This window comes from Mesocricetus auratus, unplaced genomic scaffold (genome assembly GCF_017639785.1).
Source record: "Mesocricetus auratus isolate SY011 unplaced genomic scaffold, BCM_Maur_2.0 Super-Scaffold_6723, whole genome shotgun sequence".
Taxonomy (NCBI): Eukaryota; Metazoa; Chordata; class Mammalia; order Rodentia; family Cricetidae; genus Mesocricetus; species Mesocricetus auratus.
Genome location: NW_024429183.1, coordinates 6653639 through 6941125, shown reverse-complemented (window position 1 = coordinate 6941125; position 287487 = coordinate 6653639). Strand labels below are relative to the sequence as shown.

Sequence of the window (287487 nt, the reverse complement as noted above, 5' to 3'; positions counted from 1 at the left end):
AAGCACAAGAGTTAGGAGAAAGAGGTGTGCTCAGAAAGAAAGATGGGCATACCTCAGGCCAGGACATAGGCTTCCAGAAGAGCCACAGAAGTAGGTCAAGAGTTGCAACCCTCTCAGGATTAGCCTTCTATGCTATCTCAGTAGTTCTCAAGTTACGTATTCGAGGATTCCTATGAAACCTTTTGTTTTCATTCACTTTTTCTTGGTGTGTGAGACTTCAGGCTTAGGAGGTGCTTTGGAGTGATATATTTGTCAGTACTATACTGAAATCATGCATTAAAATGATACAGGATGAATTTAACAATAGTTGAAGGCACAAATCATTTAAAAGGTGAATACTTATGTAAGGGTAATTTTACTGATAACCATCCAATTCAATATCACTGCATAATTTTCTGTATCTTTTAAGGGACAGTATATTGAACTCTTATTTATAATAGCTTTTGTATAACTATCATTGTGTTGCTACTGTTTGACATTTTACAGAATATAATATAGATTGTTTTTAACCTGTTGTTTATTCTTATTTTCTCAATTATCAATAAATATGATATAACTTGTTTTCAAAAAAAAGAAATAAGGTGCTTTGGGTAGAGTTATAATATGATAAGGTGAAACCATGAGCCATAGAGATGCAAGAGGGGTTTCTGGTGAGATCCCCTAGAAAACAGCAGATTTACACCTCACTGGGGAAATGCAAAAACCTTAGCAGTTAAATTGTGCTGAATTCTTGTTTCTCAGCTGGCCAGAGGCCTCAGTCGGACTCTTAGGCAAGGAGCTCCTTTTTTTTTTTTTTCTTTTTTTTTCAACAAATACTTGTTTGCTTATTAATTCAAAACTACTCAATCCTTCCACCTATCTTCCATTTACTACACACTGCTACTTTTTTTTGCAGCTTCGACACAGAGATATAAATACAAACACAGGCATCTATACCATCTTCTGCCATGATAGCATGTGGCTTGAGGATGGTTCTGCCACCCTCAGATGACAAGAAAGCACAACAGCTATGATGGTTACCTCTTTCCCATTGTCCGTGCAATACAGTTCTTGTCTGTCCACCATACTAGGATAATGATAATGTGTGAGGGGGTTATCTTGAAAATATTATACCCAGCCCAATATTCCTCCCTCAAGAAAAACAAGATTCACAAATCATTATTGAACAATTTCAAAATATAATCCAGACATTAGGAGATGGCAATGAGGAAGTGCAAATACGGGGAAGCTGGGACCCTGCCACACATCTGGAATCCCAGCACTCAAGAGGCAGAGGCAGGAGGATTACAAGTTCCAGGTCCTCCTCAGCTGCATAGCAAGTTTGAAACCAGTCTGGGCTAACATGAGAATCTGTTTCACAAACAACAACAAAACCCACCACGCAGGACAAAAACTTTAAGGATTTTGCCTGAACATCGATCATGTTTAGATGGCTGGGGTGGGTAAAGGCTCTTGCCAACAAGTCTTTACAACCTGAGCTTAATCCCTGGGCCCCACACAGTGGGGGGAGAAAAGTAGCTTGTCTACCCCCCCAAAAGCAAGCTGGAGTATGTGTGAGAGAGAGGGAGAGAACAGTGGTCTGCAACTCTAGCTCCCTGAGTATTCAGTGCCCTCCATGGGCACCAGGCAAACACATGGTGTGCAGACATATGGGCAGGCAAAACATCTACACACATAAAATAAAAATAATAATTAGAAAATTTAAGTGGAGGCAAAAAAATAGAAGTTCAAGACCAGCCTGTCTTTTTAAAAATATAGATAAATAACCAACAGTGAAGATGGATGGGAAATATATTTATGTAACTCAACATTGAGCTATAAAGGTGAAAAATTAAAAATAATCATGGCATAACTTACAAATCAAGAAGCAAAAATGGAGGGGGCAGATCTGTGCATTACTAAATGCTTTCAGATTCCCTAGCAGGAATTAATTAACTAGCTTAAATTGAAACACATAGCTTTTTAGAACCTCCAAGCACTTAATTCTTCCCCCTTCCCTCCCGCTCCTTTCTCTGTTTCTTTTTTTAATCCTTCTTAAAGGAATAAGGAATATTTTATTGTACATCCTGTAGTAAAATACATTTACTTAAAAATTCAACAGTTCTTTTCCATTTCACTGTAGTTTCTTGGATCCAAATAAAATTACTAAAGTGTATTTTTTTTCATTTCAAAAGCATCTATTTTAAGTCTCGTTTTAATAAGATAGTTATCTCTTTCCTCTAACTGCATATACCTGTAAAATAGGGTACACTTGAGTGATGTCCATCTTCAGTATGGCTATTCTTCGGTAGTGGGAACTTTGGTTTTCACCTTTGTGAAGTTTGTTGCATCTTTTGATTTACTTAAAACAAGCATGTTGCCTCTTAGAAGGAGGTGACTGTCTCAGGATGAGGGAGAAAAGGAAGGGGGGGGCAGTGAGTGGAGGAGACTTGGGAAGGGAGGGAGCCCGGGCTCAGGAGAGGCAGGAAACTCTCCAGGAGGCTGCTGGCCACAGGCTGACCTACTTTCTCCGCTGTGTTTGCAGCCAGCGCTACCGCGAAGCCTTGAACTGAACCGGAGTCCAGGAGGAAGCCAGGTCGGCTGAGTGCCAGGGTTTCCTGCGGGCGGGCGCCAAGGGCTGTGGGTTCCTTCCAACCCGCTTCCTGGCGGGGCATCCCCTAAAGATGGAGGCCAGGATTCTAGAAAGAGGTCTAACCGGCTTCCTCCCTCCTACTGTGGTAGCCTCTCATTTCACCCTGGGGAAGACTATCCTGGGGGGGCGGGGGGGGGTAGGGGTGGATCGTAGGGAGCCTCTGGGATCCCGACCTCTTCAGACCAGGTCCCCTCTGGCTGGCCTGGCCTGAGGACACCCTGGTGACCACAAGCACAAGCCAAGCCCTTCCTGATCCAGGTGGCTCCAAGTACCTGCTACAGGACCAGAGAGGAACTGGGTCTGTCCCCACCGCGCTGGCTCTATCCAGGCTGCCCTTGGACAAGTCAGTTGCGCCCGAGATTCTCTGTTGTCCGTTTTAAGATGAATAAAATGCTGTCTTCGCCTCGGTCTCAGGGTGGAGATTATAAAGAAAGTAACACGAGTGGGAGTGCCTGGCAGGGCACTAGGCAGGTGGTAAGTACCCAGGGAAAATGTGGGGGTTACAAAAAAATGCTTGGTGGAACATCTCTGGTCCCTGCTGGCCAGACCTCGCCAGTGAACAGCTGGTCTATGCCATCCTAGTCACAGTCCTGAGGAAACACCTCCTTCCAGGGGCGTTCCTCATGAGATACTTTGGCCTCGTGGCCACTGCTGATTCTGCTGGGAGCTTTCCTACTTTCCATGCACATCACAGTAACTGCTTTATTATGTATTGATGGCTTAATTTTAACAGTTTAAGGGTGTGTGTGTGTGTGTGTGTGTGTGTGTGTGTGTGTGTGTGTGTGTGTGTGTGTGTGTGTGTGTGTGTGTGTGTGTGGAGGTGTTTCCTCAGGACTGTGACTAGGATGGCGTAGATCACTGGAGACCAGCCTGTGCAAAATCTAGCCTGCAGGTAGGAGCATTGCCCTCACCATGAGGTAAACAGCCCCTGAAATAAGCCAAGAGTAACAAAAGGATTTGGGAGGTGGGGGTGATCTGACTTTATTTCCCTCTGTTGTTAACATTCTTTCCCTGGGGAAGATGTAAACAACACCTGCCCCTCCTTCTAAAGTCCCAATGACAAACTGAGGTACCATTCCACCAAAGTGCACTCTGGAGAACCAGTGAGCTTGTTGGTCCAACTAGAGAGCATAGGTGAGAGGTATTACAGGAGTGCTCCCCTACTGCCCCATCCCCTCACCCCTACTGCCCCATCCCCTCACCCCCACACCCACACACTTTCGCCGATTCTGGCAAGAACCCTCCCTCCACATCAAGTGAACACGGACCCAATTCCTGGCCTTCCCTTCTGGACAGAGAGGTTAGGGATAGAAGTCCAATCCAAGTCAGACCCACCCAAAGTCGTCATTGACCATCGTAAATGGTGGCAGCATAGGAGGACCTCTGCCTCTTGAGCCTGGGGGAAGGCTCTTCCAGTGAGCAGAGAGTAGAGTCACAAGAGGTGAGAGATGAGCAGCGGAATCTCCAGGCCCACTTGGAGTTCTTCTCTCCATTCTATGGCCATCCCTCCTTTACATCCTGGGCAAATAGACTCCACCAGCGTGACCGGGTGTGATAAGCATCACCTCTGCCTTGAACTGCATGTATTTCTTACACTGAAACATGTAAGCAAGGCCCGGTGCTTAGTGCTGAGCTTAGCGACCTGAGTTCCAACCCAAGGGCCCACATGGTAGGAGAAAAACACTTCCCACGGGTTGTCTTCTGATACAGAGAGAGAGAGAGAAAGAGAGACAGACAGAGAGAGAGAGAGACAGAGACAGAGACAGAGAGACAGAGACAGAGAGAATACAATTTTAATTTTTATTATTTTTATATTATGCATATGGTGTTTTATCTTCTTAAACACATGCTCCACACGTGTGCAGTGCCCACAGTGGCCAGAAGAGGGTGTCAGACGCCCTGGAACAGAAGAAGGTGTGGCTGGAAATCCAACCTGGATCCTCAGCAAGAACAAGTGCATTTAGCCAATAAGCTATCTCTCCAACCCCTAGGTGTTTTTAAAGCTTATTTCTTGCACTCAAGTTAGCTACATGACTCCATGTGCCTCTCACATGGAACAGCTACACTGTGGTACTTACAGATCTTATGGCAGGAGATGGGAAAGCAAGAAACAGGGAACCCGAATCTGCAGTCTCTCAGACACTTCTGTCTAGGCTCAGAATAAATCACATCTGCTCACATTCCAGTGGCTGAGCCTACAGATGTACTCCACCTACTGGAACCACTCCTGAAAGAAATCCTTTCTGCTTGCTGGAGTGTTTTGCAGACTGGAATGGCTCCTGGAAGCCACACAGCAAAATGGGAGAGAGAAAGGAGAGAGAAGAGAGTAGCAGACAATAGCAGAGCCAGTTATACCAAGCCACAAACAGCACAGTGGGACCCGGGAGAAGTCTAGCTATCATCAGAAAGTCTCGCCAGCATGGCTGGTGGAAAGAGAACAGAGGGAACCCCAGGACCCAAAACGGAGTCCTGGCTTTGGACAGGGTAGATTTTACTGGCAAAACAAGGTCTTGAACACTAGAGATTTCAACATCTGGGGTCCATTGAGAACCTAACAAAACATCAGAATGCAGTGACCCGTGGAGATAGAATGATGACTATCAGAATTACCATTGTCTCGGGCACTATTAATGAGTAATTTCCTCCTGTACTCTATTGTGCTACTTACATAATTATTTTTTTAAGCTGTGGGATTTTTTGTTGTTGTTTTTAAGTCACATGCCCTTCCTGAAGCCCCAAACAACATGAGCCAGCTCGTTGAGGCACTGCTTTTCCCTCCAGCCCTCCAGGTTGGGAAGACTTCCCCTTCAGATGACGCAATGAGATACCCATTTCAATCCCAAATGGTCATGCCCATCATACTTGACAAACGGAACTGCAATAATAGGGTAGCCTTCTCCTTGGCTATTTTTGTTTGCTTGCTCACTTTCTTTCATTTGTTTTGGTTTTGTGCTGGTGTTTTTTGGTAAACAAATTAGACTTCACTTCCTAAATCAAGACATTCCTGGAATTTTCCACTTGCAGATTCTGTCTGAGGTTGAAGGAAGAGAAAGGCCACTATGAGTTCACTATCCAGGACATCCTGAATCTCTTCCTGGCCTAGGAGAGATTAGGTAACAGAGATGTAAGATGGCCTAGATGGCAGGGAACCTGTAGCAAACCAGCCCTGTGGCTTTGTAACAGTTAAGCATCAGCTGGGCTCAAGTTAAAGAAGAACAGAGACATGAGCATTGGGCTTCTAATTATGTAGGCCTTTGACACTTGGCCTTGTGTTTCATAGCCCAGCAACTCTGGGCACATGATTTAACTTTTTGAGCCTTCATTTTCCCCTTTGGAAATGGGATAATAAGGCTGAGGATATAGCTCAGCGGCAGAATGTCTGCCTAGGAGTCATAGGGCTCTAGGTTCAATCCTGGGAATCAGCAAGAGAAAGGGTAGTGCAAGGGAGAGGAGAGAGAGGGAAGGGGAGAAAGAAACTCTAGTGTCTACCATAGTGAGATATGCTTGTAGAATAAAATACAGACACTGAAGAAATAGGAAATTTTAATTTTAAGTCCTAATAGGAACAAAATTGATCAATCTACCAATCTATGTATATTTGTGGTGTTCTCTGTGCCTCCCCGCCACCCTTACAAAATCTGGCATCAGTTACACTTCCTGTCTTCCACATTTCCTCTCTCTCAGGGTCTTATTGGAGAAATTGGACAAACAATGGAAGAACCAGAAAAATAAGAATGGGGATTTACAATAGAATAAGCTAAACAAAATAAAATAGGAAGAGTTTATGGGAGTCACAGGCGTGGTGTAGAACACAGAGGAAGTGAGGGTGTGTTTATGGAAGGTTTGAAAAGAACAGAGAGCAGGAAACAAACTGCTAGACTGAGAACACTTCCACGGTGTGATGGAGGCTGCTCTAGACTGTTCCACGGTGTGATGGAGGCTGCTCTAGACTGTTCTACAGTGTGATGGCAGCTTCTCTAGATTGTTCCACGGTGTGATGGAGGCTGCTCTAGACTGTTCTACAGTGTGATGGCAGCTGCTCTAGATTGTTCTACGGTGTGATGGAGGCTGTTCTAGACTGTTCCATAGTGTGATGGAGGCTGCTCTAGACTGTTCTACAGTGTGATGGCAGCTGCTCTAGACTGTTCCATAGTGTGATGGCAGCTGCTCTAGACTGTTCCATAGTGTGATGGCAGCTGCTCTAGACTGTTCCATAGTGTGATGGCAGCTGCTCTAGACTGTTCTACAGTGTGATGGAGGCTGCTCTAGACTGTTCCATAGTGTGATGGAGGCTGCTCTAGACTGTTCTACAGTGTGATGGCATCTTCTCTAGATTGTTCTATGGTGTGATGGAGGCTGTTCTAGACTGTTCCATGGTGTGATGGAGGCTGCTCTAGACTGTTCCATGGTGTGATAGCAGCTGCTCTAGACTGTTCTAGGGTGTGATGGAAACTGCTCTAGACTGTTCATGGTGTGATGGAGGCTGCTCTAGACTGTTCTACAGTGTGATGGCAGCTTCTCTAGATTGTTCTATGGTGTGATGGAGGCTGCTCTAGACTGTTCCATGGTGAGATAGAAACTGCCCTAGACTGAGGACTCTTCCATAGTGTGATGGAAGCTGTGCTAAATCAGGAAAGAAGTCTGAGACAGACATCTACCGCTGCAAAACAAGCTACCCCAAGACTAAAAAAATGAGTACTATTCCCCTGCTTCTGCAGATCAGGAATTTGGGAGAAGCTTAGCTGGGTTACTATGGTTCAAGGTGTCTTCTAAGTCTGTAGTTTGGATGCCTTCAGGTAGAGCTGAAGGCAATGGATAACTTGACTGACAGATTATCTCTAAAGGTAGCACAAAAGAGTAAGTTTGGGGACAGTGAGATGAGTCAGCAAGGCACCTGCAGCTAAGCCTGATGATCTGAGTTCATCCCTGGAACCCACGAGATGGCAGAAGCAAACTGACTCCTACAATTGCAATCTGACCTCCACACAAGTATGTTTAAAACACACACACGCACACACGTGCACACGCACGCATGTGTGCGATAGAAAATAAATGAATAAGTTTGGGCTCTGAGTACCTCTCTGACTTTGTCTTGCCAGAGTCTCTCCTTCTCACACCCATGTTCATATTGATATCACTTGCCATGTCGAGATACCACCAAGGAAGCCTTTACCAGAAACCAAATAGATGGGGCTACCTAATTCAGGGCTTTTGGAACTCTAAAAGCATAAAAGTTAAACAAACTTCTTTATTTTGTAAAGCACCGAGCCTCCAGTCTTCTGTTATAGAAACAGAAAACAGAGTAACACAGAGATAAACATTGAAGCAAAAATAGGAGGGGTCATTAAAAAAATGGATGAATTAAAAGAAACTTGTTGTTTCCCTGATTTGTAAATAATTGTATGTGTTTCTGTAGCAGCCAAATACCTGACCAGTTTAGATACTGAATAGCCTGTAGTGGACAGAATAGAGCGGTAAGAAACTGTCTGGTCTGAACTCTGTGAGCAGTGGGAAGGCCAAGAACACAGCCTGAGGTCTTCATTGGTATGGTTCCAGCCCTGCACCGGGCCTTGGCAGGGAGTGGTTCCATAAATGCTTGATGGAGGAAAGCAAAAGTGAACACAGAATCTATGAGCTGGCTCTGGGAACTCCGGCAACTGCATCACATACAGCATAACAGAGGTACTAGGCATCAACAAGAACCTGAAAGGGAAAACACACATCTTTTTAGGAAAAAAGCTGAAATTCTCTTTACATGTGGGAAAAATCTTTTGCTCTCTTTTCCTAGGAAGCTACTAGATGCTGAGGGGGCTGACAAGAGATGGGCGGTTAAAAACATGCAAACACCCCACAAGGCAGCTCAGCTCTGCGTGCCAACCCTTTCTGCTGAGGCTGGCCACCACTGCCACAGCCAGACAGAATTTGCCAGTTAGTAACCTGGGTGGGAGGAAAAGGGGATGAGGGCATCGTACAAGACCACGAGACAAGTGGCTAACAGCTGGGCTCTTGGTCACGGCTCAGCTCTGACACCTAGTGGCTGAGACTGACTTTAGGCAGGTGGCTGAGCTTCTGTAAACCTTAGCTTCCTCATCTGTAAAATGACAACAACACTTCCCTCAAGGGTAACAGGAGGTTGAGTCAAGTCAAGGAGAGTACAATGCATGGTGCTTGTCTCTCAGTGAACATTATTAGCATCACTGGTACATTGAACAGGAGCCCCAGACAGACAGACAGACAGATAGACAGTCATAAAGCCTGCGACCACCTCAGAAGGGAACAGACACTTTGCCTTTTACCCCAAGGACACAAGCAGACCGGTACATCGTGTTCTTAACAGACACAAATGAAATAATTTTATTCTACCTCTAAGTCACTTTGATCCCTGGGTGAACAAGAGTGTTGTGACTCACACTTTCCATTATAATTGTGTCTCTATATCCCTCTGGCGATAAATATTTCACTTTTAAGCCTCTTTTGCCAAAATGAAGGTCTTCCAGACAGCTACTCTACATGCAGGTTTCACAGATTCCCACCTCTCTGCCCTCCCTCTCTCCCTGGCCTGTTGTAGGCATCTTGCTTTCCCAAGGAGTGGGTTTGTGTTTTAGTCCAATGCCTCTGAACATCCGCACTAATGGAGATGCTTGGCATCTGTTTCCTGTCGAAATGGGACTGCTTCGGAGCAGTATTTACAGATCCCACATCCCAACCCCGCTCTTAGATCTGATGAAGTGACAGGAAAGCCTGGCTTTCCACATCAAAGCTACAGGCTGTTCTCGGGCTGTCAGGCAGACATTTTCAAATGGATGAGTACACCGCCTAAGAAACATCACGTGTCCAGCTAAGGGAGCAAAAGTGCTCCTGTCTGCTTCCAATGCGGTGTCGTTCAGGTTCCCCTCCAGTCCACACAGGTTGGAGGTTGGGGGTTAGTCCACTGCTGGTGGAGTGTGCACCAGAGCGTACTCAGGAATTGACCTTTTTGGAAGAACGATGTGACATTAAACAAATCAAGATAATTAACAGTAGGACCAGGCCAGGGAGCAACTCATATCCCCCCCTCCCCCATCTCTCTCATTTAAATTCAGGTATCCATTCAGAATGCTGAGAAAATTCGTTTCCTGGCAGGCAGCAAGCTCCACACAAGCCTTCACCAGCAGCTCACTTCTGAGAGGTACTATTATACTATTACTAAATGTGGCCAGCTGGATAGGGGCCGTCAGAGATCGAATCCCTGGAACCTGTGTGTGTTGCTTTAAGTGGAAAAGGGATCTCTGGAGGTGTGAGCTCAGGATCTTAAGCTGAGGCCATGGTCACAGGTTGTCAGCAAGGCCTAAACACCATCACAAGGGAGGGGCTTCATATGACAGAAGCAGAGGAAGAGAGCTCAAACTTGGGTAAGGAAAAGGGCACGGGACACAGAGGCTCGTGGAGGGACCAGGACCTAGACAGATCCCCAGCAGGCAGACAGATAGGAAAGGGGGGACATAGGAAGATGACAAACTTCCGACTTCTTCCTCACCCTCCTTAACCTGAAACAAAGGCCTGGGTTTTTTTTTTCTCCAGCCAACACGGCCCCTCCTTCCAGAGACTAGACCAGGTTAGTTGACTGTGTTCTAGGCTAGACCTGAATATCTTTACCTGAAGCTCCTTTTTCTTTGTTCAGTTGGCCAACCCAAAATCAGGGGGGGAAGGACCTGTCCTATGTCACCAAAAGCATTTTAAAGATCTGGGCCCTCCCAGGAGATTTGAATTTCATTCCATCTCTGTGGTGTAGGGCATCTTTCTCTGTGTGTGCTTTGTTCTGAATGTGCGCACACACACAAACACGTCTGTAAAGAGAAACTTTTTCCTTGCTAGCCGCTTTGGTTTATCCCCGCCAGTTGCCTGGGCTCTGCCAAGTTGTAGTCCCCAAATAAACACACAAGATGCTGTATTAATTATGAAGCTGTTGGCCTTGCTTGTCTCTTACTGGCTAGCTCTGCTTAAGTAATTACCCCATAATTGTTAATCTAAGTATGTCTCTTACCGGAGAGGTTTCTGGGCTTCCTACCCCCATGGCGTTACATGTTGACTCTCTGTGTTTCTCCTTCCCAGAATCCTCCTGGACTCCTAGCCCCACCTATCTAGGTTCCTATTGGCCAGCAGTAATTTATTAACATATACACAGGACTTCCCCAACACACGTCCTTACCTGTAATAAGGTTTCTTACCCGTTGCTACCTGCTGTGTCTGAGTTTTTTCCCAAAGATTTAATTGGTGGAGAAAATGAACCTGATTAAGATCCTACATGGTAATAGATGGATGTCCCATAAGCCAAGGAGCACCAGCTACCACCAGGACAAAAAAGAGGCCAGGGTGGATTTTTCCCCCAGAGCCTTCAAGGAACACAGGCTCCCGAGACACTTCAGCCATTAACATCAACTCAGGACCAGAAAAGAAACTGTTGCTTCAAGGTCAACCACAACTCATAGTCACAGGAAACCAACACACCGTACGGGCACAGTGTCTCACACCAGCGGCTTCCCTTTTGTGCGGATGTCCCAGGCTTGAGCACGCATCTGGCAGCCCTTGCTTTGGCCAATGGCAAGGTTCCTGTGACTGACTGGTTTTCTCTTCTCACTCTCGTCCCTGGGGGAGGCACAGAAGACCAATCAAGTCTGAAGGGAGATGATACAGATACTCGGAACCACACATCCGAGTAGTCAGCTGCAGAAATGGAGGCAGTTTACACACATTCACTTCAGAGGAGTGACTCCTCACTCTGAGAAGGCCATGCATCTCAGATGGGGAGGACTTAAAGGAAGGTAGAGGGTGTGCACCACAGGATTCTCCCTCTCTCTCTCTCTCCCTCTCCCTCTCTCTGTCTCTCTCTCTCTCTCTCTCTCTCCCTCTCCCTCTCTCTGTCTCTCTGACTCTCTCTCTCTCTCTCACACACACACACACACACACGCACACACACACGCACACACACACGCACACGCACACGCACACACACACGCGCACACACACGGGCATACACTAGGCTTCCAGAAAAAGCAGAGCAGTTTAAAGCTCACCACCTGTGAACTGTGGTTTCATTAGTTCTCCTCACAAGCCTCAAGCAGATGCTGTAATTAATTACTCCCATGTCAGTGGCAGAAATGGAGGCTCTCAGAGCTTAAGCAAGTTTCACCTTCGTCACCCTAGCTCATAGGTGAAAGAAAGCTAAGATCTGAATATAGGTCTGATTCCAAACTTCTAACCAAGTGCAACTAAGAAAGTCTGAGGGCTAATGGGATGGCCCAATCTATAAAGGTGCTTCCTGCCGGGCCTGAGCACTGGAGTTCAAGCCCCAGGAACTGCATGGTGGACTGAGAGAACCAACTCTTACAGCTTGTCTTCCAACCTCCATATGTGCAGCATGGCATGTACAAGTGTGTGTGCCGCACATGCACGCACGCACACACATACAACATGCACACACATAAAAGCACATGCACAATCACACACGGAGATAAATAAATGCTATTTAAGATTTTTAAAAAGGAACATCTGGGGGAAGATATTTAGATTCATTTTTTTAAATGGGGCCCTGGAGTGGAAAAAAAAGTATTCTAAATGATTTTACGTGAGTTCTGTGGGTGAGAATACACACTCATATTTGACCATATTCTTTTTCCATGCCTGCCATTTCCATAACTAACATTTGTTTTAGTTTTGTTTGGTGAGGAGGGCAGGGGGTGCTGTTTTTGAAATGCTGTCTTTGTCTTTAGCAAAATACCCCAGAACTCTTCAGAGACAGGAAGGTCAAAATAAATCCTAAGCATTTAAGAAGGGGGAAAATGCTAGTTTAAATCATTTTTCTCAGAAAAGTGCACATTTCAGGCAAGCTATATTTCTAGATAAAATTGCTTCTTAACCTCCAAATCTTGGATGCTAAAGATTTATTTTACTTTTATGTATATAGGTGTTTGTCTGCATGTATACATGTGCATTGTGTGCCTGATCATGGCCACCAATATGACTGGGCCTGAGCTGCTGCTGAGGGCCATGTCTGAGTCTGTGACCCTACTGCAGCCAGGGTCTGTCTGCATCAATGCCAGGGCTCCTGTTACCACCAAAGGCAGGGCAGAAGCCCAGGGTCTGGGCCAACACCTGAGGCCATGTTGGTGACAAAGGGTCATGCTATTGCCAGGGCCATACAGATTGGAGTGGCCTGTGCTGCCACCTGGGGCCACGTTGAAACCGGACTGAGCTGGGGCTGGAGGCCACGTCTGGGTCTCTGGTCTTACCCAGATGGGGTGTCTTGAGGTCTGTGACTCCTGTTACCATGGAAGGTCAAGCGACTGCCCAGGGTCTGGGCCACCACTTGGGGCCATGTTGGAGTCTGGGAACCACACTGCTGCTCAGTCCATGCTGATCTGAGAGGCCTGCTCTGTGCTACCTGGGGTCATGGTGACATCCAAGTTCAATCTTGCTGGCCATGTCTGGGTCCACGGTCCTGCAGCAACAGGGTTCTGTGTTAATGTCCATTGTCCTATTATCACAGAAGCCCATGTGTTGAACGATGTGTTGAAATACAACGGCCAGTGCTGAGCTGACCCAGCCTCTCATTGACCCTGGGATAACAGACCCTGATGGCCCCAGCACTGGCATGGCAAGGGAAAGCTGGCCCTGCCCCCTAATAGGAGAGCTGTACTTCCCACCACTTGGGAAATCTGGCTCTACCACTCACCTAAGGTGGGTGGTCCCAGTGACTCAGCCAGAACAACCCAGCTACAACCAGACACACATCTTGAACTTGAATGGGCACTTCCCAACATCTACCCCATCCCTGCTGGAGCACGGGAAGGGATTGGTCCTGCGGAACCATAGCTGCAGGATCTCCATGACTAGGGGCAACTGCAGGATATCCCAGAGGAGTTTTGGTGAGGGTCCTGTATTGATGGTGTAGCAGAAGCCAGAGGCCATGAACCCGACCAACAAAGCATTAAACAATGAATATTTGCAATAAAGCTGTGCAGATAAAATGGTATACTGTATGATACACGGCAGCTCCCAAAGCATTTTTTATCTTGTCTTTATTACTTTCCTTTGGGGGGAAACATACAAAGGTGAAAGGCAGCTATAGAGGGGCTGGGAAATGAATGGGATTGGGGTGCATGTTGTGAGATTTCCAAAGAATTGATAAAAAACAAGTTAATTAGGGGCTGGAGAGATGGCTCAGGAGTTAAGAACACTAAATGCTCTCCCAGAGGACCGGGTTTGATTCCCAGCACCCACATGGCAGCTTACAGCTGTCTGTAGTTCCAGTCTGTGGCAAAATACCAATGCACATAAAAATGTTTAAATAAATTTAAAAAATAAAATGCTTATTTTAAAAAAGTCAATTAAAAATGTGCTATAGAAAATTTCAAACATCTCTTAAAGTGTAACAAATCCTTCTCAGTCTTTCGCAGTATTAGCAGTCATCTGCCCAAGGCTAACCCTGTTTCCCCTAATCCCTCTCACTAACTTCGTTTGCTGGAACCACACACACTTTATTGCATCCTCAGTGACAAGACCATCCTTCTGAACATCATAGAAAAGCCAGTATCACACTTAACAAAACTGTAGCCATTTCTAAAAATCATCAGAAACCCAATCGTGCTCAGACTTTCTCAACTGTCTCAAAAGCCAGTTTTTTCTTCTTGTCAGTTTGTTTGCATCAGAACCCACATTCATGTTGCATTAGGTTCTTTTTTAAAGAATTTAATTTTTTTTTTTTTTTTGGTTTTTCGAGACAGGGTTTCTCTGTATTGTTTTGGAGGCTGTCGGTCCAGCCCGGCCTCGAACTCACAGAGATCCGCCTGCCTCTGCCTCCCGAATGCTGGGATTAAAGGCGTGCGCCACCACTGCCCGGCAAGAATTTAATTTTTTTAGCCAGGTGCTATTGACACTTGCCTTTAATCCCAGCACTTTGGGGGCAGAGGCAGGCAGATCTCTGTGAGGTCGAGGCCAGCCTGGTCTACAAAGTGAGTTCCAGAACAGCAAAAAATAAATAAATAAATAAATAAATAAATAAATAAATAAATCAGAAATTTTAAAAAATTTAAATTAAAATTTATGATTAGTGTGTGTCAGTTTGGGTACCCACCAGAGGAGTCAGGGGGCAACTTAAGGGGTCAGTTCTGTCTTCCCATTGTGGGTCCTAAAGACCAAATTCGGGTGGTCAGACCTGCACAACAGGTGCCTGTACCTGTTGAGCCATCCCACTGGCCCAAATTGCCTTGTTTCCCTCATCCCTTAATCTAAAACAAGCCTCACCCTCTATGCCATTTACTTGCTAGAGTCACTGGGTAGTTTTCCCATAGCACATGCTACGTGAAGAGTCCTGTGACAGCTGTGGGGCTTGCTTCTCTGGCACCCAGATTCCTAAGTGGGAAGCTAAAACTAGAGGCTTGATTAGATTTCGGAAACCATGGCTGGCAATTCATTCTTTTAAAGGAGGCACACCCACCATGTGCACGGCTCATCTCACCTTTGGTGATTTACAGAATGCAGGATTGATTAGCGTGTTTAGGGCCCTTTGGTCTGATGCATTCCTTTTCCACTTTCCCATCAACACTTCTCTTTGACCTAACATTTTCAATCAGACCTATCTTAAACATCACTGATCTGTTATTGTATCAGGATGCTGCAAAGTGGTCCTTTTCCATCAGTCTTCCTGTGTGTCTATTAAGTGAGATTCTTCAGGAAGGAACTTTGTCATTATTCAGCGATTTAAAAAGAGAGAACGAAGAGCTGCTAGCACATGGATGAACCTTGAAAAAGTTGTGCTAGGTGACAGAAACTCACAAAGAATACATATCATTCACTTTCACTTATGTAAAAGGTCTGGAAAAGGAAACTCCAGAGACAAAACAGATGAGTGGCTGCTCGGGCTAGAGAGATGGAAAATGGAGAATGACTTTTATAGGAACAGAACTTCTTCTAAGGGGGAAAATATTCTATATTTGAGATATAATAAATACTTGCACAACTTTATGAATAGAGCAAAAACATTAAATTAAGTGGGTGAGTTTTGTGGCATGTGCAGAATTATAGCCCAAGAAAGATATAAACAACTTTCCTTTGAGGGCTGGGGCTTAATGGAAGAGTGTTAGCTTAGCATGCCTGAGGTCCTGAGTTTGATTCCCAATATAAAGGATTCTTTTCTTTTGAATATGGATTTATCTGGTAAAGTTAATATAATTCTTCCCTTCCCTTTCAAGTAATGAGTTGGATGCTCTAGCCAACCTCTGTGATGACAATGCCTTTTCAAAATTTCCACAGCTCGAGAATATTTATTCAATGTGTTCAAATGTCATGTCCATTATTGTTTTGGGTTCACGCTGTCTGTCCACGGTTGGTAGGTACTTCTATGCCTGGTGACCCCAGTAATCTTTAACAGTGTTCTCCAGGGGTCTCGTGTCTTTTCGGGACAGACCTTTGAAACACATCACCTGAGTACTGAGGGTAGTAATCACTGCTCTCATCACTCCACACTCTTCAGTGGCTGAACTAGGGAAGCGTGCTTTAGAAAGAGAGAAATCATGGAAGTCCTATTTCCAATTCAAATGGGTAACTAGTGTTCTGACTTGAGTTTTATTCCCATTTATTTTTTTATTTAAATTAGAAACAAGCTTGCTTCACATGTCAATCCCAGCTTCCTCCCCTGCCCCCCGCCCTCTGCCAATGCTCCCAACTCCCCATCCAATGCCCACTCGACTCTCCAGGGAGGTTGAGGCCCTTCATGGGGGATCTCCAAAGTCTGTCATATGGTCCAGGGAAGGCCCTAGGGCCCTCCCCCATGTGTCCATGTTAAGAGAGTGTCCCTCCATGTGGAATGGGCTCCCAAAGTACATTCGGATACCAGGGATAAATACTGATCTACTACCCAAGGCTCCAAAGCTTGTTGAGGCCTCCTCACTGACATCCACGCTCAGGGGGTATGGATCAGTCCCATGCTGGCCTCTCAGCCGTCAGTCAGGGGTCCATAAGCAACCTCTTGTTCAGGTCAGCTGTTTCTGTGGGTTTCACCTGCCCAGTCATGACCTCTTTGCTCATCACTCCTCCCTCACTGCAACTGGTTTCTAGGAGTTCAGTTCAGTGTTTAGCTATGGATGTCTGCCTCTGCTTCCATCAGCCACTGGATGGAGACTCTAGGATGGCATACAAGGTAGTCGTCAATCTAATTATCGGGGAAGGGCATTTAACGTAGCCTCTCCACTATTGCTTAGATTGCTAGTTGGTGTCATCCTTGTAGATCTCTGGAAATCTCACTAGTGCCAGATCTCTTCTTAAACCTATAATGACTTCCTCTATTATGGTATCTCTCATCCTGCTCTCCTCTATTCTTCCCTCAACTCAACTTTCCTGCTCCATGTCCTCCTCTCCCCTTCTCTTTACCCCAGCTCCCTGTCCCCTCCCCCCATGCTTCCAGTCCACTCAGGAGATTCCCCTTCTCTGGGGTACCATGCATATGTATTTTATTCTTATACGTGGTTTTGTCTTTGGCTGAAAACCTTCATTTCCATTGGTACTAACGTGGGCATTATTTTCTATGTTTTATAGTAACGATATAAAGCAACAGTATTCAAATATCCAAGATCTTCACGTTTTTCGATTTTATTAATTATGTGTCTATGTATCACACTGTGTATATATGCCATGCATATTCAGATGCATGCAGAGGCCTGAGGCTTTGGATCCCCTGGAGCTGGAGTTACAGGTGATTGTGAGCTACCTGACATGGATGCTGAGAACCAAACCTGGGTTCTCTGCAAGAGCAATGCTTGCTCTTTGCAGCTGAGCCAGTCTGCTCGCCCCAGCAGGATCATTATTATAAACAAACAGTCTCATATTTTGCTTAAGTTTTTAACCTCAGAATGTATCTCCTAGGGATGAATAGTTAAGACTGTTTGAACACCAAATATTCCTTTGTGGTTATTTATTTTCAAAATTCAGATTTATTTTTCTTTGTTCATACTTACTGCTATATAGTCATACACACACACAGAAAAGTGTCGTTCTTTTTACACTACGCTTCTGTGTAAATGTGCTACTTAGGGCTTTTCTTTTGACAGAGTCTCACTATTTTGCACAGAGTAACTTCAAACTCTTGATCCTCCTGCCTGTACCTCATGGATTAAAGGCATGTACCACCATGCCTGGCTGAACACACCATTGTTTATTTAGTTCCCTAGCAGCAGGCACAAGCAGTCCTTCTCATTTTGATTGTAAATACCCAACAAGGGATCTATCCAGTAATCTACAAGAAAGTAAGAAAAAATGAATTGTAAGGTCCTCTAGGTTAACAACTCATTCAATATTTCTGAACTTTAAGTGAGCCACCCCAATTAAATGTTTTTCTTTGTAAGAGTTGCTGTGGTCAGGGTGTCTCTTGACAGCAATAGAAACCCTAACTAAGACATTTGGGCTTAGAGTTTCAGATGCCTAGAGACCATGATGGCATAGAAGGGGCAACAGGCAGCAGACATGGTGGCTGGAGCAGCAAGCTGAGGGCTTACAACTTGAATGACAGGTGTGAAGCAGAGTGCAAACTAGAAATGGCGGGAGGCTTTAAAACTCAAATTCCAGTCCCAGTGACATACTTCCTGCAACATAGCCACGCCTCCTAGTCCTCCCAAAAGCGCTGTCAGCTGGGGATGAAGAATTCAAATGCCCAGGACTATGGGAAGCATCTCATTCTAGCATCATAGCATTCCTTTTCTCCCCATGGGTCAAAGCTCCGCAGCATTTCCCCTTCCTCACATGGGTACTTAGAGCCTTTAGTGAACTCTCTCAGGCATGGAGACAGGCCACGTGTGGGTTGAAGGAAGACTTGGACTCAGAATCTGAGGGGTTGGAGATTTAACACAGTGGCTACCTATCAAGTCTTGGGTTTGTTCTCTGCTCCAGCACCAGAAAAGGGAGAAAAGGGGTGGGGAGAGAGACCAAATAAAAGAAGGGAAGAAAAATGGGCAAATGTGGATCCTTGCATACAATTATCCAGCAGGTTCCAACTTCAGTTTCATGCTGTGATGGAAGGGGCAGTGCCTCTGTACCTGTGAGACCTGTTCTGTTTGTCTTTTCCAAGTACAAAATGGTCTCTCTGTCCACTAGGCAAGTTGGGGAATAGTTTATTTGGTTCAGCCCAAGGTTTTTTGAGAAAACTCTGTGCATTCAGCTAAAACCTCTGGAGATTAACCCGACTTTAAACTCCATTTACAAAAGGTCAGACACAGCTCAGCTTTCTATCTCCACTCTTAAATAAAATTCTGCGGCTTGCAATAAGCATTAGTAAATTTGTTGTGAGCAGTGCATCAGGGCTCAGTGTTCAACAAAATTAGATTTCTCCTCAAAATCTTGGCCTGAATCCTTCAACTTCCAAGAGACTGTACCTTAGGACCCTAAGGCACAGGAAGTTGAAAAGTGTATCTATTCATGTGCTCAACATCCTGCAGACCAATGCCTCCCCAGTTCCCACAGAAGGAAAGCTGAGCCTCAGAAACTAACTTAGGTTTCAGCTGAACTAACAAGACCCCCACTCTCACCACCTCCCTGGTCTTCACTTACGTACAGCACCCAGCAATGTGTTCTACAAAAGTGAGAAAGAAGAGGGTTCTATTCCTTTGCACTAAGAGAGAAAAAGTCAAAACTCGTTTGCTCTAGATAGAGTAGCAGGGAGATTCCACCCTTGTCTACAGTAAAGTGAAGAAACGCGAGGAAGTACGGTCAAGGTGTGAATCAGAGGTGGTATGGTCACGGAAGGCAACAGTCAGCCCTTCTATCCATGAATGGGGCCAAGGAGCCAGGAACGTGGGTCAGGTTGGGGTGTATGCTGGCTTTTTAACTTGACACAAGCTTGAGTAATCGGATGTCTTACTTACTTTTCCACTGGTGTGATAAAACACCATGACCAAAGCACTTACAGAAGGGAGGGTTTATAGTTTCAGAGGGTTAGTATCCATAATGGCAGGGACAGCAGGCAGCAGCTGTGACTGCTGGAGCTGGAAGCTAAGAACTCACATCTCAAACAGGAAGCAGAGTAAACTAGGCAAGTCACACGGCTTTTGAGACCTCAAAGTCCACCCTCAGGACAGTTCCTCCACCAGGCCACGTCTCCTAAGGACTGCCCAACAGCACTGCCAACCGGAGATCAAGTATTCAAATGCATAAGAATGTGGGGGACAGCTCATTCAACCACATTTGGTCGGAGGGAACCTCAACTGACAGAATGCCTCCGTCAGATTAGCCTATAGGCAAATCTGTGGGCATTTAATTGATTCATGATTGATGTGGGAAGGGCCCATTATGGATCTGCCACACTTGGGCTGGTGGTACTGAGTTGTATAAGGAAGCAGGTTGAGCAAGCTATGAGGGATTGGGCAGTAAGCAGCTTCAGCTCCTGCCTCCAGGTTCCTGCCCTGACTTCCCTGCATCACCAAAACCTTCCAAGTGAAATAAATTTCCTCCCCAAGTTACATGGGTGTTTTATCAAAGCAATAGAAAGCAAAACTAGAACAGGGAGACTGCTATGGACCCGACTCCTCCTTTTAGCTTCTAATGGGTACTACACCCTGCCCCCCCATCAGTGGACTCCTACCCAAATGGGATGGACCCAAGGGATATGGTGTATACTATGAAAATGTAGGGGAACTGTCTCCAACACCCTATGCAGTTATAAGAACAACATTGACACAGCCTTTATTTTATGCCAGAGAATTTGCTCTTATATACATGTCAATGAATCCTCACTCTAACCCTGTATGACAGGCCTTGTCACTGGTTTAACTATCACCATTCTTTCCCAGAAAGCACAAAGATAAAATCTAAGGAATGGGGCTGGAAAGTTGGCTCAGAGCACCTGTTATAAGAAAGAGGCAGACTAGATGTGTAACCAGCCCAAGAGAGAGAAGTGTGTTGCAGTCAATAAAGCTGAAAGGAGGTGGAGATCTGAAGAATTCTTTGACATGAGATGTGGGGATTCAGCTTGGAGTTTGCCATGGTGATTTTTGCTTTGTCCAGTATTTTCCTTACTCCTTTATTCCCTTCCCTCCCTTTTGTAATAGTAATGTATGTTCTGTCCCATTGTATGTTGGAAATATGTGATCTGCTTTTTTATACTGATTTTACCAGGAGTAGCAATTAAGAGATGGCTATGAGTCTTAGAAGAGACTGAACTTCACACTTTTAAAGTGTTGAGACTGTTATAGACTATGGGGGCTTTTGAAGTTGAACTGAAGACCTTTTTTGCATTATGATATAGCTACAAGGCTATGGGGGCCAGGGAGTGGAGTGACAGTTTGAATAAGAATGGCCCCCATAGGCTCATAGATTTGATGACACATCAGGGAAGTAGCACTATTTGAAAAGACTAGGAGGTGTGGCCTCGTTGGGGGAAGTGTGTCACTGGAGGTGGGCTTTGAGGTTTCAACAGACTAAGCTAGGTCAGGCGCCTCTCTCTTCCTGTTGCCTGCAGATCCAAATGTAGGGTTCTCAGCTACTTATCCGCACCATTTCCACCTGTGTGCTGCCATGCTCCTGTCATGAAGTTAATGCTCTAAACCTCTGAAAATGAAAGCAAGTCCCAGAGAGAGAGAGAGAGAGAGAGAGAGAGAGAGAGAGAGAGAGAGAGAGAGAGAGAGAGAGAGAGAGAGAGAGAGCGCACTTGTTGCGGACCAGGGTTTGATTCCCAGCACCCACATGGAGGCTCACCACTTCCTCAGGCACCAGGCATACATGTGGTACACAGACATATGTACAGGGAAAGCACTTGTATGAATAAAAATCTAATTTTTTTAAAAGATCCAAGGATGATCATGACCAATGCCCACTTAAGAGCATTCCATACAATATGTAGTAATACCTATGCTGTATGCTATGGTTCCCAAGGCCCAGGCAGCATGGACCTGCCCAGCTCCCCTTGTCTCACTCTGCCTTGTTCATGCTGCTCAGCTCCACGGCGTTTTCTGACCCTCAAGCAACTAAGACAGAGCTTAAGTTGCCGAAGCCTTGAGTGTGTACTTCACAGGGACTGAGAATGGCTGGAATCGCCAAAGACTAAGACCTTACCCATGGCTTGCTGCCTGGTAAAGGGCTTCCCAGGCAGGACTGCAGAGAGCCCAATGGAAGCCAGACTAGAGCAGGAGGATCATCCTGCGCAGGACTCCAACTCCACAGAACCTCAGCACTACCACTAAGTATGATAAATCCTGATTACTAAAGTGGCTCCTGTAGGGGTGAGAAATGTCAGCACAGGAAGCTGAGGCCTAGACCCGATGGGAAACAAGACAAAACAAACAGAACTCTGACCAAACCACTCCTGAGTGCAAAGTTCATTAAAGCAAAACCATGTTATCTCAGGTGGAGATGAAACTTAGTGAAGAGTGCTTGGCTATCATGTGCAAAGGCCTGGGTGCATGGGCACACACAGACTACCTCCTACTTCTAATGATTGGTCAGCACCAAGGCTTGAGGTTCTTTGGAATCTGCCAACCTCTAGTCTCTATATGCACACACACACACACACACACACACACACACACACACACACACACACACACACACACACACACACAGCTACATATGAGTGAATGTATATAAACACATGCATGTACACCATTAAAAAACGCCAATATTAGAGTTGAATCAGAGGCTGAAGTGGCATGATAAATGAACTTAAGAGACAGCCATGGCCATTTGTAGGCTTCAACTGGAGCTGGAAATGGCTGCTAATCCAACTAGGAGCCTTTGAGACCCTGAACTCTCTTGTGAACCACATATCTATGCAGGTCTCATGCCCTTCCTCAACCCACCTAGCATGTGGTTATTCAGTTTTTAACAGAATGACTTGTTCAGGGAGCCTTTCAGGACTGAAACATAGGGCAACCCAGCCATCCTTGGGGGCTCTGAGCAGGTGTTATCCAGTTAGTGCTAACAGAAAGTTCTGTTATCTCTTGTCACTAGCACTCCTCTGATGTTCATTTTCCTGTAAACAGGCAGACACTGGGAGCAGGGCAAGCTACTCCAATTAGCATAACTGGACTCTCCTTTGCTTTTCTGGCTGCCTTGAACAAAAGGACTGATTTTTTTTTCCCCAAACTATAATCAGAAAAATCTCATTAAAACACAAACTGAAACAGCTCATTCTTGCACCTCTCTCCACTGCAAACTAAAATCAGTACTGCAGATGAAATCACAGAATTCAGAGCTTTGTAGGCTCTTCGTCTTCCACCATCAGCTCCATCTTCCAGTCACACTGATGCCCTGCTGGTATATTGACAGTATCCTAATTTATCTTGGCAAAGGTCATCTTCATCAAAAAGGTTTCTTGGAATGACTCCGTGAACACTGAGCACAAGTGCCCTAGCTATGTTTTCTTTATCACCTCAATAACCACAGGGCTTCTGTAATTATAACTGAGTATGACTATTAGTCAATTTATCGGTTTGCTATAAGGTTCTACCAGCAAAATGTCTAAATACCCCTATCAGCTTCCATAGAAGGGACTTCAAGAATGCTGCTTCTGTCCCCACTCCTTTCCTCAGCTGTGTTATCCTGTTTAGTCACCCTGCAAATTGAATGCCCAACTTCTCCTGCAATAGGAAAACCATTTATTAAAAACCAAATCTCATACAAGCATTACACACCAAACAGGATCAGAAGCTTATAGCTTGGGTTGTCTGGTAGCTCCTGAGTAGCTCCGAGAAGCCCTGCTGAAGCTGTGGCTGAAGCTGCTGGCTTCCAAACTGTCAAGGTCTCAGAAACCAGTGGAAGTAGTATTCGTGAGGTAGGAGCCAAGAGTGAACACATGAGGAGCCCTGAGGTTCTAAAGGTAAAGCCCAGGAGTCAACTGGTACCCATGGTGGGAACATTTAACCAAATGAGAAAGTGGAGTCTCATGGGACCCTAACTGGATGCAATGTTATCCACATAAATCATCATTCCAAAGGTTTGGGCAGTACTGTTTCTAGGACCCTCCACTACTCAAATCTGCAGATGTTCAAATCCCTTAAGGGCAAAGTATTTGCATAAAACCTATACATTTTCACCTGTGGCCACACCAACCCCAGCTTACTTAATGCCTAATATGAAGACTGTATAAGCAGTTGTTATGCTGTATTATTTAAGGAGTGTCAAGAAACATGTACAGTCCACTACAGGTCCAATTTTTTCAAGTATTTTTCCATCCATAATTGGAGAGCTAATTAGAAATATGTGATCTTTCAAAACTGTCTCCTTAAAAAGATAAAAAGATTGGGAACTTTGTATAGTTAACTCTGCTGGAATTCCCATGCTAGTTTTTGTCTTCAGAGCCTAATCGTCAACTACCATGCTCTCAAATAAACCTATTGGCACCACTTTCTCTCTTGCCCCGAGAGGGTTAAAGAAAAGGAGGACAACACTGTCCGATTACTTTATTGGGGAGGTGAGTCAGTACCCGGTGGATGGAGACTCAGGGCAGTAGCAGCTGAAACTGTCCTGCAGGCACAGCCCACGGCACTGAAGGCTTTTGTTCAACAAGTACTGAGAATCCACATTCTCATGTTCCTCCATAGTTCAGCTCTTCATGGGTCACTTTTCATTCAAAGGGCTGTAGAGACTAAAAACGAAGCGATTTTTCCAGCTACCAACTGTCTTCAGGTCTCCCAGTCAAGGCTGTAAACCTATCTTCCAGCTTCCTCTGGAAGATCAGAAAGCCTCTTTCGCATTGCAATACCATGCTCCCTGCTCCTGGTCCTCCTTTCTGTATACTGGAAGGAAAAGGGAGAGAAGTGGAAACAAGTTAAGCAAAATAATGAGTGTTTTTACTGACGAAACTCTGTCTTTCATTCATGGAACCTGCCACTAGAAGTAGTGATCCCTTGTTCAACACAGACTTGTCAACAGCAGCATGGATGGCCACTGCATCAAGTTCCTCCCAAAGTCAAGGGGCATTTTGGACAGATGTATTCGGCCCCTGCTGCCAGCAGCTCCTCTGTCTAATCACTGGGGTCACTACCTTGAGAGCAGCCTATTCAGCTGCTGTGTGGTAAACTCCCCTCCTACCTTCCATTACCCTTGCCTGCTTTAATCTTCAAGTAACTGATGGCCAACAGTGACCCTCTTTTCCTCTTTTCTAGGCCAAATATTTTCTCCAAGAGTTTACAGGAAGTGGCCTTTTTCTTCTGTTGCCTGAAAAATGGCTTATCCTACAGGGCACTTTAATAGTAACACTCTATTAAAAATTCAGATCTAGAATTGAACAAAATACTCAGTCAAGTTAGTGACTGGCAGACAGGTGAGGGAGCCTACTTCTGATATGTTTCTCTAAACATTATGAAAAGGAAACAGCTCTTGGTAGTCACAGTCTCCCACTGATATCCATGGTAATTTACAACAGGTGAACATTCCAGGATTTTTCCATCATTAACTGTCACCATACTTGATCCTCCACAAACCCTAAGCTTGTGCAAATGGCTTGCTCTCAATGCAGATTTCACCTTGGAAGTTTACAACTGCAGTACCTGTATGAACATATGGTCAGCAGCCATTATAGGTTACAGGTAATAGAGCATGCAGCCACTTTTATGGAAGAGCATTTTGATTTTCTCACATGCATATTAACCTACATTCAAAATGGAATGCTTTAATATACGTGTGTTTATATGCTACCTAGACAGACAGACAGATGACAGATAGAAAGATAGATAGATAGATAGATAGAGATGTATTTTTAAAAATAAGTTAATTATTCTCCCCTCCCCCCAGGAAAGGGAAAAGAGAGAAAATGAATTAAAACGTGAACATATATCAACAATGGAACATCTTTTAGGAGTCAGAGACGTGGAAAGGAAGGACACAAAAATAGATTTAGTAATATCTAAGCAAGGACTTGACTGAATTCCTACCCTATTCCCAAGAAGAAAAATATGAAGATTTTCAAATTTTGAACTCCTCTTGTCTGGGGAAGAAACCACAAACACAAAGAGCCAGGTCACATAACCATTAAGTTTCAATCAATACAATTTCAAACTAAAGATTTTGATTGAAAAACTATATAAATCCTTTTGAAGGGCAGCTTTTAAAAATTACATTTACTGCTAGACATAATGGCATACAGCTTTAATCCCAGCACTTAGGAGGCAGAAGTAGGTAGACCTCTGTGAATTTGAGGACAGCTTGGTCTACAAAATTAATTCCAAAACAGCCAGAGCTACATAGTGGGACCCTATCTCAAAAAACAAACAAAGAAATTACATTTATTTTCTCTTTGTTTATGTGTGTGAGTGCACATATGTCATCGCTCAAGTGAGGAGGCCAGAGGATAACTTTTAGGAGTTCATTCTCTCCTTCCAAACCATGCATATCCCAGTGATGGAATTTAGGTGATCTACTTGACCACAAGCACCCTCCCAATGAGCCATGTTCTCAGCCTTTGAACAACAGTTTTTCAAACTGTTTTCTTCACCAACAGGTTACTCCAGGCTAGGTATGACAGATCATACTTGTAATTCTGGCTGAGTCCAAAGAACTGTGAGTCTAGAAAACTGAGCTACACAGAAAAATCCTGCCCAAATAAATAAATAAATCGATCAATCAATCAATTAATCAATCAATACCAGGGAAGAGGTAAGGGAGAACCTTACCAGGGGCTCTTCAACCAAATTTGTAGGTGCAGGAGGCCAAGGCAGTATGGGTTCTATGAGATCCTGTCTCAAAAACAAAACAGAACAATAGGACTATTTGGGAGAAAACAGTACAAAACGCTATTCTAGAACACAGACAACATGTGCTCTAGGAAAAAAGATTTGACACTGGACTTTCTGCAGCAACCAAGAGAGAAGGGAGTCTACAGGTAAAAAGTGTTCAGAAGGTTACACGTGTAGCAAGTCATTAAGATTATAGAGCACACTGAAGTAAAGTCTATACTAATGTAGGAAGTCAAGATGGCCCTTGGACAAAAAGGGAGGAAGGGTGAATGTAAAGTCACTCCCAAGACAGAATAAGATGGTCGTTAACCAAACAATGAAGAACAGGAACAAAGGAGGTGCAAATGCAGTAACAGCAAATGCAGACAGCAGAGAGAGGGGGCCAGAAACAGGTAGACCCTTTCAAAGGGGCATGAAATACTTCAACACACTGGGGGTGAACATGGCTCACTGGTTTGGAGCCTAACTGTTGCAGAGGACCCAATCTCAGTTCCCAGCACTCATGTCAGGCAGCTCACAACCATCTCTAGCTTCTGAGCATGTGCACATACCCACACACATACACTTACTTTTTTTTTAAAAGGTCCAAACTTTTTGTTTTTGTTTTTTGAGATAAGCCCTGGCTGTCCTGGAACTTGCTTTGTAGACCAGGATGACCTCAAACTCAGAGATCCGCCTACCTCTGTGCTGGGATTAAGGGTGTTTGCCACCACCACTACCAAGTGGAGCCACACTTGAGAACACAGGAACTAAAGAAGAGCAGAGCAGACTCGGGAGTAGAGAAGAAAGACTGTTCAGGACAACATTCATAAGCTGCAGAATGAAACAACATTAAACACAGGGGGAGGCCGGGCGGTGGTGGCGCATGCCTTTAATCCCAGCACTCGGGAGGCAGAGGCAGGCGGATCTCTGTGAGTTCGAGGCCGGGCTGGACCGACAGCCTCCAAAACAATACAGAGAAACGCTGTCTCATAAAAACAAAAAACAAAAAAACAAAAAACACAGGGGAGTTGTACTACCTAGTTTTAAGTCAACTTGACACAAACTAGAGTCATCAGAGAGGAGAAAGCCTCCACTGAGAAAATGTCTCCAAAAGATGGGGCTGTAGGTAAACCAGTGTCAGGAGATAATCATATAAGAGCCCCGTGGCTTGCTCACAACACAAAGAATCCAAGATTCTCATTAAAGATGGAAAGAACCTACTTTTAGCCTCCTCACTTTACTAAAGGAAACTGAGACCCAAAGACTCTTGGTTACCTACAAACCAACTAATCACTGTCACCAAAGTATCTGCTTGATGCCAGGGGCTTGATTTCTTGAGGCTTGATTTCTTTCACCTTGAATTTTTCAATGAAAGCAAAGATGCCTTCTCCACTTGTGTGCATGGAAGGGGGTATGGTGGTTTGAAAGAAAATGCCCCCCAAAGAGAGTGGCACTAATGGCAGGTGTGCCCTTGTTGGAGTAGGTGTGATCTTGTTGGAGGAAGTGTGTTCCTAGAGGGGCCAGCTTCGAGGTCGCATATATGCTCAAGTCATGCCCAGTGTGTAAGACACTTCCTGATGCCTGTGAGTCAAAATGTAAGAACTCTCAGCTACCTCTCCAACACCAACCATATCTGCCTGCATGCCACCATACTCCCAGCCATGATGATAATGGACTAAGCCTCTGAAACTAAGCTGCCACCTCAATTAAATGTTTTCCTTATGAGTTGTTGTGGTCCAGCCTCCAAAACAATACGGAGAAACCCTGTCTCGAAAAACCAAAAAAATAAAAATAAAAAAAAGAGTTGCTGTGGTCATGGTGTTTCTTCATAGCAAAAGAAACCCTAAGTAAGATAGAGGACAATGTTCTAAAGTTGTTCCCAATGAAAGGTTCAGTCCTCTTGGTTTTAAAAAGAATTCCATTCATTTTCTTTTTCCCTTTTTTCAAGACACGATTTCTCTGTGACTTTGGAGGCTGTCCTGGAACTAGCTCTTGTAGATCAGGTTGATTTTCTGCTAGACTAAAATTATAGGAAATTTAATAATGACAACAACATAATATTCAAAAATGTTACAATTTACACGGTTCTTACCTCATTCTTCAAGCACTTTCTCATTTCCCGGTCAAGATCATTGCAATGACCAAAAAATTTCAGAATGTTGTGCTAAAGGGGAGAAAGGGGTAAAATATTTCATCTCTATGCTAACATCTCTGAAACACAGAACATAAACAGATGCTCTATGGATATGAGGTCTACGATGTGGCTCTGTCAGTAAACAATTAAGAGTTAAAATACTCAGGGAAGCTACCCATCCTCCCTCCATGGCAGGAATGACTGTTTGCAGGACAGAAATAACATCAAATGTGAATTATGAGGTGTCTTGGTGGGTGGAATGCTTGTAAGCACAAGGACGAGTTACACCTCCAGCACCCACATAAAATTTGGGCAGCCCAGGAAGGTGGGGACAGGAAGATCCTGGGGGGGGGCGGTCACTGGTCAGTCACCTAGCTGAATCCATGAGTTCCAGGTTAGTAAGAGACCTTGTCTCAAAAACAGGGTGAAGTGATAAAGACATCAGACATCGGCCTCCACACTTATGTGCACACACACACACACACACACACACACACACTTTTCTTAGTTTAAAAAAACAAAAAGGCCTCTTAATCTATTAAAATCTTACAAAAACATAGAAGAGTAGAGAAGTTTAATCACAGAGCAGGAGAGATAACTCAACAGTAAAGAGTACTTGCTACTCTTCCGGAACCCACGTTCAGTTCCTAACACCCACAAGGGGCAGCTCACAACCATCTGTAACTCTATCTCCAGAGGAATCCAATGCCTCTGGCCTCCAAAGGTAGCCACATGCATGTGCTCTTACTGAAAAACATATACACATAATTAAAGAATTAAGAAGTTTTTAATATGAACAAGGAATCAAGACCATGATGGGGAAACCCACAGAATCAGCGGACCATAGGTAGTAAGAGATCACTGACTCCATACTGTCAACTGGGGAACTGGCATAGGACTGAACTAGGACCCCTGAATACAGGTGACAATGGTATGGCTTGGGTAGTATATGAAGCCATTGGCAGTGGGACCAAGATCTAACTATAATGCACAAACTGTCTATCTCTATGGAGAGATACCTTGCCCAGCCTAGACATGGGGGAGAGGGGACCGCTTGGCCCTGCCTCAACAAGGTGATAGGACAGACTTAGTTGACATCATAGAGGAGGCTTTATTTTCTCTGAGGAGCAGATGGAAGGTGGGATTGGGGCGGCAGGGGAGAGGAGGAGGAGGAGAGGAGGGAGAACTGGGATTGGAATATGAAAAACAAATAAATTTATAAAAAAAAGTTTAATCACCTAAACCACTTCCTTAACTAGCATGCACCATCCCATCCCTATTAGAGGGATGTGGCTGCAACGCAGCCTCAGTGACATGAATACTGACTTCACACGCAAACATTGATCCATAAAAGTTATTTAAGGGGCTGAAGATATAAATCTGGTTAAGAGTACCTGCTACTCTTGTAGAAGGCTCAAATCCAATTCCCAGAACCAACAAATAGGTATAATTCCAGTTTCAGGGGACCGACCCCATGCTCTCTTCTGGCCTCTATGCACACAAGTACTCATGCATGCAGGCAGTGTGTGTGTGTGGTTAATTTTTTTTTTCAGTTATTTAATAGAGCCAGGCAGTGGTGGGCCCATGCCTTTAACAGCACTCGGGAGGCAGAGGCAGGTGGATCTCTGTGAGTTTAAGGCCAGCCTGGTGTACAAAACTACACAGAAAAGCCCTGTCTCGAAAAACCAAAACAATAAAAGACATTTAATAAAATGCTTACTACCAAAGCTACTTTCTCATGTGCCTCTATCCCAAATGTCATCAAAATATATCAGACATATACTGTATTATTAGATGCTGTATAGGCCAAATAAATAAGCCACTAGTTTATAAGAAAAACCTGTGTTGGGGCTGGATCAATGGCTCAGCCCCTGCCCTTACAGGAGACCCTGATCTATTCAAAGGCTAACAAGGGGTTGTAATTCCTGCTCCAATGAATAACGCCCTCTTCTGGCCTCCATGGGCCCTGCATGTATATGGTGCAACAAAGTCTGCTTTGTTGGAAGAGCAAAACTAAAAATCTAACGTAGGTTTCAAACCCTGTTGCCAAAACTACGAATGCTGCATGGCAGATGCTGAGCTGGCACCAAGGGCCCGGGCTTCAGTAAAATCAGGGTATTTGCACGTCACATTGTTTAAGGCGGGGCGGGCAGCACAGTGATCTGCAATAATGATCTGCTGTAAATGCTGAACTTGTGCCTGTAATAAACAGGGTTTCTCTCTTCCTAATTATGGCTTTCATGGGAACCAGACAACACATAATTAGTAAGCGACGCCTTGTGCTATTCCTCTTTCCTCCTCCACCACTACAGAAGCACTTCTCAGGTCGACACTGAATAAACGGTCACAGTTGTTCCAATAAACACTTAGAACAGTTCAGAATTTCCTCTCTGTTACCTAATAGCCTTTTCAGAACAAGCATATCCTGTGTTTTACCTAAATGACTTCTGTGACAACAAATAAACAGGGAAAATACGTTTTCACCATTTCCAATAAAAAATAAAACATGACACTTCATAGCATAGTGTTAGTGTCTACAGCACCCCATGTATGTGTGTGTGTATACACACACACACACACACACATCTCCCCACCTCAATGCATGTACATGTGTGACCATGATCCTGTATGTAAACGTGTGGAGGCCAGAGGTTGATGTTGGTGTTTTCTTCAATCTCTCTCCACCTTATTTTTTGAGTCAAGGTCTCTCCTGAGCCTGGAGTTTTCCAATTGGGCTACACTGGTTGGCTAGCAAGCCCCAGGGATCCTCTTGCCTGAACCTGCCCAGGCCAATCACAGGCCCACATTGCTGTGCCCAGCTTTTACACAGGTGCTTGCCTCAGAATTCAGCCTTCACACTTGAAGTTAGCATTTACCAACTGAGCATCGCTTCAACCACCCTGTATACACATATCTCATTCTTAAAATCTAAGATAAAAGCTAACTCTTGTCTTTTCACCTCTACATGAGCTAAGCCCAAATGAGAATTACACTTTGTTAAGTGGAAATGTCAAGCCCAAATACCCAAGGGGAACTGGTACAAAGTACCCATGGACTAAAGTTTCCTTGTACCTGCTAGTACTGGATGTGTATTCCAGAAACCAACCCAAAGGAGTAACTGAGCATCTTTTATATAGAGAAAAGTTACCAGGCACCAGGGTATTAGCAGTGAATGAGGTGAACCCTAACCCTTCTCTCATTGCAGAGTGAAGACAAAATGGAGCCACTTCTATACAACAGTGCTGTAGTTCAGGAACACCCTGGGGGTCCCAAGATTTGTCATCAGGAGATGCACATGGGTGGTCTTGGTTAAAATCAATGGTAATAAAACAAAACAAAACAAAGCATGAATGGGGGCAGAGACTGGTGAGAAGGGATGATAGAGGTATGGAGGAGAGGTACAGAGGATGAGGGGTGAGAATAAACAGAAAGAACTGTATACACATATGAAACTGTCAAAGAACTCAATAAAATAGACATAATATTTTGATATAAATTTAAATACTTGAAGCCAGGTAGTGGTAGCACATGCCCTTAACCCAGTGTTCAGGAGGCAAAGGCAGGCTGATCTCTGAGTTTGAGGCCAGCTTGGTCTACAAAGCAAGTTCCAGGACAGCCAGGGCTATTACACAGAGAAACCTTGTCTCGTAAAACAACAACAACAATACTGAATTTAAATACTTGAAAACTCCCCCAATCATCTAAGTACTTATCTGTTCTGCTCACTCTCACCCTTCCACAAGGGTGACAGCAGATGTCCCCAGAGGCTGGGGAGAAGCAGGGCAGACAGAATTAGAGACAACACCGGTTTCTGGCTTTGACAAGAAGATGTCACTAAGACAGAAAAGGGGGAACAGTTTAAAAAGAGCTGAGTCTGTCTGGATAAGTTGAATTTGTATGTGGAACAGTTAATCCATGGAGTTAATGTAGAGTAGAGGTAAACAGAATTCAGAAAAAAAAATGTTTGAGCTATAGATTTCAGTTGCCCAAATCACAGAAAAATTTCTCAGGAGGTATAGTTGAGAAACAGGCAAGACTACCAAGGAGACCAAGCATAGTCAAGACTAAGTAAAACCAGGGAAGAGACAAGGTTGCAAAAGGGATCAAATGCTGGCCTGGAGAGGCAAGGTGACTGAAGATGGCCACTGAGTTTAACCATGCACTCACCAGTGACCTCAGCTGGCTCAGCATCCTCCAGCAGAGCTGAAAATCAACTGAAAGAGAAAAAAGAAAACACACCTTCCAGTCAGCCCTGAAGCCTGGAAGGTTTATGTGTTTGTGTTCTCAGCAAGGGAAAGATGTGAGTCTTTTAAAATGTTAATAGGAAGACTCCCCACAAAAAGGGGGAAACACAGAGATAAGAAAAAAATGCCTGGTAAAACCTATCCTTAGTGACTTTATTTCTGGGTGGCAAAGGAATGGTAGCATCTGTTTCCTTGATGCTTTTTGGGGTTTTCAGACTGTCTACAAAGACATGTATTACTTAAATATTGCCTTTATAAATCTGAAAAAAACAACACTAAGGACTTCCAAGTGACTTTGAGGAAAGCAGCTGCTTTACATTCTGTACTTAGATGATTTGAGTCTTGCTGACAAATGTAGGCAAAACAGGCCAGTAGATCAGAGGCAGCCTGTAGATACTGACGGCCATGGAAATGACATGTGGCTGCAAAGACAACAGAAAAACCATAAAACACGGTGAAAATGATGAAAGCACAGCAAGGCAAGCTCTGCAGAGATGAAGGGGCCCTGTACTTCAAGAGAACCAGAGCACTGCAGAATCCCCGCATGGAAAGGAACATCCAGCTTGACAGCCTCATAACAGAGAAAGATTAAAACAGCTACGCATATTGGGGCCAGAAGCTAGACAACTTGGTCTACCATCCTATCAATTAAACTAGTGAGCATCCTCAGAGAGTGCAGGAAAAGGCAGAAGGTTGCAGCTTTAGCACAAATTCTATCAAAGTGCACATATGGCACACCCCGGTTACATCACATGCAAAGCCAGGGGCTTAGTTCTACTGTGAGCAGGAGGGGCTGTCAGGCTCCAATGATGCTGCTCCAGTGTGGTGCGATTCTGGGAGCAGTTTCTTACTGCTCAACTCTGGGGTATGCAGAACACTGGAAGGCACTTTTCGAATTGCTGGCCACTGCCAAAGTCATACTCTACCAACAGCACCTCCATCCTTGGCCTATGTTCAAACTATTTGACTTCAGTCATCCTTCCCTTTGGTCTGACTCATCTGGAATACAGTTATAATTATCTAGTTCTACTCGTGGCACATTTCTGAGTACAGCGATTAAAGGTATATGTCACCATGCCCAGCTAAAGGTGTAAGTGGGCTGCCCTTGAACTCCTGATCTTCCTGCCTCTGCCTCTTGAGTATATCATACCCTACCTGAGTAAGGGCCTGAGCTACCACTAGCTTCTCTTTATTTTAACCACTGTCCACAGCACACTGAAGGACACACCTAGTGCCCAAAGCTGAATCAGCCTGGCCAACAAAATTGTACTAGACTATAACCCTTTTGGCATGAGTCCACAGTGTTAACACTAAATAAGTAGGACAAATCTATAACACAGATTCAAAAACATACATAACTATATAGATACTGTACCATCAAGGGGGAAGAACTTAATTCACTAGGCTTTAAATGCACACAGTAACTTTCTTTCAAAGAACCATGGAAAGGAGAAAAGAACAACTTCATTTGTTTCTGGTTTGGGTTTTTTTCGAGACAGGATTTCTCGGTGTAATAGAGCCTTGGTTGTCCTTGAACTCACAGAGATGCGCCTGCCTCTGGCTCCTGAGTACAGGTGTTCGCCATCACACCTGACTAGAAACAACTTTATAAACAGACTCTAGACTAATGACCTGGCAACGCAGTCTTTCCTCACACTCAGGTTACATACTGGTGTTTTCTTAGAATTTTGTGATTTTATTTTTGACATTTAAACCCCTAACCCACTAGACTACATTCATAGGTCTGGTATAAAATAAAGATCTAATTTTAACTTTTCCCAATCGATTATGCAATTGCTCCGGTGTCATCTATTAAAAAATTCATTTGAACAGGTCGTGGTGTTGCACACCTTTAATCCCAGCACTCTGTGAGTTTGAGGCCAGACTGGTATACAGAGTGAGTTCCAAGACACCTGGGACTGTCACACAGAGAAACCCTGTCTCGAAACAGAAAAGAAAAGAAAAAAAAAGGTTCTACAACAGTCAAAACCAACTCTTTAAAAAGACATGATTGAGCTCCAGGCCAGACAGTGAGACCCTATCTCTAAAAAGAAAGGACACAACTGGAAAACGGGATGGAGACAACACAAGGCAAACGGCATTCAAGACTGTGATACTGGTACTAAAACCAGACATATATGGCCAAGGAGAGAGTTCAGCAGAAAAAAGTGCTTGCCTATAAACCTAACAACCTGAGGCTGGTGCCTCAAAACCATATAAAAAGCTGAGTCTATAATCCCAGTACTACGAGGGCAATGTGGGAAGCAGAGACACAATGAGGTAGAAGCTCACTCACCCAGCACAACAGCAGAAATGAGAGAGATCCTGTCTCAAAACTAGGTGAAAGGAGAGAAGCAACTCCTTAAAGTTTCATCTGCCTCTACACACACACACACACACACACACACACACACACACACACACACACACACACAGAGACACACGCACACACGTGCACGCACACAATATTTTTTTAAAGGTGAGGAGGTTTTTGCAGTGGTTTGAAAGAAAATGGCCCCCCAATCGAAGTGAGAGAGGAGCGATAATATGAACAAAGGAGTCAAGACCATGATGGGGAAACAGAATCAGCTGACCAGAGCTAGTGAGAGATCACTGACTCAGGTCTGACAAATGGGGACCCTGCATAATATAGATGACAATGGTGCAGCTGGGATAATATATGAGGTCACTGGTAGTGAGTCTAAGATCTAACTCTAATGTACAAACTGACTTAGTGGAACCTATTCGATATGGAGAGATACCTTGCCCAACCTAGACAAAGGGGTGCGGGGGGGTGGAGAGGTGCCTTTGTCCTGCCTCAACTAGATGATAGGACAGACTTAGTAGACTTTTTAGGGGAGGCCTTACCCTCTCCATGAAGCAGATGGGAGGAGGGGGGAGAGTGGAATAGTGGGAGGAGAAGAAGGAGGGAAGGGGAACTGGGATTGGAATATAAAAATTAATAAAAAAAAAGGAAATGGCTCCCAAAGGGAGTGGCACTATTAGGAGGTGTGGCCCTGTTGGAGGAAGCATGTCACTGTGGGTGAGGGCTTTGAGGTCTCTTTTCCTCAAGCTTCTCTCATATGAGTCAGTTGACTTCCTGTTGCCTAACATGTAGGACTCTCCGCTGCAGCACCACATCTGCTTGCATGCTTCCCACCATGACGGTAATGGACTGAACCTCTCAAACTGTAAGCTGCCCCCTCAATTGACTGTTTGCCTTATAGGAGTTGCCATGCTCATGCTGTCTCTTCACAGCAATAAAAACCTTAACTAAGACAGTTATTTTGTTTATGTATTGGGATAAAAATCTTGTATAGCTCACGCTGGTCTTAAACTTATGTTGTAAGGGTAATCAAACTGACCCTCCTGCTTCAAATCTTCTAAACCAATGGTTGCCAACCTGTGGGTCATGACCAGACAAGGGTCGAATATCAGATACTTAGATTAACAATTCATAACAGCAGGAAAAGTACAGTTATGAAGTAGCAATGAAATAATTTTAATATTGGGGGTCATCACAACATGAGGATCTGTATTAAAGAGGTGCAGCACTAGGAAGGTTGAGACCACTGTTGTAAATACTGTGATTATAGACATGAGCCAGTTTACGCAGTACTGAGTACTAAACAGGAGCACTCGGGCAACACTCAGTCCTTTAAAAAAGCTGAAAAAGAAAAATAATTTTATTTATTTATTTTGTTTTGTTTTAGTCTTTCAAGACAGATTTTCTCTGTGTAGTTTTAGAATCATCCTAGAACTCACTCTATAGTGCAGGCTGGCCTCAAACTCGCTGAGATCCACCTGCCTCTACCCCCATCCCCCCACCCCATGCTAGATTAAAGGTGTGAGTCACCACCACCTGGCTGAGAAACAATTTTTAAAAAAGAGAGAGACCAGACATAAGAATGACTTGGCAGACTGCAAAGCCAGAAACACACTTATTCAAGTACAGTGAGGTGATTTTTGAAGATAAATTGAGGGTAAGAGAGTGGGGCATGACAGTCTCTCCAATGGTGTTAAGATAACTAGGTATCAGGAAAACAATGAACCTCAAAAATCACACCTCACACCAACCATGAAACTGAACTTCATCCACCAGAGATCTACATAAAAAAGCAGAACTACAAGAATCTATTTAAAAAAACCGAAAAATTTTTGTGACCACAAGAAACGCAAAAAGATTGTTAAGAAAGCTTGAAAACACACACACACACACACAAAACACAGACAAACCATAAAAAAGTAAATATGACCTTACCAAATCTATAAGTTTCTCTTTGAAATACATCTTTAAGAAAATGAAAAGTCAAGTATGGTGATACACGCTTTTAACCCCAGCACTAGGGAGGCAGAGGCAGATGAATCCCTGTGAATCCAAGGACAGCCTATACTTTAAAAAAAAAATTCGCCGGGCGGTGGTGGCGCACGCCTTTAATCCCAGCACTCGGGAGGCAGAGGCAGGCGGATCTCTGTGAGTTCGAGGCCAGGCTAGACCGACAGCCTCCAAAACAATACAGAGAAACCCTGTCTCGTAAAACCAAAAAAAAAAAAAAAAATTAACAATACCACAGAATGGACAAAAATAACATTTATCAGATTTATTCGCCAAATTATTAAAAAAATTTAGATAACTCAAATGTTTAAATATGAGGGAAAGATTGTATAAGTGGCCAAATGAACATGAAAAAAATCTTAAAATCATTAGCCCTCAGAGAAATACACTCTTAAAACCAAAAGGAGACATTACTACATCCTCACGAACAGGCAAGTGCTGATGAGAACATTAAATAGTATACAACGGAAGAGTATGGCAGTTTCTTATAGATACCACACAATCTGGTCATTCCATCTCTATACATTCATCCAAGATAAATTAAAAGATGTCCATACAATTGCTTGTAAACAAATGTTTATAGCAGTTTTATTTAAAACAGCACAACTCCAAACAAGCCAGTATGGAGAAAAGCTGTAGACAGTGGTGCTCGGGCAATGCACCATCCCCAGAAATAAGAGCCTTGAGTTAATGGCACAACAAACAGCAGATACCAGCCTATACCAGCCTTACAACAGATGCACAATGGACAAGAAGATATACAGGGTACATTTACAACAAATGCCACAGTAGCAAAGCCCATCTACTCAGACAAAAAGGTAGTGTTGAGTTCCCAGGGCCCATGTGAAGAACACTGCAAACCCTGTGGGGACACTGATGTGAGGGGACATTTTGTATTGACTGTAACATGGTGGCAAGGGTGTTGGTCAAACTCATTAAACTGTACACTTAAAATTATAAATTTTAGCCAGGTGGTGGTAGTGCACGCCTTTAATCCCAGCACTTATAGGTGGAGGCAGAAGCAGGCAGATCTCTGTGAGTTCAAGGCCAGCCTGGTTTATAGAGTGAGTTCCAGGGTTACACACAAAAACCCTGTCTTGAAAAAATCAAAAAACTATACAGTTTATTATTTATATGTATATTGATGATGTTAACTTTTATATCTTTCATTCCAGAATTTTATGTTACCTTTACTGTATAGAATGTTTTAGAAAGAAAAAATAAGAACCAAATTCTTGAAATTATTCAAATTTATAACAGTCTGGGACCAAATGTTAATATACAAGTAATATGTAACACCGAATAACTTTTAAAAACGACATTTGTGTGTATCATGTGCACACTCATGCATGGATGTCAGCACAGCTGTTGGGAGTTGGTTCTCCCCTTCTACCATGTGGGTTCTGGGGTCAAATACAGGTCTTCAGGCTTGGCAGCAAGCACTGTTACCGAGCCAGCCCAACAAAGAATATTTAAAAGCAAGGACTGGAACCCCTGACCTGTAACTCATTAAGGCAGACAGCACATATGAAAAGATGGCATCCATGTCTAGCATTTCAGCTAAGGACCTCAATGACAAGACAGAACTGTCACTCTATGAAGTCTCATGGGTTCCCTGTCAGTCCCATTCCTTTTCTGTCCTTGCCCACAGCTACTATATTCAGTACTGAAATGTCCTGTACTAAATCAACACAATCAGCTCCTTTTTAAAACAACATTTTATGGTTTTACTCTAAAATCCCTTAAGTTGTATTTCACTTATATCACCTGGCTCATTTGCCAGTTAGGTAGGGTGTGTACAAGAGAGTGCCTAATTCTTTTTCTGTTGTTTCTTTTTGTTTATTTTCAGACAGGGTTTCTCTGTGTAGACCTAGCTGTCCTAGAACTCACTCTGTAGAACAGGCTGGCTTCTAACTCAGAGATCCACCTGCCTCTGCCGCCCAAGTGCTGGGATTAAAAGTGTGAGCCCCCATCTCCCAGCATAAGAGCGCCTAATTCTTGACCCACATATATATTATGTGAACTGTCTGCCCAAAGTTTGTCATCATCAACAGCATTCTTTGACCCAATAAAACATCTGCGGCAAAGACTGTAGGCATATTCCCATTCTTTGGGTCTTAATCTTATTCATCTGAGTGGCAGTCACCATTACTAAATGTGATACATCTAGTATCATGAGATAAGTAAAAGCACAAGGTTAAAGGAAAACACTAATGCTTGGTAAAACTGTAAAAATGAACCAAATATTCAACATCTACAAAAAAAGTGTCCACTTGATGTAGTCCCCATAAGGACTCATTTTCTTCTTTCCAATTTTCCAAGATTTAAGTAAACCCATCAAATCTGGCCAGTCAAAAACTGGAGCTAGTTAACACATACTTACATAAAGGTGACTGTCAAGGAGCAGACAACCTTAGAATGATGGCACGTGATAAGGAACTGGAGGTGCACTATCTGTCCCAGCATCCTTCACGAGGGAAGTAACACACCTCACTATAAGGACATGCATTCCAACTACTGCACAGGACTGAGCAGGCACTCTGCCTTGCCAGTCATAAATAGCATGGAATCACACACAAAAAGTTTCAAGTAGCTTACACCAGTTACTAATGCACTGCCATTGTCCCTTTGTGTTAACGGAGAACTCATTAGTGCTGTACCTAAGTTTCACTTGTGCTTTACGGTCACTCTTCTGAATTCTTACATTTTTGTGACATTCCTTAAGCAAGTTAATCAAGACGTTGCATTCCTCAGTGTGCAAGTGTGGAGACAAGTCAGGATGCATCTTTAGGAGGATGAATAAACGCAGGGCGACCTGTAAACACAAGAATGCTTGAGTATGCATGAATACATTTGTATTTTCAATGACAGCCTGCAATGACCTTTATCAGAATAAAGTCAACCATGAACCAACTGTGTAGCCTGAGTCAAGCAATCAAAGCTAGCCTTAGCTCCTTTACAGTGATGGAAACAGCCAGCACATTTCTGGGCTTTCGAGAGCCTGCAGGTCCTGAAGAGGAAAAGCAGCCCTCATGCAGGAACACTTGCCTACACCAATGCTGGACTCTAAAAACTTTGCTCTCCCTCCTGGAATTGACTACTATTCACCTTATTGAGGTGAAAGTTTACCAACTATAAGAATTTGCTTATTCTTTTAACTTATTTGTTCCTCGAGCAGAGTTATAAAGGGCCATAAGTCTATCTCACATTAGTGTGAATTAATGCAGACTGCTTTTTAAACAGTCTGGGTTTAACTGGTTGGGAAAACTTAGCTAAATGATGAAGAGAAACAATAAGCAGTTTTCAAATTTAACAGGTCTGTGCACAAAAGTAATTATTGCACCAAAAACAGACATCCAAGAGTCCAGAAATTAGTTTATTTGGTCAACTACAAAAGAGATAATTAGCAACCAAGATTAAGGAAATGCATTATTTTAAAGTGTCTGCTATAGTTATATAGTATTTACTCTATTTTTAACTACACTTTCTAAGTCAAAAACATGACCACAAGAACCACTTAATTGTTTTAATCTTAAAATCTCCCAAAAAAGAAAACAGAAGAACTACCCCAAATCTATTAAGAAAGCCACTGTTAGCCAGCTGTGGTGGCCCATGCCTTTAATCCCAGCACGCAGGAGGCGGTAGGAAGCGAATCTCCATGAGTCTGTAGCCAGCCTGGTCCACAGAGTGAGTTCTAGGACAGCCAGAGCTTTACACAGAGAAACAAAAGAAAAAGAGAAAAGATAGGAAAGGAAAGGAAGAGAAAAGGAAAAGGAGAGAGAAAGGAAGCCAGCTATTGTCACCAAGCATAGTGGTGCATTTCTTTAATCCCAGCACTTGGGAAGCAGAGGCAGTTTCCTAGCCAGCCTGGTCTACCAAGAGAATTCTAGGACAGCCAGGGCTACACAAGAGAAACTGTCTCTCTTAAACCAACCAACCAACCAAACACACAAAAAGAAATTTGAGGGGAAAGGGGGATGGGTGCTGAGAAATGGCTCAGTAGGTAGGAGGTATGAGCTTGCTGTCCTTACAGAACTGGGTTCCATTCCCAGCACCCACATCAGGCAGCTCACAACCCCTCTAACTACAGCTCCTGGGAATCCCATACCTTCTTCTGTCCTCCAAGGGCACATGCATGCACGCGGGCGGGCACACACACACACACACACACACACACACACACACACACACACACATGTTTTTTTAAGTAAAGGAAAGTAAGTGCTGGAGAGGCTGCAAAGAAACTGGGGAGACTGTAACCCTTGTACACTGCTGTTGTGACATAAAATGGTATGGCTACTCTGAGAGTCATCTAAACATTCTAAATATTTTACAGGGGGCCCACACCTACAATCCTAACACTCAGGAGGCAGATGCTGAACAAGTTTAAGGTCAATCTGATACAGTTGCATAGCACATCTCGGGACAGCCTAGGCTACATAGCAAGACTGTCTCAAAAAGGGAAAGAAAAGAACCAGAGTTTCATCAGTGAAGGGTGCTTCCTGCTCTTGCAGAGGACCCAGGTTCGGTTCCCAGAGCCCACAAGGCAGCTCACCGGTGTCTAACTCTACTTCTGGGGTGCCAATGCCCTTTTCTGGTCCCTGCCAGCACTGCACATACATTATGCAGAGAACTCCATCACACATAGGAAGTAGATTTGTTTTTCAAAAAAGGGGAAATTGAAAATAGAATTACTATATGGCCTAGCACTTCCATTCCAAGATATACCCCCCCCCAAAGAACTGCAGGCAGCATCTAGAAGAGATACTAAGACACCCACATGCATAGCAGATTATTCCCAACCTCAAAGCAAGCAACCAGAATGTCCACACAGGTAGGTAAGCAAGCACTACCTTGGCCACACACTATGGAATACCATTAAGCCTTAAAAGGAAAGTAACTACATGCTGCAACATGGATGAAGTTGAGGATATGCTGAAGAAAATATTCCCGTCTCAAAAGTGAGAGAGAGAGAGAGAGAGAGAGAGAGAGAGAGAGAAATATCTAATAGCATTGCCTGAAATACTTAGTCCACGTGTTAAAAGTATGAAGTCGAGTGGCAGATGTTAGGCACTGAGGGAAAAAACATGAAAGTTGTGTAAGGGGCAGTTTCCCTTTCACAAGGAAAAAATGTTGCCATGAAAGATGGTGGCGGCTGCTGTGAAACATTAACCTGCTCCATACTGTGTCTGGAAATGGTTAAGAAGGTACATTTTTGGTTAGGCATTTTGCTATAGCCGAGAGAAGGAGCAGAAAATAACCAAAGCATGCCATTATGTTGGACAAAGAGTTCTTAGATCAATCAATAGATCATCCATAAAATAAAAATTCCTTTATCTCATCAAAATTAAAATCTTTTGCGCTTTAGAGAACACAGTTAAGAAAACGAAAAGTTCCAGGCTGGCAAGATGGCTCGGCTGACAGTCACTTGCTGCCAAGCCTGATGACTTGAGTTTCAATCCCCAGGAGCCACTTGGTGAGAACTAACTCTCAGAAGCTATCCTCTGACTGCTACACAAGCACTACAGCACACACATGTCATTTCCCTACCATATACTGTAGGGAGCTCTGAGTGAGTTAAGTCCCAAGTGAATGTATATTGTTTACATGGTCACAACCATGTAGACCCAGGGAGAAAATGACAAGGCCTTTACCTTGAGGGTAAGACTCAAAGAGAAATGGCAAAGCTGTCCCTCTGGTCTGTGTGTAGATACTGATAGAGTGTGTAGAAATGCCCACCCCCAGGTATTTACAGCCTGAAGACTGGCCCCCTACATAGGCTGTTCCTACACAGATTAGCTAAACCTGTCTTCTTGGTCCAGCTGATACCATAAACTCTGTCTCCTCCTTTATCTGTATGTATCTCCCACTGTCCTCCTTGATCTAGCTGACTACAGTAACCCCACATCCCTGTTCAACTCTATATAATAAACACTCTGAGTTGCTGTTCCTCCTGCCAACTGCCCAGACCACTGGATCCCAGTTTTTCTGTCTCTTCATTCACTCATTTCCCCAGTCAGGTCTGTCCCTGAAGCCATGCTGGATGTGGCAACATACAAAAACAAGAAATGTAAATTTTTAAAAAATCAATCTTAATTAAAAAAAAAAAGAAAGTGGGAGTCCCATTGGGATGACGGTGATGTGACAATGTCATCAACTATAATATCCATACAACTCTAGTTTCAGGGCTCTGACAGCTCTAGACAGGTTGAGGAAAGGGGGTTATGGGTGGGATCTCTGTAATTTCTGATCAGTTTTACTACAAACTTATACCTACTCTAAAAACTTCAGTCTATTAAACAAAAGAAATCACAAAAAGTGATTGTAGACTTATCTAAGAATATAAAAAGAAGGCCTACTATTCAGTAAAACAACCCAATTTGTAGGAGCCAAAAGGTGGGCAAAGTAATTAAAGAGATGCTTTTAAGATATAAGAATAATTAAGCAGAGGCAGACACCCACAGCTAAAAACCGAATTGAACCCCTGGGACCCAGTTGTAAAGAGAAGTGATGCGCAAAGGAATCAATATCAGGCCACATCAGTATCAGATCCCACAGAGGCATCTGACCTAAACATGAGGGAACGCATGGACCCCAGACTGATGACTGAGAGGCTAGCATGGGACTGATCCAGACACCCCCCCCGCCCCGCCCCAATCCCAGGTGTCAGAGAAGAGGCCTCAGCAATATATGAGACCTTGAAGAGTAGAGCAGTACTTATTCCTGGTATACAAATAGACTCTGGGAGCCCATTCCACATGGAGGGAGGACCTAGGTCCTGCCCAGGATGATATAACAGACTCTGAAAATTCCTTATGGAAGCCTTACCCTCCCTGGGGAGCAGAGGAGGGATGGAGTGGGGTGAGGGGTTGGGAGGATTGGAAGGCCGGGGGAGGAAGGGAGGGAGAGGGAACTGAGAGTAACATGTGTAAAAAGATAAATAAAGGAAAAAAAAAGAATAATTAAGTTAATGAAGCACATGAAAGATATGCAAATAAAAACTAGGAGATACCAAGATGCCTACCAACATAGTTAAACAGATGCCCAATGATAGTGGAGGTACGTCCAGATACATCCATTACAAGGTAAAGATATTGTAGCTGGGCTCAGCAGGTAAGACCATGTACTCTTCCAGAGGACCCAAGTTCATTTCCCAGTAGCTATGTCAGGTGACTCCAGCTCCAGCTCTTACACTCAAACATGCACACACCCACACATAGATATACAGAGTTACATAAAATTAAACACTTCAAAAATCTATTAAGCCAAAAATATGTCTGGTATTTGTAACACGAAGTCTCTTTTATAATAAAGTTCTGATTTTCCCAGATACAGTTGAATGTAGTATTGAAAGTGAAAAATAGAAAGGCTGTGTAGGTACACACCTGAAGCACACTGAGCCTCAGGAAGCGTGTGAAGCACTGGACTAGAATTAGTGGCTGTGGCATGGATGCTAGAGCCGTTGATACAGTCATCAGTGACCTCTTCTGAGGAGGCTGGAGTAAAGCCGAGGAAGGCACAGAGCTAATGACACTTGCTGGCTTAGTAGACACTGTATTTTCCAGGACAATGCCAAGTTTTGACTTCCCACTTTTGTTTTCTGGGAGGTATTTCTTTATAGCAAGCCTAAGAGCATCCTTTATTTGCCTGTCAGCACTCACAAATCTCCCACAATGGCCATCTCCTAGCATCCGCATGCCCTGGGCTAACAGTAGCAAAGGCTTCTGCCAGTTTTTTGGCTGTGAACTTTCTTGGTGCCTTGGGCACGACTTCTTCCTCAGCTCCAACTGTTTTCTTTCTTCCTACAGTTCCATTAGCTCTTCACTGGAGTTCTTCAGCCTGTGGCTTACAATCTCACAAATGTCTTCTTCATCGATGTCCTATTCCAGCTGTGTCTAGAGCTAATATCGTGTACTGCACACATCAACAGCATCATGGTCAAAGCCCTTGAATGGACTCATATACATCTTCAGAACTCTTCTAGATGCAGTCCATACACTACTGGGCGACTTCTCCCCATGCAGCAGCCATAGTCTGGATAGCACTCAGGATAGTAAAACCTTTCTAAAACCCTAGTAGTGTTTGGAAAGACTCGGTGGTTGCCTCAACCTGTGCAAACGCCTGGCACAGACAATGTGCTTTGACAGTAGATATTGCCCCTGGCCCATTCATTATAAAAGCATGGTGGTGCTCAGCAGCAGGTATAACACTTTCTCATCAGGATGCATGTCTTAGAGCATCATCTAGAATCAGAAAAATGTTGAATGGGACGCTGCTTTGCCCACAGTAGCTCTGGCTTGTGGAATAAAACAGTTCAGAAACCAATCTTCAAACAAAGCTGATGCCATCCAGATTTTCTTATTATGGTGGTAGAAAACAGGAAGTGTATGCTTGCTCACATTCTTGAATTTTCTAGGATTCTCCAAAAAGCAGATCAGACAAGGTTTTAATTTGAACCCTGAAACATTTCCTCTCAAAGGCAGAGTTACATGGTCTCTGAATCCCAGTATTATCTTGAACTCTTGATGAACATATGCACACTCTGGCATCCGCTTTCAGAACAAATCTGTTTCATCAACATTAAATATCTGTTCCGGTATTTCTGATTCACAATGCAACTCTTCCTTAAAAAGCTTCAGCACAGCCAGGCGGTGGTGGCACATGCCTTTAATCCCAGCACTTGTGAGGCAGAGGCAGAAGGATCTCTCTGAGTTTGAGACCAGCCTGGTCTACAAGAGCTAGTTCCAAGACAGCCTCCAAAGCCACAGAGAAACCTGTCTCGGGGGAAAAAAAAAACCTTCAGCACACTCAACGCCAACAGCCACTGCCCCACCACTAACCTTAACAGTATGAAAATTATGACGCCTTTTGAAGCACAGGAACCACCCAGGGCTTGCTGTAAACACCTGTGTATACGTAGGGTCAGCATGCTCTTTGAGCATGTTGAAAAGCCTTCTTGGCTAAGCCTGGATCATCAGTAGCAGCTCTCTTCTTAGTGATGGCAGTGAACTTAATGAACGCTGACAGTTTCACTGCCTCACTGATTTGCTTATCCTTCAAGATGGTTCCGACTGTGGACTGGGACAGTGCTGACTCCTGTGAGATGACCACCACTGGCTGGCCACCTTTGTGCTGGGCAGTTATTTTGAATTTTATCTACAGAGTAATCTCCATCCTCTTCTTTACACCAGCAGGATACACAGATGGGCATTTGGCAGACATGATGGGATGCAAAACCAAAATATTGGAAAGCACTGGCAACACAGACACTGCAACATTTTCCCTTGTGACTCTGACACTGACTGGGAGCTATGGCTGGCCACATGCTGTGACCTGCCTTCAAGACATTACATCATCAGGGTAAAGACCAAATGTAACATTTGACAACAGGTTTCTACTGACTGTGCATTGCTTTTGCGGCATTGTAAGTCAAACCACCTTTATATCAAGGGCATTCATAATCAGAAAGTCAGATAATACCAAGCATGGTTAGGAACTCATGTACCTCTATAGAGGACATATGCAGATACCTAGAGAGGCAAAATAGAACACACACATAGTAGCTCAGCAGCTGCAAGTCTAACCAAGGAAGGAAAGCCTAAGTCACACTAGCATGTGTGTGAACATATGCAGAAACACTAAGTCTTTTATTATTATAATCTTAGTTTTTGATTTTTGTTTGTTTTTTTTTTTTAATGGAGTCTCACCAGGTAGCCCTGGCTGGTCTGGAACTCACCAGACTGACTCGATCTCAGAGATCTGCATGCCTCAGCCTCCCAAAGACTGGGATTAATAGTGTGTGCACCTGGCTAGGAGCATTAATCATAAGAGTTGAGCCTGGGAATTTCAGTAAAGCCATCCAATGTCTCAGGTAAATCTATAAACAAATGTGGCTTAACTATGCAATAGAATATTCATTAGCTACATATTCTAATCCTGATGAAAAGCCCTATCCTTGATAAAAATAGACACCAAGACTACATATTGAATGGCTCTATTTTCATTCAATATTTACAAAAGATTACATTCATGTTCACAGCAACAAAAACCAAGCCACTGGTTATATAGAACTAAAGGTGAAAATGAGGGTTAATTTGTAAATGGGCACAAACAAACCTCTTCCCAACTGGGGGGTTGAGACCCCTCTGGAGTCTTGCATATTAGATATCCTGTATATCAGATATTTATTTTATGATTCCTAGCAGTAACAAAATTACAGTCATGAAGTAGTAACAAAATAATTTTATGGTTGGGGGTCATCACAACATGAGGACAGTACCGAAGGGTCACAGCATTAGGAAGGTTGAGAGCCACTGCCTTCGAGTGATAAAAATGTTCTAAAATTGGGTCCTGATAATGGCTGCACAATTCTACAAAGTTAATAATATCACTAAAGGTTTGCAATGGACAAATTTTATGGTATGCACATGTTATACCTCAAATTTTTTATTTAAAAAAATCTAGAAATGTGTTTATATATATATAATTCTCAAATTGCCCACACACACAATTCTTATTCCCAACACATACAAAAGAAAACCTAAATAAATAATTCCCAAGGACTAGAGCACATCCACTATCTTAAATTGCATTTTTATCTGCTTACTGTTCAATTCAGCGACTACTAAACACACAAACACACCTTAGTTAAAGAACACAAATCAGACAGTCCCAGCCGGATAAGTATTTGGAACAGAAAATGGAACCACAGCCTAGTTCAGATTTTTGTTTCCCCTGCACTAAGTGTCGTTTTAATGGCACAAATGATGTGCCTCAGAAGCAAGAAGTTTGATATAGTTCAGCAATGCAAGTCATCAACTACTGCTATGGTGTTAATCACCAGAATCTATCATGTATAATAATGTAATAGAATTTAGAATGGAGTTAATCTTGTTTTCATCTCGCTTATTTTTTCTGAAAGTACACTGTTTTGTCACCTAGAAAATGATTTGAATGTTTTGTTTAAAAAATGTACTTGTCAAAATATTTTTGCACATTTTGATCAAGCAGCCCTCAAATTTGTTCCCTTGCGGTTCAAATACAAATTTGAGATGTTCAGAAACAGCTTTTTTAATTAGCAAAGCAGACACATGGTCTCCAACTTTTGATGGCCCACCTTACAATTTCTCAGCTATGTTATCATGGAAAGGAGACATGCATTCACAACCTGTTGTTCAAATTTTAAGCTTTTCATACATTAGCAATGTATAGGCCAATGATAGCCTGTCTCACAGTGCTAGGCAGTGAGAACCAATCCTAGCTCCCGGTGAGTCACATAATGTAGAGAAACTACCTATTCACTGATGTATACTAGATAGCTATTATTATTGTTGTTGTTGTATTATTAATTTATTATTATTATTATTGGTTTTCGAGACAGGGTTTCTTTGTGTAAACAGCCCTAACTGTCCTGGAACTTGCTCTGTAGACATACACAACATCAGGAAATGTGTTAAAGGGCCATAGCATTAGGAAGGTGGACAACCACTGTTTTTAGAAAGATTTTGCTACTGTGCAGCTGTTTAAGATAGAAACTTACACTTTAGTTGCCATTTCTAATAGCTCAAAATAAGCAAGGGGCTGGGAAATGCTCAGTGGGTAATGCCTATAACCCTTAATGAGGAGACAGAGACAGACAAAGCCCCAGGGGGGTGCTCAATGGCTAGCTGGCTTACATGGGTCAGTGAAAGACCAAGTCTCAAGTTAGTAGAGAATGACAGACCAGACTTAACAGGACAGAGGTCAGCCCCAACCCTACAGCACACACATACAAACACACACAAACAATTAAAAACAAAATAAATTAAGGACAGGAAGTTGACTGGGTACGTGATGACTTGAGTTCAGACTTCAGAACTGACATGGTGGAAGGAGAAAACTGACTCCAAAAAGCATTCTCTAACCTATTTACCTGCCTGCCTGCCTACTTACACACACACACACAGTGGTAAGCACAAAATACAAGTTTAAAAGAGAAGTCAAGACTGTAAGATTTGAAAAATGAACAAAATGAAACAAACAAACAAACAAAAAAGCCAAGGAGAAAAAAGTTATCTTTAAGTCTGAAGATGTGTTATCCAGCAAAAACTGAAGACTTACCCTTAATGCTTTTTAAATGCATCTCTTTTTTTAAAGACATGGTTTCAGGTAGACCTTGGACTCTTCATCCTCCTGCCTCTACCTCCTGAATGCTAGGGTTATTGGTGTGTGACTGCCATCTAGCCAACTTTTATGTGATTAGGACTCAACCTAAGGACTACCTGCAAACTAGACAAAGCACTCTACCAACTAAGTCACACTCCCCTATCCCTTAAAATACATTCCTAAAATGCCTACATGTGTGGCCCATGAGATTGCTCAACAGAAAAAGGTGCCTACTGCCAAGCCCGAGGATCTGGGTTTGGTGCCTGGGACCTATATGGTAGAACAGACTCCTACAAGTTGTCCTCTGACCTCCACACATACATCACTTGCCAACTCCCCCCCACACACACACACATACACTCACAAACACACACAAATGATCACATCTCAACTATCGCCCTTAGGAAAAGTAAGTCACATTGCCTACTACCTTTGAATTCCATCAAACTGTTTCTCATGAAATAGGCCTCCTCTGCATCGTTCTGAAACAATCTCTTACCACATTCTGCCAAGTCAAGGAGAGTTTTAGAGGAAGAAAAAAAAACACAGTCCAATTGTGATAGAACAGAAGCTTTCGAGAGAATAGTCCAGTGATTGCATACAGTAAGTGCCCAATAAATGTTTGAATGTTGAAAATTACCACTGAAGGGGATGAAAAGAGGCTCATTTTCACCTCGATAAACCAAGTAAACAAAGCGAATCCCTTTGCCAAAGCAAAGTTGCATACATTTAAAGTGGGTTTTGATAGTAACACAGTCTCCAGCCTGGCTCGAACTCCCTATGTACCTGAGGATGACCTTGAACTCCTAATTCCTGCCTCCACCTCCCCGGTGCTGGAATTAAGGGACGAAGCACCATACCATGCTTGGTGTGTGTGTGTGTGTGTGTGTGTGTGTGTGTGTGTGTGTGTGTGTGTGTGTGTGTGTAATTTTGTAAAGTTTTAGCAGAGGTTTCTAATATTTCGACTCTTACATACATCTATTGTGAAAACACAATGACAGGCGTCCTCGAAGCCTATAAAACGGCCACGAGACGTGACCTTCCTTGCCAAGTGCACCGTGGGGATCTTGGTAGATACCCACCTCACCAGCCAGTTAAGTGACTTTTCTGTACAAGAACTCTCACGGCAGCTAACACGCACTCTACCGGATGGACGCCTGTTTCCGCAGGCAGATCGCTAGTTTAGTAACCATCCAAAAGAGTTCACTGAGCCCTCAGGGACACGCATCTCCAAAGCGCTGAGGCAGGGTACCCGCACTCCACAGGGCGCGTGCTCAGGATCGCAAGGCCAGGAGCGGCGGGGAGATCGGTGTGACAACTCACGCCCGCTGCTCACCAACCGAGTGTCCCTTGCAGAGGTCCCAGGGCAAGGACACGGGTGCACCCCCAGCCGCCTCAGCACCCCGCCTAGCTTGGCGTGGGAAGCCGAAGAGCCGCCGACTCCCAGAGGCCCGGAGGCTGAGGGCCGCCCGACACTCACCGCCGCTTAGCCCCCACGGGAAACACTGACAGAAAAGACGCGCACATAGAACCCGCACCTCCGCCGAGTGGCCAGCCCTGCCCCGCCTCTCCGCGCATGCGCCCCTCGGAGTGCCCCCGCCCGCCTGGACTAGTCCACTGTCCGAGGCTAAGGGGGACACAGTGCTGATTCACCGAGGCTCGGCGGGGACAGCAAACAACGAGGGCTGCAATAAAGGAGTCGAGGAACAGGATAACTTTATCTACCTGGCCCTGTACCTGAGCAGAGCGACGACTGGGCGCTCGAAGCGTTTCCCATTGGGCGCGCCCACAGCCGCGACCCCCACACACCTGGGGCAGTGCAGAGGCCTGGCCCGGTGGGCGGGGCCCGGGCAGCCATTGGCGGCTTCGAAAGCGCCTCGGCGGGAACAGCTGTAGTCGCGGCGGGCGATGTGGAGCAGCGGTAAGGAAGACTTCAGCTGCACGGACTGGGACAGGGAGGGCGGTAGGAGGACTAACAGAGACAGCCCCCAATCCTCTACGGGGACCTTGTCACGGCGCAGTACCGCCGCGGGATCTTGGCCTAGGGGTGAGACTCAACTGAGCATTGAGTCCGGAACAAGAGGGTGGTGATGCTGGTCCCTGGCGTCATATCCGCCCGGAGTGGGGCGGGGCTTTACGGGCCTTCTGGAGTCTGCGCTGCGCTGCACTTGCTCCCGGTCGTCCGGGTCAAGGGTGGCTCTACTTTTAAGCTCAAGGTTCCGGCTGCGCATTGACTCCCTAGTTCTTGCCTTGCGTCTTTACTGTCCGTGCGTCCTGTTGCTTTACTCGTTACGCTCCCTCGCTTCTACGAAATTGTTACTTCACGAGGGTTCTTTTCTGTCACGTGTTCACTCAAGAACTGTGTCTTAGCACCTACTGCGGTGAAGCGCTAGAAAATAGAAATTGAAATAGTTACAGAAGAAAAATTCACTCAAGGGCATGCTAACTTCGCTGATATTTTACGCCCTCTCTGTCATTTCTTCTAGAAATGGCATTCTGCAAGCCACTCAGGATTAAGAATCTTCAGAAGTGCTAGGGAATGTTGTATCTCATCGTTTGGCACCCCACTCTGAGTGCTCTGACTTCGCATAATTTAGCAGTGTCAAGCCTGGTTAGTACTGGGATGGGAGAAATGTCTGCTTTGCTTACACCTTATCAGTGCCCAAGAAAGCCCTCCCAGATGTTCTTCAGGAATGAAGTGTTGGTTTGATAGTGGCAGACTGTTGAACCCAAATTCTTCTCATATGAACACTGCTTAGGGAGAATATCCAGTCCTTCTTCCTTTAGGCATTTGTCAGGTGCATATGAGATGGTTCTTGACTGGATTCCCTGAATGACTTGATTGACAGTCCCTGAAATTGTTAAGAGTCAGACCCTGGAACCTGGCAACCCTAACAAGCTAGGCTCAGTCACCATCCTCTAGGCCAATTAAAAGGACAAATCATAGTGAAAAGCACAGAAAAGAGGTTTATTCAGTGTGAACACACTGGGAAAAACAAAGAGGTCCGGTGACCCACGGCCACGAAGTTCATGTTTGGTGCTCAGACCTGAGACAGAAGTTTAAACAGCAAGCAGAAGGTATTCACAACTAAGCAGTCCTGGTCACAGTGTGGTCCTGCCCATCTCTGAGCCATCGGCCTGGCTTCAGTCTGTCCCGAAGGAGGTCCTGACAAGTTGGCAGAAAAGCGCCTCTGACTGGCACCAGGTGTCAGCCTTTCCTTCTGCCAAGTTTCATCTCTTGGTGTCTGTTGTCTCAAATGGGAGGCAGGCACACAAGTGACTCTCCTCAGAATGACCTTACGCCTGCCAGGATAGTAATATAGTCCCTGTCTTGAGCACAAAAGAAATTATTGTAGATGTGATAAAATAACCACCTGATGGCAGGTGGTTCTGTGAAGACAATAAGCACTGGAAGATTGTTAAATAACTTTTTATTGGATGGATGCAGTAAGTTTCTAGTCAATGGTTGCTGCAAGTACAATGCCCCAGCCCCACCTCAAGGGGCCCTTAATCTTACAGGGACTAAAACACAGTGGAGCTGAAGAGGTGGAGCTGGAGAAGCAGCTCACTTACAGTGTTTGCCTCAAGGAAGGCCCCAGAGTCCTTCCTCAATACACATGCACAAACAAGAGGAAAAGCGGAGGCGGGGGAGTAGGAAGCGAGAAGGAAGCAGGGGCCAGGTAATACATGGTCCTGTAGACCATGCTGAAGGTTTTGGGTTTGGCTATTAAGGAAGAATGGTCCTATAACTGAACAGTACAACCTTAATTCAGCTGGATTTTTTTGTTTGTTTATTTGTTGGTCTGAGACAGGGTTTCCCTGTGTAACAGCCCTGGCTGTCCGAAACTCACTCTGTAGACCAGGCTGGCCTTGAACTCACAGCGATCTGCTTGCCTCTGTTTCCCAAGTGCTAGGATTAAAGGCATGTGCCACCCCCACCTGGCTATGATTTATCAACTATTTTTTCATCTGAAACCATGCTATGGTTTGCAGTGCCTTTTTAAAATACAGTCAACAGACTGGGGATGTGGTTCAGTTGGTAGAATGCTTCCCTGACATGCAATAAGCCCTGGGTTCATCTCCCAAACCACGTGAAACCTGACATGGTAGCCCACACCTGTAATACCAGTACCTGAGAGATGGAGGCAGGAAGATCAGAAGTTCAGAGCTCCCCTATGATACATGAGACTTTGTCTCAAAAGATAAACATAAGGAGCTAGAGAGTAGCTCCTTACTGCTCTTTCAGACTACCTGGGTAGGCTCCCAGCAGCCACATGAAGGGCTTAAAACCCTGTAACTCCAGCTCCAGGGACCTTGACACCTTGTCTAGATGGGGTACCAGCACACCCATGGCGTAACGGCGTAAATAAATAATAAAGTACAGTCACTTGCGTATCAGTAGCAGCAAGTTATACACAGTGTTCAAGAAGCTCTGAACATCAAGAAGATGTCAGTCACAGCCAGGACTCTTGTGGAGAATAGTCCTCCATTTATTCTTAGTAATTCTAGGGTTGTGGGGGACCCGATGAGAATGACAGACCTGCTTTCATCTTAATCTGTGTGTCCCATTCTAAAGACAAGCTGTTCAAGGAAATTAAAGTTTATACAGGCTTTATTTAGTCTTCACTTTGAAATTGTGCTTGTTTGCTTGGTATAGTAGCACAGGTCTTTAATCTCAGACGTGGGAGGCAGGTAGATCTCTGAATTTGAGGCTAGCCTGGTCTACATAGTGAGTTCCACAACAGCCAGAGTCACGTAGTGAGATCTGGGGGAGGGGGTGCTTACTTGCATTTTACCTCCTGTGTCAGCATTACAATTCAGGAACAGTAGACTTAGCTGTACCCTTTGAAGGCTCTGAAGAGAGCGATAAAGGCTCAGATCTCCCTTCCCTGCACCACAGTTTTTATGCTCCTGAGGGTCACCTGTTGTTGAGGGAGCTATCCCCTGTTCAGGGCTCAGGACTGCGTAGGCACTGGAAGACTCTTTACCAGCAGACACAGAAGGACAGTAAGATAGAATTGGCAGTGCCCTGAAGCATAAAAACAAGACACTACGGTTGTCCACACTTTCTTCTAGATTCATGTTGCATAGAGAATCTGCCACTAGCTAAAATATTCCATGAAAAAATTCCAGAAATAAGTTTTTTTGTTTGGTTGGTTTTTGGTTTTTTTAGTTTCTCTGTGTAGCATTGGCTGTCTTGGAACTTGCTTTGTAAACCAGGCTGGCCCCAAACTCATAGAGATCCACCCACCTTTCCCAAATGCTGGGATTAAAGGCATGCACTGCTACTACACAACTCAGAAATAAGTTTCTAAGTAACTGCTATATATCATAGTATGGCAGAGGACATTGTTGCAGGACCATGTGCGAGGAGCAAGCTATATAGGCAGAAGAGGAGTGGTCAGATGGCTGGAGGAAGCCAGAAAGCTAGTGGGAAAGCCATATACACCGTGGTTTTTATTTGCCGAGACAGTACAACACTAGATAGTCCTATGCAGCATCCTGTGTTTGTCCTTCTGAATGCCAAGTTTATATGCCTGTATCACATGACTGGATTAACATATCCTGCCCACCTTGTGAGAGTGTGTGTGTGTGTGTGTGTGTGTGTGTGTGTGTGTGTGTGTGTGTGTGTGTGGTTGTGTGAGTTCTTGGGTATACAAGTGAGTGTGTGTATTTATGCTTGTGTGCGCATATGTGGGTGTGAGAGTGTGTCTGTTCCAGAGGTAGACACTCACACACTCACTATCTTCCTTAGTCACTTTCCACATTTGAGGCAGTCTCTCACTTAGTCTTCAGCTCACCAATTGTGCTAGACTGCCTGGCCCTTGCTGTTCTTCTGGAAGACCCAAGTTCAATTCCCAACACCCACATCAGGTGGCTCATAACCAGCTGTAACTTCAGCTCCAGGGAATCTAACACCTCTAGACTCCTCGGACACCCACATTTATGTATAGAGACACATATTAAAAACAAAATAGATACCTATATTTTTTTAGTGGTTCAAGATCACCCTCAGCCACATACTGAGTGTGAGCCCAGCCTAGGCTACATGAGACCATGTGCCAGTGCAGCTTAAAGAGTGATTAAATTCTGCGTTCCCAAACATGCAGACTGTTAGAAAAGGTAAGCATCGAGTGTCTGACCTAACAAACCCTGGGTTACGTAAGACACTGAACAATTCATCTGCAGTTTCTGTTAATGCATTACTGTGCTCTTCTTGTTCTATCGCAGGGCCAAAGAGATGGATGAGAATGTTGCTGAGTTTCTCCGAAGGAGCATCTTGAAAATCCCCTTGGGTGAGATGAAGACCATCCTAAGTGCCTGGAACTTTTTATCTGAAGACCAACTGCAGACTGTAAACTTGCGGCAGAGAAAGGAATTTCTAGCCCAGGAAATAATTCTGATGTGTGAGGTAAAGGTGTTCAAAATTATCAACCAAGTAAATTAATGCAATAGAATAAAGTTAGACCAATATGTACACATGACTAATGTTTTGGTTTGTTTTTAAGCAAAGCTACCAAAAAAAAAAAAAAAAAACAATTCTGAGGAGGAAGAACAATCTTTCCAACAGATGGGCTAAAATAGTTGGATGCTTGTATGCCAAAACACCTTTGCTGGTTCAGGTGCTGCATCTGTTGAGTCCCAGAACTATGGAAGCCAAGGCAGGGACAGCTAGGGTTCAGGTAAAGCCAGGCCTGCATAGTGAATTCAGGGTCAGCTGCATAAAAAGACTGTCTCAGGAAGAAAAAAGACAAGTTTAGTCCATCCCCCCTACTGTTTAAAAAAAAAACTCAAAATAGATCCAAGACCCAAATGTAATACTTAAGCCATAAACTATGTAGGAACAACAAGAGAAAAATCTTTGTATCATTGGACTAGGGAAAGTTTCTTTGAGCACCAAAAAGGTGGTTCATAAAAGAAAAAACAATTGATAAACTAGTAGAATTGATCAATTTTTTCCTTTGTAAACTTAAGAAAACCCACAGACTGATAAAAACTATTTCCAAACCCTGATCTGTAAGGTTTGGATCTGCAGCTAAAATACGTTAGAAAGTTGCTCAGTAATAAGAAAAGAAGATCTTAGACAGCTCAGTGGCTAAGAACACCTGCTGCTTTTCCAGAATACCTGATTCCATTCCCAGCACCAACAGAGCATCTCACAACCATCTGTAACTCCAGTCCCATGAGATCTTAAACCCTCTTCCAGCTACCAGGGCACCAGGCACACACATGCTGCACAGACATGCATGCAGGCAAAACACACATACACATTAAAAATATTTCTTAACACATAAAAGATTTGATCAGACGCTTTCCCCAGAAACCTTACAGATGGCAAACAAGCATATGAAGAAGTAGTGTTCAGAATCACTAGTTATCAGATAAGTGTAATGAAAGACACAAAATATGGTCATTAGGATTGGCAAGGCTGATCATAACTATTAGGAATAGATGGGATTTTTTTTCTGGTGCTGGACACTGGACCTAGGGCGTGGTGCATGCTAAGCAAAGGTTGTCTGCTGAGCTGTTTGTACTTCAAGCCCAACATTTATTTTGTATTTTAGTGTTTGGGATTGAAGCCAGGGTCCCAAATACACTGAGTAAGTGCTCAACAAGATACATTTTCCAGAGCCGGGCGTTGGTGGCGCACGCCTTTAATCCCAGCACTCAGGAGGCAGAGGCAGGCGGATCTCTGTGAGTTCGAGACGAGCCTGGACTACCAAGCGAGTTCCAGGACAGCCGCCAAAGCCACAGAGAAACCCTGTCTCGAAAAACCAAAAAAAAAAAAAAAAAAAAAAAGATACATTTTCCAGCCCTTGACAGTTTGTCTAAAAGTCTAAATATTTGCCATCATAGATTGAGACAGTCCACTGCCGGGCATTTGCTCAAGAGAAATGAAAACACATTCCAAATTCATATCCACAGAAAGACACGTATATTAGTACAGTGTTCATCATAGCTAAAACCTAGAAACAAGTTGTTACTAGCGGTAAAAAAGAATTGAACTATAGATGCAAAAATATGGCTAAGTGTCAAAATAATTATGCTGAGTAAAGGAAGCCAGATCAAAAAAGAATCCAACCTTATGTTAACATTCATATAAAACTAGGAACTACAAATGTTGTGACAGAAGGAAGATCTGTAGCTGCCTCAGCACCAAGGACTGGGAGGAAGAGAAGTGGGGACAGAAAAGGATTTGAGAGTGAAAGGCACAAGGAGATGGTGCATGCAGATTGCTGGGTGTGTGCACCACATTGACATAACCGGTTTATGGCCACATCTGAAATTTGTACATATATTGTCTTGCTTGTGACTGTGATAAAATACCCTGATAAAAGCAACTTCAGCAAGAGTTTGTTTTGGCTCACATTCCTGGGGATTCAATCCATCAGCTCACTAGTCAGACTGCATGGACACCCAGTAACAGGAAGTATGGCCAAGCCCCAGAACCTCATGGTACCACTACAAGTGAGCTGCTTCCTCCAATGAGGCTCCACCCTCCACCAAACAGCACCACCTGCTGGTGGGGAAGTACTCACCATGTGCACCTGTGGGGACATTTTACATGCAAACCACTGTATGATGTATGCTCAAGAGTGGTGTTTGTTTTCAGACAGAGTCTCACTCTATAGTCCTGTCTGACCTCAAACTCATTTGCAATCCTTCTGCCTCTGCTTCCCAGGTTCTAGGATTACAGCTGTGAACCACCATACTTGACTTTTTAGTGTTTTAAAACTCTGACAGTTAAGTGATAAATGTGGAGTGAGTTTCAGGAGAATGTGAACCTAGGAAGAAGTGGAGCTGTGACTGTTGGCTAGCAGGAGAATGTAGATTAGAGATAGATTATCAAAACAGTACTTCAGGCATACTAATAGAATGTCCTGACTGGCCCTAAAATAGGCTGGAGAGGATTAGCAGCCGACCTACTGCCTCATTTCCTAATCAGTTCACCCTCTCTTTCAGGAGAAGTGTGCAAGTGTTGATGACATGGCCCTTTTAGACATCGTGTGTAAGTTTTGGGGATTTGTCTTTACACATTGGAGCTATACATAAAACCAGTCAATCAATGATCTGCTGCCAGGCCCATTGCCTTGAACAGAAATAGGGGCCAGTAACTGGGGATATGCAGATCCAGGAAAGGAAAAGATGCACACACTTCTAAGTCCTACTATACAACACTAACCGTAAGTCCTTCTCTCTCAGATACTCAAGTTCATCGGCACCAGAAGCTTTGGAATGTCTTTGAGATGAGTAAAGAGCCAGGTAATGTTTTCCACTTTAAAATGAACATCTGAATTTGATGTTTTGGCAATTTAAAAATGAGGAGCAAATGTGGTCTTTTTGTTGGGGAGGGGTTGTTTTGTTGTTTCTGAGTCATTGTATCCCTGTGTAGCATAGGTGGCCTTGAACTCACTATGTAGCCTAGCCTGGCCTTGAATTCACTGGGTAGACAAAGCTGGTCTTGAGCTTATGGTGGTTTTCCTGCCTTTGCCTCCAGAACAGTGGTTCTTAACCTGTGGGTCAAGATCACTTTGTGGGGTCAAATGACCCTTTCCCAAGGGTTGTATAAGACAATTAAGAACTGCAGATATTTACAGTATGATTCATAACAGTGGAAAAATTACAGTTATGAAGTAGCAATGTGAATAAGTTCTTAGTTGGGATTCGCCACAACAGGAGGAACTGTATTAAGGGGTGTGGCATCAGGAAGGCTGAGAACCTCTGCTCTAGAGTGATGAGGAGACAGGGATGTGCTTCCATACCCAGCCTAGCCGTCTGCTCTCTCAGGCTTCTTTGGAAAAATATGACTATTGCTCATATATATCCCCTGGCACTTGGCGGGGAGGTGGCCATTACTGCTCTGGGATACACAGTCAAAGACTCTGTAGCTCCCTTAACCTCTTTTTATCTCTCTGCACTTTGACAGGAGAAGATGTTGACCTTTTTGACATGAAACAGTTCCAAAGTTCCTTTAAGAAAATTCTTCAGAGAGCATTAAAAAATGTAAGAAAATAGTCCTCTTGGATTTCTGTGAAATTCAGTTTAGTAATATCTAGGGAGGGGGAGAGGATAATATGCTATTACTTTAACAAACTGAAATATTATAAAAACTTGTATCTCTTGCCTGCCCATCCCACACAGTACTTTTTAGGAGTAGTGGTGTCCCCTGGAACTCTGCCATGGCAGAAGCATCCTCTGCTGACAATGTCCACATGAGGACTTGATAGGTGGCTGATGTGACTGAGCAAATGAATCTTTGAACTTACTTAATGAATTCCCATCAGAGGGTCCATATGTGGCTAGTAGCTCTGGTATTGGTCAACAGTCACTTTTGCTTTTGCAATGGGAAGTGAAGACATCCAGAGTAAGACCCTCAGCTGTTACAGCCAGTAGGGAACACAGAGCCCTAGAGGACAACAAGCTCTCTTCTGCTTACCATTCTGCAAACCCACAGCCCAGACAGTGAGAGTGCCTCCTCATTGTACCAGGGGATCAGGGAAAGCAGCTGAGTGCAGAGTGGCAGAGGTTGCTCTGAGCTAGCAGACAGCTTACCCACCTGCTTTTCCTGGAGTAAGATCCCAGAGGGAGAAGACTGCAAGCCAGCTGGCCCTCTCTTCAGGTTCTACTTTCTTGGGTCAGGGCCCAAAGAGAAGGTGGACTGGACTAGCTGATGACCTAGCAGTGGCTACTAAATCCCAAAGCAAGTGCAGTCATAGCTGCAGGTTTAGAAAGACTGATGGCTGGGTGTGACATGGATACCACACAGAACCTCATGTGCTGCCACATTCCTAAGTGGCTCTAGCTGCTGAGACGTGTGGAAAATGTCAGGATCAGTGTACTCTGAGCTCATTGTCACATAGAAATCCTGCTGTCAACTTCAGGGCACAAACCAAGTGTACTATCCAGCAATACTAGAAAGGCTTCGTAGAAAAAACACTGCTCCCCTTTTGTTTGCTTTGCTTTTGAGACAAGCTCTCACTATGCAGCCCTAGCTGGCTAGCACTCATGAAGATCCTGCCTGTCTTTGCCTCCCAAGACTGGGGATAAAGGTGTGCCCAGCCAAATAGATCATTAAGGATGCTTGTGAGCCACCCTGTTGGTGCTAGGAACCAAATCGTGAGCCTCTTCAAAAGCGGCAAGTGCTCTTAACCTGTGAGCTGTCTCTCCAGCCTGATTTGAAGTTGTTTTAAGGGATTCTCTTTCCTCAGAAAAACTTTGTAAGCTGCAAATATATCTTTTTTTTCTTCTTTTGGTTTGTTTCTTTGTTTTATTTTTGAGACAGGGTTTCTCTGTGCAGCTTTGGAGCCTGTCCTGGAACTCAGTCTGTAGGCCAGGCTGGTCTTGAACTCACAGAAATCCACCTGCCTCTGCCTCCCGAGTGCTAGGATTAAAGGTGTGTGCCACCACCCAGCTATATCTTTATAAACTAATCATAAAATGTTTTCTCAAGAGTCCCAAAACACTGTCGAAGAAAGTAGAAAGAGCCAGTGTGACGGGTCAGCTGGTAGTTACTTGCTGCCTAGCCTGATGACTGAGTTGGATCCCTGGCACACATGTGAGGGAAGGAGAGAACTGGCTCCTGCAAGATGCACTCGGATCTCCACATGTGTGCCGTGGCAAGTGTGTGCCCTCACATACACTTATAAATAAATGCAGCTTTTAAGTAGGAAAAGACTGTCCGCTGTCCACACACATGAAAAATTACAGTAACATTGCTTGTGTCTCAGGTACCTATAGTTGGTGCCTTGATGAGATTTAACCAGGAGGCTTACATCTTTTCTTTGTAAGGTTACTGTCAGCTTCAAAGTCGATGGGAAGAATGCCGTGTGGATTCGGATTGCCTGGGGAACACAGTATTCACAGCCAAACCAATACAAACCCACTTTTGTGGTGTATTATCCCCAGACTCCATATGCCTTCATTTCCTCCTGCCGTCTGAAGAGCACTGTACCCCTGCTCCATCAGGTAGGGAACAGATTACCAAGCTGGAGTACTTGGTACCCTTATCTCAAAGGTCCACATAGGTATAAATGCCAATAAGTTGTAGTGTAAAGTAACCTAGTTTCCATTCTTCTAAGGCAAGGATCAAAGAGCTTTCTTTTCTTTTCTTTTCTTTTTTTTTTTTTTTGGTGTTGTTGTTTGTTTGGTTTTGGTTTTGGTTGGGTTTGTTTGTTTGTTTTGTTTTGTTTTTCAAGACAGGGTTTCTCTGTGTAGCTTTGTAGACCAGGCTGACCTCAAACTCACAGAAATACACCTGCCTCCACCTCCTGAGTGCTGGGATTAAAGACGTGTGCCACCACACAGCAGAGAGCTTTCTTACCTGCAATGGAAATGTGACAGAAGGAATTAGCTTGGACTAGTTTTTTTGTTTGTTGGTTTGTTTGTTTTTTAATGTAAAGGTAATGCATGCTTAATATAAAAACAAATGCAACCAGTTCAGAAGTTTCTAAAGGTAAGAGATGAGTCATCAAAACTCTGCCCCTTCTTCCTACTCCCTTCACCCCAATTAGCTATTGTCAGCTTGCTGTATCCTTCCAAAGCTGTTTTGTCAGGGTCACCAACCATGCTTTTTGTATTTCTATATTCTTATTATTATTAGCAACTTGCTGTTGTGACCACTTTCCACACATAGTGTACACGAAAATACTACCTGTGTCAGAGGTAGCCCCTCTCTTTTTTAAGGGGTCAGCCTTTGTGTCTTGGTGTTTTATTTTTATGGAGAAACACCATGCCAAGATAATTCTTATAAAAGAAAGTATTTCATTGGAGGCTTGCTTACAGTTTCAGGGATATAATACATTATCGTCACGCTGGGAGCATGGCATCACATGTGACACTGGAGTAGTAGCTGAGAAAGAGCTACATCCTGATCTACAGGCAAAGGGCATGAGGGGGAGAACTGGGACATGGGCTTTTAAAACCTCCAGCTCACCCCCAGTGACACAGTGACACACTCGCTAGACCCACCACCTAGAATGTATGCTAGGCCATACTTTCTAATCCTTGCACACATTTCATTCCCTGGTGGAAGCTTTTGAATATATGAGCCTGTGAGAACCCTTCTTATTCAAACCATGTTGGGGAAGTCCTGTGCATTTGTCAATAAAGTACTGTCTGGCCAATGGGGAATCTAGATAGGAGGGACTAGGAGTCCAGGAGGACTCTGGGTAGGAGAAACACAAAGAGTTCAAGATGTAACGCCATGGGGGTAGGAAGCCTGGAACTATTCTCCGGTAAGAGACATACTTAGATTAACAATTATGGGGTAAATACTTAAGTCAGAGGTAGCCAGTAAGAAACAAGCAAGGCCAACAGCTTCATAATTAATACAGCGTCCTGTGTGCTTATTTGGGGACTACAAAGCGGCAGAGCCCAGACGGCTGGCGGGGGATAAACCAAAGCGGCTAGCAAAGATAAAGCTTCTTTTAACAAAACCACACTTGGTATTACAGGTGTCCTAGCTTTTTTCCAAAAAACAATTCATCTCAAATACGTCCCAGTCATTACTACTCCCCCTGTTAGCATCTTCTGTTCTTCCAGAGCTCCAGCGTGAGCTGGGTGCAGGTGAGCTGCTCTCTAGTTGGCTGCATGGTTCCCACATACCTATCTGCTAAAGCCCCACACACTCCATTGTCAGCAGCAGGCCTCGGGGTTCCAAGAGTGAGCAACAGGCCATAGGATTAAATTTCTTCTTAAACTTCTTTTCATCTGGTGCGGGGGCAGGTGTTGTTTTGAGTTGGTGCTCACCCTGCCTCAGCCTCCCCAGGGCTGGGATCCCAGATGTGCACTGAGCCTCCACACAGTGCCTTCTTAATTGTAGTGCCTGCATTTAACTTAGCAAGATGTGCAGACCCAGGTGCAGTCCTAACAGTCTTACTCCTTTCCCTCCAAGGCCCTGAAAGTTGCTACCAAACACCATCAAATCGTGCAGCTGGATCTGAGAAGCCGGCACCTGGACTCGCTCAAGGCTATCGTTTTTAGAGAGTATGATCAGGTGAGCCAGTCAGCAACTCTTTACAGCTGAGTTTCCCTTTACTCTTGTGCACACTGAACAGGTGGAGGGCCACGCACAGCCCTGGAGGTGAGTAGGCGAAACTTTCCGTCATTTCACTTTGTTCATGTTTGTTTTATTCTTTCAGTTTCATACATATATAATGTACTTCGATCATATTGTTCCCATCATCCTCTTAGCCACCTCCCCATCGCCCCGAACCCCTTCTTCCCAACAAGTCCCCTTCCTACTGTCATGGGGCTGGTGAGGGTTCTGTTGAGCCCACTGCATTTAATCAGGGATGCTTGCATGATTATGGATGTGGGGTTATTTTCTTGAGCAAGAGTGCTCCTCATTGAGCTGGGCGGTGGTGGCGCACACCTTTAATCCCAGCACTCCGGAGGCAGAGGCAGGCGGATCTCTGAGTTCGAGGCTGGGCTGGACCGACAGCCTCCAAAACAATACAGAGACACCCTGTCTCATTAAAAAAAAAAAAAAAAAGAGTGCTCCTCATTGGCTACACCACTGAACAATTCCACCTCTCTCCCCCAACAACCATCGAGCTCCTCAGAAAGGGGTGGAGCCTCAGGAACCTTCCTTTATCCAGGATAAAATGATGAAATGTTTGGATGTGGTGTTTCCATTTCCTGACAGGTTTGCCCCTATGGTCTTTTTGTTTTGTTTTGGTTTGGTTTGGTTTGGTTTTGGTTTTTCGAGACAGGGTTTCTCTGTGGCTTTGGAGGCTGTCCTGGAACTACCTCTTGTAGACCAGGCGCCCCTATGGTCTTAAGGTTTCTTCTGTACGTGGCAAATGTTTGCACATGTTCAGGTTCTTTAGGTGGATGGGATTCCTTAAAAGGTTATGCTGTGTGTTATGTCCTAGAAAGATAGAAATGGTGGCTGTCTGCAAGTCATTCTTTAGGGTCCTGCTAGCCACTGTAAACAGTAACCTCTAACAGAGAGCCAAAATAAATGCTTCTTCCCTTTAAAAAAAGAAAGCAATTTTTACTTTTGTTGGTGGTGGTGTTTTAAGATGGGATCTCATGTACCCCAGGCTGGCCTTAAACTCATTACTTAGCTGTCTAACTCCCAAGTGCTGTGATCACAGGCATAAGCTACCATGCTGGCCTTCTAAGAAGTGAGATGATGACCTTCACCCTGACTGCCCCTTCTTTGTCAACCCTCCACCCTCCTGCCAAATAGACATCAACTGCTGGCCTGCAGTTCACCAAAGCATTATTAAGGGAGCTCACTTTGCTAGCCCCCAAATTGGAGAAATGGTCACTCACTCAAGGGAGATGCAATAGAAAGGATGCAAGAAATGTGGACTCATGGTAACAAAGTTGCTTTTCCTAAAAGACCCCTGGGATTTTCCAGGGTATGATGACACAGTGCTAACAGGAAGATGTCAGGCTTGTCTTTCATTCCTCTGGCTTTTGTGTAGCCCCTGCACCTTGAGATGGTTTTGTTTCATGTGGTGCTGAGGATGAACTCAAGACCTCACATATGCTAGGCAGATTGTCTAGCACGGAACTGCATCCTCGGCACAAGGTGCATTGTTACCTCAGGTCCTAAAACAACTGTGCTGCACAGATTGCTGTCCTAAGAGCTAGGCTCAGTTTAGCTAGCCTGCGGCAGAGCCATTGCTTCTTTCTGCTTAGTAGGAATATACAATATAAGACCTCTTTTTTAAAAAGTGAGATTTTCCAGCCACTGGTGGTATACACCTTTAATCCCAGCAGTTGGGAGACAGAGGCAGGTAGATCTCTGAGTTCAAGGCTAGCCTGGTCTACAAAGCAAGTTCCAGGACAGCCAAAGCTACACAAAGAAACTTCATCTCAAAAAAACAAAAATAATGATTTAACATATTTTACATCTTAGAACCAATTAATATCTATATATCCCAACATGTTCACCTTTTCTTTCTCCTCCTAGACCTTTGAAAATCACAACTCTACAGTGCCTCTACAAGAAGGAAGCCTTGGACTAAACATGAGTTGTATGTGTGCTTTAAGACAGTTGGGGCTGGGAAGGGCATCTTTGCCTTTCAGATGGCTGCTACACAATAAAGCAGTTGTGCTTAGGATCTCATTGCAGAGCTGGTTCATACTTCAGGACAATCAAGAATTAAGTCTTTGGAGGCAGAAAGCCAAACTAGCAAGGTGTTCTTCAGAGTTCACAAGAATGGCTCACAGTCACTGAGAGTGCCTTTCACGCCCAGCCCAATACCAGAATACTTGCATGTGATTGTCACTTCAGTGTTCACAGCTGTCCTGTGAAGTGGCACTATCCAATGAGAAACTGGGTTTCAAGAAGGCTTGAACATGGTCACAAAGCTAGGTCTAAGCCCATGTTCTTAGTGAGCCGGGTACACTGATTCTAGAATAATATGGTGGTTGCGTTGCTACTCACTCACAGAGAACCTGAGTCAGTCTCTCCCTAGAAACTCAAGTTAGCAGTGGAAAAGAGAACCCATGTTAGGAACAATGCACATACTCCAGAGGCATAAGGCCTGCTGTGGGTCCCATGTTAAGTAAAGAAACTTGATACAGAATTACTCATAGTAACTACAGAAAGTGTATTAGAGCCTAGACAGTGTGGTGGCACTATAGGTATCTCTTACTCCCTTTAGTCAGCCTGTGCTTTCCAGCTGTTCTGGGTAATGACTTTATTTTAATAAAAAGAAGGGACAGGAAACATCTGAGCTACACAAATCCTCTGCAAGTTTAGGAATGAAAGAACACTGTATGGGGTGAAGTGTATTCCTAATGGCAGTCTCACTCCAAACTCTCATCCACAGTGGATTCAAACATCATTCATGAAAACATGGAAGAAAAAGAAAGAATCCACAGAGTCACTCAGGACACGTTTGGAGCCTATCCCCAGCCACAGCTGGAATTTGCACAGTATAAGGTAGGATGGTACAGTGAACATCACCTGTAAGTTAGCGAATCTTTTTTTTTTTTTTTTTTTACAGAAACCTTAACTGGGAAACATATCCAAAAACTATTCCTTTTTCATTTATCACTTCAGCTTTATGTAACAAATTGTAAGTCACTTCGATCTTTTCATTGTATTTGTAAGTTCTCTTTTTAGCAAAGTAGACACCCTGAAATTTTGCCTTTGCATTTTGTCTTTGTAGTAATTCAGTTGTATATTGCTAGTTGGGGGGAGCCAGGAGGACTATACCATACTAGCCTATGCATACCTAGAACAGTATTTGGCATATAGTAAATGCTCATAAATACATGAATGAATGAGCTGGGTATGGCAGCACACACCTATATAGTTCCAGCACTTAGGAGGCTGAGACAAGAAGATCTCACAAGGCTACTTAGCAAGTTGGTGGCAAATCTTCCTGGCTGACTCAGAAGCACAGAAACAAGAAGAGAGAAAGCACCAGCACTACCTAGCCCCACTGGCATCAGATGGAGAAAAATCAGTAGTACAAATGTACTGAAAATTAAACTTGTTCCAAAGGGTTACTGCTGCCCACCAAGTGCCCAAATAGGAGTACAGGAGTTTAAGCCCATGGTCACCATTAGAAGAACTCCATTATATGTCATAGTTGCCCTAACATGAGCCCCAGTTAAATTGTTTCCATTTAATCTTCTTACAGCTACAGGACACATTAATAATCTGCCATTTCTCTGCCCACTTAGGCCCAAAGGTTGTTTGGTTTGATTTGTTTTTAAAGGAAGACATTGATGTTTTTTACCTTGTTTTTGGAGATTTTATGTTTGATAATGTGTGTGTACACACAGCTTTGCTCAGTGTCAGTGTCAGATATCTTTTGGCCTTGTTCTTTCAGACAATGTCTGTCACTGAGCCTAGAGCTCTTTTGTGTCTGGTCTGGCTACAGGGAGCCCCAGCTTCCTCCTGTCTCTGCCTTCCTCCTAAGTATGTGTGCTGGGGTTACACATACATGCCACCACACCTGGCTTTTACATGGGTGCTGGAGACCCAAACTCCGGTCCAAATGCTCAAGCAACAAGCACTTTACCCACTGAGCCATCTTCCCAGCCTGCTTGTTTGTTTTTCAGACAAGGTCTTATAGCTAGGCCAGGCTCAAATTCACTGTGTAGATAAGGCTAGCTTGAACTTCAGGCCCTCCCACTTCCTCCCTGTCACAAGTGTGGCCTCCATGCTTAGCTGTGTTGTATTAACTGAGCACCTTTAAAGATCTCCTCATGTAGGACAGTAGCTCTTAGGGTGTGGTCTCTGAACTGGTAGAACCAGTTATGTGAGAATGGGGGGGAGGGAGCATAGATCTTAGCTTAGTCCTATCCCTTCTGAGTCAGGGCAGGGTGTGTCTGTCCATCTCTTTCTGCAAACTGTCTGCTGCTCTGGGCTCCACACACACTTAAGCTTGAGAGCCACTGGTTCAGGAGATAGTTTGCTTGCTCAACATCTTAGAGTGGTTGTGTTCTGATAGTCTAGATGTGCACTCACTCACACCTGATTTTCTCCAGCCTCAGGAAATGGCCAGAATGTTATACTGAATGCCACTTGTGCACTTTAGCTAGCCAATGGCTACATTTGCCATGTCTTCTTTCTTTCTCTTTAAGAATAATTTGAACTCATTGCAGACATTAAGTATTGCATAGATATACTTCAGAGTTTTAAGAATTACTAGCATTTTTTTGTCTTTAAAACATGAGCATTGTAGGAGGCACAGGCAGAAGAATCACTCTAAGTTCAAAGTAGTTGGTCTATCCAGGGTCCTGGGCCACAGTAAGGCACTGCTTCCAAAAAGAAAAGGAAAACCTAGGGTCACATGCTATGATACTTAAGTATCTGATGATGTTGAAGAATTATTGGTGTTTTATGGCCATAGCTCAGAAGTAGAGTGCTGTCCTAGTCACTGTTCTATTGTTGTGAGGAGATACTGTGACCAAGGAAACCCTAGAAAGACCTTTCATTGGAGGCTTGCTTATAGTTCCAGAAGTTTAACCCATTATCCTCACAGTGGTGAGCATAGCAGCGTGCAGACAGGTACTAAAGCAGTAGCTGAGAGGGCAGCACAGGTCTTCTACAGGTCAGGTGCTACCCTGGCACAGTGCTGACACTCAGCCTTGCCTGTGGGTCAGTCCCGTGCTCAGAGCAGTGCTGACACTCTGTTAGATGTCTTTCCTATAATAGATGCTTTCTCTCTTTGCAGTTAGCAAGTTAAATGAGCTCTGCCTGTATCAATCCAAGTATTTCTTGAAGGCAGGAATTATTGAAATACATAAATTGTTCATTATCTCTCACCATCCTAGCTGATACCAGTACTTAACCATCATTTGTAAACATTTTTTGACAGCTGGAGACCAAATTCAAGAGTGACATCAGTGGGGGCATCTTGGCTGACAGGAAAGAACCCCTACGGTGCCTTATAAAGTTCTCAAGCCCACACCTTTTGGAAGCATTGAAATCCTTAGCACCAGCTGGTGAGTGGTCAGCGAATCTCACCTGCCAGGCAGCTGCTTTCGATTCTCAGTAGATAACTAGCTGGTCACCTCTGAACCTTCCTGCCTCTCTAGTCTGCTGCCCACCAAGCCCTGTTTTGCTTCTGCGCTTGCTAGGGGCTAGGAGAAGGTGCCCATAATTTGCTTCTGATCTTGCCCATTTTTAAACTGATCCTCCCCATGACCATTCTGATGTTTTTTTTTCTTTTTGTTTCTTCAGGTATAGCAGATGCACCGCTTTCTCCGCTGCTCACCTGTATACCAAAAAAGAAAATGAATTATTTTAAAATTAGAGATAAATGAGACAGATGTGGCTTTGCTTATATTATACTTGCAGTTCTAGTTATGGCTGGCTGGCTTCTGTGTATAATCCTGTGTTTTAGAAATCAGTCCTTGGCATTGGAAATTCAATGCTTTAATGTAAGTATTGGGACTAAATATGTCCTCCCTATGTCCTGTCTTCTAAGTACAGCAGCTGGGAGTACTTGAGAAGTGCTCTCTCTCTCTCTCTCTCTCTCTCTCTCTCTCACACACACACACACACACACACACACACACACACACACACACACACACACACACACACGAGAGGCTTCGGTTGACCTTAACACTGGGATGCTCAGAAGTCAAGCCTATGACACAGTGGCTGATCCTGCTGGCATCACATCTACTTTATCCCACTCCTTCTTATCCTAGGAGGTCTAGTCTCAGTTGCAATTTTTTCTGAAATTTCTAAAACTACGCAGCCCAGAACTTGTAGGAGAGTCAGAGGGAAGAGCTGGGTACATTAAGCTACTACAGAGACCGCATATCTGATGGCTTGTTTCTGTAAAATAGCTGTTCTGTTGTATATATGTGGAACATTCAAACTGAACTTCACCGTTATACTGATTTATGAATAAAGATATTGGCAAACTGGCACATCAGTTGCTTTGGATGAAATCAAACAGGCTGAGCAGAGTGTATAAACACAGCATGAAATGCTTTATAATGTGATGTATCTGACTGGGTCATCCAGTATGATAAACTGTTTATTTTTACATGTAATGTGATCAAATGTCTCAGGCACTTCCCATGCCCCTCAGTGATTAGAAGATATTGGGCTTTGTGCTGGCTACTTCTGTCAATGTGGCCAGCTAGAGTTATCTGAAGAGGGCACCTCAGGTAAGAAAATACCTCCATAAGATCCGGCTGTAGGGCATTTTCTTAATTAATGATTGATAGGGGAGGGCCCAGCCCACCATGGGTGATACCATTCCTGGGCTGGTGGTCCTGGGTTCTGTAAGAAAACAGACTGAACAAGCCAGGGGAAGAGAGTCGGTAACCAACACCCCTCCATGGCCTCTGTATCAGCTCCTGCCTCCAAAATCCTGATCCTGTTTGAATTGCTGTCCTGACTTCCTTCAGTGTTGAACTACAGTGTGGAAGTATAAGCCAGATAAACCCTTTCCTCCCCAACTTTTTGGTCATGGTGTTTCATCACAGCAATAGGAACCCTGACTAAGACAATCTCAAAGATGCTAGCTCCCTCTATACATACCTTTATAAAGATTTTAGGATTTAACCAGTCAGTGGTGGCACACACCTTAATCCCAGCACTTAGGAGGCAGAGGCATATGGATCTCTGAGTTCAGGCCAGCCTAGTCTACAGAGTGAGTTCCAGGACAGCGAGGACTGTTACACAGAGAAACCCTGTCTGGCAGGGGGGAGAAAAAAGATTTTAGGATTTTATGTATATGTATTTTGCTGCATCTGTGTATATGAACTGCATTCACGACTGGTGCCCTGAGAGATAAGAGAGCATTGGATCACCTGGAACTGGGGGCATGGATGGTTGTAAGCCCTTGTTGGTACTGGGAATCAAACTTGTCCTTCGTAGGGACAGTAAGGGCTCTCTACCACTGAGCCATCCCGCTGGTCCCACTCCCTTTGATCATTGTCATGACCAGTCACATACTAAGAAGGCATTCTGCCCACAAGGTGCCTGAATGGCCAAATGGAACTGCAGAAGTCCTTTAGCTTCCTGGGGGTAGTCTGCTTCATAGCTCTCCGTGTTACGGCGTTATGGCAGGAATGAAGATCTGGAATCTGAACAAGACCTATCATATTATCTGCCTCTAGTAGTATCATAGCCTGCATCCTGTGGATCTCCCAGAGTGAGGCTCCTGCTTAAAATTCTAGATTTGGGGCTTCTCAAACCTACTAGATACTTGGGGACAGATACTGCAGTAAATGCAAAGCCAAAGACCTTCACAGTCAGAACTGACTCAGTCCCTGTCTTAGTTACTTTCATATTTCAACAAAATAATCCCAGCACTCAAGAGGTAGAAAGAGTCGAGTCTCAGTGAGTTCAAGGCCGACCTGGTCTACAAAGCAAGTTCCAGGACAGCCAGGGCTGTTACACAGAGAAACCCTGTCTCAAAACAAAACAAAAACCATAGTTCCAGAGGATTGGGGTCCATGCCCATCATTAGAGAGGGGATATGGCAACAGGCAGGCAGTCACAATGCTGGGGCAGTAGCTGAGAGCTTACGTGTCCACAATCATGAGGCAAAGAGGAAACTGGGAATGGCATGGGTTTTTGAAACCTTGGATCCTACCCTCAGTGATACACCTCTTCCAACAAGGCCATACCACCTAGTCCTTCCTAAACACTTCCATTCTGAACCAAGTTTTCAAACCACCAGTCCCCCAGATAATAACTGTGCATTGAACGCATGTGGCAAGCACTAACTCTTGTCCACGCTCGTATAAGTGGGCAGCATTCTGACCTTTATGGGATCGCGCAATGTTCAGGACAGTTTTACCTAGTAACCTAGCTGCCTTGAGCCTGTGGCAATCCTGCTGCTTCCTGAGTTCTGTGGTGACAGGTGAGCCACCATCAACAGCTTTACTAACCTTATTTTACTGACATGAATATCCATACAGCTGTCAGTCTTCATAGCCTAAAGTCATGCTGAACAATTCAAACGTGCCTGCATCATGGTCCCTGGAATCTGAGTATGTTTCCAAGGCAAAGGGATCCTGCAGTTGAGCGAAAGGCTCTGTGATACCCAGACAGGTCCAAGGTGATAGGAAATGTGATGACTGAAGATGTTGGCTATGAAACAGATTCAACTCCCTTTACTGATGTGAGTGTAGAGGAAATGCAAATGGCCTCTAAAAACTGGAAAAAGCAGGGTCCCTGGAGCATCAAGTAAGAACCAACCCTGGCCCTCGGGAGACAGAGGCAGGAGGGTCTACAGAGTTCTTGCCTATCATGTACAAGGCCTTCAGTTCCATCTTCAACGCCACAAACCCGGCCCAGTGTAACCCCAGCGCTAGGGAGGTGGAGGTGAGAGAATCGGGAATTCAGGGACCCCTTGACTATATGGGGAGTTGGAGGCCAGTCTGGGCTACATGAGGCTGTCTCAAAAATAAAATGTGTGCTTTGTCCTTTTTTATTTTCAGTGCTGCAGATCAAACCCAAGGCTTTTAACATGCTAGGCAAATGGTCTACAATATAAAGCTAACTCATAATAATAATAATAAAACAACAACCAAAAAAATAAAACTAAAAGCACCCCTTTTTCTTCTATCCAGCTATTGCCTTAGCTAGGTAGGGTCCATGGAACCCATCCAGTTCACCTGTTCCCTCCGCTGATTGATGCGACTCCGTTACGCGCTCTCCGCGACCGGCTGGGGGCGCTACAGCGGCCACCCGGCCGGATGCTAATGAGCCCGGCGGCCCCGCCCCCTGCCGGAAGTGGCTGCGGCGGGGGCGGGCACTGAGAGAGGGGCCTGGCGGCCGTGCGGGAGCCATGGCGGCCACGGAGGCGGCGGCGGCTGGGTCCGCGGCCCCGGCCCCGGGTGTTCCGGCCCTGCCGGCGAGCCCGCGGGGAGCCGCCGCCGCCTCGGGGTCGTGGGGGCCGTCGGAGCCGCGGCTTCAAGGCAGCCGACCGCGACCGGCCAGGGCTCGGGCCGCGGTCCCGGTGCCACCCGCCCGGGAGCTGATCCAGCCGTCTGTGAGCGAGCTGTCCCGAGCTGTACGCACCAATATTCTGTGCACTGTGCGCGGCTGCGGCAAGATACTGCCTAACAGTCCTGCGCTCAACATGCACCTAGTCAAGAGCCACCGACTGCAGGTGAGCGGGCCGCGGCGGGGGGCGAGGGGTGTGCGGAGTGCCCGGCCACCTGCGCCTGGCCGTGCACGGAGGGAACGCGAGAGCACGGGGCGCGCACACGCACCGGGCCAGCCGCTTCTCGGTGGCGTGCCCACAAAACCCCAGCCAGCTGCCTATTATCCGAGTCCCTTGGATGAGCGACAGGTGATGCCACCAAGGCACCCGGGTGCAACCCCTCGGGCTTTCCACCCCTCACACGAAACCGCCCTTGGGTCCTACCCGGTCATTCAAAAGCAGCTGCAGGTTGGGCTCTAGGCACTTGAGCTACAAGTTTCACTGTAAGATCACAGAAGATCAACTCTCCACAGGAATGAGAGGGGAGGGGAGGCTTCTCTGTGGATCGTTAGGAGGAGGTCCATCGGTAGATAACATGACAGTTGTCTGAGCAAGACCTCCCCGTGTTACGTAAAAGGAGACAGTGACTTTCAAACCAGTGGTATATTCTGGAACCTTGGTAAAAATCAGATGTTGGGACCCCACATCAGACCGGTAAAAGACACGGATGGCACCGCAGCATTTACAAAAGGAAGCTTCCTTCCACCATCAGGTATCTATGCCAGCCATGTGTTGTAACTGGAAGGCATCAGTCTCTAAAAGCAGATTTGAGGGTCGAATCAGAGGATTGCAGACTCTGTCTGACCTTCAGGTAAATCCACTTCAGGCACTTCCCATGAGCACTGATGAGCAGCAACTCTTGAGTTTTAGTCTGTGTATACTTGAGGGGTGACCCGCCTTTACTTAGCAGCTGCACTCGGGGGACAGTGATCTCATAGAAAGGTCCATATGGAAATGTCAGCGGGCGCATGCTGAGGAAGTTCTGTGCAACAGTTTGGGCACAAAAGTATAGCTCACCATGGGCTCCTATCTGCAGTTTCCTCTTTCATCCTAAATGTTAGTGAAACCCTCCCTTTTCTCACAGGCTGTTTAGGTGAAAAGTGAGTGTGTAAGAATTCTACAACCATAACCTGCCTTCAGTATTGTCTCCGTGCCGATAGCTTCGTTCATGTCTTGTACAGTCCTGGCTATTCTCAGACTCACTGTGTAGCTGAAGATGACCTTGAACTTTTAATCCTCCTGCCTCCACCTCTCATGCTGAGATTGCCGGCGTGCACCGTCATACCCAGTTTTATTCAATTTGGGGAACAAACCCAGAACTTCATGAATGCTAGGCAAGCGCTCTCCTGAGCAACATCCCCAGCCTCAGGTGGTATGCTTCTGACTCTAGCCAGCATTTCTTAGCAAGTCACTCGTTCTTTTCTCTGGAGCACTGTACCCCTCAAAACTGTGTGATGCCTTCAAAGCCCAAAGATGCCACTGACCATGGAAAACTAGTTTCATGATGTACAGTAGACACTTTCTGATTATGTTTTTTTAAGAGCCCAAAGCTCAGGAATACACAAGTGGCCAGACATAACATGTGATAATAGGAATTTGTCTGAGCCAATACATTTGGTTTCATATGGTTCGGGTCTGAGCCAATACAGGTTCAGGTCTGAGGCAGGGTTTTCTACGTAGCCCTGGCTGGGCTGAACTCACTAGGTAGACCAGGGTAACCTTAAACTTGCTGGGGATGATCCTGCCTCTGCTTCCCAAGTGCTGGGACTACAGCATGCACCACCATGCCCTACTCTAGCAGATATGGAGGTCAACAGTCAGATCTTCACTCGGATTTGAGCATGTCAGAGTCCTGGTGTCCTGTCTGGCCTAGACCCTGTGTGAAATCATGCTTTCCAGAATCGTCATTTATTTTTCAGATTTCTTATATCTGGAGATAGCAGTAAATGGGCTGGTCCCTTCCAGAACCCAGATATTGAGCAACAGAAAGATGGCCCGCATAGCAGTATATAAACTCCTTCAGAACTGTGGCTGCTAGTTCCTTATCAGACAGCTCACTTCCCTGTAACCTCTACCTTGGTCACCTCAGGGCCTACAGCCCCTCGGCATATGTTGTCTGATGTAAAGGGGGTCCATTTTTTTTTCTAATGAAGGGGCCTGTGTGATGTAACCATACCTATGTGGTAAGGCCTCAGGTAATAACTATGTGTCCTCTTAGGCTGACCACTACCCATATTCTCTTCAGTTCAATTCTTGACATGTTATTCTCAAAGTATTATTAGGGAAGAGAAAGGTGTGGCATTGAGACAAATGTGGTATTGTTCCCCAAAGGCCCTATGTGTTTTGGGGAGAGAATGATTGATCATTTAGGTGAGTGTATCCCCTTCCTGCTCTAACAATACTCTGAGACTGCCTGATTGGCTGACTTTTTTTAATTAGATTTTTTTAAACATTATGTGTGACTGTGTGTTGATATATGCACAAGTATGGGTGCCCTTGGAGTCCAGAGAGGACATTGACTCCCCTGGAGCTGGAGTTACAGCTGGTTATGAGCCACCTTAGCTGATGTGAGTGCTAGGAACTGAATTTGGGTCCCCAGCAAGAACAGTACACAGTCTCGGCCGCTCTTTGCCATTTCCCCAGCCCCATGCTGGCTGACTTCAACTCAGTGGAAATTTTCATTGTCTTGGCTACAGCTACTTGTGTGATTCTAATTTCTTTCCTTGTTATTCTGTTTTCCCAGCCACGATAATCTTCTATTCCTTCCCCCATTAGTTGTATGGTTATTTTATTTTTATCTACCCCCAACTGAATACCTAACTTCTGAAGGAAGGTGAATAAAATGGAGGAACTGTAAGCCACCTTTGGTTTTATGTAGGTTCTCAAAATAAATGTCTGTATTTCACGCCCTGAAAGAAATCTGGACATGTCATCAGCCAGCTGTGCCTGCAGTGGGCTCAGCAGAGAAAGGGAGCAATGATGCTTTGGAGTGAGAGCTAAAATGATCCGGAGGAAGAGTGGGAGGAAGCAGGCTCTGCCTGGCTGCTGGAGATGTATTCCTTGGAAAGCAGGGAAGGGGCAGGTGGGACTTACAGAGCAGCATTCATGTCTGAAAGCCTAGCTTAGTGGGTTCTGCATTCTGTTCCATCCAGGGGTGTATTTTCAGTGATTTCCTACGAAGTTATTTTAGAGAGGAAAGAAAGGCTGTGGTGGGTTGCTCTGTAAACCATAGTGTACGAAGATTACTGACTCTCAGTTTAGAATAGATAAGAAGCAGACTGGGCTCCTTGGTGTTTTCTGTAAGAGTGGTAAGGTGCTAGGCACTTTCTACCACATCTTTTTTAAAATTTTATGGGCATTGGTGTTTTTGCCTGCATGTATGTCTGTATGAGTGTGTCGGATCCCCTGGAACTGAAGTTATAGTTGTGAGCTGTCATGTGGGTGCTGGGGATTGAACCTGGGTCATCTGGAAGAACAGCCAGTGCTTTCAACTGCTGAGTCCATCTGCTTTCGTCTTTATGGTCTTCTCCTTTCTTCTCCTCTTCAGCCATGTCCCTCCTTGCCCTCCTTTTTCTGCTCTTTGTTTTTATTTGTGTGTGTGTGTGTGTATGTGTGTGGTAAAGTTGTGGGTGCTTAGAGAGGCCAGAACCTAGCACAGGGTCCTCTGGAGCTGGAGGGGGACCCAGGTCATTGTAGCTGCCAGTTGCCACGTGGGTGCTGGAAAGAGAGCTCTGCAAAAGCAGGTGCTCGTAACCACTGAGCTGTCTCTCCAGCCCTCCTCTTCATTTGTGTAGTTTCCAGTCTTGGTTTGGGGGTTTGTTCTGTGGTGCTGAAGATGGAACCTGGGGCTTCACTCCTGCTGGCAAGTGCTTTCACTGAGCTACACCCTTGGCTCCCACCATCTTGTTTGGGACTGCCCTTTTCCTTTGTAAACTCTTAGGATATTAAAATATTTAATTATCTTTTATTTAATATTAACATTAGATGAAATATTCCCAAATTTCCATCTGAGAAAGGAGTGCTTGGTTGGGAGCAGAGCATCCTGAGGACAAAGTAGAACAAGGGAGCCAGCAGCAGTGGGGAGGAGAGTAAAAGCAGAATGGTAGAGTGTGGACTTTGTTTTCAGCTATACACACAGACTGGCAAGTGGCTGTGACTGCATAGAGGACTGCATGTAATTGCTTTCCTACTGTGATTCCTGTTGTAGTCTGCCATTGTATCTCCTCTCCCTAGCCGACCTTTGAACTCACTGTCTCAGAATGCAAGTGCAAAGAAACCCCCACGTTCTATGGATATATGTGTGGGAACGTGTATGACGGTGGTTCCTGTGGCTCGGGGTTTTTAGCATCCACTTGCACAAGTTTTGAGGCCTCATCTCTACAGAAAGTGCAGTTCCGGCTTGGGCAAGCCAAATGAACAACCAGTCTAATACACAAGCTCATTTGTATTGAACACTTACTGGGTTCACAATACTCCCGGAGCCACCAGAGAACATAAATGAAGAGGCTGGGAAATTAAAATTACAGGCTGAGCAACTGAAATGCCCCCAAATCCAGAACTCTTGGAGCACCAACATGAAGCTCAAAACCTTCAGATTGGGAGCATTTGGAGGTTTTCAGCTAGGGACACTCAGCCAGGAAAGTCTATGCAAATATTTGAATCACAGAGTCAGCTCTGGTCCCAAGCACTTGGTAAAGAGTAGTTCAGTCTGAGTTCCATCAGGTGTGACACAAGAAAGGGTAGGGACTCTGGGTACCCCAGGCTGGTAGAGTCTGGACATGGGTGGTGTTGGGAAGCTGTTGAAAGTGATCTGAACAAGGTATTGCCTGGTTGAAGGTAAGTTTGTTAAAATATTAATGTGAGCTGGGCAGTGGTGGCACACGCCTTTAATCCTAGTCTTCAAACGGCAAAGGCAGGTGGATCTCTTAGTTCGAGGCTAGGCTGGTATACAGAGTAAATTCTAGGACAGCTAAGACTGTTACACAGAGAAACCCTGACTCAGAAAAAAAATTAATCTGGGGGCAAAGTATTTTAATGTTTTTCAATTAATTAAAAATATTGGGGCTGGAGAAATGGCTCAGTGGTAAAGAGCACTGGCTGTTCTTCCAGAGGTTGAGTTCAATTCCCAGAAACCATAAGGTGGCTCACAACCATCTGTAATGAAATCTGGTGCCCTCTTCTGGCCTATAGGCATACATGCAGACAGAACATTGTATATATAATAAATAAATGAATTTAAAAAAAATATTAATTAAAGAAATAGCTCAATGGTTCAGAGTGAGTGCTGCTCTTACAGTGAACCAGGTTCAGTTCCCAGCACCCACATGGATGCCACAACCACATGTAACACTAGTTCCAGGTGATCTGATACCCTTTTCTGCCCTCCACAGGCCCCATGTTGTAGTATGCAGAAACTCATGCATGCATATACAATACTTCAGAATAAAACCTTAATACAAAAAATATATATCTAGTAAAATATTCCGGAAGCCATATTTTTGGCAATTTAACAGCTTAGGATCTGACGATGGCAACAGCATTGAGTAAGAACTTGGTGGAAGGAACTCCATCGTGGACATGTGAGCTTGGGAGTTGGTAAGCATCTTTCATCACTCACAAAGATCTGCCTGCCTTGGGCCCCTGAGCGCTGAGATTAAAGGCATGTACCCCCATACCCCACTCAACGTTTTCTATTAAAAAACAACAACAACAAAAACCTGGGCACTGCCAGAAGACCCAAGCACCCACCATGAGCCATTATGAAGAACAGGTATGTGATGAGAGATAGGAAAGATGGAGTACAGGATGGAGGTGAAGAAATGGGAAAACTGGCCCCACCCCTTGATGGGGGAAGCAGCAGAGACCTGGGCTCACCAACTCAGCTACCACCCAGGCCCAGATCCAGGGCCCTGAGTAGGTTCACCCCAGTTTCTACCCCATCTGTGAGCCGAGGAGCATGTGAAGGTGCCGGTCCTACAGAGGAACCACAGCCACAGGACCTCCATGACTCTGGGTAACCGCAGAATATCCGAGCGGAGTCTCGGTGAGGGGCCAGTGTCAATGGTGCAGCAGAGGCGAGAGGTCCTGAACCAGACCAAAGACTCATCGCGGTGAAAGCTGTTTGGGCAAAAGTGTGTCCTGTGTCACACACTGCAGCACCCAGTGCCACTATGACAAAGGAGTAAGATGGAGAGACAGGAAAGACAGAGGGGCGGAGTGATACAAGTCAGCCACAGCTGTGACTGGTATGAGAGAAGCCTGCGATTAGTAGAGGAGCAGGTTGTTGCCCAGAGGGGTTGGCGAGATTTTTTCTTAATCTCAATTTTTATTTTTTTATTTACTTTTGGGGGGAGGTTACAAGTGTGGAGTGTGGAATGGCTGAGAAATGAGTGGGATTGGGGTACATGATGTGAAATTCCCAAAGAATCATTTAAAAAATTATGTTTAAAACAACAACACACACAAAATGAAACTGATAAACTGATGGGGCTGGAGAGATGGCTCAGCAGCTAAGAGCACTCGCTGTTCTTCCAGAGGACTCAGGTTCAAGTCCCAGCACCTGCATGGCAGTTCACAACTGTCTGTAATTCCAGTTCCAGAGGATTGTACATCCTCACATAGACATACATGCAGGCAAAACACCAATGCACATAAAAGTTATTTTTAAAATGAAATTTCATTTTTAAAACGCTGGTAAATGAAATGAGGTGGTGATGAGGAACAGTGTCAGTTGTCATTACATGGCAGGTGCCAGTGTTTAGCAGAAGCTGAGTTCACAGGGAACTAAAACACCTGTTTAGTTTATTGATGGTGAATCTTTTGGCAAAAAGCAAAAAGAAAAGGGTTGGGGAGGTGGCTCAGTTAGACCCACAAAACAGTAACAATACAATAACAACAACAACAAAAAAAACAAAGATCACTGGTTAAGAGTGCTTTCTGCTCTTCCAGAGAACCTGAGTTTCTTACTCTCTCCCACACCAGTTCATTCAGTCACCTCTAACTCCAGCTCCAGGGACTCTGATGCCCTCCTCTGGCCTCAGTAGGCACTGCACACAAGTACAGACACACACATATACGCATAAATGAAAATATCCTTTGAAAAAGATGAGGGCAAAAATGAGCAAAGTAAAAGCTGTGAAATCCTTAGAGTAGTAGGTGGCTCAGGCCATGCATGAAGAAAGAACAGAAAACGCGACTAGAGTGGCAACTTAGAGGAATCAGGAGGAGTTGGGGTTACATGCTTTGGTTATAGTGACAGATAAATACTTTCACTAGAAACTGAAGAGAAGGAGACTTTTGGAGAGATACCACTTAAATATCCAAATGAGTATGAGTCTAGTCCACTGTTTCTCTATCGGTGAGGCTCAACCCTGCATATCAGATTTTTTTTTTTTTTTTTTTTTTTTTTGGCCTTTCGAGTCAGGCTTTCTCTGTGATGTTTTGGAACCTGTTCTGGAACCCGCTCTGTAGACCAGTCTGGTCTCGAACTCACAGAGATCTGCCTGCCTCTGCCTCCCGAGTGCTGGGATTAAAGGTGTGTGCCACCAACTCCCAGCATTTTTTTTAGATTTATTTATTTATTTATTGTGAGTACAACGTCCTGCTTCCATGTCTGTTTGCAAGCCAGAAGAGGACACCAGATCTTATTACAGATGGTTGTGAGCCACCATGTGGTTTCTGGGAATTGAACTCAGGACCTCTGGAATAGCAGTCAGTGCTGTTAACCTCTGAGATATCTCTCCAGCCCCTGCATATCAGATATTTACATCATGATTCACAGCAGTAGCAAAATTAGTTGTGAAGTAGCAGTGAAATAATTTTTTGGTTGGAGTCACCACAACGTGAGGAACTGTATTAAAGGGTCACAACATTAGGAAGGTTGAAAACCACTGCTTTAGACAGTGCCGTGGCATGCTCGTGATGGAGTAGGCCAACACTGAAAACTTGGATGAACTCAGGCAAGTGATAGAGTTGGAACAAAAGCTTCTTTCCCTCTCAGTGAGTAGGCAGGCAGCAAGGCCACATGTTCCTCTTGAGAACCAGGGAAATATCTGTGATGTGCTGGAGCACATGAAGGAGCCTGTCCTGCAGACCCAAAGCTGCAGCAGCTCTACAGCACAGGGCAACAACAGGATAGCCACGAGGGCCCAGCATCCAAAGTACAATAGAGACCAGAGGCCTAGAACCAGACCAAAGAATGACTCTTCACAATGAACAGTTGCACATAAAGACACATGGATAAAAGGGTTTACTGCATGACTCACTGTGTCACGCTACAGCTTCCATGACAGTATATCCCAGGGCCATGTGCCTCTTAGCAGGTGCCAGAGGAATGGAATATAGAAATTCAGCATAGTTGGCACCTCCTGTACCTGCCACCCATTTCTTCCCCTGGTGACCCATAGTCAGGCAAGCTACCACCCATCCCCTTCTCTAGAACCAGCTGGGAGTGATCAGACAAGAATTGTGTCTGAAGCCACCAAGAATCTCAGGCCAAAAGTGGGTAGCCTCACAGAGGACCTGAATTTGGTCCCCTATAAAACACATGTAAAAATGCCTGGTGTGGTAAGGTGGCATATGCTTGTAATTCCAGGGCTAGCAAGTTCCAGCCAATGAGAGACCCTGTCTCAGAGGGACTGGTCACCATGCCTGTGGGTATTACCCAAGACTTTCTCCAGCCTCCACACTAGGGCATACACATGCATTTAACAGTTTTAAACTCCCAGTTGACATCATGTGTAGCCTGGTGCGGTAGTGAGTGTAACTATAGGCTGTCTACTCCAGAGACTGAAGAATGAAGCTTAGTTGAGCCTCGGAGCCATCCTGAGCAACATATCAAAAACCATGCCTCGAAAAATAAAATACATTATATTTATTAATTATTATTATTAGTGAGGAGATTGCTCACATATGGATATCAGAGGAAATGGTTCACTCCCTCTATCATTGGTTCCAGGGGTTGTGCTCAGGTCATCAGGGTTATGTAGCAAGTCTCTTTACCCAAGGAGCCATCTCACTGGCCCAGAATTAAATTAATTAATTAAATAAATAAATATATATATATATATACACAATTCATTCCAAAAGTTGGTGACAAACTTCTAACACTGAGATAGACAAGTTCAAGGCCAGCCTGAACTACTTAGTGAGAACTTGTAAAGGGAAGTTCGGGAGGAGGAGCTGGAGATGGTAGAATATTGGGTTAGGAAAAAATGAGTTGCAAAATCTTATCAGGATTGGGGAGGTGGCTCAGTGGTTAAAAATACTGCCTGCTTTTCCAAAGGACCATCGTTCAATTCCCAGCACCTACATGGCAGCTTATAACCATTTGTAACTCCAGTCCCAAAGGATCTGGTGCCCTCTTCTGGCCTCAGTGGGTACCGGGCACAAAAAACACCTATATACATAAAATAAAACATTGGGGGGTGTTCTTCATTTAGGCCTGGCGGTGGCTCAGTTTATAAAGTGCATGTGATGCAAGCATGAGGACCCAAGTTTGGAGGCCACACCTTCATTAATGCTGGAAAGGTAGACAGGAAGATCCCTGGAGCCTAGTGGAGTGGATGAGCTCCAGGTTCAGTGAGCCAGGGTTCTCTAGAGTAGCACAGCATACAGAATGAGCCCCTCCCCTCCTGTCTTCTCTTCCTACTCCTCTTTCTCTCTTCTTTCTTTCTTCTCATTGGAATGACTTACAGGCTGCAGTCCAGCTAACTCAACAACAGCTGGCTGTGAATGTAGTCCATAGGGCTGTGCTCAGTCCATAGGGCTGGATGTCTCAGGTGGTCTTCAGTATATGCTGGAGTCCTGAAGAACTAGATGAAGGAATGGATGTGCTACTAAGGCCAAGCAGGCAAAGAGCAAAAGCTTCCTTCTTCTATGACCTTATATAGACTTCCAGCAGAAGTTTTGCCCCAGATTAAAGGCGTATGTCTTCTCACCTCAAAGATCTGTACTAGAAGTGGATTCACCCACTTCAAACCAAGCAAAAGATCTCACAGGTGTGCCCGCCATTTCTGGATTATACTTCATTCCAGATATAGTCAAGTTGACAACTAAAAATAGCCATCATAATGAGGGGCCATATCTCCAAACAACAGGATGGAGGGCCAGTGAGACAGCCTACCAGGTCAAGGTGCTGGCTGCCAAGCCTAATGATCTAAGGGTAATCCCCTGAACACACATGACAGAACAATATACTCTCACAAGTTGTTCTCTGACCTCTACATGTGTGCCATGGCATATGCAGGTACATATTAAGTAAATAAGCAACCTGTAAAAGTAAAACTAAAATAAAGAATGATCTAGGAAGATGCCTGACATTGACCTCTGACCTCTATACACTTGCACAGCATGCATGAGCACCTCCATGCGTAAGAACTCAGGCATACAGACTGAAAAATAGAAAATCACAGTCCCCCAATGAGGCCCAGGTCCTCTTCACAAGAGGTTTTCTCAGGGGCTCAAACTAAGAATATGGGTGAGGATGAGAAATAAGATCAAAGGCACGTCTGGGAGCTGGGGAGTAGTTCTAGCTGGGGAGTAGTTCTACTTGCAGATAAACTAACTGGGAGGGCAGGTGGATGCCTATTTCCTTAATTTCTACCACTAGCCTGTTGTGATGGGTTTTGTTAAGACAATTGCTGAGCCAGGTGTGGTGGTACACCCCTTAATTCCAGCACTCCAGAGGCAGAGACAGGCAGATTTCTGATGCATTTATCTAATTATTCTTTATCAGTAAAAAATCAGGAGTAAGATATCAGGGTAAGAACCTGAATAATCAGAGAAGTGGCAGTGAAACCACCAGTGACCTACCTATGTCTTCTATTCCTCGATCCAAAAAGATTGAGATCCTCTCTAAGCCCTGCCTTACTATTTCCTGTCTCCTATCTGTCCTCAGTCTTCCAAATTCTATGGTTAATTTTAGTCAGCTAGTGGCTAGCTCCACCCTCTGATTCAAAGCAAGCTTTATTGTCATAATGCTATCAAAATATCACACAACAGATATCTAATTTTGAGGCCAGCCTGGTCTACATAGTGAGTTTCAGGCTAGACAAAACCACATAGAAAAACCATGTCTTGAATGAATGAATGGATGGATGAATGAACGAACGAACAAACGATAATTGCTGGATTTTACTTTTGCAGGATGGCATAGTAAATCCAACAATAAGAAAAGATTTGAAAACTGTCCCGAAATTCTATTGTTGTCCAATCAAAGGATGTCCTCGAGGCCCTGACAGACCATTTTCTCAATTTTCTTTGGTTAAACAGGTATGTCGCTTACTATACCTTTTTCAAGGTGGACATGTTATTTTTCTGTTGCTGCAGTAAAACAGCATGGCCAGCCTGGAGAGACAGCCCAGTGGTTAAGAGCATTGCTTGTTTTTCCAGGTTCAGTTTCCAGCAGCCACATGACAATTTACAAGTGTCTATAGCTGCAGTTCCAGAAAATCCAGCACTCTCTTCTGGCCTCTGTAGGAACTGCACATTTGTGGTACTTAAACTTATATGCACATAAAGTACCCATACACATAAAATCTTTTTTTAAAAACAAATAGGACTGGAGAGATGTCTCAGTGGTTAAGAGCACTGACTGATCTTCCACAGGTCCTGAGTTCAATTCCCAGCAACCACATGATGGCTCACAACCACCTGCCATAAGATCTGGTGCCCTCTTCTGGTCTGAAAGGACACATGCAGGCAGAACCCTGTATATACACAATAAATAAATAAAACCAACCTGATGAGTGGCCATCGTGGCAGGGAAGGGGGGCAAGTAGACAGGCATGGTGGCCAGAGCAAAAGCTGAGTGTTCACATCTTACACTGCAAGCAGGATGCAGAGGGAGCAAACCAGAGAGGGTGTGCCTTTGAAATCCAGAGCCTGTCCCCAGTGCCATACCTCCTCCAACAAGACCACACCTTCTAACCCTACCTACGCAAACAGTGTCACCAGTCAACTGGGGACTACGTTTTCAAATATCTGAGTGAGGCTGTGGGGCCATCCTTATTCAAGCCAGCACAAGGCCATACAGATGATGTAAACTCAGTTTGTGCTCTACCTGCTGAGCAGACATAACCAGGCTGTCTTGTGAGGAGGAAAGGATCTGGCTGCTGGGGAAAGAGAGGTTCCAGACTGAAGAGATTGGTCCTGAGGGCTGGAGAGAATGTCCAATGGCTAAAAGCACATTCGACTCTTGGAGAGGACCTAAATTCTGTTTCCAGCACCCACGTCAAGTGGCTTAAAGCCATGTGTAACTCCATGGAAATCTGATTTCTGGACCCACAGACACTTCTCATGTTCATATGCATGCACACATACATAAAAATAAAATTTGAGAAGCAAAAGTGAAATGATTCCTGAAGTTCTGCTGGAAGGTCTCAAGTAGGACATTGCAGAGACTGTGTGTCTTAGTCAGGGTTACTATTAATGTAATGAAACACCAACCAAAAGAGCAAGTTGGGAAGGAAACGCTTTATTTGGCTTACACTTCCACCTCATAGTCCATCACTGAAGGAAACCAGATCAGAATCTCAAAATAGCGCAGGAACCTGGAGGCAGGAGCTAATGCAGAGACCATGGAGGGATGCTTCTGATTGGCTTGCTCATCATGATCTACTCAGCCTGGTCCTGGGTTCTGTAAGATCCAGGACCACCAGCCCAGGGATGGCACCACCCACCATGGGCTGGCCCTTCCCCTATCAATCTCTAATTAAGAAAATGCCCTAAAACCAGAGCTTATAGAGGCTCCATCCTTTCAGATAATGCTAGCTTGTGTCAAGTTGGCATAAACCTAGTCAGCACACTGTATATATATCCTTGGCCCACGGCACTTAATGTGTGTAGTTAAGAGTCTGAATACACGGTTGGTTCCAAGGCAGCCTGCCCACTCTGCATATGGAGAGACATACGTTAAACTGGATTTTGTCTGCTTGGAAATGCTATACCTGGTGATAGCTGGGAAGTTGAGTGTGTGGGTGGATCTTAATGTGATGCTGTCTCCTGTCTTCATCCCAACTGTGTTTTTTGCAGCACTTTATGAAAATGCATGCAGAAAAGAAGCACAAATGCAGTAAATGCAGTAATTCCTACGGCACTGAGTGGGACCTGAAACGGCATGAGGAGGATTGCGGCAAGACCTTCCAGTGTACCTGTGGCTGTCCATACGCCAGCAGAACCGCACTGCAGTCTCACATCTACCGAACTGGCCATGAGATCCCTGCAGAACACAGGTAAAGCACAAAGAGATGGTATTGATAGCTGTGAGGGGATGAAAAGGGGACTTCCTGGGGAGCAAGCCACATAGGGAAACCAAGGGAACGGGAAACAGAACTTGTGGCTTTAAAAGGGTGGTTTGTTTTTTGAATAGCAGCAGTAATAACAAAAGAACGTGCCTTGGTCCAGGATCTCTCTTTAATTTCGTCTTTAAGGCTGGGCCTATGTCCTCCTCCTGCAACCTCTGGGTGCTGAGCTTGCAGATATGTACACCAGTGCCCAACACTGAGCCTGAGGTGCTGACCCACTTGCTTTGTACATATTGTTATTTTTACTTATATGTACATATATGTCAGTGTACACGTATGCAGGTTCCTAAAGAGGCTAGAAGAGGGCATTGGACCCCCTGGAGCTGGAGTTATAAGTGGTTGTGACCTGCCCAATACCCGTGCTGAAAACCAAATTCGGGTCCTCTGGAAAAGCAGCAAGTCTCCTTAACTGCTGAGCTAACTCTCTGGCACACAGTTCCTGAGGATCCCTTCCTATTCCTATTTGAAAATCTCAACTTTCAGCATCTTCTTTCTAGAGGAATGGATTGCTGAACGCTAAAAGTTGTATGAAACTCAGGGTTTCTTTTGTCTGCTTACTTACGTTTTATGGTACTGAGGATTGAATTCAGGGCCCCGTGAATGCTGGGCAAGTGCTCAGCTCTGAGTCACAGCCCATCCTCTTTTTACTCCTTTTTTGACACTGACCCTGAACGGACCTAAGACTGGTCTTAAACTTCTGCCTCCCATGTAGCTTTAAACTTTTTTTTTTTTTTTTTTGGTTTTTGGTTTTTCAAGACAGGGTTTCTCTGTATTGTTTTGGAAGCTGTCCTGGAACTCGCTCTGTAGACCAGGCTGGCCTCGAACTCACAGAGATCCACCTGCTTCTGCCTCTGCCTCCTGCGTGCTGGGATTAAAGATGTGTGCCACCAATGTCTGGCTCTTTAAAGTTCATTTTTAAAAATCAAATTTATATTTGGTGCAATGACTTTCTGCTATAGGTATGGTACTTTTAAGTTTCTTGGCCTGATTTTAAAGATCTAAGGGGCCAGCAGTGGATAAAGGCTCTTGCCTTCAAGCCTGATGACCTGAGTTGATCCTCAGGTCCCACATGGTAGGAGAGAACCAATTCCTGAGAGTTGTTCTGACCTCTACACAATACGTAACACATGTGTTCACACACAATAAATAAACGTAATAAAAAAGTAGAAGAATCTTTAAACTCCAAGTTGAGGATGGAGTGCATTGCATGTAACATGCCTGCAATCCTTTAGGAGGCAGAAGAGGTCCTAAAAGTTAAGGCCAGCCTGGAGAGAGGGCATGGAAATATTTCTGAATGCAAGCCAAACTCTCAGAGATGCCAGAAGGGATGTGTCGCCACTGTCTGGATCCCACCTCTCCTGTGAGAAATGGCATTAATGAGGAATGAAGATATAATGGCATAGCCAACGAAAGCTACATTTTTTTAAAAGATTTATTTATTCTGTATGCAGTGTTCTGTCTGTACATATGCCTGCAGGCCAGAAGAGGGCACCAGGTCTCATGATACGTGGTTGTGAGTCGCCATGTGGTTGCTGGGAACTGAACTCAGGACCTCTAGAAGAGCAGCCAGTGCTCTTAACCTCTGAGCCATCTCTCCAGCCTGAAAGCTACATTTTAGGGGCTAAAGAGATGGCTCAGTGGTTAGGAAAGCTTTCCATTCTTATAGAATACCTGATTCTGGTTCCCAGGACACGTCAGGCAGCTCACAATCACACATAACTCCAGCTCCAACTCCAAAGGAACCCTACACCCATTTCCAACCTCTGTGCCCATCTACACATACTAACACAGAGATACACGAATGTACGTAAAAAAAATTTAATAAATCTTGTTTTTTCATTTTAAAATTGATTTTATTTTTGTTTTGTCACTGTTTTCAGAGACCCACCTGGTAGAAAAAGAAAAATGGAAAGCTACCTGCAAAGCCAGAAGTTGTCCAGCACAACCATTGAACCATTGAGCGACCAGCCAGCCCCTCGCCAAGACATTCATGAACTGGAAGCGTCAGAAGTAAAGCTAGCTGCATCATTTGAAGACTCTTGCAGTACTCATGCCAAAAAGCAGAGCATCACAGCACCTCCCAGGTGCCCCCAGAAGTTGCTTTTACCGAAGCCTAAGGTGGCTCTGGTTAAACTTCCAGTCATGCAGTTTTCCCCTGTGCCTGTCTTTGTGCCTACAGCTGACCCCTCGGCCCAGCCTGTGGTGTTAGGTGTGGATCGAGGTTCTGCAGCAGGTACTGTGCACTTAGTCCCCTTGTCAGTAGGAACCCTGGTCCTCAGCCTGGATTCCCAGGCCTGCTCTCTGAAGGAGAGCCTACCTCTATCGAAGATTATCAGTCCTATTGTTGAGCCAGTCAGTACAGGTGTTCAGGTGAACTTGGGGAAAAGTCCTTGTGGTCCTTTACAAGAACTCGGAAATTCATGTCAGAAGAATAGCATCTCCTCAATAAACGTGCAGACGGATCTGTCCTACACGTCCCCCAACTTGATACCTTCTGCTCAGTGGCTCGGCCCCGATTCCTCTGTGTCATCGTGTTCTCAGACTGACCTGTCGTTTGATTCTCAAGTGTCCCTTCCCGTTAGTGTCCACACCCAGACATTGGTGCCCAGCTCAAAGGTCACTTCATCCATAGCTGCTCAGACTGATGCATTTATAGATGCCTGTTTCCAGCCAGGTGGGATCTCCAGAGAAACCCAAACCAGCAGGATACGAGACCCCACAGATGACCCTGTGCAGGTGGGCCACACTGGCCTGTGTGGGGACATTTTTGTCCATTCATCGTATAGTGTTCCCACGGACAACATCATGAGTAGTAGTTTAGTTTCAGAGACAGTAACTCATGGTTTGTTACCTCAGAATGACCCTAAGCTATTAAGCCAAGTCATTGAAAAGCCTGCACCCTTGTTACACTTCGGTGCCCAGAACAGCATGCTTCCCTCACAGAACATGACAGATAATCAGACCCAAACCATAGATCTACTGAGTGACTTAGAAAACATTCTATCAAGCAATCTGCCTGGTCAAGCGCTGGACAACCGGAGTCTTCTGTCGGATGCAAATCCTGGGCATGAGGGCCCGCTCCCATCAGGCTCAGGCCAGAATTCTGGGATTGATTTTGATATTGAAGAATTCCTCTCAGCCTCAAATATCCAGACTCAGACTGAAGAGAGTGAACTCAGCGGCATGAGCACTGAGCCCACCTTGGAGTCCCTGGACATTGAGACCCAGACTGACTTCTTCCTCACAGACCCCTCCACACAGCCCTATGGGTTCAGAGGAAGTTCAAGCTTCTTAGGCCTGGAGATGTTTGACACCCAGACACAGACAGACTTAAACTTCTTCTTAGACAGTGGTCCTCACCTGCCTCTGGGCAGCATCCTGAAGCACTCCAGCTTCTCCATGAGCACTGACTCTTCTGACACAGAGACCCAAACTGAAGGCACCTCCCCATCTCGACACACACCGGCTCTGGAGAGCAAGGTCCAGCTGAACAGCACAGAAACACAGACCATGAGCTCTGGCTTTGAGCCCCTGGGGAACTTGTTCTTCACCACCAACGAGACTCAGACAGCAATGGGGGACTTCCTTCTAGCTGATTTGGCTTGGAACACAATGGAGTCCCAGTTCAGCTCTGTGGAAACCCAGACGTGCTCGGAGCTGCACGCTGTCTCCAGTTTCTGAAGCTGTAGCCAGGCTCCCCTCTCCTTGCAGGTTTAGAAAATGGGAACAAGGACAGCCACACCGACTGGGGATGTAGTTGGTGGGGCAGCTGTTTAGATTCTCTGCAGTTCTTAACATTTTGTACGTGTGAACACAAGATTGGTGTACAAATGTGAGCGTATTATAAAGTGTAAGGTGTTGATCTAAAAAGCTTCAGTGTTGTCTACGTTTGCTCCTGTATAGCTTTTCTTTCCATCTTAAAAAAAAAAAGCCTTTCACACTGTAAAACTTAAACCATTTAACTGAAGCCAAGCCTACCAGCTAGTAGGGTGCAAGCTTTGCAACTGCTTTAACCTGAGTATAGCGCACTTAAATGGCACCTCCACGTAAACATCACCTCCAACGTTGGACAGTGCTCGTGTGGCCACCGACTGCTGTGCTGCCAGTCCCTGGCCTTGTCATGTCCCTCTGACTTGGAAACACTAAAGGAAGCCACTGTGTCTTTAGCTTTTATGACAGTTTTTACATAGTCACTGCTGTCCCTGCTTGTCCCTTGCTATTGTTGATCAAGAAGATCTCTGTGACCAGATTTGTGGGATTGCCACACGCCAACAGCCAGCCAGCCGTGAGTACACAGTGACTAGAGGATAGTCAGCTTCTTTCGGGCCCAGAGCCCCAGAGCTCCTAACGATCTATAATTGGGGTTCCTGTGACTCCCCATTCTTGGGCTCAGTTAATTTACTAGAGAGGCTTACAGAACTCAGGGATACAGTCAATTGCAAAGGATAGAGTGGATGAGAAAGGGGCATAGGACCTCCATGCCCTCTCTAGGCACAAAACTCACCAAGAATCTGCATATGTAGCCTTGCAGAAACCCTCCAAACCCAGTCTTCTGGGGTTAATGGCTACTTTGTTGTGTGGGTGGAGTTGCTTAAGTCATTGCCATTAGTGATGAACTTAACCTTGAGTGCCACCCTCCTCGCTGAGTTGGGAGAGAGGGATGATGCTGAAAATATCCCCACCTTCCAATCACTAATAATGCCTGGGTCTCTCCTGTGACTTGTCCCCATCCTAATGCTACCTGGAGGCTACCAGCTGTCAGTGGCCTCATAGCAAGCAAAAACAAAACATTTCTTCTAAATATTTAAGGGTTGGGGGGGTGTTGTGTGGACATACAACACTTGATATCATTACACCCACAAACTCCCCATTCCACAGTAGACCCTGGGGGCTACCCAGCTGCTCCCTGTAATGTACTCGAGTTAAAAAGGAAAAAGGGGGGTGAGGAACAGACATTCCTGCCAAGCCCCCTTTCAGTACTTTGCACTTCTAATCTGATAGGAGGAGCATGACCTACAAAGTCTTTCCTTCCATCCACCCCCAGCTTTTTCTTGAAGGAAGCACTTTGGTCTGGCAAGCATATTTGTGTACTTTGAGACTAGCAATTGTAGACTAGACCCATTTAAAGTATGCTAGTCTAGATTCTGTTATGATACATTCTTAAGGAGAAAAAGCTGTAGACCATTGACTTCAATAATCGGGAGTGACTTCTGCATTTTGAGAGAACATGACCAAATAAGCCTTGGGGACTCTGTGTCAAGTAGATCATGGATTCATAGTTGTTTCCCAACTCTCAGACAAACCAGAATGAGCACAGCCTGGGGAACCATCCAGTCTACCCTGGGAAGCCCTGTTCTGTGGTATATGCTTGTGCTGCCAAAAGTGAACCCTTAAAGCCTAAAGGACTGATGATTCATTAGGTAAATTGGTACTGCTATTGTTGTATCCCATTCACCCCATGCAAAGGACTCGGTAATGGGCTAATAACACATCCAGTAGATGAGTTCACCCCAGTAGCTAAACAGTGGTTTTGGTCACAGTTGCCTGTGAATGTGAGTTTCAGAACAGACATAAAGCCTTAACTTAAATTTTCTGTTGCTATGTTTTGGAATCGTCACTGCCTTAATGTTCAAGCATCTATTTAAGTCCTCCAACTGAAGGAGAAATGCATGTCTGCTCGTGGCTTTTTGTAAATATAAGTGCAGCGATCTATGGCTTCAAGTTTTTCTTTCTGTGGCAATGTCTCTTAATAGTGACAGAAAAAAATGGAGCATGTAATTGTCCTTTGTGTGCAAGAACTGTCCCAGCAAACAAACCCTTAGTCCTGGATTCCTAAGGGTATTTGTCAACACAAAGTTAGTGATTAAAGAGAAACTACAAGTCTACCTTCGGTGTGAATTTTGTACATACTCATGATGTAACTTTGTTGCCCTTTTTCAGAAGATGATAATGGAATGCTTATGATCGCTTGCTTTCATGAAAAGATAATGATAGTTTTACCTAAAAAGATACCCCCAAGGGATGGAGAGGTGGCTCAGTGGTTCAGACAACTTGCCACCCTTCCAAAGGACCCAAGTTTAATTCCCAGAACACATATCACAACAAGATGTAACTCTTGCTTCCAGGGATTTGATGACATTCTTCTGAATTTGGAGGTCAGCCCAACACATGTGCATACACACATTCATAAATAAAAGTATAAACCAGCATAGTGGGGCACACCTTTAATCAGGAGGCAAAGGCAGGCAGATCTCTGAGTTTGAGACTAGCCTGGTCTACAGAGAGAGTACCACAACAGCTGCATAGTGAGACCCTGTCGCAAAAATAAGTACATTTTTAAAAAGATACTCAATTACTAGTTTGTATTTTGATAGAGATATGATGTACTTTGGGAACTTTTTTAGGAAAATGTATTATTAACAATTCACTACAGTTCATGCACTTAGCACATGTGATCCTTGTGTGATGGACTACCTTTTCTTCCTGAACAGCTTAATAAAACAAGAGAGGCAGCAAGTCAATAGCTCTTTGCTTTGTCACTAATTTTCAGGAAAGACAAACCAGTGTTTCTATTCCCTTCTGATAAAGGAAAAATTTCCGTTTTTGTAACTTATTTGGAAGATACTGAGTCAAGTTCAAAGTTATGTTTTTCATTTGGAGAAAATGACCAGTAGTGGTCTAGCTGTGAAATCACTCTTGAAATTAATGGGGTTATGTTTTCATTTAATTTTTTTATGAACTTGATTACAGTGTTTATGATAATTCCAGGCAAACTTGCTTATCCCAAACTAGTAATATGGTAGTTGGGAAGATAGCTTAGCAAATAAAGCGCTTGCATTACACACATGAGGATCCAAGTGGACAGAGTAGACATGCCAAGTATGTAATCCCAGAAAGGAAAAGGGGCTGCCCAGAGCAAACTGGCTACAGCCTTATCAGCTTCAGCATGCTCTGAGCTCAATTGAGAGACCCTGCCTCCATGAATAAGGTGGAGAGAAATCAGGAAGACTCAGTATCAGCTTCCACATACACCCACACATGTGAACATACATGGAGACTATACAGACATGTGAAAATAAGCCTGCTAAATTCTCCAGATATTTGCTATCAGGTACTTTTTGTTTTGTTCTTGGTTTTTTTTTTGTGTTTTTTTTTTTTTGAGCCAGGGTAGTGCCATGTAGCCCTGGCCTGGTACTAGGCTGGTTTCCAATTTAGGTAATCCTCCTTTAGCCTCCTGAGGCTTCATTGGGTACATTTATACCAGTACCACTCATGCTAGCTCCAAGGCCTTTAAAGAGACTGAAGGAAGGGATATGTAACTTTGGCGTCAAGTGCTATGAAGTTGTGTTCTCATCTCGTCTCACAGTGTGTGTTGTCATCTGGAGTGTTCAAGTGTCATTGATTTGACACTGGGAGAGGACAACATAGACCCCTCCATAATCAATAACCAGATGTGACTCCCATTGTTAAAGGACATGAGTTTTCGTCTAGTTTCTACATCCAGATGCCTCCTAGTGTAGCACAAATACTAAGAACCCAGATAGATATTGGGGTTCAAGCTGAAGATAAGAAAAGCAAAGCATCCAGCCAGTAGCTTTCACTACCTCTACCAAGGCTGAAATGGAGACCTGGCTTCCCTGTGACTGGAAACCAAATCTCTCATGAGACCTTTGCTTCTTCCTTATATAACTCTCTAGTTCTGGAATTAAAGGTGTGAGCTCTGTTTCTCCTTTAGACTGATTCTCATGTAGCCATGGGTGACCTTGATCAAACTCATAGAAAGCCACTTGCCTCTGTCTACTGAGTCCTGGGATTAAAGGTGTGTGCCACCACTGCCCAGCTTCTATGGCTATCTAGTGTGGCTGGCTTTGCATTCTGCTCCCCAGGCAAACTTTATTAAATCATAAACAGTATATCACCACAGCTTAGTGTGATATTTTTAGGGCCAAAGAGTGACTCAGTTGTCTGGTACTCAAAGGGCCTGTTCGGTTACTCGGGCTGGATTTATCAGTCAACACACTGATGCTTTAGTTTACACATCAGGAGGCATGAGCTATGGAACAAAGGGAGAGGGGTCTCAGGCTCTTGGTTTTCAAGCAGTTCATATCACAGACTACATTGAAAAGGAAGTTTTTTCTTTCTTTTTATTTAGACAGAAAAGAGGAGATGATGGGAGATGTCGTTCTGTAAATCTGTCTCTTACTGGTTGTTGAATAAAGCATTGTTGGCAAACAGGGAAGGAAGACAGGTGGGACTAGCAGTCAAGGAGAATTCTGGGAAAGAGAGGCAGAGCGCAGACACCATGTAGACCACCAGAGTAAGAGATCCGGACCCTTTTCTCGGTAAGAGAAATAGATTAACAATTATGGGTTAAATACTTAGGTCAGAGATAGCCAGTAAGAAACCAAGCAAATGGCCAACAGCTTTATAATAAAAAGAAGAAGGGGGTTTTTAGAAGGACCAAGGTCCAAACTGGGTAATTGAATAAAGGACACTGCTTGAACCAAATCCAGCAAGGCTCCTTGTTCTTTCAAAAGACTTAGGGGAAAAATACATTTTATATTATCTTAGTAACAAAATAAAAACATTTGTAACTTGGTTCAAAATCTACAGATTTCACAGTTTAGCCTATGAGAAGCATATTGACTCTACCAGACCTCTATTAAGCTTCATTTCTTTGAAGCAAGTTAACATTACATGCTAGAGTCTACCAAAGGACAAAGGCAACAAAATGAAAAACAATTTTAATAAAATGATAGTCATAGTTCATAGAGTATATCTAAAATGAAAGTGAAGTTGAAAAACTGTATCTATGGTGACTTGTTATCTCCTCAAAGTCCTTCGCTCAACATGGGAAAAGACCAATTGGGTCTAGAATAGTGAGCTTCTCAGCCTGGCATGTGCAAATGAAACCTTGTTCTCAGCTTGGCATCTTCGTGCTGCTGCCACTGCTTGGAGCCATTTGAGCTCTGCTGTCTGGTGGTCTGCTGCTTTCCCATGCCCCATATGCAATGTGGACATGTGACTGCATCTCACATATGCTGATTGGAACTGATTTAAAACTGATCCCTGTCTCTTCTTTCCTGTGTTGAGCAGTTTCAGAAAATGGAAAGTCCATACTTCAAGAAGACCTTGGCACAAGTCAGTGCATCCGAATTGACTTGCCACAGACAGATATGTTAACAGTTCAAATTTCTCCTTGGCAGGGCTGGAGAGGTGGCTCGGTGGTTTAGAGCACTGGCTGCTCTTGCAGAAGACGTGGGTTCAGTTTCAGCACCCACATGGCAGCTCTCAACCACCCAAGAATCCAATTCCAGGGAAGCTGATGACCCCTTCTGACCTCCGGGCATGTGGTATACATACATACATGCAGACAAAACACAAACATAACTAATGAATTTTAATTCTCAGAAACTTTTCTCTAAAATTGAAATTTCCATATTATGTGTTTGAGAAATCATGCCAACCTTGGCAAACTGCTTTAGGAACTGTTTATACTGTTTTATTTCAGTTCACAGAAATTATTTTTGTCTCACTATATTTGAGAGTCTGGTACTGTTAGTAAACTACACTGGTTTCAATCCCTTTTGTACCTTGTTATATTTAGCAAGGTGTATTTTTGTGTTATTGTAGACGCTGAGTTGCACATACTACTGCAGGAAGAAGCTTCTCTGATGATGAGTAAGCAAGGTGCTGGTCTATGGGTTACTAGGAGTCAGTTTATTGCCATGTTCCTTCAGCAGAAGAGTAAGGTATGTTTTCTCCCAGATCAATTACCTAGTTAGTCTCAGGTTCTTGGCCATTTAACAGTGTCCTCTCTCTAGACCATGTTAGCTTGTTTCTCTGTAGATGGAGTCACCTCAGACCTTGTCCCAGCTTTTTTGTTGTTGCTGCTGTTGTTTTCCTGAGATTAGCTTGGGCCATCTACCAGTCCTGTGATAACTTGAGAGAGAGACAAAAAGTAAACAGAATCTGAGTTCCCATTGGGATTCGCAGCCACTGACCTCGAGGGGAACCCATGTGTCATGTGTTGAGCATGTTACGATGGAGGTACTGTATCTCTTCCTACCTAGAGGTGACAGCCTTGCTGCACCCATAGATCAGCACCTTGCTTACTCATCCCCAGAGAAACTTCCTGCAGTAGGTGGAAATTAAGAGACCCACAACTGAACAATGCACAGGGAGTTAAGAGACTTTAGAGCACTCTGTCCTAAATAAGATGTCTCCATCAGGCCCCACCTCTCAAGGCTCTCGATCTATTCGGAAGAATAGGCAGAAAGATTGGGGGTAATGGACGACTCCAAAGAAACAGTGTCTTCTAGACACAACAGGATTGATTAGTGCACGTATGCAGTCAGAGACTGTGGCAGTATGCACAGTTCTGCATAGGTTCAAGCCAGCTGGGATGCGAGTACTGAGACAGGAAGTAGACACCCTTAACCAGGAAGCTATTTGCAGCTGGTACTCACTGACAAAAGAAAAATGCTTTCTCCAATGCAGTGTCACTTGGTATATCAACTGCACTCTAAAGCAGACCCCATGCCCAGGAGTAGTTGATCAACACAAAACACACTTTGTGGACTTTTCAGTTTTGTTTTGACAATTTTTTGTCTCATTGGTCTTTTTAATTTTTGTGGTGTTTGTTTTTCAAAGTGAGAGGAAGAACAGAGTTGGGTGCAGGGAAGTGGAGAGATGTGGGACAAGTTGGAGGAAAGGAAGAAACATGAACACACACACACACACCACACACACACACACCACACACACACACACACACACACACACACACAGAAATATATTGGTCTTTTAGGCAGTGTTTTTCTGTGTAATAGCCCCCTACCTATCCTGGAACTAGATCTGTAGACCAGGATGGCCTTGAACTCACAGACCCACCTGCCTCTGCCTCCTGAGTGCTAAGATTAAAGGCATGCACCACCATCACCAGGAAATCAAAATATATTGTGTGAAAAAAATTTCTTCCCAAAATGCACCAACTTCAAGAAATGTAGTGAGAAACACATACTCCCTTTGAAGCACACTAGAAATTGTATGGTGCTTCTGAAAAGAAATTTATGTCGGGCATGGTGGTGCACTCCTTTAATCCCAGCACATGGAACGCAGAGGAGAGCTCTGACTTGAGGCCAGACTCGTCTACAGAGAGTTCCAGGACAGCCAGGGCTATGCAGAGAGACATGTCTCAATAAACAAACTACCAAAACAAAGGAGTTTATGAAGTGAATCAAGAGCATTAAAATGCCCCCATGCCTTTACCTACCACCTCGAAGGCCCAGGAATGAATTATACAATGGTATTTCACGTTTAACTTCCTCTAATTTGTCCCTCAGAACTTATCTATTATCTGAACAAAACACTTTCTAATTTCTTTTCTGATTTTCAGAAACATTTAATTATTGCTTATGTATATAGAAACACTCTTGCACTTGTCCATCATTTGTCTTGGAACCAGGGATTGAACTCAGGTCATCATGCTTGGTGGCAAGTGTCTTTACCTGGTGAGTTATCTCACCAGCCCCCAAAGACTTTCTTTCAAAAACTGTCCCACCAGGGGGTGGTGGTGCACACCTTTAATCACAGCAGGCAAAGGCAGGCAAAACTCTGTGAGTTCGAGGCCAGCCTGGTCTATAGAGTGAGCTCCAGAACAGCCAGAGCTACACAGAGAAACCCTGTCTTGAAAAACAAAAACAGAACAAAAAAAATTACCCCATGCACAAATGCCATAATGAAACCCATTACTTTGTATGCTTACTGTGTGAGCTGGAGAAATGGCCTAGTAGGAAAGAACACTGGATGCTCTTACAGAGGATTCCATTTCCAGCACTCACACAATGGCTCACAACCATCTGTAACTCAGGTGGCTGCTTTCCCAGTACATGTGTGTTTGCCTGCTTTACATTAGGGCTTACTCACGCTTCTGCTGCTTTAGAAAAGGACCTGGAGACACCCAGGTGGGCAGGCCCAGGGCCTGGGCTCTATGCCATAATGTCCAGATACTGAGACCTAGTTTCTTTTTGGGACAAATCAGGTGGCTTCTTTATTTGGAAAAGGGGGTGCAGGGATAGAATCTCTAGACTGCCCAGTATCCACCAATTAGCACGAGCATTATCTTCCTTAGCCTGTGTTGTGGCCTGTCCTTTCCTTCTTAGTTCCTTTGGCTGTTTGGGCTTTCTGGGTGTTGGGACTGCAGGCTTAAACTACCATTCCTGGATAGCATTTTGGTTTTTTGTTTTCAAAAAGTCTAGGCATTGTGGCACTTGGGAGGCTGAGGCAGGAGGATGCGTTCAAAGCTACCTCAAGGCCAGTGTGAGGAAGATGAAACCAAAACACTAGAAACTATGAAAACAAAACAAAAATAAAAATTTAGGCTAATAGACAACATGTTATAGACCAATGATGTAAACCCGATGTCTACAGCCATGTTCAGTTATCACTGAGGAGATGGAAAAAAATCCAAGAGTTCAAGTACAGCCTACTCTAAGCAATTCAAACTAAGCAATTCATTAAAGCAGTTTAATGATTACTGATATCACAAAATGGTCAGAGCATCTGTTCACATAGAAGTACCACTTGGCATTAAAATATAATCCATTTACATTTAATATACAACTCAGGGATCTATGTACCAGTGAAAATAAGATGAAGGCAGAGGGAAGACAGAAGGAAAAAAGTAACAGCTTCATTCCCTAACTGTCTAAAGGCTAAGGATTCCCAAATACTAGAGGCAAGTTGAGGCTGGAGAAGGGGGGTCAGGCCAGGTCACAATGATCAGTGAACTTTTCTCCCCAAACAAAGTTATTCCTCACCTGCTCCCCAGGCTGGATTTTATTAATCTGTGACTAAGTCTTCCAGGCACTGAGGTTAGCCCAAGGCTGCAGTATGAGGATGTGACCTCCCAGGCAGTGGAGGCACTGGGCAATGCCTCCCTGAATAAAATACAAAGATACAGCACCTTAGACACTGGGTGTCCTCTTTAAGCTTAAGGCACTGCTGCTGTGGGCAGAAGCCCTGTCAGGTGGCTCCTGGGCTACTAGAGTGGGGGTAGCACAGAGCACCTTTCCGACACTCCACCCCTCACCATGGGAGCCACAGGGCAAGGAGAGGGCCAACACAGGCTGGCCCAACTTAATTTTGTAAATGGCTTAGTAGAAGAAGCAGGTAACATGAATACAGTGGGTTCTTCTGTTTTTAATTGGATTAAAAAAAAGTGTCTTTTACAGCCCAGGCTGGCCTTGAACTTTAGCAGCCTTCTGCCTCAGTCTCCCAAATGCTAGGATTATAGGTGTATGTCACCACATCTAGTCCAATATGGTGTTTGAGGGTGAAAACAAACCCATTCAAATCTGTTCAATTTCCCCTGGTTCTGCTACTGAAGGAAAAAAAAAAGAATGGGTAGGGAGTGGAGAGGATAGAGAAGGGAAGAGAAAGGAAAGAACACTGAAGAATAGACAAGAAAAGGAGAGGGGAGGGAGAGGGAGAGGGGAGACAAATGAGCTTCAGGCAGCACTTTTCCCAGGAAATTCTATTGTGCCAAATCAGAGGACTCTGTGAGTAGAGACGGGGATGACAACCCTGCTTACTGTAAGGGACGGCAAGAGAGGTTTGGGGAACATCTTATGCGACAGTGCTTGGGACCTGGTTTCCTGCTTGGCCGCTGTGAAAATGTGCTTGTGAAGGTTCCTGGGGGGCCTGGGCTCCTTGGCTTTGTGCCTGCTTCTGCAGCTTTGTACTCTCTGTTTATGCAAAAGTTGCAAGGTGGCAAGATAGTGGATGTTGGTGGGGTTGGATGGGCACATAGAGCTTTTCTGGGGCAGGAGGGACCAGTGCAGGCAGCATTTCTGGGACTCTGCTGCCAGCAGGTGTGTGTGGGCCACAGGCGGAGGGAAAGGCAGTATGTCAGTGACCTTCACGCGGCTGGCCAGCTCAAAGTGTCTCTTTTCACCTTTCCCATCAAGTGTTTTCAATTCATCTGTACAAGCCGCACACTCATCCTTTTCCACCCTTATTGAGTTTTCTTCCGGCTGCCAGGAAATATTGCTGTTCTTCTTACTCAGGGCATCCAAGCTGTTGGGGTTAGAGTTTTTCAGTGGGGGCAGAACCACAAGGGCCTTAGATGTGAGGGAGTCGGAGAGGGAGAGGCTCCGGTCAGCGCTTCTGCAGGGGTTTCTGTAGGTCTTGCCACTAACTGTTTCGGTAGCCCATTCTTCCATGCACCAGATAAATTCCTTGATTTGCAGGCTTTTTTTTTCTCCATGCATGTATGTGGGAAAGCAGAGTTTTTTAGGCTCTCTGGGAGCAGTGCTAGGGCCCTGGGAGTTGCTGTCCCAGCTCTTGTCAGGGTTCCAGCTCTTCTCGGGGCTCACCTCAGCCACAGAACCGGCCTCTGGTTTCCCAACCTCTGACAGGGAATGAACCTCCAGACTCCCCTGAGAAAGACTCATGCAGAACAAGCAATCGCTGCTGCTACCAGTGCCTTCTCCTACCCTCCCCTTTTTCACTTTCTTCCTTGACCAGATGCAGGCAGTGGGTGATGTCCTTCCCCAACCGTGGACCTGCAAAAAAAGTAGTGTGTTACACTCTAGCTAGCTGTGCCAGGACTCTGCTTCCCCCATTTTGACCAACACTCCTGTTTTTTCTTAAAATTGACTTATCTTAAATACACACTCACCCCCCACACACACACACACAGAGAGAGAGAGACAGACACCAACAGACACACACAGTCTCATCATGTAGACTAGCTGGCCACAAACCTATAATACTCCTGCCCTGTACTTCTAAAAAGTAAGCAAAACTGCCACCCTTTACTGTTTTAGTCTCACATAAGCAATGGTATTACAGTCGTATATGCCAATCTCAAGTACTAGGAGGAGGAGTTGTTTACTGAAACACTGGGCAGTGGCACCTGTACAAAGCCATTGGAGTACTGACTACAGCTCCCTTCAGTCAAAATTCAGTGTAGCACTATGAACCCAAGCTGCCATTCTCATCCAAGAATCTCTTATACTGTCAGTCAGTTTCCCAAACACAAGGAAGACTGCTCAGAAAGGCTGGAGGGGCGGCAAGGAACAGAGGCAGTCCTGGAACCCCAAGATACCTGAGTGCCTGAAGTACATACAACTATACCCACCTGCCCCTGAAGACCCTAGCTGTGGCTGCCATCTAAAGGACAGGATCTGTTATAAATGTAACACTAAGTAGTCAGAGATCATTCATCTGAAACTCAAATGGGGCAACCTGTATTTTTTGTTGTATAACCTGGAAACCCTGCATTTAATCTTGGATTTAACCAAGTTTCCTTATTTAAAATTTTTATTTAGAAAGAGAGAGTAAGTGTATGTATGTGAATTCGTATGTATGTGAATTCATGCAGACATGTATGATATATGTGTGGATAAGCATGCCATAGTGTAAGGTCAAAGAATTTTGTGGAGTCCATTCTCTCCTTCCACCTTTCTGTAGGTTCTGGGGAGCAAACTCAGGTCTCCAGACTTGCACTGCATATGCCTCTACCTGATGAGCCATCTTGATGGTTCACAGTTCAACCAACCGAGTCACAAGGCCCCACATTCCTTATGAAATTGTGCTACCAAGGCACCTGCCATACAGTTTTGAATGTTGACTTCCACTCCTGGCTCTGAGAAACCACAGGGCTCTAGAGAATCAGGAAGATATAGCCTATGGGTCTCTCTGGCCCTGAACATGCATCTGGGACCTGTATGCCATGTTATTGGTGGAGTGATCTCTGAATACCACATTTCACATACTGGGTGCCTCAGCATCCTCATTCACAGATGAGGCCTCAGATGACTACTGGGATGTTGAAAGAATAACTAAATGCTTAGCTGTCCTTGTAAAGCTGTCCCATGTGTGCCCACAAGCACAGTGTTGTCACTCCATTTCACTTCTGCCCCAAGGCTCCTATAGTCACTCCAACATTTTTGGTAATTTAAACTACTTTGGAAAAAGATCTGCAGCAAAGAACCAAGTAGACACTCACGGCTTCTTCCCACCCAGTGCTGACGGTAAACTCGACGGCCCGCTCATCCTCTTCCAACGTGAGGTCGCTGACACCAAGAAGACAGCAAACATGATTCTTTTCACTTTTCTCATCTGGACAACTTAAAATCAGTACAGTCTCTTCTGCGCTTTGAGTTTTCTTATTTTCATTATTTTCTACAACAATCTCACTTTCCTGACAGAAATCCATTACTGGGGTGATTGCTTATAGTTTTTAACATCTTCTTCCTGCAAAGCCCAATTAAACTTGGTTTTATTATTAATTGTTTTTAAATCAAGTCAGTATCTCAAGTGAAATATTTTAATAAATTCAAGAAGACTGAGAATAAACATTTCATAATAATCCATTTCCAACTGCTGACAGTGTGTGTGTGTGTGTGTGTGTGTGTGTGTGTGTGTGTGTGTGTGTGTGTGTGATGGGGTGGAGGAGCATGCCACGGCACTCTAATGGAAGTCAGAGGACAGTTCTTTCGCCTTTCTTCTTTTGCACACAGGAGTTTTTTTTTGTTTTGTTTTGTTTTGTTTTGTTTTGTTTTGTTTTGTTTTGCACTCAGATCACCAGGCTTGTGAGGTAAGTACATTTACCTGCCAAGTCATCATCGGCCAATGCAAGATTGAGGAATTTAATAAAGACCAAAGGAATGAAGAAAAGACAACTGAAGACACTAGCACTGGCTCTATCTCTGCTTAATGTTACAGAGTTAACAAGGGATGCAGGTGTACGAATGGTACTGTGCTGACATCAAGAGAGCAGTGGACACTCACAGACTTCCAGGATTCATCCGTTCCCAGAACCCTTGGAGTTGGCTGGGGTTCACAAGCTTCCAAGGAAGTTCTCCTTCCTACACTGGTTTCTGCACACCAGCAACATCTTCTGGCCTACATGCAGAGCAAGACTCTGTCATGGGAAGTGGGTGTGCAGGCTGAGCCTGTGGAACCTGAAAATGTCTGCATCCCAGTCACAAAGTACCCAATCTGGACAGAAAGGGGAAGAGTAGCTGATCCCACTGTCTCCACAGCTCACAATCCAACCAAAGCCCCCATGTTCCCTCTTACAGAGTAGCCATTTCCAGCTCTTGAAGTACAACTCAAGTCATGAGAAGAATCTGAACGTGTCTATACAGGATGCAGTTTGGAGTGACATGCTGCAGTAGAAACTGGAACCTGTGGTGGTCTCAGAAGATGGTCCAGCTGCATTCCATGGACACACAGCAGCAAAGGAAATTCAATAAAGTAATGTATATATTGGTTATAAACAATGTTTTTTATATGTACTTCATTCATGACCTGTACGGACTCCTTTTACATAAGGAAAACTAGTCAAAATTTGGTCAGATCAGTGAACAGCAATTCATTCCATTTGAGAACACTGAGGCTCATTTATTTATTTGTTTGTTATTTATAGTTTTTCAAGACAGAATTTCTCTGTGTAGCCATGGCTGTCCTGGAACTATCTCTGTAGCCTAGGCTGGCCTCAAACTCAAAGTCTGCCTGCCTCTGCCTCCCCAGTGCTTGGATTAAAGGGATATGCCACCACCACCCTGTGAGAACACTGAGGTTCTTTAGGTTCAACGTGCAAGAGAATGTGGCTGCCCTTTTCACAATTGAAAAAACAATCAGGGCCAGAGAGATGACAAAAGCCCTGTGCAGTACAAGACTGATGACCTGAGTTCAATCCTCAGAAGCCACGGAATTTAATTAAAACAAACAAAAAACAAAAGAAAAAACCTGAGGTAGTGATAGGTATCTGTAAATCCTCCTACAACCCCAGTGAAATGGGGGGGGGCATTGACAATGGAACCTCCTAGAAGCTTGTTAGCCAGCTAGTCCAGAATACACAGCACAGCAGAACAAAAACAGGAGCAAGGAGAAAATCAACTACAAAAAGCTGTCTTCTGACCTCCACACACTGGTCTGGGCACATTTGAGTATACCCACACACACTAATGAATACATTTTTATTGTTTTAATTATGTGTACATGTGTGGAGGGGATAATTTGCATGTGAGTACCATGCCCATGGAGGCCAGAGACATAGATTCCCCGGGAACTGGAGTTATAGGAAATTATAAGGTACCTAATATGAATGCTAGGAACTAAACTTGATCCTCTGCCAGAAGAGTTGGTGCTCTTTTTTCCAGCCTCAAAATTAAAAAAAATAGCGGGGCAGTGGTGGTGCACACCTTTAATCCCAGCACTCAGGAGGCAGAGGCAGGCGGATCTCTGTGAGTTCGATACCAGCCTGGTCTACAAGAGCTAGTTCCAGGATAGACTCCAAAGTCACAGAGAAACCCTGTCTCGAAAAACAAAACAAAAAAATTTAAAAAATAAACCAGCTCATGACTTCAATTTTAAGTGTTCCTCCTATAAATACACCTCCAACTTTTGTTACCTATTCTTGTCATCTAATACACATTAACAGTTAACAAAAAGCAAGGACAGCCAGGTGGTGGTGGTGGTGGTGGTGGTGGTGGTGCATGCCTTTAATCCCAGCTCTGGAGAGGCTGAGTCAGGTGGATCTCTGTGAGTTCAAGGCCATCCTGATCTACAGAGTGAGTTTCAGGACAGATAGGGCAAAACAGGTAAACCCTGTCCTGAAAAACCAATCAAACAAACAAACAAACAAACAAAACCCAAAAAGCAAGCAACAGCAAAGCTGGGCATGATGGTATACATCTGTAATCCTAGCACTTGGGAGACTGAGACAGGAGAAGTTCAAGGCCTATTCCAGGCTTTCCTACCACCCTCCCCCACTGCCAGCACCAAAATAAAAATAAAATCACTGAAATAATAGATTGTGATTTCTTTTCTTTCTTTTCCTTTTCCCTCTTTTTTTAATTTTTCAAGAGAAACCTCTGTGTAGCTTTGTAGACCAGGATGTAGACTGTGATTTCTATTTTGAAAAAAAAAAAGAATGTGGTTCTTTTTTATTATTATTTTGTTTATTTTGGGCTTTCCCTTTAAGATTTGCTTATTTATTTGGGGGACGGAGAGACTGTTCAGTGATTAAGAGCATTTGCTGCACTTGGAGAGGACCCATGTTCTGTTCCCAACACCCACACGGCAGCTCACGATTGTCTGTAATTCTAGTTCCAGGGAATTTGATTCCTTTTTCTAGCCTCTGCAGCCCTGGACACATGTGGTACATGTACACACATGCAGGTAAACACTCATATTCATAAAATAAAAACAAAATTCTATCAGATTTATTTATTTTATGTGTACTAGTGTTTTGTCTACATGTACATATGTAAACTCGGTGTGTGCCTGGTGCTGTGGAGGCTAGAAGGGAGCATTGGATCCCCTTGAAATGGAGTTATGGACAACCGTGAGTCACAATGTAGGTGCTGGGCATCAAATCTGGGTTCTCTGCAACAAGTGCTCTTAGCCACTAAGCCAGCTCTCCAGCCCCTCTAATGTGTTTTGAGACAGAGTTGGAATTAAACTTGAAGCAAACATCCTGCTTCTGCTTCTCTGGTACTTCAATGCCTGCCTTGGGGGTTCTCACAAATTATAATCAGATTTACTCTTCTGTTAGAATGCAGAAGTTTGTATTGATTATATTCATTTTAAAATTTACTTATTTTTTAATGTGTATTGTGTTTTGCCAGTATGTATGTTTTGTCACGTGCTTGCCTTATATGTTAGGAGACCAGAGGAGAGCATTGGATCCCTTGGACTGGAATTATAGACAGTTGTTCACCACCATATGGTATTGGGTTGAACCTGGGTCCTCTGCAAGAACAGCTTTTAACCTCCTTAGCCATCTTTCCATATTCTCCATTTCCAGTCCATATTCTCCATTTTTTTTTGAGACAGGGTTTCTCTGTGTAACAGTCCTGGCTGTCCTGGGACTCCCTTTGTAGAGCAGGCTGACCTTAAACTCACAGCCTCTGCCTCCTGAGTATTGTGATTACAGGTATTGGCCAGCAAGCCCAGGGCTTCCAAAATAAATCTCATGTGAATATGTGTTGTGGGCCTCTGTCATAATCCAGCTCCAGCAGAATCACGTCCTCGTAGAGAGGACGTGACTCTAGACCACCCTGCTACCCCTGCTGATATAAAACAAATTCCAGAAACAGGCCTGTGGCTTAACTGTCAGTTAAAGATTAGCTTAATGGAGACTCCCTAGTCCGTTAAGAGATAGGCCTAAATAAAGACAATAAATTGTAAGAGATAGGATCAGACCCTGCTGTCAGGTTACCAGGCAACACAGGATGCTCTACCCCTCCCACTGACCTCTTGCCCTGCCAGCTTCCTTGCAGCTGTAGTACGCCCCCATTCCTTATCCCCCTTGCTTCCCCTATATAAATCCCTTTGGGATGAATAAAGGTTGTTGACTTGATCAGAATCTTGTCTTGCCATCCTTTCTCATATCTCTTGTCCTTCACCTCTCTCCTAGGTGTCTCCCAGACCTACGTTGAATGTCCCGAGGGTCGGGACATGTGACCAGTGAATGTGTGTACAGGAGTGTGCACATCAGGTATTCTGCTCACCTGGCCTTGTTCCCTTGAGACAGTTTCTCACTGAACTTGGAGCTCACCATTTTCAGGTTAGACTGCCTGGCTAGCAAGCCCAAGTATTTCTCCTAGAGTCATATCATTCGGTACTTGCCACACAAGCTTAAGGAACAGAGTTCAGATCCCTACCATCTACACAGAAAACATGCACTGTGAGCCGGGCGTTGGTGGCGCACGCCTTTAATCCCAGCACTCCGGAGGCAGAGGCAGGCGGATCTCTGTGAGTTCGAGGCCAGCCTGGTCTACAAGAGCTAGTTCCAGGACAGCCTCCAAAAGCCTTGGAGAAACCCTGCCTCAAAAATCAAAAAAAAAAAAAAAAAGAAAAAAAAAAAAAGAAAACATGCACTGTGTGATACATGCCTTTAATTACAGTGCTGGAAAGGCAGAGACAGGAGGATCCTTGGGGCTTGCTGGCTAACCAGCCTAACCCAAATCAGAGAACTCTGGATTCAGTGAAAGAACATGTCTCAAAATAATAAGGTGGGTGAGGACTGGAGAGATGGCTCAGCAGTTAAGAGCATTTGCTACTTTTGCAAAGGACCCAGGTTTGGTTTCTGGCACTGAACTCACAAGAACTGGTAATTCCACTTTCAGTGGATATGACACCTTTTCCTGGCTTCCATGAGCACCTGGCACGCCCACAGTGCACATACATTTAAACAAAGCACTCATATACATGAAAGTAAAATAAATCTTAAAGTTATATACATATAAAAAATAAGGTAGGGAGAGGTGCCCAATGTCAACTTCACATTCAAGCATGTCTGAACACACACACACAAAGACACATAAGGAGTATGGTTGTAGTTCAGTGGGCTAAATGTGTTCAGTACATCAAGATGCTGTGTCCCTACAGTAGACACAACTTCAAACACAGCACAGCTCCAAAACATTTTGATTTTTGAACTATCAACTGATCAGCTTAGGTAATTCAGAATGTGACTCTGATATCCTACAGTTTGATCGTTTGCCTTAAAAGGTCTTTATTTTTGCCAGGTATGGTAGCACACACCTTTAATTCCAGCATAAGGGAGGCAGAGGGATGTGAATTTCTGTGAATTTGAGGCCAGCCTGGTCTATATAGTGAAGTCCAGGATAGCCAGGGGCACATAGAAAAGTAGAAAAGTGCTCTTTCAGAGGACCTGGGTTTGAATCCCAGCACTCACATGGTATTCACATTATTCTGGTTCTAGCCCCTGAGATACCAAGCACCACCATGGTATCCAGACATACACCCAACAAAACATACACATAAAAAATTTAAAGAATGAAACAATAGGAGGATAGAGATATACTTTTGTAAATGGAGCGGTTGAACAACACACACAAAGCACTGGGTTCCAACCCCCAGCAACCAGGCACGAGGAAGATGTGGGTAGGAGGATTAGAAGTTTAAGGTGATCCTTGACTAACAAATTCAAGGTTAACCTGGGATACACAAGACCCTATCTTAAAAAAAAAAAGTTGGCCTAGCAGTGGTAGCACTTCCCTTTAATCCCAACACTCAGGAGGCAGAAGCAGGTGGATCTCTGTGACTTCAAGGCCATCCTGTTCTACAGAGCAAGTTCCAGTACAGGCTCCAAAGCAATACAGAGAAACACTGTCTCGGAAAAAAATGTTAATTTCTATTCCAATTATCAACTATACACATCTACTTGTGTTGAGGGGTTTTTGACCTCTGCAAGAAAAAGTTGTATGGTTGATTACTTAAGTGTGCCACACAAATAAAGTGGTAGTGTACACATCTGCCTTGGTCAGTGCAGTCAGAGTATGACTAATCTGAGATTCCTATTATCTGGCACATCCTAATCCATCAGCAAGCATGGAAAGCAGATTGACTGGCAAGAGACAAAGGCACAGGGAACTGAAGGCAAAAGCATACTGCAGATGCCAAAGGCAGGCTGGTTCCTCCTTACCACCTTGCCACAGCTTCCCATCGCTCTACACCTCTTCTTACTACGGCTTTAAGGGAATCATGTATCAGCTGTCGAAGCACGAGACTCAGCAACTCAGATAGTTGAGGCAGGAGTATAGCAAGTTCCAAACTAGCGTGGGCTACATAGCAGGACTGTCTTAAATAGACAAAGATAATAAAATAAAATAAAAATATCTTCCTACGTCAATTAGCTGTAGCATACAGCCTACGGGGGTACAGCTGCCATGATGAAGCACACCTTGAATTCTTAGGGCATGTACTAATACTCCTTGAGATCAGGCCATTTCTATTTCAACCACTCACAACTCCTGCCAGTTTTCTCTTTTTGCCTAAGGTCTCGATTTTGTTTTTGGCAGGGTCTCATTTTACCCTAAAATTTTCGACTTTCGTCTCTGAATTCGCTAGGTTCCAAGGCCCGAGAGGATGGCCTTCCGAGGGTTCCCAAGGTTCAAGACGGACAGAAACTACAATCCCGAATCCTGGCTTGCACCAGAACTTCTCATCTGGTTCCTCCCTCGAACTATTGGTTCCATCACACTCCTTCCTTCACTCGGCAAAGCAGCCTCAGTTCATCAGGCTCCTCCCCTTCCTCCCAGCGGATCCTACCGGGCCACACACTGTTGATTTGCCCTTCCTTCAGGCCGACCCCGATGGCTGCACCAAGATCCTCCCTTGAAGTCTAGGCCACGCCCCCCAGAAGGCCACGCCCATCACACTGCTCCTCCCCCGAGGGCCGCCCGGCTTCCAGGCCCCGCCCAATGCAGGCTCTCCGTCAGCCGAACTTCCTTTTCATCTAGCTTACCCGCTCCGAGTGTTGCTTCCTTCCTCGGTTCTGCCACCCGCGAAGTGTCCTGGGGGCTTTTCCCCCGGGGCGAGGATGTGGACACGGCCACTCAGACGCTCCGACGGGGCCGCGAAGGAAGGAAGGCCCGGAGCGGCTTGTCCCCCGCTGGCGAGCTAGAGCCAAGCCGTTGCCCTAGGTTACAGCCGCGTCGGGGGCGGGCCGGAGGAGGGGGCGGCTTGGCGGAAGTGACGCAACGCCTCAACAAAGCCGCTCAAGGAGCGTTCCCTTCGTGCTGTGCGCGTTGCCTCCAGCGGTCTGTGGGGTAGTTTCCGGCTTCTGGCAGCGGCGCCTGCGCGTCGTGATGTCTCGTCTGGGAAATTGCGGCCCGCGTGCTGTCAGGCGGCTTCGAGGGTTTTTCGCTGTCGACGTTTTGGGCTTTGGGAACAGCCTTTTGCCTTCCAGAAGGGACTCACCAGATGCCAGGCAAACAGTATCTGCAGATTTGACACTTGCCCCTTCGGGCAGAAGTCTCCCTTCTTGAGATCCCGCGTGCTAGTGGAATGCATGCCCAGAACTTCATGAGAAGACTCGTTTTCTGTTTGCGTATTTCTGAGACAGGGTCTCACTTGCTGTATAGCCTGGTATGACCTCAGACTCCCGGCAACCCTCCTTCCTCGGTCTCCTGAATCAACATTAAGGGGATTACGGGCGTGGCTTCCACATCTGCTAATATGAGGGATTTCTTGTTTTGTGCCTTTCAGTGCCACCTGCTTTTCTGGGGCAGCGGCAGCTAGCATTCACTGAGCTTTTGGCAAGTTGGCCCCCACCTTCTGCCATGCTGCTCTGGTTGCTTTTGAGCACTGAAATGACATACCCCAGGCTGGAAACCTATGCCTGAAGTGAAGCATTGAGTGTTAAGTCTAGCGCCCAACTCAGGTGTAGTTCCAGGGCCCCGCTTCTTTCTGATTTAAAAAATATTCCTGCAGTAAGAGAGCAAGTCTCCAGTACCACTGTGACTCAAAGGCATTTGGAAAATAACTAAGAATGACTACTTTCCCGATTTATGGGATATGTGTGGTACTTATTCAATGAGATTGGAACAAAGTCCTCTTCTAACATGTGACTACTTGTTAAGGTATTTCCCCGTGTCTGTATATGTTGCTATCCCAATATATTTCATAACATAGAAACAATGGTATCTATATGTGTTGCCCGTGTGTATACATTTGTGCTGGGCAGCAGTAAAGGCATGATCAAAGTTAGCTTTTTTTTTCCAATGCTGATGAGCAAACCCAGGGCTTCATGTGCTGGTCAGTCACCAAGATGTGACTCCATTCTTCTGTATTTTGAAGTAGGGTCTCATGTTGCCTAGTCTGCCCAGCTCCCCACCCCTACCAAGTCCATGTCTTCCCTTTGTCAGTGAATACTAGAATTACAAGCATGTCCTACCACATCTGCCCACTTAAGCGTAATTTTTTAATTATGTATTTTATTTTATGTGCATTGGTGTTTTGCCTGCATGTATGTCTGTGTGGGAGTGTCAGATCTTAAACAGACAGGTATGTGGGTGCTGGAAATTGAACCTGGGTCCTCTGGAAGAGCAGTCTGTGCTCTTGACCCCTGAGCCATCTCTGTAGCCCCTCAATCGTAATTTTTACAACTGAAAGTCTTTTAAACAACCACAAAAAAATCCCAGAAATTTGGGGGGATTAAAATTTCAATCTGCTGAGGAACTGAATGTGTTGATTAGTTCCTGTACTGAGTGTTTTCAAATGGTTCTAAAACCCAATATGGTCAACTACCTTCAAGGTGTTTGTGAGGTTTTGTTGTTGCTTTGGTTTTGTTGTTGTTTTATGTTTTAATGCTTTCTGAACAATCTCTTTATTTTGGGGGTTTTGTTTTTGGTTTTTTTTTTCAAGACAAGAGTTTCTCTGGGTAACAGCTCTGGCTGTCCTGGAACTAACCCTATAGACCAGGCTGGCCTTGAACTCACAAAGATCTGCCTGCCTCTGCCTCCTGAGTAATGTGATTAAAGGCATGTGCCACCACTACCCGGCCTTCTTTCTTTGTTTTTGTAAAACTTTAATATTTTTAAATGCTTAAAACTTTTCAGTGCATTTTATTGGTGCACTACTTCTATGCCTGGTATACACGGAGGCCAGAAGGGGATTGGATCCTCTGGAACTGGAGTTACAGGCGTTCATGAGCCTCCATGTAGGTGCTGGGAATTGAACCCAGGTCTTTTATAAGAGCAACCAGATCTTTTAACCACTGAACCATCTCTCCAACCCCCCTGTTATATTTCTGAGGTGTTAATTCTTTGAAAACATTCTTCAAGAAATGACAAAGACTAAAGCAAACCAGCAAGGCAAAGGAAGAAAAAAAAAAGTATTCTTCAAAAACTTGAAGTCAGGCCGGGTGTGGTGACACATGCCTGTCAGTAATCCAGATCTTGGCGGAGGAGAGCAGGAAAACCTGGAGCTCGAGGTTCCTGGCTATTTAAGCCAGCTATGGTGGCAGGAGTGCTTCCCCTGCCAAATGTAAGCACTGTCCCTGGAGACCTGTGGCTACCAGGTTCCTAGACTACTCTGGTGGCTGAAATCCCTTGAGGCACAGAAGTGGCCACCCCCACCCTCTCCCAGTTCTTATTAAGGTTCCCAGCCCCTCAAAACAGGAGAGTGGCCAAGAAAAAAAAAAGCCCATCCATCCCTGAGCCTGCCCCAAAATCAGGCCACATAATCCCTCCAATCCCAGGCCACCCAGGAAATTGTGTGTCTGTTCTTGTCGTCCCCACGGCCAGCAAGAAACCCTATATAAGCTACATGTTCTGCCTGGTTCTCTGCTGCTTCTCTCCCCACCACCCCACACCCTAGCAGAAACCAATAAATCTCTTGTGTTAAGGTATTTCCTTAGGTCCCAACTGCCAGGGTACCTTTCCATCTGAGCTGTAACACTTACAAAGGTTACATGGCTACATCCTCCACACCAGCCTTGGCTATATGAGAGCCTGTCTCAAAAACACAAAACAAGCCGGGCGGTGGTGGCGCACGCCTTTAATCCCAGCACTCGGGAGGCAGAGGCAGGCGGATCTTTGTGTGTTCGGGCCAGGCTGGACCGATAGCCTCCAAAACAATACAGAGAAACCCTGTCTCGTAAAAACCAAAAAAAAAAAAAAAAAAAAAACCACAAAACAAGCCATACTGTGGTGGCACTCATGAGGCAGAGGCAGCTGGATCTCTGTAAGTTCAAGAACACCCTGATATACAGAGTGAGTTCCAGGACAGCCAGGACTACCCAGAGAAACCCTGTCATGACAAACCAAACCAAAATAAAACAACAAAGTATGGCTCAAACCTGAAATCTAGCACTACAGAAGCTGAGGCAAGAGGATTGCCATGAGTTCAAGACCAGCCTAGGCTACAGAATGAGATCCTGTATCAAACAAAGCAGTAAAGAAAATTCCACTGACAAACCATTTTTTTTTTTTGGCTTTTCGAGACAGGGTTTCTCTGTAGCTTTGGAGGCTGTCCTGGAACTCGCTTGGTAGTCCAGGCTGGTCTCGAACTCACAGAGATCCGCCTGCCTCTGCCTCCCGAGTGCTGGGATTAAAGGCGTGCGCCACCAACGCCCGCTGACAAACCATTTTTAAGAGGGCTGAAGATGTGGCTTAGTGGTTGGAGTGTGTGCCTGCTGTGTCTGTGCCAAAAAAAAACAAAAAACAAAAAAAAAAAAAAGAGAAAAAAACCAAAAAGCCGTATTATTTTGTACTGCAAAAGTGATAGTGCAACTAAGTCTATATTCCAGATAGCTGAAAAAGCAAGTTAGCATGTTCTGCTCTGTGTGTGTGTGTGTTTGTGTGTGGTTTGCATGTGCCTGGAAGATAGAGGTATTTTTTGCCCTATTCTATTGAGATAGGTTTTTTTTTTTCTTCAGACCTGGTTTTTCTGTGGCTTTGGAGGATGTCCTGGAACTAGCCCTTGTAGACCAGGCTGGTCTCGAACTAGAGAGATCCGCCTGCCTCTGCCTCCCGAATGCTGGGATTAGAGATAGTTTTCTCAGAACCTGGAGCTAGCTTAGAGGCCATCAAGACCCTAGTGACCCTGTGTCCTTGCAGCTACACTTGACTTTTTAGGTGGGTCCCAGAAATTTGAACACAGATCCTTATGCTTCCAAAGCTAGGGGTCTTACCCACTGGGCCATCCCCTAGCATGATTTTAAACTATTAAACTATACATGAATTTTTACTTCCGTGTCACATGAGATCAGGTAAGAATTTTCCACTTGTACTATTTTTTTAAATGTGTGTGTTCATAGTAGAACAGTTAAAGTTACACTTGTCTGCATTTGCTAAGGGACAAATGAAGTCAGACCAGGAAAGGTGAGAATCCTCTGGTGACCGATCAGTGTTCAACACCTTATCCATATCTCTTTCTTTTCTGTGAATTGGCATATAGTGATAGATTGATGGCTATAAAGATCAAAGGACACTTATGTAATTATTACCTAGTTCCTGACAGCAAGATTAATTAGCCTGTTGCTAAGCACACAAAAGACAGTCATCCATGACACCTCGGGTACTTTTTGGTGAGGATACAAACATAACTTGGTGGGAGCCGTTTTCCATCAGCAGTGTCTGAGGAAACTGCTCCTTTGCTGCTCTCCACCAAGTGTTTGAATCTTTCCCTCTTCTGTAGTCAGAGGGAATATCTACCATGGGATCTGTAGTCAAAAGATGACCTTAAACCCAATTCCTGCCTCCAACTCGTAAGTACTGGCTGGCATTATAGGCTTAAGCCTATATAACCCCCCAGTCAGCATTTTTTTAGTTCACTAAATTAGAGAATATGTCATATTAGCTGTCTGAAAATACCTTTTGGCAGTTAAGTACACTTGGACTGTAGAGAAGTTAAGTCATTATCAGAAGGTTCTAGTGTCTGCTATTCCTATTAGATGGAAACCTAATCATGATTTACATTCAGTTATACCATGTACAATGATGACCAACTGTCACCCATTTTCCCTCTTCTAAGCTAGCACAAGTGAAGATGGTAATTTCATTCTCTCTTTTTTATTATCATAGGCGAAAGAGTGAATGCAGTCTCCCATTACTGAAAATTATATAAACTAATTTGCCTTAGGGGAAAGCACAGGGCGAACCTGGACCTGGGAAAATCACGTCTTGATGGATGTCTGCCCTGTCAGGTGAGCATTAGTGATTTCTTTCTAATCATATTCAAATGACAGAGCGAAGTGATTTCTGGCCTGTGCATCTTTACTTTCCTCACATCTTTCATTGTTAGGCATATACTTCTTTTTAATTTTAGAATTGTTTTATGTACTTTATGCCTGAATGTATGCATGTCTATCTTACGTGTGTCTGGTACCTTTAGAGATCAGAAGGTAGCAGATTCTCTGGAACTAGAGTTAGGGATAGTGGGATAGTTCCCACCACTATCCCAGGTTCTCTGCAAGAATAGTAACTGCTCTTAATCACTGAACCCTCAATTCAGCCCCTGGCTTAATTTTTTTTTTTTAAATAATTTCCCATGGCTAGACAAAGTATATAGCTCAGTAGCATCCCTAGCATCAGACACACACACTAATTTCCTATAAATTAAAGTCAGTCCTTATAAAACTAGTAGTCACAAGCCGGGCAGTGGTGGTGCATGCCTTTAATCCCAGCACTCGGGAGGCAGAGGCAGGCGGATCGCTGTGAGTTCGAGGCCGGGCTGGACCGATAGCCTCCAAAACAATACAGAGAAACCCTGTCTCGTAAAAACCAAAAAAACAAAACAAAACAAAACTAGTAGTCACTAAATGAGACATTAATATCCAAGACATTAAAAACCAAGATGAACAAAGAGGATGAATGTTTTATTTGTTTCTCACTGTGTTGCAAAACCAGTATGTCAGGGTGGAAAAACAATGGCAGCCCACACAGCACATGGTAAAATTAAGACAGTACTGTCCTTCATCTGTACTATAGTTTCCTGTGCTCCCAGGCATTTCCAATGAGAAACACATTAAGTCCTTCAACCAGAATCCCAGTGGATATGGGCAAGTTACAGTATTATGTGAGATTTGCAACACTATTATCCTGAATTATGGAATTCTTGTCGTCACTAGGTAGGGTCTCACCATGTAACTCTGGCTGACCTGGAACTTGTTAGTAGACCAGGCTGACCTGGAAACAAGAGATCTGCCTATCAAGTGCTGGGACTAACAGGTAGTTTGTCACCAAACCCAGCTTCATAACCACTTTATTACCATAAATGATCTCAAGAATTCTAAACACCAGAGCTTAACCCTAGTCTAAATACCTAGTATGAAGATTATTAAAAATATGTACATTATATTTATCTGTACCCATCAGGAAGTTGGGGTTTTTAAGTAGCACTGTTGAGTAGTTTCTTTCCATCAGTATTGCTAGAAGTTATTTCAGATCTTCTATTCTCCACTAACTTAAGACAAGCATGATGGAGCAAGTTACTTCCGACAGTTTTATTTGGGAGTGGGAGTGCCATGCTCACTCCTCAATGGATTTCACATATTTCTCATATGCTTCTTCACTCATTAATTCATCCAGCTCTGAAGGGTCACTCACTGTCATCTTGATCAGCCAACCTGTAACCAAAAAACTTCATTTCAAATTGCCCTTTTCAAAACTTAAATTCATTCAAAATATGAATTTTTAAGTCCCTCAAAATTAATAGAGTACCCTCAATTAATTGATGCTGTTACTCTAATTTGCATCCATTATTTGTTCAACAAATTTTAGCCCTAAGAAATTAGTGGCCTGGAATGAGATGGCTGTTTTTTAAGAGAGCATACTGCTGGAGCAAGGGATCCAAGTTTGGTTCCTAACACATCAGTGACTCACAACCACCCATAACTCCAGCTCCAGAAGATTTGATGCCCTCCCCTAACCCCTGAGGGTACCTGCCCTCAAATGTAAATACTCCTACACAGAATTATATTTCCTAATTAAAATATTTTAAATAAAATCTTGGGGCAAATTTAATTTATATTTTTAACAAAGACATACCAAACACTAACTATTAGGGCAGTAGAAAGACCTAGGACCAGGTATGGTGGCACACACCTCTAATCCCAGTCCTTGGGAGGCAAAGGTAGGTGAGTATCTGTGATTCTGACACCAGCAATGGCTATATAGAGAGACCTTGTCTCAAACCACCCATCCCACCCCCCAAAAAGAGAGAAAGCCTCAGAAAGTATGAAGGGCATGGCAGCAAGTCAAAGAGAACCACAACCGATTTTGCCACGTATTGACTCTGACACTCCAGTTACTTTTCCGGGGTCCTCCATTCATCTATAACATGGAGAAAACTGCAGCTGGCATACTTCACTGGGTTATTGTAGGGCTGAAATTCTGAGCAACAACGTACCATCTTCATAACAGGATTTGTTGACGAGCCCTGGATTTTCTGCAAGTGCTTCATTGACTTCAGTTACCTCTCCTGACAGAGGAGAGTAGAGTTCACTGGCAGCCTTCACACTCTCCAAAGCACCAAATTCATCTAAAAGGAAGTAGTGAAGACAGTTAACATCAAATATTACAAAAACAAATGTGGCCAGGAGTGGTGGCACACACCCTTAATCCCAGCACTTGAAACAGAGACAGGGGGATCTCTATAAGTTTGAGACCAGAGTGAGTTCCAGACCAGGGATACATAGTGAGACACTGTCTAAACAAAAAGACAAAAACAAAAATAGAAAATATGGTGAGGGATGTAGCTTAGTGAATACAGTGCTTGACTAGCATACATAAGGCTGTGGATTCAAATGCAGGCGACACCTGCAATCACAATACTGGGGAGACAGGAAGGAGAATCAGGAGTTCAAGATCACCCTCAGCTACAGAGCAAGTTAGAGGCTAGCCTGAGCTACAGAATGATCAAAGTCTTTGAAAACAGAAAGGAACCTCAACTAATAATGAGCAACTATGAACTGTCCCACAGCCATCACCACACCTGTTGATGAAATAGCAACTGCTTCCTCCTAAGATGAGGAACAAGGCAATGACACCCACTCTCACCACCTCTATTACAACATTTTTCAGACAGTCCCAGCCAGTGCAATAAGGCAAGAAAAAGAAAATACATAAAGACCAAATAAAACATATGAAAGAAGAAAATAAAGTCTCCAAAGCAAACTTAATGACCTAAACATAACTAGCTATGGTGGCACATGCATATAATCTAACCATGCAGGGAGTTTGAGGCTAGCCAGGATTATATGGTGAAACCCTGTCTGTTTTAAAAAACAAAAAGCAAAAAATAAAAAAAATAAAAAATAAACGGGGTGTGGTGGCTTAGGAGGCAGGCAGGCAGGTCTCTGTGAGTTTAAGGCCAGGCTGATTGGTCTGTGACATTCCAGAATGAGAAACAAACTCACCTTGTTTTTTCAGTTTTGTCCCAATTTCAGGCAGACTACAGTAAACAACATCTCCCAAAGCTTCCTAAAATACAAAAACAACATAAAAATATCTAACAAGTTGACCCTATCAAAGAACAGGAAAGAGACAAAAACACCCAATTGCCTATATTTTTGTCTATGTATTTCACCATCGAGGAGCTATATTCTTTGCTTTTCTTTACAACCCTCTAAACATGTAAAATGGGCCAGGTGTGGTGGCATAAACCTAAAATCCAGCTCTTGAGAAGCAGATATAGGAAGTTGTAAGTTCAAATCCAGCCTCAGTTGCATAATGAGACTCCATTACACAAAAATAAAATCAGATGAAATTTGGTACACCTGTCAAAGGCTGAGAAAGGGAGAACCCAAGTTCAAGACCCACCTTTGCTACAGAATTGGCTCAAGCCCAGCTAAGGCACCTTAGCCAGAGCCTATTTCAAAATGAAAAGAAAGAAAAGGCTGGAGATGTAGGCAGTAGAGGAAAACCTGCCTAGCATGTGTGTGTGTGACCCAGGGTTCACCCACAGTGCTGCATAAATTAGTAATACTTTAAAATGTTAAGTGCACTGTGGGCAGGTGTTAATGCATGGTATGTACATGTGTAAAAACATGTGGAAGTCAGTGGATAACCTACAGGAGTTGGTTCTTTTACCCTACTGGGAGCTGCACTACAAAAAACAAACCACCAGCCAGATTTGACGTCTAGGCTGGAGTAACCCCAGGCACAAAGCACACGCTCCAAACAAGACTGCTAGTTGTTCTGAGCACCCTGTGCTTTCCACCTCTGCAGTTTTAGGCTGTGACCCAAACTGCACTGTATGAAACCTTACCCACTTATTCATCATAGTGGTCCTCATGAACCTGCCGCCCAAGACACTGGCACCACGGCCTCAGACAACTAACCCACCTTTCCTCACACCACCCAGATGGGCTGTATCACACACACCCCATAAGTTGCTGTTGAATAGGTGATTGCCCTTGTAGATGAACAACCTGTACTGAGCCCCTCAGTGGATACACAGGTATGCCAGTGAAGGTATCAGAACCCCAGAGGTCTTTCCAGCAGTTATCTCCTGCCTCACTGCACATCCATCCGGCTGAAACCACTGGCTGTGCTACTGCTTTGCTCTTGTTCTTTTGAAAAGTATCTCAGTATGGGGAGAACAAAATAGGGTTATTTCTAGAGTAAAGAGCAGCTAAATAAAAGGTCTCTTCTTTGTGTCAGCAGTGTTTATCTGTGTAAGCTCTCACATATCTACAGTGGCATCCCACCCCAGCCCTTGAGCTTGCTCTTAGCTGTTCAACATGAAATTTTTCTTAAATAATATTCCCTGCTTTTAAGTGTTGACCCAGTACTGTTGGGTTTTTTCGGGGGGGTGGGGGGGGTGGGCGGGGTCTTGCCCAAGCTGGGCTCAAACTCATAATCTCCTGCCTTGGCCTGAGGGTGTTTGTGCCAATATGCCAAACAGTGTCTATTTAAACATTTTAAGACCATATGATGCTCTAATTCACATTTTACATATTTTACTTTAGATTGCTCCCTAAGGATACCATTTCATAAGGTAGAGACAATCTGTTACAAACACTTCAAGACAATCCAATCAATACCTGTGCAAAATTGCTGATTCCCACTGTTCCAATACCATTCTCTGTGGTTATCCATTCATGTTTCTCTGTGAATTTACGCACTAAAACAGAAGACCAGTATTTCAGAAAAGCAGCAGCATCCCTTCTTCACCAGCCCTTCCAACATCATTCCTGTCAAAAGGAAAGACTTCCCCAGGACTGAGACTGACTTACTGATATTACTTTGCAGTAGTGTGATGCCCAGTAAAGAACAATGTGGAAAGACAGGGCAGTTTTAAGACACACGTTTGTGTAGCCACAGATGCACTGAGAGAAATGTAAAAAATTATGTATGTGAGGGTTTAGTCTGCATGTGTATATGTGCACTACATGTATGCAGGCTCCATGGAGGCTACAAGAGATGCCAGATCCCCTGAAACTGGAATTAAAGATGGTGGTGCTGGAACCCAAACCCAGTATCTCTGGAACAGCAATCAATGCTCTTAACCACAGAGCCATCTCTCAGTCCCAAGAGCGTATCTTACATGGAACACCTTGTACATCCCTGGGCTTATCTGTTTTAACATCAGCCTAAATCACTCAAAATTTCCGAGTATATTTCCTGAGTTCACTCTATGACTATAGGTCTGGTCTTGAACAAAGAACTCTATTCTTTGAAGACAGGCTTGCAGTAATGGGTTTGGGGAGGCAGCATAAAGAAAGTGATACATGCCAAGAAGTATACAGCTGACGCATCTGAAATACAAGGCTGGGTTGGGAAGATTGCAAGTTCAAGGGCAATCTGCAAGTTTTACTGGACACAGTGGCATATGCCTGTAACCCAGCCCTTAGGAGGTTGTAGCAGGAGGATCAAGAGTTCAGATCTATTATATTAAGATTGGCTGAAGAGATGACTCAGCAGCTAAGAGCACTGGCAATTCTTCCAAAGGAACCTGGTTCAACTCCCAGCATCCACACAATGGCTCATAACCATCCTTAACTCCAGTCCCAACTTGTGGCCTCTGCAGGCACTGCATGTACACGGTACACAGATATAACTGCAGGCAAAATACCCGTACATATAAAAATAATAAAAATAACATTAAGATGATATCAAACAGAAAAACAAGTTTTGAAGGACTGAGAATATAGCTCAGTAGATGATCACTTGTCTACCATGTGGGGCTCTTGTTCATTCCACTAATGGGGGAGGGGGATTGATTTACACAGGGCTCAGTGACCTGTAATATGGGAAGGCCAAGGCAGGAGATCAGTTGAGTATGAGAGTTTAAGGGAGCTTGGGCAACACAAGACACTGTCTCAGAAGAAAAGAAAAATATTTGAGGCTGGAGATGGCTCAGCAGTTAAAAGCATGTGTTCCTCTTTTTTTAGAAATTTATTTTTATTTTATATGCATTGGTGTTTTCCTGAACGCATATCTGTTTGAAGATGTCAGAACCCCTTGAACTGGAGCTACAGACAGTTGTGAGATGCCATGTGGGTACTGGGAATTGAACCCAGGTCCTCTGGAAGGGCAGCCAGTGCCTTTAACTGATGAGCCACCTCTCCAGCCCTGCATGTGCTGCTCTTGCAGAGGACCTGGGTCCAGTTTCTAGCATTCACATGGTGGCTCACAACTGCCTGTAATTACAGTTTCAGTAAATCTGATGGCTCTCTTCTGACCTCCCAGGGCACCAGGCACCATGTACACAGACATATACTCAAGCAGAACACCTATAACATAAATCCGTAAGATATAAAACTTAGCCAGGTGGTGGTGGCGCACACCTTTAATTCCAACACTTGGAAGGCAGAGGCAAGGGCATCTCGGTAAGTTTGAGGCCAGCCTGGTCTACAGAGTGAATCTCAGGACAGATTCCAAAGCTACAGAGAAACCCTGTCTCAAAAAACCAAAGAGAGCCGGGCGTTGGTGGCGCACGCCTTTAATTCCAGTGCTCGGGAGGCAGAGGCAGGCGGATCTCTGTGAGTTCAAGGCCAGCCTGGTCTACAGAGTGAGTTCCAAGATGGGTTCCAAAACAATAGAGAAACCCTGTATCGAGAAAAAAAAAAAAAAAAAAGGAAAAGGAATTTGTATAGCTATATGGCTTCAGCACTCAACTTTCATGTTCTTAAAAGTCTAGAATTCACTGATTACATTACCAATCACGAGCAGTTCAAAAGCAGCATAGTGTCTGACTATAAGGGGCGGACAGTTACAAATACGTGTCACCCTGCTAATATTGGCCTCAACTTTGCCAGCAGCATTCTGAGCACACCTAGGTCCACTTGACCTCAAAGTCCACTATCATCCTTTAGACCAGGCATGCTACTTAGGCTAACCACAGTGTGATTCCAATTCTCCATTAACCCTTGACCCGACCAAAAAAAAAAAAAACAGATTAGGTAAATAATTACTTTCTTCCTAAGCCTTGAAAAACACGGTTTGAGGACTGGGGATGTGGCTTAGTTGGTAGGGTGCTTGCCTATTACTGAGGTAACTCTGGGATCAGTCCCTAGCACTGCATAAACTGGGTGTGGTGGTGCTTGCCTATAGTCCCCGAAATGTCATGAGGACCTGAAGTTCAAGGTCATCCTTGGCTACACAGGAATCTTCAAGCTAAACTAAGTGAGATCACGTGAGATCATGCCTCAGGGAAAAGAAACAAAACCCGCTGGGCGTTGGTGGCGCACGCCTTTAATCCCAGCACTCGGGAGGCAGAGGCAGGCGGATCTCTGTGAGTTCGAGGCCAGGCTGGACCGACAGCCTCCAAAACAATACAGAGAAACCCTGTCTCGTAAAACCAAAAAAAAAAAGAAAAAAGAAACAAAACCCACCATGGTTTGAGACCGCAGAAAAACTGAGCTGTAACTGAGGAAAATCCTTCATTCCTTTCCTTTCAATTCCCAAATACAATCTATTTTATCTAATGACTCTGTTATGTGTACATTTAGTTATGTAATACATACTAATATTTAATAACACTATTCAGTGTCAAGTTCGGGAGACAGGACCTTAGTTCACTTCTTCCTCCCAGTAACTCTGAGGTAGCTACTTCCTCTGCTGTCTTAATGCGGGACACTGGGGTTCTGAGAAGTTGAGAGCCTGGGCCCAAGACCACGCAGCTGTGAGAGGAAGAGCCAGGAGTGAGTAAAGTCTGTATGCTTTTCCAAGGGCAGGGCCTGCACCCTGCAAAATAAGTATGCACAATTCTGCCAGTTAAAAAAGGGTAAAAATGAAAACCCGAGTAGTTAGGCAGACCAGGAGAATTGATATTGTGGGCAATATTTAACTAACAACCTGGAACTCGGTATGCAGCTCAAGCTGGTCTCAGACACAGTGAGAGTCAGGAGTGCTGACTGTTAGAGGTGGGGGCCACTCACCTTCCTGGTCTGAAATGGAGTTATCTGAGCAGTGCTCTACCCTTGTATTCCAGTCAGCAACACTGCTGTGTCACAAACAATAGAGAAATTTTAGCAAGAAAGGAGCAAACTTTGCACTCCACACTGAGGAATAACGTGATCAACATTTTGAGTTCGCACAGATTTCTGACCCAAGAGACTTGCTGAGAGCAGCCGTTCAGATTTGTGCTGCCTGAATAGGGATCGTACAAAGGGCAACAGGGGTCTCCACTATTTGCACATAAAGAAAGAAAACTGTTTCCCAGCTAACTGTGCGAACACGTATAATGGGCAGGTCTCCCAGTTATTTCCAGTCCGTCAAATTAGCCTCTTTTCAGCCCCAGTACACATCAGTGACTCAATTACAGACATTATCAGAACTTCTCTGAAGTCTAGAACACTTTCCCTTGCTTTCTGTAGTTCACAGCTGAATCTTCAACGCCATGCTTGGCTTTGCGGGGGGAAGGGGAGAGTAGTAAAAAGCTTTTACTTCTTCACTTTGACTTTTCTTTCATTTGTCTGCGTGTGCACTCGGTGCTAAATTTTAGTAAGTGCTTCTTCTTAACTTCGCTTCGCATTTTCCTGTTATGGTTCTTTTTGCTAAGCACTCCACATTTGGGGTCTCGGTGCACCCAAATGTAAGTCACTCCAGCATGAGTGGCCGGGCTATCTGCAGGTCCAGCGGGCCTTCCCTCCTAGCTCCACCCCGGGTGCAAAGTTTGCTCCTGTCCTCTCGCCTACTTTAAGAGAAGAACCGCAGAACCAGGATCCCAAGAGCAAGAAGAAGCGCGGACAGAGCTACAGCTCGCCTATCTCCGGGCGGCTCGACCACGTGCCCCTCACTTACCCGACTGCACAGCGGATCCAGTGCTCAGAGCTCGGACGGCGGCGGCGCTCAGCACCCAGGGCCGCGGTGGGCAGGAGGCCAAGGCGGTACGCAGACTGCAGGCCACGGCCCACGCGCTCCTAGCCACTCGCAGCGACATGATCAAGGTTCCTAGGGTAACCGCACTGCGCCTCCGCCACCGGGCGGGCGCTAACAGGGTGGGCCAGAATAAGCGGAGCACCGAGCCCGGGGCGGAGCTCGGGCAAGATGCTCTCTGATTGGACAACTCGAAGGTCCCATTTCAGATAGGACAACGTGCGCGAGGGGTGTGTGCCTGTGGAGGAGCTGAGGCCCGGATGGGGCAGTGTGAGGGGCGCGGAACGGCTGGGCGGGGAGGGGCGGGGCGGAACGGCTGGGCGGGGAGGGGCGGGGCCTCATCGAAGGGCGGAGCCTCGCACCAAGAGTGGGATCTTGTGAACACAAGCAGTTGGTCAGCAATCTGTGCATTCCCCTAAACTGCATCACCTCAGTGGCCAGAGAAAGAATCCAGCAAGGATGTCTTTGTTGGGCTAACGCAATCTCATGCCATTAAATCAAAAAGTCCTAGGAAAGACGAGATCCCGCCACGTCCTTTAAAGCACAACCATGCCTATCTGCACAAGGTCACCCCCAAGGGGATTCATTTCATCTGAAGACCAGTAGTAGGCATCTTACAAAGTCACACTGACACAGATCGTATGCGTTTTTAAATGTTGAAAACAACCCAGGAAGCCACTTTATTACTTTACAGATGCCAAGAGGGTCAGAGACTCTTAAACCCAAGGGAAATGGAGAATAACACAATTTATGCGGGCCTTGTATTATCTTTGATGACAGCACCCTGGAGGTGAAGACTGGAGATTCAGGAGTTTTCAGCCCATTGCTCCTTAGCAACCAAGTGTGGACTCTGGAAATGAACCTGGGTCCTCTGCACGAGCAGGAGCATCGACTACTCTTAACCACTGCCTCATTTCCCAACCCCTTAAGAAGATTTTTAATATCCAGCTAGAAAGTAGGTGTTGTCCATCCTCAGGGTCAGCTGTACAAAGAGAGTTCCAGGACATCCAGAGCTGTACAGAGAAATCCTGTCTCAAGAAAACAAAACGCTAGACAGTAATAGTGTTCTTCCTGTTTCTTGTTTGTTTGTTTGTTGCTTTTTATTTTCTGAGACAAGCTTTCTCTATATTATAGTCCTGGCTGCCCTGGAACTCGATTTATAGACAGGTTGGCCTTAAACTCACAGAGAACTGCCTACCTCTGCCTCCCGAGTGCTGAGATTATAGTCATGTGCCACCACCGACAGGCATTCTTCTTGTTTTTTAAGCCACTCAACTTTGTCATTCTTGGTCCCAGAAAACTAACTGGACAGCTATTAACATTTGGAAGAATTCTGAGATCATTCAAGGCAACTGCCAATAGCCAAAGCGGTGAATTAATTGTTCTGTAGAGAATATTCTTTTCCACATACGTGTATTTTATTTCTAGGAAGAAATACATTTGAACACGTACTATTATATATGTAGGTATTGTGACTATTTTATTAGCTGGGTTCCAGAACTCTTCTATAGACAGCAAAGCCAGCCCTCCTGTGAGACTTCAGCATCACTGGCATGAGCAGACTGGAAGCTCTGACCTTCCTGGACATGTGGATGAACAGTTTAAATCCGGGGCAAAGCTTGTGCTGGTTGAGGGCACAGAGCCAGGGAAGACGACTCTGGCTGGTCATTGCTGCTCGGCGGCTCTTCCCTTTTACATCTGACACCCAAAAAGCTGAGGATTTTCATCAGGAGCAAGTCTGCCATCTCTCCTTCCTCCGACAGCTGTAAGAAGAGAGGACCAAGTGATGCATCTGGAACCACCCCAAGGGATTACTGTCCTGTTTGGTCCCAGGGCTGAGGCTATGGCTTGGTGGTAGAGCATGTGGTTAGTAAGCTCAAAGCTCTGGGCTTCATCCTCAACACCACAAAACAAACAAAAACAGCCTGTTTGTTCCAAGCCTAAAGTCACTAGGCTGTTCTAGGGTTGGGATGACCTACTTCTGGGGATCTACCTCCCTGGGGCGGGCAGGGATTCTTCATGTCCCCCATGGGCCCTCTTCCTCTGTGCTGAGCATGTCTGGGTTTTCCTGGCAGCACTTCCCATCCCACACTGGATAGAGAAAGCTTTGGCTGGTTACTGCACCTGAATTTAGGTACCAGACACCTTTCAGGGATGACTGTCACCCACCTCACTCAGCCCTGCAGTGGCGGGTTTTTCCTTTGTTATGTAATTGCCACTTCTGCTTCCTCTGCTTACCTCTCAGTGTCACCAGCATGGGACGGATTAGGGTTTCTGGGGAATGAAAAACTAAATAGGCATTTCTCACTATAACTTTCCCATACTTAACCATAAGTGATAGGCAGGCAGATAGATGATAGACAGACAGACTGCCGGAGCTTTAAATAAAGAAAAAGACATGGAGGCACACACCTGTAATCCCAGCCCTTAGAGGCTAAAACAAAATCCAGTCTGAGCTGTATATCATGAGCTTGGTTCATTCATAAACAAATAAAGCAAAGCAAAAACAAAGTGTAGGACATAAAGAATGACAAGCCACACTTAAAGGCTACACCATGTAGATATGGTGGAACATGTTTATAATGCCAGCACTTGGGAGGCAGAAGCAGGAGGATCAGGAGTTCAAGGTCAGACTGAGATCCATGGGACCTTGTCTAAAACAAACAGCAAAACTGTACATATATCAACAAAGCAGTTCTATTGGATTAGGTATCCAGAGTAACACCACTTAACCAATTGATGGGGGATGTCTTCTGTATGCTGTGAATATGTTTCTCTCATTGGTTGATGAATAAAGCTGTTTTGGCCAATGGACAGGCAGGATGTAGACAGGTAGGAAGTATAGGTGGGGCTACCAGACTAAGGGAATTCTGGGAAGAGGAATGTAGGGAGTGAGTTGTGACATGACATGCAGCTGCCGGAAAAAAAGCAAGAGACTTGAGCATCACTGATAAGTCAAGATGATGTGGAAATACACAGATGAGTAGAAATAAGTTAATAATTAAGAGAGTGCTAGCCAATAAGAAGCCTGAGCCATAGGCCAAACAGTTTATAATTAATATAAGCCTTTGTGTGCTTATTTGGGACTAAAAGTCTACAGGACTGGGCAGGACAGAAATTTCCATCTACAGCCAATTACATCAACAACGATTTTCCTCTCCAATATAGTTATATGTGGAAATAGTGGGGCTTAGCACTTTAACATATTTTTGTTGTCTTTTTTTAGGGAACAGAAATTCCATCCATAACATCTGTAACTCCCCTCCAAGAAGGTTCTTAAACAATGAAAACATGGACAATACTTAGTTGCAAAAGACTATGCAGGCCTGGTGTGGCAGCACACACCTTTGATTCCATCACCTAGGAGGAAGAGGCTGGTTGATCTTCGTGTTAGAAGGCCAGCCTGAGCTACTTTAAAAAAAAAAAAAAGTGAGTTGCTGATACATACAACAAGGATGAGCTTCAAAAATATTGCCCTCAAGCCGGGCGGTGGTGGTGCACGCCTTTAATCCCAGCACTCTGGAGGCAGAGGCAGGCGGATCTCTGTGAGTTCGAGACCAGCCTGGTCTACAAAGTGAGTTCCAGGACAGCCTCCAAAGCCACAGAGAAACCCTGTCTCGAAAAACCAAAAAAAAAAAAAAAAAAAACATTGCCCTCAGGCTGGGGGCTGTGGTACATGCCTTTAATCCCAGCACACGGGAGGAAGAGGTAGGCAGAGCTCTGTGAGTTTGAGGCCAGCCTGATCTACAAAGTGAATTCCAGGACAGGATCCAAAGCTACACAAAGAAACCCTGTCTTGGGAAAACAAAAAACAAACAAACAAAAATAAACAAAAAGAAAAATGGAAAAAATTTTCCACAGACTGGAAAGATGGTTCAGCATCTAAAAGCAATTGATCTTCTTGCTAAAGACTCAGGTCCATTGCTAGCACCCACACTAGCTCCAGTTCCAGTGAATTCCAGTTCTGGCCTTCACAGGAACAGCAGGCAGGTGGTGCCCATATGAACACATAGGCATACATGCACATATACAAAAATAAAATAATATTGTCCTAAGAGGAAACAGTCAGATGCAAAAGCACGTACATATATGATCCCATTTATATGAAGAATAAGTCAAAGGAGTGAGTTCACCTGGTCACATTTTTGCTCCTCACTGAAGGCCACCAAAATGACTGAGATAAACAGATTCAGTACCACAAATGTCATAAAAACTATGCAGGACCCAATGAGGAAGGAGCCAAGAACTGGGCTGTAGTCTAGGACCTGCCAGGGAGAAAGCCAGTCATGCCCATTTCCTGTAGCCACCATCCCCCCCAAGGAACCCTCAGCAGCAAATCAGGTCCCTCTGAGCTGAGTAGAGTTACAAAGATGCCCTCTGCCTAGGGCTGGGAGTGTGGCCTGAGCTCTCCAGGAACTGGCCCAGAAGGGCTGCACCCATACCCACCACTGCTTTCCCTAAACACAGGCTGGGAATTTCTGCATCCCAGCATGGCCCTCCTGAGGGTCGGATGTTCTATAAGCAGGAACCCCCAGAGCAGGCTGTCTAAAGGTGGAGAAACATTCTTATTCATCTAGGGAAGCCCTGTGCTTGCCAGGCTCTGTACTGAACTCAAGGTAATATAGGGCAGGGTGGGCAGGGAGTGATTTTCTAACACACAGATTTGGCCCAGATTGCAGCGGCCATGCCCCCACCCCCACTCCCATTACCTCTTCGTAGTTGAAGATCCCCAGTTGAAGGCTGACCATTGTTTCTGCTGCGTCAAAAAGGGTTTTGTAGGAACGGAGTTTCCAACCAAACATTAAGTTTGACTGTCACGGAAAGAGTCTTTGTGAAGAGGGAAAGAAAGTGGAAAGCCCCTCCCCTGGTCCTCCTGTCTGAGATAGCGACTCGGGTGTTCAGTGGGAGGAGGCAGGGGTTAGAATGGAATGCACATGGGGACACATGGGCCGGCGGTGCCCGTGATCTGTGAGTGGCGAGAGGTGCAAGACTGGACAAAACTGGGTGAGAGATGACAAAGGCATGGCTAAATGTCAAAGACAGATGGATACCCAAGACTATGCTGGAAAATCACAGACCTATTGAGCCTCAGAGTCAGAATGAGTATTTGGATAGATAACAGGAAGAGGTCAGAAGTCTTTTTCTTATTACTTGACAATACGAAAGAGTCAAAGACTCAAGGTTGGTGGTGGTCTTTGGCTTTTTTTCCCTTAGTGACAAACAGATGTAACTGTCAGCATGCAGTGTTAAGCGGCTGAATGAAACAATATTGGCACTGCTGAGTTCAAGTATTTGAACCCTCACCTCTCCACCTCTGCCCTAGATCAAGGAGACAGTGACCCAGTTCATCCATGAGCACAGCAGGAGCCCACTGTTCATGCCTGGAAAGTAGCCATGAGGCTTCTAAGCAACTGGGGTACCAGAACTGGCCGCTTGAGCAGACCTAGCTGCAGAAAGCAGCCCATCTGAGAGGTCATTGTATCCTTTTGGTCTTGGACATTATACTGTGTCACTCGTATTCTACTGAGGTCCAGTCTTTGTGGTGGTAATTACATAAGGTCCTAGTTAAAAGATCCTGGATCCACAAGTTCTGACATTTCCTTTGAATTCCCCAGTCTCCCCCTAACCGTGACAAGTAGCCTTTACTTCCATCAAGACCTGCCCTGCCCTGAGGTTTTCCTAAAGGGAGCACTCACCGCAATGGAATAAGCCAGGAGCATGATAAGGATGACGGTGATAAAGCCCGAAATGTCACCCCAGGCACGGCGCAGTGCTGATGTGATCATGTTCATTTTGGGATTCAAGCGGAGCAGGTGCCAAAGCTTCACTGTGGACAGCAGGACGAGGAAGGCAATGATGTAACCAAGTGCAGCATCAGTGGCTGCTGTCTCACTGAAACTCATCCCCCTGTGGGAACAAAATGGGAAAGCCCCATCTCAGATGCCAGGGGAAGCACGGCTGGAGTCCTTCCAGATACAGGGTTCTATTTACTATGAACTCAGAGATCAATATGTCCTGAGTCTGGGAGACAAAGTAGTTCTAATTCCCCCCAGTCAGGTAATGGTGGTGGTGGTGATAGTGAGAAGAATGTTGGTGGTGGTGATTTACGATGATAAGCATGATAGTAGTAGCTGGGCGGTGGTGACGAACGCCTTTAATCCCAGCACTCGGGAGACAGAGGCAGGTGGATCTCTGTGAGTTTGAGGCCAGCCTGGTCTACAGAGAGAGTTCCAGGACAGCCTCCAAAACAATACAGAAAAACCCTGTCTCAAAAACAAACAAACAAAAAAGAATGATAGTAGTAGATTTACCATCAAGATGGCTCAATGACTAAAAGTAATTTCCATGCAAGCCTGGCCACCTGAGTTGATTCCCAGAACCCGTGTAAACATGGAGAGAACCAACTCCAGAAAGCTGTCTTGTGGCCTCCACACAGGCTGTGGCACGTTGATGCCTGCTCTCTCGCTCTTTCTCTCCTCCCCCCCACCAATACTCATAAATAAAATGTGCTAGGTGTGGTTGTGCGTGCCTTTAATCCAGCACTAGAGAGGCAGAGGCAGGTGGATCTTTGTGAGTTCGAATCCAGTTCGGTCATCACGGTGGTCGTGAGGGTGATACTGGTGATGGTGGAGTGATAAAGTGGTAGTCATGGTGACAGCAGTGATGATGATGAAGATGATGCTGTTGGTGACGATGGTGATCATGATGATGAGGGGGATGAGAAGAATGAGCGTAATGATGGTGAGGATGGTGACAACGAAGATGATGAGAATTCTGGCGTTGGGGATGGATGATAATGTGGCTTGTTCTCGGGGCCCTTCACCAGCAATTTGGATTATTGGCTACACAGCTGTGGAAGGATGACAAAAGAGGAATATATTGGTGTGGGGAGCTGGGAGGATGGGAGAGAGGTTTTTGTGAGTCTTGACCTCCCAGCTCTGGGGTCAAAAAATGCCACTCCCTCCTGCACCTGTTTGAGTGAGTGTACATTCCGGGATGCCTTCACACTGCAAGAAACATGGAGCTGTCGTCTCTTTGTTGTGCTAAGTGAGAATTGGATTGCTTTGTGTCATTGAGCTTCTAGGCGGAGCAGGCCTGGCTGTCTCCGGTGCACAGATAAGGACAGAGTTGGCACAAGATCACTCAGGTGGTGATATACATGGTGACACAACTTGTGAGGGGAGGAATGGGTTGGAACCCAGGTGTGTCTGATGTCAAAGCCTTTCATTCTCCTTTTGTGCCAATGTATTCCAAGTTCAGTCTCACTAGTGTGACGTTTTATTGTTTTGAAACGGGCTCTCATGTTGCCCAGGGTTGCCTCAAACTCGATATGAGGCTGAGGATGATCTTAAGCTTTTTAACCTCCTGCCTCAGCCTCACAGGTATTAGAATTTCCAATGTGTCCCACTGTGCCCAAGCCAGCTGTGATATATAGCTTTTTCTATCAGCTCATGTTAATTACACAATAGTGGGTTTCACCAAGGTAGTTTTATTCATGTATATGATGTGTTTTACACAATGTGTAAATGTCACCCCCGTTAACCTCTCTTGTCCCCTTACCCCCACTCCTGCTGATCCCATCCTGTTCCTGAGCAGTTCTCCTTTTATGTCCTTTGGGTTTTTGTTTTGGTGAGCCAATGGGTTTAATTAGGGTTGCTTACATGAGCACCAACGACTATCCTCCATTTATAGCTTTTCAAATCTGTTTTTTCTAATCAGTATTTTAAGTTTTAGGCAGACATACCACATTTCTCATTTATTGAAAAAGTTACAGCTATGTTACAGAAGCAGCCTTGCTGAACAGGCCCACAGCCTGACTCTGCCAAGGTTTCCCTTGCTCTACCTGGGCTTTAAAGGGTAACTTTCTGTAGGGAACATAGGCATGGACTGGCTTTGCCCCTTTAGGTCCTAGTCAGGCCTACTACAAAGGTCTCCAGCCTTCCAGAACCTTCCTCCTCTCTGAGCAAACTGGAGCTCCTGGTAAGGATGACTGCTTCCTCTTTGGCTTCACTGAGCATTTTCCTCCTCCTCCTCCTGAGCTAGCCAGATGGTAAAGGCACTCACTGGCAAGGATGATGACCCGAGTTTGATCTTGGAGACCTTTGTGATGGAAGGAGAGAGCTAGCTCTCTCAAATTATTCTTTGATGTCCACATGAATGTTCCCCCCACACACAAAATAAATAAATAAATATAATTAGCAAAATAAAACACCAAAATCCCTTTCATGTCATTGAATTGCTCAATATGTGGAAACAATAACAATTCCTAGGCCCTTGCCTGAGAAGGCAATTAGTTCTAATTACAGTATGCCTCTGGACTTTGGCTACATATTGCAATAAGCCAGAGGAATGATAAGATACTGGACATCATGAGAAAGTCTGGGAGGCAGCCTGAACCACAGGGCTGGTTTCCTTCCTTCCAGAATCCTACTGGGGAGCTAGGACTGAGGACTACTGGGTTGCAGAGACCATGAAGCAAATCAGGTGTTTTATTAATTAGTTGGAGAGAGAGCTCTGAGGTTAAGAGTACTGGCTTCTCTTCCATAGGATCCAAGTTCAATTCCCAGCACCTATACGGTGGCTGACAATAATGTAACTCCAGTTACTGACTTCTGGCCTCCTTGGGCACCATCAGGCTCACATGTAGGGCACAGACATAATTTAGGCAAAATATCCATCCAAATAAAAATATTGTCAAAATAAATAAAAGCATTTTATTAAAATTCAGGACTTGGGCTTGAGGGTTATCTCAGTAATAGAGTATGTACTTAGCATACAGCAAGACCCTGGGTTTGATCCCCAGCAAAAGGAAGAGAAAGAGGGGAGAGGGCAGGAGGGAGAAGGGATAAATTAGGTTCTTGTAAAAAAAAAAGCTTATATATTTAAATATTTTCATAGGTGGCCGGGCGTTGGTGGCGCATGCCTTTAATCCCAGCACTTGGGAGGCAGAGGCAGGTGGATCTCTGTGAGTTCGAGGCCAGCCTGGTCTACAAAGTGAGTTCCAGGATAGCCTCCAAAGCCACAGAGAAACCCTGTCTCGAAAACAAAAAAAAAAAAAAAAAAAAAAACCCCAAAAATATTTTCATAGGTTTCTGAAAAAGAGTTAAAAAAAAAAAAAAACTATGACTTTGGTTAAAATGATCTGGCAGCTATTCCAGGAGCTGAGGCAGGAAGGTTGGAGTAAGTTTAGAGTCAGCCTGGGTGACTCTGTAAGACCCTGACTCAATTCCTTTTAAGCAAAACTAAGACTTTACTTGTTCACTGGGATGGGGTGTGGCTCACTGGGATGGGGGTGTGGTTCACTGGGATGGAGGGGTTCACTGGATAGAGGGTATGGTTCACTGGTAAAACACTTTCCTAGCATGTGTGAGGTCCTGGATTCAAGTCCTAGCACTGAAAAAAAAAGAAATTAAAAACATTTGGCTAATAGAGTAATAAAATTATCAAATTCAACTAACTGTTTCAAATTAAACTTCAAACTGAAGTTTAACTGTACTTAGGCCTACTGGGCTTATAGCTCAGTAGTAGAGCTATTACCTGGGAGAGTGAAGCCCTGGGTTTAAAGGTTTGATATTTAGCACCACAAAAAAACAAAAGCAAAAACAAACAAACAAATAAAAAAACAAGAACAAGCTGGGTGTGGTGGCCAGCACATTTAATACCAGCACTGGTCTGCAAAGTAAGGGTTGTTACACAGAGAAACTCTGTCTTGAAAGACAAACAAACAAAACCCAAAGGCTAGAGAGATGGCTGAGCAGTTAAGAGTGTTCACTGCCCTTGCAAAGGACCTGAGTTTGGTTCCCAGCAACCACACCGTTCAGCCCATAACCTCCTGTAACTCTTGCTCTGGGGGATCTAATTCTGGCTTCTGCATGCACCCCCTTACACATGTGTCAGGCATTCATACAGACACACAAATTAAAAAAGTCTCAGAAAATGAATGCAGACTCCACTTTGGTTTCTGAGAACTGGCACATTTCTTTTTTATGTTTTTCTGACATCCACTGTTAAAAGAGAACAGTCTAGAGTTGGCTCAAGACCCAAAAAAATAATAAACCGTGTGGATGTCAAGGATGAAGTATGAGATGGCGTGAGGCAGGAAGCAAACACTGAGGTGCATGAGCTCATGGGCAACCAGCCTCAAACCTAGCTTTGTTCCTCTGAGCCTTTGTTCTCCAGGTGGCCAGCTCTTTCTGGAAAGGTCAGAGAGTCCACCCTTGGGGCTACATGGGCCAGATGGTTTCTGTCTCAGTGACTCAACTTTGCCATTGTAGCAGAAAAGCAGCCGTAGGCAGTATGTGAGCAAATGGGTGTGCCCACCCATATTGTAATAAAACTTCATTTGTACCAGGGCATGGTGGCACATGTCTGTAACCCCAGCACTAGGAAGATGGAAGCAGGAGGACCATGAGTTCCTGGTCATCTGTGTGAGAAGCAGATGTTCTTAACCACTGAATCATCTTCCAGCCCTGTTACTATGTTTTGTATTAAAGAGTCCTCTCTACCTGGAGTGTGTGTGTGTGTGTGTGTGTGTGTGTGTGTGTGTGTGAATAATGATCATAGTATATTAGATGTATGCATGAAAATGCCACAATGAAATCCATTATTTTGTATTTATAACAAACTTATAATTCTAGTAATTAATACATGCTAATTTAAATGCAAGAAATGAGAGAATTCTTTCCGATTTCTTAAGTTCCAGGCCCTGAGTGTGACTCTAAGAGCAGCATCAGTCATCTGTGAGGACTGCTATCTATCCTTTCAAGGCCAGCAGGGTTTCCAAGGCCTTCCTCTGAGGGAGCTATAGGAAGGAGAGGTAGGGGAGGGTCAGGGAAGTGGCTACATACTCGCCCCTGTGCTTCCGGTAGCGCTGAAGGTCACGATCTGCCAGGATAGCCCTCTTCACAAACACCACCAGGGCGCTCCAGCTGGCTAGAATGATGGCCAGTTCGAGAAGATTCCACTTGCTGCAAAAGTAAGCCCACTTCTGCTTCCTCATGAGCTTGCCCTGCAAAAATGGTGCAGATATTCTGCCTAAGGCTATGGCAGTGTCTTCCACTCCATGCCAACGACCTCTGGCAGGACATTACCCTGGCCCAACATATGTAGCATCCTTGGAGATCCCACCACTAACTCAATTACCAGACTTGTGACTGTAGATAACAATAGCTAAGAATGCGTGCATATGCATATATGCATATATGTGTGTGTTACTGAGCCAGAGGCCTTAAGCATTCTAGGAAAGCAGTCTGCCACTGAGTTTTACCATCAGCCAACTGTAGCAGGCTTTTTGGGGGGATGGGGAGCACTAACCAGCTTTTGGGGGGCACTAACCAGCTCCCAAGTCATGACATGGAGACTTATTAGTTATGAAAGTTCAGACTTATCTATCTTATGCTTGTCCCACTAGCTCTTACAACTTAAGCTGTTTCTCTTCATCTATGTTTTGCCTCAGGGTTTTTTTTTTATCTTTCTTTCACTCTGTATTTACTATTCCATGTCTGTCTGTCTGACAGCTGCCTAGCTGGCTAGCCCAGGAGTCTCCCTCTTATTCTCTCTCATTCTCTTCTCCCTTCTCTATTCTTTCTGTCTGCCAGCCCCACCTATCCTCCTCTGCCTGGCTTTTGGCCATTCAGTTTTGTATTAGACCAGTCAGGTGCCTTAGGCAGCAAGGTGAAACAGCAACACATCTTTACATAATTAAACAGATGCAGCATAAACAAAAGTAACACACATTTACAAGAGTTGCCGTGGTCATGATGTCTCTTCACAGCAATAGAAACTGCAACTAAGACACCCCTTAACCTAAGCCTTTTGGACGGTTAGAAGCCATGAGATCAATGCAGACTCTATCCCTAGGATGGACCAACCCTGAGATGTCAGTATTCCTGGGCAATACCAACCCTGTTCCTTCCTGAAACAGCCTGGATTGGCTCTCAGGACCAACAGAAGATCTGTTAGACAAGCAGCTGGGGCAATAAAAAGCAACAAAACAACACAACAACAACAAAACCCTTTCCCTCTTGCCTCAGTCCTCGATTTAGGAGGTGGGAAGGCAAAAGGATCAGTCCATCCATCTCTGCCCACTGAGCCTCAGCCCCCTCACCTGCACCACCATGTAGTAGAAGAGGAAGATGAAGTAAATGAACTCAGCTGCCACCACAAAGGGGTGCCAGCCATCGGTGAAGGGGTACAGGCGCAGGCTCTGCAGGGCCGCATGTGAGAAAAAGGTACCTGGGGGGAAAAGTGCCTTGGTCACCTGCCTGTTGGAGACCCAGCTGTTGACCGGACTCATGTCACATAACTCTAGCCTTCTCCAGGTTGGCAAGAAGACTAATGTCCTTAGGACAAGGAGATACAAGGGACAAAGTTGGACATGGGCAGGATACCAACGACAGTGGACAATCCAGAAGGATCTGCCCCAGAAGGTCCATGAGACCCTCTCTGGGGTGAATGTATTGTGCACAGCACCTCCACAGAGCCCATCCACCCAGAATCTTCAACCAGCCTCCCCACATTGCTCATTAATGCCATTTCCCCACAGAGCTTCCCTGAAGATCATCCAATGGCCAATGGGTCAAGCAAGTCAACCTTCCTGTGAGTTATTTGTCATCTATTTATAAATTTTACTTTTTTTTTTCTTTCAAGATATGGTCTCACTGTAGCCCTAGCTGTCCTGGAATTCCCTGTGGAGGCCAAGTTGGCCTTGGACTCAGAGATCCACCTGTCCTTGCCTCATGAGTACTGGGATTAAAGGTGTGCGCCACCGTACCACAGTGTGTCTTTTCCTTACATTCCTTTTAGTTTTGTCTTGTTTTTAATTCTCTCCACTTAAATTCTCTCTCCTCTCTCTCTCTCTCTCTCTCTCTCTCTCTCTCTCTCTCTCTCTCTCTCTCTCTCTCTCTCTCTCTCTCTCTCATTGTTGTTTTCAAGACTCTAACTCACAGAGATCTGCCTGTTTCTGCCTCCTGAGAGCTGAGATTAAAAGCATGAGCCACCACTCCCTAGCTCCATTTAAATTGTTTAAGTGAAAAAAAGTTGTTGTTACCTTTGCTTTCTGAGACAGACTAATGTATCCCAGGCTGTCCTTGAACTTGCTGTGTAATCAAGGATGGCCTTGAGATCCTCTATCTCTGACTCCTGAGTACTGGGGGCACAGGCCTTTAACTACCTATGTACCTGGCTTATGAGATAACATTTCAAATCAATTTGACTAGTAAGGCTATTACTGCCTGTGAACACAAAGCTAGCCCTCAGGGTAACTGAAAGACAGGCTGAAAATTAAGATCCAGACCAACAGGGGCCTTGTAGCAAGATCTTGTATATATATATTTTAAAATTTAGTGGGTGTGGACTGCATAAAAACTACACTGTATGCATCATACTGCATACATGTATGAAATTCTAAAAGAAAAAAAGAATATGTTTTTAAATTTTAGGCTGAGTGTGTTCACCCCTATAGTCTCAGTAATCAGGAAGCAGAGACAGTAGCATCAATAGGACGCCGGCCTGGGCTACACAAGACACTGTTCTCAAAACAAGCAAAAAAATAGGATAGCAATTGAACACCTTCAAATGTTCAGTGTTTAACAGAGAGGAAGTTGAGTTCTAGGAAAATTGAGCATTAGCTGAAAAGGCTTCAGGTTGACTTTGGTCTTGTTAACTTGAATTAACATTTTAAAAGATGGTGGGGGGGGGAGAAAGAATGAACAGAAAGTATAAAAGCCCATCACAGAGGTGAGTATGAATATTATGTGTGAATGGTTGGTCTCAGTTGTATGAGTGTGGTTGGGTGGAGATGCTCAGTGTGCTCTCCTCTGTGGGATGAGGAGATGGACAAGCTGTCTCACACTCCAACTGGACCCCCTTAGGATGACGAAAGAGGCCAGCCCAGAGTAAAGAGGGCAAGTAGGCTAGAGTAGCACTGATACGCTGCTTTGGGGGGACCCAGGGATTCACGATCCACTGCAGGGTGAACCCAGACCCCACCCCAACTTCCCTGGATGCCAGTTCCTGAGGCAGTAGGACACAACCCAGGGCGAGGATTTCCAGGAGAGATGGCTCACCCAGGGCACTGTTCTCCAGGGTGAGTGTGACAATGCAGAACAGGTTGACATTGGCATTGTAGACAGTGAACTCCACAAACACGGCTCTGGTCAGGGTGTCCAGCCAACTATTGTCAAAGAGATACTGGAGAATCCTGGGGAGGAAGAGGAGTGCTTGGGTATCTTCCTTCTCGTGAGGCTCCTTGCCCATGAACCCCTGCATGAGGCTAGGGCTTACTGTCTAAACCTTCTGTTCTGCTCTGCTACTGGGTCACACACCTAGCTCTTGGGGACAGTCACCATTTGCCAGCCACATGGTGGTGTTGGCTTATAGTCTCCTGACCATTAGAACAGTTTGTCAAAGGGGGTTGCCAGCCCCCCTTTGGCATACTGTGACTACAGACTGTCGGGCTCTGGGTCACACGCTTCAGAGAAGCTGGGCCAGGGCTCAGGAATGTGTGCTTGGACATGTCCCTTCCAGGGGGGTGGCATGCTTTTTTTTTTTAAGTCAAACAGCCATCCAGTTAGAGGAACCTTATGAAGCACTGGGACCCAGGCAGTAGCTGCAGCTATGGGGTTCCTCTGGGATGGCACCTTACATGGGACTAGTCTGATGTAATAATAAATAAAAAAGCAATGTGTCCTGGGGTGGTAGAGGAAACTGAATTCAAATCCCAACTGCCTCTCAGGCAAGATAACTTCTTCAGGCCTCTGTCTCCTCATTCACAACGGTGGTAAACATCAATGCCTCCGGACAGAGAAAGCGAAATTATGTGTGTGCACACGCATGTATACTCAGTAGTAATAACCACAGGGGACGTTTCCTTTCAAGTCTGGGGATGGACAGTTTCTAGGGCCTGAAAACACTACCCAAGTGATTCTTGCATGCCCGTCCCCTCCCACAGTGGCATGAATGAACTCATCTTGAAGGCTGCTTCCTTTATCCCATTATGCACTACAGCAAATGGCGTCACTGCGCTTGAAAAGAATCAAGTCAGTCTCACCTTGAGGTACTTTGGCGATCAGTTCCCAAGGAGGCCACATAGCCTCCTCCCCCATACACACTAAGTTTGCCCCACATGGGGTAACCCTGGCGTTGGCTCTGGCTCTGGTATTGCCACACCCGAAGAAAGTCATTGCTGTTATTGCGGGCAGAGGCGTTCCAGCCTTCTCCATAGTCTGCCAGGTCTTCAGCATCCAGGGAATATGGTGCATGACATCCATCAAAAGAAGCCTGCAGCTGCTGGGCGACAGAGCAAGCGCCTGCCCAGACCCTCACTTGGCGAATGTGGGCACTGCCAACCAACTTGGAGTTCCCATCGGTGACAAAGCCTAAAGATGAGAACCAGGAGGGGAAGTGTGGCATCTGAAAACATCCTAACACATCCCATGATCCCCTACCCAGATGCGACTAAGATCATAGGTGGATCCAGTAGAGACACAGTCCAGGAGCAGCTAGTGTCCCACCACTGGCTGTTTTGTTAGAACATGAGCCTGCCCCTTTAAGAGCCTGGTCACTCTAGAGAGGCCAGAGCCTATATCCTCAAGGGATTAGGCCCTACCTCCAGGCAGCTCCCTCTAGGACAGAACTGAGAAGCAGTTCTGTGCTGTGGCTTCTGGTCCTAACTAGTACTTGGCTCCTCCATGCTCTTTGTCCGGTTTACTATTCTGAACTAAATCACATTACACAAAACTCCCCAGCCCCTAAAAGTATGTAAAAGTTTGATATGCCCTATGTTCTGGGGGTTGCCTTGCAGATTTCTGAGAAGAGTCCTCAGGGGGGACTTCTCTGGGATTCTCTATGAAGGCACTACTCTGGCCTCCTCCTGTGCCCACCATCCCTCTCATGGGGCCCCTCACCCCGCTCTCTTATTCATTCTCTCCCTCTCCATGGTCCCCTGTCTCAAAAACCAGAAAAAGAAAGAAAGAAAGAAGGAAAGAAAGAAAGGAAGGAAGGAAGGAAGGAAGGAAGGAAGGAAGGAAGAAAGGAAGCAAGCAAGAAAGGAAGCAAGCAAGAAAGAAAGGTAAAACTATACACCACCATGCCTGGTCTCACTTTTTTTTCTTCAAGACAGGTTTCTCTAGGTAGCCCTGGCTGTCCTGAAACTTGCTCTGTAGATCAGGCTGGCCTCAGATTCAGAGATCTGCCTGCCTCTGTCCCCAAGTGTTGGATTAAAGGCTTATGCCATCACTGCCCAACCATTCTCATTTTTTGCTGTTGTTGTTGTTTTTGGTTTTTCGAGACAGGGTTTCTCTGTGGCTTTGGAGGTCCTGGAACTCGCTCTTGTAGACCAGGTTGGCCTCAAATTCACAGAGATCCTCCTGCCTCTGCCTCCCAAGTGCTGAGATTAAAGGCGTGCGCCACCAATGCCCAGCTGCCATTCTCATTCTTAATGAAGCTCCTCGCCAGGGTTTTAAAGGAAGTCCTTCTTCCCTTTGAGGTCCTCATCATGCTTGGCTCTCCCATACATGGTACCATTTTCTGTCCAACATTCTCCCCCTATCTTGGGACCAACCATGGTCTTGAGGCCCTGTCTCCTAATGAACCTCACTGAGGAAGGGTGAATATGTGTCAGCTTCCTCTCCTGGACCAACCACTTCCACTCTACCATGAATATATTTGATACATCCATCCTCACCTCAGCACTCCTCCATCTTGGACAGACTCTATGCTCTGCATAAATTCTCTCTGTCAGCCTGAACACTCTGAGTGTCCTTCTCCCCAACCCTCACTCTCTAACAACCACCACACCCCAACAATACTGCATCTTCCTCTCCCCTCTCAGTCTCCCTGCATCAATCCCATCATCTCTTTCTCTAGCATCCTGACTCAAATACCCTTCACTTCAACCTCCACATACTTTCAGAGTGATGCTTCCTTGTGTAGACTTCTCCATGGTGCCTCCTCTCCATAAGGATAAGTGTGATCTTAAGAGCTCCATCATAACCTCATCTCCCTGTCTCTTTCTTCCACAGCTTCACATCATTCCTTCATTCAGATACCCCATAGCAGTCATACTCGATGTTTTGCAGTGGCATAGACTTTGCAGTCCCATGGTATGCTGCCTTGGCAAGTTTCACGTCCTTTCCCGCCTGTACACTGTATTTTCCTAGGCAGTTTAAACTTCCTACCTCTCATGCAAGATGATCGTCACTTCACATCAGCCTCCTTTCTGACAGCTTGTCAAAGGTCATGTGCCTATTGCGTTTTTATGCTGTCAGTAACTTGTAACTGTTTTCCCCACACTTAAATGCACAACGGGGCCTGACACTCTGCCTTGTGGCGTGGGGACTACCTGGGTGATGACCATATAGGTTCTTCACAAGAGTGGTGTTGGCCCATTCGAAGAACTCTTTGAAACCCAGCACAGCCGAGAAGCCTTGAGTGAAGCTATGCTCCAGATGTCTGTTGAAGTAGTAAGCGTTGGGGTCCCTGTGCCCATAGGCCACGAGCAGCAACATCCACAGGAAGCCCAGGTAAGCTGGAAAGGATGCACAGCCTGGTCAGACAGGTCCTTAACCCCCACCAAGTTCAAGGAGGAAAAGGAGCATCCATAGAACAGTGGAGGGCTTGCAGCCCAGCCACTGCCACTCTGGGGACAGGAACAGCAGAGAAGAGGGAAGTGCACACACTAGGAGGTAGGTCAGGCTACTTCCTCATGTGTCCTTCATGGATGGTTCAACCTCTCTGTGGTTCATTCCCCATCATTCAGATAATAATTTTACAACATGGGATTGTGGTAGGAGTATTAGCTAACGTTTATAAAGCATTTTGAACAAGACCCAATCAGAGAGGCATGCTCTGTGTTTCTTTTGAGACAGGGTCTCATGTCCCAGGCTGGTATTGAACTTGCTACGTAGATGAGATTGGATAGTGTGGGGACACCAGACCTTGAGCAGAGACCCACTTCCCCTTTGGCCTGGGAGTAGGCAGCTGTAAGACAATGTTTACTAAAAACATGTTTACTAAAAACAATACAATGCCCGGGGTAATAAGTTCCTGGAAAAGGCCTGCCCTTGGAAACCGCCCTGACCTCAACCTTGTCCAGAGACTAACCGCCTCTTCTGACACGCCCAGATCAGTTTTTTGGTGTCAGGGCAGAACCAGCCAGGGTAGAGGAGAGAGCAGAAGCTTCTCTGGAGGGAGCCTCTCTTAGGAAGTTTTCTTGAACCTTTTTGGGGCCTGCTTAAAGTTTTCTTTACATGGTTGAACGAGTCTCTGTGTTGTCAATCCCCGACATCCTCCGCATGTTCTCGGACACAGGCTGCGCGGCTGATGCGACAGATAGGAATTCCTAATCCTCCCAGTGTTGAGGTTAGAGGTTTGAGCCACCCCCCTTGACTTTCTTTTTAAAAAAAAAAACTTTTATTTACTATTCTTGTGCATGAGAGTATGGACATGTATGCGCCACAGCATGCATGTGGGTCAGAGGATAGCATGAGGGAGTCCATTCCCTCCTTCCCCCATGGATTTTCAGGAGTGAACTCAGATAACGAGTCTTTAGAGGCAAATTGCATGGCTCACTCTCATGTTGGAATTGGTCTGCAAAGACTGTGCTTGCTAGGTGGGTACACTCTTACTGAGCTAACCCCCTGAACTGCTAAGTTTCTTTTTCATTTTCTTCAGGAGTGTGCCACAAATGCACATATGCATGGGTGCCCCACAGGATGCTGTTGTGTGCCCCGCTCTATCACTCTCCACCTTGTGCCCTTGAGACAAAGTCTGGCACTGAACCCAGAGCTGGGCTGTCAGCCAGCAAGCTCTACTGATCCTCCCATCAATGCCTCCCGTGGCACTAGGGTTACCGGGACATGCAACCACATCTGGATCTGTATGTGGGTGCTGGGAATCCAAACTCGGAGCCTCATGCTAGTAAAGTAGACACTCTTCCATTCTGAGCCCTCTCCAGACCCCTATCTGTGTTTTTTAAGATAAAATTGTCAAAACTGGGTGCCTGTCCTGTTGTACTGTTGACAATACAGTTTTGGAGCAGACAGATATGGTTCCCGTGCGCATGACATTTGCCTACTTACTGGAGACAGGTTGGGAATGTTGGAAGGCTGGAAGGACCCCCTTGTGTAAAAAGATTTAAGTCAGAAAGTCACACATAACAATGCAACAGGGGTGCAGGTTCCTACTGAGTCAGACTTCCAGGCTTGGACTTAAGCTCTGCACCATAAGGCACCACCACCACCCAGTCCCATGTTGGACCTGGATGGATACCAACGATGATAATGCATAGGATACTTTGGGGGTGTGTTCCCATTCTCCCCAAGGTACCCAGCAGAACCGAACCATTGACCCTATTTCTTGGCTTCTTTTCTTCCTTGGTGCTCTTTCTTCCAGACCTGTCTTCCCCAGGATCACCTTGCTAGTGAAATGTATCCACCCAGATCTGTTTTGGGGGGAATCAGGCAGACAAACACTGGGGTTTGAAGAGCCCCTAGCCTGAGCAATGGGGGGTGGGGCCCTCTCTAAAGACACACTACTGGGCTAACAGTCAAAGAACAGGAGGAATTAGCCAGAAGGAAAGGTGGGAAGAAGGATGGGCCCATTCCAAGACTGCTGAGATGACGAAACAGGCCAAAAGGCCCAGGCACAGGATCCCAGGAGTCCCCGGACTCAGGGCCCTGGGAGCCAGGAAGGGGACTCAAGGGGTAGACCACAGTAGGGAGCTCAGACTCCACTCCAAGAGGATGGAGGATTAGTCCTAGAGGCAGCAAAGGGCTCATCAAAGGACACTCGGTGTGTCTGCTCCAGGACGTGCTGAGAACCCAGGTAGGAGAAGCTGCCCACCCAGGATTTCTCTGACAAGAGCAAACGCTTTCTGTTCCTGGAGGCGAGTGGTTTTCATCTTCTCGATGGCAACGGCGAGAGGAGGCTGGTAAGCATCCTTGCTGCTGCGTCTTCGTGTTCGAGACATGGCATAGGAGCCTACGGACACAGAACACAGAACAGTCCCCCGCGTGTAAGGGGAACCAGGAGTTGCCATCCTGATAGGTGTGCTATGACCCATCTGTCTTTGGTGTTCGTGCCCTCCTGTCTACCCTCCAGCATTTGTCGCCTACCTCCCTATCGGGAACCACATTTCCACTTATGACCCGATACCTATAGTCACCAGGAGGAACACCAGTGGCCTCTGTAAAATGACAAGGCAGATAGTGCACTCTCCTATTTTAAATCTCCAGAAACCCCAGCATTGCTCCAGACCCTCCAAGTCTCTGCATGCCCTGCTCCCCAGCTCTCTCCATCCTCTCCATGAACCATCTCCTTCAACACAATTCCCTGAGCTCCTGCCATACCATTAGTGATTGCTACAGCATGAGCAATTCTGTCCCACCTCAAGGCCTCTGCAGGCATCTAGGGCTCAAGTCTTTCTTCCCTGTACCCTCGGGGAATGGCTAGGGAAGCTTGAAGGGTCTTACTCCTCTCCAGCCCTGCCTTCATCAGGCTTCCTTAGATATCTGCTTATGTTGTAACATGCTTCAGTGTCACCTCCCCGCATGGTCTTTGCTTGCAGGGGTTGTGACCCATTCCCTTCAACCACTACCACATTGCCCAGGGACATGCTTGGGGTCAGGCACAGACTTGAACAAAGGGGCCCTTCTGGGTGACAAAATGTTTTAAATCTCAATTACAATGATGATGGTTCCATAACCTTCTAAATTTACTAGACTCACTGGATTGCATCCCACAATGAACAAGTTCTCTGCCAATTATGTTCTGAAGCCACCACTGCCTGAAACACAGCCAGCTCCCCTTGAAAAATAGCCAAATGAATGATTGAAGGAGTATGTGGTGGGTCAGGAAGCTGTATCTCTTCCAAGGGAAATTACTCTATTGTTGAGAAAGGAGATTTTTTGTTGTTGTTGAGAAATGGGCTTTTTTGGAAGTGCAAAGTCAGAACTTTATCCTAGGATGGAAGGTTACAAGCCTGGGACAGGGAGAACCACTGCTCCTGATTTATCGTCCCCAAGGCCAAGGTCAGTTATTGATTCTGTTCTGTTTGCTCATCTGCCTGAGAAAAGCTCTCAAGGCCCTTTGAGAGTTTCGCTGGGAAGAGGGGACTAACCAGGGGTGTCTTAGACCAGGGTTCAGCATAACTGTTTCCATAAATCTTTATTTGCCAAAAACCAACACTGGCAGTTTGGCCCCTTGGTTAGAGACTGCAGACTTTTGTCCCAGAAGTCTAATGTACGGTCACTTTCTGAAGCCTTCCCATGAGCTAACTGAATGTTTTGTTTCCCTTTGAAATCTCAGGAACCCGCGCCTAGCTAAAGAATGCAGTTTGGAGCTGGGAATGTCTCTCCTTTGTTAGAGTGCCTGCCTGGCTTGTGCTTGCCCTGGGTTCTGTCCCAGGACAACATCAACTAGCTTGGTAGCACATGCCTGGAGGTAGCAGTGGGATGATTTGAAGTGCGAAGTCATTCTCAGAAATTTACCAGTTTCAAGGCCAGTCCAGGCTATGTGAGGTTCTCTCTCTAAAAAGAGTAATACAGCCTGCCTGACCCCCAAGGGCACACCCCTGGCTAAAGGGTTATGCTGAATTATCAGGAAGAAAGGATGGAAGGGAAGGAGTAAGACTGGTCAGGGGACTAGGAAGGGTGTCTCTTGTCTGGTTAGTTTGGGATGGCTGATAAATCCCAGTAGGGGATAAGTTCTGGGGAGTTCCCAAGGCCCAGGACACCTCATAGACATTCTCTGCAGGCCCACTCAGCCTTGCTGGACCACTGAGTGGTCAGGCTCCTGTCTCCACACACCCATTCCGGGGACCCATTACCTGGGCCAGACAGATGTCTTGGCAATGAAGGCAAAGTCTCTTCATCATCCTCTCTCTTCAAGACCAGTGCAAAGAAAGCAGCGAAGCCCAGGACCTGGAAACCACCCTGTGTGAGCCTGAGCCTGCAGGTGGTTCCCAAGGCCTGAGAGATAGGTGATAAGCAGTCAGGTGGGGACCAGCCATCCCCACAGAGGGAGGTCATTATGAGGAGGGACGGCTGCCATCCATCGGAAAGGCTGACACATCTCTAAAGTTCCCAGAATTTCCCACTTGCTGCCCAGATCATCTCTCCCTTCTAACTCTGAAGAATTACTGCCTCCACCTCACCCCATCCCTGGACCCCTGCATCAGCTGAGACAGCCTGCAACTTCTGTGTCAGCCATGCCCAAGCAAAAGAGATCCTGTGGTTTGGTTAGGAACACTCAGAACACACCCTGCTCTGACTAGTCTTCTAGCCTTAGCTGGTGGAATTGTCACAGAAGCTTTGGAATCTTATCCAAAAGATCGTTCAGGACTGGGGGTGTAGCTCAGTTGGCAGAGTGCTTGCCAGGCATGCCTGGAACCCTGACTTGACCTTCCACATTCTACATCAACAGAGCAGGATAGCACACACCTGGAATCCCAGCATTAGGGAGCTGGAGGTAGGAAAATCAGAATTTTTAGGCCAGCCTCAGCTAAATAGTTTGTGACCACCTTGGGCCACTCGACCTTATCTATAAACAAATACATACACACAATTCAGGATAGAATGAGAGTCAAAAGGGCAGATGGGGGAAGGGATTTGAAATGTCCTATAAGAGTAAAGATTCTGGTAGTTGGTTATGATAGTAGTGCATATCTGTAGTTTTAACACTTGGGTAGCCGAGGCAGGAGGATTGCCATCAATTCAAAGTGAGCCTGGACTACATACTGAGTGCCAGGCTGGCTACATGGGAAGACCTTGTCTCAAAACCATGTAACCAAACATTATAGAGTCCCTTAATGGTCATTTTCCTCTGGTCCCCTGATGACTGCCAACTGCAGGACTCCTTCCACAGGTGGATCTGTCCCTGATCCCTGCTAGTTCTTAGTATCCAAGTCTAATATGCTTCCAGATAACTTTACATCTCAGGAATAGGAGCAAGTTTCTGAAGGGAACAGTCTTTTACATTGCTATCCTCTCTCAGAATCGGGAGTATCTGAGGACTGAGATATACACACTCGTATGGGCTATGGAGAGAGGGATGTTTGCCATCTTCTTGGTGAAAAAGATGGGTGTGGGATCCAGGACCTTGCCAGGAAAGCTCTCTACTTCTGAGCTACACCCCCCTCTTTATGATTTCTAACCCACGCTCCTCAGGGTGATGGTGATTATGAAGGGCTAGCTCCTTAGCACAACACCATACAAGTCCTTTGGGCTGTTATACTATCTCCATTATTATCCCTGCTCTGGGGCCAGCACAGAGGTAGCATCTCATGTGTTTGTTAAAAGAATAAAAGAAACAATAGCTATGCTTGAAAAAGAGCTGATCGCAAGAGGGTAGAGGTAGATAGAAAGGACATGGGCGGCCACTTTGGGGGCGGGATCTGACCTTCAGGGGCTGGGTGATGAACACACTCTCCACAAAGGACACCGCCATGGAGATGAGCCACCTGAGAGATCTGGCCCTTCCATAGTACAGGCCATACAGCATAGTGAAGAAGGCTGCCACACCACTGGTGGCTGCCACCAGGAGCCAGCCCACTAGGACACACCACCAGGGCAGGCCACGAGCGGACTTGCTGGCCCGAGGAGTGCTGCAAAAGAGGATAGAATGACACTGTCAGGGTGGCACCCGAAGATGCACATTCAAATCCCATCTGTCCTCATCCTCCGAATGACCTTGGGCTAGTTGCTTAACCTCCGACCATCTGTTTCTCTGTAATTTGTACCTGCCTGAAAGCTGTTCTCTAGTCTGTCATTTGTCCAGCTCTGGCTAGGGGCAGTGCCGAACAGCAAGCCTAGAAGGCTGCTTCTATGTTATTAAAAAAGTTTTGTACAAAGGCTGAGTATCTTCCAGGAAGCAGTCCTGTCCCCTTAACCTCTGCTGACTTTGAGGGGACTCAAAGGAGTCCTGAGTCCCTTCTGCCTTCATGGTTTGGGTGGACATTTTTCCAAGACTGGTCAAGGTGCCCCAGCCGGTAGCCCCCGGCAGGAGAGGGCAGGTGTCCATTCAGCACCCAGGGAAGTAGATTACCTGGCATATGCTCTTGCTGGGGTGCCAGGCTGTCCCCAGAGGTGGCCCTTCAGGACACGCAGCTGCTTGAGGGCCTGGGCATGACTATGGCAGTGCAGGAAGCCTTGGGGCTCCGCCCGCCGCAGCTCCCTCTCCAGATGCTCCAGTTGAAGGTAGAGACCCTGCCTGTAGATGCTGTCCTTCCAAAGCCCACTTGCTGCCAGCTTGGGCCTGGGGGGCCATGTGTTCTCTGGGAGACAAAGGGGAAAGTGACCAGGTAGTGGTGAGTGACAGCCAACTACAATAAAAACAGCAATAGTGGCAGTTTTAAGCTTACCTGCTGCATGCCAGGTGTAGGAAACCGGAGGCACAGAAGCTGGGCTCAAAAAGCCAGCTAGGGTATTTTAGCTTTTTATGAAGGACAGTTTGAAAAAGTCCTTACTTACAAAGAGAAGAGCACACTTGCCCTGCTGCAACAATGACTATAAGTGACCATTAAATTAATTTATTTACCTATTCCCTCTCTCTCTCTCTCTCTCTCTCTCTCTCTCTCTCTCTTGCTCTCTCTCTCTCTCCCTCCCTCCGTCTCTCCCTCCTCTCTTCTTTTCTGTTCTTTCTCTCTTTCTCTGAACGACTTACAGGAGTATGTTCTCTCCTTGTAATAGTTTGAATGTAATTGACCCCCCCATAATTTCATAGGAAGTGGCACTGTTAGGAGGTGTGGTTTTGTTGGAGTAGGTATGGCCTTGTTAGAGGAAGTGTGTCACTGTGGGGGTGGACTTTGAGGTCTCTTTTGCTCAAGCTTCCTTCAGGGTGACTGTCAGTTAACTTCCTGTTTTCTTCAAAATGTAGGACTCTCAGCTATTTCTCAAGCATCATACCTGCCTGCATGCTGCCATGCCCCTCCCATAAGGATAATGGACTGAGCCTCCTCTGAAACTGTAAGTGAGCCCCCTCAATAAAATGTTTTCCTTATAAGAGTTGCCATGGTCATGGTGTTTCTTCACAGCAATAAAAACTCTAACTAAGACACTCCTCCACCATGTGGGTACTGGGGATTGAACTCAGGTTGTCAGCCTTGATAGCAAGCCTCTTTACCCACTGAGCCATCTTACTGGCTCCCCATCTGTAGTCTTTTCCCTCTATGTGGTTAGACTTAATTAAAGTCCAGTTTTGTCCAGTGCTAAAGGTCTAGTAAGTCCCAGTATTCTGTTTTCACGTTTTAAAAAATTATTTTTATTAGTTTTTACTCATATGTATGAGTGTGCATTTGCCATATGTGTGTGGATGATACAGAGGCCAGAAGATGGTTGTGGCTCCCTTGGAACTAGAGTTACAAGCAGCTGTGACATTGGTCCTGGGAACAGGATTTTTGTCCAAGAGCAGCAGATACTCTTAGCTACTGAGCAATCTTACTAGCCTTTTTCTCACTTTAAAAAAATAATGAAACCAGTCAAATGACCCAACTGAGGTGGTGCTTGCATGCCTGTAATAACAATTTCAGGTCAGTCTGATCTATGTAGTGAGACCTGTCTCACAAAACAAAAACCATGTCAAACATCTAGAAGAGAGCAGAGGTGGAGCAGTGTGACCTGTCTCCAGGCTGCTAAGTGGCTCTCCACATGGGTATACTGTTTGAGATGCCCAGGCTGGCCTGAAACTCGGCATCCTCCTGCATCAGCCTCCTGAGTTCTGGAGTTACAGGCTTATAGCACCATGCCAGGCTACTTGGCGGCTCAGACCATTTCATTAAATTTCTGCCCAAGATAAAGGTTTCAAAAGGCTGCACTGATGCTGGGTCATGGTGGCACGTATACCTTTAATTCCAATACTTGGGAAGCAGAGGCATGCGGATCCCCAGGTTCAAGGCCAGTCTGGCTAGCCAAGACTACAAAAAGAAACCCTGTTTCAAAAAACAACAAAACAAAACATATAAACAAAAAACAAACCAAAAAGGGGGTGGCTGCACCATTAACTTAAAAAATATATAAATAAAAAGCTACAACAACATTAGAGATTTTAAGATGCTTAACAACAATCCCATCAAATATCCAACAAATGGACATTTCCCCTTATTATATTAGGATCTGGTCTCCTCTTCTTTCTCCTCTTTTATTATTTTGGTTTTTCACAACAGGGTTTCTCTGTGAAGCCCTGCCTGTTCTGGAACTCACTTTGTAGACCAGGCTGTCCTGGAACTCGCAGAGATCTGCCTGCCTCTGCCTCCCAAGTGCTGGGATTACAGGCATGAGCCACCATGCCTAGCTCCTTCTCTTTTAAAGATGTTTAAACATTCATTATTTATCTAATGTGTATTGTGCCATGATGGCACACATATGAAATCAGAGCATAATGTGGGATTTGGTTCTCTTCTTCCACTATGTGGGCTCCAGGGGTCAGACCTAAACTGTTAGGCTGGGTGCCAAATGCCTCCACCTTCTGAGACATCTCGAGGTTCCCGCCCTTTCCATTCTTTCCTTCTTTCTTTTTCTTCTCTTTCCTCCTCCTTTTCCTCTTCTTTCTTCATAGGACTTTGCTTCAAATTGGTAATCCTTCAGCTTTAGCCTCCCGAGTGTTGGGATTATAGGCATGTACAAAAATGTCTCACTTTCATGAATCTGTCCGTCTGTCTATCTGTCTATCATCTGTACTGGGTGATTTTGTGTGTCAACTTGACACAAGCTAGAGTTATCAGAGAGAATGGAGCCCCAGTTGAGGAAATGCCTCCTTGAGATCTAGATGTAAGCACTTTCTCATTTAGTGATCAGTGGGGGAGGACCAGTCCATGGTGGGTGGTGCCATCCCTGTGGTCCTGGGTTCTATAAGAAAGCACACTGAGTAAGCCATGCCCTGTGCATGAGTTCCAACCCCAGGTTCTTGCCCGGCTTGAGTCCTGTCCTGACTTCCTTTGGTGATGAACAGCAATGTGGACGTGTGAGCCAAATAAACCCTTTCCTACCCAACTTGCTTGTTGGTCATGGTGTTTCATCACAGCAATAGAAACCCTAAGTGTGACACTATATTGATCTACCTGATGTGTGCTCCTGCATTGGGGCACTCACGAGCCAAGAGGATGTGGAAACTAGAGAACACTTGTGAGAACTGATTCCCTCCTCTCACTGGGTCCAGGGACTGAACTCGGGTCCTCAGGAGTGGAGGCAAGCATCTTTACCCACTGCCCCCTCCCCGTTACTGTTTTCTACAGTTGGCTGATTGAAGTTTCAGCTTCTCAGTATTTCTCTCGGTGCTGGGGATAGAACCCAGGGATGCTCTCCCATCAAGCTCTGCCTCTATTTCCAGCTCCTCTGAAAGTGTTTTGTTTTTTGTTTTGTTTTGTTTTTCGAGACAGGGTTTCTCTGTATTGTTTTGGAGCCTGTCCTGGAACTCGCTCGGTAGACCAGGCTTGGTCTAGAACTCACAGAGATCCACCTGCCTCTGCCTCCCAAGTGCTGGGATCAAAGGCGTACGCCACCACTGCCCGGCTCTGAAAGTGTTTTTTATTGCTGTTATTTTATCTTTGAGCCAGTGCTTCATGTATCCTAGGCTGGCCTCAAGCTCTTGATGTTGCCAAGAATGACCTTGCCCCCTCCTTCCTGATCCTCCTGTCCACCCCTGAATGCTAAATGCTAGGATTTCAGGCATTCACTGCCATACCAGCCTAAAAAATGTTTAACTATCTCTTTTTGTTGTTTGTTTTAAATCATAGAAGTAACATATTTATAATAGGAAACAAAACAAGGCTCAGGGAGATGGCTCAGGGGACACAGACGCTTTCTGCCAAGCTTGATGACCTGAGTTTGCTCCCCGAGACCCACATGGTGGAGAAACCAATCATACAAGCTGTCCTCTGACCTCATAGCATGATTACCACAGACAGTAATAAATGAAATCATTCTCTAAAGGAGTGAAGCTGTGTCAGTGCATACCTGCCACCCCCAGCATTTGGGAGATGGACATAAGGTCCTGATTTCCCAGGAGTGCCGCCTGGTTCCAGAAGACCACTTCCTTTGGCATGGGACCGGGAAGGACTTACCTTTCAGTTGTCCAGACCCATGTATGGAGGTGAAAGGGTCCTCTCTCTCTTTGGCTTCCTCCAAGAACCCCTGTCCTGTTGTGCTCTCTGGACAGATGAGGTCTTCCATTAAGGCCAGGAGGTAGTTAATGTCCATCAGGTTCATAGAGTCCCAGCCTGAGGCTGGGGGCGGCACCTTCAGAGCTTTAAACAGTGATCTGAAGAGACTCTGTACACCCTGCAAGAAAGCCCAGTGAGGTGTGGGAACATGAGCTGCAGGCCAGGGTGTGTGGCATAGAGGATAAGAGCATTTGCACTGAGCGGCATGTTCCATGTTTGTACTATAGCTCTGTCCTGTGAAGCATGATCTGCAACTACTAACATTTCTCTTCTAGGGCCTGAGTGGACTCGTTCCAGGCTGCATTGCTCAAATGACTGCACACAGCAAGTGTTCTGTAAAAGATTATCAAGTATGTGAGTGCAGGGAAAACGTGTCTCTTTTATGAGCTTCTAGCCTGTAGTGGTGGTGGTGGGGTGTCCTGCAATACAGCACTATCCTTAGAACTACACTGACGCCATCTTGAGTTCTTCTGGGCCTGCTTACAAAAGAATGTAACAGTTGGCCTGTTGACTATTAACCTTCCCTACTAGGAGGAGGAGCAGGCAGGGGCACCGGGCTCTCCATTCCCAACCAACCTCATGCAATTCCAGCATAACTACATGTGGTCCTGGGGGCTGGGGGAGATGACAGGGGTTAGAGGATATTGGCAAGGAAGAAGGGGAGGGGTCTCCATCTACACAGTCATAAAGAAGTCATTGTTACTGCTGTGTATTGCCCTTCCAAAGTGGCTCCTATCTGTAACCCCTCACCAGTGTAAATAAGCCCAATGAACTAATGGCTTTCCGCAGCTGAATTTTGATGGCCTTATACCTTGGTTTGTCATTGGAGCCCAGGAGGAGGGTGGATATTGCTTATGTCTCCCCGGGGGAAGGAATTTTAGCAGCACAGTTTCCAGTAGGATGGTATATCTTGCACACAATAGATGCTCAAAAAGTATGCATGTATAAACATGTATCATGACATATGTGGTATGCGTGTCAGTCCGCATGTTTTGTATGTAATATGTATATCAGTCTGCATGTTTTCAGCTGGTGAATCCTGGAAACTGAGCCTGCCGGCAATCCAGGCTGCCAGGCCCCATGCACCAGCCCACACTCCTCTGCTGCCAGCTTAGAGAGTCCCTCCATTCACACACAAGCTGGGGCTGAGGACATGCCTTGGTCACCATTTCAGCTGTGTGAAGTCCCTCATCCATGGGATGCAGTGAGGGAGTCAGGTTGGGGTTTCCCTGCTCCTGTCTCCCATCCTTCTCTGGTGGGAGCCGAGGCCGGGTGTTCCGAAAGATCTGGACAATCAGGAGGTTGATAGGAAACACAAGGATGGAGCTCTCCAGCCCAATCATCACCTCCTGCCAAGTGAACTCAATTTTGCCTGGGGAAAATGGATCGAAGGAGAGGTCAAATGGAAACAGATGCCCAAAGTCTAGTCCCCTCCACCCTCGCAGCAGAAGGCAGCTACACGGTGACAGACCAACCAAGTACAACTCCTGGGAGGTCACCTGTAAGTCTTTAGATGTCTGCCTAGCTCCTAAGAGGCCCTTAGCTTACCCAGGGTTGCGGGTCAAGTCAGATAGTCCACACTAACAAGGCAGCTTACCAAGAGCCTGGGCCATGCGGCTCAGCTTACTTTTTAAGAGGGCCAGAGGCTACGGTCAGCTGTGCAGGTACATGGCCAACCATATCTATTTGATCCCAGTGAAGACTAAATCAAGGGGCTGATGAGAACAGCTCAGTCTGTAAAGTGCTTAGCATGTAAGCATGGGGACCTGTACCCCAGGATCCCAAACCAGGAGTGGTGGCACCTGCTTGTAATCACAGTGCTGAGAAGAGGAACAGTCAAATCCCTGAGGCATAGTAGCCAGCCAGTGTAGCCCAACTGGCAAGCTAAGGTCCCTGTCTTCATTAATGAGGTGACTGGCTCCCGAGGAACAACACTAAGGCTGAACTCTGATTTCCACATGCACTGAGTCAAGTCAGGCATGGGGGTTCACATCTGTCCATGGGTAGCGAGTGACTTTGATGCTAGCTTAGTCCACAGTGTAATACCTTGTCTCAGAATATCAAAATGATCAAACAAAAACTTAAGAACCCCCTCTAGATTGCAGAGGTCTTGCTAAGGCAATGAGATGGTGCCCACCACCAGCCCCAGACATCATAAGCAATGCTGAGATTTACCCAGGTCCATCTTCTGTTCAGCTGGGTCCTTAGGGACACCCCAGAACATGATGCTGGTCAGCATGGTGCAGAGAAGCAGAGAGAAGCAACAGGACACCCTCTGCACGCGGGTGAAGCTGCTCCAACGAGAGTTACAGAAGACCGAATACCAGATGTGTCCATCCTGGAAGCCCGTGGAAGTTTTGGTGAAAAACAGGTGGCTGTGAACAGGCCAGAAGAGAGAGATGGGCACTTAGGGAGACAGGAATGCAGAGAGACTGGTCTCCTAAGAACAAAAGGTGACTCACCTGTAAGATTTAGCATGTTTGGGGGCCAGCAAGATGGTTTAGTGGGCAAGAGCCCTTACTACATCAGATCTATGAGGCATGTTTTTAAAAAAACTGGATTAAATTGTTACTGCTGAGGGGCCCAGCCCCCAACAGGTCAGAGAAATGGAGATGTATCGTAGGTGAACTGCTGGACAGATGGACACGGGAACTTTATCTGAGGGCGAAGCTTAATTGGTTTTATTTTTCTCTCTGCTGCTTGTTCTTACTCTGTTCTTTTTCTGTTCTGTTCTTCTAACCCTGCTGTTTTCTTCTTCTTCCTCTCGGTTGTTCTCCATCTGTGTCTTTCCTGGTGTTATCCTTTTATGTCTTCCTGATGGTTCCCTCCCATTTCTTTTCTGACTTTTCCCTGCTACATCTTTCCTTCTCTTAGCTATTATTTTTTATCCCTTTTATACTTTTTTTTGTTTTTTCAAGACAGGGTTTCTCTGTAGGCTTTGGAGCCTTTCCTGGAACTCAGTCTGTAGACCAGGCTGGTATTGAATCACAGAGATCCACCTGCCTTTGCCTCCCAAGTGCTGGGATTAAAGTGCTACCACCTCACGGCCCTTTTATACTTCTTAATACAAATATTTTCTACACAAGAAAAGATTACCTCATAACCACGAGTTACATATTTTTCCAAAAACAAAGTAAAATCTTTACGTAGGAAGACATCACATTAAGATCACAAGTTACATATTTTCCTTAGAAACCACAAATAGTTAAAGACCTTTCTTGGTATTAATTTTTCTCATCATAACATCTTCCCCAAAAGAAATGATTCTTTTATAATCAGTTAACAAATTTTTAAGCAACCTAAGTAGATTTCAGCCAGTTCCTTTTTGTCCTGGCAGGAAGCTGTTAGCGGTTTCAGTGTAGCAGATTTTGGTTTTCTACTCTAGAGAAACTTTAAAGAAATAGTCAGTTCACTATCTATTTTCCTTTACACACAATAGGGTCATTTAATTTCCTTTCACAGCTTTGTTTTTTCAAGGTGCATACCGGAGCCTGTGATTAACTCTGTAAGTTACATGACCAAGGAACTCAGGCCTAACCTTGGGTGTAGGGACATAACTGCTTTCTTTGATCATCAGCCTGTTTTTCCACAGGCAGAATTCATGGGTCTATAATGCATAAAACTTCCTTGCTATTATTTTCCATCCTCTGCAAATCTAACAAAGGAGAGGGTGACTTTTCATCTATATGGGCTTCGTTGTATCTCTTACTGGAGCGATTGGCAGAGTAACCTAAATCACGTCCCTAATCGTCTTTACTAACTGTCCTAACCACCATATCTTAGGCTAACTCAGAAAGTCTAGTTAAACCATAGATCTAACTAATCACTGCTCTTATAAAAATCACCTTCATTATGATCCTCAAGTCCCAGTGAGGAACAATCACACTCTACTAGACACAGTGGGATCCCTTCACATAGTAATCACACCATGCCAAACACAGCAGGACCACGGCAGCAGCAAACAGAAGGAAACACAGCAGAAGCGAGGGGCATTCTGGAGACAACCCTCCTCCCCACCCTGGGGCTCTGCCTCTCCAGGGTTTAGCTTTGCTGTTTGGTGAACTGAACTCCATAAGTTCCATTGCTGCCTGCAGCTCCTTTGACGTGACCACAGACAGTTTGTAACCCCTGGCATTCCTAAGACATCATGGGAGGTGCAGACAGGAGAAGCTCTCAAGCAAGCAGGGGAGATCCTGTAGTAGAAACAATGTCAGGCTGGAGAGATGGCTCAGGGGCTAAGAGCACCATGCCATGTTTAAGAGAACCAGAGTTCGGTTCCCAGCACCCACATGGCGGCAGCTAACAGCCATTTGTAACTCAAGTTCCAAAGGATCAGACACCTTTTCCTGGCCTCCACAGACACTGTATGCACCAGGTGCACAGATACACATACAGAAAAAACACACACATAAAATCTGGAAAAAGAAGGAAAGAACCAATTCTCAGAAAGTTGTCCTCTGACCTCTACACAGATGCCATGCCATGGACAGACACACACGTGCATCACACACATTTGCACATTAGCACATTGTGATTTACTTTTGAGACAGAGTCTTCCACTTTCTGAGTGCTGGAGTTACAGACATGTGTCACCACACTCAGTTTATATGGTTGGTGCTGGGGGTGGAACCCAGGCCTTTTGTTCATGCTAAGCGAGCATTCTCCCAACTGAGCACGTGTGAAAAGAGAGCTGCCTTGTGGTCCTAGCCTGCTGAAGGGTCCAGAAATAGGAATACAGAAACGAAGGGTCCAGGAATATAGAAATATAAAATTGTAAGCCCAAACACATTTTGAAGAAGAAGAAAAAATGCTGGCAGTCACTGTTAGCCTTTAACCACCACTTTCTGCCTTAAGAGCAGACATCCTGGCAGCCACTGTGTACAGAGGTAAAATTAACAATGGTCTCCAGGCTCTCAGCTTCCCAGTAGGCAGATATGGCAGACAAAGGTTGGCTTCTATCTACTGTCTCTATGGGGCCCTCTGTGTTGTATTCCCTTAATTTTTAACTATCCTCCTCTGCCTTGCATTCTTTCAGGGACAGCGGAAAAGTAGCTGTATCAGTCACAGGCTTTCGTTAACATCCTAAGTTAACATCCTAACATCCTAGAGCCAAAAGTCGTAAAACTTAAAATGTAAGTCTGACCTCATGGTTGTAAAAACTCTTTGACCCACACTGGGTGCTTAATTTTACCATAAGAGGAGGCCCCAAAACAGCCCCCATTGCCACAGTTTCAGGAACTTGACCTTCGGCTGTGGTCTCAGCTATAGCTGATACACCGTTTTGTGCCCTGCAGTGATTTTCGTCACTTTTCCTAGAATAAAGCTTGCCTTTGGTGGCCTGTTACCCATCATTGCATGACCCCAGACCCAACACCTCCCATCCCCCCCCAGCACTGTGACCTTAGGCAAGTGACTCATTCTTCATACCTCAGTTTCCTTGACTTTACGATAATGATAGAATTTCCCTTGTTGGATGTTTGGAAGGATTTAAAGTCATAGTCGTTACTGATTTGAGACAGGGTCTCATGAGCTCGGGCTGGCCTCACACTCTCTATACCTGATCTGTACCACTGTGCCAGCAAAATCATCTCTGTAAAGCGTTGAGACAGCACTAATGTATAGTGTGGTTCATGGTATTTTTGCTGTAATTTGAATTTGATAAAATAGCTATAACATTATTAGTTTAGGACCCACTATCTACGCCCCTGTCTGTGTTAGCCTCTTGGGTACCCAGTCTCTAATTCAGAATTTGTCCCTTTTGAAGGTCCCAATGCGGGGTGGGGGGAGTCACTAGAATAAATGCCCTGGAAGCAGACCTACTTCCCATTGATGAGAGTGAGTGAATTCGACATCCATTCTGTGTGCTGTTGCAAAGCCATTTGGAGCACTGTGTATGATGGAATATGCCTGTAATCCTAGAATTTGGGGAGGTAGACAAGAAGATCAAGAACTCAACATTATCCTTGGCTTATTACCTGGGCTATATGAGACCTTTTCTCAAACAAAAATAAGGAAATTTATTCAGCCTAACATATTCTCCCCAAAGGGCGACCATGATACATTTATTATATACTAACGACAAAAGGCAATGTATATTCAGTAATACCATAGATGTAAAGTAAGTGTCTTAGGACATAGCTTTGGTAAAGTATGTGCTGTATGAGGACCTGGGTTTGAGTCCTATTTGTTGTGTGATATTTTTATTTCATCCAGAAAATTAGGCTTGCTTTGAGTCAGAGGGTGGAGCTAGCCACTAGCTGACCAAAATTAACTAACCATAGAGGTTTGGAGGAGTGTGGACAGATAGGAGACAGGAAGTAGTAAGGCGAGGAAGGAACAGAAGAGGTAGGAAGTCACTCTTGACTGCTCCCCTGCTTCTCTGATCTTGCAGGTTCCTGCCCTGACATCTGACTCTCGATTTTTTTATTGGTAAATAGTAGTTAGATAAATCTTTTACCCATCATATGTAATAAGCCAGGCGTGGTGATGCATGCTATAACCTGGAGCCAGAGATGGACTGAAAGACTTCTGGGACTCGCTGGCTGGCCAGCCTAGTCAAAAGGGCAAGTTTCAGGCCAGTGAGAGACTCAGCTCCAAAAACAAAGTGGATAGCTACTGAGGAATGACCTCTGTCCCCTGTATGACACCCCCCAACCCCACACAAGTAAAATAACAACGTATGTGTGTGTGTGAATGTACATATTGATGTCTGTTCATATATGTTTGCAGACCAATGTGAAAACAAGCACATCAGGGAACGGAGACACGAATAAACTGGAAGGAAGTATGGGCTGAGGACCATTTGCAGTAAAACACAGAAAAGGGCTGCAAGGGCCAGCGACTGAATCCACATTTATCCTGCTTTGGGCTTCTGTTGCTGTCATAGAATACCAGGGGGAGGAAAGGCTTTATTTCACATGACAGCTTGCAGTCCGGGCAGGAGCTGGAGGCAGGAGCCTGGAGGAGAGACTGAAGCAGGCAGTGGAGGAGGGCTGCCTATCCGCTTCCCTAGGAGGAGGGCAATACCATGGTGCAGACATGCCGGCTCGCTCAACCTTCTTTCTTACAGTGCTCCCAGGGGTGGCACCGCCCACAGTGAGCTTGACCCTCCCACATCAATCATCAGTCAAGAAAATATGCCACAGGCTTGCCCACAGGCCAATCTGGTGGGGGACATTTTTCTAAACTGAGGTCCCCTCTTCCTAAGTGACTCTAGTTTGTGTCACACTGACATAAAACCAGCCATCGTACCATTCAAACCACTGTGGCTAGTAACAGAGAAAATCTCCTGTGAATTCATCGGGTAATACAGGTGACTGTTTCCATGACCACACCACCTGGGACATACTTCTGGCTCGTAGGATGAATGTCCTGCTAGTGCCCACATCCCAACAGGACATTTGGGCCATCAGTGTCACATACTCTAACATGCCCAGGCTGCCGGTTGAAATGTGCTTTCATTAGTGTGCCTGGGCTGTGAGGCCATTTTCCTAAGATTAAAAAGACAGGGAGGCATATTTACTGAAGAAAAGACAGAAGAGAAATACCTAAACTGCTTTCTGTCCTGCTCTGTGGCCACGGGAAACACCTTGTCGAGGATGCAGTCTCCAACATCGATGGACAGCCATGAGTTGCAGAGGAAATACCATTTCCGGTCCACCACAGGGTCATAGACCAGCACCCGGCTCACATACCTGGAGAAGGGAGATGCGGCTCTGAGGGTCAGGTGTGTGTGGAGGGGGAGGTGGGACTCCCTGGGACAGGGCTGAGGCCTTCAGAAAATGAGCCCCAAGTACCTGGAAAAGGCACATGTAAGCTCTTCCCTTGGTGTCTGGGCGACACCTGGCCTCCTGTGGGGAGGTCAGCTAACAGAGAGCCACCTCAGCTTTAAAGGCAGCTGCTTGTCTGCAGAGAAGCATCAGGGTGTGGGGAAACATTTGAAAACTCTGAACCCCTTACTCAGGACACCCAGCCATCAGCAAGAGAAGCCAGGTGGGAGAGTGTGCTCCGGCGAGCTGCTTCCGGAGCCTCAGACGGGAAGAGGCCACCTTGCTTGAATCGAGAGATGTAGGCCAGCAGCAGCTTTTCTGTAAGTGTGTAGCCAACAGGAACAGCCATGGTGGCAAAGCTGCTCTTCCCAGGTTCTCACCGTGTAGCCAGCACTCTGGTTTCCATAAGCGCAGCTCCACTGGGAATGCCAAGGCCACCTATGTCCGGGCAATGGCTTTCCTGACATCCAGTGATTCAGGACCTGCAGATTTTGGCCCAACTTGGGACAGCTTCAGGGATCCACAAGAGTTGTCTGGACTGCCACTGGCTTGCAGCACATTTGACTCCTCCTCTGCCCATCCCAGGCCTGGCCTCCCTCCCCAGGAGCCGCCACTAGGATTCCTTTAATAGACACCAGACATGCTCATTTTCCTCTCAGAGTCTGCTTCCTGGAAACTTGGTGAGTTAGACAGCGGTAAGCAGGGAGTGGTGGCCTATGCCTCTGACCCCAGCTCTTTTAGGCTGAGATAAGTGAGTGCCAAAAGTGCAAGGCTAGCCCAGGCTACAGAGTGAAACCCTCTGTCAAAACATCTAAAACTTAAGCAATGTAAGGTCCTCCCCACCCCACCGCTTTTTGTTTTGAGACAGGGTCTTAGTCGGGTGTTGGTGGCACACGTCTTTAATCCCAGCACTCGGGAGGCAGAGGCAGGTGGATCTCTGTGAGTTCAAGACCAGCCTGGTCTACAAGAGACAGGGTCTTGTGTAGCCCAGGTTTGTCTTGAATTGCCTGAGGAGCCAAGGATGACCTTGAACTCCTATCATCCTGCTTTGTAAGTAATGGGATTATTGGTATATAATACCCAGTGTCTCTCTCCCTCTTTTTTTTTAATAAACAATAGTATTTTTATGTAGCCCTGGTTATCCTAGAATTCACTATGTAGACCAGGCTAGCCTTGAACTCACAGAGGTCCAGCTGCCTCTGCCTCCCAAGTGCTGAGATTAAAGACATTACTACCACAAAAATGCATGCCCAGCATTTTTGTGATGAAGTTTCATGCTCTAGCCCAGGCTGGCATGGAGCTCACTGTGTATCCCCAGGTGATCACAGAATCTGTAGCACTCTTTGCTTGCCTCATCTTCCCAAACATTAGGATTGCATATGTGTATACTATGCCTGATAATGCTGTTTTTCTAAAGGGACTGTCTGCTGATAGCTGGTCACACTGATACTACTTGTCTGAGTCACTAGTTTTGGTTTCAGGAAGAATGGACAGAACCATGTTCTGAACTTATAACTGTGTGTGACCTTGGACAAATCTTGAGTTGGAGCTGCAGAAAGGTTGGGGGGCGCCCCTATGCTGGACACTGGAGGCTGGACTTTGGCCCTCTTCCCTTCTGGTACAGTTTGTATGGACCATGAGCCAGGGGCCTCTCTCTGAACCTGGTTGCCTCACTTGTGCCATGGAGAGCCATTCTGTGTGTTTGTAGCAGCCCATGAAAGTCAGGAAATGGGTTCCTCATCCCAGCCTGGTCATTTTCCCTCTCCCAACTCACCATGATGGCCGATCTCCAGAATTGTCATGCCACAGTCTGAGGCTCTGCAGTTCTCCCAGGGGGAACAGAGTGGAAAGCAAAAAGACATCCACCCCTCCTCGCTCAAAAACTGCAGCATCAGGATCTGCCAGGTGGTGGGGCTCGCTCTCTCCATCTGAGCCATATAGAGTGAGAGTCACCTAGAACCCAGAGACAGAGGCTGGGAGTGTAACTCAGTCAGCACAGTGCCTGTCAGCACTGCACAAAACTATGCATGCAGACAGACACATGCATGCACACTCATACACATGTGCAACACACACACACAATGCATAATGTAATTTTTTTAACTAAAGACAATTCATGTCTCTCAAATACAAAAATGAAACAAGAAGGGTACACAGCAACACAAATTCATGGAGTCAAAGACACTCTACAATAACAGAACCAGCTTTGTACTGAGAGAGACACACCATCAACTCACTGGTAGGTACCTTTGAAGATGTGGCTGCCCCTCGTCGGTGTCCTGTGTAGACTGTCACCAGGTAGTGATACTGGGCAAAGGGCTCATTGTCCTCTAGCACTATGACTTTTACCTAGACAGAAGGACAGTGTTAAGGGCACCCTATTTAGTGAGCTCACCCACCAGCCAGCCACTAAGAATGAGTTGGGCATCAATGCCAATAAACATGCAAAAACAAAATTATATTCATTATTATCTGATCCAGTGAGAACTATCCTTTATGGGAAGTAGGGCTTCAAGAAAAATAGTAGCAAAAGCAAGGAAGCACAAAGCGCTTTTGTTTTAAGTGTGACCCGATGGCATGAAGTTGGAAATGAGCTTGGCATTAAACAGGGAATGTTCAGTGTTTGGTGTGCTGAGCCAACTGTTTATACAGCCAGACTTGTTTCCCAGGGAGCTCAGAAGAAATGAAATGCTCAAACGCTTTAGTTTAAGCATCAACTGGCCAGAGTCAGTTGGGGGCTGGGGTGAACGCTGGGATGCACTGTCCTGTGAAAGGCTCACATGGGCTGCTGAGGCTCTGCTTTCAAGGATGTAGAGTCACCTCTGTCAAAGGCACACTCTTGTGGCTGCTGACAGGCAATAACCCATCTGTGAGGTGTCTGTATGTGAGTAAGACCTGGGCATCTCAGCCCGGATCCGTCCAGATCTCCAAGGACTAATGGGCCATAACCATCCTGCCAGCTCCTCAGGGGCTCACCCTAAAGGTTCCCCTTAGAAAATACCCCAGCCTTAACTCCATTATAGAGCATGCTTGCCTTTTGGGAGCCAACCTGAAGCATTTAAGATTATGTATGTGTGTGTGTGTGTGTGTGTGTGTGTGTGTGTGTGTGTGTCTTTTTTTGAGATAGGGTCTCACTAGGTAGCCTTGGCTGGCTTGGAATTCTCTATGTAGGCCAGTCTGGCCTTGAATTCATAGAGATCCACATGTCTCAGCCTCCTGAGTGCTGAGATTAGATGTGTGTGTGTGTCATACCCAGCTTTTACATTTTAAAATTAGTTATGAGTATATGTTGGGGGGTTGTACCATGGCCACAGTGTCCAAGGAGGCCAGAATAGTGCAACAGATCCTCTGGAATTGGGTTATAAGTGGCTGTGAGCTGCTTGATATGGGTTCTGGGAATGGATCTTGAACTTGGTTCCTCTGCAGTGCATGCTTTTTTAGTTATTTGTTTTGTGTGTGTGTGTGTGTGTTGTCTGCTTGCATGTATGTATGTGCATGCATGTGTGCCTGGTGCCCTTGAAGGGCTTTGAATCCCCTGGAAGTGGAGTTATTAGAGTTAGAGATTGTTGTGAAACACCATGCGGGTTCTCAGAACTGAACCCATGTCCTCTGCAGTAGCAGCAAGAGCTCTTAACCACTGAACCATCTCCCAAACCCCATTTTTTTTTTTTTTGGTTTTTCGAGACAGGGTTTCTCTGTATCGTTTTGGAGGCTGTCCTGGAACTCACTCTGTAGACCAGGCCGGCCTCGAACTCACAGAGATCCGCCTGCCTCTGCCTCCCGAGTGCTGGGATTAAAGGCGTGCGCCACCAACGCCCGGCTCCCAAACCCCATTTTTATTGTTTAATTTTTGTTGCTAATTTTTTAGACAGGGTCATATTTTGTATTCCTGGTTGGCCTCAACTTACTGTGTAGACCAGACTGACCTTGAACTCAGATTCTCCTGCCTCTACCTCCAAGTGCTGGATTAAAGACTTGATCCACTATACTAGGCCCAGTGGTGTGTGCTCTTAACTACTGAGTTATGTTTCCAGCCCCAACCCTATAGGTAAGTATCAAAGGAATAAAAGAGCAGTATGAATAATGAATGCCATTTTATAATTCTGTGTTGACATCCCTAGGAGTGCTGCTAGGGAGGAGAGAGTGAGAGATGGACATGTCCAAGCTCTGCCACACTGCGCCCTTGCATTCACCTACGCATTCCCTCAGACGGTCATGAACACTTCCTGAAAGCCTGTGTTCCACATGACTTTACTAATTGTTGTTGCAAACAATTCCTTGCATAGTTTTTCTTGTTTTTTGTTTTTTGTTTTGGTCCATGTATTCCCTGAGCCCTATCTGGGTTGAAATTCCAGCTCCTCTCTAATAGTGTCAGGCCAATTAACTGACCTCTTAGTCCCTAGTCGCTTTCTCTTTAAGATGGTGGGTGGAATGAAATTCAGTGTATGCTCGGTGAACTTGAGGTCCCCAAACCAAAGAAAGGACTAGAATCAATCGAGGAAATTCATCCTGCAATGCCAGCACTGTAGTGAGTGATCTTACTAGGTACCTGTGGCGCTGACCACACCCGTTTGGCTGTGACCACAGGTGCATAGTAAGATCTCTCCATACACAGCACTCAGGAGGCTGAGGCAGGGGATTGCTATGAGTTTGAGGATGCCCTAGGATACATAGTGACTTTGAGGCCAGCCTGGGCTACATGGATTTTCGCACATCCCACAAACAAACAAATGGGAGGGCTGTCCTCATAATCTGTGTACCCATTGTCCAGATCCTTAGAGGTGACTTCTGTGCACACTACATAAGGCAGATTTTGCATATGGGAAGCCCTGGCCAGGCCACACAGTCTATGAGGACAATGCGATTTATGGGGGGATGTCAGGTCACATTGTGTGTTTGAGGCCGGAGACGACATAACCAGGATTGGTCAAGTGGGCTACTCCCAATCAAGCCCAGGACACCAAAGCTCAGGTGAGCTTCTGGTTAGCAAAATCTGCTAGGTGTCATCTCGGGGACAAGTAAGCACCATCTGCGGACATCAACAGAACAAACAGAAACCAAGTCAGGTCTCTGTCCTCTGCTTCTTTCAACCCAAGTCCTCTCAGTGTATCTACCATGGGGAACTGGCCCAGTTGATAAATCACCATAGGAACATGAGAACCTGAGTTTGATTGATATAAAAAGCCAGGCGTGGTGACACACACTTGTAATCATAGCACTGGAGGAGGGACTCCCTAGGGCTCACTGATCAGTCAGTCTGGCCTGCTTGGTGTCTCAAAAACTAAGGAGGACTTTTCTGACAAATGACACATGATAGTAATCTCTGGCCTTCAGGCACACATACTACATTTGCAGGCACCTCACATAGACACCTACACACACAGGTTCACAATACATATACTTACAAACAAAACTAATAAACCATAACTATTACTTCAATTGCTGTTCTGAATTCTCAGTCCTTTTAGCAAAAGGGTGGCCTTGTGACCTCCCATCCCAGCACAGGCACCTTCCACCGAGGGCCACTGTGTACATAAACAGGATGCTGCCTGGCATTTAGGGAGTACTCGGTTGACAATCAATAGCACAATCTTCCTGATAGTTTGATGAGAAGGGATACTTTGCAAATACTAGGCTGAAGGGACAGCTTACCTGAGATGACCCCAGGGGTTAACAACTGACCTTTCCACAGACCCCTGACCTCTGTCCTCTACAGCCCCTGTTCCTCCCATTTCCAGGAACCCCGCACCTCACCTTGCCCCGATCCTGTATGTCCTTTCTCCTGGCCCAGATCACCACCAACACGTAGACCATGCAGAGGCAGCCCACTGTGGTAACCACCACAGGGTTGTCCTCGAAGGTGGCAAAGAGCTCTGCTGTCTGGTGGACGTCAATGGCATTGGGCATCACCAGGAATGTGCTTCCAAAGAAGGTGAGGTGGTTGCAAAGGCATTGTGTCTGGGAGCTGGTGGTTCGTGGCCCCACCTGTAAACCCCAATGAGACCATGTTTGGAAATGCACCTGCTTCAGCCCAATGGAGAAGAATGATGAACACCCCAGTGTGGACACCACTCCATCAGCCTTTCAGACCCACAGAGTTGGCCAACCTCTGGTTGAAATTACAAAGTTTTAGGGCTGGGTCTGCGACTCAGTTGGTAGAGAGCTTGCCTAGCATGCATGAAGCCCTGGGTTTAATCAGCATCACATACACTGCAAATGGTATTGAGCACCTGAAATCCCGGTATCAGAAGGTGCACATAGGAGGATCAGGAGTTCAAGGTCATCCCCTGTTACATATTCAAGCTAGTCTGGGCTACATGAGACTCTGGCTGACTGGCTATCGAGGCCAGGGGCATCAAATCCTGCATCTGGAGTGACAGGTGTGTCTGAGGCAGTTGGTGTGAGTGCTGGGAACTGAACTTGGCTTCTCTGTAAAAGAGGCGAGGGTCAGAGTTCAGAGCCCAGAACCCACGTGGATGCAGAAAGGTAGGCCTGTTAACCTGCTAGTCAATCCAGCCTCACAAGGTGGAGACAGAGCCCCAGATGAAGCTGGTAACTGAGACTAGCCGTGTCATCCAGCAGAGGATTTGACTGAGGCATCCTGCCTCATTGAATAAGGTGGGAAAATGGAGGATGATTCCTAATATCAACTTCTGGCCTTTGTATACATGTGCATACATGTGCATGTGCACTCACCCACATTCAAAAATGCATGCACGCGCACAATCACACACTTGAAGATGAGAATTCATTTTAAGATTCAGAGAATATTATTTCCTTTTCATTGTTCTGGGGATTGAACCCTGGACCATTTGGTGAGTGATGCAGCTTAACTCAGCTCCATCTTTCATTCCAGATGGTGAAGATAAACCCAACAGAAAAGAGTGACTTCATGAAAGTTCTCTGATGAAGCACTTGGTAAGACAGCCTCCTGCTGCCCAGTTCTGACTCCCTCCTGTTTAATGAGGCACCTGCCAAGACTCCTACATACAGGCCGGACACCAGCTGCTCAGTCTGAATTTCAGGTAGGTAGAGTGGATAAGAATTAGAATTAATAATGCCATTCTGAGGCTGAAAAATGGCTCAGCAGTTTAAGAGCACTGACTGCTCTTCCAATGAATCGGGGTTCAAATCCCAGCACCCACATGGCAGCTCACAACTGTCTGTAACTTTCAGACAGTTACACCCTCACGCAGTCATGCATGTAGGCAAAACACTGAAGCACATAAAATAATAAAAATAAATTATTCCTCTCTGAATCTCAGCAGTTGGGGAAGCTATGTTGTCATGGTGATTGCATGGCCACAGGCAGACTTGGCTTTGAGGCACAGGCCCTCCACATGATGTGTGTGAGATTTGGGGGCATTCCATCAAGTTTCATTGCCTCTGAAGCAGAGACTACCGCTCTGCTCTCCTGGGGCTATCTGAAGCACTGATAAGATATTGCAGGGAAAGGTGAACACAGACACAGCTGAGGTCATTTTCTGGGAAGTGATACCCTGGCCTGCTGTGCCCCACCCGGGGAGGGCAGCCTTCTGAATCAGTCCTATTCTTATTCAGTGGTCAGTTTTCCCAGCACTCCTGGCTCCTGGGATGGCCTCACAGGGCAGGCTGGACACCTCATTGCTGAACAGGATGAAGTGGGGAGAGTGCACCGGAGTTTACAGCAGGAACTCTGACCCAGTCAGGGCCGTGGGCTTCACTGAGGGCAAGGAGGACAGACATTCTGAGCACAGAAATGACATATGCAGAACACATGGAGAAGCATGAGATATTGCACCAGAGGCTCCAAAGGGGACCCTACAAGAGTAGACACACCCTACCAAGCCCCCCAGTTTACTTCTCTTCCTTACCTGGCACCCAGCATTATCCCAGGTCTCCTGGTTTTCATCCCAGAATACACAATGTGACAGGAAGGCAGTAATGCCAACTGTGAGGTTCCTGCCAGAGGTAGACTCCAGGTCATCCTTGGGGACCACCCTCAAATAGTAGATTCCTTCTCCAGAGGGCAGGTCCTCCGGGCCCAGGATCCATGTGGGTAGCTCACCTGCAGGAAACAAGGCTCTTGTCTCATTGAAATTAGAGGACATCAAGGTGACATGGTTAGGATGTAGACCTCAAAGTCTCTCCATCATCCCAGGAGTACCCTTGCCCGGTTTGGGTTTGCAGGGGCATAGAAGGACATGAAGGGTTCACAACTGTTTTTTATTGACTGTGTGATATCAGACTAGTTATTGAACTTCTATGTTCTTTTTTATTTGTTTTGTAGTTTTGACGCAGGGTCTTAGGTAGCCCAGGCTAGCCTCAAACTTGCTATGAAGTGAAGACTGGCTCTACTGACTCTACTGGTCCTCCTGCCTCAGCCTCTCAAGTGCTGGGATTGCTCTGCACCTGGATTGACCCCCTCTGCTCATATCTGAAATGTGGAGATTTCTACAGCTGGTTCCAGAAGGTTCTTTATGGATTTATCTACATCTCCATGGCATGTACTAAATGTTTATCTAATGAGGGTAAATAACACCAATTCCATCAGCCCATGAAGGGTTCTTTGCTTTTTAGTTGAATAATTTTGTGTGTGTGTGAGTGTGTGTGTGTGAGTGTGTGTGTGTGTGGGTGTGGGTGTGGGTGTGTGCATACACATGTGTGCATGTGTGAGACCAGGGGCTGGCACTGTGTATCTTCCTCAGTGCTTCTCTACCCTAGTTTATTTTAAAAATTTTTTATTATTTTTAACTGTGTGTATGGGGCAGGGTGGGGTGGGGTATATGAATGTGAGTGTGTGTGCCCATAGATGTCAGAGGTATGGATCCTCCTGGAGCTAGAATTACAGGGGGATAGTGAGCCACCCAGCATGAATGATGGGACCTCTGTAAATGCCATCTCTCCTGCTCCATGATTTTTGTTGTTGGTTTGGGGGTTTTTGTTTTGTTTTGGTTTTTGCTGTTTGTGGGTTTTTTGTTGTGGTGGTGTTTTTTTATTGTTTGTTTTGTTTTGAGATAAGGTCTTTCACTAAAACCTGCAGCAAGACTGGCAGTCAATGAACCCCAGGGACTTCTCGTCTCTGATCCTCTCCCCTCCCAGGACTGGTATCACAGGCATAGGTTATGACATCAAGCTTTTTATGTGGTTTCTTAGGATTGAACTCTGGCCCTTATATTTTAAGGACTGAGCCACCTCTCTGGCTTTGTTCTTTGAAGATATATATATGTTGACATCTTAGTTTGAAGTTGGTCACACCCAGGAAGCTGCTCAAGAAACAGCGTAGGAAGTTGACTACCTGTGGCAGCCACAGGAGGCAGGTGTGTTTGGGCATCATAGCTGGTCTCATTGGGATGGTAGCCATAACCCAGGCTAAGTGTGAGTGGGACTCCAGGTCCCCAGTGCAGCTGGATCCCCAGAGCTGCCTCCCCTGCAGTCACATTCACCCATAGAGCTTCTGGCGTGGCCAGGCTCAGCATCGTTGGCTTGCTGTGTTCTGAAATCCGGGGCAGCAGGATCTGTTTTCAGAAACAAAGAATTACAGCCAGTCACAGGGGCAGGACAAGCGATGTGCATCTAAAGCCCTCTGGTGTCCTGGGGCTAATGTGGACAGGGAGAGCTCTGCAGCAGGTTCTGGCAGGGGTGGGGGGCTTGTCTTACCATCCTTCCCAGTTCTACAGGCTACCCATCTGTTCCTCCCATCACTCCAACCTCTCTCTCTGTCATCAGTAGCAGTCAACACCCACTTCTACTTCCCTCTTCTGAGGCCCCTTGTGACTCCATTGGGCCCCTGAGCAATCCAGACATTGGGCCCCTGAGCAATTCAGACCCAACGGCCCATCTCTAGGTCCTTAACTGCATCGTATCTGCCTGGTACATTCGCAGGTGCTGCAGATGAGGATGGAGGCTTCCCTGCAAACTGTTAACTGGTCATTGAGAGAAAACAGTAGATGACTTGTAGGGGAAAAGTCAGTAAACTCTTATAGGACTCTAAGTGTCCACTGCACCATAGTTATGTTGGCATTCTTGCTTAAGTTTAAAAAAAACCTAACGGCATTTTGGAGGATGTGTTACCGGCCTTTAAAACGAACATTTGGTCTGTGCAATGATTAGGATTCCACCCAACAGATTTAAATTCCCAGGAAAACTTGTCATACACCAAAGAAAGATGTGTGAATGGTCACATGTTTTAAGTAGATGTTTGATAGGGCAAGGGGTACTTTGAGTGATTTCTCTAACCACTGTTTTCACAACTGGTCCATTTGGTTCCAAACAAAGCTGAAGAGAAAGCCAAGTGCCACCTGACTTGTAGTAACACTCCAGTGCCTACCTCGATGCTCTGTGACAGGTTCTTCACTGGGATGGGATGGCCACTGGAGCTGGTTAGACGGAGTCCACCAACAGTTCCACTGACTTCAAACCGGCTTCGGGAAGGGAAGGGGTTCTGGGAGAAACTCATCATCTGAAAGCCAAGAGCAAGAAGCACTGATGAGGGACGGGAGATGAGCAGGCCCCTGTGTACACAGTGAATCCTCAGACTGGATGAGCAGCCCTTGCTCTAGGGGGTGGATGCGGAAGCCTGCCTGTAACTGATGGTGCTTTCCAGAGATGTGGTCTCAGAGAGCTGAGCCTGGGTGGGAATCAGCAAGTCTTTCATCCCCCAGAGTCAATATAGTCAGATCTCCATTTCTTTAGTTTTGTGTCTGTGGACTCAACTAAATGTGGACTGAAAATATTTGAACAAATTGCATCTGTATGGGGATTGATTTTTCTTGTCATTCTCTGAAATAACACATTTTCGTTAACTATTTGGGTAGCATTTGCATTGTATCAGTATTTAAAGTATATGCAGAGATGTAGGTTGAGCATGGTTGGTGGTGTTTCAGGAGGAGGATATGGGCAGATCTCTGTGATTTCAAGGCTAGCTTGGTCTACACAGTGAATTCCAGGCCAGTCAAGACTACATAGTGAGTCTTTCACTTCCTACCTCCCTCCCTCCTTCCCTCATTCTTTCTCTTAATATATTATATATATATGTATATATATATATACACACACGCACCATATGTATGTGTATATATATATACCCGTATGTGTGTATGTGTATATATGTATGCATGTATGTCTATATGTGGTCATATTATATGTGTATCTATATGTACGTATGTTTATATGTGTATGCATATATTTATGTATATGTGTGTGTATGAAGCTGTGCATAGCTTTTGTATAACTTTTGTATATATCACTTTATATAAAAGATTGAGCAGCCACAGATTTGAAACTCATGTTCACAGCATCCTAAAAACGACCCCATGACTACCAGGGGTAACAAGTGTCTAAGAGAAAGATGTTGGTCTATTTTCACTAGCATCCATGGGAATCAGATGTGCCTTAATCTGGGATGAAAAGGACCCTAGTCTTTGTGTGAGTTACAGATGGGAGCCTGGAGAGCTTGCTTCACAACAACTCACAAAGCTAAGGCTGCTGAGGGAAGCTTGCAACCCACTGAAAATAAATGGACTTGGGTGTCCAGAGCTGTGGGGTCTGAGTCCCACACCCTGGCTGTGGTTTTGATGAGATACTGAACCTCCTCTGTAATGGGCGGGGCTGACAGCATCACCAGTGAGCAATACAAAGGGTAGCACTTTGCACACATAAAGGCTGTTTCAGAGGAGGCATTGCTGGGTTACCCTTATGTCCACAGGCTCCTGGCTGTCCTCCATAGGGTAGAGGGAGGTGGCGGCAGGCAGAGTGAAGGTCACAGAGTCAGCGGCGGTGGTGTGCACTGAAGAGCCTTGCCAACTCCATGGCTGTATTCTGACCACAGGGTGAGAGTAGGAAGAAAAGAAAGTTAGTGTTTGAGGAAGAGCCCCATTGTGCACTGGGAGGAGGGGGTGGGGCTCCACTTTGCAGTCAAGATGGCTGTAGTTTGTGTTTCAAAGAGAAGCAGTATCAAAAGCTGCTGGTGCCTCCGTGTGGACTGGAGGTCCATGAACAAGCAGAGTTGCTTAGAACGGACTCTCCATCCCTAGAATAGCCTCAGCACTTAACGGGAGGCTGGCGAATCATTTCTCCAAGTTTCTCCCCTACCTCCCTTGACTTTTGAAGCCATAAGCTTCCAAGTCCCATCTTTTCTGACCATTGACCTTGTCCCCTTTGATAACCTGTTTTCAGAGCTCAGTACTACTTATGGAATCTGTCACTGGAACCCAAGAGAGCAACCCTGGTCTGAGGAGCCGAGGACTGGGGCATAGTGAGGAAGCCCTCTACTGCCTAATGACCAGGGAGTGGTATCAATGTGTGTGTGTGTGTGTGTGTGTGTGTGTGTGTGTGTGTGTGTGTGTGTGTGTGTGTGTGTGTGTGTGCGTGTGTGTGTTTCCTTTGGGTTGAACATAATTTCCCCATCTTGTATACCATGGTAGCTGTGATCAGTTGATGGCTCCAAGATTGGGCCCATTAACATTGCACTGTGGAAGGACAAGAAAGATCACAAGTTTTGTGAGGCCCAGGAAACATATAAGATGCCCCCTTCCCTCCCCAAGAATATATAAGCAGGTAATAAGTGCTGGGAAGTGGGGTTCATTTCTTCAGTGGTATACCCACCCAAAAGTTGCCCACACTCCTGTAACTAACCCAATAAGTACTAAACTAACTAATAAAATGGAATTATTTCTTTGTTTTGTCTCTATATTATTAAAATAGATGTCCCAGGCTGGCCACAGTAGCTCACATACCTAGAAACCCAGCACTGAGGCAGGGGCAGAGTGATTACTGCAATTCTGAGGGCAGCTTGGTCTACATATCTAGTACCAGTTCATCCAAGGCTACACAGCGAGATCCCATCTCAACAAATAAATATGTAAATACATCAGTGAAAAACACATACAACAGGAAGTATCCCAAAGCCCCTGTCAGTGATCACTGAGGCAAACCTTCCTGGGAAATATCATAGACAAGCATTTTGGGAATCCACAGGCTCTCTATAAACAATGGGATAGCCAGAAGCACCCAGGACACACACCCAGGATGACATGTGTGTGGAGGTGGTCCCATTCATTTGCCCCCTTACCTGCACACTTGTGCTAGGACTTTTTCAAAACTTACTCAGGTGACTCTAACACTGGGCTCAGCCCCCCATAGTTCCCTTTCTGCCCCCAAACAAACACATCCCACGGTGGAAAGACTTCATTGCACCAGGTGCAGGTCCCAGTACTTTTCCAGCCCTAACCCTGGCCTCTGAGCCCTGCCTTGGGTTGCTTAGGATGTGGGTTAGGGCATCAACTTTCTTAGGCATGCACAATTCAGCATAGTACCTGTCTGTGTACACAGAGATGGAGGGGGTGACCAGGATGGCTGGAAGGTTTCCTGGCAATGTCCCCAACAGGAGGACAGTCTGCAAATGATCTACAACCTGAAGTAGCTGGGTCACGATGTGAGCCTGGAAACGAAGCAGAATACTGCTGTGGCTGGTCACCATAGGCCCCTTTGGCTGCTGTTGCCAGGTTACTGTGGGACTCTCAGCAGGGACTGGGAGAGGATAGGGAAGTGATGAACAAAGATGCAGGTCATGGGCAAAGCAGACATCCACCAAAAGTCCAAAACATTTGCCCGACTCCCATGGGCTCTGGCACCCTCACAGCAACCCCATGGGACAGGTGCTTTCCATCCCCTTGGCAGAAGAAGAGAGGAGAGAACACAGAGAAGAGGTGACTTCGGAAAGTCACAAATTGGTGAGATGAATCAAGGTTCTCAGGAATTTTGGCTCCAGGATCCGTATGAAGAGCCATTGTGCTGTGTGGCTCTGTCTGGCACGTGTGTGCACATGGCCTATGTCTTGCTCCAGGAGAGGAAGAACCACAGATTAGCTCAGCTCCCTGCCCCATCCAAACCCCCAGATAAGACACATTTGGTACCAGTTAGTTGGCTCAGTGGGTAAGGTGCTTGCAACTAAACCTGATGACCTAGTTCCATCCCAGGGACCCACATGGTGGGAGGAGAGAATCAATTGTCATGGGTTGTCCTCTGACCTTCACATGAATGCTGTGGCATGTATGCTCCTTAGATACATAAATGTTTAAAAATTTTAGACAGATTCTCATGATGACAAACAAAGCTGGGGTAAGCACCTAGAAGACATCTCTCTCTCTCTCTCTCTCTCTCTCTCTCTCTCTCTCTCTCTCTCTCTCTCTCTCTCTCTCTGTGTGTGTGTGTATCCATGACTGTAGTTGAGATGTGATTGTATGTGTGTTTGAGTGTGTACATGCAAGTTGGTGTGAGCACTAGTGTGTGAAAATGTGAGTGTACATGGCTGAATGTGGGTATTGATCTGAATATATGTTTAAGTATGTATGAGTATGCATGGGCAAGTTGATATATTGCTGAAACTACCTATTGAGTCGAGGTAAGAATAGAGGAGAGCAGGATGAGAGATACCATAATAGATGGAGTCATTATAGGTTTGAGGAGAGAGCTGACACTAGTGAGATCTCCAGAGATCTACAAGGATAACACCAACTGGCAAACTAAACAATAATGGAGAGACTACATTAAATGCCCCTCCTTGATGAGACTACCTTATATGCCATCCTAGAACCTTCATCCAGTGACTGATAGAAGCAGAGACAGATACCCACAGCTAAACACTGAACTGAACTCCTGGAACCTAGTGACAGAGATGAAGGAGTGATGAGCAAAGGGGTCAAGACCATGATGATGAAACCCACAAAGACAGCTGACTGCATAAGGGGGAGCTCTTGAATCCCAGACTGAAGGCTGAGAGGCCAACAGGGGACTTATCCAGACTCCATGAATGTAGTGCCAGGGAGGAGGCCACAGAAATCACTGGGGCCTTGGGTAGTAGATCAGTGTTTACCATGGTGTATGAATGATCTTTGGGAGCCCATTCCAAATAGAGGGATGCTCTCTCAGCCTGGACACATGGGGAAGGGCCTAGGTCCTGCCCTGGATGAAATAACAAACTTTAGAGATCCCCCCAAAGAGGGCCTCACCCTCCCTGGGGAATGATGTAGGGATTGGGTGGGGGCCTGAGGGGCTGGTGGAGGGACAAAGGAGGAGGGGTGGGAGAGGGAGCTGGGATTGACATGTGAAGCATTCATGCTTCTAATTTAAATAAAACATTACAAAAAATAAGCAAAAAAAGAAGGGCAAGAAATTTATCAAAAGATGTATTACATACTACAAAGATCTCATAACTGTAGATATTGAATGGTGTAAAGTCCCTCAAAGATAAGATTAAAATGCAATGTGCAGAGGGAATGAAAGAAAAATGACCTAAATCAATGTTGTACAGGATTGCTTATACTACAGAATAAACTCTCCAAAGATGAAAAAAAAGAGTCTGCATGCCACTGCATTGCCATATGAGGATGTAAATCTATTCCTGTGTGTATGTGCTTGAGTATGAAGAATGCATGTTTGGGGGCTTCCAGGTATGTGCATGAGTGTAGAGCCATGTGCCCGTGTGGCTGTGCATACGTAATTGTGAAGGGTGTGTATGTGTGAGTGTACAAGGATGAGCATGGGAGTCTGGATGTGTGACCATATGTGCATCTTTGCAAGTGTCTGTCGTTCAGCTCTTTCTGAATAGGAAAGGTGGCCCACGGGATGAAGGACTGTGGAGCAGCTACCGATAGGCCACCAAGATGCTGTCCTGAGAGGCAGTACTCCCAAGGTCCACCAGTGACTCTGGAAGCTACACCTGTCCCTCCTTTCTTGCTCTAGGAGGCTGACTTCTAAAGACGTTCTGTATTCTTGGATGCAAGGACCAGGGCATTGCCCAAGCTTGCAAAGTGGTTTGAATAGTCGTGCGGTGGACAGTTGGTAGGGGTGAGGCAGAGTGCCTCTAGCTACAGATGAGAGAAGCAGACTTAGGGAACTTGGGTAACGACTCCCAAGTGACAGGCATGGTTCACTGAGTGCAGCACCCCTGTTGTATGCTAGCCCACACCCTGCTTTCGAGAACCTTCCACCCAGCTCCCAAGAAGCACTGTAACCTTTGCACCTGCCCCCCCACCATCTGTAGTCTGTTGAGAAGGCTCCAGTAGCATAAGCTGGCCACGCAGTGTGGGGGTGAGTGGGTGGGTGGGGTCTGCCTCTGATCCAGGGCACCCACCTGGCTGCTGTTGGCCTCCATAGGCTCTTCTGATCCACGGCTGAGGGAAGCTTCCAGCACACTCCCAACAGCCTGAAACATGGCCCTGGTGGCTTCCTGGCGTCTCTGGTCCTCAGGACGAACCTTGGCACTGGCTGTCAACAGAGCTTCAGTGGCATGCTGCAGGACCTGGCTGGCCTCCCACTGGGCTCACCCAAAGAAGGAGAAACAGTGAGAGCCCCTGCTTGGGACAGGCCAGTCACAGAATAAGGAGTGTACTGGAGGGGTGAAGGGAAGCCCAAGACAGGGAAGAGGTAAAACAGAACTTGACATGAACATCCTGACTTAAAACTGGCTCCTTCCTCTTCACTGGGATTGAAGTTCTTCTGGGAGAGTCTGATCTGCCTCTGAATCTTGCCAGAGTTCTTTGCACAATGCCCTTGAGATAGCAGTCATTTGGTAACATCCACTGACTTGGGGCAAGAGATATGGATGCAAGGAAAATGATGGATGGAGGACAGTGGACAATGGATGGATGAATGACAGGTGGACAATAGATGGATTGAGGATGAATGGATGAAAGTGGGCGGAGTGAACATGGAGAATGGGTGGGAGACTGATAGAGAAAGGATGTCTGTATGGAGGATGGACAGATGGAGAAAGGGTGCCACTGTAGGTGGATGGACGGGCAATAGTTAGACATTACACTCACCCCAATTTTGTAATTTTATATGTGGCTTTGAGATTTTTTTTGTTTAATGTCCAGTTTCCCCAGTAGCCTGGAAGTACCGTGAGGGCAGAACCACATGGGAGTGATCCCCGGGAACATTGTAGAGGAGTGGGGAAGTGAGAAGGGGAAGGGTCAGAGGTCAACGCAGAAGGTACAAGTCTGTTACCTGGGGCTCAACCCGACTCAAGGCTCCTCACCAGAATTTTTGGGAGCTCAGGTATTCATGCCCCATCCCCACCAGTCACTGAGCACTGGGAGAATCCCCTTGCCATGTGAGCACATGGGGTGGCTTGGGGATCTTTGAGACCCCAGGCTGGAAAGGCAGGAGTCAGCAGCTGTGTGTTAGGCTGACACACAGTGGGCCTGCAGCAAACCTGGCCCACACTTGGGACCCAAGATGACTAGGTACCCACTAGTACCCACCAGTGGGCAGTAAGCACACAGACCAGAAGCCCAGAGCGAAACACTGGCACCTGTCAAGGACTCTTGGAAAGAAGATGGCAGAAGTCTTGGCTCCAGGACAGTGCCATGACTGGGAGACTTCTTTGATCTCTGCCCTAACGAGTTGCCACCCACCCAGCTTGGAGGAATGTGTGCCGTGGCTTGGCTCTGCCAGTGGAAATTCTCACCTGGGCCACAGGGGTGAGCTCCTCGCTGCGGTGAGTCACCTCTCTCAGTGCCTCAGCCAAACCCTGCACCCTCTGCATGCTCTCCAGGCCAGTGACGAGCGTGGACAGTGATCTCAGCACCAGCTCTCTGACCTTGGCACACAGGGAGAGAGGCCGGAAAAGGAACTATATTTCAAAGGCTCCATGAAGGCCTTGCGGGAGAATTTGGGGTCTCAGGAGTGACTGAGCTCATCTGGGCTCTGTAGACCTGGATATATGACAGACAGGATAATAGCCAAAGATCCCCACTCTGGATCTTTGAAACCTGTGACCACGCTGCCTCACAGAAAAAAGAAAAGGGGCTTTGACGAAATCACTCTGAAGATAAGTTCCGCTCAGCACCTTCACATGGGGAGAGCCTTTGGCAGTTACAGTAGGAGCCGTGCAATTTCAAGGCTCTGCATAAGGGAGAGGTAGGAGCCCTGAAGAAGGAGATGGCTGATGCGTGCAGAAGGGGCGGGTATGTGGAGAGGAGAGGGCTTCAAATATGTAGTAAGGGGTGCTGGGGTAATAGGTTGATTAGTTAAGTACTTAGTACAGAAGAATGAAGACCTAAGCTCCACCCCCTAACACACACACACACACACACACACACACACACACACACACACACACACACACACACACACACAGGAAAAAAGAGGTTAGGAGCCCAAAACCGACAATGACCTCTAGAAGTTGGAAAAACTAAAAAGCAAATTCTCCCCTAAGTCCTTCAGAAAGTTCTCAGCCTTGCCTAGGCATGCCTGATCACTTTCCTTGTCTGGTCCTTGGTATGAGGGAGGTGGAGTGAGGCTCTTAATTTCCTTCAGCTTCCAGGAGGCTGTGACTTGGTGGTGTTGGGCAGAGAAAATGGGTTACCAATAAGGAAGATGTTTTTCATCACTTTATGCCTCTCGTTGGAGGAACTAAAGTAAGAAGTGACAACGACCATTGGGAGATACTCAGGGCTTCTCTGATTCATGAACCTCACCATCACCCAAAGAAGCCACATACAGATTTTAAAGAATCCAGTTCACACACCTTCCACTTGACATCTGTTCTAAGTCGCCCAGAGCCTGGGCTCTGGTCATCCTGGTTAAGTTCAGAGGACACAGCCTTGGCAAGTAGGAGAAGCTGGTCACTGCCATGCTTATCTTGCAGAGCTGTGGTGATTCTCTCTGACACAATAGCCTGGAATGTCACATCATCAAAACCTGTGTTGCCATGTCCCACCTGACAAGGAAACCAGAAATGGGCTCAATGGTCTTTGTTCAAGAAGCCAGCTCCTAAAGTCATGGGTCTGGGAGCAGAGCAGGCCTAGTGAAGAACTCTTAGGCACTTCCTGAGGCTGGAGGGCACCTGGACCCATTGGCACCAGGCAGCTGATGGCTTCCAACACCACATCTCAGGCAAACCCATACTCCATCCTCCAGCTGCCCTCTTCATCCTAGCCTTCCCCCAACTGCACCTGCCTCCCAGCCATGAACCTCTCCTGGCTCTGCCCAGTGTTCTGTTTGCTGATCTCACGCCTGAGTTCTTCTGCTCCAACTTGCCCCTGCTCCCAGGACCTCTCCATACTCTGGCTACTAAGTCATAAGAGATACAAAGGTAGAGGCTGTATCCATGTGTCCATGGCTATATCCTCAGGCCTTGGCACCAGGTGGATGGGTGCTCTGTAAATATTTGTGGAAGGAATGAGTGAATGGGCGATTCATCACCCATACCCTCAGCTGCCTCCACATCTTTGTAGTTCCTGAGGTTCAGCTGGGTGGAGACATTTCCCAGGAAAGAAACACCAGCCATCACCACCACCCACCTTAACTGCCACTTGAGTCTGCTGTCTGTCCCCTGCCTGATTGGTGGCAGAGATGACTACGGTCAAGACAAAGTTGTCCTTTTCTTTCCCAATCGGTAGGTACACAGCAGGGGATGCTGGTTCAAGGCCACAGTGGAGGCAGGAACCTGGCAAAGGGGAAATGAAGCAGTTAGGAGGGATGAGCCGAGCTCCTTGTCACAGGGCCAGAGAAGCTCCAGCTATCGAAGGTGTGACAGCCACTCTGGGAATCCAGAGGTTGCTGTATCTTTAGAATCATTTCCCTAACATGTATGAAAAGGTGAAGAATCTTCTCCCTAGTTACAAGTGGGTTTTTGTTTTGTTTTGTTTTTGTGTGTGTGTGGTGGTTAAAACATTTTTAAATTTTTAAAAAAGATTTGTTTGTTTATATGCGTGCTCTGTCTGCATGTTCCTCTGCTTGCCAGAGGAGGGCATTGCATCACATTATAGATGGTTGTGAGCCACCATGTAGGTGCTGGGAATAGAAGCTGGGTCCTCTGGAAGAGCAACAAGTGCTCTTAACTGCTGAGCCATCTCTCCAGCCCCAGGCTGGTCTGTTTTGGTTTTGGTGTTTGTTTTTATACTGTGGCAAACCAAATTACAACATCAACAAAAAGAAGGTGGGGAGTGGGGGCAGAGAAAGGAAGAGCAGGAGGAAAAAGAGAAACAGCCCCCCAAAACTGCACTCAGAGCAGATACATATCCCTTCTGAAATCAGCAACTAGAGTTAGGTGGGTGTGTTTTATTTGTTTGTGTTAATCTTCATATGTATGTGATGTGTATTATGTTTGTGTTGTGATTGTGGTATGTGATCTGTGTGTGTGGTGTGTGATATGTGTGTGTTTATAGATACATGTCACAGCACATATATGGAGGGCAGAGGATAACTTCATGGCACTGGTTCTCTCCTACCACCTTTATGTGGGTCTGAGGATTAAACTCCATTACCAACCCAGAGCAGCAAATCCCTGTACCCACTGAACCATTGAGCCAGCCCATTTTTGTCTGTTTGTTGTTATTTGCTTGGGATTTTCATTGTTCTTGGTTTGTTTTTCTGAGACAATATATCGCTCTGTAGTCCAGACTGGCCTAGAGCTTACCATGATGCCCATACTGGTCTTGAACTCACAACAGTCCTCCTGCCCCAGCCTCTCAAGTGCTGGGTGGGACTGCAGACATGAGTCACCAACCACCCTTGGTGTCAGTGTTGGTTCTGAGTTTGGTTTTACAGTGTGGGGATGGAATCCAGGGCCTCCCACATGTAAGCACTCCAGACAAGAACTCTCCTGCAGACCTTCACCTTGCCCCACAGAACCTACAAACAATGCACCATGGTGTACGTGGCATGGTTTACCAGATGTCTCTGCCACTAGACGTTAAAGATCATAAAGTGAAGGATTTTCTCTGTTGTGTTCACTGCTACATACCTAGTGCCCAGAACACAGCCTGGCATTTGGCATTTATCTGTTGTAAACGTAAGTAAATGGATGAATATCTTTTGATCCTTTAAGGAGACCCACACATCATGGAAGTCTCCAGTCACTGTGTAATGTGCAGACAACCGTGAAGCAGCTGACCCCCACTGTTGGATGACCACACTTCTTTGACTTCTTGCTCTCTGCATGAGATGGGGTTGGAACAAAAGGGGAAACCTGGCCTCTCTCTTTGAGTGCAGAGGGGAGGCATTTGGGAATGAAGCCTCCTCTCCTTGCTTGGGTTCTCTTTCTATTTTTCTACACTCAGAACCAGCCATTGCCTTCTTAGCAGCCCAGTGTTTGCACATCCTTTGACAGGGCACCCAATGGAAACTCCCTAGAAGGGCTTACATTCCCCTTTTCCTAGTAAAAGATGCACTGTTTGTGTCATATGATGTCTGGGACAAGATATTGCAGCATATGCCAGCAGCACTCATGGTGCCTCAGTCTGGAAGACGGTTTCACTTGGGCTAAGGCCCACAGAGAGCTCATGTGATGGTCCCTAAGTGCCCAAGGCCACAGGGGAAACCAACAGCCACCAAAATGGAATAGTAAATGGAGTGAACTTCCCCAAGCCACCCATCTCTTCATATTCACTGCTGTTCTGGGTGTGGTTATCATGACTGTGTGGGATGCCATGCAGTGTAGGTAGGGTCTTGATGGCCACCCTCTGAGAACCTTCACAAAAAATGTTCTTTGAGATTTGCTTGTTTTTTGGACACAGTCATTTTCTGCTGCCACTTACAAATCAATGAAACTGTTGAAGGCTCTGTGAATGAGATGCAGTTCTGTCTTTCCAGGTAGCTCCAGCTCCAGATTTTCAAAGACTCACAGTGTCCCCCTCTTTCTCTGCGTGCCTCCCTTTTCTCACTGTTGCTCTTGTGTGTGTGTGTGTGTGTGTGTGTGTGTGTGTGTGTGTGTGTGAGTGTGTGTGTGTATAGAACTATGGCTTGGTATGTCCATACCTGTTGTGTCTCTTCATCCATTTAACCCTTTCATATACCTTATATTGGGACAAAGTCATTGTGTCCTATGGGATTGGGCAGGCGCTGCTATTGGATGCTGTCCTTCTGGTGTGATGACTGGGCCAGTTCTTTGGGGATGACCAAGGCTTAGGAGTCCCTCACCCTGTGTGCCTCCATTCATTCTAGAACATATTCTATTGTAGGTCCCTGACAGGGAGAGTCCCTGTTCTTGGAGAAGTTGATCGTGGGGGCTGAGGGAAGAGCAGCATCTCTAGCTGGTACCTGACTGCAGGCAGAAGCAGTACTCCAGGGAGCCCGGGGATGTGGTCGGGGTGCAGAAGACAGCAAAGCTCGTGAGGACAGTGCCCTCCTCCGGGACAACTGCACAGGCAGGCACCTCTGGTAGAGGTAGCATGCTGATCACATAGACATCCTCCCCGTAGGCATGGCTGGTCAGTGCTGGGAAGGGAAGATTCATTGTGCTTAGGGGACTATGTGTCTAAAAACTTAACCCCTCTTCAGGATGACATAGGAAGCCTGTTCAACAAAGATTTCTGGGTCTCTGCAACCCCATACCCTCTGGTCTTTCTGGAGATTCTGGGGGTAGGTCCCAAAATACTCATACCTAAAGATTGTCCCCATTGCAAGGCCCTGGGGCTCACTTTGAGAAAATTGGCAGAGAAGAGAGACTCAAGACAGATGTGGAGCTGGGATTCTGGTTCTGCTATTTAATGTTCAAGTGGCCTTGCACTTGACCTCTGTAATCTGTAAGATGTGGCCAATAATAACTTCCTCATAGCAACTTCATGAGCGGCTTATCCAGAAACCATCTCCTTCCATCCTCACACCCTCAGCCGTGAGCCCACCCCCATGTCTGTCCTGTAGCAATGTGTCACCATGCCTGGTTCAAAAAGAGCACCAGGTCACCAGAGCCCAGCACAGGGAACCTTAATTGGTTACAACTAAGGTCCTGGCCTAACTAAGGTTGAGAAGGCCTGAGGCAGAGCAGCAGTGTCCACTGAACCAGTGCCTCAATTTGTCTGGCACAGTTGGCACTTGCCTGCAATCCTAGCAGGAAAGTGGGGAAAGGCCGTGTTCTTAGGAAGCATAGCCATCTGTGTTTTGTGACCCTGTTTGGGCACTGGGCTCATTTTCAGTGAGTCACTCTGACTTCTCCTGGTAGGAAACGCTGGTTGACTTAGGGTGGCCAGCTTGTCTCCCCGGCACTCTGCCAATCATCCTGCATGACAACAGTTCCAGGGCAGGTAATTATATCACCCCAGATTTACATGTGAGGGAACCGAGGCAACAAGAAGTCAAACCCTTTGCCTAAAGTCTCCTAAATAGAAAGCCCACACCCTGCCCCATGCTAGGCCAAAGTTCCTTACTTTAGCCTTTCCAAGTTTGTCTTGATTCTGCGGCTGCTTCTCACCTGTGACGCGGATTCGAACAACAGGCCCCCAGGTCTGCAGGAAGCTGCTGTTTAGTAGTAGGGTAGAGGAATTACTGTGAAGGAGGGTCAGCGAGCGTGGCCAAAATGCTCTGAGTCTGCAGGCATCAGGGAGGGGCTCAGCCTGTAAGAGAATGGCACTTAGCGTCCTAAAGACTCTTGGGTAGGAACCTGGACAACAGTTCCTTGGATTCCATCTCCAGGCCTGTCAGACTTCGCTCTGATGAATGAGTGACAGGCACTGCTTTTACCCAGGAGGTCAGTAAATAGTCTCTAGCCTTGTCTCTTGTCTGATGTCTGGTTCCCATAAAAAGGAGCCCAAAGAGAAATGCGTATATGTCACTTATGCGGGAGGAGTCTGAGGAGGGATGTGTGTGCAGGTCACTTATCCAGGGAGGAGTCTGAGGAGGGATGTGTGTGCAGGTCACTTATAGAGTGTGAACTCCATGGGGAATCAGCAAGTAATCAGGGCAGAGAAGGGAGTGAGAGCAAGCAGTTTTAAGAAGTATCCTTCTCTAAGTGGTCCCGTGGGACCTCGGCCCTGTAATGTGTGCCGCAGAGATGTCTTTGGGGCAAGGGTGATAGGTTGTTAGACTTTCCTGATCATCAGTTGTAGGCTACCAGGCCTCTGCCAAGCAACTGGGGGATGCACATATCCTGACAGGTGGCTTTGACTGAGGGCAACAGTGTCTGTCTCCTCATAGACTTAGCTCCTTTGTATCATCCATTCATCTGTTAGAATTTCTCCAGGCCCCTCTGAAGCGTGTCCCCAGATCTTCCTGCCTACCCTGCACCAGCTCCAAGTGGGGTTGGCTCACCCTGTCTCAGGGCCTGGTATTCAACCTAAGTCTGGTCCTCTCACAGGAGACAGTTTCTACTGAGTGGTTGAGGCATCTCACCTTGCCTGACGAGGTATCATCTAAGTACCACCTGAACATGGCCATCGGACTTTCATCCTCCACAGTGACCGTGAGCAGAACATCTTGGTTGGCTTTCAATGGCCGGCAGTTCTTCTCACAGCTGGAAGGTACAAGGAATTAAAGAGAGAACACTCCCTCAGGCATCATGACCTCTTGCCTAGCCTAGTCTTGGCCCAGGTCTTGAGTCTGTGGAGAGGGCAGGATGTGGCCAAATGAAAGATGGAATAAAAGCCACCAGTGTTCTAACCTAACCAGGACAGAACCTTGGTCTGCAAGCAGGTGAAGAGAGTTGGGACATGACCAGATTTCCACATCACTCCACTTGCAGTGATGTGGAGGGGAGGCCAGGACAGGGCCCTGGATTCCAATCCTGGCTCTGTCACTTAGGAAGGCTCACCCTGTATGAGTCACTTAAACCTAGATCTTGGTTTCCTTAGCTGCAAAGGAAGTGGATAAAGAAGGATAACTTCTGAGATTTTTTTTTAGTGTTCGTAAAAGCAGATGGCACACATATGGTGGGTAATGAGAGCAGCTCCGAGAGTGACATGTCAGAGCCCTAGAGCACTTGTGAGCACACCAGGCGCAGAAGACTTGCCTGACTGGTCCCAGCGGACACCACTCTGGAGTGGTGAATGGAGCACGAACCCTGGGTCTGGGTCCAAATCCTCTCTCTCTCTCTCTCTCTCTCTCTCTCTCTCTCTCTCTCTCTCTCTCTCTCTCTCTCTCTCTCTCTCTCCCTCTCCCTCTCCCTCTCCCTCTTCCTCCCTCTCCCTCCCTCTCCCTCTCTGTATCTCTGTGTGTACTTTTGCATACATGCATGTGGATGTCAGAGATTGATATTGTCATCCTCTCTCTTTGTCTTATTGTTTGAGATAAGGTCTCTCTTACTGGACCTGAAGATCTCTTATTGACTAGATCTGCTGTCCATCAAGCCCTGGGATACTCCTGTCTCTGATTCCCCTGTCCTGGACTTAATAGAGCCATGGGGCTATGTCTTTTTTTGTTTGTTTGTTTGTTTGTTTTACTTCAGAGCTATAGATCTGAACATTGGTCCTCATGCTTGCACAGCAAACACTTTTGCCGCGTCCGCTGCGCAGCCTGTGTCTGAGAACATGTGGAGGGTGTCGGGGATTGACAACACAGAGACTCATTCAATGGTGTAAAGAAAATTTTAAGCAGGTCCCAAAAAGACTCAAGAAAACTTCCCAAGAAAGGCTCCCTCCAGAGAAGCTTCTGCTCTCTCCTCTACCCTGGCTGGTTCTCTCTGACACCAAAAACTGATTTGGGTGTGTCAGAAGAGGCTGTTAGTCTTTGGACAAGGTTGAGGACAGGGCGGTTCCTGTGGGCCAGCCCTTTTCAGGAACTTATTGCCCCAGGCATTGTATTGTTTTTAGTAAACATTGTCTTACAGCTGCCTACTCCCAGGCTGATGGGGAAGTGGGTCTCTGAACAAGGTCTGGTGTCCCCACACACTTTATCAAATAAGCCGTCATCTCTACAGCCCCCTGAGCCTTCTATATGGTGCCCTGCCCCTCCCTGGAGCCTGAGAGTTCACTTTGGCATCTGCTGCCTGTCTAAATGCCTGTCTAAATGCATCTCCAGGTCCTGCTCCAACCTTTCGTCTTCTCTTGCCAATGTCTGCCAAGTGCAAGCATGCCGGTGGGTATCTATATCCCTTCCAGCCCACTCTCCAGCTCTTTCTGCAGAGCCGATGCCTCAGCTCCCACTCTCCGGGCTTCTGGGTGGGTCCAGCCAGTGGAAAGCTTTGGTAGGGCCAGGAGGTCTGAGGGAGAAGGTTGGCTGAGGAAAGCATGAAGCTATTTTTCATTGCTTACTTAAAGGCTACAGTGGTAGAACCAGTGCCTCATCTTGTCAAGGCCGTGGTTCCTGTCCAGCTCCACCAGTATAATTCAGAGCAGATTCTAGTCATGTCCCCTCTTAGCCCTGCAGTCCTAGGAGTGATGGCTTGCCCCACCCTATTTCAGTCCTGAAGTATCACCTGGGCCATTCCTTCAGTCCTGCTCATTCATTCCTGAGGGAGGATGTTTATCCATCCGTAATCAATTTCTGACTGTATGAACCATCTGCTTCCAGCAGGGACATGGCTGATGGATCCAGCTGCCTCAAGCTCCTACCTGACTCCTACAAAATACTAACCCATCTCCCTGAGGCCCCTTCTATCATGATAGTGTAATGTTTTCATGCAAGCTGTGACCATGTCCCTCTTGCTCAGAGATGCTGGGCAGAGTGCTGGCTGGTCTTATGTGAACCTGACACACAAGCTAGGGTTATCTGAAAAGAGGGAACATTAACTGAGAAAGGCCTCCATAAGATCTGGTTGTAGGGCATTTTCTTAATTAATGACCGACAGAAGAGGGCCCAGTCCATTGTGGGTGGGGCCACCCCTGGACTGGTGGTCCTGAGTCCTATAAGAAAGCAGGCTGAGCAAGCCAGGGGAAGCAAACCAGTAAGCAGGACTCCTCCATCAGCTCCTACCTCCAAGATCCTGTCCTGTTTGAGTTCCTGTCTTGACTTCCTTAAAAGATGAGCAGTGCTGTGCAAGTGTTAAGTCAAATAAACCCTTTCCCTCTCTAAGTTGTTCTTTGATCATGGTGTTTTATCACAACAATAGAAACCTGTGGGATATTCCTTTACACTATGTGAATATGTGTCACTGTAACTGGCGTAATAAAAAAGCTGACTGGCCAATAGCTGGAGAGATAGAGGTTAGGCAGGACTTGTGGACAAGAAGAGAGCATGAAGAAGAAAGGAGGAGTCTAGGGAGTCACGAGGAGACGCAGAAGAAGCAGGAGATGAACTTGTCCCGCTGAGAAAAGGTACAGAGCCAAATGGAAGAGCATAGATAAGAAATATGGGTTAATTTAAGTCATAAGAGCTAGTTAGTGACAAGCTGAGCTGTCAGCTGAGTCTTTAAAATTAATAGTAAGTCTCTGTGTGGTTATTTGGGAGCTGGCTGACAGGACAGAAAAGTCTGTCTATAGAAACCCTAAGACAGGTAGCTTTCCCTAGAGACTCCTGGGTGAAAGACCTAAACCTGGCATGACCTGCAAGACTCTGCCTCTCTCTTTCTCCTCCTCCCCACAAGACTCCTCTAAGTGTCTGTTGAGCTCCACCTCCTATGGGAAGACCTTCCGTCCCCTGGATGGAGAAGTTGTCATAAACCTCTGCTGACCCTTCATGCTATTTATTATTGATTACCAGGTTGCCACTCCTATGTGAGCCCAGATGAAACCTGCCCTGCAAGTCTCATCCCTGAGTGGTGCTGGCTGATGCAGAATGTGCTCACATGCCTCACCTGATTTGAGGCTGAAGATGCAGGGGAGAGAACACATAGAGGCACCGTTCTGTCTCTCTCTCCAGTTCCTGGCCCCGTAGGATAGCCAAGTACAGGGTGACAGCAGAGTTGAGCGGTGGCAGACATGAAGTAGGGAGCACCAGCAACCTTTGGTCTGTGTGGAGCAGTTGCCTTTCCACACAGTCACTCCACTGAGCCCAGCAACGACCTGAGGGATACAGGCAGACACTTACTCACAGTCTCCCTGAAGCTGACACACCATGGACTTTCTGGTTTAGTGAGGCTTTTGTGTGTGGTGGTGGTTTGGTTTCATTGAGACAGGGTCTGGATGCACAGCCTGAACTGGCTTCAAACAGATGACGTCCCTGCTTCTGCCTCCTGAGGGCTAGGGTTACAGGGCTGAGCCACCATGCCCAACCTCCAATTGTCATGTTTTATTTTTGGTCTTGGTGTGTGTGCGTATGCACGCATGCATGTGTGTGTGCATGAGTGTGTGAGCATGAGCACACATGCCATGGGTACGTGTGGAAGGCAGAGGACCACTTGAGGGAGTCCATTTTTTCCTTCCACCATGTGGTTCCAGGGAATGAACTTGGGTTGTTAGGCTTGGCAGCAAGCACTTTTACCTGCTGAGCCATCTCTCAAGCCCCAGTTACTCCAGTTTTAGAAATAATAGTTATAAAAGAAGCCACGTAAGATGAAGACTGGGAGGACTGTTCATCAGAGCGGAGAAGTGGAAAGGAAAGCCCACATATGAGCAATGACAACATGATGACCTGCTGGACGATGACTATGAAAATCAGGATGAACAGGCATTAAAATGAGACGGCTTCGCAGCTAAGAGTGCTTGTTGCTCTTGCAGTGAATCCTTATTCAATTCCCAGCACCCACATGGCATCTCATAACTATCTATCTATAACACCATTCCCAAGAGATCCAACACTCTCTTTTGATCTCTGTGGACACCAGGCATACACATGGTGCACATACGTGCATATAGGCAAAAGATACACACAAATAAAATAAAAGCGATTATTTTTTAAGCATGAAGAGTAGTATTGTCATTGATGTTTGGGATTTTCAAGTCAGGGTCTCATATAGCACCAACTGGCCTTGATTCCATGGGCAGCTGAAGACGAACCTGAAGTCCTGAGCCTCTGCCTTCTACCTCCCAAGTACTCAGGACATGTCATTCAATAAAACAAACAGACAAAAACCAGAAGCAACACTCGTAGCATTTTATTTCTACAATGAGTGTGTAGCAAGGGCATATTCCTATTAAAAAAAAAGACACCCACTTTTGGAAGTTTGTGCTACCATCTTTGTTTGAAGAAAAGTACCTGAACTCTCCCTAGTGAGGGGTGTGTGTGTGTATGTGTGTGTGTGTGTAATGTTTGTATATGTGTGGTAAGATGCTGTGTGTGTGTGTGTGTTTATGGTGTTGTGTGTTAGGAGGGAATGACCCTTTCATAGGGGAACTATCTGGTCATGGAACTTACCTGATTTGCCAGTGCATGCTGTCAATTAACAAAGTAGCCTGGCTTTTACCTTGTGTTATTGTTTCTAAATCTCCCATGCTACTGTCACCTGTGTTCAGAGCCATCCTCCCTCATTGGTCTGTTGTTACTCCTTCACACTCAACCTGTGGTTTACACTCTGGCACACACAGGTTGACAGTGTCAGGCATGAGTCGTGTCGGATGAAGAGGAGAACAGGCATGCCTGATGATGCTCACACATCAGTGATGGGGGTGAGGCAGGAGAGTGTACACCACCTACCACAGGACCAGTGGAAGCCCAAGTCTGGGTCATCATCTGGCCAGCCCAGTATGACTTCTGTGAAAGGATCCACATACAGTTCAGGCTCAGTGAACACCTTCATGTCCCCTTCATCTCCCTGCAGAGGAAGAGACCACCAGTGAGACAACACTGCATAGTTCAGCTTCACTATAGAGTATTACCGCCAACCTACCCTCCATCCCAAAGCAGTGTGTGCTGACAGTAGACACAGGGTGAGGCTCAGAGAAGAGAAAGTTCTGGATGGTCTTCTGCCATGGGGGTTTCCTCAGGAGGCATGGAACGCCTTGCTAAGACTCTCTGGGCACACAACTTTATCTGCAGTGTTGGCTTAGGACTCGCTGTGCAGTAAAGTGCACGGACAGAGGCCATTCTGAGCCAGGGCCTGTGCTGATGACTGGAGACATGGTAACAGAGACCCAAACGTGCCCTTAGGATAGATAGGCAAGACAGGAACGATAATGGACACTTAAGAGCACCATGCTTGATTAGGGGGATTCAATTAGAGGACAAAGGAGAATGTGGAAGGGGGGGAATCAATCAGTGAAGAATCCCTTGAGGGATTTGGGGAGAGGTGGCTCAGTTTGTAAGGTCTTTGCTTTGCAAGTGTGATGACCTGAATTCAACTCTCAAGCCCCTCTGAGGGAAGTGGCATGTGCTTGTAATACCAGCCTTGGGGAGATTAGACAAATGGATCTCTGAGACTCACTGGCAAGCCAGATTAGACTATGTGGCGAGCTCAAGGATAATGAGAGATCTTGGCTCAAAACACAAACCAAACCAAAGTGATTGTCTCCTGAGGAACAATGCCTGGTGTCCTCTGGTCTCCACATACTCACACATGTGCACACACAAAGAAAGGAAAAACTACAAAGGGCCAGTCAGGTCTCAGAGCAGGTCATGAGCCTGTGTCCTCCAGCCATGTTCTGAGAGTCTGTCCCTCCGAGGATTTGCTAACATTCGGCTTCCAGGGTCACCACATCTTCCCCTGTAAAGTCTTCCAGAAGAATCAAAGGACAGGGTGTTGGCTGGGCAACAGTGGTGAACCTGTCAGTTTGAGGAGAGGAATCAGCAGGCCTGAGGTGAATTCTGGGAGTGATTACTGATGGAACCTGCTATGGGTCCTCTTGATCACACCTTGACCCATATTAGCACAAGGCTACAGTGGAACTCAACCTCTGACGGGATGTGCATGCCATGAGTGTGTGGAGGTCAGAGGACACCTCAGGGGTCAGTCCTGGCCCTCCACTTTGTTTGAGACCCAGGATCTTAGTCTGCAGTGCACAGGCCTGGCTAACTGGCCTTAGTGCTCCCAGAAATCCCGTGTCTCCCTTTCCATCTTCCTAGAACACCGGGATTGCAGGTGCTCCCATCATGTCCCACTCACACCGTGTAGCAAGAGCTTTACCCACTGAGCCATCCTCAGTCCTCATGTCACCTTGGAACACATCCAGGAGACCACACTCTGACGGTTGCCATCAGCACATCTGATGGGTTCTTAGTAGACACTTACGGAATTCTGTTTCTTCGTTCTTGTGTGTCTATCTCTGAGCCTCATGGAGGCAGAGAGCACATCTGCCTTTTCCATATCACACCCTCAGCCCCTAATGTCAATTGGTGAACACTGTAGATGAACATTAGGTCCTCCTTGTTCAGTAAACACGTGCACAAACAGTGTCAAGGGAAAGGAGCTGAAGACTCTGGCGTAAACACTAAAGAACAGGAGCCTGTTTCCCAAAATAAGCGCTAAGAGCTATGAATTTCCCTCTGAGTGCTGCCTTGGCTGCAGCCACGACTGTGGATCAACTGTATTGCCATTATAATTTTAGTTTGAAACATTTTCTAATTTCCCCTATGATTTCCTATTTCATCTTTTTCTTTTTTAACAGAAATGTGCTACTTATTTCCTAAGTCCTATCTACATGACCCAGTGTCTTATTTTTTATAACTTAACCCTGTTGTAGTTGTAGAACATGCTTCTAGGCCTCATTCCAAATGGAAGACACCTTAGGGACTCATTGGGGCCCTGTCAGTATCCTAAACCCCAAACTTTTTTCTTATATTTTATTCATTATACATACCATCCACAATTCTCCCTCCCTCCCTTTCTTTCCCTCCCCTCACCCCCCCCCATTCACCTCCATCCACTCCTCAGAAAGGGTAAGGCCTGAGAGTCAACAAAGCCTGGTACATTAAGTTGAGGCAGGACCAAACACCCCCCTCAAGGCTGAGCAAGGCATCCCACCATATGGAAAGGCCTTCAAAAGGCAAGCTCAGGCATCAACATAGATCCTGGTCCCACTGCTGGGGTCCCACAACCAGACCAGGCTACAAAACTGTCACCCACATGCAGAGGACCTGGTTTGGTCCTCAGCTGTTAGTCTAGAGTCTGTGAGTTCCAGGTCAACTGTTTCTTTGGGTCATGATCCTGACCTCCCTTGCTCGTATAATCCCTCCTCCCTCTCCTCAACTGGACTCTCAGAGCTTAGCCCAGTGCTTGACTGTGGATCTCTGCATCTGCTTCCATCAGTTGCTGGAAGAAGGGTCTATGAAGACAGGGCAGTCACCAATCTGAATACAGAAGAAGGCCAATTCAGGCATCCTCTCCACTATTGCTAGGGGTCCAAGCTGGGGTCATCCTTGCGGATTCCTGGGAACTTCCCTAGCATCAGCCAAACCCAAAACTTAAAGCAAAACTCTTGGATGTCTTTTTCTGTGAAGTTAAATGTTTTAAAGATACTCACATTCTTTGCTTCAGCCTTCATTCCAGATGGTTCTTGGAGACTGGAAGGAGCTGTGAACATAATGAGAACAAGCATTATGCTTGGTGGAAAATATTGTAAGAAGTTGTCAAAGGCAGAGTCATGCAAGTATTATGGCACATACTCAGGGTCCCAGCTTGGGGTGGAGTTGGGGAAGCAAGTCTAGACAACACAGTAAGACCCCTCTAAAAAAAAACTGAAAAAAAACGAGATCGTGCTGAACACTCCCTAAGATGTCTTTGTAAATGGTTCTAGGAACACGGATAACCCAGTCAGGTGAAACACTCAGCTGACAAGGCTCAGTGGGTGACGCACCTGGCTTTGCATGAGTGCTGGGGATCTGACCTCAGGGGCTCACACCTGTACGACAAGCTCTTGGCCCCCTGAGCCACCTCTCCAGCCCTCATCACCTTGTGTATTTTTGGTATCATCTTTGCAGTACTGCGGGTGGAGTCCGGGGCCTCTGTGTGCTAAGGAAGAACTCTACCACTGAGCCACACCCTCAGGCCATCACAGGAGAGGTGAAGGTTTAGCACACCTCATGTACTTTCATGTGCTTCAGTCAACTCTTTGTTAGAATGTCTAAGATACTGTGAGCGTTGTGTCTAAGCGCTGCACCGTGCAGTCCAAGGAGTTGTGGCAGGAAGGACCTCTGTGCACGTTCAGCCCAGAGCTTTCTTGGTACTTTCTGTGACTGTGTCTTTAGGGCACCCAGTTGAGTCTAAGACTGTGGAATGGACTTCGTGTTCAGGGCCGGGCCTGAAGGGCTCCTCCCTATGCAGGTTCAGTGTCCTGGACTCCTGATAATACAAACACCTTGCCTGTGACTGTGATGCTCCCCATGTCCAAGCTCAAGTCTGAGAAAGCATTCCTCACATGCACAGTGACCAGAAAGGTGCCTGCAATGCAAAGGGGAAAGAGTCACTGACATTGTCACAACCGTGTGACATCAGCGGAGACAGCTCTCCCTGGGTGTGCCTGTCTGGCTTCCTGACTGCAACCCTGGAAACTCTCACCCTCTTAAGGATATACCAGGCCTGGGGCAAGGCTCTGGGGACACGCAAGTGAAGGAACATGACACTTAATACACATGTAGGCAGAGAGTGTCACACCATGACAAGGGCTGGCATCAGGAGGGAACTAAAAAGAGTAATGATGGGTGAATATGATGAATAAATATTATCCATATATCCAAATATAAGAATTTTTTAAAAAGAAACAAGAAAAATGACATGGGATGTGTCCAGGCTGAGAGTCCCTGCAGACATCTGGAAACTAACGGTGGCAGACACTACCTGTCTCTTTACTGAGGAAGGTCTCAGGCAGGGTCACCAGGTAAGCCGTCACTCCACCCAGGAGTTACTAAAAAACTAATGGAACCAAATAAGAAATATAAAAGGGGGCCTGGAACGGGGTGCTACCAACCCCACTACCTTCAACAGGAATCGTCACGTGGTAGATCCCAGATGACTGGCCACCACTCTCTTCCTTCTGGGAGAAGTTTGCATCGAGGCCCACCACCTCAAAGGTCAGCTCCTCCAGGGTACCATGAGACACTGAGACATTGACCAACAGATCACATCCAAGCTCCACTTGGTCTGAAGCCCAGGAGGCCTGCAGCCCCGACAGCAGCTGCACAAAGTGCACAGTGATGTTTCCAGAGGGAGCGGAGGCAGTGCCGTTTTCCACAACTCGGATGTTCAGGTGGTGCCTCCCAGGGCCCAGCAGCTCCTGGGTTCCTCTGTCCAGAGTTAGATTGTAAAGTCTCAAGCCCCTCTGGGTGGTGAACTGAGTCAGGGTTATATTACCCGAAAGCACAGCATAAGTCACCCCGGCTCCTAGGTGGGGTAAGGAAAATTTAGGAAGCCTGTTACCAGCTATGCAACTAGCATTCTATGATAGTTCAGACTGAGCTCTGGTGTCAGGTTCTGGGGTAGACGTAAAGATGTAGGTTCAAAGACATACCTAAGGGTGGATGCCCCCGCCAAGTGCTGACTATAGTTACTTCTGAGTATTGACTTAATAGGTGATCTTTTTACTTCTTTACTTTCTGGATACTCTCTCCTTTGTTTTGTTTTTAGTTTATCAAGACATGTTTTTCTGCATAGCCCTGTCTGTCTTGGAACTCCCTCTGTAGACCAGGCCGGCCTCAAACTCAGAAATCTGCCTGCCTCTGTCTCCCGAGTGCTGGAATTCAAGGGGTGCTGCTCCCCCGCCCAGTTCTGCTCACTTGTACTTTACTTGTTTGTTTTTGAGACAGGGTCTAGTTTAGCCCAGGCTGACCTTGACCTCACTATGTAGCAGAGGCTAGCCTTGGACTCTTGATTTTCCTGTCTGAAACTCTCAAATGTTGAGATTACAGCACCATCATGCCCATTTCACATGGTGCTAGGTATCAAACCCAGGGTTTCTTAGATGGAAAGTACTGTACCCACTGAGCTGCAGTCCCAGACCCATTGTTATTTATTTATACCCTAGACATTTATAACAAATGCTTAGAACATCTTGATGATAGGGACACTCCTGGGGTGGGAAACTGACAAAGAAGCCTCTCTGGGCAAATTTTGGTGAATGAGAATGAGCCTCAAGCTACATTGTCAGCCAAAGTAGGTAGAGGTGTTTCCTTCTGCTGATCACCTGCTGGGACTGATCACATGGAACTCACTCTCCATGAAGTGGGGCCTCCCTGGTAACTAGATGCCAACCAAATACTGTAGTTGGCTGGAAATCTGATGTATAAAACCAAATGGTATTCTTTCTAGTAGACGCCAATCCAAATACATGGAAGAAAAGAGGAGGAGGAGAAGGAAGAGGAGGTACTGGTGGTGATAATGATGGTGGTGACGGTGATAATGATGGTGTTGATGGTGATAATGATGGTGATGCTGATCATTTGGTGATGGTGGTGGAGTAGTCTGAATGTAATTAGCCCCCATAAGTTCATAGGGAGTGACACTATTAGGAGGCATAGCTTTGTTGGAGAGGGTATGACCTTGTTGGAGGGAGTGCATCACTGTGGGGGTGGGCTTTGGGGTTTCCTGTGCTCAGGATAACACCCAGTGCCTCAATCAATTTCCTGTTGCCTGCAAGATGGAAGACTCTCAGCTACTCCTCCAGCAACATGTCTGCCTGCATGCTGTTGTGACCCCCACCATGATGATGATGGACTGAACCTCTGAAGCTGTAAGTGGTCCCCCAATTTAGTGCCTTTCTTTGTAAGAGTTCCCACGGCCATGGTGTCTACTACAGTAATAGAAGCCCTTACTAAGACAGTGGTGATAACAATGGTGATGGTAATGGTAGTGATGATTATTTGGTGATGGTGGTGATAATATAAAGCCCTATAGGAGCAGGCCCTTTACCTTTCATTTGTTTTCCTGCTTCCTATGCACCAGGCAAAGAGCTGACACACAATTATATTTGTAGAATGACTAAATAAATCAATGGAAGATTATTTTGCTTTATCCCAGTTGCACATATCAGCCTTCATTAGGCAATAGGCACACAAGAGCAGGAATGAATCTCATGAGTGCTGTGTCAGAGCCCATTATAACCCCCTTAAGTCTCTGTCCAAGTAAATGAGCTCATACTGAGTCAGATCCTTCCTCATTTGATGATCATTACCACTACTATCATCACCACCACCACCACCATCATCACCATCATCACCACCACCACCACCATCATCACCACCATCATCACCACCATCATCACCACCATCATCACCACCATCATCACCACCAGCAGCAGCAGCAGCAGCATCATATGCCATCACCACCATCATATGCTATCAATACCACCAACATTTCCCTCATATCATCACCGTCATCCTAACTTGGTGCTGCAAGGGTTCAGTTCAGATCTCTAAATGGACTGTGTTTGTGGGAAAATTCTACTGTGGATAAGACAGGAGGTGTCTGTGGACAGAGAAGTGGAGAAGTGTTACTTAAGATACCGATGGAAACCCTCCAAATGCCAGCCAGTTAGGATGGGTGTGTGGATGAATAGTGCAAACTAGAGTGATTTCTGTAATAATTAGAATAGATAGTGTGACCAATCAGCGTGGAAACCTTGACTAATTAAAGTAGATGTTGTAACCAACCAAAATGACCTCTGGAGTAATTAGAAGACACTGTGTCCAATCTGAGTATACCCTAGTCAGAACTTTTGACAGGCTTGTACCAGTTTGCACAGCTGAATATTGCCAGGCTTCACCACCACAGATTGGTGCCACACTCATAGTTAGCCCTGGCTAAGTGAGATGGGCTTGGGCCCAGCCGGTAGCCCTCCCAGGCTCATCTCTTCCTATTGAATTTCCCTAGTGGGAAGTGGTATGGAGATCCTGTTTTTCAGATGGGATTACGAACATGCAGAAGGAGGCTTGAGAGAGTGGAGACTCTCAATGGCTCACTAACCTTCCAACTTGGGGCAAATTAACACGGAGTCTATTCTGAGTGGGCCATTACAGGTCAAGCACTTAGAGCAACGAAGACACCATGGGTATTAGAAAAAATGAACAGATGGTGGCTAAGACACGGAAGCCTCAGGTTAGCTAGATAGCTTTGGAGGAGGCCAATCCTCTCATTTGCCTCAACAGGCTCCATCCTGCAGACTCACCTCCATCCAGATCCACCTGAATCCACAGAGGTTCTCCAAAGACTGCCTGACAGAGCAAGCTGGCTCCAGATCCAGAGAGGCCAGTGCACCCAGTGATATGGGGCTCCTCCATCTGGTCTCGCAGCATCACTTGGGTCTGGGCCGTCACGTGCCACTCACTGGTTGTACACTCAGCAAACACAGTGAACTCCCCAGGAGAGGTGAACTGGTGGGTCACGTTGCTGGACACACTGTGAGGGGTAAGGGGAGCACAAGTTCAACAGTCACGCAGCATTTACAACTCCCGTGCTCTGCAAAGACAGGTTGGGGGGCCGGGAGTGTCGATCAGTGGGGAGACGGCTTGCCTAACATGCATAAAGCTCTTAGTTTGATCTCCGGCACTCCATTAACTGGCTGTGATGATGCACATTTGTGGTCCCAACACAGCAGGGGGAGGCAGAAGATTAGAGGTTCAAGGCCATCCTCTGCTACATAGTGGTTTTGAGGCCAGTCTCAACTGAAAGAAAAAGATGTCACCTACCACACCCTGCTGCCTGTGTCAAGGGAGGTCACACTGTGACAACTCAGCAGCCTCTCGGAAATATAAATAGCACTGATCAATCTTGGAAAATGCCAGCTGCCAATTTTTGAAAACAATGTATGTGGGCATTTGTGTGTGAGCACCTGTGTGTGCATGTGTGTGGGGTCCAGAAGTCAGCCTTAGGTGATGCTGTCAGGAATGCAGTCAGCTCCAGAGATCCTGTCTCCCCAGCCCTGGCATTACACGTGCATGCCATCATGCCTGACATTTTATGTGAGTATTAGGGATCAAACTCAGGTCCTCGTGCTTACATTGCAAGATCTTTACTGGCCAAGCAGTGCCCCCAGACTCTGCAAGTCCTTTTTGCCTCTCTGTCTCCTAGAAACAATCTCCTCAGAGCTTTAACGGCTCTTCCTGACCAGAACACGGTTGCATTTTCCAGGGTCTCTCTTCTTCCCTCATACCCCTGAGCACCAAAGAGAATGAGCAGTTTGCAGGCTATGACCTGCTTCTTCAGGTCCAGGCCAGTCCCTTTCACCTAGATCAGAGGTTCTCAATCTGTGGATCGAGGCCCCTTTGGGGTCAAGCAAACTTTTCACAGGGGTCTCCCAAGGCTGTTGGAAAACACAGATACTTACATTATGAGTCACAACAGTAGCAAAGTTATGAAGTAGTGAGGAAAATGATTTCTCGGTTGGGGGTCACCACATGGGGAGCCATGTTAAAGGAGGCAGCACTGGGAAGGTTGGGAAACATTGCCCTGGACCCTCTGCTTCTGCACCCGAACTCAAAACACTGCAGCCTTGGAACTCTCTCCAACCATCACTATCCTCTTCTCCCACTGCCCCGTGTGCATCTACTCCTCCCCAAAGCTCTTGTTACCTTGTGCATTAGCATTTTCTCAACAAGATTGTTACAGCCTAGGTATAGAGGCAACTCCCAGTGGGGACAGAAAAAACAGTCAATCCCCAGTTGCACCAGTAGGGGGCACATGGGTATCCAATTCTGGGCTCGGACAAAGTTGTCCCATAAATTGTCCCATAAGACCCATAATACAGTCTCAGATATGAGCATTTTTCCAGGACAGAGAAAGAAAACAGCCTGCCATGTGAATGAACAGGGATCGAATGCAAGGCAAAAGGGAGGTGGGGGGCTTCCAAAGGAGAAGCCTGTGGTTTAATAGGCTGGCTCTCTGCTAGGCAGGAGCCCACCCTCAACTCACATAGGTATCTGTGGTAGGAGTGGGGTCCAGTTTTAAAGTTCTACCTCTTAGACAAACAGGCAGCTAAGCACAACTAGGAGTCTTAGTTCAGTGGTAGAGCACTAACTTAGCATGTATGAGACTCTCAGTTCAAGCCCCAGCATTGCAGAAAAAAAACAAACAAATGGGGGGGGATATAGTGGTGTATGGCTATAATCCAAGCGCTTGATATAAGGCAAGAGGATCAGAAGTTCAAGACCAGCCTAGGATACACAGTGAATACACAATGAGATTCTATCTAGAAGAAAAAAAGAAAGACAGAGAGAGGGTGGGGAGGGAGGGAGGGAGGGAGGGAGGGAGGGAAGGAAGGAAGGAAGGAAGGAAGGAAGGAAGGAAGGAAGGAAGGAAGGAAGGAAGGGTACAACAAGATGGCCCAGTGAGTGAGGGTTGTCAAGTCTGGTGACCTGAGTTCCATCCTCAGAACCCACATGGTGGTTGGAAATATCTGACTCCTTACAGCTGTCCTCTGACCGCCACATGTGCGTGTGGCACAAGCATGCCCCGTGTAAGAACTAAATAAAAATAGAACTAAATAAGAGGGAGGGATGGAGGGTGGGAGCTGGAAGAAGAGGAAGACGGGGAGGCAAGCACAATGGTATTTGCACAGTATAGCTTCTGTGTAATTAAAAAAATTCAGGTCATTATCCGTACTGCAGGCTGGGTGCTACTGCTGCTGTCAAAAACCAAGAAAGCATGAGAAGGGACTGTCCTCACATGAATGAAAATGACTGAGGAGGCTGGATAATTTCAAGGTCCAGTAGATAATGAAAGCAGATGAAATTGGGCCACTCAGGGTGATGGTGGAGAGACATGCTGTCATCTATTTTTCTTACAAGAGACAAAAATGCTAGTGACTTTTGCTTAGAGCTGCTTCCCAGACAGGTGTCAGGGAGAAAGAATCGCTTATGTGCTGGCCTGGTGCATGCATGTGCAAACACACACATGCATGCACACACATGTACATGTGTGGGGGGTGGGCGGGTGGGTGTGGGTGTGTGTGGAGGTAAGAGGAAAACCTCAGATGTTATTCTTCAGGTCCTGTCCACCTATTTTTTTCAGGCACGGGTATTTCATTAACCTAGAACTCATCAATAGACTAGGTGGGTCTTCCTGTGCCTGCTTCCACAGCCCTGGGGTGTGCCTGGCAGGGTTTTGTTTTTTGATTTTTGTTTTTTTTTTTTTTCACATGGCTTCTGGAGAATCAAACCCAGGTACTTTACCACTGAGACATCACCAGCCCCATGGTGTTCATGGACAAAGCAAGTGAGGCTTGGAGAGATACGACATAGCCCAAAACACACAGATTGGGGCATGCAAAGCAGGACTGCGTGACAAAGCCCAGATGGTCAGGAGGCAGGGGACAAGGGCACAGAATGTGGTGATGGAGCCTGAGCACACTGCGCCTGGCAGCATCCTACGGCTGAGCTATCGCTCCACTCTGACAGAAAAAAAGCTCTACATCACTCATGACACTTGATTCCCAATTCTGGAAACCTCCCGTAGCACTGGGATCAAGCCCAGGCCAGCCTTGTGATGATGTCATGCCCTCAGCTGACATCCAGTTGGCCACAGGACAACTGAGAGAGTGAGGCCTTCTTTGGTCAGTCACCACCCACAGGGTCAGCCCAGCCAGGAAATCTACCCCGGAACCATGAGAAATGAAAAGTATGGACCCAGTCATTAGGCTGGGGGTGGCTTGTTACGCAGCAAAAGCTGACCCATACCACCTTCATTAAGGATCAGAGGTCACTCTTACCTGGGAGGGTAGTATGGGTCAAAAGTGTGGCCATCGCCCATGCTGAGAACACAGGACAAGTTTCCAATGTAGGGAGAAAGAAGCCACATCAGGGAGATGGTGACATTGTCAAAGACGGAGCTCTCCCTGGGCACCACCAGCCGCAGGCCTGCAGACCCAAGCATGATGTTTTGTGAGTTTGTGAACCAAAGACGTGTGTTAAGATTCACTTCCTTCTATCCATATGACCCTTACTTTTATATAAGGCATTTCCTTTCATTTCACTTCATTTCATTTCATCACGTATGTGAAGGGCAGAGGACAGCTTGCAAGAGCCAGCCACCTCTTTTCACCATGTGGGCTTCGGGGATCAAACTGGGGTCATCAGGCTGCAAGAGCCTCTACCGTTGAGCCATCTCACTGGCCTTTTAAATTTAGATTTTTTTATTTTATTTTTGAGGCAGGGTCTATATATCCCAGTGCTCAAATACAATATATGGTTGTGGATGACCTTGAACTTCTGATCCTCCTGGGTTCTGAGGTTAGAAGCATGCTCCACTATGCCTGGGCATATGTGGTGTTGGTGATCAAACCCAGGGCCTCTCACCCAACAACTGAGTGGCAGCCTCAGTCCCTGGAAGCACACACAGCCCCCAAGACCCTGGTTCTGCTGTCTAGTGGCAGCCATCATCACCGCAGTCCTGGGATGTCTAATAGAGAGAGTTACAGGCACACAAGCACACACTAAGGCGCATGCTCTTTATTTGCACTGATGGTACAGGCTGCTCCCTATCCAGTACCTGGCACTTTCTAACCAGTGTGTGTTAAATCAGAGATTGGTGTGTATGGCAGTCCCAGAGCTGTGCTTTCCTTTTTAACAGCTGCATAATATACCCTAATGTATCTAACCAGGACACCAATGATCCAGAACTATTTTATGATGGCTAGAGCCACTAAAGCAAACCCTCCTGTAAGAAAATCCACTTGGCTAAGGCTGCAGATGAGTCGCCGTAAGCCACGTCACATAAAACTTTACAAGACTTGAACTTCAAAAGCTGGGGTGGGGTAAGTGCGGTGGAGAGAAGCAGAATTCGCTGGGGCTCCATATAGCCCTATGCTAACCTGTGAACTGCAGCCTTCCCTTGCCCCGACACTAAACTGTGAGTGGAAAAACTGGAGCGGGGCAGAAAACCACCGGGGTTTCACACCCAGCTGTGACAGGGGCACTTGGGGTGCAGCGGGGCCTGTGAGGGGTTGATCGGGGTGCAGCGGGGCCTGTGAGGGGTTGATCAGGGTGCAGTGAGGCCTGTGGGGGGTGATCAGAGTACAGTTGGGACCCCTGCTTACAAGAGTGGGGCACTGACTCTGTCTTCATGAATCAGAGCAAGGTTCTGATCAAAACACACTGGTCATAAGGACAGGATGAAATGTGGTTGCCACTCCCTACATATCTGCCCTAAGCCACATACTTCAGTGGCATGCTGTGGCTGACAAAAGGCATTCTTTGTCCACTAGTGAAACCACCAAACAGAAGGAGATGCCAAAGCATAGGACCTGCTCTTCCCTGACGTAAGAGAGAAAGGACCGGCCCCAATCTTGATTCACACAGACCAGCAAACTAAAGCCATGTAACGACTGTCAGCTAGCATCCTCCCTTTTTCTTACCTGTCCTCCTACAGCCTCAACTTTGCTGTGCTAGATGTCACTGCAACCCTGCTGGCTCTGACTCATCTTTTCCCCTCAAGTCCCCGTTGCTCATGCCCTGGGCAGAAGTTGTTTTTCTGAGTCATTTGTCACAGGATGGCACAATGCAGTGTCTCACCCTTAAGGGAAACTGGCATACTCATCCTTCTTTGTAGGAAAGTGAATTAATGCAACCCTTTGGGAGGGCAATTTAGTGCTGTCTACCAGCACTTAAAATGGACTTAGCATCCCAATCACTCAATTTCTTCTCTGAAAATAATCATGGGCTCATGTCAAGATAGACGATGCACAGTGTCAGTGGCCTGCACACCAATGGGTCTGCTCAGCACTCAGTCATAGGACGGGGAGAGTCTCATGGGGCCCCACCCTTTACTAGGGAGCCATGGGCAGTGGGGCTGGCAGTCCCTGTCCTCCCATATGGTGTAGCTATTGTTGAGCTGCCATTGCTCCAGTGGACAGGGTCATAGCCATGCTCACACCCAAGACCCTGATTCAACTCAGTGGGTCACAAAACTAAGCCGTCCCTCCCTCCAATGTGAAGGCATGAATGTGGAGGAGGATTTGTGGGGAGGGAAAAGAGGGTGGGAAAGAGTGGGAGGGGGCAAAAGAGAATGGGGGTGAGTGTGATCGGAATAAAATCAACAAAGGAAATTTTTTAAAAGAGGTCTGCAGTGTGAAAAGGAACGGAGAAAAACTGGGAGCAGCCTATGTGTCCATCCGTAAGGGAACTCTAACACAATCAAATTCTGGAATACAATGCAGCCATTCAAATGTAAGGCATAGAGATGTTTCTGAGATTTGTTATAAAATGAAAACAAAGCCAGGCAGTGGTGGTGCACGCCTTTGATCCCAGCACTGGGGAGGCAGAGGCAAGTGGATCTCTATGAGTTCGAGGTCAGCCTGGTTTACAGAGCTAGTTCCAGGAAATAAAATAAAATGAAAAAAAGTCAAGTTGTAGGTTAATGTTTTATATGATTATATTTTAGTTTAAAATGCATATATATTCGCTTATAGTTATGTCTGAAAACATTTTTAAAAGTGGATTAAAAATGTCCTCTCAATAATTAATAGCATTTCTTTGGGAGGAATAAGGCTTTCAAGTCGAAGGGTAGGACTTTCCCTTCTTTATTATAAAGTTTTTACAAATTGTGATAATGTGGGTTATTTCATGACTTTTAAGATCTTAATTTTAAGGCTGGAGAGATGGCTCAGTGGTTAGGAGCCCTTGTTGCTCTGGAAGAGGATCTGGGTTCAGTTCCCAGCTCCTACATGGTGGCTCACAGCGTCTGTAACTGCAATTCCAGGTGCTCTGTTTCCCACTTCTGACTTCTGCAGGCACTACATACATGCGGTATACATACATACATGCAGGCAAAGCATTCATACACATAAAAATCATTTTTCAAACATTCTATTACTTTAAAAGAGAGAGAGATGGTGAGGGAGCGTGCGTGCGTGCGTGCGTGCGTGCGTGCGTGCGTGCGTGCGTGTGTGTGTGTGTGTGTGTGTGTGTGTGTGTGTGTGTGTATAAAGCTCCAAGGGAGCAGGTCAGGAGGCAGGAACATCTGGTTACAGGGAAGCTGTTGTGGGGGAAGTTCACTGCACACAGCAGATCTGTCTTGTGGGGAGGGGAGCTCCCGGCTGGCATACAGCAGAAGTAAGAAAATTCCCGTGCCCACCCAGTTGGAGACTCACCTTCCAGACACTGGTACTGCACCCACAGGTAGCTGCTCCTGGTGGGGCACAGGTCTCCAAAGTAGGTCCCATCTGCTGCTACCTGGCATGCCTGCAGCCCCTGACACTGACCTGGGAGACATCCACATTGCACATAGATAGCAACAGTGAGGGAGACAAGGGGACATAAACTCAGCGGAGTGTTACAGATGTGCTACTTCATCCACTCAGTTACTCACCACATGCCCACCAAAGGCCTGTTGGCACCTACAGACACTGGGCTAAGAGTCAAGAGGGCAGGAAAGCCCCCCCCCGTGCTTTCTCTAAGTTGTGACATATTTAATACGTGTGTTGTTTAGACAGCAAGACACATTACCCACCCACCCCCAGTCTCTCGAAACTGTCCTAGGAAGGGATTTCTCCCTTCTTCACTATTTGAACCATTGGGCTCAAAACAGCCCAGGAGCCATAATTCTCTGGTCTACAGAGAAACAGAGAGTGATGCTCCCACAAGTCGAGGAGCCGGGGATACCAAAGAATACCAGAAAACAGCTAGAGGAGGCTGGGAGGTTTCTCTCTCACAGCTTTCGGAGTGGGGGGGGGCATGACCCTGCTTATATCTTGATCTTGGATTCTGACCTCCCTAAGTGTTAGAGAATAAATGTCTGTTATTTGACACCCCGGGTTTGAGGTCTCAGTTTTGAAATGCCTGTGACACTACTCTCCCTCTTCTTTCCCGGCGTGGAACTCTTCCTCTCTTACCATCTCCTTCTTCAGCCTTATGTACCTCAGGGCACAGAGTAGTCCAAGCCAGAAACATCACAGTGTCCCGAACTCCCACCAGTGAGCAGCACCCCCAGGCTGGCTTCTGAGTCTAGAATCTCTCCAGTTCTCAAACCTACCACGGTGGCACCTGCAAATCCCACCTCAGTTTCAGACATCAGCCTCGCTGTGTGTCTTTTAGCACACACAGGCACTCACAACAGCTTGGGGATGGCTTTAAAACCAAGCTCCGGGTTACCCCCTGCCCAGCAGCCTCCATTCATGGGAGGGGCGCACCCTGGCTCCTTGGGTGGATCTCCTGTTTCCCTGTGTGCTAGAACGATACCCCACATTCTGAAGTTCCCTGTGTCACCAAATTCCTACTTCCTGTAGGACTTCCCACACTCCCTTCCCACTTTCCCAGGCTCCCACCTATGCTTTTCCTGTTAGCCTCTTACCTCTTTCCTCCTCTGGGGAATCAGCGGACCCCTGTCCTTGCCCACATGTCTCCTCAGCCAAGTCAGTTACACATAACAAGCAATCTCATTTCCCAGACTCCCTGGTCCAAGCACATGAGGATGACACATGTTCATCTCCAGCTGCTCAAACAGTGGCTCAAAACAACACAGGCTCTTGTGTCTCTGTTCTAAAGGTCAGAAATCTGGGTGGGCTGGACTGGGCTGCTTTCTCTTCTTGGAGTTCTGGGAAAGCCTGCAGCCATATCTGAGGCAGAATCCAGTTCTTGGATGCTCTCAGTGGCTCTTTCATCCTTGAATGAGGCCTCTCCAAGCCACCAAGGTGCTCTTGAATGACCTAATTGATTGACTTCCTCCCTTCCCTTTCCTTCTTTCTCATCCCTTTCTCCCTCTTTCCTCTGCTCTCCTTTTCTCCCCTTCCTTCCTTCCTTCCTTCCTTCCTTCCTTCCTTCCTTCCTTCCTTCCTTCCTTCCTTCCTTCCTATGTTTTTCCGTTTTGAGACAGGGTCTTACTAGGTAGCCCTAGCTGGACCAGAAATCTATGTAGATCAGGTTGGCCTTGAACTCAGAGAGATCCACCTGCCTCTAACTTCCAAGTGTCAAGGTTAAAGGGGTGCATCACTACATCTGACTTATATTTTTGGAGGGGGGATAGCTGGAGTTTCACTTTACTGTTTAGGTTGACCTTAATCTTTGACCTCAAACAATCCTCTTGTCTCAACTTCCTGGCACTGTGGGGGTGGGGTGCTTCTGATAATCAAACCTGAGGTATCCCACATGCTAGACAGGCAGTCTGCACTGAGCATGTCCCCCGCTTTCAGTTGGTGATGCCCCTCCATCTGGCTACATACTCCTGTGTGCACCCCTAGCCTTAGATGGTGGTCTCTGAAGGCCTGGGTAGTTCTTTGAACGCTCTGTGCACTATTGGGTGTTCCACACAGCAGGCATGCGGTAGATAGGAAGCATGTTTTACATGAGTCAGTGCATAGTGCCTTTTGCTCCGTTCCATGGCAGCATTTATCTGTCTCCCCCACTGGACTCTGAGCTCTTTGAAAGTAGGCAGTTTGATTCATCCTATCTCTACAGAGCCCAGGATAGTGCATGTTACTATTGGTCCTCAATAAATGTTTATTGGCCACTGGATGATTGAGCAATCGGGCATTCAAATACAATCAGATGTTGGGGCCCTGCCAGATTCTCTCACCCTTTCCAGTGGGGTCGAGGTCTCACTTCCAATGTTCTCTCTGGGGTGTGGTGGTCGTGTTTCCAAAACATATAGCTGGACCTTTGGGGGAAGCAACCTGCCCAGTGCCAGTGTGCTGTGGGGAGGAAGCTTCCCTCAGCTTGTCCAGCTGAGGCCCTTCCATCTTGGATGACACAACTCAGGACAGACATAAGCCACACAAAACCCAGATCTCTTTATCCTTGCCTGTAGGTTTGAAATGTTTTGCAGTTTTAAAAATTGGGCTAACTAAGTTGATGTTCTCTGCACCAAGGAGGGGAAGGGGATCGGAAACCTTCCTGTCCCAGGAGCTGGGTGTGATGATGACCATGGTGAACCTGCCTCAGTGTCCTGTTCAAGAACTTAGTGCCGTGGACAGAGACTGGCTGACTTCCCCACATGAAGGAGGCCCCGGCCATATCTGAAGAATACCAGAATCTTCCTGGACCCTTTGATGTGTATAGAAGACCAGCAACCGCTCTCTGCTTCAAGCAGAACTGGGGAGCACTGGGGTCCTACCTGCCACCTCATCCTTGACGCTGACCCAGCCACATTCCCCCTCCAGGTCTGAGGGAGGCCAGATGCCCTGGGTGCAAAAATAGGGGGTCTGGCGCCCATAGAAAGCATCCTGGACCTGGATGACTTCTCCTGAGCCACAGTGCATGGTGGCATTGTGGCCCTCACAAGTCAGGCTGAGTCCAACCCCTGCAACAAAGGGAAGATGACAACTTAGGAACACACAATGATCTGGGTAAATGCTGGGCCACGACTGTCAGATACAAGGACGCAGTGGGAATGGGGCCAGCTGGAGAAGAGGAGAGATACGGAGAATGGTGCAGGCAGAGTCAGGCATGGGGAGACCCAGAGATGGAAAGGGTCAGAAAGTCCCAAACAAACAAGGTGGTGACAGAGGAAGTCTAACAGGCAAGTTGTCTGAACAGGAAGATGAAAGACCCAGAGAGGTGGGCTCTGAGGAGGAAAGTCAAGAGACACACGGGAGAGAATGAGTTAAGAGAATGAAAGACCACAAGAAACCTATAGAGATGGGGATCAATAAAGGGAAAAGGTTAGAGAGGTGGGGCCTGAACGGGGAGAAGAAGGCAGGCAGGGAGGAGGGACAGGGAGACGCCCCCACAGGACCCGCTCACCAAACTCGCAGATGAAGGCAAAGGCCTGGGTGCAATCCTCCAAGGCAGCCCACTGGGATGAAGGGCCACGCCTGATGTAGCCGCAGGTCCCTGGGGCAGGTGTGACCTGCCCTCCCTGCCAGTTGCTGTAGTTCACACTTGTAGTGTCCAGCCAAGTCCCAGAGCCTGCATTGGAAACACGTGCAGGAGGGCTTGGCTTTCAGGAGTCCCCTCTTATCTTCCCTAAGGCGGAGAGCTCGCCCTAACTCAATTCCTAGTATGCCATAGGTGCTCAGTCAATGCCTGTCTTCCACACACCAGAGAATGGGTGTGTCCTCATCATTAGTTTCAAATGCTCAGACATAACTAGACACCCATAAGGAAAAGTGATGCTACCTAGGTGTGGCGACATGCAGAGCCCAGAGTGTGCCATGGTGCTCGCAATAGATGACTCCTGAGCAGGGCGTCTGCAGATGTGTCTGGACACTGGTTAAATTCATAGAGAAGTTTCCAGAGCCTTGAGGAGGTGACTGGAACTGTTCATGTGTGAGACTCGGCAACCTTCCGGGGAAGGTTTCCCTTCAGAGAGACACATCTGTTTCTCCCTTAGGCTCCCTGGGCTTCTGCCGCTTCAGAGAGAGCATGGACCCCAGAACAAGAGGAATACAAGCATGTTTTTAGACCAACTCTCTGCTAGTTGCTGTATGTGAATTATTTTACCTGATCCACCAAACAGCTAAAGAGGAGGGTCTCCTGACCATGAAAGTTAGGACACAGTCATTTGCCCCGTGGGGTTCTGGGTGAGAAGCAGTAGTAAGAATTTCCCATCAGACACAGCTACGCGACACCTACCTCCCACCGTCTCGTTGGGTGCCGAGGTTCCTGTGAGTCCGATCCACCAGTCTCTGTCCTGGGTAATGTGCTTCTGCAGGAGCTGCTGGGTGTCTTCATCACGAATGAAGACCAGATGGCCTCCGCGCCCTTCACACCAGCCCTGGGCACCGTGGAAGGTGTGCCCCAGGGGCACGAATTCATAGCAAGTGTCTCTGAAGAACACCTGGCTCCTTAAGCAGGGGTGGCTTCCTTCTAACTTGGCCACAGCCGCTCCAGTGTTCAGTGCGAGCCCCAGGAGCAACACACCTGCCATGCTCACCCTGGGACCACTGCTGGGGCGATGGAGCTCGATCCTCTCTCCTTCATATTCTGCCATCCCCACAAGCACCCACCACCCTCCTTCCTGTCCTTCTTTGCACCAAGCAATAACTCTCTTTTGTTTATGAGACAAAAGACTCAGGATGAATGTGTCTGTGTTTTGCTTCACACAACTCTGTTCAATGCCTGTTTGAAAACCAATTCATATTCGAATTTCTTCCAGAGAAAGATGAAGTTGCTATGATATCTGTTTGATAGATTCCTTACCATTCATTTTTTTTGCCATTACCTGAGTACTCAGTGTTTCCAGAAAAGCTATCAGCATGTGGCAGATATGTGATAAAACTGGTATGAATGTTAGTTATGGGATGGCACACATACAGAGTGGTACCCATATACAATCTTATTGTGTGGAATGGCATCTGTGCCCAGCTGATAACTGTCTTCCCCTGGTGTGGCCAGAACCTGATGGGACAAACAGGTCCCCTTCTGAATCATCATGTTATCACTTATACTTCCTGGAAGATAAAACTTCCCTACAAAATTTATTTCATGTCATCATATAACCTTTTATTCAAAACTCAGAGCTACCCATCTTCACTCATCATCTAAACTGTCTGGAGAGTGTCTGGGGTCTGTAGCTAAAATTTAAATGTCTTATTTGTACACAAGGCTGTTTAGTCTGGCCTCTGACAATATTTCAATCCTTCCTGCCCACCTTCTTATCCTTTAAGGCTTAACTCAAAAACTACTTCCCAAGACTGGGAGATGTATCAGTGGGCAAGAGCATAATTGAGCAAGCCTGAGTTTGATCCCCAGAGCCCTTGTACTAATCCAGATGAGGTGGTGTGCATATTTAATTCCAGCACTCCTATAGCAAGATGGGAAGTAGGGACAGGTCTTCTGCAACAGCAGTATGTGTCCTTAACTGCCAAGCTCTCTCTGCTGTGCCATCTTTCCTTAAAAAAGGAATTTATTACACCTCTCTCTCTCTCTCTCTCTCTCTCTCTCTCTCTCTGTGTGTGTGTGTGTCTCTGTGTGTGTGGGGGGGGGGTTTCCACCTTTACATGGGTTTCAGGTATCAAACTCAGGTCATCAATCTTGAGCAGAGAAAAACTTGAACAAGTTGTTCTCTCCTCCTGCTGTGTGGGTCTTCACTGGCTGAACCGTCTCTCCACCCCTCCACCTTGTTTTTTGAGATGGAATGTCTCACAGAACTTGGAGTTCACTGATAGACTGACTGGCCAGTGACACGCGCCCACCCTCACTCCCCACCCCCGCCCGCAGGAATCCCCGTCTCCACCTTCCCAGGGGTTTACAGACAAGCATCTCTCTCTCTACCCTTGGCTCTAACATGGATCTAGGAGCAGACCTCATGTGCTCATTCTTCTGGGGCAAGGCACTTTGCCCTCTGAGCCGTCTCCCTCCCCAGCCCCATCGTAATTATGGCCTTTCATCTTCATCTCCTCACCCCACCCCTGGCAACTGCAAACCTATCTTTCTGTCTCTAGATTTGTCCATTCTGAACACTTCATACAAATGGAATCTTCCAGTTTGTCACATGCTGTACCTGGCTTCTCTCACTGAGCATCACCCTCTCTGGGCTCACCCATGTATGTCATAGTGTGTACTCACAGGCACTTACGCCATTGTGACACTGTAAAATGACTCTGCAGTCTACCAAGCTCACACTCAAGTGGGGCTGTAGAAAGCTTGCTCGCCTAGCAAGTGGAGGCCCTGGGGTCCATCCCCAATACCATAAAAACAGACACACCCACACAAAAAGGTCACACTAAGGAACTTCACAATGTGTCACAAAAAATTGCAAAAAAATCATACAATACTTTAAGAAAATTTACATTTTTTAGATTTGTGTATTTTTTATTTTATATTTATTTTATATACTTTGTGTGCATGTATGTGCACGTGTGTGTCACAGCTTGATTGTGGTGGGTGGGGGACAACTTTGGGGAGTTGGTTCTCTCCTTCCACTATGTGAGTCCCTGGGGGTTGAATCCAGGTTGTCAGGCTTGGTGGCAAGCTCCCTTATACTGACCCATCTTGCTGCCCCTGAATTTTATTATCATTATTATTGTTATTATTATTATTGGTGGTGGTGGTGGTGGTGGTGGTAGTGTGGGGTGCACATGCCACTACACACATGTAGAGAGGTCAGAGGACAACTTTGTGGAGTCAACCCCACCTTTACACATGTGTTCCAGGGATCAAACTCAGGTCATCAGGATTGAGCAGCAAGTTCCTTTACCTACTGAGCCATCTCACTGGCCCCAAAGCTTCTGGTTCTATGCTATCTCGGCAGCACGCAACCCAGCCACTGCTTGGACACACCTTATACTGCTTTCCTTTTTATATCTCTGCAACCCTTAGGGGGATAGTCCTCACTTTCTCCATCTTCAGGTAGAGAGCAGTCAGGCTCTGCTTCTCTGTGCGTTTCCTGGGGGATGGGACAGCGTCTCTTTAACTTCATACATCCAGTGACTGGCCTATTGGAGGATTCCGTAGATGTCCACTTGGCCCCAGCTGTCAATTTCTGGGGCTGATCCTTGCCCTGCATCTCCATTTCTACAAACCTCCCAGAGTCCCGGGAGTGGTGCTGCCAGATGGGGAGGAGGGACAGAGACAGGAGCAGGGCAGGATATGGAGTCACTGGGTGACTCAGAAGCTGGAATTCAGACTGGGCAGAACTGGCCTGTTATCTGCAGAGGCCAAACTTCTGGTGACTTCCATCAGTAAACTATGTGAAACGCTGCACGCGATGATAGTGTATCTCCCGAGTAAAGGCTTAATTTATACTTCTAATGAGATGTGCTTGGGGACTTCGGATGACACATGAAGCTCTGCAGGCAAATTGCATTTTCAAATTCTTTGAATTCTGATAAAGTATAGGCTACCAGACTTGAGATTCTTCTTGGTGAATTTATCAGCTTTCAATGTCTTTTAGCCTCTGGGTCCGTGAGGCCCACGTTCCTAGTAAACCAGGACACGACTAGCCTCATGTAAGCTTATTCCTACTGGCTCAATCAGCCATCTGAGCCTGTACGAGGAACAGCAACATGAAAGAAAAAAGACAGCATGTTTGCTTTAAATGGAGCATTGGGTCCATGAAGAGGACTCTAAGAGGCATTGGGAAATGGCTTGATTGGTGAAGTGCTTTGCCAACAAACACAAGGACTGAGCTTGGTCCCTGTATAAAAAAAGGCAGGCCTGGTGCTATGTGGTTTTGATCCCAACCCTGGAGAGGCAGAAACAGACAGACACATGGGGCTCACTGGCCAGCCAGACTAGACTATTTTTGTGAGTTCCAGGTCAGAGAACTCCAACCTGGTCTAAAAGGGGGGGGGGGAGAGGTGGGAGACACCCAACATCGTCCTCTGGTCTTCACACACATGTGCGTGAGCATACACAAACACACAAAAAGCATGTGCATGTGCACTCCACGCCCCCCGTGTTTCATTCCCCTGAAGCCAATACAGGCAAGGATTTTATGTGGGAGGAGACCCAGACACCACTGGCAGACCCTCTGCAGAAACCTGTTTATTGAACAAAGCATCTCTGAGATTCTTCATGGTCTAAGATAGAAGAAGGGGCGGGGCCCATGTACATGTTCTCTTGAGGACAGGTGCTAACCCAGACATGAGTGTGTGCATCCCACATTGTGCTCTGCATTTCCATCCAGTGTAGTCTGCGAGCCTTCTCCATGCTGTTAAAGATCATGATTGCTGTTGTTGCCATGGTGATGCTCAAGCCTCTCTTCTCTTGCTTGTATGTTTGGAGTTCTTGTTTGCTGTTTGGTTTTGATGACCAGGAAACACTACCACAAGCACTTTGAATGAACCCTTTCACCTAGGAAGATCAATCTCTCAGGCACTGTTTGGGGCTTTATCAGGCCACGCCTTAACTTCATCCTTATAGAGGGCTTCTGCAGACAAGCACTGGGGTTCTTGGCCTCCCTCCTCATGTGTGACAGCTTGACAAGATCTAGAATCTCCCAGGAGACAAACATCTGGGTGTGTCTGGGAGGGATTACCTAGATTAGGTGAATTGACAGCGGGAAGACCCACCTTAAATGTGGTTAGCACCATCCCACAGGCTGGGGTCCAGGACCAAATAAAAAGCAGAAAGTGGACTGAGCACCGGCATTCACCTCTCTCTGCTTCCTGACTGTGGGCACCATGTGACCAACCAGCTGGCTCCTGCTCCTGCAGCCATAACCTCATCACCACGGTGGATTATGTACCCTCAAACTGTGAGCTACAATGAACGCTTCCTTTCCATAAGATTCTCTTGTCAGGAATTTTACCACGGCCATAAGAAAAGGAATGGATACAGCTTGACCCCCTGAAGACTTACCTGAGACATACTCATTCACACTTCAGAGCCTAGGGGCACCCCAATCAGGCGAATTTCCTGTATGGGCCTAATAATGTGTCATTGATACCTTCTTGCCATTGTTATTTACAATGTCTTACAGGCAGCATTTTCTAAAGGCCATTTATAAAGTCACAGGGCCCACTATGTCATCATTTTGTTACTGATAATCACTTGCCTTGATTCACTTCTTCAGCCCACTGCTGGGATCCCCTGAAGAAATCTCTGTCTTTGGGGCCTACTTCTGGCAGGGAGCAGAGTGACATATTCACACAGGCACACTGCCAGAACCAGGACACCAGGACCACCTGGCTAGAATGCCCCCGTGATTCTCGCCATGAGCTCAATGCTCCATTTAAACTAATTAACTCCCCCTTGTGACTTGTGCCTCCAATCCCACTTGAAGACTCTGGTTGGCAGATTGATCTTAGGTACGTGCTCCCAGCTGGGCAGTGTTTGGGGTGCCCTCCTGTTTTCTTTGATTCAATATTTGGGAACCATATCTGAGGAGCAACTGGTACCAACCTCAGTCATTTGCACAGTGAGGGGAATCCTCTTATTTGTTTTTACATTAAAAAAAAAACCATACATTTGCCGGGTGGTCATGGTGCACTCCTTTAATCCCCACACTTGGGAGGCAGAAGCAGGTGGATCTCAGTGAGCTCAAGGCCAGCCTGGTCTATAAAGTTGTGCTCCAGGACAGCCAGGATTGTTACACAGGGAAACCCTGTCTCAAAAAACAAAACAAAAAACCATGTCTTTATTTTATCTTGCTTGCATTTGTGTCTGTATGTCATATGTGAACCTGGTGCCTGCAGATGCCAAAAGAAAAGAGTATCAGATTGCCTCAAACTGGAGTTACAGGTAGCAGTGAGCTTTCATGTGGGCGCTGGCGACAGAATGTGCTCACAGTTGCTGAGCCATCTCTCCAGCCTACGGTGTGTGTGTGTGTGTGTGTGTGTGTGTGTAAGCATGTCTGTGTGTGTTCGTGCATGTGCACGCCATAGCACATGTGTGGATGTCAGAACCCAGCTTACATGAGTTGTTTCTCTCTCCTAGAGACCAAGTTCAGGACATCGGGTTTGGTGGCTGTGCCATCTCATTGGCCCTCTTGTGATTTTTTTAAAAAGACCCCTGTGTAGATGAGCCCTCTGGGCTTCTGTAGGAGGAAGTCTGATGCCGCCATTAAACATGTGACTTACTAGAGGCGCATACAGATGAGGTAATAAAAGGGCGGTTTACCACACCGCTAACCACACCCACTTTAGGCAGGACTAAAGACGTATACGGCTGGACGTAAAGACGTATACGTACGTAGGCGGAACTACGTCACTAGCCAGGCCCACTTTTGGGCATGGCTAGGGGCGTTACGGGGGAAGGCATAAAAGACAGCGCACAGGAAGTCTCGCTCTCTTTTCCTGGAGTTCGGCTTCCGGTCCAGTCGCTAGCTGAGATCTGCTGGGCTTCTCGGGGTTTGGTATCGTGTGAGTAATTTTCTAAATTAAATACTTAGCTTCCCTTTCAGTAACTGTGTGTCGCGTATCGTTACAGCGTCCGTAAAGCCAACAATTTGGTGTCAGAATGTAAACTTATAATATCAATAGTAGGGAGAGGGGGCGTGGAATTCTCAAAACTACTTCCTGCTGAGATGGGACGATGATAATCTCATGGGGACCTGTGAAAAGAAAATGTTAGTATAACAAAATCTGAGTAGATCAGACAGTCTCAGTATGGCAGGAGCTGCTTGATTGAAGTTCCTGACTGAGGTTCTAGTGTTGATTGAAGCTCTTATCTTGAAGCTCTGGTCAGATTGTAGAAGATGTGCTATTTCTGTTCCTTGGTCTGGAGTTGTGTCGAGTGATGTAGTTTCAAGCCAGTTTCAGGATAGTGCTTGTCAGGTGGAGTCAATGATGTGGGGCAATTCAGATGCCTCCAGTCGAATCAGGTGAAGTCAAGGAAGTGGATCCTCATTCTCTTTCGGAAGCAGTTGAAGATTGCTGTCAGGAAATCCCTTGTTCTCTGGAAAACTCGAACATTACTGTTAACAAAGAAATATTTTAACTTTCATATGTAAGCATACAGAAGAGGTGACAATAGGGAAGATGGAAAACCTGGAGGAAATTAGACTGTTCAGAAAAAGAAATCCATAGATAACAGTCCCTCATTTTATTTCTTCTGTCTTATATCAATGGCTCTTTGATATAATACAGAAATTCTGAATTGTATTTAAATAACATGCTTGGGTTTAGAGTAGGAGAGCCAATCCAACTCCAAAGCCAGTTTCAGTTAAATGAATGGGAACTGAGGTATGTGAAGAAATAAAGATAAAGGTGTACTATGAAAAAGCAATATAGAGAGATTTAGACTTTGATACCACACAGTGTGTGTTTGATGGTCCTCAGGGTAGCTATTCATTCTTCTACAGGAATCCATGTGTCCAGTATTCTTTGCTGAGTTTACCTGTGAGGACAAAAACAAAGCACTTCTCTTTCCTTTTAGGAGGTCACTTTACCCATTGTGGACTATGAATTTGTAGATGGGCTGTTATCTTCCTCCTCCTGAGATGTTTTCTGTTCTGATCGAATTTTAATTAATTTTGATGGAACCCAAACCTTTTCTTCTCCTGTGGAAACAAAAGCATAACCCCTTCCCCAACGTAACACATATCCTGGTTTCCAGACTGAGGTCATAACATCCTTAAAATACACCGGTTGGTTCAGTTCAGAAGTCTTCTCTGTAGTCCAGTGTCTTTCTGCTGCAGTTTGTCCTTTTTCATCAGCATTAAGAAAATTCAACGTTAGTAAAGCATTGTGTAACCTGTGTCTAGGTGTCTTTGTTTTCCCTGGCTGTTTATGAAGCATCTCCTTTAAGGTTCGGTTAGACCTTTCAATTATTGCTTGTCCTGTGGGATTGTAAGGTATACCAGTTACATGTTTTATATTATAATATTTGAAGAATTGTTCCAATTTACTGGAAACATATGCTGGACCATTGTCAGTTTTTATTGTTTTAGGTATACCCATAACAGCCATTACCTCTAAGAGGTGTGTAATAACAGAGTCAGCTTTTTCAGAGCTGAGGGCAGTAGCCCATTGGAAGCCTGAGAACGTGTCTATAGTATGGTGTACATATTTCAAACTGCCAAATTCTGGGAAGTGAAATACATCCATTTGCAAAAGTTCATTTCTGTGAACACCTTTAGGATTACAACCTGCTGGTAATGGAGTTTGAGTGTACAATGAGCAACTGGGACAATTTCTTACTATTTCTTTGGCTTGTTGCCAGGTGATAGAAAAATCCTTCTTTAAACCTTTGCTGTTAACATGGTGTTTCTTATGAAAATCTGAAGCTTCCAACACATTACCTACTAATAAACGATCAATTTCATCATTGCCTTGTGCCAGAGGACCTGGCAGACCTGTATGGGATCTGATGTGTGTTATATATATAGGATGAGTCCTGTTTCTGATGATTTCCTGCAATTGTAAAAACAATGAGGTTAATTCTGTATTATCAGGAACAAATTCTGCAGTCTCAATGTGCAGGACAACTCTTTCTGCATACTGAGAATCCGTGACTATATTGAGAGGCTCTGTAAAGTCTTTAAGTACCATGAGAATGGCATATAACTCTGCCTTTTGTACGGAGTTGTAAGGGCTTTGAACTACTTTACTTATATTTCCTGATTTATACCCTGCCTTACCTGATTTGTTTGCATCCGTGTAGAAGGTAAGAACTCCAGAAATAGGTGTTTGCCTCACGATACGTGGAAGAATCCAAATTGTTTTCTTTATGAATTTGATTCTCTCTGTTTTGGGATAGTTATTACTAATACTTCCCAAAAAGTCACTGCAAGCTATTTGCCAATACTCATTATCCTTCCATAAGGAGGAAATTTCCTCATTCGTTAACGGTACAATAATTTCAGCTGGGTCTTTCCCAGTCAGTTGACGAAGCCTTAATTTACCTTTTAATATCAAATCAGATATCTTTTCTATATATGTTTTCAATTTTTTATTTTGTTTATGTGGCAGAAATACCCATTCTAGAATGATGTCGTCCCTCTGCATTAATATTCCTGAGGGGTATTCTCTAGATGGTAAAATAACCAGAATACAGTCCAGATTTGGATCCACACGGTCCACATGTGCTTCTAATATTCTCTTTTCTACCCATTCTAATTCTTTTTCAGCCTCAGCTGATAGTACTCGTGGGCTGTTTAGGTCTTTATCTCCTTTTAAAGCCATTTTCAGGTGTTTTAAATCATGCCCTTCTACACCAATAATCGTCTGTAATTGAGAGATTTCTCCTAATAGTTTTTGAAGATCATTAAGAGTCCGGTAACGATCTCTTCTGATCTGTACTTTCTGTGGTCTAATTTTCTGAGCATCTATTTTATAACCTAAATAGTTAATAGAATCTCCTCTTTGTATTTTTTCTGGAGCAATTTGTAATCCCCAGCGAGGCAAAATTTCCTTTACTGCCTCAAACATCTTTTCCAAAGTATCCTTATTTGAATCAGACAATAATATGTCATCCATATAATGATATATTAACGAATGTGGAAATTTTTTACGAATTATTTCTAGAGGTTTATTCACAAAATATTGGCACAAAGTTGGACTGTTTAACATACCTTGAGGTAGTACCTTCCACTGGAATCTCTGTACCGGACGGGAATTATTATAGGTAGGTACTGTGAAGGCAAACTTTTCTCTGTCGTTTTCTTGTAACGGTATGGTGAAGAAACAATCTTTTAAGTCTATAACTATAATTGGCCAATCCTTAGGAATTAGAGAAGGTAACGGCATCCCAGGTTGTAGAGACCCCATAGGCTGAATTACCTTGTTGATGGCTCTAAGATCAGTAACCATTCTCCACTTACCAGACTTCTTCTTGACAACAAAAACAGGCGAATTCCACGCACTAGTTGATTCCTCAATGTGTCCAGCATCTAGCTGTTCCTGAACTAACTTCTCCAAAGCCTCTAACTTCTCAGATGTCATAGGCCATTGACCCACCCAGACGGGTTCATCTGTCAGCCATTTTTATGGTAGAGCTTTTGGTTGCTCTGTAGGTTTGGCACTAGCATCTTGCTTCTGCACAGCCTGTACGTTTGGCATCTGTTTTCTGTACTGTCTTACTATATTCTTACTACCACTAAGAGCTTGTCTATAATTCCTAGCTGATACAGGAGGAATTTTAATCTGCGTATTCCATTGCTGGAGTAGATCACGACCCCAGAGGTTTATAGCAATATCTGCAACGTATGGCTTTAACCTTCCTCTCTGTCCTTCTGGCCCAATAAAGTCAATCCATCTAACGCTCTGTTTAACTTCAGATAGGGTTCCGATCCCTAAGAATTGAACATTAACCTCTTTTAAAGCCCAGTTTTGTGGCCAGGACTGCTGATTAAGGATAGTGACGTCACTTCCGGTGTCCAGTAATCCGTAAATCACCCTATTATTTACCTTAACCGGAAGTTTGGGTCTATGATATTGTATAGAAGTTTGCCAAAATATATGTTTTGTATCTCCTCCTGATGTAATTGATTCATCCTCTGGAGCTAATGTATTATCCAGTGCCGTATTATTTACAATGGGCAGTGGATCTTCTAATTGTCCTGGGAGAGGCTGTCCTCCACTGTCACTGGGAATGACCGGATAATCTTCTTCTTCGGGGCTCCATGGAGCCCCGGAAGCCCGTTTCCCTGCTGTAAAGATCTACCTTGTCTGTCTATTGTGGAAAAGCATTCATCAGTCCAATGGCGCCCCTTCCCACACCTCCTGCATAGACCAGGAGGCTTAGGCCTCCTGTTTGATACATTCCTGGAAAAAGCATTATTTCTAGGAATGCGTTGTCTACAGTTCCTACTAAGATGTCCTATTCTACCACAGTTAAAGCATTTTGCATCTTTACGCCTATTTAAATTCTTTGAGATTGCCTTCCCTACCCATGCCTCTATATCATCACAGGTAGGGTATTTGGCATCCTGGTGCCTCCTCAAACCTGTAGAAATAGCTTCACCTACCCAAGCTCCTGTATCCTGACTTTTACATTCCAGGTTCGCTGTATGCAGAACCCATTCCTCCAATGGCGCTGATCTTATTTTTAATGGCCAAATTACCTGCCTGCATTGAGGATTCGCGTTCTCATACGCCAAAGATTCTATAAGAAGACGCCTGGATTCTGGGTTCGCTACCTGTACCTCTACTGCTCTGGATAATCTCTCTAAAAATTCAGTGAACCTTTCCCTTGGGCCCTGTAATACCTTGGTGTAGGGTTGCATTATCTCTCCTGTTTCACAAACCTTATCCAAGGCATTTAAAGCAGCTGTACGGCACAAAGACAACATGTGCTCATCATATGCAGATTGAACCTGCGTGTCAGCGTAAGGACCCTCCCCAAGAATCTTGTCTTGGGGTACTTCATGACCGTTCTGCAATTCCTGAATCTCAATTGCTTTTGCTTCTTGCCTCCACAAAGCTCTCCATTGAATTTGGCAAGAATTTTCGAGTACTGCAGAGGCTAATTGGGCCCAGTCTTTTGGGGTTACTTTATTTACAGTAGCCCATGAGGTTAGGAGCTCTCTGACAAAGGGAGAATGAAGACCATACATGACAATGGCCTCCTTAATATTTTTTAGATCCTTCATCTGTATAGGCTCCCAGTGATAAGCAATGGGACCATTTGATTGTTTTTTCGTTGCTGGTTTTTCTGATACAGATACTGGAAAAACCATAGGGGAACGCATAGCAACCTTAGGGAAATCATTCCGGCATTTGAGAAGCTTTGGGAAACTCCTGTCCTGACCTGTTGCCTGTATTTCTGATTCTGAAGTATCAGATTGAGCGTCTTCTAAATCCTGCAGTCTATTCATCATTGTTTCTCTGAGCTCTTGAAGTTCTTGGGACAAATGATTTTCTAAGGATGTCATGGAATCTTTCATTTTCTTACATTCATCATTTACATGTGATTCCAAATTTCTAATATTCTCATCCTTAGCAAGTACCTCAATAGCATGTAAACTGCCTTCAACAAATGATATTCTATCAGTTAGTTTACCATTGCTCTCAGACATGGAACAATTCTTTTCTGCTAGCATTTCAATTTTATGTTCCAGTCTTTGTAATTTGCTAGTGAAATCATCAAACATGGAACCGTGTTTGTCGTTAAATGTTTCCACATTATGTTCCAATTTTTCAATTCTATCTATGGAACACATTTTTCCTGAAAATAATTCAATTTTGTGTTCCGTCTCTTTAAACCTGTTCGTCAGACCTACATTATCATTTTTAATATCCTGAATATTTTCTACCAACCCTTTCTTACTCTCCTGCAATGAATTTTGCATTTCCTGAATCCTTTGTATTAAGATTTCAAAACTATCCTGCGATGACTGCATGACCTGTATAAGTTTATTCCTATTTTTGAACCATTTCATTAACAAAATTATATTGATTATGAAGCTAATAATCACCATCATGGGTAGGAAGCACCTTTCAGGTAGGTCCTCAACCCTTTCTAAAATCCCATCCATACAAAAAACAAGAAAATTCTTAACATCCTGCATCATAGTGTTAGCTGTTGACATTGTATAAAGCAGTTACGTTTGTTACCAATGGAGTAATTCAGGCCAAAATCAACAGGCTGCCAGCGAAAGAGCACGTGGCCGGAGTCAGCTGGCCGCCAGTAAAACAGCACGTGGCCGCGAGAGAAACCTTGGAATTCCGCCTAACCTTACCGGCAGGTAGAAGGTACTGGTTCCTGGCGGCAGGAATCGTGCCTTGCCGAGCGAAGTGGTGAGGAACTTAGCGAAAGGAGAGTCCACGTGTGCCTGGTCCGGCCAAGAGAAGCCGCTTTTTCCGGGGCGCCTGGATCCGGATTTCAATCCCGCTCCCGACACCAAATTGTTGGCTTTACGGACGCTGTAACGATACGCGACACACAGTTACTGAAAGGGAAGTTAAGTATTTAATTTAGAAAATTACTCACACGATACCAAACCCCGAGAAGCCCAGCAGATCTCAGCTAGCGACTGGACCGGAAGCCGAACTCCAGGAAAAGAGAGCGAGACTTCCTGTGCGCTGTCTTTTATGCCTTCCCCCGTAACGCCCCCTAGCCATGCCCAAAAGTGGGCCTGGCTAGTGACGTAGTTCCGCCTACGTACGTATACGTCTTTACGTCCAGCCGTATACGTCTTTAGTCCTGCCTAAAGTGGGTGTGGTTAGCGGTGTGGTAAACCGCCCTTTTATTACCTCATCTGTATGCGCCTCTAGTAAGTCACATGTTTAATGGCGGCATCAGACTTCCTCCTACAATTCCCCTTTTAGTCTAAAAAAGGACAACTAACTTGTGTCCATGAACAAAATGTATCAAACATCTATTCTATCTAAACCTAAACTTATCTTAAAGAAACACCCAAATATGAACACCTCCTTCCAGGCTTCTAGCACGTTCTTGCCGGCAGCTTTCACAGGATAGCCTGGGCTTTGAAAGACCACTAATACAGGAGGAGACAGTGGTTGGGTGTGGAGAGGACTGCTTGTAATCCAAGTGCCAGGGATACCAGAGAGGCACCTGAGGACTGACACCCAAGGTTGTCCTCTGGCCTTTACCTGTACACACGTGTGTGCAGCACACACATAAACACACGCACTCAGAGAGAGAGAGAGAGAATGTGACAAAGGTGGATGTTGGCAACAGGGGATGGGCTGATAGGAGGGGTCAGAAATAACCTTGCTGTGCCAAAGCCTTGCTACTCATCGGTAGTTCAGCACTCACATAAACTACAGCAGCCACCCCAGTCACCCTCCACAGAGTGGTCTGTCACGCATGCCCCACCCCAGCCTTTGGAAATGCTGTTTCCTGCACCAAGGTTGTCTCTTCAAAGCTTGTGTGCCCGTGCTCTTTCTCCAGGACAGCTCCAACCCTCACTGCCACCCCCTTTCCCCCCCCCCACAGGTCTCACAAGAGCTAACTGACCCTTCTTTCCTGTCCTCATTGCAATGAGGACAAGATTGATCTTCTCCCATCTTGGCATGATTTGAAGGTATCAGCCAGCTTTCAAAGAGACCAGGAGAGAGCTCAGGAGAAGCCAAAAGCAGCTGGATGTGAGGATAAATCTCCATTGCCTTCAACCATTTTTGCATTGTCTTTGCTTCCTCACTGTCGTAGGTTGAATTGTGTCCCTCGGGACAACTGGCTGTATTCTCCCTCCATGGCACCTTTGAGTGTGACATCATTTGGAATCAGCTTTGCAATGGAATCAGGCAGAGATGAGGCTGCATGGGGATAGAATGGGCCTCAGTGCAGTGACCAGAACCCTCATAGTGAAACTTGGTCATAGAGACACAGAGGAAAGAATGCCACATAGACATGGAGGCAGAGATTAGAACGCTGCATTTATACCCAGGGAGACCAAGACGGCAGGCACGTAACAGAAGCTGGGAGACTCAGAAAGGACAATCACCAAAACCCTTCAAAAGATCACGGCCCTGTTGCCACCTCCATCTCCAGCGTGAGGCCTCCAGAGCGGAAGGTCAGCTTCTATTTTTAAGCTGAGCAGTTTGTGGTGCTCCGCACAGGGCACCCAGGGACCCAAGTGCAGTGGCCACAGCACAGTGCGCTCCCTGTCTGTTCACCGAGTATTTATTGAATGCCTACCATGTGCCATAAGGGCAACTGTGGGACTTTGTCTTTGACCTTTAAACCCGAAAACCAAGATGTGGATGTTATCTGCCCAGCTTATCCCCCTGGCTAATTAGCAGCACCATTTAGAACTTAACTTAATTGGAAAACTGCAAAGTAATTTAGATATGATAGCACTATCTCCAACAGGGAAACATTCACTCCCGATGGGCAATGACTTAGAGCAGGAGATACAGAGTTGCAAAGTCAGACTGTTGGCTTTTTTATAACACACTTCCTATTTTTTGTTGATTTCAACTTTGACTTTGTGTGTATGTGTGTTGTTACTGTTATACAGGACTATCTTCTGAGCCCAACTGCTGCCATCTTCAGAATGGGCCTGCTCCCAAAAAGATGATCACAGCTGGGCTTGTTGACTACGGATGTCCTTCTTGGAAGGAGAGCACAGGGAAGGTTGTGGCACCCTCAGGTGATTATCCAGCTACCACTCCCAACCGATTGCGTGTAGTTATGCCCTAACTGCGCATGGCCTCGAGGTCTCTGAAAGGGGTAAAAGAATGTAGGTGGGGATTAACATCAACCTGGGGGCAGACCCTGCAGGGTGGCCTCTTTAAGGTCACTCACCCTCCTGCCTATAACTGTAACCCCTCGCCCAATGCTCTGTAACTCAACCTCATATACTCATTGGTTTCCCAGAATGAACATGGGTGGATTGACTCCTGGGTTCGCCACTGTGCGCATCTCCCCCATAATTATGTGCTTATATATGGGTGAGTACACTCGTGTACAGGTTGGAAGTCGATCTCGGATGAGGCTCCACTTGAGTTTTGAGACAGGGTCTCTTTGGCCTGGAGTTCACCAAGTAGGCTAGTCTAGGTTGCCAGTGAGCCCCAGGGATCCCCCATGTCTGCCCTTCCAGCTGTCTTGCAACTCACTCTGTAGACCAGGCTGGCCTCCCTTGTGCTGAGATTAAAGGTGTGAGCCACCACTGCCAGGCTTCACACCCAGCTTTTTGATGTGAGTTCTGAGCATTGAATTAGGTCCTTATGCTCACATGGCCGGCATTTTGCTGTAAGCCATCTCCCAGCCTGCCATGTTTACTTGTTAGCTTCATGAATCCATCCTGTGGGATAGGTTGTCCCATGAAATGGAATACACACGCGCGCGTGCGCGCGCGCGCGCACACACACACACACACACACACACACACACACACACACACACACCGCCCCTCCCACTGCTCAGATTGCTGCAGAGCTCCAGTGTTCAAACTTTCCACCCCACCACAGAGTATGATCCCCTCCCACATGCAAACCTCATAAAGTACTGGCTGTGAGGGGATGAGATATGATGTGTGGTGTGCAGATGCTAAGTCACTGAGTGTTAATCTGCTTCTGTTAGCCCCAGGGCTCAAGTTCCTTCTCCCTTCCAAAGGGAGTTAGTAGAGACTGCTGGCTATCCCACTCCCTGTGAGTACCTGACACTCCCGGGGCAAAATGGGGGCTTTGTACATGCCAAGTCATCCCTCTCGCACAGGCAAATCCCAATGAGGCATCTCTGTCCACCAAGGCTATGGAGGAGGCCCAAGCAATGCCCAACTGCTGGGAATAACCATTGCCATCTTCTACCTGCAAGCAGCCCTCAGCAATGCCAGGCCTGTGGTCATCCCTTCATAAAGGGAGAGGGTGGGGGTCATTAGACCCCCCCACTTAAGGTAGGAGGCACTCCCTCCCTCCTGTACCCTCTTACTAGCTATATGTAATTCTTTTCCAGCTGTGTGTGGTCTCAGGTGGTGCCGTAGTATACAGAAGGTAGAAGAAGAACTGTAGTGGGGAGCCTGTCTAAGCACCCGTGGGGGAAGCTGTCATCCATGCTACACAGAACTCTTTGGTGATGTAGCTGGGGCTCATCCACACTCCTAAAGTCATTGATTGACCAAGCTAGAATCACATGGTCCTTTCTGGGATGAATGGACATTTGTTCGTGACTCTCAGGAAACACTTTTATATTGCATGTGTGTGTGTGTGTGTGTGTGTGTGTGTGTGTGTGTATACAAGTGCATATGTACACACTATATAGGGCAAACCACTACTTGTACAAGCTTCCACGAAAAACTGACTCATAGAATGTGCTCGGTGGGTGATGGCTACTGCTGTAAAATGGGGGACAAAAATAAAAGCATGTCTATGTCTGCATTCGCAGAACATGCTGCTAACACAGGAACTGGGTTCCCTGCTCTGTGGGAGTCAGTTCTCTCTTTCCATCATGTGGGTCCCAGAGATTGAACCCAGGTCATCAAGCTTGGTGGCAAGAGCTCTTTACGCACTGAGCCATCCTACCCTCCCTCCCAGGACCACAATTATTAAACCTCAGGCTGAGTTTCAAACCTAAGTCTTCTATCTCTTAGCCAAAAGCTCTTCCTTCTCACCCAATAGTGTAATTTCCCCCTGAGCCATCTGTGTATCCCAGATACCTGTACAAGGATGTAACTTTCACAGCTTGGAATATGTAATTCTGGCATGGATGCTTGTGTTTGGGCTTGACAGCAGCATAAACCCATAGTTTATCAAGGGACTTCCTGGAAATGTGGGGTGGAGGGAAGTCTTCTCTAAGAAAGAGAGAAAGGGTAATGGGCTTTGAGATTCTAATGTCATTGCACCCTGTTTCATCGCTAGGGAAAAGATCATTGCACCCTACTTCATAGCTAGGGAAAGGCAGGCTCAGAGAGAGTAACGAGACCAGGCCCACACACACTCCAGCTCAGCATCAGTCAAGCTCTGCTTCTCTTCCTGCCGATGGGCTCCTCAGCTCGGCTGTGCACAGTACAGTCATCTGGGGCCATCACTGGCCTCTGGCTCCGCTGAGATTCTGAGTCAGTGGGTCTGGAGCCCAGCCCAGTACCAGCACTTTGCAAACTCTCACGAGGAGCTGGCAACATGCAGCCAGGGGAGAAAGCACAGCCTGTTCTAGAACTCTCTGAAACCCTGAATGATGACTCTCAGCTCAGCCCCCATCCTCCTCCACAGCTGCCTCCACCTCTGCAGCACTGGGATTGCACACAGGCAGCACCAGGCTCTCTCTCTCTTTTTTTTTTTTAACGTGAGTTCTGAAGGCCAAACTCAGGTCTGTCTCATGTTTGCAAGTCAAATACTTTACTGACCAAGCCATCTACCCAACCCCAAAACATCTTTATTTTAATTGCCGAAAACAGAAATTGTACTCATCTGTCCTGTCCTGTGATGCTTTGATCCCTGATGCGTTGTGTAGTGTGGAACCCAGCTTGACCTCAACTGTTTCTCTCTCCATTGAAGGCCTCACTCTGAGCAGCGGGACTCAAGCGTTCACCAACTCCCATCCACTCTGTAAAACTCAGTGTAGATTTTAGGCAAGGTGGCATCCTATCAGGATATGTGAACATCAGGGAAACCGTAGAGCCTAAGATGGCCATGGTTTCTCCCTTTTAATAGCCCAACTTGAATTGAAGGGTTTTGGTCAGATTGGCCATCAAGCAAGCCCCAAAGATTCTCCCGTCTCCATCTTCCAGTGCTGGGATTTATGTGGGTGTTTTGGGTGGAACTCAGGTCCTCATTCTTGCACAAGAAAGCCCCCAACCCCTGAAGTTGTTTAATTACTCTTTGGCTCCTGATTAAAAAAAAACTTTTTCCCCTGTCTTTGTTTTTAAATAAGTATGTGATGCATTTTTGTGCCCTTTTTCCAAAAAGAAAACCAATCAGGTGTCTGTTCATATGATTTTTAAGAGTGGGAAGGAACACACACATGCACCCTACACTCTAGTTTGCAGAAGGTGAAAATGTCACCAACACACACCATGCAAGAGTGTGACCAATGCTTTTGATGGTACTGTAGCTTGAAGAACCTTCACTGGTCCTTATCTCCCTGCTCCAACCATAAACACATCCAGGTCTCAGAATGGGCTAGCTCAGGCAACCTAACACAGCAGAATGCACCAACTTAAAGCAGAGCCTCCCTGGGTTAAGTTAAAAGAGAAAGTGGAGAGGAAGAGTTGGAAAGGCACTAGCAGGGTTAAAGATTAGCAGTAGCACATGGCTTGGGAACTGATCTTTGACCAAACACTGTACAAATTGCCCAGCAGCTTCCGGCAGCAGGCAGAGGCACTGAGGAAGAAAGGAAGGAAGGAAGGAAGCAGAGGGAGAGAGGGAGTGCAGAGGGACAGATGAAGATATAAAGACACAGAGGGCAGGAAGACAGGAGGGCACGGAGCATCATGTCTATTCCCGCAACAGCCTCCTCACCGTCACCCTCCAGCTCCATGGAGATAATATTTGGCAGGAATAAGAAAGAGCAGCTGGAGCCGGTGTCAGCCACAGTGACAGGTGAGACTTCTGTATTTATACATGGGCATCCTTTTTCTGTATTCCAAGTTCCTTTGGGGAGCCTGGAAACTTGTTTATGGGAACAAGATAAGCCAAGACCCCCAAAACAGTCTCTGTGGTAAACTGGGTATGTTTGCGCTTGGTAACTCAGTTTCCAGGGAGAGACCTGTTCCTTTTCACTGTCTCCAGAAGAGTACTGAGAATTCTCTGACAGCCACCATGCAAGTGGGGAGACCAGGGGACAGCTTTCAGGAGTGGGGTCTTTCCACCATGTGGGTCCCAGGAATTGAACGCAGGTGTCAGGCTTAGATGCAAGTGTCTTTACCTGCTATGCCATTTTGTTGGCACTCAGGTGGAGTTTTCTAACTGAGGAATTGCCATAGAAGTTGATAGGAACCTTCCCAGCTGTTTCACATATTTTCTATGATTATCAAGGTTTATGTTAAGTTATATTGTTAAGTTACATGCAACATTTAGATGAATATTAAAATATAAAAGACAAATTTAAAATATCATTATTTGAGTATATTACTCTCACGTTTTTTAAAACTTTTATTATCTTTGATCATGTGAATGTGTCTATATCTGTGTGTGGGTATGAAAAGATGAGTACAGATATCTGGGAAGACCAGAGATGTTAGATCCCCTGGAGCTGGAGTTACAGGTGGTTATGAGCTACAATGGGTACTGGGAATCGAACTCAGACCCTCAGGAACTAGAAGAACAGTGTGTGCTCTTAACCACTGTACCATCTCCCCAGATCCTCTCAAGTTTTCATAAGGTAGATGTCTTAGTCAGGGTGACTAGTACTGTGACGAAACTCCAGGACCAAAACAACTTGGGGAGGGAAGGGTTTATTTGGCTTACACTCCCATATCACTGTTCACCATCGAAGGAAGCAGGACAGGAACTCAAACAGGGCAGAAACCTGGAGGCAGGAGCTGATGTGGAGGCCATGGAGGGGAGCTGCTTACTGCCTTGCTCCTGGTGGCTTGTTCTTCATCGATAGTGGAAGGAGAGAGCTGCCCCTGGAAGTTGTCCTCTGAACTCCACACACACTGAGGACAAAAGTCAACCTTGGATGTCATTACTCAAGTTGCCATCCACTTTGTTTTTTGAAACATGTTCTCTTACTGGCCTGGAGCTTGCCTATTTGACCTGACTGGTTGACAAGTCTCAGGGATCTATTGTCTCCAGGTCCCCAGCACTAGGATCACAAGCATGTGCCATCATGCCTGAGGTTTGAGGTTTTGGGGTTTTTTGTTTGTTTGTTTGTTTTGATTTGTTTTTTTCCTCGAGACAGGGTTTCTCTGTAGCTTTGGAGCCTATCCTGGCACTCGGTTTGTGGTTCAGGCTGGCCTTGAACTCACAGAGATCCTCCTGCTTCTGCCTCCCTAGTGCTGGGATTAAAGGTGTGCACCACCACTGCCTGGCTCATGCCTGAGTTTTTTTATCCCAGTTGTGGGAACCAAGGTCAGAGCCTCATGCTTGTGTGGTAAGCACTTTACCAGTAAAGCCATCCCCTAACCTCTAGAGTGTTTTCCATGCCTTAGTGAGGCCAATGTTCTCCCCCACGACTATCAAGGAAGCCCTGGGCAGCAGCACTACCTCCATAGAAGTGTATTTGGAATATCTATTTTTTTAAATCTCTTTAATGAACAGTGAACAACTTCAGGCTAGGGATGGTATCTACTCTTAGTCAACTTCATTGCTAGCAAACTACCATCTCTGTTGTACTGTTTCTAGAAAGAACCATGAGGTAAATGGAAAGACAATGAGTAGTAGTATACTCTATGCGCTCGGTTCCTTTGCAACCCCCCCCCCACGCCACCCTTTTGAGATTTTTCAGTGTGGCCATGGAATCTGGCAACTTAACAGTTTATCTTTTAACAGGCAAGATTCCAGCATGGCTGCAGGGGACCCTGCTTCGAAATGGGCCTGGGATGCACACAGTGGGGGATAGCAAGTACAACCATTGGTTTGACGGCCTGGCCCTTCTCCACAGCTTCTCCATCAGAGATGGTGAGATCCCAGCTTGAGTTTGCTATTGCCATGATAACAAATACAAGGCAGACCCGATGGCCTGAAACAGCAGGAGTCTGTTCTCTTTCCATCTGGGGGCGGGGTCAGAAATCTGAAGTTGATCACACTGGGGGGTAATGTCAGAGTATTGGCAGCATTGATTTCCTTCTGGAAGCTCTGAGGAAAACCCATTGCCTTGCTTCGCAAGATTTCAGAAGTGGCCTGTACCCTTGGCTTGTGGCCCCACGCCTGTCTCAAACCAGTGACATAGTATCATGCATGTTTTTCAGTCCGTCTCTTCTCCTCTTCCTTCTCCCTTCATGTTCCTTCCCTTCTCCTTCCCGCCCCTCTCCTATTCCACCTCCTCCTCTCTCCCTCTTCCTTTTTCTTCTCCCCCCTTCCTCCCCTCTTCGTCCTCCTTTTCTGTCTTCTCCTCCCTACTCCACCCTCATCTTTTCCCGACAACCCTTGCTCTCTCACTCTCTCCCCACTCCTCAGCACAACTTCTTTGACCATCCCCCTCCCTCCCAGTCTCCCTCTTACAGAGACTTTATAATGCCATCATGACCAGTCAGGTAACCCTAATGTTTTAACCAATGAGACCCGCAAAGTCCCTTCCATCGGATGCAGGGTGACCTTGAGGAGAATGTCACCCAGCCTACTGCAAACAACTCTAGGAAGATGCCCAAGGTTCTTTGTCATTTCATCTTATGATTGAATCTGCCACAGGATGAGCAGTAACAGGCAAGGGGACAGGCTGGGAACTCAGACATGCCTCTGGTCAAAACAGGAGGAGGCCAGACTGAAAAGAAGCCAGCTGAACACACTGCTTGTCCTAACCATCATGGCGGTGTGTCCTGGGCCCCCTCCTATCAGGGTCTCCCACATCTGCCACCCGACCCTCTAAGTGTCTTCAGATTGCCAACCAGGCCTCTCAGCTCCTCTGGGACCTCCGGTGTCCCCCTCCCCCACTGTGTAACAGTGGAGGTAGAAACACAGAATGTCAAGTGCCCCTGCCTAGTTCAGAAGAGGGCATGGGCAGGAAAATGAGGTCAGGGGATAAGAAGAAAATGGGTGTCGCTCGTTTCGTTTTGTGCATTTTATAGTGGGTCTCTCTTTCTTTAGATTTCTGCTTCATTTATTTTAGTTCTCATATAGGCATGTATCAGATGTTGAACCAATCTGTCCCCCGTATTCTATACTCTTTTTCTCGCCCTGGACAGTTTCACGTCTACATAATTTTATGTGACTATATAAGATCTAGGAACCACAAATGAAAGAAAACATACAATATTTATCTTCCTGAGACTGACTTAATTAATTCACTTAGTAATCCCACCTCCATCCATCTTCCTGAAAATGACATAACTTCATTCTTTACAGCGGAAAGAAAATTGAATTGTATATGCATACCATATTTTCTTTACTCATTCTTCTGTTGTTGGACACCTAGGTGGGTTCCATAACAGCTGTTGTGAATGGAGATGCAGTAAACATGGATGTGCAGGTGTCTCCAGGATGTGTTGCCTTAGAGTCTCTTGGGTAAATACCCAAGAGTGGTATAGCTGAGTCCTCTAATAGATCTAGTTTTAGTTTAGTTTTGTGGGTTTTTTTAAAGCTTTATCTTTAGTTATGTGTATGCTACTGCATCTGTATGTGGGTATGTACACGTGAATGCAGAAGTCCAGAAGAGGGTGTTGGGTCACTTGGAGGGGGAGTTGCAGGTGGTCGCTGGGAACTGAACTCAGGTCCTCTGTAAGAACAGCATTCTTAACTGTGGATCCATGTCTCCAGTCCTTATTTTTAGTTTTTGAGAAGCCTCCAACTGACTTCCAAAGTGGTTGGACTAGTTTTCATTCCCGCAAGAGTGGATCCTGGCCAGAACTCAATAGTTTCATGACCACCATGTTCACTGGGATGAGATGGAGTCTCTGTGTAGCTTTGGCTTTTATTCCTCCGATGATTAGTGAGATTGAACACCTTTTCATACGATTACTGGCATTTCATGTTGGTATTTCATGCTTTATAAACTGTCTGATCATTTTATTAGCCCACTTATTTTTCCAAGAAAGTGAAGGGCAGGATGGAGGTGGTGGTGCTCACCATTAATCTCAGCACTTGGGACACAGAAGCAGGAGAATCTCTGTGAATTCCATGCCTGTCTTATTGAGCAAGTTCCAGGACAGCCAGAGCTACATAGTGACACCCTGTCTTAAAATAAAAACAGCCAGGCGGTGGTGTTTAATCCCAGCACTCGGGAGGCAGAGGCAGGCAGATCTCTGTTAGTTCGAGGCTGGGCTGGACTGACAGCCTCCAAAACAATACAGAGAAACCCTGTCTCGTAAAAACAAAAACAAAAAACAAACAAACAAACAAATGAAAAAGGAAAGGAGGGACTGGAGAGATGGCTCAGTGGTTAAGAGCACTCATTACTCTTGCAAAAGACTGGGTCCAGTTCCCATCCCCCACATGATAGTTCCTAACTATCAACAATTCCTGTTCCAAAGAACCTGATGCCCTCTCATCCATAGAAGCTGCATGCATATACAACACATATGTACACGCAGGCAAACACACACACATAACATAGGTAAGTATTTTAAAATGTGAAAAGGAAGAACAGTCTGTGGTCTTGACCAAAGACAAATAGAAGTTAATGCTTAAAATAAAACAAAACAGTAAAACCCAAGCATGATGGCATACACCTTTAATCCCAATGCTTGGGAGGCAGGGGTAGGCAGATCTCTGATTTCAAGCCAGCCTGGTCTACATAGTGCATTCCAGGACATCCAGAGCTACATAGTGAGACTCTGTCTCAAAAGATTAAGTAAATAAATATCAAGCAAAGACAGGGCGAAAGAGAAGGAGCAAAGAAAAAGAAATCTGGAGAAGGGTAGAGAATATGTTTCTTTGTCTAAATCTAAAAGGATTTCAAAATAGAAAGTTTTGTTTAAAGTAGTGACAGTGAGTGATGCCAGGTGTCTATCAGCAAAGATACTGCTTCTAGGAGACAAAGTCATCGCCCTGGGATTTGAGTATTGGTGTGCGTGTTCATGTGCATGTGTATGTGCATGTTCATGTGCATGTGTGATAGTGTGTATGGTATGTGCATGGGTGGTTTGTAGTGTGTACGTGTGTGTGTGGTGTGTGTTGGGGTGTATGTGTACACACAAGTGTGTATTGCGTGTGTGCATACATGTATGTGTGGTGCATGTTGGGAGTATGAAAGCACACGTGTATATGCAATGTGTGTTGGGGGGTGTAGGCACACAGTGTTGTGGTGTGTGTCAGAGTGTACGGTATACAGAGTATGTGTGGCATGTATTGGAGTCTGTAGGTGCACACAAGAGTGCATGGTGTGTGTCCAAGTGTGTGGGTGTGTACACATACATGTGAACACATATTGGGGAATGTGGGTATACATGTATGTGTGTGTTGCATGTTGGAGTAGGTGGGTGTACACAAGTATGTACAGTGTGTGTCAGCGTGTGTGGGTGCACTTGTGTTTGGCTTATGATGTATGTGGATACACACCCTCTATCTCAAGACTATCAGACTTGACCCAGTTCTTGAAGACACCAGGCAGGAGATTTCTGTTTACTGTGTCCCTTCAGATGAGAGGGTGATGACTGACTGAGGGCTCGGTAAAGCAGGATGGGCAGTGACTGATGTCTTTAATCTCACACTCCTAGTCCAGCATTAGCCCTGAGCACTTCCAGAGCCACTTTCTCTCAGTGCCACCAGTGCTCCAAGATCCCACAGCTCCATGTTTATAGGAAGTAAGTGGCCTGGCCTGAGAGTTTACATTTCAAGTGAAAAGAGTTCACCTTTCAAGCCAAGCACTGGGGCTCAAAGGCCCTTTAACCAGCACCATGTGGATGGTGGCATCCACAAAGAGTGACCAAAGAAGGATAGTCTGACTCTAAAGTGGGTATTTGCTCAGTGCTGTGCTTGGCTGAAGACCAACATCAGGCTCACCCCGCCCCCAGGCGATCTTCCAGCTTGAAACATCAAGGGTTTTCCTTGACCATCTAAAATTTCATCCGCCAGCAATCATGTATAAGTTACTTTTATCATTGTGACAAAATACCTGACAGGAGCAACTTAGAATGGAAGGAAGGGTCTCTTTTGGGCTCATAGCTTGTTGAGGAAGGCCTGATAGCAAGAGAGTGAGGCACACTGGTCACGTCCTCCCCACAGGCATGAAGCAGAGAGACCAAAGCTCAGCTGGCTTTCTCCAACATTCAGGTCAAGACCCCAGCCCTTAGGATGGTCCTACCCACATTCAGAATGACTCTTCCCTTCTCTAAGATCTGTCTAGAGGGTTGTCTCCTAAGTGATTCTGAAGGTGACAATGAAGGTGAAACCATCAGAACATGTACGCTGTGTACCCTGCAGCCAGGTGCCTCACAAGTCATCATCAGAGAGATTATCAGGGAAAGGGCTTGTTGCTGCGTGGATATTGGGCTTCTGGGATATTCCTCACATTACCTTCTTAACTGAGATGTCACCTATGTGAGATGGTCCGAGCATGAAATGTCACCCAGGTGCACATCTTGAGTGTATTTTTAGTAGAGTCAAACTGACTATATGACTGTATTAAGACGCTGTCTGAAAGGCCATATTTATGTTCATTACCAGCCTAGCAATCCATTAGTACTCACTAGTTGTACAGCTTAGGATATTTAACCTCTCTACATGTCCATTTTATTAGGTGAGAATGGATCTGTGCTCACATTTGTACTTCGTGGGTTAAGAAAGTTTACATTCAAGTGTTTACAACCTCTCTGATGTTAGTTTCTTTTTTTAATTCAGAACATTGCTTTTTATATTGTATTTGCTTGTGGGTATGTGTGTGTCAACACAAGTACATGCATAAGGACACATTGAGAAGAGCAGGTTCAGTTGTCTCCTCCCACTGTGTGGGCTCTGGGGATCAAAATTAGGTCATCAGATTTGCCAGCAGGTGACTTGATGCACTGCGCCATTTCCCCCCCAAAATCCCCTTCCTGTCCTTTATTTTTATAACCCACTGAGTCTAATTAATACTGTCCATATGTGCACAGGCTTGGGACCATCCACTGGATACTGGGACACCTCCAGGGATCACAACCCACAATGGCCAGGAGCTCTTCAGCTAGGATGGGTGGGGGGGCGGTGCGATCATCTCTGTGCATAGTGACTAGCTTGATGTCACTCAGGTTAGGAAGCATAGCTGCTGGGTTTGTGAGCAGGAGTCCAGAGGACAATGTTCCACCTCTGTCCTCCCCAGCCTCTGGCTCTTAAAATCTTCCTCCTGACTCTTCCTCAATGCTCCCCAAGTCTTCAGGAGAAAGGGTATAGTACAGCTGTCCCACTTATGGCTGAACAAGGAGTCACTAGTCGTTCTGGGTCTTGATGGTAGACCTTGGGACGTTCCGACCCTCTGTGGTTATACAGAGTCCAGTGTTATGTCACTCCTCCACACCCAGATGCAACACATATGAAATCGCCAACACTGGCTTCTGAAGGTAATTCCTCCAGCTGTGAATGAGGCTTCAGAGGTCAGCACAGCCTTCCCAACAAGTTCTCCAAATCTGTGTCTTCCTGGACAAGCACAAGCATAGAGAAAGGTATTACCAATAGCCAGGCCATACTGGGCAGGGTGACTGGGTGTTCCTGAACCTCAAGATCAACATCTATCTGGGCTACTTGAGACATCACACACACACACACACACACACACACACACACACACACACACACACACGCACGCACGCACGCAACACAGCACATCCACATGTTTTAATATGTATAAATGAACTTATGACCAAACTCTCTTCTCACTATGGTACACACTTACATGAAAGAGATTGTCTGGGTCAGCAAACCTCCCTCTGGTCCCCAGTAAAGCCCCTAGAATGGCTAACATCAATTTCAAAGCCCCAGAAAGTGCCAGGCTGACAAGTGTCTACTTCTGTTTCAGGGGAGGTCTTCTACAGGAGCAAATACTTGCAGAGTGACACCTACAATGCCAACATCGAGGCCAACAAAATCGTGGTGTCTGAGTTCGGAACAATGGCCTACCCAGACCCATGCAAAAACATCTTCTCCAAGTAACATCTCCTTCTGAATCTTGACAGATTTCATGCTTTTTTGGTATCTTTGATGGTCAAAACAGCCCATATTTTCTCCCCTAGTAGTTTTCTCCCCTAATAGATAAAACTCCACATGGCTGGCCTGTGACCATGGATGCTGTGTGATTCTTGATCATTGATGGCAAGGGAGGCAAAGAGAGGTTGACAAATTGTCAGATGCTCTTCTGCTTGGCTGGTGGGAGAGTGTCTGGGCACTATCAATCAAAATTAAAAATGTGTGTTCCCTTTTGGTCTAGAGATGCGCCTGCTCATGTTGGAAATGACAAATGAACAAAGTTATTCCTGGCTATATCATTTGTTATGATGAAAGCTGAAAACAACCCAGATGTCATTTCGAGAAGTCTGGTTGAGCACATGGCAGTAAAACTGTATCAGAAAATGCCTCAGTGAGGCAAAAAAGAAATGAGACTGCTACCTATGCTGTACAAAAACAAATCTAAGATGCACTAAGTTAAAAAAGTTGCTTGTAAGTTGCTTATGTTTGCTTGTTTGTAGATCAGGGTAGGACTAAGGACATTGCTAGTTGGTGAGACCAGTTGTTGAGATAGAGCGTGAAGTCCTGACTTCAGATCTCCAGAGCTCTTATGAAAGCTAAGCATGGTCACAGGCATGTGTAGGACCCTAGCATGATGTGAGGAGACAAGCAGATTGCAGGGCTTTGCAGACTGCCAGCCTAGCTCCAGCTCTAACGGGAGATCTCACCTCAAGAGAGTATAGTCGAAGCTAGGTGATGGCGGCTCACACTTTTAATCCCAGCACTCAGGAAGCAGAGGCAGGTGGATCTCTGTGAGTTCAAGGCCAGCCTGGTCTACAGAGCAAGTTCTAGGACAGTCAGGGCTACACAGATAACCCCTGTCTTAAAAAAATAATCCGAGAAAGAGAGACAGAGAGAGACAGAGACAGACAGACAGACAGACAGACAGACAGAGAGAGAGAGAGAGAGAGAGAGAGAGAGAGAGAGAGAGAGAGAGAGAATATGGCAGAGAATGACGTGGTCCCTGGCCCACTGTGCACACATATGGGTATATGTACCTGCACACACAAATGTGCATGAGCTACACCAATACCACACACACACTTTTTTTAAAGCAAGGTTCATAAATGTGTTCTCTGTTGAGGGAGAAGAAAGAAAGAAAGAAAGGAAGAAAGAAAGAAAGAAAGAAGGGAAGGAAGGAAGAAAGAAAGAAAGAAAGAAAGAAGGAAGGAAGGAAGGAAATCTAGGTGTATTGTTGACATAGAACGGTCAGTTGTGGAAAGTTGATGAATGAGGGGGTGGGGAGATTTTTCTGGAACACATCTGAAGCCATCTGGTTTATGAAACAGATGTGTGTGTTACAATCCAACAATTAAATTCTTGGCCAGAGTCAGGCCTGCTGCTACTATCTCCCTTCAGACAGAAGAGAACTATGGAAAGATTCAGGGTGGATTGGCCAAAGACAGGAAGACTGCTTCTGGTTCTCCAGGGCTGACGTCACCCATCCCTGGGACAGGGTGACTTGCCCTTGCAGATGGGCTGGGCTGGAAGGACTTCAAAACCACACCTGGAGCAGAATTCCTGCAGTTACACCCTCTGTCGGTAGGCGGAGCACCACTCAACACTTGCATCCAGTGTTTGCCTTTGTACCGATAAACCCCTTGGGTTCTTTTTCTTCGTGTTCGAAGTTTGCCATTTGTCACAATGAACCATGAGTCTTAACTAACAGGAGTTTGTTTTCCTTTCTGTTAAAATTAATTCCAGGACTGAGGATGTAGCTCAGTTAGTAGAAGTTTACACAAACTGGTTCGATCCCAGCACAAGCTTAAACCAGATGCGATCGACCAATGCTCCAAGTCTGGACAGAGTCTCTCACTGTAGTTGGAGCTAAGCTAAGTCAACAAGCCCCCGGCAATCCTCCTGTCTCCACTTCACACAGGAATGTGAGTGTCCATCTAGCCAGGCACTCAGGAGGTGGCAGGGTGACCAAGAAGTTCACCGACATCCTTGGGCACACAGCAAGTTTGAGGCTAGCCTGGGACAAATGAAACTTTGTTTCAAAATAAAAGCAAACAAACAAACAAAAAAGTACAAATAACTTCTTCACAGATTTGAGGTACTCAGTGAGGACTCAGATTCTGCCAAAGCAGAGATTAACCGTTTTTGCTAAGTTTTTTTGCTTTTTGTTTTTGTTTTGGTTTTGGTGGGGGGATACAGGGCTACATGTCTGATATCTGTATGGTTGCTTAAAATGGTTGGAAGCATATCAGCTCCTGCTGCTCCAACTGAAGAGACCCCTGCACTTTTGGCTCTCAGGAGGAGTGTCATGTGGCCACATTGCGCCAGCACCTGACTCCATGTTGTGGAATGTCTGGGGAGCCTGATGCCCGAGTCATGGCAAATGGCAAGAAAGCAAGTCACAGAGAGCAGAACCCCCCGGGCACGGCCACTAACACAACCCCCTTTCCTTCCAGAGCTTTCTCCTACTTGTCCCACACCATCCCCGATTTCACAGACAACTGCCTGATCAATGTCATGAAGTGTGGAGACGACTTCTATGCGACCACAGAGACCAACTACATCAGGAAAATCAACCCCCAGACTCTAGAGACCCTGGAGAAGGTATAACAGGCTTACCATCAGTGTACATTCCCGACACAAGAAAGGAGCCTCACTCTCCACCCCTGGGGGGGGGGGGGGAGGTGGGCAGGCTGCCTACGAGGAACTCACCGGAATGTCCCCTCCTCTGATGCCATTCAATCCTCAGCCTCCCTCTCAGGGTGCTTATTGTTCTGCCTAAGCGGGGACTGCATGGTATCCATCTTTGTGGCTGCACTGGTTCTCAGTTGGTGCTATATACAGCGCAGCCATGTGCTGTTTAAGTGTATTTCAGTTAACCATGAAACACATGCACAATAGGAGTCCCAAAGACGATTCTGCCTACTGACACTGTAGCCATCTTATCTGGTGAACTCTATGATGTCCCCAAAGTGAAATGTTCTCATGATGCCTTTCTCATGTGTCCCCCACGGAGCTGGAGAGATGACTCAGTGGTTAAAAGCGTGTACTGCTCTTACAGATTATCTGGGTTCAATTCTCAGGATGGGTGGATCACAACCATTTGTAATTCCAGCTTGAGAGGAATCAGATGCCCCTTCTGGTCTGAATGGGTACTGCACTTACATGTATGTATATACACACAGGGTTACGCATGCATACACACACACTCATGCATGCACACACATGCACACACATACATACACATACTCATGTATGCACACACATGCACATGCATACATACACACATGCACACACACACATACACTCATATGTATGCATACACCTATGCACACATACAATCTTTATAATAAATCTTTAGAACATATCCCCATCCCTAAAAGTGATGCAGACTAAGCAGCTTAAAATAACAGAGACCTGCTGTCGTAAACTTATGGAGGCCACAATTCTAAATTGGTGTTGGTAAGGCCAGGCTCTGGAAGTCTGTAGGCGAGTATCCTTCCTGTGTTTCTCAGCTCTTGCTTGGACTTATCACCAATCTTCCGTGTTCCTCAGCTCATAGACATATCCCTTTAGTCTCCATATCCTCGGTCCTGTGCTATTATTCCCTTTGTGTCTGTGTGCTCCAGTTGCCCATATTCTACAAGCACACAAGTCACAAGGTCACAGCCCACTCTCCTATGATATGACATCATCTTCTGATTACACATGCAACGATGCTGCTGCCAAGTGAGGTCACATTCACAAGCTCTGTGGTTAGGACCTCCTCCTGTGTGTTTGGAAGACAACTCTAGGATCCAGGGGCTCTACTCACAGTGACCTGCAGGGGGAGGTATTACTCAGAGAGCAAGGGCACTGGTAGACAGAACTACTGCTTTCTGGGAAGCAGTGGTCCAGCATTCTTTTGAAAAATCAATAGACCCCATTTCAGTTTGCTCCAGCTGGTTCTTCAAAGCCACAGTGTTGTCATAAGGCATTTGAACTATCTGTTAAATTGAACACTTTTCTTAGCTGGGAAATTGCGTCCAGTTCCGTGTAAACTAGGTGGCAAGGGCCCAACTGATGCATGCTGGGAAATACCGGGAGGGCCAGAGCCCTACCTAACTCTTAGCAGGCTGTGTTACCTTGAAGAAGAGTAAACTGCTAGCCCCTAGCCATCCCATTGTCCATCTGTGGTCTGTTCTGAGCAGGGTTCATAGTTCAACTTGTTAGTAAATGGTTTTATGACCTCTGTTTCCAGAGTAACATCATGAGTGGCCTGGAGAGCTGCATCTCTGCCTCTGTGGACTCCAGCAGGAGTGAATTTAAATGACTTAATAGAATCAACACAGATCAGTCAGTGGCTGGAACTGGCTGACAGATGACAATCTGCCTGCCCTGATCATTGCTTGGAGCCTTCTGTCATGAGGCACCCTGTCATTCTGCTGAGGATCCTGACCAGACCAGAATGTGGGACAGGAACCACAGGCACACACACACACACACACACACACACACACACACACACACACACACACACCCCTGCTCACTAGCTTCCCACAATTGAGTAGTTGCCGAAGCACCTCCTAGTGCAGGGTCACATTAGGACATGAGAGTAGACATCCCTTTTTTGTTTGTTTTGTTTTGTTTTTTTTTCAGGTAGGGTTTCTGTGTGTAGCCTTGGCCATCCTAGAATTATCTCTGTAGACCAGGCTGGCCTAGAACTCATAGAGATCTGCCTATCTCTGCTTCCCAAATACTGGGATTAAAGGGACTACCTGGCTAAGATGTCTCTTTAAAAGCAAATTGTGCCTTTATTTTCCAATCAGGTCCACCTTTTTAAACGTAGGCTCAGTCAAGTGTTCATGGGATTCCATCTTCTCTTTTGAAAATGGAGTGGCTGTTGTATTTTACAGGTTGATTACCGGAAGTACGTGGCTGTAAACCTGGCAACCTCACACCCTCATTATGATGAAGCTGGAAATGTCCTTAACATGGGCACATCCATTGTGGACAAAGGAAGGACAAAATATGTAATATTTAAGATTCCTGCCACGGCAGCAGGTAGGTCACTCTGGGAGTCTAACAAAGCAAAGGCAGCCGAGTGGCACTTGCTGATAAGCCTTGGTTTGTGCTTGTGACACACTGCTCAGTGCAGAACTTTCCTTCACATATTATTCAGACGACCTTAAATTCACTCTTGTCATTTAGGCAAAATCCAAAGGTTCTTTTGGGAAGAGCTCAGTTTTCTCTTTTAATACGAAGGAGACATTTCTGAGGTTATTTTGGATAAAGGAAATCCTGTCACTATTTTAACCTCTAATTCATGAATTCGCTATTGAATTTATCCACCCACCCCTCCATTCACCTATTTCTCCATCCATCTACCCATTCATCTACTAACCCGCACAGTCAATCACCCATCCATTCACACGTCTACACAGCCATCCATTTATTCATCCTCTATCTGTTCATCCCCTCATTCATCTGCTCACCTGTCACTCAACCATCCATCTACCATCTATTCGCCTACCCACTAAACCATCCATCCATCTATCCATCTGTCCATTTATCCTTCCATCTGTACAACCATCATCCACCCACCCACCCATGCCCTTGATCATCTATCTATCCATCAATTTAGCATATTCTAAATTTTTCTCTAGGTACGAGTTAGTCGTACTTTAAATTATTCTGACAAACTTTTACATGCCAAGATTGTGCCACCCCCTCCATCCCGCATTCAGGCTCCCAAGGCTGTTGGGGTGCTCAGCCCTGCTGGGACCTACTCCAGATCCACACCCTGTTCCCGAGGCTTTCTGGACCTCCTCCTCTTAGGGCCGGGTCCTGGAGCAAAGCCCAGGCCAGTGATTGCGTGTTCCTGAGGGGGAAGAGGGTGAGGCTCCCAACCTATGTTTGTCTGGGACCCTCCTGGTTGCCACACCCAGCCGTTGTGGCCTTAAAGGGTGTTTGACTTGACCTTCTGGCCTAGGTAACGAGTTTCTATCTATGACCCTGAAAGTCCCTGTGTGCTTCCCTAACCCTGTAGTCTGTAGAAAGATACAGGCTCTGCCAGAAGCTGGAGGCTCAGCTCCCCCCCAGTTCTAAGTGTGCCATGAATACTGTTAAGTGAAACTCAAGTTCCTTGGGCTGGTGAAGGATGTGTGGTCCAGGTGGGGGGGTGTTCTGGGCAGTTTTATTGGCTGCCTCATATGGCAGGGGACCATGAGGCTCACAAGATTAGGTGGCCTGGTGTTGGTCACATGACTTTCAGGAGCCCTGACATTTTGCAGGAGGCAGTCTCAGATTCCTGCTGGTGCAGGGGCATTCATGCTCCATCTCCCAGACCTGGGCCTTTCGTCTCAGTTTTCTCTGTGTTCTTCATTGGTGGAGAAAACTAGCCCTCAGCCCCACAGCACCCCCTCCCACCAGCCAGCTGTTTACAGTGTGCACAGGTGGCCCCAGAGAGGTGGGGACGTGGACAGGGAACTCATTATAAATCAGCCCCAGGACTGGGTGGGGAGGCCTTTTGCCCAAGGCTGATTCATGCTTACAAAGGACTCAAAACACAGAACACACATACACAGCGATGGCCTTCGGTGCTGGGAGAACTGCAGTTGGGAATTGTGAACTTGAGGACTGCAGTAGGAACAAGGGGTGGGTATGGACCCTCCCACCCCTGCCCCATGCCTTGTTTCTTGCTTTTCTCCGTAGTAACCCTGGAGGAAGTCAAGGCTATGACTTGGATCATAGACCATTCACCTCGTTTGCCCCTATATGAAACTGGCATCTTACAGTCTTGCTTAATTGCCGTAATTCATGTAAAAATCCCTCATCATCGGAGGGAGGTGTGGCCCTATCAGTAGAGTGCTGGCCTTGCAGGCATGAGGTTGGTCCCCAGAGGCTGTGCAGAAAGCCAGATGTAGTGACACACACCCGTCATCCTAGCCCTGGAGAGGCAGAGACGAGTGAAGTCCTAGTCTAATGAGTGGGCTCCGGGTCCTAGTGAGAAGCCCTGTCTGAAAAAGCAAGGAGGACATGCCTGTCAAGCAATGACAGCTCTGGTCATCCACTGGGCCTGTGCATGAGCACATACTTGCCTCACCTCTGAGACACAGGGGAGTCTTTTGTCACAACAGTCCGCTGCTGTGTGTTTTGTTATAGGTAGTGTTAGAACAATGGGTAGAAACCTTGTGGAATACATTGTGTGTGCTTGGGCTTGAGCCTAGGAAGTTCACGTGCCCCAGGGAGGCCTGGTAGAAATGCAGTCTGAGGCCCTGCCCCAGGAACACATTAAATTCTGCATTTGATCACCATCCCGAGATTCATATGTACATTCAAATTTGAGAAATATGACTCTGCAGCATGGGTCGACAGCTTCTGCTTTTGCCAAAGGACTACAAGTAACTACTTAAGGTTCTGAGAACCAACTATCTGGTGTCAGTCGCAGAGACTAAACTGGGCTGCTGTCCCTGGGAGCAGAAGCAGCCAGTCATCACAGATATGATGTGGTGTGGCCATGTTCCACACAAGATTGTATTTGTAAAAGCAGTTGGAGGCTCAGTTGAGTCTCCAGGCTGGAGTAGGGACCATTGGCTCCTCAAGGCCTCCCTGGGTGAGGTAGTGGTTTTTCAGACTGGAGACCCAGAGTTCGCCATGGCAAGTGGGCTCTAGTGGGAGTCTGGCATCTGGCCCTGTAGGTTCTTCATCAAAGGTTCTCCTAAGGACACAGTCGGAGTGTAGGTGACAGCACTGCCCTGCTACAATCCCAGGTTTGCTCTTCTCCAGGCACCAAGAAGAAAGGGAAGAGTCCCTTGAAGCATGCGGAAGTATTCTGCTCCATCCCATCTCGCTCGCTCCTCTCCCCCAGCTACTACCACAGCTTTGGAGTCACAGAGAACTATGTGGTTTTTCTGGAGCAGCCTTTTAAGCTGGATATCCTCAAGATGGCCACCGCATATGTGCGGGGAGTGAGCTGGGCTTCCTGTATGTCATTCCACAGGGAGGACAAGGTGAGCCCTTCCCGTCTGTCTACCCCACTCCAGGAGCACTGAGAAGGCTACCCTAAGGGATGCTTATGGGACATTAACTGCTATTTAGTGTCTATGCAGGCAACTGCCACCATCTGGAGAGTTCTGATGCTGGGATGGGTTAATTAAAGTGGTCCTGAGTTAGGACATCCCAACTTCCAAATGCAGACTGTCCTGGGAACAGGATGTGATCTTGGGCAAACAACACCCACCCCCAACAAACATTTGCTGTTGCTATTTTTGACAAATGTCCTGTAATTCTCAGTGTTGTCTATTCAAATAACACACCAGTATAGAAAGGAGAATATAAAATAACCTTTCCTGGGCTAGGAATGTAGTTCAGCTGGTAGAGTATTTGCCTAAAATACACAAAGCCCTTGGTTCATCTCCCAATACTGTATGAATTGGGCATAGTGGTACATGCCTGTAATCTCAGTACTTAGAGGAGGCAGAGACAAGAGGATCAGTAGTTCAAGGTTATCCTCAGCTACATGGCTTGGAGACCTGTAAGCCTGGACTCCGTGGCTTGGGAGAGGCCCTGGGCTAGCGGGTCCCAGGCTCTAGAAGTCAGTTAAGAGTAAACACTTTTATGAAAGGTCCAAGTGTCTGACCTGGGTTTGGGGGTCACAGGGAAGACAATGCCTTAACCAATCATCCCCGTGCTAACCTGTCCTCACTGACACTCTCCACCCCCATGATGTCACAGCTCTGCTCTGGCCTCTGGAAGAGGGAAGAAAACAACTAGAACAAAGAAGCCACCTCCTTCAGGAAGGAAATTAAGCCAGGACTGTCGAAAGAGAACAAACAGGAGCGTGCGCACACGAACGCACCCACATGGCAACTCACAACTGTCTAAAACTCCAGTATTCACTGCCCTCACATGCAGGCAAAACACACACACACACACACACACACACACACACACACACATACACGGCTGGCAGGGAGGGGCAGGGATTGTATCAGAAAACTGACCTGTAGAACTAGTTACCATCCAGGGTGATTCCAGCCTAGCCCGGCCTGGGCCCACTCTACTGCAGCCCTGGGGACAGATGGTGTGGGTATGACTAGCAGCCCTGGGAAGTGGGCTCTGCACTGCTGTGTGCAGTAGAGGAGTCCAAAGAGCAGGGCATTAGGAGTTTCAGGACTCCAGCCTCAGATGGTGCCAGCATCTAGCAGGTTCTACCAGCACAATTGTTCCCAGGGAGCTTGTCAGTCATTGGACCCACAGCAATGCACTCTTAGGGGCCTCCCCAATGGCTGCCCAGCGACCTTGGTGGCAAAGCTGCCCTCCTGTGGCCCTAAGTCACAGAAATGCCACAGGGAGGCTCCATTCACTGAAGGCTCTTACCCGCCTGCCATTTGGCAGGATTTTGTTGTTTTGTTTTAGTTTTTACTTACTTATTTGTGTATGTGTTTACATGTGTATTCTGGGGTGTGGGTGTGTGTGTGTGTGTGTGTGTGTGTGTGTGTGTGTGTGTGTGTGTGATACCTTAGGACACCACCTACCTTGTTTTTTGAAACACTGTCTCTTACTGGCCTGTGGCTTGCTAATTCAACAAATTATTCATCCAGAAAGCACCATGGACCCTCCTGTCTCTGCACCTCCACCACTTCCACCCACCCACCTGCCCCAAGCCTCCTGGCTTCTACTCGTGGTACTAGGGCTCAAACACAGGTCCTCATGCTTATACAGCAAGCTGAACCATCTCCTCAGCCCCTTATCTTAATTTTTATTATATGAAGTGGTGGGTTTATACTGACACCTTCATTCAACTGTATCATATACTTTGTGTCCATCCCCTACTCAACTTCTTTTTGTTTGTTTGTTTTGTTTTTGTTTTTTTAGAAACAGGGTTTCTCTGTATTGTTTTGGAGGCTGTCCTGGAACTCACTCTGTAGACCAGACTGGCCTCAAACTCACAGAGATCCGCCTGCCTCTGCCTCCCGAGTGCTGGGATTAAAGGCGTGCGCCACCAACGCCCGGCTCCTCTACTCGACTTCTAATTTCATTCACAAACATGCATACACAAAATGTAAATGTAATTGTGGGAAAAACTTCATCTATATGTGGGCAGCTTGACTAATTTCATAATTTGGCCATTGTAAATAACATTTCCTGGCATTTTGAGGTGGGCACAGAGCTCAGAATGGGGAAAGGGATATATATGGTCACAAGCTAGGGGTTGTGATGCCACCATGCCAGGTATATCAGAGGATGAGCTGACTGTCGCACCTGCTGTGCGGCCTGCATCCGAGAATGTAGCGAGGTGGTCGGGATAGATGACACAGAGACCGGTCGGTTGCTTTAAGAAAACTTTATCTTCCCAAGTCAGCTTAGGAGAGAGCTCTCAGAAGAAATCTCAGGAGAAGTCTCCCCAAGAAAAAGGGCTTCCCTTTTTAAGGACTTTTGCCATCCATTTACATACCATTCTTTCCACTTCTCACCCTCCTGGCTGGTGGTTTAATCTCCGGCCCCAGAATCGGGGAGACACCACAGGGGGCAGGAAGAGGCATCTAGCCATAGGAGGTGTGGAAGGCATGGTATTTCAGTGAGCCAGCCCTTATCTGAGCCCTATCAAGCTTTAAAGCACTGAATTGTTTTCAGTAAACATTACATAGATGCCTGCTCCCAGGCCGAAGGGGAAGTGGGTTTCTGCTCAAGGTCTGGTGTCCCCACAATTCACCCCTTTTTATTTTTAAATGAGGCACTCCTGTCTTAGGTCAAGTAGGGTCACCCTCCCTGGCCCGTCTTTGGGGGACCTTGAACCCCTGTTAGGTGGGAGTGGGTCTTCCCCACAAGTTGCCCGTCATTGAAGTAGCCCCACCCTTAAAATCATTTGTAATAAGGCTTTATGGCTATCGGGATTGCCATGGGCTAAGGCACTTTGAACTCAGCATGAAGCCAGAATGCCTACTGCCACTGTTACCATTCCTAGGACTCCCACTGACATAGCGCCTCTCTGTCACCTGCCCATCCCCCGATCTGGGCCTTAGCATTCTACCACCAGCCTTTCTTTGCTACAAGGGTGATTTATAGTCACAATTTGACGGTCAAAACAGTGATAAAGTTTACAATTATTTTAAGATCTACTTAGGAAAGCATTAGAGAGTGCGCTTGCACAGATACATTAGGTACAATCATTGATGTTACACATGTAGCATTATAAAAAATATGAACAAGAGGCTTGTTGCACTATTTACAGGGTACCAATTTGTTCCTGTGGTGATGTAGTCTGTTGATTTCATGTCAGTAGTATCAGCCGAACATGCAACCCGAGTCAAAGTCTTTTTGTTGCACCAGGACAAACCACATTTCTCCAGAAAAACACATTGTGATTCCAAAAACAGGAACTACCGAGTCTGATATTTCAAGTGACCATGTCCTGTTCAAATACTGAAAAAAGGCTTTTGCCATTCATCACAGTCCATACCAATGTCTAAATGTTAAATGGGTCCTTTTTCCCCCAAAGGGAAAAGCTGGCAAAATGAATTCTGTTGTTTTAAGGTGTATCAAAGGCTAGCTGCTAATCTTCTAGTTTTGTTGGCTTTGGGATGAAAACTCACGGGTCCAGGAGGTTGATGTAGCAAGCCTGATGAGAAACTGGAAATCTCGAACTGACTGTTTTATTTCTTTCTCGGGCTGTAGATTTGATGACATCAAGGGTCAGGAACACTGATTTAGGAGATCTCGAACTGGCTTGAGCAGGCTCCCACGGTCTCAGGTCCAGTTTTTTCTGCTCCATGCATCTCACCAGATGTTGTGACCGCTACTGAAGCTTTATTCTTTTCCTGTAAGAAAACACAAACATGCCCTCGACCCCAAATTAGGGTCTTCTCTACTGTCTAGTGCATGGATGTTTCCATTTGGCCTGAGTAATAGTTATTTAACTTTCATTATGTCAGAATCTGTCTGAAGCAGATTCCTCACTGGCATTTATATTTTATAAATATTTAAATGAGGAGTGGATTATTTAATTAATCATGTGGAGACTGGGGACATTACTCCCTTTTATTTTTAAATTTTGTTTGAACTGTTGAAGTTGGACCATAACAGTAGAAGGATTTGTCTACCCTCCTTAGTCAACTATCTAGGTGAATTGGGATCACTATTTAAAGTATTAGTAGATGTCCTTTAAAAGGGACATAACCATTAAGTACCTTTGAGAATCATTTAAGGATTGTAAACTATACTATGTCCCAAATAGTCCTTTTTTTTTTTTTTCTAACCTGTAGCTCTCACTAGCTGACAAGGCCTCATTTGCATCTGAGCTGACAAGGCCTAATTTGCATCTACACAGACACCTTTGGGGGTGGGGGCCTGCCAAAGCGGCAGGACAGTTCCCTGAAAAAACCTCTCTTTCTCTCTCTCTCTCTGACTGGCTCTGAGGGCTTAACTTGAATTTTTTTGTTAAAATACTAACCGACTGACTGGATGTTTCTTTTGGCTATATCTAAATCGATTTAGGTAGTTTTTAACTGTTTGAAGGGATTTAAGTATCCCTTTAATCATATCCAAGGCAATTAGAACAGTTGCTTTTGTCAACATTTACGCATTTACATTTCACACTTCATACATACTGACGTGGCCACGTCCATACACACAGACCATGCATACATATCTCTCCTTGCCTAGGTTATGATTAGTTTGTTGAACTGAAACTTCTTTAACAGAACAACTCCAGTCAATCTTTGAATTAAAACAAAAGGTTGAAAAAGTCCTGTATGTCCCTCGTCATTTCTTCATTAGAGAAGTTTTGAGCTACACTCAGGGGCTACAACCATACCCACTCCTTGTAATTCTGTCTGTAGATGCAAAGTGGAAAGGCCAGGCTTTTGCCAAAAGTTTTTTAGAGATGACTCACAAAATTCAATAACCTACCCTATATAAATGTAACCAAACATTTTTATTTTATATACCTTTGTCTTTTTCTTTACTGAATAATAACATCTCACTTATTAACTTTACCAATTTTTTTTTTTAATTTACCCATCTTTAATCTATCCTCCCATTGAGGATGATCCTCCAATCCACCCTCCAACTGAGGGCAACTTCTTATCTTAGGTTCCCTTTTTTTCCTGACCTTTGTTAGGTGAGGACCTAGACATTTAATCTGGTACCCCTAGCTTGGTACCCCCTTTTTAATACATCCACATAGCCTTACTGGCTAGCCTTTTAGATCTCTCAGTTCCCCTTTACTTTCCTGACCTCAGTGGATCAGGCGAAAGACTGGAGATTTTTTATTTTATTTCTTATTTTACCCTTTTTTTTTTTGACTGGGTTTCTCTCTATCCTTTTGGAGGCTTTCCTGGAACTCGCTCTATATACAAGGATGGCCTCCAGCCTACCTACCTCTGTCTCTGGAGTGTTGGGATTAAAGGCATATGCCACCAACCCCCGACTCTAAAGATCATAGCGAACATCCTTCCAATCTGGGACATTTAAGCCTTCCCCAGTAATGAACCATGGACTGGCATGTTCAATCCATTTTAAAAAGCCTTCCAAGGTTTTAGGCTTTACTGTAGTCCCATGTCCTTCAAGTAACTTTTTAACTTGATACTGTAATTCAAGCTTCCCAGAACTATTCCCCATGGTTTCTTTTCTTTTTTCCCCAATCTGTCCCTGGCCAGAAAAAGAGATGAACCGGCTCACTTACCTCGCTTTCATGATCTCGGTGGGATCCTCCAATTGTCGCACCTGCTGTGCGGCCTGCATCCGAGAATGTAGCGAGGTGGTCGGGATAGATGACACAGAGACCGGTCGGTTGCTTTAAGAAAACTTTATCTTCCCAAGTCAGCTTAGGAGAGAGCTCTCAGAAGAAATCTCAGGAGAAGTCTCCCCAAGAAAAAGGGCTTCCCTTTTTAAGGACTTTTGCCATCCATTTACATACCATTCTTTCCACTTCTCACCCTCCTGGCTGGTGGTTTAATCTCCGGCCCCAGAATCGGGGAGACACCACAGGGGGCAGGAAGAGGCATCTAGCCATAGGAGGTGTGGAAGGCATGGTATTTCAGTGAGCCAGCCCTTATCTGAGCCCTATCAAGCTTTAAAGCACTGAATTGTTTTCAGTAAGCATTACATAGATGCCTGCTCCCAGGCCGAAGGGGAAGTGGGTTTCTGCTCAAGGTCTGGTGTCCCCACAGCTGACCACTGGTGGCTCTCTTTTTTTCAGACTTACATTCATGTCATCGACCAGAGGACTAAAAAGCTTGTACCAACCAAGTTCTACACAGACCCCATGGTGGTCTTCCATCACGTCAATGCCTATGAGGAAGATGGCTGTGTTCTGTTTGATGTCATCGCCTATGAGGACAGCAGCCTCTATCAACTCTTCTACCTGGCCAACCTGAACCAGAACTTTGAGGAGAATTCCAGGATGACCTCAGTGCCCACCCTCAAGAGGTTTGCTGTGCCCCTCCATGTGGACAAGGTAGCATAGTCTCTGCTTTCTAGACAGCTCTGAACCTGGGCCGAAATTTTCCTTGACACTTGTTGACATTGAACTTCCAAGTGAACTGGGCTTTCTTTGTTCTTTTGTTTTGTTTCTTTCTTTGGTTTGGCAAAGCAGAGGACAGAACCCAGGGCCTCACACATAACAGACAAATCCTTTACCACGAGCAACATATCCCTCCCCCAGCCCTAAACTATTCTTTGGAAAAATTCTCTTCATTGTTTTTCTAAAAGCAGCTATGTTCTATAGAAACTTTAGAATATATGTAAGAAAAAAGGAAAGCCCTTTTAAAGCTGGCTGGGAATGGTAACATAGGCTATGTTGCCAGCACTGAGGAGGCTGAGGCCAGCCTTGGCTACATGGCCAGACCTTGTCTCAAACAAAGGAATAATGTTACAGAATTTCCCCGCTTGGTGCCTTGCCCCAAATGAACTCATGGATGCTATATTAATCATAAAATTGTTGGCCGTAGGCTAGGGCTTCTCATTGGTCATCTCTGTCCTAATTACTAACCCATTTCTAGTAATCTAAGTATTTCCACGTGGTCTTATCTTACTGGAGAAGGGTTGGGACCTCTAACTCCTTTGGCAGCTCACATGGTGACTGTTAAGCGTCTCCACAGAGAAGAGAGCGATTTCCTGTTTGTTTCTGCTCATGTCCTGTTTCTGCCCAGCTTTGTCACTTCCTACCTGTCTGTACAGACCTTGAAACCTCTATGATTAGCTAGAGGCAAGCTCCATTTTCTAACCCCCAGACAAGCTTTATTTGTGCAAGAAAGATATCACCACAGAATAACACTCATTAAATCCTGCCAGATGGTCACTGTGGATGTGTTTCTGTTGACCCAGTCTCTTTGGATACATATTACATATGTGTATAGATAGATACATTTACATGTATATTTTAATTGGACCTTTTTAACGGTTTTACTGAGCTATAACCCACACACTACATATTTCACCCATTTAAAGTATTCAGTTCATTTTCCTTGGTTATAGTCAGAGTTGAGCACCCATTCCCATCCTCAGTTTTGAACATTTCTTTCACCCTTAGAGAAATCCCCTACCCTTTACCTCCCAGACACTCTCCCCTTGCCCCAGGCAACCATGGATCTCCTCCCAGCCTTAAAGGCATCACCTGTCCAAACACATCGTGTTGGCAGAATCTCACAGCACGTGGCCTGGTACAACTGGCTTCTCTCACTCAGCAGTGTCCTCTGCTTCACCCACGTGGCGGTGTGTACCCACACTGCATTTTCTCTCATGGCCAGGTGTGTGCATGCTGCCTTACCTTCCTCTGCCTTCCATATCAGTTATAAGCCGAGGCAGCTCTCTATGCTCTCATCTTAAATATTCAGCTAATGGTCCCTGGCAGGGATCCATTCCCGCCAGCTCACATGCTTCCCCTGCTGTTGAACTATTGTTCTTAACCCTGTGCGTGACCCCCAGGACAAGAGTCCTCATCATGGTGCTGCTGTCCCACCTCTGAGCAGAAGGACGCTTCTGGCCCCAGAACTCACTGACTTCATGATATAATTAATTTAAATGGAACCAAATTGAACTCAATTAAAATGCGGCGGCCCCATTTACTAAAGGAGAGCGGGATGCCAGGTGCTTTGCTGTGCATTTTCTCCCTTTGTTTACTTTACATCACTTAATGACCAAAACGGTGTGTGGGAAAGCTTGAAAGCCTCGTTTTACAGCTGAAAGGAACTGAGAATCAGAGAGGTTAAGGACGGTGTCCCAGGCCACAATGCAAGGTTAGAACGTGGACCTGTCACTAAAGGAGGGTCTATAACTGCAAAGGGGCGGGGATTCAGTTGTCCACCCTGCAGGCCTTACACCTGGAGGGCAGTTAGTTCTCCACAACCCAGGCAGCCTTTTTCCCATGCTGGTCTCCGGGAGCGGAAGAGTCAGGATTTGGATCCAGGTTTGTGTGTCTCCCAATTCTGGCTCTCTTCTCTAGCTCTTCTCTCTGTGTGTCTCTGCCGTGGCTTGCACCGCATCTCACATCACGGTGATTTCCCATCCCTAAAGTCTTTGTTGTTGTTTGAGTCAGCTCACTGGCAATTAAGCCATGTGAAAGGGAGCATGTCACTCACCAGGGAAAGCAGCACTGAGGTTGTAATGTGGGGGGAAGGGTACGCATGAGACCTGAGAGCCCCACAGAGGTCTGCAGCTCCAGCCAAGGCTGCCTCCTCCCAAGGCCAGACCTGGGAAAATAAATGTAGGGCTGGAGGTTGTCCTAGCTAAGGTTTCTAGTGCTGTGATGAAACGCCAAGACCAAAAGCAGCTTGGGGAGGAAAGGGTTCATTTGGCTTACACTTCTGCATCACTGTTCATATTGAAGGAAGTCAGGACAGGAACTCAAACAGGACAGGAAACTGGAGGCAGGAGCTGATCCAGGGGCCATGGAGGGGTGCTGCTTACAGGCTTGCTCAGCCTACTTTCTTATAGAAACCAGGACCACCTTATAGAGCCCAGGGATGGCAGCACCCACGATGGGCTGGGCCCTCCCTCACTAATCGCTAATTACGAAAATGCCAGATCTTATGGAGCCATTTTCTCAATTGAGGTTCCCTCTTTTCAGATAACTCTAACTTGTGTCAAGTTGACATAAAACTAGCCAGGACAGGGGTGTTAGTCAGGGGTAGAAAGAATGCTTAGTACAGTGAGACTCTGGGTTAGATTTCTGACATGACATTGGACAAGAAAAAAGGAGCCAGGCAGCTGGGCATGGTGGCACATGCCCACAACCCCAGCACTCAGGAGGCCAAGGCAGGAAGATTGCAAGGTCAAGCCTAGGTTGGAAGGCTACCTGATGAGACCTTCTTAAATTTTTTGTTTTAACTGGAAAAAAAAAAAAAAAAAAACAGAGGAAAGAAGCAGGCAGGAAGACAGGCAGGACTCATGGTGCTGGTCTATCATCCCAAGTACCCAGGAGGCGGAAGCAGGAAAATCTGAAGTTTTAAGGCCAGCCTAGGCAACTGAGTGAGACCCTGCCTCAAGATAAAAATAAATCTGAAAACCAAGATGGGGGTTTAGTATAGTTTAATGACAGTATGCTTGCCTAGCAAACATGAGGTCCTAGTTTCAATTGTTTCACAGTACTGCTAAATATGGGGGGAGGTGCTTAGAAGTATCAGAAGGCATTAGCTTTCCACTACTGTGATAAGGGCTATTTGAATGACTAATGGCACCCCATGAAGTCACCCCAGCCCTGGCCTCTGCACCCCTTGCATTGGGAAGGCCTTTCAATGCTGCACTGAAGACTGTCTTCTGGTCCAGAGAGAACAGAGTGTCACAGGGCACACAGGGCATGAGTCACAATGTTGAACTCAGCCCAGGGCTGATGCCAGAAGAGGGACATGTTCCCACCCTGCCCCCACCTAAGGTTTTACACCCTTTGATCACAGGGAGAAAATGGCTACTTCCTCAGAGCCAAGCTCCAATGGTTTGTGTGTGTGTCTTTAAAAGCCACCTTGTAGCCACTAGGTGCTTTGAAATCAGCCAAGAAGAGCAAACCCTCGAATGGGTGGCTCTGGCCACGCGGCTTAATTGCTTTTTATTGTCCCTTAAAGATTGCTTCTTTGCTTTCAAGTCACTCAGCTGCCTGGATGTACAAATGGGAAAGTTGGGTAGGTGGACGCAGCCACACACGCCTTGCTCCAAGGGCCTGGCTCCATCCTAACCTCGGGTTGGGGAAGTTATCCCTTCTCAAATATTCCCTATTCAGGGGCCTTTGCCCATCAATGTCCCCTCTGCCTGCCCCACTGGCCTACTCTGGAGTCCTGCCTACTCTCCCCAGTTGCAATTTGGAGTCCTCTGCAGCATTTTCCCAGCCCACATTCAGGACAGTGTCAGCTGAATCTGGTACTGTACCTGTGGACTCGGGAATCCTGAGTGATTGGAATGCATGCTAAAGAGGCTCCTTGGGCCTAGAGAGCTCTTCATCCCTCAGGTCTTTGTGCCATCACCCCCTCAAGGGCATGTGTACACTGTGGTACCCCCTAGGGTGACAGTCTGACCCCAGCATGGCAAGCTCGTTTGATCCCCTCTTGCTGCTGAAGTATAGGCTCCCAGAGGGCAGGGACTCTGTCTTGCAGTAGGTCATCCTTGCATTTAAAAACTCTTAGACAGGCTGGAGAGATGGCTCAGAGGTTAAGAGTACTGACTGCTCTTCCAGAGGTCATGAGTTCAATTCCCAGCAACCACATGGTAGCTCACAGCCATCCATAATGAGATCTGGTGCCCTCTTCTCATGTGTAGACATACATGGAAGCAGGGTGTTGTGTTCGTAATAAATAAATAAATCTTTAAAAAAAAGAATATGCTAAAAAAATCCCTCTTAGACATGGATGATGGATGGATGGATGGATGGATGAGTGGGTGGGTGGATGGATGGATGGATGAGTGGGTGGATGGATGGATGGATGGATGAGTGGGTGGATGGATGGATGGATGGATGAATGGATGGATGGATGAGTGGGTGGATGGATGGATGGATGATGGATGAGTGGGTGGATGGATGGATGATGGATGAGTGGGTGGATGGATGGATGGATGATGGATGAGTGGGTGGATGGATGGATGGATGGATGGATGAGTGGGTGGATGGATGGATGGATGGATGAGTGGGTGGATGGATGGATGGATGAGTGGGTGGATGGATGATGGATGGATGATGGATGGATGGATGGATGGATGGAAAACAAGAAGCAAAGACTCTAAGAGGGCACGGTTCTCCTGCGAGCATTCATAGCATCTCCCAGTGAGCAGTGGTCACCCCTGATGCTCAGACCAGCTGAGGCCAAAGGAAGGCAGTGTGGAAGGGCTCCCCCAGGTACCCCCTGTTTATGTAGGGCTGCAGGCTCTTCAGGGGAGGAGGAGTGGCAGGGAGGACCTAGGCATGTCCAGACAGTGGGGCAGCTGCCATGCCTTCATCCTAAAGGACGCCACAGCCTGTTAGAAATAGGTTTGTGAGCATTCGCTGTCATGGATCAGAGGTTGTCACCGGAGGAGTCATGCTAGAGCTACATGAGGTGGCTTCAGATCCTGGGCCATCAAATTTGGGCTTTGTTTCCAAAGGCAGATGTGAATATGTAAGGATAAGACAAAGTAGCATCCATGGAGGGTATGCCGAGTGCTGGGGCCTGTGGTAAATGGCTTTTCTGCTCTGAGACTTCTCTGAGATTGTCACTTTAGAGGCCTCAATCTGTCCCCTCTGTCTCCAACATGGCCCCTTCTCCATGAAATGAGAAGTTCTAAGGGACAGGGGGTCATGTCAACCAAGAAAGGCATCTCTCCATTACACCTACCCATGCTTTGGATAACTGGAGTACCAACCGGTTTGAGAACTGCCCCTGTGCCCCTAAGAGCAGACCGTGTTGCTGGTGTGCCCATAAGGTGTCTGGGAAGACTGGCTGGCAATCAGGGTTCTGGGTGGAACATCTGTGTAGGTTCAGGCAGAGCCTGGAGTGAGAAGCTCTCACTGGGCCATTTCAGCTGACTGAGAACTAAGGGGTCCTAGATGTCTTCCAGGGAAGACTATGAGACAGAACCTGCTATAACTGCCAGTATGGTTGTAGAGCATGGGAGACATGGCTAGCATTAGGGCCCATGGGATTTTCAACCTCTCTTTACCTTATTTTAAAGTCTCAGTAGCCACATGTGTCATTTCCTTCTCTCTATCTCAGCTTCCTTTGCTGTAGACTGAGGGATTTGAATTGGGCCAATCTTTAAAGATCTCTGCAATCCAACAACAGCAATGCAACAAACTTTCTCTTCTTTTCAGAAAAAACAATTAAGAGCTGCTATCATTAAAATAGGTTGGTTTTAGTCCTGGTGTGTTAAAGCAGTTCCCTGTGACAAAGGCCCGTGTGTGTCTGGATAGGAGAGCAGTTTGGTCTTACTCAGTTTGTAGCATTTGAGCCTAGGGCCTGTGGGCCCCAACTTGGGCTAGTGCTCCAGGCCTTGCAAATTTTAAGACCTGTCAACTGCTTTGCCAATTCAGATTGCAACCCTCTGAGTTATTCTTTATCCCGGAGTCTACTGTTAAGAGGGAAAGTAGCTTGCCCAACATCAAACACTCATCGTTGGGATTGTGTCAGGATTTGAATTCATGTCTGTAGCTAACTACAATGCCTCTGGCCTGGGACCAGATGCTTACAAAACCATAACTTCCTGAGATCAGGCAGAAACCACTGTGCTTTACCCAGCACCCCATTTACAGGCAGGGAAGCCAACCCAGGGCAGTGGAGCGTCTTTTCAAACTCACATAGCAAGTTAGGAATTCTGATTCCACCCAAAAGCTGGTATCTCCATGGTAATGGGGGAGGGGTGGGGGCAGATTTCTGAACTCACTGCTTCTCCCCCAGAAGTTCCCTCTGGTGTCAGGATTGAGAGCAAGCTTGTTGGGTTTTCACTAAATTCTGGCTGATTTCTTTTCAACACTGAGCAGGGTTGGCTGCTAAAAGCAGCCGAGTCATGTTAGGTTACTGCTGTGTGTGGAAAATTAAGTTTATACCTTAACCAGTCTGACCAGTTTCGGGCTAGAGCTGGAAGAGTCTTTGTAGACCAACTCCCTGTGAGTCAAGGTTGGACATGCCTTGGGCAGGGAGGGGCTGGTGCAGGGTGCTGCTATCACGTGCCTAGCTAGCCACGGGTACAGTATAAGCTATTACAATGCACCCAGCATGGGACTGCTTGGTTCACAGACTTGACTTCACTGGATTCTTCAACCAAACTGCCAAGCAAGCATGTTCTTTGTCCCTTGACCACTGAACATGGGGAAAAGCTTGTTAAGTCTTGTATTCACTTCCTGGGTGCCTTGTGTCATGCATTGAAGAAAATCTCAACTCTGACATCATGGAGAAAATGATGGACAAAGCTTTATGAATGAAATAATTAGAGCCTGGGACTGCTGCTTCAAGGATGCAGCAGGTTCAGACTGAGTGGTTAGAGAAGAAGATGTTTGAGTTGAGACCTATAGGATGGGAAAGGGCCCTTCACTCTGTCTCTGTCCAAAATGCTCTTGCTTCTGGGAGAATCTCAGTGTGAAGACATGGGTCCAGGCTCTGTTTCTCTCCCTGTGACTTTTGACAAGTCAGTTTCCGTTTCTGGGCCTCATCTTCTGCTTCTAACAATCAAGAGATTGAAATCGATGAATAATCTCTAAGGACCCCTTTAATTCGGCTGCTATGATGTGGCTAACTTTCTCTCTTGCCCAGAAGAAGAGCTACTATCATTAAAATATGTTGTTGTAGGCTGGGGAGATAACTCAGTCTGTAAAGTGCTTGCTATGCAAGCATGAGAACCTGGACTCCATCCCCAGTGTCCATGTGAAATACGAGCATAGCATTGAGTATCTGTATCCCAGCACTGGAGACATAGAGACAAGCAGCTCTCTGAAGCTGTCTGGCCAGCCAGTAAAGCTAATCGGTGGATCCCAGGTTCAGTCAGAAACCTGTATCCAGAGAGAGAGAGAAACAGAAAGACAGAGAGACAGAGAGAGACAGAGACACAGAGAGAGAGACAGAGAGAAGAGGTAGAGTCCTCTTTTCCTCCTTCAATGCTCAAGGACCCACCATCACAAATGACACAGCAATGATCTAACGGTCCTCACCAGGAAGTTCATGACTAACTGTTTGCTTCAGAGGAAACACGTGGTCACTGATACCCTTCACCCTGGGAAGGCAACCATCCCAAAGACAGAAATACAGGAAGAGATAACCGCAATGAATGAGACCACACCAAATATCATCTTTGTACTTGAATTCAGGACCTACTTTGGTGGTGGCAAGACAGTTTTGGTGTGATCGATGATTCTTTGGGTTATGCAAAGAAGAATGAGCCTAAACACAGACTTGCAGGACTTGGCCTTTGCTAGAAGATGACTTCCAGGAAGCATTGGCAGGAAAGCAGGGACAGAATGAGGAAGAGCAGGGGACTGCAAAGGCCATCACTGTTGCCGAAAAGCAAAAGGAGTAGAGCTCCTGCAGTGATTTCTTCTGCGGTGATGGTTCAGACTTCTAAGGAGAAGACATGTAAACCAAAAACTTGAAAAAGTAATGAGATGGAATGTGATTGAGGAAGACACCAAAGGCCAACCTCTGCCCCCGTCACAGAACCGCTAGACACATACACACTAGACACATACACATTGGACACAACCAGGACAGCACAGAGAACGCCTGTCTCACAAGGAAGAAAGGAGGGAAGGAAGGAAGAAAGGAGGGAAGGAAGGGAGGGAGGGAGGGAAGGAGGGAGGGAGGGAGGGAGGAAGGAAGGAAGGAAGGAAGGAAAGGCCCTCTCTAAAGAAATGATTCTTACATTTTAGATTACATGCTGTTCTGATTAACAGTCCAAGATCTCAGACTTGCTCATTGTACATCATTTTATACAATGTATTCATTCTGTATATGCTACCCACCTATTAGTCATTCTGTAGTTCTCTCAGTTATCAAGTCAACGCTGTTGGTTGCAACATTTGCACAAAGAGTTCAGTGTTAAATGAGTTTCTGGACATTGAGAGGGATTGGAATGAATCCTCTCAGAGTAAGTACTATACCAAGACCTACTGTGTCACTGCAAGGATGTCATCATTAACAAAAGCATTTATCTAGGTCCTACTGCAAACCATCTGGCAGATGATGCCACTTAATCTTTGCAATCAGTTGAAGTAGTGCATACAATTATCTTCATGATACACAGAAGGAAATTGGACCACAGAGAAAGTTAACTACTTGCCCAAAGTCTCATGCTTATTATGTGAAAACTAGGGCAGTGTCCTCCACTACCTGCTCTGTTGTTCACATATGTGAGATTTCTTACACTCTAATCCCAGCATATGTGGTTGGGCTCAGTCCATGTGCACAATTTGTTCCAAAGCATTCTCTATGACATCCTAAGCATATCTGTTACCGTGGACTTTGTAAACACCCATCAGAAAATGGAAGCAGCTGTTTGCAGGTGAATCTCCCAGCATTTTATAGAGGATACCATACTCTTTAGAGCATATTATTGCTCCCTTAGAGAGACAAAGAGCCTGGATAGGTCCTAAGTGCACCACCTGCCATCTGTGTGGCCTTGGCAGAGTCTGTTCCTGTTGCCAGTCCTCATTATCTTAAAGTGATGGTTGCATTTTTAATTGTATTTACTTCATGTGTATAGGTGATTTGTCTGCATTTTTTGTCTGTGTAGCTGTCCTAGAACACGTTCTGTAGACCAGGGTGGTCTCACAGATACCCTTGCCTCTGCCTCCTGAGTGCTGGGATCAAAGGCGTGTACCACCACTGCCTGGCGATCCTCATTATTTTTAACTGAGAATAACAGCAATGAATTATCTGCTTCCTGTGTTTACTGAGAGGCTAAGCAAGGTGCTGTGCTTTGAAGCTCCGTTCAAGTGCATATAAAGGTTCTGTGGGAATAACCTTTTCTTCTTGTTGTTTTTAACTTACTCTTTTCAGAATGCAGAAGTGGGCTCAAATTTAATCAAGCTGGCATCTACAAAAGCAACAGCCCTGAAGGAGAAAGACGGCCATGTCTACTGCCAGCCCGAGGTCCTCTATGAAGGTAGGATACATCCTTTCTGACAGGGAAGCCCAGAACCCCTCTCTGTGGTACATCCCTTCCTACAGAAACAGGGAAGAGCAGGGAAGGCTCTTGAGGCCCCAGGGAAAGAATTTGAGGATCTTACTTGGATAGCTTCTGATGCATCTGGTCCTTGGAAGGATGACATGCACAGCTGACGTATGCACATGACTATGATGTATTACATAGGCATAGTAGGTTCCTGCCTCTCCCTCTGCACAGTCACAGTTCCTACAAAGGCATGTCGTTGGCCCACTGGGCCTGAGAGAGAGAGCTGCACACAGTGTCAAGCCATGGAGCAGGAGCCACACCCATGGACCCATGTTCCTCAACCCTGATGACTTGTGGGGCTCGTATTCTTTGTGGTAGAGCAGTCCTGGTGTTGAAGGATGTGCAGAAACCTCCCTAGGTACCAAATAGCTCTCACCTTAAATGGGAGCAAGTCAAAAGCTCTCTGGGAAGTGCCACTGTTCCACAGGGCTAACTTTCTGTGCTCAGTGTATCACAGCACATGACACAAAGTCTGGTGTAGAGAAATCTGCGTTTCATACTTGCAAGTGTACATTGAAGCTGGGTGTGGTGGTACATGCCTGTAATCCCTGTATTGGGAGGCTGAGGCAGGAGAATTGCTATGAGTAACAGGCTAGCCGGAGCCACATAGTCTGTCTCAAAAGAAAACAGCAAACAAACAAAAACAAATTATATTCCTGCAACCCCAGCTCTTGGGAGTGCATGGGCCGGCTTAAGGTCATCATCTTCAGCTACATAGTGAGTTACAGGCCTGCATAGGTTTTAAGAGGACTTATCCTCAAACAAATGAAAACCAAAAACAATGACTCAGCAAAAAAAGTAATAGAAATGTTGAAAGTTGCAAGATGGAGTGTCAGCTGACAGGCAGTTCCTGATCTCAGCAATTCTTCTAAATTTTCTCTTTGTCACATAACAGACACAACTCTAAAGCTAACCTTTGGCACTTAGCCTTATTATATGAACCATGCTATGATAATACTTTGTAAACATCTTTTTTTTTTTTTTTTTTTGGTTTTTCGAGACAGGGTTTCTCTGTGACTTTTGGAGTCTGTCCTAGAACTACCTCTTATAGACCAGGCTGGCCTCAAACTCACAGAAATCTGCCTGCCTCTGCCTCTGCCTCTGCCTCTGCCTCTGCCTCCCGAGTGCTGGAATTAAAGGCATGAGTGCCACCACCCAGCGGTAAACATCCTTTTTATACATATTATAATAGGATTTACCAATTTTATTTTATTTATTTCTTTTAGACAAGGTCTTACTCTGTAGGCGAGGCTGGCTTTGAACTTGTGACAATCCTGTTGCCTCAGTATCCCTTAGTGCTTACACAGTGACTGCACTAACCCAGGTACCAGATTTATTTTATTAGCAATGACACTCTTCCCAGTGGTTTTTGAAGTCTCTTATCCCACCCATATGTGTTTACACACACACACACACACACACACACACACACACACACACACACACCAGAATGTATTTTTAGAGAGCTTTTTAAAAATTGTGGTTGCCTCTGATTTAAATCTGCAATTCTCTGATTTCTATCATGGATAATTACAGGCACTTAGGCGTTTAAAGCCCCCCTGGTCTATGGCACCTCACTCTTGAACCTTCTGGCAGAGCCAGCATCATTATCTGAGGTCCCTCCCTACCCATGACCACCTTTGATGTAATCTGGGTCTGAATTAAGGTCAGGGGTGGTACTTGGGAGCCGTTCCTATGGAACAAGGCCTAGTTTGTTATGAAGAGGGAGGTTCCTCACCCCAGTGATGGGTTTCATCAGTGTCCTGTCCTCTCAAGGCCTGGAGCTCCCTCGAATAAATTATGCTCACAACGGGAAACCATATCGCTACGTCTTTGCTGCTGAAGTTCAGTGGAGTCCAATCCCGACCAAGGTACTGACCCCTGCAGCCTGGACATCCCTGTGCATGCAGACTGTCTTTCTCTGGACCAACTTAATGTCAGCAAAGCACACTCATCCAGGCTTAAGACCGGGAAAGGGACTCAGGAGGGAGGTCACTTGGGATGAATCCAAAGTAGGAGTTCTGTGTTCCACCTGCACTGTGAGCCCTGGCTATGTGGCACGCTGTGGTGGGCTCTGAGTGCAAAGGAGTCAGTGGGGAGGGCTGCCTTGTCTCTTCCAGCAGGAAGGGTGTCACTGGAACACGGAGGGTTAGTTTTGTTTTTCTAAGTAACTATTTGTCAGTATCTGCTACAGTCTGGTGCTGTCCAAAGTGCTGGCCACATACCACTTTTCTTTCATATCAACATTTTTATTTGCATTTAAAAAAATGCAGAGTTGATGGGATGGCTCAGCGGGTAATGGGATGTGTGGTCAAGCTTGACAGTCTGAGCTTGATCCCAGGGACCCACATGGCAGAGGGAGAGAACCAACTCCTGTCCTCTGCCACATGTGAGCTGTGGCATGATGCAATGACGCATGCCTCCCCCTCCCCCAACACACACCCATGCGCTAACTGTGGAAATGTATAGAGTAAAAATAAGACAAATTAAAAATAATTTTACAAATGTAAATATCAATGGCACAAATAGACTCACAACAAAAATTAAGGTTTACACACACACACACACACACACACACACACACACACACCCTATAGGAACAGGCTTAAGAGAACTTACGAAATTTTCCCTTTTATTTGTTGTTTTGCTTTATTTGTTTGTTTGGATGCTGGGACTCAAACCAGAGCCTCAGGTGCTCTGGGCAGGGGCTCCACCACAGCTCCAGGGTTTTCACTTTCAAAGCAACAAAGGAATTGTATTATGTTTTAATTAACAGCATTAAACACCTTAACTATATAATGTAAAACATTGTGATATAGTACCAAATACCAGAAAAACTCAGGACTGTGGAGTCTCAGCCTTATGTGGGCCAGGAGACCTGTATTTTGATATTGGGGGAGGAAGCCTGTCTCTTCCCTCTCTGTGGCTGTGCTGCTTGGGACAGGTGTCACTTGGAGGTGAAGTCACAAATATAGGTTTGAAGGCTCACTCTCCCCTCAGTGGCCTTCATGCCCTCCTGCTCCCAGCCTGCTTGCAGACACAGGATCCCATCTTTCTCTTCTCTGCATACACAGATACTAAAATATGATGTTCTCACAAAGTCTACCTTAAAGTGGGGTGAGGAGTGCTGTTGGCCAGCGGAGCCTGTGTTTGTACCCACGCCGGATGCCAAGGATGAGGATAATGGTAAGAGAGGGGAAGGGAGCCCATGTGACCATACTTACGATCACCCATCAAACAAAGGCACCACCCCGGGGCATCCCACAGACAGGTGGCCTGACCAGGTATGTCAGTGGCAAAACCACATTAAAAACTTCCCAAGACCACACTTACTTCTGATGTCAAGTGCAAGCTCAAAGACTCTCACCACCTCGTGCTGTAGTTCACTAGGACCCACCAGAGCTCATGAAAAGCCATTATTCTTAAGGCTATGCTGTATCATGGTGAAAAATTATAGACTAAAATTAGCAAAAATCTGGAGTGAACACATAGGATGGGGTGCAGAAGAGGCCAGGACAGAGCTCTTTCCCAGCATTTCCAGCCATGAAAGCTCGCCTGAGCCTCCATATCCAGAGATTTTATCATGGTTCACTCACATGGCATGATTGATACCCTGTGTGGATGACCTCAGTGTTCAGCTTCTCAGAGGCCAAGCAGGGACCATGTGGTCCTAGACTCCATCATATCATCACATTGTCAGCTGGGCATGGTGTGTATGCCTGAGATCTCAACATTTGGGAAGGAGACAGGAGACATTCAGGGGTCTAAGGTCATTCTCAGCTACACAGAGAATTTGAACTACGGAGACCCTGTCTCAAAACACAACAGCAAGAAGGTAGGTAGGTAAGTAGATAATTGGATGGATGGATGGATGGATGGATGGATCGATCGATCGATCGATGGATTGATGGATCGATGGATCAATGGATGGGTGATGGTGGTATAATACAATACCTGGCATAGCCCACAACCTCTGAAAACATTCTCATAGTTAAGACTGTGACAAAGGTCAGACCTTCTGTGGGAAGGTTTGAATATTCTGCCACACAAAGCTTGTACCTTTCCACTGAGTGACACATACTATTTCAGAACATATAGCCTTAGTTTTAAAATTCATCACAAGGGTTGGCCCCAAATCTCAAATGACCTCTCTTACAAGCATGTGGCATTTTCATAGCGCCTGGGAAATGTGGGTTTCCACATAGCCAAATCACCTTATCCCCCTTTGCCTCAAAAATGCCCTGCCCACAGCCCTGAGGGTGCTAGGGAGGGTAATAAGCTATGGGTGGGGACACCACATGGGCCAAGCCAGTGATGGAGCTGCCCACACCTGCAAGGGAGGGCAGGCCGTCCCACTGAGGCTGCCAACTTCTTCCTTCAGGTGGGAGGGAGTGGCTTTCCACCTGACTTGGCTTCCTATTGATTGTGGCAGGGGGATCCCATGTCACTGCCATCTCCAAGGCAAGGGACTGTTAGCATCAACTCCTACAGAGGCCAGTCCCCTACTTGACTGGGCAACTGCTTCTCACGCCTTCTCTCCACAGATGTGGAGAGACATTGCCCTCGTTTCATCAAGGGGAGGCTCAGAGTGAGGCAAATTGACCAAAGTCACGTGCCCCAAAATGCAGAGGTTGGATTTAAATTCAGGCCAATCTGATGTCACCCACGTTTGTCTACTGCAACCAAGGTCCTTCGGGAGGAATCTCAGGCACTTGCTAAAAGTTTCCTTACCCAAACTGTACCTTGTGAGTGAGTGCAGAGGATGGAGAACATCCCAATTTACGGGCAGATGTTGGGGTTGCCAGGAGATGAGTTGGATTCATTCCAGTGCCAGCACAAGCAAGGCATGCCAACATGTGGTCTGTGATCTGAGCATCGGAAAGGTGGAGGCAAGGAAATTTGAGTTTAAGGCCAGGGCTACATTGTAAAACCTGTCTCAAAACAAAAACAACAATAGCACAAATATGCAAATGCTTTTGCAATTCAAGAAGTCCCTGCTCAACTGAGTGGCACTTATTAGGCCAGATGTACTCCCAGAACCGGCTGGGTCTCTCCAGGAGGTTTCAAACATTGGAAAAAGAACCATTCCTCAATACACATGAAAATGAGCGAAGTGCTTCCAGAATCCACCCTGCAGATCCTCTTGGCACCCCATGAGGTTGGAGGATGGTGGAGATAATTTCTTCACTGCAGACATGAGACTAAGATTCAGCAAGGCACAGTAGCTATCCTGGAGTAGTATTCTGATTCCAGGCCTGGACTTCTCTTCTGCAACACAGCATGTCCTATATCTGCTTCCCTCCTGTTTGGGTCAAGAAGGAGTTGAAAGAGGACAGAGAGGCACCTCTGAGAAATGTACCCCTCCAGGTGGAGGACATACAAAGCTACACTTTGAACACCCTTAGGTATCTCTTAGGAGGTGGGGTAGAACTCATTGGTAGAGCAGCTGCCTAGCCTTTGAGAAGGCCCTGCATTATAGTCTCAGTACTACAAGTGAAAATAAACTAGGTATTGTTTGTCTTCCTGTAGGAGTCATCTTATCGGCCATTGTCTCTACCGATCCCCGAAAGCTTCCTTTTTTACTTGTTCTGGATGCCAAAACTTTTACAGAATTGGCTCGTGCCTCTGTTGATGCGGACATGCACCTAGACCTGCATGGCTTATTTATCCCAGATGCAGACTGGAGTGCAGAGAAGCAGACCCCTGCCAAAACTCAGGAAGATGAAAATCAGATGCCCCTATCACCCCACAGGCCTGATGGCACCGGGATTGGACCACAGTAAGAATGACTTCACTGGCGGGCCCTGGGGACAGTGAGTGTTGATACTGTCAATTTGACAGCATCTAGGATCACTTTAGGAAACAAACTTCTGGCCTGTCTGTGAGAGAGTTTCTATACTGGGAAGCTCCTTGAATGTGGGCAGCACCATCCTGTGAACTGAGATCCGTCCAGACTGAATAAAAAGGAAAAAGTCAGCTGAGTGCCAGCATTCATCTGCTTCCTAACTGTGGATTCGACACGGCCAGCTGCCTCACGTTCCTGACATCATGCCCTGTTCTCCATGATAGTCTGGACCTGGACCTGAGAACCAAAATAAACCCTCCCTTCCTTCGTTGCCTTTGTAGGGAGCCTGTCCCAGCAATAGGAAAGTGAGTAAGCTTGTGCTTCTAAGTGAAGGTGGCCATGCGTTTCATTCTGCTGCTATTTTTCGTGCAAATACCGAAATAATCCACAGAGACAGCTGATTCTATTGTATTTGAATCCTTGTGGAAAAAAATCAAGTAGTTACCAGTCAGTTCTGGTATATTTAAGAAAGCATTTTCTTTTCTTATAAAGACCTCGAGGGGCTGGGAAGGTGGCTCAGTTGATGAGAAAGAATACTGGCTACACAAATGTGAGAACCTGAGTTTAGGTCCCTCGCTCCCTCCCATAGTTACCCACATAAAAGCTGGACATGGCAGCATGTGCTTATAACCCCAGCTCTGGGGAGGCAGAGAGAGGAAGCTCTCTGGGGCTTGATGGCCAGACACACTCAACAAATAGTGAGGGACCCTGCTTCAGAAAATAATGTGGAACAGGATGGAGGGAAATAGCCAATGTTCACTTCTACTCTACAAGTATATATGCACACACAGAGAGAGAGACAGAGACAGAGACAGAGAGAGAGTTACATACTCATATACAAGCAAAAGACCTTGAACATGAATCAAGAATTCTAGTAACCATGTTATCATTGTTCTTGGAACAAGCAGCCATGAACCTGAGAAAAGGTGGGGGATCATCACTGCTCCTTCCTCCATCTGCCTTTTCTCCCCCCTCTCTCCTTTCTAATGGACTAGATTGTGGGTGTGGCCTGTGGTTTTCTCAGCCATGCCCTGTCCATATGACATGTGACCAGGAGGACATGATGCTTTGCAGTCACCCCACACATAATGTAACAGAAACAAACTTGAAAGTCTGTTCAGAGCTTATTTGATGTTTATATAGCTGCCTCTTCCAGTTCTTGTGAGCCCATAAAGTAGGGCTGCAGAACATCACTTTTCCTGGCCTGCAGGAGGCCGGACGATCAGTGGCTGATCAGGGGCTTCTCTCTGCAGGAGGGGACCAGATGAGCCATGGCAGGGGGCCAGGGTTCAGGGTGGAGGACCAAGGCCAGGCTGGCCTGGAAACCAGAGCACGTCAGCATCTGAAGGGAAAGGAGATGCCCTGACCTGCATTTGCTTCAAGGTGGGCCAGACACGTGGGGCAGAGTGGAAGGAGGTCCCCAGGCACGACGGTGACTGGGGTGGAGGAGGCTGCAAACAAGCCAAGTGGCCTCCCACCCGACTTCCGGGCACCCTGTGGTCCTAGAGCGAGTGGCAGACTGAAGCCGACTGGAACCCTTCCCCCCCATCTCCTGTGGGAATCTCAGCCCTTCAGGCCCTGGAAGGTTAGGGTTGGCAGCTACAGTGGCCTAAAGGAGACATGTTCAGAGACTGGGTTTGGGTGGCAGAAGTGGAAGGCATGTGACAAATACGACAGTCACTCACCCACTCATGCTTCTGCTTTGAATGTTTGAGGGTAGAGTGGAATGTACGGTGGTTTTGTCCCCACCTCCATGCTCCCAATTACCAAATAGCACCAGGCCTACTCTCAAGAAAGGGCCCAGTTCTGCAGGGAGGAAACGATGTTGGTGGTTTGTTGACCTTATTTAAGATGACAGCCGGAATACCATACTGGTGATGGAGGCTGGCACACCAGATCCTGTTGTCTCGGTTTCAGAAAAACACAGAAGATTGACGACAGGATATTTGATTTGTCTGGGTCCAGTGTTCTGTAATACCATTACATTCCGTACATGCATAGGCCAGGACACTTAGCTCAGAACTCCACGTGCGCTAAAAAACAGTCTCCCTTCCCCTCCCACCCTTCCTGATCATAAAGTGTGTGGGTGGGCATGATGAACAAACAGGAAGTCCTGAGTTCGCTTATTGCTGTCATCAAGAGCTACTTCCTGGAGAGTTCTAAGACCCGAGTGTCAGGTGCGGCGGCGGCGAAGGCTCACAGGTGTTGGTGTTGTCCACAGCCGGTTTCTCTAGTGTGAGTCCGGTGCCGGGACGAGCTGGATGTGCTGCCAGGGCAAATCGGTTCATGAGAGACCTCCGTGCCTTTGAGCCATGTTTGCGTTGCCGGCTCATACCTGTCTCCGTGGGGCCAAGTCGCCGGTGCAGGGCTCACAGCTTGGAACAGGCTAGTCCAGGTTAAGTCAAGACATCTTTGATTCCTTCTTACACTGTTTAAAGTTCTCTTGGGTGGTTTTTAAACTCCCAGATGTTCTTCCAGTGACAAATCAGGACACACATGAAGAAGCTTTCACCATCTATACCCCCTGACAGGGGTGAGACACCTTGGGGCCCCAAAGCTTCATCTTCCCTCTGGAAATTCAAACTTATGCCCAGTACCACACAGGGCCATCTTGAGAAGCATCCTTTAAGGTTGAGTCCCAGCGGCAAGAGATCATTTTCCTGACCACAGGATCTAAGAGAGGTGTGCAGCGTAGTATCCAGGCAAACTAGAGATGAGCAAGACTTCCCTCTTCCTGGTGATCGACGGAAGCATCTGGGATGGGTGGGAGTTCCGGGAGCATCTGAAAACACATTTGGGGGACCTGGGAAGGGCTGCTCCTGCAGGTTTGGGCTGCAGCTTGCGGCTAGGATAGAGGTAGAAGTGGATGACTGACCAAAGCAGGGGTAGAGCAAAGCTCCCGAGAATGAGGCATGGAAAGGGAGGGAGGCGGATGAGGGAGTGTGTGTGTGTTCTCTGATTATAAATTCCCGGGTGCTAACCGGGCAGTGGTGGCACACACTTTTAATCCCAGCACTAGTAAGCAGAGGCAGGTGGATCTCTGTGAGTTCCAGCCCAGCCTGGTCTACAGAGCGAGTGCCAGGATAGGCACCAAAGCTACAGAGAAACACTGCCTCGAAAAATCTAGATAGACAGACAGACAGACAGACAGACAGACAGATTCCTGTGTGTTCATTGTTATAACACCTGGCTAGATTAACGTGAGAACGATACCCACAGTCCCACGATCTAAAACAACAATAACAACAACAACATTCAGGTGTGTTTCCTATAGCTTTCATAGTTTGAGTGAAGATTCTACAGGTTAGATTTATTTATAAGCAACACACCAATTTGAAAACCTTGTACTGCTTAAACTTAACAGGCCATTACCTTCTTTTCATGGGTGCACATTACTCCTTCTTTGGGACATACAAGCATTGGGTACCACCTACCATCCTATATTTTAATTTTTTTCCAATCCTCCTCTCCCCACCCCCCAAACTAGGGCCCTCACTGGTTAGTTGGCATGAACTTCTAGAGTCTGTTGCTTGCCTGGAATACAGGTGATTGGTACTGTTTCCATTTTTTAAAAGTTGTCTGCACAATGTTAAGCTAGTCACCTTTACCATGACTCCCCACTGCTATCTGGGGAGCTGTTGACAGTTGATGGCTGCTGGGGGCGGGAGAGTGGTTGTCTTTAAGGTGTGTCCCTTGGTAAGTGACTCTGCTCCAGTGGATGGCCCCACACCCAGAAGTATATGAGCAGCACAAACTGGAGTCCATGGACTATAATAATGGGGAAGTTGGGAGGGGATGGGAGAGAGGGTGGGTCTGGAAGGAATTGGGGGGAGGTTTCGTATACATAGAATGGCAGGTTGGTTTTTAATCTTTACACAGAGTATCATAATTATCTCAGGCTGGTCTTGAGCTCATAGGAAAGGATAAACTTGAACTCCTGATCCTCCTACTTCCACTCTTCAAGTGCTAACATTACTAGCACATGACAGCACACTGTATGTGGTGCTGGAGTTAGAATCCATGAGTGCTAACAATTGCTCTCCCAACTGAGCTACATCTCCCAGGCTGACATGTTTTAATTTGTGTATTGTGTCTGTGTGTCTGAGTATGTGCATGTTGATCATAGACCAGCTTGTGAGAGTCAGTGCTCTCCTTCCACCATGTGGGTCTTGGGGATCAAACTCAGGCTGTCAGTCTTGCCAGTAAACACCTTTACCTGCTGAGCCATCTCTCCGGACCGACTTTTATTTTTGTGACTGGCTTCTCAGCATATGTTTTCAAGGTTTGTCTATGTTTTCACATGAGTCACTATTTCAGTATTTTTATGAAAGACTGTCACTTACTGTATGACTGTATCACACTTTGCTTGTCTGTGTATCAGTTGGTAAACATTTGGGTGATTCCCCTTTGGGCTATGAACAAGTCTACTGTGGCATTGATGCATAAGTCTTGTCAATGGTGGTGATGGAGACAGCATCATGACCTTACACATTCTAGGAAAGTGCTCTATGACCAAGTTGTACCCCCACCACCATGCTTCAGTTTTATGTGGACATACATCTTCATTTCTCTTGGGTGTGTACAAAGTAATTGCTTGATAACACAGAAACTCTACATTTTAACATTTGAGGGAATGATAAACTATTTTCTTTCTTTCTTCTCTCTTTACTATGTGTCCTAGTCACTGTTTTGTTGCTGTGAAGAGACACCATGGCCATGGCAACTCTTAAGAAATGAAAGCATTTAATTGCGGCTGGCTTACAGTTTCAGAGGCCTAGTTCATTACTGTCAAGGTGGGAAGCGGCACACAGGTAGACATAGTGCTGGAGAGGTAGCTGAGAGTTTTACATCTAGATCAGTAGGCAGTAGGAAAGGAGAGAACCTCTGGGCCTGGCTTGAGAATTTGAAACCCCAAAGCCCACTCCCAGTGACACACTTTCTCCAGCAAGGCCACACGTCCCAATCCCTGTCGAGTAGTACCACTCCCAAATGACCAAACATTCAAATCTATGAACCTATGGGGACTATTCCTATCCAGACCACCACACTATGTAATTTAGTGTCTAAAGTTTGTAACACAAGGCCTGGAGCTCCTCCTGGACTGTTTTACAGGTGAGGCCAATGTGGGTACTTCTTGTCTACTTTGGTTTCTAGAAAGATTCATCCAAGTCACCCATGGTCATCTAATTGGAAGGAATTGTGTTCGTCATTTTCTCAAGTTGCTTCTCATATTCCTGGATCCTGAACTGGGATTTAGAGACAAACTCAGCACGGTTCTTCAATTCCTCTTTTTCCTTATCATTCACCAGGTTAATGTATTTATCCTTGAGCACAGGAATCTTTGTGGCTTTATATTTATTTTCAAAATCATCCAACAAGCTAACCTTGATCACATTGGCCTTGTAGTAAGTCCAGTCCTTTGTTGGTGGTTTCCCAGACAGAGTAACCAATCTGATGTGGAGGTCTTATCCCAGGACGTTAGGGAGTTTACAACTGTCTTTAGGTTGTGGGATATGATCTCCCCAAAAGCTAACCAATCAATGACTGTTAGAGCACGTTTATGCTCAGCCATCTTGGGATTCTTTACAAACACCCAACAGAAATGCTAGACTATTTCTAAAATAACTGGAGCTTGTGGCACTCCCACAATCAGGGCATGACAATTTCAATGTGCCCATGTCCTCCCTGCCTGCTGTTTATATCACTTTATGAAGTGATATCTTGGTGTGGTCATTTGCGTGAATTCTCCTTTGGAAAAATGCCCTGTTTTCTATTGTATTTGTCTTTTGTTATTGAGTCTACAGAATTCTTGAGGGGGTGGGATGGAGAGATGGTCCAGGGGTTAAAAAGCTTGCTACCCTTGCAGTGTCACAATTTTATATATAACCGTTTCCAGGAGATCTGACACCATCCTCTGGACTCCACAGGCACCTACACTCACACACACACACACACACTTTAAAACGGTAAGAATAAATCTTTTTAAAAGAATTCTTTACATATTACGGATTTAAGGCCCTTATCAAAGGTATGGTTCTCCAGCATTTTCCCCTATAATAGAATAAAATAGTGGGCTTTTCACTTTTTTGACAGTGTCCTCTGAAGTAAAAGACAAAAACAAAAATGGAAAAAAACATTTTAAAATTTGGATCAAGTGCCATTTATCTATTTCTTTTTAAATCCCATGATATTGGTAGTGAATCTGAGAAGTTTGTTTAACCTATGGCCATGGAAACTTGTTCCTGGTTTTATATTTGTAGCTGACTTGTATGTTCGGTGTGAAGCAGAGGGTCTGCTATCCTCACTGCTTGTCACCTTTGGATTTGAAAAGTCTTCCAGAGTGTCTTAGGTACTTTTCTGTTGCTGTGACAAAGCACCATGTCCTAGGCAGCCTACATATTATGAATACAGCTTCAGGTGAGACTGTTGGCGGATCCCATGGCCGGTAAGGGACAAAAGGAGGGTGAGAGACAGAGAGCTGCAGACACAACTTATGGGGAAAGTTTATTAGAGGAAGGAGAGAGAGAGAGAGAGAGAGAGAGAGAGAGAGAGAGAGAGAGAGAGAGAGAGAGAGAGAGAGAGAGAGAGAGAGAGAGAGAGAGAGAGAGAGAGAGAGAGAGAGAGAGAGAGAGAGAGAGAGAGAGAGAGAGAGAGAGAGAGAGAGAGAGAGAGAGAGAGAGAGAGAGAGAGAGAGAGAGAGAGAGAGAGAGAGAGATCTGCTTCCTCAGAGAAGTGGCAGAGAGTGGAAGTGGGTGGAGCTTGCCTTTTAAAGGGACCTCTACACCTTCCTACAGAGCCAGGATACTGCCTGCCATGCATGCCAGGTCCCCAAGGGGATGGGCCAGGTTTGCATAGGTTATAACACTACAGAAGGAAGGGTTTGTTTTGGGCTTATGGTTCCAGGGGGTTAAGAGTTCATCACCAGCACATGGGGAAGCTTAGCAGCAAGCATAACAGGGACAGCCCAGAGCAAACACCTTGAATGGCAAGCACAGAGCAGACAGAGCAGCTCGATATGGTTCAAGTTTGTGAATACTGAAGCCCACCTCTGATGACATACTTCCTCCAGCAAGTCCATACCGCCTACACCTCCTAATGCAGCCACCAACTGGGGACCACGAGTTCTAAGACACAGCCCATAGGGGACATTCACACAGGAAAACTCTCTCTCTCTCTCTCTCTCTCTCTCTCTCTCTCTCTCTCTCTCTCTCTCTCTCTCTCTCTCTCTCCCTCCTTCCCTCCCTCCCTCCGTCCCTCCCTCCCTCCCTCCATCATTTCCTAAAAGTTCTTTTGTTTGTTTGGGTTTTTTTGCTGGCCCAAGCAAGGCTTTTGTTCAAGACCAGAAAAATGTAGCCACAGTCAGAGGTGGCTCCATAGCTCTTTCCTTTATGGAGATTTTAACAACTACTTGTCTTCCTCAGTGGGACCTGAAGATGGTAATATCTGTGATACCCTCGCTCAATTCATACATCCATGTACATTTTTTCCAGTATTCATTCTACAAAGTCCATCCACTGCATTGTAGGATGAGTGGTAGCATCTGACATCCCATAGTTACTGCCCTTTCCAGAAAGTGGTAAAGCTCAGAGTGGCTTTGGGAATGGTGAAGGTCATCTGACATTCTGATTTTGTTTTCATCTTGTCATTTGGTTGGAGCAGATGTGAGTCCCAGGCCTGTCTCGGGGCTCTTAACCTGACCCTAGGATTAATGTGCATTCTGTTAACTAGGGGTGGGGACTAGGATTTTTTTACAACAACCAGAGTGTATGCAAACTGAAGAACCAGCTTGTGCCAGACAAGGTGATTTACAGGAAGGAGTAAGAGTCTTGTTGTGGATGAAACAAATTCCCCAAACCTGGGTATGGCTTAAAGCTGTGGTTCGCAGTCTTCCTAATGCTGCATCCCTCCAATGCAGCTCCTCATGTTGTGCTGACCCCAACCATAAGATTACTTCTGCTGCTACTTCATAGCTGTAACGTTGCCACTGTTATAAATTGTCATGTAAATGTCTGTGTTTTCTGACGGTCTTGGGTGACCCCTTGTGAAAGGGTCGTTCGACTTCCAAAGGGGTTACAAGCCACAGGTTGAGAACCGCTAACTTAAAGCTATGAACACTGATTCACTTGCCATTCTGGAGGGAAAAAAGCAAAGAGTCTTGGGACACCTTCCCTCATACCCTAGGGGACTAGTGTCCTAACAGCACAGTTTCTGTCCCTGCCCCCAGGGGCATATCACTTTCTCCCCTTCTGGGTCAAATCCTCCTCTGCCTCCCCCTTGAGATTTCATTTGCCTGCTAGGATACTATTAGGATACTATGGGATGTGTCTGCATCCCTAGATCTTTACTTTGGACACATCAGCAAAGTCCCTATGCTATGGCAGTTCCCATTCACAGGTTCCAGAACCTTCTCTATCTTGATCTGTCTTATTCTCTTGAGACGGGGTCTCTCACCGAACCTGGAGTTCACCATTTTTCAGTTAAGCTGACAGACAAGAAGCCCCAAAGATCCTCCTAGCCCCATTCCCCACCCCAGTACTGGGGTTACAGATATATGTGGCCACTCCTGGCTTTTTATATGGCTGTTAAAGATCCAATCTCAGGTCCTCGGGCTTGAGCAGTAAGCACTCTTGCCGAGCCAGCAATTTTTAGAAGCAAATGTTCTTACACCATCCAATACAAAAGATACACCAATCTGATACATGCTGAGGGACGACGGAAGGAAAGTATTAAGTCTTTGTTTTCTGCAAGTAAACCATTTTTTCTATAAGACTAGAAAATGTATATATACCATAAAAAATACTGCAGTTCATAGCATGCAACGGTGAATCTGAGCTGAGGTGTTTGAGGTGGGATTCATAGGTGGCATGTGGGTGAGTGAGCTTATAAAGTCAATGTCCTTAATCTTCTACCTGCTGTGGCCATTCCTGGTGTTGAAGACCCTGAAGGTACTGCCTGTGATGACCCAGTCAGTTCTCGGGAGTCTGTGGACTGTCCTGTTCTCTGTCCTCCACCTTGCCCTGTTAACATACTAGAAGCCTGAATCTCTAAAACAGAGGACTTTGTCATCTCCACAAAGACTTGAGAAAAGTCTTAAGGGAGAAAGGGGCGGGTCGGCTTAGAAAGGAAGTTTTCCGAAGGGGAATGACTATGGGGTTGCAATGGTGCTAGCTGGAAATGCTCGAGTGAGCTACATTCATTGAGTATGTCCCCAATGCCACTCCACTCGACTTCCTGGAGGTCCCAGGTTTGTGTGTGCTCAGTTAGGCTCAAGATATTCCTATGGATGAACCTTGGGCACTTGAGAAGGCCAGAGAAGGGCTGCTGTGATTCTCACAGACTTCCTGAAATAGTGTGTGACTTGCCAAATCCACAAGTGGCCCCAAGAAGGCCAGAATCCATGGCAGAGCCTCCACAGAAGCACTTCTGCACAGTCCAGTACTCACTTGTGACATCTGGCTGAAGTTAGCTGGAAGTCCACAGCTCAGAAACGAAAGGCAGTGGCTTCAGTGGCGTACCTTCTCCTGTAGCTGCCCTGAGCTCTTGTGTTGAAGATGCTGGGCCAAGTGCCCGTTCAGAGCTCAAGCTGACCGATCCCCATTATGTAAGTCCTGGTACATTATTGCTTGAGGCTGCAGTTTTCTTCACAGGTGAACTGGGATCATTCTAGTGTCTTTGGTTTTGGTGTGATATGCAAGGACTTTTGGGGTACAAATGACACAGAATTGCACAGTATTGATGATAAAGATATACCTTGTTCATTATGTAGTGACACACTATTTTGTTCTCTACTCCATCTATTATCCAGTCATCCCCCATTCATCACCTGTTTATCCATCATCTATCCATCCATCCACGCAGAATCACTCATTTCCCCACAGTAAGCAAAGAAGAGGAGAGAAGGCAGGTGCAGTGTTGGGGTCTACCAAGACATGCATGAAAATGCCACAGTGTTAGCCTTGGCATTCAGTGCTTGTGTTAATATCAAATGATCTCTCCATATTTAAGTACAACTGAAGCTCTGGGAAGGGGATGCATCTCAGTGTAGTTCCCTGACACACTCCCTAATTTAGCCAAATAAGTTGTTCATTCTTTATGTTTGTGTCTTATCCCAAGACAGAGAGGTTTAGAAATTCCTAGAGACCAGATTTCAATCTGATTCCTTCTTTATCCCTCCTAGGGCTTATCCCAGCACTCAGCATAAAACACCACCATAGCCAGGGGCCACAGGAGATGATTCAGATGGTTGCCCATGGTCCCTCTCTTCAGACATTTAGAACAGAGCTGGAGAGGCCACCTTCTCAGTGTGTGCCCACAGAGGAATTCCCCAAGACTCTTGGCACACCATTTTAAGAGCTTAAGACTAACAAAGAAAGCAGTTCATTAGGCACCAACCAAAAAAGTTCCATTAAATGGGACAAATTTTGTGAAAAGTGACAACCCGTTCCTCTGGAAGGACGGCATTGTCTTGATTAAAGAGCACACCTGGGAGCCACAAAGTGCAAATTATTGATGTTGAAACTACCCTTTCCCAAGAGGGAAACATTGAAAACAGCCACCAGCCCAGATGCTATCTGCAGTGCTGATTGACTGGACCTGGAGGGACATGTTCAGAACCGTGGTGGCCCAGTTAAGCCCATGCTCCTTTCTTCATGCTAGAATACGTGGAGTCTCTTAGGCTTGCTTCCACTCATTGACTGCTCACCAAGCTCTTTGTGGAGATTCTGGGAATGCACAGAGGCCAGTGATACATGATGCCGTATGGGAGTACACAGACATTTCCAAAACATTAGGATTTAAAGTCCTCGCTACTCTGTGTGTTAACTGAGGGTCAGTGTTCACCTCTCTGAGTCACAGTCTTTTAGGCCACGACACGGAGTGCCTGATATGTAACTTCAGGTGGCGGGTCAGTGTGATGGACAACGAGATCCCAGCATAGGGAGGCACCAAAAGCTCCACAATGGGCACCAGAGGAAGTGGTAATTATAGAGAAACTGAGTTAATGACCCCTGTTTAAGGAACTCCTGGGTAGTGAAAAGAGATGTTCAAGATGCTGTCACTAATATCACAGGTGTGATTGTGGGCTTTTTTTTTCCTTTGGTTTGGCTTTTGTTCCTTTTTCATTCTCATGTGTATGTGGTATGCATGTTTGCACATGTGTGGGTGCAGGTGCATATGTGTTTGGGTACATGTGGAGACCAGAGGTTAGTATTGGGGCTTATCCACCATCATTCAGCTACCTTATTCATTGAGGTGGGGTCTTTTAGTCAAACCTGGAGTTTGCTGACATGGCTAGTCTTGCTAGCCAGCCTGCTCTGGTCTCCTTGGTCTCTTACTTTCCAGGCTTGATTACAGGCATGCTACTCTGCCCTCCTAGCATTCAAGTGAGTTCTTGGGATCCAAACTCTGTCACCCAAGCTTGCTGGGCCAGCACTTTAACCAGTAAGCCATCTCTCCATCTGTGACTTTTTGTTTACAATGTGTGCAGTGTGATATATTGTTTATGATCTAATAATGCTTGCCTAGAGATCAGAATGCAAAGCTAGTCAAAGCCATAGAGGCCAGGCAGTAGTGGCACACACCTTTAATCCCAGGACTCAGGAAACAGAGGGAAATGATCTCTGTGAGTTCAAAGTCACCCAGGGCTGCAATTTGCCTGAATCAGTCTAAAAGAGAAACAGAGCTCACACCTTTAATCCCAGCATTAGAGAGGTATATAAAACAGGAGTAAGGTCTCAGATTCTGGCAATTGGTCTCCAATTGAGGACAGGATTACCCCAGTCTTGGTAGTGGTAAAAGGTCTCTGGTGGCTTGCCTGCTTTGGTTGTCTGATCTTCAACTTGAACCCCAATATCTGACTCGGGGTTTTTATTTGTGCTGTGTGTGTGTGTGTGTGTGCGTGCACACACGCACGTGTACACACACACATACACAAATCTGAATAAGCAGGCCACATCATCTTTGCCAGACATTCCTTCCCTGAGTAGCCAATTAGTTTCTTAGACTTAGTGCTGACCCTAATTGCATATTGTCTCCCACAAGAGACAGGCAGATAGTATAAGCACTTACAATTTTGGTTAAGTGTTCATGGTATGAATGGATTTCATATTTAGGTATATTTGGCTCTGTAGGACTGTGATATTTTTTGTTTTGTTTTTCCAGAGTTTCTCTGTGTAACAGCCCTGGCTGTCCTGGAACTCCTTCTGTAGACCAGCTGGCCTCCAACTCACAGAGATCTGCTATTGTTAAGAAAATCCATATATCCAAGGCAGGTCACAGACCTAACTATGAAAACAAAACCCTCTAAAAGAAAGCCCTATGAGCAAGACACCCTGAAAACAAGTTTTTTTTCAAGCAGAGTGTGAATAAAGCACCAGCCCTGGAGGTCTGATGGCTTTCTGAAAATAGTTGAATTGGTTTAAATGTTTAAAAGTAAATCAGAAGCCTGGAGAGATTGCTCAGTGGTTAAGAACACTGGCTACTCTTGCAGAGGATGCAAGTTTGGTTCCCAGCACCCATATTGGATGGCTCACAACTGCCTGCAACTCCTGGTCCATGGGATCTAATGCCTCTGGTCTCCATGGGCATCTGTGCCCATGGGCACAGAGACACACATAATTATAAATAATAAAAGTGGGATGTGGTGGTGCACACCTTTAATCTCAACACTTGGGAGGCAGAGGCAGGTGGATCTTTGTGAATTTAAGGCTAGACTGTGATACATGAGACTCTGTCAACAAAAGGGAAAATGGATGGCAACTCAGCCCTGGAGACAGTGCTGGCTCTATGGGAAGAGAAACTAGATTTTACTTAAAGGTCAACTAGAGGTTAATAATTCCCAAGCTGGGCGAGGTCCCACCAAAAACAAAGGCAACGGTGGGTGGGGAAATGATGACAATAAGAGGAACGATGCAGCATGTACTGAGTACCTACTGTGTGTCAGACCCCGCTGTCAGCCCTCACCAGCACCATCTCATTTTACCCTCACTATTGCCTGGTGAGGAAATGCTTTGGTTATCCCAGGTTTATAGAAACAGTGGTGTGTTATAGACTGCTCTGGGAATAATAGACTTACCACTATAATCAGAGCAGCTGTGACTATCCCAGAGCCACCAAGACCCAGCCTATTGACATTCCCTCCACAGAAGCCAGGGGAGGATCGCTAGAGCCTCACCTGAGATTCAGCCATGCCTCCTTTCCCAGCTGTGTGCAATTCTGCCCCAGATGCCTGTAGTTTCATGAGTTGCTATAGAGAGTATGAAAAGTTCGTTGAAGTGGGGGGTTGAAGGGCACACAAGCCAGTTAAAGATGGTGCTGAGGAGAAGTCAGGAGGGTGAATCCTGAGATGTTTACAAAAAAGGGTGATTGGTTGCCAAGATCGAACCATATGAGGTCACTGCATGAACAGCTAGTAAACCATGGGCCGCCTAGGTGTGCAATAATCTGACCTTTAAAACCATTTGGCTGGCTGTTTCCTGCTCTTCGGTTTTTTGCTTTAAAGGGGCAATAAACACGTTCCTGCTTGACTAGGCTCCCTGCTGCATCTGATTGTCTCCTGGATCCTAGGAGGCTGAGAAACTGGCAAGCAGCACACTTACCCTTCCTGGGACCCAGCTCAGCCTTCTGTGGTTGGGCTAAGACCCTGCATTGGGCGCTCTCAACGTGGGACCTGAAGGACCTACATCTCGGCTAAGGCTAAGTGGTCTATCAGGGTAAGTGAGAACCTTAATATGGGTAACTCTATTTTCAGTAAGATGAGAGAAGGGGAGGGACCAGAGTAGTCTGCCAAAGATGAGGCAGAGGAGGAATGGGTCAAACCATCTGCCCCAGATAACTTCAGACCCCCTGCCTTACGCTCCCTGGAGAGAGGGGTTTGGGTTCCCCTATACCGTCCTCAGGGAAAATCCGTGGAACCTGAACCACTATGATCACCCAGACAATGGCAGGTCAAGAGCTGGGGCCCAGTTTATGCAGAGGCCTACCCAATCAAGGAGGGACAGGAGGATGCAACTAGGCCCCCCAAGCCTACCCAGTAAATTTGCCCCCCACCCCGGGCTGGCAGACCTCTAGACTGGTATCCTCGGGAGGCCAAGGATCTTAAAGAGCTCCACAAGGCTATGGTGGAAGATGGCCCTAATTCCCCTTGGCCACAGACCCTGTTGGAGGACATCCATATGGTCCTCCCTAATTCTCAGTTTATCAAATACTGTGCCTTTTATAAGGAGGAATATAGGGTACGAGCTGAGGCAAATAGGCAAGCTAACCCTGCCATCCCTATTACCTATGCTATGTTGTCAGGAACAGGAGACAGGTACTTCACTGGGGTCCAGTAAGCATGGGTCCCTGGGCCATATTGGAATCAGGTAAGACAGGCTGGGTTGAACGCTTGGGCAAAACTGGCTGATGGGCCTACTGAGTCTCCAAAGCTGGGATGAGGCAGAATCTGGGCAAGCCCTTGCCAGAGTTTATAGACCGGGTCCAACAGAGCATTCAGTGCAAGCTGCCACCCGGGGACCTCAGAGAACAATGTATCAGACTGCTGCTATGGAAAGGGATGAATGGGGACAATGGAATGGCCTGCTCAGAATTAAACGACAGTCCCCTGAACAGATGGGTGAGAGCTTCCCAAGATGTATGTACCCAGCAACACCAATCCCAGTCTCTGGCCCTGGCCTTACAGGCCTTAGAGGGATTTATGGGGAATATTGATTGCCACTATGAGCCGTCCAAATGGGTTCCTCTTTTACAGAGATTCCCCCTCAAGATGCCCTCCTTGTTTCCATCTGAGCCCATCCCCAAAGCGATTTGCATCTTCACTGACTGGGGGCAGGGAGAGGTGTGAGCAGGCTCTACCTACATTGTCTTTAGGGGATACCAAGCAACACCAAGCCACCAAAGATTTAAACCCTGCCAGGGTTCTGCCCAATATAAGGAAGTGTTGGCTGTGACACTGGCATTACAGGACATCTCCAAGCCCTGCAATTTTTTTTCAGTCTCTATGAGGTTAACTTACTTCCCCATATCCTACAAGCACACATCCGGTTAGATAATAACCCTATATCCCCCCTCATTGCGGCTCTTAAGGCTCTTTTAGAGGATTGAGAGAGGCACCAATTTACCTTCAACACCTTCAGAGGCACTCTGGCCTCCCAGGGTTTCTAAGGGCAATGAATGGGTGGATAGACTGGTGACAGTCCCAGAGGCACTAACCCTACAGCAAGCCACACAATTGCATGATATGACCCATGTCAATTGGGGAGGACTACATACTAGATCCCCAATGATTCCTGTAAAAGAACTAAAAAAGATAGTTCACACCTGCAAATCATGCCAACCATATCTAAGAGGTCCCCTCTATAGCTGCCAGGAGTTAATCCTAGAGACTTATGGCCCAATACCCTCTGGGAAACCAATGTTACTCATTTTCCAGCTTTTGGCAAACAGAAGTATGTTTTTGTCTCCATAGATACATATTCACTGCACATATGGGGAAAAGGCCAAACATGCTCAAGCACACTTCATCCAATGTTTCGTAACCCTAGGATTACCTACACAGGTTAAGACTGATAATGGCCTTTGCTTTGCCAGTAATTCCATGGCAGAATATTTCGATAGATGGCACATCAAACATACTACAGGAATCCCTTACAACCCTCAGGGACAAGCAATTGTAGAAAGAAACCATCAATGCCATACAGAACAACTTTTAAAACAAAAAGAGGGAATCAGACCCTACTTACAACTAGGAATGGCTTTATTTACTATTAATATTTTGAGTTTTTCTATGGGAGCAACAGAATCTAAGTTCCAAAAACATTGGGGCCACCTAAATCCCAAACCCCAAGCTAAGGGCAAATGAAAAGACCCTCTAATATCCCAAAGGAGGGGCCCAGGCCCATTGGTTAAAATGGGGAGAGGATTTGGATGTGTCTTCCCTATAGGGGAGGAAGCGCCCATCTGGCTTCTGGCCAGAAATCTAAAATTCCTGCCTGCTCCCACAATGCAGGAGAATGACCAAGAACAAGTTGACCAACAAGGAGAGGAAGCGACAATGGTGGTCAAGGCTCATATTCTGAAATAAGAGGGTCAATACAATGATACCTAACCACGTCCAAAGGTGCCAGACCCTTGAGAAGCATTTATGTTCTTTAAAAATTTCAGATGATGTCCCACTTCCCAACCGCTCTGACGCTCCCGCTGTTGATGCTGACTTCTCCAGTGACCACTCAGCAGAACCCTCATCATCCCCAAAAGGTGACGACATGGATGGTGATCAATGCCACCAATGAAGATGTCCTCAACACCACCATGAATGAGGCAGTCCCCCAGTCCTAGTGGCCCATGCTCTTCTTCGACCTGTGTGACCTGGCCTGAGGATCTTGGGATGTGGGAGACTGGACCCCTCTTCATCAAGGACAGTCTGAATGTGGAGAGTTGCAGGGTTGCCACCTGCCCCACATATCATACCCCAATCCCTGGGCTGCTCACATATTCCCAATAGGGCAGCCTTATGGGACACTGACTCTTACATATGCCAGGGGAGCAATCGAACAGCTGTGGACATATCCAAATGTGGTGAGGTGGACACCTTCTACTATGCACAATGGGGGTATGAGAAACAGGGACAGGCTCCTGGATAAGGCAGAGAGGGCCCATTAAGGTTGAGAGAGTGAACCATCCCAAGCTCACCCGGAATCCTCTGTATGGGAAATGTACACCATATTGGTATAACCCCCTTAAGATTACTCTTACTGAAGAAGGAAAAAGGATTCCCCATGGGAGACTGGGATGATGTGGGGGCTCTGACTATATCAAAAGGGACAAGACCAAGGGTTACTCTTTATCATTAGAAGAACAGTCCAGCCAACGCAAGGCTCCCAGCTCATTGGGCCATTAACAACATTGTGATAGGCTCAGCCCTAAGGATATCTCCCTTTTGAGTGAATGTTGACAAAAGGTGCTCTAAGAGGTGGACCTCTGCAGAGGTACCAAGAGGCCCACACTTCGAAATGAGGTGGGCTGTGGTCTAAAAGAAAAAGGGGGAATCTGAAGGGCACATGAGCCAGTTAAAGATGGTGCCAATGGGAAGTCAGGAGGGCGAGTCCTGAGATGTTTACAAACAAGGGTGATTGGTTGCCAAAATCGAACCAGATGAGGTCACTGCATGAACAGCTCCTGTTCACTAGGTAAAGGAAGCATAGGGCACCTAGGTGCATGATACACTGACCTTTAAAACCATTGGCTGACTATTTTACCACTCTGTGGTTTTTTGCTTTGAAAGATGCTTGCTGGGGAGAAATAAATGAGTTCCTGCTTGACTAGACTCCCTGCTGTGTCTGATTGTCTCCAGGATCCTGGTAAGTAAGAGCAGTGCATTTACCTTTCCTCGGACCCAGCTCAACCTTCTATGGTTAGGCTAAGACCCTGCAGGGAGTGGAGAGGAACCAGGTTATTTATGCAGCTTTAGGGAAATCATGTCTACATTGAGGTGCGACTTTTTGGTCTTGTGGCTGCTTGGAGGTCACACATACTCTGTAAGTAACCCCAATGAATCCATCCCACTTTGATGGAAGAGTTACTTTGGTCAGTCATTGGTCCCCTATCTGCGGGGAAGAGGGCCTTAACTCTCCTTAGGAAGAGTTAGGACAATACTACATAAATTTCCCCAGCCTCCTAGGCTGAGATGCAGAGAAAGTAAGAAGTTGTCCAATGGGTAAGGAGGAGTCAAATGAGTTCAGATTGTTGGACATGTCCAAAGTGCGGGTGAATTATTTATACCATGTAAACATTGCTGAATAAACCAGCTTATTACACACGCAACAAGAAGACAGCTAGAATTCTTACTATAGAACAAAATTTCAGTGCCTCTTATATATTGTTTACACACTTAAAAACCAAAGCAAACTTACTGGGTAAAAACTACAAAGTGGTACATGCCTTAACATGAAAAATCAAAGGTCCTAGAATAGGACCTGGTTGAAAAGAAGTTACTAAGGTAACTTCATGCTCAGAGCTGTTGCAACCTAAGGTTTACAAGTGTCATTTTTGGGTCCTTTAAATCACTCAATAAATTCCATCCTTGGAGGAGAGGAAAAGGGATGTCTACCCAATAAGTAAGTTTTTTTAAGGTATATGTTTTAATTCCAGCTTCATTAAGGTCTAGTGACACAAAGATAAAAACCCCTGTGAAGCCTCATGAAAACCTTTATAATAAATACCCATAAAGGACACACGTTGCACACATTCCTGCATATAACTTGGGCAAGGGTTAAACATACAAAAAAGATAAAGCAGGGTGAGGGAGCCATCATCTCGGATCTCTAAATAGAATGAAGGCGCAGAATGGAAATGTCAGTGGACTCCCTGACTGAGAAATAGGATGACACCAAGGCCCTGAGGTTGGAAATGAGTTAGGGTTGTTCCAGGAAGAGCAAGATGGCCAGTGAGGCCTAGAGCACACTGACAAGGGATGTTAGAGGATGTGGCCACAGGATATAGGCTATAGATCACTCACGGCTCTGTACAGCATGAGAAGGGCTGTGGATCGTTCCCTTCCTAGGTCTGACAGCCAGCCATCAGAGGCCACAGAAGCTGGAAGTGGCTTTATTTGATTTCCTTGACTGGGAGGAAGGATTCCCAAGAGCAGAGGAAAGGCGGAAGGTACTAGATGGTAGTGAATTAGATGGTTTTGGTGAAGCTGAAGTGGCTGAGGGCAGAACAGTCTGCCTTGGACCTTGCAGTGGGATGAAGGGCCCCAGACACAGGTAGGGGCATAGATCAGTGGCTAAAGCCATAGATCATGTATATGGCTAGCCTTGTATGCAGAAGATCCTGGCTTCCATCCCCAGGGCCACCCCTTCTTAAAAAGACCCCCACTTTCTGCCAGCGTGTAAACAATACTATCAATGTACTACCACACACTTGGGAGGAATTAAAATTAGGTTTGACGGGACAAATCAGGTTTTTTTATTTTAAAAGGTTGTATTTATTTTTATTTTATGAGTGTTTTTTGTCTCTATGTATGTCTGTACATCTGGGGCATGCAATGCCTGAGGAGGCCAGAAAAGAGTGTTAGATCCCTTAGAGCTGGAGTTATACAGATGGTTGTTAACTCAAACTGTAGGTTCTAGGAATAGAACCCAGGTCCTCTGGAAGAGCAGCCAGTGCTCTTACCTGCTGAGCCATCTCTTCAACCCTTGTGAGTTTATGTTGTGACCTGCTTAAGTTGCAGATGGTCATTAGCTCTCCCAGGGCATGGGGCAGTTATTATTAAGTAAACCAGTTTGAAGGTCAGTGGAGAATTGTGGGAAACAGCACCTGAAATTACCGGTAGGGACTGGAAAATATCCACCATCCCTGTAAACATTTATTCACTGAGTGAATCTGTATGAAGCACCTAATGTGTGTGTCAGGCACTGTAATGGATCCTGGGTGGGGTACAAGAACAGCCTCTACCTTCATGGGGTCTTATTACAATTTAATTAGCTGCCTTGTTTCTGAGACACTTCTCCGGGCACTGTGAAATATATAGAATCAACTCTCGAGCATCATAAATACTGACCCAGTCTCTGACTCAGCAATTTGGGAAGCACTTAGGCTTTTCAGAAAGAGCTATCTATGGATTTGGACAAATGACAGATTTACCCAATAAAATGTCTGAGGACTACCTGAAAATGAATCAGAAGAGACTGTCTCAACCAAATGAGTATTTATAAAGAGCCAGCTTTTGAGAATGGAAAAGCTTACAGGGCTGAAAGGCAGAAATCTGACCTCAGCCTAACTCACGAGTGACCTTGAGGGAGCCTTCAACGGATTTGAACTTCAGTTTTCTCTTCCATAAAGCAAGCTCATCCGATCCCATGTTTTCAAACTCTCAATTATTTCTTTATTGTCTTGGGCTCACGGTTACTTTAAAACAAAAGCCCAAATCCCCAAGAGGATGCTTCTCTTGAGAGATGCTTCAACAGAAGAGAGATTTTAATTTTTTTATTTTTGCAAATGGATACTGTTCTTTTCTCAACTGTAAATATGGCACGTGATCAGTGAAGAAACAAAATGGAGGGAAATGCAACACACACACACACACTCACGCACGCACGCACGCGCACACACACACACACACACACACACACACACTAGAAGCCCTTCCTCTGGAGGCTGTGAATTCAGTGTTGTCACCAGAGACTGAAACTGGCTGGGCAGTACGGGATCTCTCAGATGTCCTGTTTCACAATAACTGCTATCTGATACTTAAGGAATGCTGAAAAACAATAACATCGTATGCACAACTTCAATGATCATGACTAATATCAAGGACAGATCAGTTTGAGCAGCATCAAGAATGACTGCAAAGCATTCCAAGGCACAACCAGGAGTGTTGGGGGTGGGCAGTTGCTCCTCCAACCCCCAGGACTCCTCCTACCCCTTAAAACCAGGCTAAATGCTTCTGGGACCCTGGGACTCAACTGGATATATTTACTGTCAGTCTAGCATCGGTGGATCATGAACTCTGGTGATGTTTTCTGATGATCTCTGAAAAGGGACTGAAGCGAGATCTTGGCTGCAGACCCATGAGACTATTCCCTTTGAGTGGAATGAGTTGCTAGCACTAATCCCATGTCGCAATTAGCTGGACTGCGGAGATGTGCTCTTCATCTAGGCATCCTACATCACTCTACTCTCTTATATGACTTGCTAACTAAAGCATGAGGTGGAAGCGCCAGGCACTATGCAAGTCCCAGAGAACCAGGTGCATCCAACACCAACCTTTCCTTAGAAGAGCTCACAACCCAGCAGAGGAAGACGGGAAAGCGCAGAAGTAAAGTAGACCTGGAGTGCGGGATGGCTGGACTCAAGGTTGCAGCGATTGCCTAACATATGCAAAGCCCTGAGCTGGACCACAACACCTCAATAAATTAACAAAGCACAGTGTGATGAATACAGCACTTGCCTGCCTTATTCTGGGAAGTTAGTAGGAGACTTATTGGCAGTCATGTTTGAACTGAGTTTCAAAGGGTGACTCAGAGTTCAGCAAGCAGACTGGGTGGTGGGGAAGACTGGAAACAGTGGAGGTGGTGCTGTGTCCTGTTGTGCAGGTGCACCTTTCCGGCCAGAAACTGCCTTCCTCCCGCGGATAATGACTGTTAGGAGCCTCTGCCCAACTCATGCCTTCCTCCTGATGGGAACACTGGAAGTTCAGCTCTACCAGGATGAGTCTGCCTAACCTTCACTCACTCCCAGCTGCTTCTGTGAGACAACTATCCCACCCTCAGCTAACTGACCATCATTCTGTTATCAGAGCTGTTTGTTTCAGAGCCTCTGACACATGAAGCGTAGACCACCATTGCAAACAAATAATACACACTCTTACAAATATCTGTGAGTGTAAAGCTCTCCTAGTCATATACATCCCTCGGGGCAAGGGGAAGTGCGCAAGCATCTGAAGAGGCTGACATCGGGTGTCTTTCCTCAACCGATTTTCTACATTACTTTTGAGATAGGAGGGTTCCTTAGGATTCCAATTCTGGCTAAACTGGCTGGCCAGCAAGTCCTGAGGATGTTCTTGCCCTTCACCCAGTGCCCTCCCCAACCCCAGCTAGGATTTCAAACTGGTTTTTACATGGGTGCTATAGAGCTCAGGTCCTCATGTTTGTACAGCATGAGATTCTATAGACCGAACCATCCCCCACTCAAACAGTCCACTTTTGACAAGAGCCCAATTGACAGAAAATGAATAACAACAAAAAATACAATTCAAGAAATATTTATTTAATGCTTGGTATTCACAGTTAAAAAAAAAAAACACCACCCACCATCTATCCAACCCTAAGGAAGAAGCACTGTGTACCAAGCACTCTGTTACCAAGTACTTAGCACCTGGAAATCTTGCCAAGCTACAAATACACAGAAGTTAGTTAGTCATATGGATAAATAAAGATCACTACAGTAAGTGTCTTACAGAGCAATGTCCGAAAAATCACAACTGCTTATACAAAAGAGTGTTGACTGTGCCCAGGAGCCTGGGCTGGTATTGTAGAGGAGACCAGCTTGCCTTACTTTATTATAGTATCTTTTAATAGACACAAATAGAGGATAGCATTATACAACGAATGTTCACTACCAGCTTCACTCATGGTCCCTTGTGACCTACCTTTACTTCCCTCTGCACCACCCAGCCCTTGGTTTAGGCACAGATTCTAGATGTTTCTCACTGCTTCCATAGATACTGAGCTGTGTTTGAAAAGGGGACTGGAAATGTGTGGGTCTTCCTTGGCTCACCTAGTCTCCTACCCTGAGAGTATAGTTTATACTCTGATTCCTGCCAGTGACTCCAAAGCCTTGGCTGCTTCCAGGGTGAAGACCCCAAGACTTTCCTGGGGCCTTTGGACTAAGGAAGGTTGTACTGGCGCAGTGAAAACTCCATCCTGCCTTGGGAATGCTGCCCAAATGTACTGATCTTTAGTCCTTATAAAACTTAATCTTCTGAGCCAGGCTCAGTGGCCCACACCTCTAACCCCAGCACCTGGGAGGCAGAGGCAAGAGGATCTCTGTGAGTTCAAGACCAGCTTGATCTACAGAGTGAGTTCCAGGACAGCCAAGGCTACACAGAGAAACCCTGTCTCAAAAAAACAAAAATAAGAACAAGCAAACAAGAAACAATTTTCTGGAGGTTTGAGCACCTAATGTTTACACAAAAACGGCAGCTACTTCCTCCGCTTCCAACCATTTTCAGCAACCTCCAGGGAAACTTCAGACAGTATGAGGCTTGCTCTGTGGATTGAGCTCACCCAGAGTTGCTTACTGACACAGCCTTGATTCTGCCTGTATGGGAAGTCTGGCCCCACCATTTGAACATGTGGCTTTATACCTCCCAGCCTTTCAGACTGTATCTTTCCTGAAAGGTAGGAACTGACATCCACGCAGTTAACGGGACACCCGGCCCCCGCCCCCGGGACGCGCGCGTGTGTGTACAAAGCCCTTGTAATCTTAGCATGGGTCTGCCTCAAGCACCCGGACCTTATTCTCTACCCAGCCTCTTAGCGACGTCCGTAACGCCTTACCCCTACAGCCCTATTTAAAATCCTTCCAGTGTTTCTGGTCCCCAACCGCAGACCCTGCAACAATTTCCTTGCCACAGCTTTGCAAAGCTGAAACGTTTCTCACGCTTCACCCGCGACATCTTCAGCGAATGCTTCCTGCAGACTCCGCGCTCTGCCCGGGAATAATGAACGTGAAGCTAGTAGGGCCTGGCTCCCGCGAAAGGAGTAAGTCCTCGGCTTCACTCTGAATCTCAACTCCGTCCACAATGGTAGCACTCGGATCACTGA

General features: G+C 46.0%; 7 protein-coding genes, 1 long non-coding RNA gene and 1 pseudogene across 23 annotated transcripts; 4 read left to right on the top strand and 5 right to left on the bottom strand.

The window, feature by feature from the left end:
* Nucleotides 1-24036: 24036 nt before the first annotated feature.
* On the bottom strand, nt 24037-51071 carry Cmc2 (C-X9-C motif containing 2). Of its 9 annotated transcripts, none has more exons than XM_040736388.1 (6): nt 50975-51071; nt 39726-39836; nt 28400-28471; nt 26263-26325; nt 25525-25577; nt 24037-24387 (listed from the first exon to the last, which is right to left on the bottom strand). In XM_040736388.1, the coding sequence occupies exons 2-6, from the start codon at nt 39804-39806 to the stop codon at nt 24261-24263; spliced, it is 396 nt and encodes a 131-aa protein (XP_040592322.1). In that variant the 5' UTR covers nt 39807-39836; nt 50975-51071; the 3' UTR covers nt 24037-24260. The 9 variants fall into 9 exon arrangements, with proteins under 9 accessions (XP_040592322.1, XP_040592333.1, XP_040592302.1 ...); XM_040736399.1 differs by lacking the exon at nt 50975-51071 and adding an exon at nt 50704-50737; XM_040736368.1 differs by lacking the exon at nt 50975-51071 and adding an exon at nt 50646-50732.
* Nucleotides 50974-69529, top strand: Cenpn (centromere protein N). 2 transcript variants are annotated; one of them, XM_040736361.1, is made up of 11 exons: nt 50974-51086; nt 55397-55577; nt 58130-58175; nt 58370-58429; nt 59094-59170; nt 60956-61132; nt 63060-63161; nt 65094-65157; nt 65959-66071; nt 68464-68590; nt 68829-69529. In XM_040736361.1, exons 2-11 carry the CDS (start codon nt 55407-55409, stop codon nt 68909-68911), a joined length of 1020 nt encoding a protein of 339 aa, XP_040592295.1. In that variant the 5' UTR covers nt 50974-51086; nt 55397-55406; the 3' UTR covers nt 68912-69529. The 2 variants fall into 2 exon arrangements, with proteins under 2 accessions (XP_040592295.1, XP_040592299.1); XM_040736365.1 differs by lacking the exon at nt 50974-51086 and adding an exon at nt 51193-51212.
* A 2845-nt stretch (nt 69530-72374) lies between these two features.
* Nucleotides 72375-91795, top strand: Atmin (ATM interactor). The gene is made up of 4 exons (XM_013115688.3): nt 72375-72732; nt 83752-83877; nt 85639-85838; nt 87791-91795. Exons 1-4 carry the CDS (start codon nt 72409-72411, stop codon nt 89589-89591), a joined length of 2451 nt encoding a protein of 816 aa, XP_012971142.2. The 5' UTR covers nt 72375-72408; the 3' UTR covers nt 89592-91795.
* Nucleotides 91796-98424: 6629 nt separating this feature from the next.
* On the bottom strand, nt 98425-109369 carry CUNH16orf46 (chromosome unknown C16orf46 homolog). Of its 5 annotated transcripts, none has more exons than XM_013115577.3 (3): nt 109204-109369; nt 101926-102173; nt 98425-100477 (listed from the first exon to the last, which is right to left on the bottom strand). In XM_013115577.3, exons 2-3 carry the CDS (start codon nt 102133-102135, stop codon nt 99461-99463), a joined length of 1227 nt encoding a protein of 408 aa, XP_012971031.1. In that variant the 5' UTR covers nt 102136-102173; nt 109204-109369; the 3' UTR covers nt 98425-99460. The 5 variants fall into 5 exon arrangements, with proteins under 5 accessions (XP_012971031.1, XP_040592258.1, XP_012971032.1 ...); XM_040736324.1 differs by having other exon boundaries at nt 101926-101992; nt 109204-109366; XM_013115578.3 differs by lacking the exon at nt 109204-109369 and adding an exon at nt 109008-109096.
* A 125-nt stretch (nt 109370-109494) lies between these two features.
* Nucleotides 109495-129208, top strand: LOC121136242. Its single transcript, XR_005873383.1, has 3 exons — nt 109495-110320; nt 114266-114387; nt 128832-129208. It is a non-coding gene; the product is annotated as an uncharacterized LOC121136242 (long non-coding RNA).
* Nucleotides 115039-123729, bottom strand: Gcsh (glycine cleavage system protein H). Its single transcript, XM_005073068.4, has 5 exons — nt 123434-123729; nt 119230-119309; nt 117601-117664; nt 116592-116723; nt 115039-115809 (listed from the first exon to the last, which is right to left on the bottom strand). Exons 1-5 carry the CDS (start codon nt 123570-123572, stop codon nt 115712-115714), a joined length of 513 nt encoding a protein of 170 aa, XP_005073125.1. The 5' UTR covers nt 123573-123729; the 3' UTR covers nt 115039-115711.
* Nucleotides 124905-207665, bottom strand: Pkd1l2 (polycystin 1 like 2). 2 transcript variants are annotated; one of them, XM_040736303.1, is made up of 44 exons: nt 207371-207665; nt 206540-206704; nt 205911-206096; nt 202954-203064; nt 199576-199723; nt 196039-196268; nt 192855-193259; nt 192243-192320; nt 191404-191453; nt 188642-188759; nt 186864-187071; nt 183527-183647; nt 182610-182751; nt 181460-181636; nt 178720-178865; nt 177945-178136; nt 176883-177014; nt 175545-175727; nt 173983-173985; nt 172726-172850; nt 171103-171229; nt 169740-169871; nt 168708-168927; nt 167284-167477; nt 165185-165415; nt 161678-161779; nt 161205-161383; nt 159209-159355; nt 153837-154036; nt 152828-153033; nt 151563-151779; nt 147551-147779; nt 146906-147110; nt 145335-145428; nt 143351-143488; nt 140850-141035; nt 138558-138885; nt 137575-137708; nt 135615-135742; nt 134356-134516; nt 129205-129415; nt 128218-128319; nt 127642-127773; nt 124905-125271 (listed from the first exon to the last, which is right to left on the bottom strand). In XM_040736303.1, the coding sequence occupies exons 1-44, from the start codon at nt 207663-207665 to the stop codon at nt 125110-125112; spliced, it is 7380 nt and encodes a 2459-aa protein (XP_040592237.1). In that variant the 3' UTR covers nt 124905-125109. The 2 variants fall into 2 exon arrangements, with proteins under 2 accessions (XP_040592237.1, XP_005073126.1); XM_005073069.4 differs by lacking the exon at nt 173983-173985.
* Nucleotides 207666-225837: 18172 nt separating this feature from the next.
* Bco1 (beta-carotene oxygenase 1) lies at nt 225838-264490 on the top strand. 2 transcript variants are annotated; one of them, XM_005073192.4, is made up of 11 exons: nt 225838-226065; nt 227959-228087; nt 234053-234182; nt 236673-236820; nt 239112-239259; nt 241984-242207; nt 248399-248656; nt 258144-258249; nt 260095-260189; nt 261393-261504; nt 263848-264490. In XM_005073192.4, the coding sequence occupies exons 1-11, from the start codon at nt 225957-225959 to the stop codon at nt 264099-264101; spliced, it is 1713 nt and encodes a 570-aa protein (XP_005073249.2). In that variant the 5' UTR covers nt 225838-225956; the 3' UTR covers nt 264102-264490. The 2 variants fall into 2 exon arrangements, with proteins under 2 accessions (XP_005073249.2, XP_040592216.1); XM_040736282.1 differs by lacking the exon at nt 263848-264490 and adding an exon at nt 261957-262180.
* A 4779-nt stretch (nt 264491-269269) lies between these two features.
* LOC101840651 lies at nt 269270-269735 on the bottom strand (annotated as a pseudogene).
* Between the last annotated feature and the right edge of the window lie 17752 nt (nt 269736-287487).

Bases quoted from the DNA above. Each gene is read 5' to 3' on its own strand.
- Cmc2 (XM_040736388.1), bottom strand. From the start codon at position 39,806: ATGCATCCTGACTTGTCTCCACACTTGCACACTGAGGAATGCAACGTC. The intron at 25,578-26,262 runs GTAAGGTTCTCC...TTTCTTCCCCAG, and splicing joins ATTTGGTTGAAGAGCCCCTG to ACAAGAGGAGTTCAAAATTT. The intron at 24,388-25,524 runs GTAGGAATTCAG...TTTTCCTTCCAG, and splicing joins TTTTTCTTCTTGGGAATAGG to TATACAGAAAGGAGGACCAG.
- Cenpn (XM_040736361.1), top strand. From the start codon at position 55,407: ATGGATGAGAATGTTGCTGAGTTTCTCCGAAGGAGCATCTTGAAAATC. The intron at 58,430-59,093 runs GTAATGTTTTCC...GCACTTTGACAG, and splicing joins TGAGATGAGTAAAGAGCCAG to GAGAAGATGTTGACCTTTTT. The intron at 65,158-65,958 runs GTATGTGTGCTT...TCTCATCCACAG, and splicing joins CCTTGGACTAAACATGAGTT to TGGATTCAAACATCATTCAT.
- Atmin (XM_013115688.3), top strand. From the start codon at position 72,409: ATGGCGGCCACGGAGGCGGCGGCGGCTGGGTCCGCGGCCCCGGCCCCG. The intron at 72,733-83,751 runs GTGAGCGGGCCG...TTACTTTTGCAG, and splicing joins TCAAGAGCCACCGACTGCAG to GATGGCATAGTAAATCCAAC. The intron at 83,878-85,638 runs GTATGTCGCTTA...TGTTTTTTGCAG, and splicing joins AATTTTCTTTGGTTAAACAG to CACTTTATGAAAATGCATGC.
- CUNH16orf46 (XM_013115577.3), bottom strand. From the start codon at position 102,135: ATGGATTTCTGTCAGGAAAGTGAGATTGTTGTAGAAAATAATGAAAAT. The intron at 100,478-101,925 runs GTGAGTGTCTAC...CTTTTTTTGCAG, and splicing joins GCACTGGGTGGGAAGAAGCC to GTCCACGGTTGGGGAAGGAC.
- Gcsh (XM_005073068.4), bottom strand. From the start codon at position 123,572: ATGTCGCTGCGAGTGGCTAGGAGCGCGTGGGCCGTGGCCTGCAGTCTG. The intron at 119,310-123,433 runs GTAAGTGAGGGG...CTTCTGTTTTAG, and splicing joins TGGATCCGCTGTGCAGTCGG to TGCGTAAATTCACAGAGAAA. The intron at 116,724-117,600 runs GTGAGTTTGTTT...ACTTCCTTTTAG, and splicing joins GACAAAACTGAAAAAACAAG to ATGAATTTGGTGCTTTGGAG.
- Pkd1l2 (XM_040736303.1), bottom strand. From the start codon at position 207,665: ATGGCAGGTGTGTTGCTCCTGGGGCTCGCACTGAACACTGGAGCGGCT. The intron at 183,648-186,863 runs GTGAGGCATGTG...TGTACCTTCCAG, and splicing joins CATCTTCAGCCTCAAATCAG to CTGTGAGAAGAACTGCCGGC. The intron at 159,356-161,204 runs GTGAGTTGGGAG...TCCCTTCTCCAG, and splicing joins TCTGGAGATCGGCCATCATG to GTATGTGAGCCGGGTGCTGG.
- Bco1 (XM_005073192.4), top strand. From the start codon at position 225,957: ATGTCTATTCCCGCAACAGCCTCCTCACCGTCACCCTCCAGCTCCATG. The intron at 226,066-227,958 runs GTGAGACTTCTG...ATCTTTTAACAG, and splicing joins GGTGTCAGCCACAGTGACAG to GCAAGATTCCAGCATGGCTG. The intron at 242,208-248,398 runs GTGAGCCCTTCC...TCTTTTTTTCAG, and splicing joins CATTCCACAGGGAGGACAAG to ACTTACATTCATGTCATCGA.